This window comes from Stegodyphus dumicola, chromosome 3 (genome assembly GCF_044657685.1).
Source record: "Stegodyphus dumicola isolate Sdum_Otavi_A_Nest chromosome 3, ASM4465768v1".
In the NCBI taxonomy this organism is placed as follows: Eukaryota; Metazoa; Arthropoda; class Arachnida; order Araneae; family Eresidae; genus Stegodyphus; species Stegodyphus dumicola.
Genome location: NC_140770.1, coordinates 265,377,603 through 265,624,510, shown reverse-complemented (window position 1 = coordinate 265,624,510; position 246,908 = coordinate 265,377,603). Strand labels below are relative to the sequence as shown.

The following is a 246,908-nucleotide window of genomic DNA, read 5'->3' as shown; positions in this document are numbered from 1 at the left end:
ACATGTTAGCAATGAATTCATTTAAAAGATTCCTTCTGTCTTCATCTTCCGCAAATATAATTTCCTGAGATACAGAGTGAACCGCAGCTAAATCAAGCGCACCAACATTTACTTTAAATGGATTTGTCATATACCGAGCAGCCAGTTCTTGCACTTCGTTTGTCCAGGTCGCACTTGTCATTATTGTCTGCCGATCTGGACGGACATCAAGGAGCACTTTGCGTATCTGAGGTTCAAAACCCATATCTAACATGCGGTCAGCTTCATCTAATACAAGGTATGTTACACTGGTAACGTCAATTATTTTGTTCATAACCAAATCATTCAGACGACCTGGAGTGGCTATCACAATATCAACACCTTTTGTGACAATTCCAATCTGGTTTCGTCTACTTCCACCACCGTAGACACAAACACTAGTAATATTATGATAAGTATACTTCTTAGCTTCAACTTCAATCTGTTGAGCAAGTTCCCGAGTGGGTGCCAGAATGAGACAGCTTGGCCCCAATCGTTGACTTCTGGGTGTAACTTGACCCACAATATGAATTAATGCAGGGAACAGAAAGGCAATGGTTTTACCAGTTCCAGTTTGAGCAATACCTATCATGTCATAACCTTTCATAATAATAGGCCATGCTTGACACTGAATCGGAGAAGGAGTGGTAAAACCTTGTTTTTTAAGTTCTACCAACAATTCTGGGTAATGTTGAAAAGCATGATCAAACGTAGAAACAGGATTAGGAATCCGTCTCTCATCATCAGGGTTAATTTTAACAACAGATATGGAATTATTTGATGCTCTGAATGCAGAAACTTCTCTGGGGCTCATTGCTGCAACCGCTGGATCTTCGAAATAAAATTCTTTTATAATTGGGGGCAGAGCTGCTAGCTTTCGTTGTCTTGCCTCTTCACAACTCTTATTCAGTGAGTCCCAATCTATAAGTTTGGGACCATCATCTGTGGATGACGCATACGAATTTCCATACCATGAATTATCACCACCTTCGTTTGTAATAGTAGTCCTTCCAAAATTCGAAGTCAATTCTTCGATTAAATTTTTTGCTTTCTCGCGAGATTCAGATGAGCCAGTTAATCGAACAGGAGTCGTTTCATCGCTGCTGTCGTTCTGCAGGACTTTAATTCGAGCCCCACTTTCTCTTTCTAATTCTTGAATTTTGGAACCACCACGACCTATAACTTTACCTACAAAATTCGAGCCGATTTCAATTTCAGTAGCTTCTTCATTCTGCTTCCATGCTGAGTTTGTATTATATCCATCATGGGAATACTGCTTTCTTCCTCTACTAGAAAACTGACGATTATTACCTCTAGGTTTTTCTCTCCACGAATCTGTGTCTTGATTTCTGTAAGGTTCTCTAGTTCGGTTAGAGTTCCATTCAGAGTTTCTTCCACTTTCACTTACTCGCTTTCCGGGAGGCACATAAACAGATTCTTTATATGCATTGGAAGAAGGAGGAGGGGTATACTCTTCATCGTCCCAGCATTCTTCCATAGTACCTAAATAATGTTACAGAACTGTACAGAGAAAAAATAACTGCATTCAAAACTTGACAAGTGCCTTTGCAAACAAAATACACGACAAATGAAAAGTACCGGGCGATTTGTTGCCATTCCCTGAAATAAAAATTGAACTGTTGCCAATTTACGAACAAATATTATTCCAAATGATTAAGAAGTTTAGTAGGAAAAAAAGACATTGACGCAAAATAAAGGATGCAACACTGGATGCAAATCTTTGCAAAGAAGAAAGTCCTCGAATGCAGCACATTTCGATCAAAAGGCAGCTTACTACGAAACAGAGTAGATTAAAAATTACTCCCCGTTTGCTACTAATTATCATTTTAAGCCATCAGTAGCTGAAAGAAGAGAAAGAAAGTTATTTCTCATTCTTTTTATATTCGTCGTCTTACTGTTCTCCGATTAATATCCCTTATAAATTATATAAATGAGAAATAACTTAATCAAAAAAATTAAACTTGATAGTAATAATCCCAGCATGACATTAAGTTACAGTAAAATTTAAGTTATTTATAGTAATTTAATGTGCAGTCTTTCATAGGGAAAGCAGTGGTGTTGCTAGATTGGGGCAAGGAGGGGACATTTGTGCGCAGCATCTATGGGGCGCCAAACTGATTTTAAGAAATTTGAGAATGAAATGCTTTCCACTAACAGAAAGGTGTGTGTTACAACTCGAACACGAAATAAGCGAAAGTTTCGCTTCTGCCAGTGGCAAAGAGGAGTCGAAAAACGAACTTGGAGGGTAGCTGTCGCTCACTCGGTTTCTCATGATAGAATTTGATGAGAAGGGGGATAATCCCCATCTTTTGATTTGAAATAAATCTCGAATTATGTATGTATTGTAATATAAAATATGTGTGTAAATAAAAAGTCTTTAAGACTTAATTGAAGTAATGATTTGAATCGAATATAGAAATCGAAAGCTCTCCCAAAAAGAACTATGGATTAGAAATAACAGTGTGCGAAATCGTCGTTTGTCCCCGGGCGCTGAAAACCATAGCTACGGCTCTGCGAGACAGTGAAGTTAATTTAACAGAGGCTAAAATTAAAATTGAGAAAAAGGTAAAACAGCATGCAATGAGATGCGGATGTGAAATTCACGACGTTTCCGATGTTAGCATGCACCAGTTCCCATCACAGACGTTCCCATTCTAGAAAACTTCATAAGATTAAGTTATTCATAAAACTAAACATTATATTCATTGGCGAAAATAAATATGTAGTATTATGAGTAAACAAAAGTATTTACTAATAAATATTAAAATAATAAACTGTGAGTAATGTTAAATTAAAAAATAAATTCAACAAAATTATTAGCTTAGTACTGGAAAATGATAGCTTTGTAAATGTAAACGTATCATGAGTTGTGAATTTAATAGATCTGAGTTCAACAGAACGTTTATATTGCGAGCATCTTAACAATGCCCTATCACAATATAATTTGCTGAACAATTTTCAGACTCTGATGATAGCTTTGCGACGATCAGATAAAAAAAAAAGGGGGACATAGCAGGATGTAGAAAACTGTAACCAAGATTATGATTGAGAAACAAATGTGAGTTTCTAAAGCAAGAAATTGGTTTTGAGATGAAGTAGACTCTAAAAAGAACATTCGAAATCTTAGGGGTATGGCCAGATTTGGGGAGATAACTATTTGTATTAAAATACAAATTTCAGAGAACGATAATAAAGTTAATTCGAATATGAACGTTAATAAAACTTAATTAGTTTAATTAAGCATCAGTAAAAACGATCAGCGAGTTACAAGGAGCTTTACCCTCTCATCAACTGACACTGGATAGGCAAATATGTGGCGGGCACCAAAAACGTGCTACGCGCCACAGAGCGCTGAATTCTGCAGTCTGGGGTAGCAGAAATTAGTGCAGGTGACAATTTTAGAATTTAGAGGAGTCCGAACAGAAAATTTAGGGATAATAAATTTCTAAGAATTTAAGGGAGGCAATAGGCTGTAGAAATTAACGACGGGAAAAGTCTAAGAATTTAGGGAACTGATGCGCAGCAGAATTTAGGGACGGGAAAAGTCTAAGAATTTAGGAAGCTAATGCACAGCAGAATTTATAAGCCACAGAGATTTCACCGGGCGGCAGAATGCCTAGCGTTGACCATGGGTAAGTGCAGGAACTTTAATGAGGTGCTTTAATTTCAGTATGTCGAGATAGAAAAATATTGGAATCTAACTGTGGCTCTTGCTCGCTTTCTGTTATCATAGATATTGACATAACAATTTAAAATTGGCGTTGAGTAATTATTGAAGTTTTTCATATTTTTAGAAAATTGCTGGAAATTTTAGCAATGAATAATATGATCGTAAGGATTGGATTGGATTGGATTATTCAGTTATGGCAAAGCACACGAGGGCTATCTGCCTAAAGGGAGGGATGCCTTCGTAGAGGACTTTCTAAAGGAAACTGGCTCGTATACCCGTTACACATGGGGAAAACCACGAAAACGCCCATGCAGCCAGCCCGTTCGCGGGATTCGAACCTCGGACCAAACTACCAGTGTTCAACGTCTTTACCGCTCGGCCCCATGATTGTAAGGACGCTATATTCATTATGAATTGCGGCTCTGAGTGCAAGCCAACCGCTGTTAGTAATCTGCCTGAGTGTTGCATTTCAGCCTTTTGAATTTTTGAAAAAGTGGTTTTTAAGAGATATTCCCAAACTGAGCAAGTTTAACTAGTAGGGTACACTATATATTCTTATAAATAAGCTACTTTTCGGCAAATGCTAAAACACTATTTCTACTAATTGAGAGGTAAAATGCAAATTTACTGTCACGAAACTTGGTAATAACATGTTTAATATGGAGGTTCTATATTTAACATCTGAACAAAACCTATATAGTTTATTTGCTAGGCCCAAGCAATAACTTCTTCATATATGACAACACAGAACACAGTCATAGGTATTTTACCAGGTGGATATAATTTATTGTTGTATTATTGGGCTAATATGTGCATTTTTAGCTAGTTTATAACTTGCAACTGATAAGCGAATGAAACACACTGTTTAACCCTCTTGCTCTGCATCAATGTAAAAGTAGCAAAATTTGCGCAACCCACGATTTCCGCGGGGATGAATTTTTGCCATTTATTTAACTGTGCAACCCACTCTTTCCCCGTTCAAATGTTTCCTTTCGGCTTTTCTGTGATGATTAATTGTTTATTTAGGTGTGGGCTAACAGATGGCGTTAGTTGTCCACATTTCTGCCAAATATACAAGAATACGTAATGTAGCATTTTGCGCGCGCTTTTCAGAGCTCAAAGTTGTCTGGCAGAAAGCGTTACGCGAGTGATATAACCTATATTCCTGACGAGATTTCCGACACTAGTAGTAGTTCTGACTCTGATTTCACGGATATTGAAGATAGTTATAGCGAAACTGATGAGAATTTTTCGGATTCCCCTGCAGATAGTAATGAATCTGAAAATTCAGTTTCTAATGAAAACGTTCGACAGTGGTGCAAAATTGATATGCAAAATTTTACATTATGCAAATATTTTCATTAGTATATATATATTTTTTACCTTTGTATTTTATAAAATAAATCATAAATTAACCACTATTAATTTTCAAAATTATTCCTTTTATATCATTATTCTTGAATTCCAGTATTCTGACAACCTTTTTCTATGATCTAATTCTACACTGAAAAAAACCTCTTTTACAAAACATTTTTATATATATTAACTGTAAAATATACAAAATTCGTATTTCAACTCTAAAATATATGTAGATTTGAAATATGTAACAAAAAATACGCAATTTTTGAACCTATTTTAATAAAAAAACGTACGCAGGGAGAGGGTTAAGCAATAATGTACAAAATTTATCATTATATCATCTTTTACTAAGTTGCGGACATTTATATACGTACTTTGAACCGTTTTTTTTTTATTATATAGCAGGATTATGTTTGAAACTCTGGTAAAATTAGATATTAAAATTTTTTTAAATTTTTATTTGTTACATAGGAGTGTTTACGGTTAAATTTTCTTCCTGGCAGTTACTTAAAATTTTCAGTGACTTAAATTGGACATTTTATTTAAAACGATTTATTAATCGCATTATTTATTTACTTTTTTACGCGTTTCGAGAACCTTCCATATCCCCAATTAAACGTAATTGTCATCAACTCACTCTCACAGTTTTGAAGATCTGCGCCAGAAATCTTTTCTAACCTCTTGAACGATTTACCATTTGAGGTTCAATCAGCCAGTCAGAATTCTTTGTATATGCCCAGGCAATAACTTCTCCAAGCTGAAGAGAGTAATCCTGATGATTCGATGGCTTACAGTTATTGAGACTATGTTCAACACTAATTTTAATTATCAGACGAAACGAAAAGAAGCTATGGTGTCTGATTTCTATCTGCACTCATTTCGAATTAAGATGGACCGAAACAGTGCATTCAACGTTTTCTCTCTTCTTTCTTAAAATCTTTGGATTTTTATAGGATGCAGTGTATAGTATATTATATAACCTTTAAAGTTTTTGTTTTTAATAATTGAAGAATTATTAAAAACAAAATTATTAATGCTATTATTAATGCTAGAAAAAACTGAAAGAGAACTTTGCAGGATCCTAACTTGTGTAACACTAACTAAAATGTTAGATATCCAAGGGAGTTTTCGCACCGTCTGTGTAAATACAACGAAATCCTATGAAGATTTAAGATAAATACTATTGTTAAAACTTTCAATTTAACAAAAGGCACAACTTCTGCGTACAATCAAAACGCTGCCACTTGCGGACATTAAAATAATAGGAACAAGTAAAAGCCAGGCTAGCTTCTCTGTAGGGCCATGAGTGATTGACTTACTACTGTAGTTTAACTGTTAAGCTTCCGCCTCAGTTTGGAATTTCGAGAAAGAACATCCTGGGGGCCTCCGAGAGCTCTCTCTCACTCCTCTTCCTAACACCAATCTCTCCAGAGGCTTTTGATTCGTCATGTATTTTGAGTGCCCTGTGTCGGCACAGACACAATACGCTTACAAAGAGGGATATGGAAAGTGGACGGAGCACCAGAACTTTGCATGCTCACACATGTATTGCTCCGTCGCACTACTCTACAACACTGACAAATATCCATGTCTTCTCCGGGATACGATGACTTAAAAATTAAAATGCATTAGTAGCTGAGACTACACAATATGACTAAAACTTTCATGGCGCGATTTAACTTCGGTTAGCAAATGGCTAATACCGTAATACTAACTAGTGGAGACGAGCGATAGGAAACAAAGCTGCGAGCGTCACTGCCAAAAAGTCCACATCTAAAATATTCAAAGTCTTCGTTTTAAATAGATGGAAATCATCTGCATCTTGGTGAGGGCTAAGGAAGGAAGAAATTATAATATGTAGATTCAAATCACAAAAGTGGGTTAAATTACTGTATCTGTATACTCCGGCGTATAACGCATTCCTACAATTTTAAACTTTTTTTTTTTTTTTTTTTTTAATTTTTAGGTGTATTTGCCTTTTAACGCGCGCCCTTTTCTTTAAGAAGAAACCGAAAAGGCACACGTGTGATGCTCGTATCTTTTGAAGTGATTCACTCGAAGATATTCCCAAGACTTTGGAACAATTCTTTACTGAATTGACAAGCGATAAGGAGAGCAATATTTGTGGGGAAAGTGCTTAAGACAGTAAATAATTCTGCAAAAAGAGCGGGCTGTATTCAATGCAATATGTACAAGAATGCTATTCTGAGGTTTCGAGAAAAGAGAAACATAGTTTGGGGTAAGAATACACTTCCAGCCCGAATGAAAACGCGGAATAAGGAGTCAGATGTTTTCTCTAAATGAAGGAAAGCACAATAATTAATACGCTTAATGTAAAGGAAATTATCTGATAATGAAGAATTATCCAATGAAAATGAAAAGTTTTAAGACCATAAGGTGTATAATTTCTCTTCAATAAACATCATTTTCATCATGTAGAAATCTAATTTCTATATGCTGTTCCTTTCTTTATTTTTAACTGTGTCATTTTTATATCCGGCGTATAATGCTCACCCGTAAATTATAATCTTGTTTTTTGTATTAAAAGTGCCCCTTATACGCACAAATATACGGTAATTTTTTTCAGACTGTCTTTTGACGATGTTATAGCCATACGCAAATTTTTTACCGGGATATATATTGAAAAGAAGTTCTGTTTTAGAACACGTTGACGATATTTAATTTCAAATTGCAGGGGAAAAGTACATAAAAAATACTATGGTTTACATCTTATTAACTTAATTTTAGTCCAGACGGTATAACGGTTAGGAAAGCCGACTGCGATACCAAAGGGCCCGGGTTTTAATCCCGGAGAAGGCAGGGTTGTAATTGTTCGTCCCTTCATAGGAGGCAAAGGTGACCTATCTACTGGGTGCCTCCATAATAAAGTGACTGCTATACCAAAAAGTCGAGATTCGAGTCCCGGACACGGCGTGGATATTTGTAAATGTATACCGTCTGTGTGGCATAGGGGCACTCTAAATATGAAGCGATCCGAAATTCCTCTCGAGAGGTTGGTGGTTGGGGAAGAGGAGTGGGAAAACCTCGGACGGGGTGCTCTCTCTTTCAAAATCGGTGTTGGAACTGAGCTGAAGTCGAGGTGTTATCTACATTGGTGCTCAAGGCTGTTGCCAACAACTGGCGCATATGACTTCTTGCCACAAAGAATGTCGTGGTCCTGTGTTGACTTTTGTTAGAGAAGTGAGATTGGTAACAGCAACAACTGAAGCCAGCGAAGTTTTTACAAAAAATATCATTGACTAATCAAAATTACCAACATAAGTGACAGCTAAACCCAACAATAATATTTCGTACCAATTTATGTAAGGAGAAAGTGCTACATCTGGGGGGAGGGTTGAAGTAGTATATTTAAAATAGCTTTTTTCTCTTCACTGTCCTTAGAGATCTTTGCGGTGCTACTTTCTTATCAGTAAACTTAATGTAAAACTTCTAAATTAACACACATTCTTTCAGTATGAAAAGCAAAATGCTAAGATTAATCGCACTAAGTTATTAAATGTTTCCTTTTACATATAGACATTATAGTTGTCATTTATTTTATATGTTATTTAGATGTGTGCTAATATTGAAGAAAAACACTAGAAGTATTTATCGTTATTTCTATCAGATTTTGTTAGAATAATTAACTTGTAAGTTATAGTAAATTGTGTTCCTTATGAATTTTGTAAATTGTGTCCCTTTAGTTTTTCCTTTATTAAAATGCATTTTTCTTTAAGAGAGTCTGTAGCTGGTTTCGTAGTTTATTCCTGTTGGAAATAGTCTTTTAGGTGAGGGTGACGAATGAGGAAGGCTTAATGTAGCTTTAATTAATGTTAGAAAATATTTGTGCAAAACTTTTAGTTTTCAATGCTTCTACTGTCCTTAATAGATTCCTATTTCTATTAAGATCTTCATAATTATTTTTAATTAAATTTTGAAAACATAAAGCCAGCGGCATAGTAATATAACAGGAATTCGATTTTTCTCATTTCAGATTTGGTATCTATAGGCGTTTTAATATAGGATCTTTATAACTTATTCGTTTGAAAACTTGATGAATAATTTATTATACGGAAACTAGTACTTTAAACTAAAAGGTCGTAATGTCTCTTTCTGGAAACTTCACCCTTACTAAACTCATTTCAGAAGTGTGTGTGTGTGTGTGTGTGTGTGATTATGGCAAAGCCTCGAGGGCTATCTGCCTAAAGGGAGGGATGCCTTTCGTGGAGGACTTTCTAAGGGAAACTGGCTCGTATACACGTTACACATGGGGAAGACCACGAAAACGCCCATGCAGCCAGCCCGTTCGCGGGATTCGAACCTCGGACCGAACTACCAGTGTTCAGCGACTTTACCGCTCGGCCGCTGGTGGGCCTCATTTCAGGAGAGCGTTGATCCTTAAGACTAGATATTTGTTTCCTGTGTCTAAAGACTGAACATTGTCGGACGAATTTATTTTTTCGTTTGGCGTTATTTGAAGCTATGATTTTATAAAATACTTCGTGAAAATTTTCATTTCGCATCCTACTAAATGTTAAATTAGAAGACGAAGGTGATATTCATATAAAAAAGAAGAAAAAATTTTTCATTTACTACTTTTGATGTATTGAATAAGAGACAACGTATCCTAATAATGGGATTTCATACTATAGCTAAAATTGGTTTAATATGCTAAGTCCTTGTAGTTATATTTTATCGTTATTACTTGAAAGAAAGAAAGTACTAGATTTGATAGCAAATTTTTAGAACACTAAACATTTACAAAAACTACTAGATGTACTACGAAAATATTTAAAAGTGGTCATCTATGGACAGGCCACGCACTTTGAAATAATTTCATGCATTCTTGCTATGAGTAAAGCACGAAATTCTGTGAAAAAAATCAATCATGCGCAACTATTAAAGGACTTAAAAAAGGTTAATTGTTAGCATGGAAATACGCACTGACTAGTTTACAAGTCATAAATTTTGTTATGAGACTATTAAGGGTGTCTTTTCAGATTTATTCATTAACTTTGGTAACAAAGATTTACAAGTGCATTGGTTTTATTCGATATTAAAATTTGATGTCATACTAAAACCTGTCCGTAGAAAATATACGTGTATTTATTAAGATGATAAAATAGTCACTAGCAAGACAATCGATTAACCTATTTGGGATTTATACGAAGCGTTTTCGCTTCTAAAAGTAGCAGGTTTAAAGCTTATTGAGGCCAGATATAAATTCATGGCAAATGAGCGTCGTTATCTCGGCTATAAAATATCTGAAAGAAGAACTGAAACAGAAGCTTTTAAAATCGTAGCGATAAAAAATATATAAATAATGCGGCAAAGAAGTTAGCCTCAATGTTGGGATTGCTCTTCTATTATAGGACTTTCATCAAAGATTTTGCTCATGTAGCAGAGCTATAATCAACTTTTTTTTTTTTTTTTTATAAAAATGCCGAGTTCACTTGATTGGCAAAAGCAAACACAGCGTCTGAAAGACTTAAAGCGGCATTAAACCAAGTAATGGGTCTTGCAGTTTCCTGAACCAGCCAGCTAATTAGAAATCTCTGCAAATGCATCAGATTTTGTGGTAGAAGCCATGTTTATGCAAGACGGGCAGCCGATTGTATATTTAAGCAAAACACTTAACCCAGTTCAAAGCAGTTATATGGCTACGGAGAGAGAAATGCTAGAATCAGTCCTTTTTGCGGTACAGAAATATCGAGTGTATTTTGGGAAGGCCTGGATTACAGCGTATACAGACTATGCGACCGTTGTTTGTTTGTATTTCGGAAACAATTGATCACCCAGACTCATGCTGGGGGCTCTTAAATTACAAGAATATAGTTTGATATTTAAATATACTCCCGAGACAGGAAATATAGTAACCATTTTCTCTATCAAGAATTAATCTAGATAGCGACGGAAAAGAAGTAAAATGTGCAATATTATATAAAAAAAAATGTAGATTCTTGACAAACAGTTCCGGAATTTAAGAATATTTACACGAATTTGAAACATCCTGATCGCTTTGAAAGCCATGATATGTCTGGCATTAGAAACAGACTGGCAAATTACAATATAATTAACATGGACAATAATCATCGACAAGCTCTTGTTCTTCTCCAAAATTGCAAATAATAATAACGATTGAGACCGGTTTACAAGCGACTTTAAGTATTTTGCTGGAATTGCATGAGCGAACAATTTCAGATTATCCCGGAATAAGAAAAACATTCCAGAGAGTAATGGAAGCTGCTTATTTTACAGAACTGCGAAATTTCGGAACTGAATATGTGAATCCTTTAACATTTGTCAGTTAGTTAATGACATTAATTATAGCCCGAAAGGGTATTTAAATAGAATAAAAGCTACTTTTCCTAAAGAAATAATAGGAATTGGCCTATAAAAACTAAAAATAGATGTATGAAAAAATAAAAGTAGGTATTTGCTCAGAATCGCTGATAATTTTTCAAAATGGGTAGAAATTATTCCCTTCAAAACTTTTGCTAAAATTGTTGAATATTCATTTTTAAAGAAATTTATATTAAAGTATGAAGCTCCACTTAAAATAATATCAGGAAACAGAAAGCAATTCGTTAGCCAGATATTTGAGTATATATGTGCATATACATTGGTATGACAGCAACAAGGTAAGTTGCAGAAAGTTTCACATTCCCGCATTCTGTAGCATACGTATTCATATCTTTTGGGTTGTAATTATTTTGAATTTTAATATTATATTTGCAATATAATTTGTTTAGAAGTGTACAGTTTAAACATGTACAGTAACCGGCTTTGCATAATCGGACAAACGAATCACTAACATAAAGTAACAATGACTTAAGTGATGTTCTGTATAAAATTGTATATTCTGCACTGGACTATTATATTGTATTTTCTGCACTGGACTATTATATTGTATTTTCTGCACTGGACTATTATATTATATTTTCTGCACTATTATATGTGTGCAACATAGAGTGTTCACAGGTTATATATCGTTCTAGATGCGTTTTTAATAATCACCTGTGTGGTGACTCGATTTTTTAATTCTTCGGTGCTGCGAATCTCTGCAGTTTCTGCAAGTCGGTTTTTCAGGTACCCCAGGAAAAGAAGTCAAGTGGTGTGACATTCAGGGAGTAGTTATGAAACTGGTCCACCGTTACCAACCCAACGATATGGGGATGTTTCATCAAGGAAATAAGGCACATGTATTGACCAATAACAGGGGTGCCATCCTATTGAAAAAAAAGGTTTTGCTGCCTTTCTTTTAATTGCGATATGGCAAACAATCTCAGCATATCAAAGTAAATGTCCGATTGATGATTCGTAGAAAAAGAAGAGATCAATCACTTTGTTATGAGCTCGTGTACACTAAGCGTTAATTTTAGGGCTAACTCGCTCAGCTTTCCTTGTATGATGCAGATTTTCTGATCCCGAAATCCTGCAATCAATTAACTGCTTCTGATCGATTAACTCTGGGAATTTGATGCTGTCGATTAACATCTTCTGAAACATGAAATGTTGCTTCGTCACTGAATACGATCTTTTGAAGAAACTGATCACCATTACTGAGAACTCCTTACGAATGACTTTATCATTAGATTTGATTTGCTGATTAAATCTGCAATTTATACGTAGTGAGTTTCAACCATGCCAGAGAAATTTTACTGAACAGTCGACCTGGAAGTTCTTGTTTACAGGCTGGCATGGCGAATGCATTTACTGGGACTGCGCGCAAACACATCTCGAATGGCGGAAACATTTTCATCACTTACTCTTGGTTTGATTGCACCTCCTTTACACATCCGGTCTCTCGAAACTGTTTTCGACAATCTTTTAACTCATTGTTCCTTTGGTAAGTTTATTAAATTCCTGTCGGAATCGTTTCTGAGCTCTTTTCGGAGATTTCATTTTCCATAACCAGAAAACGCCCATTGCTTTTTCAATGCATGATGCTATTCTGTTCTGTTAAACTCCCGAAGCCATGCTTCTGGGCCGTCTTGCATTGTACAGTTGTGGATTTCGGACGATATCCGAACAGTCCTTGTAAGCCGCCAGATGTCTGGACTCGCTCTCACCTGTCACCTGCTGTTTATTTACATCATTACGAGTTGTTATTTTATCACAAGAGCAATCTTCTCAAGACTTTGGCGTTGTTCTCATACATAGCAATAACTCGCTTTACGTGTGTTAGGGTTTACAGGACTAAAATAGCCTTACCAGATTTAGTGTAACCCTATAACATAAATAAATAATAAACAAAAACAATGTGTCAAATTATTTTATTTTGATGGTAGCAAAATATTCACTCAAAAGTACATTTAAATGCATGAAGTTTTTAAATGGCATATTTCAAATATCTTTGCTACAGTAATAGGCATTCTCCATCCCAGTCATTTGGGATCATATTGCTCATCAAGTTAATTACGTAACTCAGTGGGCAGAATTCGACGCATCCCGGGACATACAACAGATTTATGTACTGTGGCTCTCTCTCTGGCATAGTAGAGTTCAGATACAGGTATCGGACGAAGTAGTTATTTTCATGGTCGTACAATTCAATCAAAATTGTTGCGCTTGGTTCAGGTCTCAAGTAATTCCACATGCCCATAGTTGACAGGAAGGCGGCAATGTTAAAATCATGCTTCCGAAAGAAAAGAAAAAAAAGACATATGTTAATTAAATTAATAATTTTTGCACATTAATTGCACAACAAGCTACTGCTATTTAAATTGCAACAATCAAAGCAAAATTTTGCTTGAAATTACCTTATGAAAATATCAAATGACATAATTTTAAATGATTACAGTAAGTTTTAAAATTTATAAGTAAAATAACATTTACCGAATGTTTTGCCTTGAAGATTTATAGAGAAAATATTAATTGCTGTTTAAAATGTTTAAAATCAGATTTTGGAAAGTAATGGAAACACAACGCATTGAAAGCAGCATGCAAAACATGAAACAAATACCTCTCTTACATTTTGACTGATTCTTTAAATAAGATAACTGTAGCAATCATTACAAAATTCTAATAGAAGCCAGTTTATATTTTAAAATTAGGGAAAAGAATTAAATTTCTGATTTGCGTTCATCATCAGCTTTGGGACGACAGCCCTTTGTAGCCCCTGTCCTTCTTCAGAAGTATTTCCCACTTCGCCTTTCTTAAAGCAACTGATTTGCAGCTCTTAATTTTTAGAATGGCAAAATCCTCATCCTGGCAATCCCTCCATCTTTTTTTTAGGTCTTCGTTATGATCTTCCATAAAAAAGACTTGCATCAAAGACATTAAGGACTGTTATGAATTTATTCTCAGGATGTGACCTGCCCATCTCATTCTACTTAATTTTATGCTTTTAATAATATCCTCAAGTTTTGATTTTTGTTTATCTACAGAAAAGTTGTATGCATTTCGAAACAACCTGCTAAAAGGCTCCTCTTCGAGAAATAAACTGGAAAGCTTGACAGAATTGCTTCCCAGAATGCCTTTAGTCGGTGCCTATTATAGGAAACAGCCTCAGTCACCTCTAGCATCTATAAATCTCAGGAAATCACTCAGCCTGTTATTCAAGGACCTACCTGTACACGCTCTGGTCACTTTAAGATGGTACTAATTACGGTTGAGGGCGCCCTCTTTTTATAAACTTTATGAGTGGAAAAGTGCTCTGATTCATTAGTATGGCCATTTAGATTTGTCTTTTTGAAAAGAATTTTAAACTCAAAACTCTGCAACCTATTTCATATATATCTTTGTAAGCTCAGTCTATTATCCAACAACAGCAACCAAAAAGAAAAAATAGAGAGAGAAAGGTTGGGTGGGGGAAGAAAAACTGGTATACTGGCAGAGCGCTGTGAGCAGAACGACTTAATAGTGTCATTTCACAAGCAAACATATGAATGGTTCGCTCTTCTTCAGAACAGTTTTATCCTAGTTGTACTTCTTTAACTGTAGGTTTACCGTCAGTTAGGAGATGGTTTTCAAATGTGATTCTCCGGTTGGATGAAATGTGGCTAGCTCAGATTTTGTCGTGTGAGAATTTTAAAAAAATTTTTATTTAATAAATTTTATTTAATTTTTATGAAATATTAAAAAAGTTATGGACAAGGTAAAGTGAAGACTCGAAGAGACTGAGGTATCAGTCACAGTGGTTATGATTCGCAGTGCGTGATGTGAACTCATCAGTGGACTTGGAAATGTAGATGATATTTAGTGTGATCATATAGTTGTTTATTGATAAGAAAATTAACGTGCTCTGGAAACTATTTTATTAAATAATGTAGTGACATGCCTTTTCCTTTCTCTGGAATTTTTTTTAAATTTAAGTATTTTGATGCATTTAAGTATACTCTATATTTAAATCTTCGGTGCATTTGGAACGAATTTATAAATTTATCTCTCAATATTTTCTTGAAGTCTTTTATTTTGGTGTTAAAATTTCTGCATTTTTTAAGATTTCTCTCTCTGCAGATCTGATAAATACTCACAAGACCTCAATCTAAAGTCCAGATTTTAGACAGCAGGAATATCATGTTTAATGTTTCAATTTTTAGTAATTGTTTTACTCATAAAAAGAAGAAATTTGGATCTGGGAGGGGAAACCTTCTACCTAAAACTTTGGACTGTCATAATCGGATTCTTATTTGCAGAGTGTGCAAAGCGACTCAAATGTACAACTGGCATGCATAGAGTATATATCATGCAGTAGTATATATATGCATAGAGTATATATCATGCATAGAGTATATATATCATGAGTACATGGCAGGAGGAATCCAGCCAACAAAGCTATTTACTATGGCCCATGTACCGAATTTCCCCGAAAGTTATATCTAATCGAAAAATAAGATCTGATAGAGTTTCCCAGAGTAATCTTAATATAAGCATTACTCCTAAAATAAGCCCTAGTTAAGATTGTCAGAGAACTGAGGAAACCTCCAAGGATAAAATTCAAATAGCTTTCTGCAAAGAGACGAAGTTGGATGCACAAATGTTTCAAAAATGGCGATCAGAGTACAATAACATCAGTCAACATATAGACGACGAAATGCCAGGGGCTGTAAGTGTGGATCAGGTCGGCAACCATTATTTCCTGAGATGGAATACATCATCTGTGATGGATTGCTGATAATACAGTAGTGTTTGGTTGTTCGCAGGGATGGATTCAAGTATTTGTCCTTGCAATGGCATCAGAGACAGACATATCGCCAGACGAATTCAAAGCGTCACAACACTGTGTGGATGGCTTTCTTCAGCAATATGAACAGTCTCTAAGAAGATCAATAACACTGTTCAAATTGGAAGATACTGAAGTGATTAAACTTGCAATTGCATTCAAGTGTTTCGTTGATGGTAGTGCCAACTCTTAAGCATCTATATTGTGGATATTACCATTGATAAGCTGTATGCCGCTGCGAAATTCTTTCTCTCCACTGGTTATGAAAGTGCTCGAAGAAAACGTATTTTGTCCTCACCGTTACCCATTTAGATCAAAAGAACTTTCATCTAATCTCTGAAAGCAGTAATGAAATAGGTATGCTAATGTGGGATTCTGCCAGCACTCATCGTGCTAAAACCATGAAGAACTTCCTTGCAGAAAGAAGAATTAATCAAATAATAATTCCTGAAGGAAGGACTGCATGCCTAAAAACTCTTTATATTGCAATACACAAGCTATTTAAAAGTATGTGTACATGGAAATCAATGACTACATTGAAAACAGAATGGACATAAATCAACGAGGAAACTTTCTGCAGCCTAAGCTACAAGAAGTCATTACTTAGGTGAAGAATGCTCCCCCTTGGGAGAAAATAACGGACAGCTGTGTTGTCAGTGTTCTAGGAGCAGGCTACATAGTATATGTACAAAAATAGCTCATTTCAAAGGAGCCTCTATTGCTTAACATGAAAAGCTGGGCTCAATGGTCTTGAAGAAAAAGTCGCAATACATTCAGGTCGGAATTTTTGATTTGGAGCTTTGACGATGTTTCAGAAGAAGGCGACATAGAATAAACAAATGATTTTAGTCATTTGTGAATGTTACTTGAACTTGAATAAATGTATTTCTTTAACTTGGATAAATGTATCTCTTGAACCTGAAGAAATATATTTCTTGAACAGAAAATGTTAATTATTGTGCATGAAAAATAAGCCATTCCTTGAAAATAAGCTCTATAGTGTCTTTTGCAGAAAAAATTAACATACGACTGAGTCTTATTTTCGGGGTAACACAGTATTATTTTTATCTAATTCAATTGATTTTATTTTCCATACTGCTTGAATAGTACATTTTGTTCGCTTACTTGAAAATGTCTTCAGAATGGTCTCATGTATTTAAATTTACGAAATTATTACGTTTGATTACACTTCGCTCACATACAAATTTCCAGCACAGCTTCTAACTTCAAGAAGAAACTGAAACTATTTCAATTGAGTTTGCAAGCGGCTACTTTATTTAGCCGCAAGAAAACGTAAACGGCATAAAACACGTAGAAATCTCGCCCCCTCTTATTTTGCTTAACTCTAATTACATCTCCTCGTGTCACAGAAATATATATATATATATATATATATATATATATATATATATATATATATAAAAACTGATGGTCAAGGTACAAGTAGTAAGTGGTAGTTAGGTGCTTTAAAGTGCCTTGATTTATCTTCCTTTGTTGGATATGATGAATACACTCAAGAAGGATATGAATAGCATCTTCTCACAGTTACCGCAGATGGACAAAGATCTAGAAGCAAGTCTACATCTCTTTAAATAGCTCTTAAAATTGCCATGCTTTGACAAAATTTGCGTTAATTTAAAATCTGTTAAAAACTGATCAGCTTTTATTCTGTGAAAAACTGTTAGGAAAAAACTTTTTTGTCCATTGCGCTTTTGGTGACGCAAGATATTCCCTGATCAAAATATAGATAGCATCATGTTTATAAAGGCAATTCCAGTGAGAAATTGGAATACGAAGATTTGAATCAATATGAAGTTCAACCCTTTCCGGCACGCTACCTTTTAAAGTCGGAGTTTTGATAAAAAAAAAAGGTAGGCAGTCTAATTAGCCTAGAGGCCTAGTGTCTAATTAGTCTTAGTTAGGCCTAGAGGAGTACACAAGTAAAATTTTGTGAAGATAGCACTTATCGTTTTAATTCTGTGGAATAGTCCAAAGTGGCACACTGATTGAATGGAGCTTCGAAAAGAGTGCTGAAACGAGCATTGTTGTCAATGAACTGACCGATGAGATGCGGAGAAACAAAGAATACAGACTCTCAGTTGTCGTAGATTATCGGTGAGCCCGGTCTGGGCACATCTAGGGTTCGCCGTTTGATTTTAGACAAGATTTCGAGGTAAAAATTTAAAACTAATATAGAATAAGAAGATTAGCATACAGCCAGAGAATAACACAGAAATTTCTTTTCAAACAATTCCTTTTATAATCTAAAAAAACTCTGGAAGATATCTTTGAAAAATGAGGGTCTTAAAAAACTAAACATGGCTAAAATATATGGACTGGTTTGTTTTGAGCTGACATCTACTATAAATAAAGAAGGTTTAGAGTAACCCATAGTAACCTATAAATCCTTTTTCATTCAATTTTTCTGTGCGTACAGAAGGAAATTTTTAGGTGCCGCAAAGGCTTAATGATTAGATTTGCTAGAGCATCAGCCTGTCGTTTCCGAAATTTCCACATTGCTCAAGCACATAAGCAAAATGCATGTCTATATCAAGATCTTGCAAGGTTTTAATAATAACCTTTTTAGTACTTTAATTTCCTCGTTGCGTTTCAACAGCAAGTTTCTCTGGAACATCGATTTTCTGTTGTAAATGTAGCGAAGAAAGACATATCTACATATTAAACGCAGCTATCTACATATTAAAGCGCACATTGTTCTCAAACCCGTACAAGAATTTTGAATCCATTTCACAGCAAGGGTTAAGTGCAGCAACTCAACCTGAAAAACAAAGCACTCATCACTAATACTGTATAGTTGTTTATTTAAATAAACAATAAAAGCAAGGCCTGACTTATCATTCATTTTGCTTACGTCAGTAAAACAAATTAATTAATATTCTTCAAGAATAGCATCGGAATAGAAAGCAACTGGTATAATGTTCCTTTTAAAAAAATACTGTAAAAAAGAAACTGGAAAATTGCCGTCAAGAAAAGTTGACAAGACTGCTTGCAAATTCTCTCCTGTATGGCAATGCTACTCAAAATTTCAATATCAATTGGTAGAATACCAGAGATAATAAAAAAAGCCTCGTAACCTAACCTCGTAATTCTGAAACCACAAAAACTCTTGAAAGAAATCATCTTTGAACTTTCCTTATAAGCTTCCAGTTCACTTTCTTCAGTAAAACACCATTCCAAAAGAAATCTCATTGAAGATCTAACTTTAGAGTTTAATTGCTGATTCAAGATTTCTTTCAGAAGTTTCGTACGTATATATTCTCATCTTTTAAGGTCTCTCGCAACTTCTTTTTTCAGCTAAGAATTAAGTCAACGAGATGACCTTAAAAAAACTCATTGTAAAATTAACGCTGCTGAAATATTTTGTGCGCACAAAAAGGACCATTTTCGGTAATCCGTTCAAACGCAATGTGCAGCTTCCAAAAGCAGATTTTGCTGTTCAGGCTGCATTTTAATTTTCATGTGATCCAACAGCGCTGGAAGTTTGAATCTCATTTTAAAAAAAAATTATCCCGTAAGAATACACATTTCTTAGAAAATGGACTTTTATAATATACATTTGAAGATACTTGTTTTATCAAATCGAGTAAATGAAGGGACACTTTCAAATATTCTCAGAATTGTAACTTCAAAAACAGCAGTAGACATGAAATCGCTGTTAAAATGTTTAAGTGCTATTAATTTAAATGACGTCAAAACATTAAAAATAAATTCGATTTTCACAAATTACAAAAATATCGTTTTATAACTTATTTTATAATAGAAATAAATTTATTATTTATTTTTATAACAGAAATAAATAAAAGAAAAAGCATATAGAATAAAAATAAATAAAGAAAAAAACAATGCAATAAAAATTAATAATAGAAGTAAATAAAAAGTAGACTTATGAATCAATCAATAAATAATGTTGATTGATAATATTCACAGTTTTACCATTGATTTTTAAACAAATAATTAATTAAAATAAGTGAAAAATGTTTATAAATTTGACTCTTTGGTAATAACATTTATAATTCAGCAACCCTCCATTCAGTTCTAAATGATCATCATTCGTAGAGGGATTGTTCTTAACTTAAACAGGAATTTCCTAGTTTTATTACTTACCGTAGAATAGATATAGACTTTCTTATTTTCCAACTCTCCCGCAGCTTTTTTCTTCATTGTTTTAAGAGTTAAATCAACGAGTGGACCTAAAGGAAAACTAACTGTAAAATTAATGCTGCTGAAAGAAGAAAGAAAGTTAAACATAAGTGAAATTGTTGTTTTAAGTTCTGTGAATAACTGTAAAGAAATGGTCAAGAACATTGAGCAGGACCGAACACTTAGGACTGAACAAAACCACTGAATAATAATTTAATAATTCTAATATCAACGTTTTATAAGGAGCGTAGTTTAGGTTTGAAAAGCGCAGCGCAACTAACATGAGCTCACAGCATAATAAGTAAAAAAAAATTTTTTTTAATTCCGCTATTATTTATCTAGTCTCAAATACAATTTCAGCATAAGTGTCTTTCAAAACATTCAGGATATAATAGGAAGATAAATTGGTATTGGATAAATTCAATAGAGATAAACTGATTGTGTCCTTCAGCAGTTCCTTCTGAACTCAATAACTGAAGAGATTATTTCTTCTGCTGAACTTGGCTAACTATGTATTGTTTTCGTGGTTTACTTTTGAGCAACGGGAATACCAACCCAGTTTCGTCGGTACCGCAGGTAGCCCTTCAGCACTCCCCCACAAGCGGTAAAGACGCTGAACACTAGTAGTTCGACATGGTTTGATCTTGGTGAGTGAGCTGGTTTTATGAGCGTTTTCGTGGTTTTTCTCTATATGTAACGTGGATACGAGCCAGTTTCACTTAGAAAGTCCTCCCTGAAGGCATATCTTCCCTTAGACAAGGCAGATAGTTTACGTGTGCTTACCCATAATCAAATAAACACAACCAAATCTTCAAGCTTAGTGCGGTTATCTCATCTAGCATCGCCCAAAGCTAGACGAAACTTTCCGAGAAACGAGTTTTACCAGCTGGTTTAAAAGTGAGGATTCTGTAACATTCTCGTTGGACGCTGTGTTATAACACTGGCGAAAATGCCCATACTGTGTTGAGAGTAGGCGGAAGAACACAATGCATTTAATTCTGAAAAGTTTTGGGGTAAGTCAACCAATCAGATTTGCTGAAAGCGAAGTTTCCCGGAAATGTTTCTTTCAACGTAGTTCACAAACCACAAATATTCATCCAAGTCTACTCTTGGGGTCCTCCTCGATTTACAAATAAATAAATAAATAAATATAAATAAAAAAAAAAAGACAAAAAAGGAAACTGAAATTAGTGAGTATACCACTCTATAGCTTAAAAATCTCAGAGTTTGGAAATAACACATAGCAACCATCTATTATTTTTTCTCCTAGGACTGAAATTTTATGAAATTTATTGCCGATTACCTTACCTATGAACTTCCCACTCTAATTTTAGCTACAAAAGAGAGATTTAAAATTGTATGACTGCGGTGCATTTAAGCTTTCTTTTGCTGCACATTCTGGTGCCGCACACGTAACCTAGCCGGAGACCATCCCAGTTTTATGATGATATTCATAAAGGTAATGCTACATTCAAAGACTGTCATCTACATACAAATGGAGAACCTACTTATTAAGTTCTATAGGATCACATAAAGCAGCTGGAAACAGTGTGGAGGTTATTCTTTGAATATTTTCAGGGCTTAAATTCTAAAATCAGACGTGTCGGAGCCCATGCTACGCCGTTAGAAAAAAAAGAAAAATATAAATAAATAAAAAAATTAACTAACTAATAATTTAAATAATTAAAAAATCTGAAAGCTTTCAGATTTTACATTACGCCCAAAAGGGCATTTTTTTAATGTTTTATGTAGTACCTTTATTTATTAAATATCCTGTTTTTCACACCTAAACCATAAAATTCAGTTCAACAGCAATATCGCAAAATAGTTTACGACATATCTTTAGAATTTCCGATATACAGTCTCGTGCGCTGGAGATGGAAATGTTTCTTTTCCGTACAGTGTTGCCATTGCTCTCTTTGAAATCGTTGAGTTTGTTGATCAAACGTTTTACAAAATGTTAAATAGATAATGAAACAAAACCCAAATTCCAAATTTGGGCCTCCAGATGCTCATATTCGGGTGGAAGCGTACGTTATTCAAAATTTGATGGCTATGGAAATTGTCGTTTTATCATAAATGCTAGAAATATACATACATTTACGCAGATTCTTCATTACTTAATTTCTTTAAATGTAACTCAGGACTGTAATATTTGGCGGCAACAGTTTGGAGAGTGAACGGAGGTTTAAAGTTTTGAACGCAAAATGCCAAAACGAAATTAATAGTCTTTCTGGTCTAACGCCCTTTGGGCTAATAATTAAATTAAATTAAAATTCTATGAAATATAAAGGTTTAATAAATTATTAAATTCATAATAAATAGTTAAATAAAAGAAATATCAAACCTCGTCTTATTTGGGGCTCCGGCTGCACTCGCAATTTCATTAAAAAGTTAAGGAGTATCTCAGCCTGTCTAAGGCTGAATTCAAGCCCTAATTATAAGATATAACGTACTACTTAAAGGGGTGTGTGAAACAAAAACCATTTTTTTTTCCAGCACACCAGTGGAAAAAAGTAAAATGAATAAATCATCACTAATGAGAACAGAGAGAATTCTAGGAGCAATATGAGAGTAATGAAAGAAATTTTAATGGAGAATTGTAACTCCGAAAACAAAGAGAGAAGTGTCCAACGCTTTCTGAACACAATTACCTGCCAGTATAATTTTAGCAGACGAGTAGAAGGCCGGCAGGGCAAAAAATTCCGAATGAGAACAAAGGAAAGCTCTGCACAAGGGTCAATTTTTGTCCCCGTATTTGGCTACACTCTGCAGTGAAAGTCACTAGTGTTGGATGCGCAAGAGCAAGGCAATCACTTTTAGTACTTTCGGAAACAAAACTGTTACAAATCCATTGCAGTACCTAAAGAATAAGCCTTTGACACGTGTACTGAAGACTTTTCTTAAAAGCCTTAGCCTCGATCACTTCTTTTTCAAACAAAATTTACCCGCTGAAACTGCGTTTAACTCACATAAAAAAAGTGCTCTTTTATTTAGGGCTGCGGTTGTTCCCTGGCTATAATTACGATGCACCTTAGAAACTGAGAAGCAACGGAGCCAGGCACTGACGCAGTTTAAGCTCTGAATATTTCCACTGCAGCTTTCCGACAAAGTAAATTAAGACAGACAAAGATTGTTGTAACTGAAGCTGAGTTGTTGGCATTTGACGTTACCTGGGCCCAACGTTTCGTTCATATGGAAGTCTTGGTCACCAAGTGTTTGTCATCTAAATCCAGAACTGTGTTAGAAGACAACATAAAGATAATCAACTTGATTAAGAAAAAGCCTTTGGACAGCCTTAGTATATGATTCTTCATTCTAAAGTTCGCTGGTTGTCAAATATTTTAATTATTAATCTCGTTATTTATAAGCGAATTAATGAAGAATTTCTTACCAATAATATGCGTCTAACTGCATTGATATATCTTTTAGATGTATTCTCGAAAGCAAATGAACTAAATTTCCTTCTATCTACAGGATGATAAAAATTAAAAAGGCCAGATAGTTGTTAAATATACAGGGTGATTCAGAATTCATCTTCAATATTTGGTGGGGAGATAGGGAATAGGAAAAGAAGGAGATTTCACATAGGAAAGTATGGGCGCAGACGAACGCATGGTGTTGTAGAGGGCGCTATGTGTATACAACTTCCATACATAAGCGGAACTGTTTGATGTGTGCAGCCAGTCGTCATTCGACTAGGTGAATTTGCAGAAATAACATGAACCGGTATACGTGGAATGAACTTGCAGATATGCATGTAAATGCCAGGCATATTCCAGAAGGTCCGGTTGTCCATGCAACGCCATTGTGAGTCATGCATTCTAGTACATGGTCAGCAGTTCGAGCACCTCTTGTAGGTCTGTAAAACCGATGCAAAGAAATGTTGCATGTAAGATAATAAATGTTTTTTTCCCTTACTACTTCCTTTTTATGTGTTCTTTCCATTATTGAACTGGGTCATTTTGCCCTACTACATGGAATATGCGCCCATGCATTTCCTATGTGAAATCTCCTTCTTTTCCTATTCCCTATCTCCCCACCAAATATTTATGATGAATTCTGAATAATCCTGTATAAGCGGCTTTTTCTCTCCCTTTGCATGTGGATGCATGGACCGAATTAAAAATTATGTTATCAATCTCAGCATTTAAATGTAACTATTAGTGCAAGTCTACACAACTTAATTTTACCTAGCAGGCTGACCCAGAAACCTACACCGGCGAGAAAATAATATAATTTCGGTGGCAATAACGCGAAGTCGAGATTCAAAAGTCAAACAGCTGGAAACAATAGCAACTCGCGCACTCAATAGCGAAAATATGTTCTGATTAACCTTTTCGCTACTTCAGTTTGTGGGAATTATTTTAATTTTCTAATAATTATTTTTAATTTTGAAAACCTTTCTTTTAAATTCTTGTTTTCCATCTACAGCTCGCTTCCAGAATGAGATTTCCATATCGCATTTTATGTAAATGAAGTAGAGCCAGTATTTAATGGGAAGTTCGGTCACTTCCGTAGGAGAGCTAGGAAGTTCTCAGTACAGCGTGTTCTGCGTTCGGGCCAGTCCGTTGCTTTAAGCCTATCTTGCTACATTCGGCCGTAAATGTTGGTATTCACCGGTGAGGTTTAATTACGGGCCAACTTGGTTAGTTATTTTTGTACAGCTTCGGCTAAAGTTTAGCTACTAATTAGAATTGAGTCAGTTTTTTTATTTTCTATCTTGAGCTAAAGCCCAATTGGAGACTTTCCTGTGAATTCGTCTGTAATATTTCTTTGAAGGAATAAAAGGGTATTTTGACTTGTATTTCTTCTGACCCTTCTTTGGATTTGTATTTCTTCTGACCCTTCTTTGGATTTGTATTTCTTCTGACCCTTCTTTGGAATTGTATTTCTTCTGACCCTTCTTTGGATTTGTATTTCACAGTTGTAAGAAGACCAGCGAATAGTCGCTAGACACTTCACTAAAGTTCTAGTAGCTAAGGATACATAAATTAACTAGAACTTTCAAGTTTAATTACACACCCTAACTTATTCACACGCTCGCCAGGGAAAGCAGACAGGAAGGAAAAGATGACAAATTAAAATACTTAAGTAAAGATAATAGAATCCTACAAGTATCATTCACAGGAAACTATACTCTCACAAAAGAATAGCAAAAAGGAATTAAAATCTTTAACATGTTTAAGGATAAAAATATATTCTACCTATCTATAAGTAAATCATTAGTATCCATTTTAAATTAAAAGTATGATCAGAGCTACAATCGTTTACCTCCTCGCAGTCGTTGCAAATGCCTTGTCTTGAATTTCCAAGCGTAAGAGAAATCGTGAAGGTAACGCATATCAGTCCAGGAATTTTTGGCCCACTCTGGAACTGTCAAATTATAGGTAGCCTAGAAAGAAATTAGAGATGAAAAAAATCTTCTAAATAGACCGTTGTTTTAAAGACGAGATGCTTATAACATGTTGCTGACCAATGGCGTAAGGTAACTAAAGTTATCTATCATTGTCAAGCATGCATTTCAACGTTATCAACCATACATTTTTTTTTATGATGAGACATATACTTAAGTAGCCAAAATATTGTGTTCACCTTCTCAATAACGACTTGCGCGACCTTTGGCCTGGAAAAAAGCTGCAACTCACTCTAGCATGTATGCCACAAGTTCTTGGTGGATGACTGGAGACACGTTGTACCAAATGTCTAAGCAGCGTCACACAAAGACGAGGTATTTCGACATGGTGGTATTTGAGCTGTGAGCTGCCGCTCACTGACATCCCAAATGTGCTGTATAGTTTTAAGATCGGGCTAGTTAGGTGGTCAGAACATTAATTGGAATTCATCTCTATGCTTTTCGAAACACTCAACACAATTTGAGCCCTGTGACATGGGGTGTTGTCCTGCTGGAAGGTTCCCCATTTCTAGATGGAAAAACAGTCGCCATGTAAAAGCGCAACTGATTTGCAATTATGTTTAGATAGACCACAGCTTTCATGGCCTGTTCTACCATTTCTAAGGGTCCCAGAGCCGCCTATAAGAACTTTCCCAAAGCATGATACCACCACCAGCAACATGTGTGTAGCCTGTTGTACAAGGAAGAGCAACAGTTTGCCTGGAAGACGGCGTACCCTGACACGATCATCGATGTGGTGAATGAGAAATCGTGATTCATCCGACCAGACTTATCAATGGTCCAGTCTCGATGTTCCCGAGCGCATATTTCACAAGTGCACATCAGCGTAGCCACTGAGGGAGGGGTTTCGAAAATGGACCAATGAGCTGCTATTGCTCTTGTGACACTAAATCTTCGTGCTTGTGAGCGTATATTGTTTGCGTTTTAATTTGCATTTGTTTCGCAATTATAAATATATGGCGCAACAGTAGAAAATCTCGTAGTGCTTTCATTTTCTGAGTTTGATTAATCGCTGACATTTCACTTTCGCGAATTTTTTCACGCATAATATTAGGATTGATGTTCACGGCATATTATGTGGATTAAGAGAATTCAAGTGTATATTTTTTTTTAATTGTGATGAGAATGACTGAAAGTGTTACAATGAATCTAGTGTTTTCTTATTTCAGTGCTTGCATTCTTTTGATTTTTAAAGTGTAAGATTCAGAATACATATGATCTGATTATATCCATTGTTAACATTAAAAATTATATGTGAATAAATTGAATATACTCGTTGTGAATACGATAAATTCACTCTGTTTGATGAGCATTTCTTGTGTAGACAGTACATTTAAGAGTGAACATTTATTAAATATGAAATTTAACGCGCTAAATGTATACGAATGCAAATGAGTAAAGTTCACTTTGAATAAAAATTCTGCATTGGTTATTATTATAAAACATCTTTTTCATATAGACTGCAATAAAAAATTGCTGACTTCCATTTACATTTATAATTGTTGTAAATATTTTTCCGATACGCTTAGGTCTTATGTAAAGATTGCATTTGGGTTCAGATATTTATCACATGGAAAATTGCGTAGCAGAATATTTTCGACCATCTTTCTTAAATATTAAAGCACCCGAAAGGTCATGTGACATGACAGAAATATTACTGGATTCTTATTGGTCCATCCTAGAAGCCACTCCCTCGGTGGCTACACAGATGTGCACTTGTGAAATATGCTTCCCGAGCCCACTGTAGGCGTAGTTGACAATCACGTTTGTAGTTAGGCGTAGTTGTCCCGCCTTCTTAGCATGCCTTCGTGGTATAGTGGTCAGCACACTTAAAAGGTCCTTCGTTCGAGACCTAGCGAGGGCGTTGCTCATTTTTCCTGTCTCCTGTTTAAAAAAATACCTAATGTATCTAGACTGGCGCGCGAACTAAAAACGGTAGTGGATGATGATTCTCCACCACCAGGATTTGGCGATTGCGTCCCCTAATCCCAAGTCGCCTTTAAAAGGGGGAGTCTATAAGGTTATAATATATAAGGTATTTCTCCTGCCTTCTTAGCAAGCTTTCTTGGTGTAGTGGTCAGCACGATCGGCGGGTATCGAGAGGTCCGTGGTTTGAGTCCCGGCGAGGGCATTGCTGATTTTTCATCTCTCTTGCTTCGAAATAATCTAATCTCTCCACACAGTATCCGCACTGTGTGGAGAGATGTGTGTTCCAAAACACTTGCACTTGGACCTGTAATGTATTGGGCTGTCATCTGAGCCACTGTCTGGCGCTGATTTTGCTGTCGGGCAAGCGGGACAGTCTCCGACGTCACTTTTTTTTAATTATGCACTGAAGTTCTTCACCTTGACGTCTACTGCTGGTTTCACTGTCATTTATCCACTTTGCATAAATACTAACAACGGTAGATCGTGAGCACCCTATTCATTGCGCAGTTTCCGAGACACTCGTTCCGAGTCTTCGGGTCATTACAATCTGCCCTCTATCAAATTTGCTTAGATCAGCAACATTTCCTGTCACTCACAAAAGTAAGTGCAAGAATGATTCCTAACATGTCTTATGTCTTAACTTCGGGTAAGAGGTAATCGGCCTATTGCGGCCTTTACCAATATATTATTCTTGACTTTTCTAAATCTTGAGGATTAAGGGAGTCGAATCTACTAGAATAGGAACGTACTTGTACCCATACTGTGCTAGAATTCAGAGATTTTTAATGAAGGCTCCAGTGCCGCCATCTGTTGAGAGATAAGTAAACTTAGAAGATAAGAATGTGCTCATGTGGCTCCATCTATTTTTGAAAATGAAAAGCTTCTTAGTATGATTCCTAACATTTTCCAGCAGCAGTTAAATATCTCTCCCACTTTCTCACGTGCCTTTTACGTTATCCAGACGAGTTAATTGGAAAATGTGGGGATGGACATAATTTGAATGCCTTAATCTGTATATTAGCTCCAGGCTCACCATGCTATTTTCATCACTCTTTCTAAATGTCAGATTTTTATTTGAATGCCAAATTTTTATTCAGAAACAAGCTACTTCAAAGAAATGAAACTTACTTTTCTAAAAAAACATACGTATTCAATAAATGAACAAAATTTTGTAAATAACTTAAAAAACATATATATACTCAGTTACAAACATGTCAAAAGAAAAGCTGTTTACACGAACCCTTAATAAATTAAGTTTTTTATGCTTTTATTTACGCTGCTCTGAACTCACTGAATTCAACTTAAGATTCATGTAATTATATAATACATTTTAAGCATGTAATTACATGTAAATAACTACATATAACTATATAATACATATTAAAGAGATAAAAGATTTTAAAGATAAAGGTGATAAACAATAATTAGTCACCACCAGGATTTAACGTTGGGTACCCTACCCTAATTCCTAGTCGCCCTTTAAAATGCGGAGTACATAAGGTATGAATGAGAGGAATACGATCCAATTCCAGCTGGTCTAAAAATAAACCGTATGATCTTGTTTTAGTCGCCTCTAAGTTCACCACAAAACAAACTCACACACAATCACAACATTAAAACACAAACTATATCCACACAATTAACAGATATCAAGGAAAAAGAACATGTAACATATAGAATAAGCATCATAAGGCATAAAATCATTAGTATCTCAATAAGTGAATAAAATTACAAATAAAAACTCCAAATCAATTCTAAAAAATTCTAAGATCACTAAAATACAAATAAAAATACAATAAAAGACAATTTTTAGTTAATATAGTTGTAATTTTGCTTATATAAAAACACCACAAGCACTCCGTTTACCCTTAATAACTCCTACAATGTTTTTGACAAACTTACATAATTTATTATAACTTATATTTGCAAAATTTGCAATTTTCATTTGTAGTCGTACATTTTCTGTTAATTTATATTCAAATGCTCAAGTGCTCAAGTAATTCAAGTGCTCTCCGGAGTCAGGTGAATTGCAAGCTAAGCATAATGAATTTTTCTGTATACCAAATCTCTAAGATACTCCGGAAATCTACCATGATTTGTTACAAACTGATTTACATCTATATCATTATATATTGACATTTTTGAGTTATTTTTATATTTTCCAATAAGCCCTTATTTCTTATTGAACTGTTCCATTGTTGAGACCATTTACCAAGATAATGTTTTTGCATTACTTTAATTGCATATTTCTTTGAAACGGATATTTCTATCAAATTTTCATTGTCCACCATGGCCGCCTCCTTAGCCAGCACGTCTGCCCTCTCGTTGCTGGCAAAACCCACATGAGCTTTGACCTAATGTAACAAAATACACTGTTTCTTCTTTATATTTCTTAAATTTTCTTTCATTTCATTAATTAATAGATTTTTAGAAATCGAACTAGACAATGACCGTAAGAAGAAAAGATAACCTGTTTAATACTAAATGAGTAGGAACACTTAAATTTCTTTAATCCACATCAAGGCTTTATTGAATGCACAGCATTCGGATTGAAAAACTGAGTTATCACAATTCAGTCTATACTTTCCATAGTCAATTCAATTCCACAGTAAAGTACTGCGAATGCTGAACCATAATTGTTATCCTGTCCGGAGCCATCAGTATAAATGTCTATTACTCCAGTCTTTGGCTCGTATCCAGCCAAGACACAGAGCACCTCGTTAGAAACTGTTCTAAAGCAGGCACCAGCCCACCTGGATAGAATCTAATTTTAACGAAATTTTTTCAGTTTCCCTGCTCTGGAATTCCTCGCTCCAATGCCGTACATGACTATTGGAGTGATGACATTTTTGAATATTTCTCTAATCAATCCTGACCTTTCACTCAAAGTACAGGAGGAAAATGCCCGTTTATAATTCATCAATATATTGTCCGTCCTACGCTGCACATTTTTCAAGTGTTTCTCTCGCCTTCCAGCATGTCTGCGTGATGTTACGGTAGCACACTTTATGCGTATTCGAGAGGTTCAGGTTTGAGTTCCAGCGAGAACATTGCTCATTTTTCACGTTTCCAGCATCAAAACCTAATGACTCTACACAGTATAAAATAACATTAAGTGTACAGGAAATTGGACAGAACCGAAAGGCAGTATCCAGAATCATATCTGTGCACATAAAATTTTTAAATAGCCTGTATCTGATCAGAGTTTAGCACGAAGATGAATTAGAAATGGTTTGAGGTCACACTGCTGTGGAAGTCTCAGAGATCGATCACTTCTCTTGATGGTCAAATCTCTTTCAAGGGCTATCAATATATTTTAAAGCAGCAAGATCACCCATTTGTTCAAATATAATATTTCGAAGTATCACCTCGTATTAGGTACACCAGTATGAAAATACACCAGTTCATACTGCAAAACTTCTCACAAAGTGATTTAAATAACATAAAAGAGAATTTGGAAACCTACACATCCTAGGCAGTATTCTGCTCTCAACTCCTTTAATTTGTTTTGAGTTGCAGGATTGGAAAAAATTTCCCTCTTCTACTAACATAAAAGGGAAAAGAAATGGCTAAAAAAACCTTAAAACTTGGACCAATCATTTCCAGTAAAAATAAAATTGGAGTATCAAAAAATTCGCCTACGCTACATAGGTTGATTAACCCTTTCCGGCACGCTACTTTTTAAAGTCGGAGTTTTGATTAAAAAAAAAATAAATAAATAAATAAATAAAGGTAGGCAGTCTAATTAAGCCTAGAGGAGCACACAAGTAAAATTTTGTGAAGATAGCACTTATCGTTTTAATTCTGTAGGTGTGCCCAAAGTCGCCCACTGATTGAATAGAGCTTCGAAAAGAGTGCTGAAACAGCATCGTTGTCAATGAACTGACCAATGAGATGCGGAGAAACAGACTGTCAGTTGATTATCGGTGAGCTCGGTTCCACCTAGGGTTCGCCGTTTGATTTTAGGCAAGATTTCAAGGTAAAAGTTTAAAACTAATATAAAATAAGGAGATTAGAATACAGCCAAAAAAATAACATTGAAATTTCGTTTCAAACAACTCCTTTTATACCCTAAAAAAATCTGGAAGATTTCTTTGAAAAATGAGGGTCTTAAAAAACTAAACATGGTTAAAATATATGGACGGGTTTGTCTTGATCTGCCATCTACTATAAATAAAGAAGGTTCAGAGTAACCTATAGTAACCTATAAATCCTTTTTCATTGATTTTTTCAGTGCGTACAGTAGGAAATTTTTAGGTGTGTCCAGACCGGACACACTGTGCCGCAAAGGGTTAAAAAATAACCGGAAAGAATGTAGATGAGATCGAAATATGAAGATTTGATAACAGAATGTGTATGCGAAGGTGGAACCTTGAGGTAGTACAGGGGTTGTTGAGTGGGCATAAGTTGTCATTCTCTACATAAGTTTAGAGCGGTATGCATTCTTACCCGAACGCCGAGCTTGCCGATATCCAGCTCATTTACGCGGCTGCGGCTAAAATACAGCATCTACTCAAAGGAAGTACCAAGAATGAATCCTGTGCCTCTTTTAAGTAACTGTTCCGTTTCCTTTCGAAGGCCCACCAGCGGCCGAGCGGTAAAGTCGCTGAACATTGGTAGTTCGGTCCGAAGCTCGAATCCCGCGAACGGGCTGTCTGCATAGATGTTTTCGTGGTTTTCCCATGAGTAACGTGCATACGAGCCAGTTTCCCTTAGAAAGACCTCCACGAAAGCACCCTTCACGTTTGTGTAGTGATGGTCGAAATTCGCGCTGGGAATGGCTATTTACGACATTAAAATGCTTTTATCTACCACTCAACAGCTTTTTCGCCACATCAACGTGCCATTTCCGCAAATGCATTTTGTTACAAAATCTGCTATTTGGGTCTGCTCAATCTGTTTTTTTATATTTTTACTGGATTATTTTTGAATCATCCTGTACTTAAGCGCCCACCAGCGACCGAGCGGTGAAGTCGTTTAACACTGGTAGTTCGGTCCGAGGTTCGAATCCCGCGAACGGGCTGGCTGCATGGGCATTTTCGTGGTTTTCCCCATGTGTAACGTGTATACACCTCCACGAAGACATCCCTTCCCTCAGCGAAACACCTCCGCGAAGGCATCCCTCCCCTCAGGCAGATAGCCCTAGTTTGCTTTGCCGTAATCTCAATAAACCAAACTAAACCACCCTGTACTTAAAACCTTATCCTCTACAAGTAAGTACTTCATTTTTGTTGTCCAGCCTTTGTATTACTGGCTCACTCTATGAATATTATGTGCTATGTATGTGCTCTGTATTATGTGCTATGAGCTTCAGTATTGTCTTCTGAAAGTGAGATAAAGCATTACCTGTTAATAAAGCATTACCGTCTACAGGAAAACATTTCGAATTTGTTATCTAGCCTCTGTTTTATTCACTCACCTTCAAATAATGTTCTGTATTCTGCTCAGAGCTTCAATGTTGTCTTCCAGAAAAAGGCTTACTCTATTTAAATAAAGCAATGTACCCCAGATGCAACTATTTGGATTTTGTTGTCCAGCCACTGCGTTATTGGCTCTGAGAATAATTTCATTGTAAGTATACTTTAAATTTCTCAAAATGCAAGAATAGACCGCAGTTTTCTTTAATTAAAATAAGATAAAAGAAGACCAAGTAAATTTATTAAGACCAAGTTATTTTAAAATAGTTATGGAATTGGATTTTATTACAGATAAACATCTTAAACATGAAAGCCAAACAAGACTTGTTGCTATATATTGTATGTTGTATAGTTGCATTATTCTGTTCTATACTACCTCAGATTTTTCTATCAAATCATATAAACTTTCAGTATTTGAATTAGCAAGTACATTATTTATGGATTAACATAAACTTCAAAAATGTGTTGTTTTTGTGACTTACTTCAGTTTTCAGGATATCAAAAAGGTTTTCTACATCTTCTAAATTTTTCAACTCTAATCCACTATTCGTCTGCCAAAACTGAATTAATGTCTATAAAAGAAGAATATATGTTTAGAATGTTTTTATAATAAAACGATTCATAAATATTTTATTATAAAATCTCATATTAAACTAATATTATTATAAAATCTCATATTAAACTAATATTATTATAAAATCTCATATTAAACTAATATTATTATAAAGTCGGTACTACTTGATTTTCGCGGTTTCCCTTATCAAAACGGTGGCAAGAATATCGCCATGTTTAAACTACTCGCATTGCGGCTGCCATATCTTCTCGATTAGCACATCAGAAGGCTTACCTTTCTCAGAGGATTCCGCCATATGAATTTCGAAAGATACTATTCTAGATGATGTGGAGCGATTCCCCTTTGCCTTTTGTTTCGCTATTTAAAAGAGCCCCACAATCTTTCCATATTTGGGGTTTGAGCACCCGTTGTTGGATCAACCAAAGTAAATTTGTGATTCATAATTAAAATGCTGTAACGAGCCTTTTTAAGCTCGTCTGTTTTATAGGTTCGCCAACAATCTGAATATATAGTCGATCCTTACACTACGTGGTCTACAATCGTTGATATCAGTTCCCACCTGCAATCTGAATATATTGTCGATCCTTCCACTAAGTGGTCTCCAATTGTTGATATCAGTCTTCCATCTGCCCCCTCTGCAATCTGAATATATTGTGGATCCTTCCACCAAGTGGTCTCCAATCGTTAATATCAGTCTGAAGACTGAATATATTGTCGATCCTTCCATCAAGTGACCTACAATCGTCAGTATCAGTCTGCAATCTGAATATATTACCGATCTTTCCACTACGTGGTCTGGAATCATTGATACGTCTGCAATCTGAATATACTGTCGATGCTTCTACCAACTGGTCTACTATTGTTAATATCAGTCTGCAATCTGAATATACTGCCGATCCTTCCACTACGTGGTCTGTGTGATCCTTCCACTACGTGGTTGATATCAGTCCGCTTCTTTCCGGATTTGGAACCTTAACAAGAAAGCATTCGCCACTTTCACAACAGAATAACCACCGACGTGGATCTATCCTGCCAGCGTTGTTTTTTCGCCACAAGAAAAAAAAATCTTGTCAAATTCTACTATTTTTCTAGCACGCTTATCCGCCCTTTAGGTTGTCGAAGTAACTCTAGCGAAAACAACTTCTGTCATAAAATATCTCCAGTCAATCGTGGTATTTTGACATAGTTATACTGAACTATTTATCGCACCAATTAAGCAGTGTTAGTTTCTCTGCTCAGCAGAAATGCAGCGCTGTTGTTAGGAATGGTATTCTGGAACCACTAAAACAGTTGCCGGATTGAATGCTCTTTTTTTTTTTTTTTTTTTTTTACAACTTTACATTTTGTTCCTCGACATGCTTTCATCTATCTACATATAATTTCACTGCGTGGCCATTTTTACGCACATTCGATTGCGATGTAAGATATCTTTTTCATGAAGACGACATGGCATCTTCCACGGTAAATTAAAAATTATCAACATTTTTTTCACAATTTCTAATTGAGAAAAGACTGCTACAATATCACGCGGTTTCTCATATTTGGCAAATACAGGTCGAATGTCAAAGTAGTGTTTTTTACATAAATATTTAAACTGAAAAAAGACTATTATGATTTCATGCGGTTTATATAACTTTGCGGTTTCGCGGAAGGGGACATGAAGATCAAGTAGTTTAGAATGTTTTTAATAATAAAATATTTCATAAATATTCTATAATAAAAAACTCATAGTAAACTCAAAAGACTCATATTATTATAAAAAAAGATATATTCTCGTAACTGTAATTCTGCGTATTATATAGTAAATGCCATTAACTATAACAATTTTAAAGAGAGTTCTATGAAAGTTAATTATATGTTTAAATTGCTCTTTATACTGACACTTAATAACAGTTTTTCATATTTTGAACTCATATTTATGCTCTTCTAAGTCTATTGAGAAAATTAGATTTCACGATCAATGTTAATATCATCATTTCTGATGTGCCCTTGAGCTTCAAAATAGTTAACATTCTTAGTCAGTATTACCGAAAGGGTAGAGGGGAAAGTGAAGATACGAAGTGAAAAATCTAATAAAATTAAGGTATTTCTCAGAAATATGTTTTCTAGAATCTGAGGAAATATTTGCTCAACTCTGCCAGACGAAAACTTCTTACAACTGATCTTCATGGCTGCTTAAAAAATAAAACTGAGTAGCATAAAATTTCATAGCAAAAGTTCTTCACTTAAAATCAAAATACATAGTAAAAGGCAGTGTAATTTTATGGTTGCAAGAAAATTATTCTTTTTAAAATGGCTGAATTAAAAAGAAAACACATGTAAAGAATTTAGTTACATTAAGAGTTGTAAGAATATATTATAATCATATATAATTATAATGATAAGAATTAAATTGAAATGAACACAATAAATGTAACACCGTAATTATAAACAGAAGAGGGAAAGAAAAAGGACAAATAAAATCCAAATTTCAGTATTGTTCTTGGAAATACTACTTGAAAATAATGCTGCATTATTAAAAATAAACTGAGAAACCAAAAAAGTAATTTCAAGGATTATTATCAAGACATTTTTAAGTATCTCTAAACTACAAAACTGAAGGACCTTTTACATTGGTCATAAGAATGAAATGGCAATAAACGAAGCAAAGTGAAGAAAAACATTCTCATTTAAAACTTTTTAAATGACACTTTATAAATAAAGTAAAACGAAGGACCTTTTAAAACTATGGTTATGTAAAATTTACTTTAAAATTTAATTAAATGTAGGAAATTTTTAACGTTATTTAAATCCATAAAAGATTACCCTACCTGATATGTCTGCAAGATTACATCCGAATCTCTAGCCAGAAGTTGTTCATATTCCGTATCTGCAGCGAGGCAAAATGGTTTGGAAAAGTACTGCATAGAACAAAAGAAGTCAATTTAATTTTATCAGAAGGCATAGTAGACAAAAACATCAATTTAGTTTTATATTTCTGATTAATAACTTTATGTAGAATTCATTAGTTAGACCGGAAGTGATTTTACTCATCTTCTTTCATAGTTCTGTACTTTTATGTGGTCTTTTGTAATTCACTCTTTGCAGTTTATAATCTTTTGTAATTCAGAGAAGTAGCGTAGAGTCCCCATAAAAATCAGAGATGAATTTCGAGAACGAACAAAGAAGATGATCTTACAACAGGAAAATTTAGAAAATAGAGTCGATTACTGTTATACAGGATGTTAAATCCTTTATTTTCTAAAGTATTTTTATAAAATACGGGGGTTATTTTAAGTACGTTATTCCTCTTTCCAGTATGCGTGGTATTATTCCGTGGTGTAACGGTTAGCACACTCGGCGCGTATTCGAGAGGTCCAAGTTCGAGTCACGACGAGGGCACTGCTCATTTTTCATATATTCCTGCTTCAGAAAAACCTAATGACTCTACAGCTAACTTTTTAGTGCCAACTGAAGGATGCATACTAGTCTTGACTAATCAGCTATTGGAATTTCAACAATAATTTCAGTTTTCGCAATATCCACCAGGAAAATCGAATTCTTGAATTAAATTTTGATAGTCTTTTTAAAAGTTTAGACGTATTTTACTCCAATGAAACGGAGTTACTGTTAAATTAACGATCATCAGCTATTCTCTGTCTACGAGAACATGTCCCGCCACAGTGTCTGGAGGGTGGCGGTCGCTCTAGTAACAGGGGCAGTATATTTCAAACAGGGGCAAACCAAGGTTGCCAATTCATCTTTAAATACGCCAAGATGGCAAACTGAAAAGTAAATCTTCAAGACATCCTTACGGAAAATGGATCGAGGCTCGTTTCTATGGCAACAGACAGCTTCAGACTAATTGGCGAGAGCTTTTCTTATGATAGACAGGCTGTATCAATACTTGACACATTTTGTTTTCCAAACAAAAGTGAAACTCGAATCTGAAATGCAATAAGTGATCTCTCTTAATGCGTGAATGAATGACAAAACTGCTGTAAAATGTAATAACATTTAGCATTACGTAGTCATTATTCAGTATTTTGTAAAGGGTAATTTTAAGAACAATATTTAGAAATTAAATATAATGATAGAGACCACTTGTGGTATGGTGTAACTTACTGTGAACAGAAATAACACTCCATGTTAGGCTGTAGACTATAAGTTGTAGACTACTATGATCTGTTCTGGACTGTTATAACTTTAAGAATTAGATTTGTTTAAGAATATATGGATAATTCTTGTTATGCTTTTCAAATAAGATAGGAGGAGATCATTGATAATTAATAAATTAATATCCTCTCTTGGGTGTTTCCCTCTGAAAAATATGTTCCCGAGCAGACGATAAGAAAGACATTTTCTTCATAATGATTTCAAAATGGCTGTTGCTCATGGAAATGGACAACATTTTTCTTTAATTATTACCTGCTCCGCCCTTAGACACTACACGGAAAGAGAGAGATGCCCCTCCGTGGAAGTCTTTTTAAGGGAAACTGGCTCGGATCCACGTTACACATGGAGAAAACCACGAAAAACGCCCATATAGCCAACCCGTTTGCCGGGACTCGAACCGCGTACCGAACTACCAGTGTCCAGCAGCTGTTACTGCTCGGCTGCTTATGGGCCCTAAAATGGATGGAAACTGGTATTGTCATTGTATATTTTGATGGAAACTGGTATTGTCATTGTATTTTGATGGAAACTGGTATTGTCATTGTATATTTTGATGGAACCTGGTCATTGTATATTTTGATGGAAACTGGTCATTGTATATTTTGATGGAAACTGGTATTGTCATGGAAATTGAGAATCTCTGGGCATAATTCAAGAAGCGAAGCACAGTACACATAAATTTGGCGCATCCGGAAGTTTCATATGAAGATTTCTCTTACTATTAAAAATCCCCTCGGATTATCTCTTCCCCTCTTCACTATCTTCAAAATCTTATTTCGAAATATGCCATCTTATCTAATAATTATGTAAGCACTTACCTTGCCTTCGTCTTCATTTTCGTATTTAATGTAGATGGGCTGCCAAGAAAAATTTTTGACCACTTCCCAGTATGGATTGGGCGCGTATAGAGCTGTAACTAATGACTGCGCACTTTTCACAGTAGCTCTTTTTGCAGAACTGAATACTTCAACCTGAAAAGAATTCATTATTTGCTTCTGAGCATCAACATGATAATGTAATCGAAATAAAAGACCTTGATCTCAAGTATAGAAATGTAGAAATATATTTAAATGACACGTTCTATTAAATAGAAGCATTCTATTTCTTCTATAAATTAAGCGATATATCTATAAATTAAGTGATTGGATAAAAAGTGATATTTATTGTTAGGATGCGAGGGTGGAAGATTACGGAAAAAATACATCACATATTTGAACAAAGCGAAATTAGTCTGATGCTGTTTTGACCTATAAATTTAGGTAAAAGTAATTCACAGCGGTCTTAATTTTACGAAACTGTTTCATGAATTTTAAGGATAATTATCGGAATGTTCATCGGACTCGAAAATCTTACCTCTATAGGATCAGAAGTGATGAAGTTTTCGTATCTCGCTCGCAAAAAGCTTCCTAAAGCATATGGTTGAAATTTTCCTAGCTGCAATAATTAAAAAGGAATGCGTTAGAAACAGTATATGACAATAAGAGCACAAAATAGATATAATACTTTGTAAGGTTGCTATTGTAACTGGAGCTTGCCAACCCTACTAGACAACGAGTTATCGCTACGCCTGAAACAACGTGCAAGGTACCAGAGAAGGTTTAAACAAGCTTTCTAGTTTAATCACAAGTTAAACATAAAGGCACAACATGTGCTGCAGACGAAACCACCAATTGGGTCTATTTAAATTAAACAATAATAGACACTAAATTCAAACTTTGACAACTCTCTACGCATTCAATAGAATACGTTAGGTCAAAATATTTTACTGGAACGTAAACAATCGGCTTGTGAGACTGCTAAAGCCGCAATAGTACGCCTAAGCAAAGCTTCTAAACAAAGTGTACTTCTAAGCAAAGTAATTTTTTATGAATTAATAAATTAGTTTCATGCCTTTACACTTAAAGAGATGTTCTACAAAAAATTTGCTGACTTCGAGAACTTATTAATGCTTGACAGGTATGAAAATTCTGTTTTTTTTTTCCGTCAATACATGAGAAATTACACAGCAAACGTCGACGAACTACCCTTTTGCGGTTGATAATGCAAACAGTAATACTTTTTGATTGATGTCGCAAACAGACGCAATTTGCAATTGGCATTAATAATTTTACGTAGGGTAAAATGTCAGTCATACTTAAATTACTGCCTCATGAAAGCAATACCTTCATGAACATAATGATAGCACATATCGCTGTGAATAGTTATTTAGAATACTTATTTACTTTTATCACACTTTACTAAATCTTTACTAAAATAATTTAATATTTTAAATTCTTTATCTTTCATTTACTCTTTTGTTTTATTATATTATCTTTTATTCTTTGTCCATTCTTTATCTTTATCTATTCTTATTATTTATATTTCAGCAACACAGTGATTTAAGGAAATAAAGCCTATAGGTACCTTCCACGAATACACTTTATACTTGGAATACACTTGGAAATTTTATTAGCCTAATTTTGCTGTGCAATAAAAGCTATAATCATTTACTTATCCGTTGCACACCATTAAACGTAATACAAAATATTTTACTGTTACTTGTATTTTACATATGGATTCAGATTGTCTTTGTTTAACCTTAAGAATAAAAGTCATATATACATAACATTTCATTAGTTTCTCTTGTTAGTTTCTTCAGAAGCGGTTAGCATCTTTTCCTTGTGGTACGCTGTCTATGTTTATAATTTTAGCATTCGGAAAGATCTTGTGATTACTTACTTATAATTTAACGTCATAAATTATACAAATGTATATTGTTTTAAAAGAGTTTAAAAACTGTAATATGAATTAGTTTCAGATTTTGTTTAATGTGTTTACAAAATGAAATCCAAAGTTTATTTACTAAGTATAATTTACGTATTACAGACGGTATGCGATAAAAAAGTTATCGGTAGTATTGGAGACAGGCCAATAATAATTGCAGGTGGCTGCAGAGCTCAATAAAACGTCCAGTATCATCTGCAATTTGTGGAACAGTTTCAGGACATTGGATCATATCGAGAAGATCTGGACAACGTCGACCAAGATCCATAACGAGAAATGAGAACTTTTATTTGTCTCAATTATCGTTATCAACGATCTAACACAGTACAGCTAGAGATTCACAACTTTCACGTGAGCTGAATGCTGTCTCTGGAACCCAAGTTTCACGGTAAACATTTTCCCGCAAGACTGAGATTGAGATGAGTCCGGATTCAATATGGATGTTGATTCCCAAGGTTTCTAGAGAACGCCTGGAACACGATACCATTCCTCCCTCATCAGGAGAACTTACCATTATGGAGGTGCAATATTTTGGTCAAGCATTATGTTGGACTACCGCATATCCCTGCATGTGTTTGACAAAGGCTTTCTGCTGCTATGAGGTATAGAGAGGAGATCTTACAACCTATGTTCGACTTCTCAGGGACGCAGCTGTTAATGGTTTCCTATTAATGGATGACAACGCTCGTCCACATAAGACTGGTCGACAATTACATGGAAAGTGAGGATATTCGCCGTATGGATTGGCCAGTCAGATCTCCAGAATTAACCCTTAACTTCCTGACACTCCTGGGTGTATCAGGTAAAATGAGTAATGGTATGGGGGACGGAATAAGATACAGAATCGTCTGCAGATTCGAGGCAGGCCAATCACAAGAGCAGGTGGCTAAAGAGCTTAATGTAGTGTCCAGTGTCATCTGCTATTTGCGGAAGCAGTGTCATGATGCTCAATACATATCGAGAACACCTGGACAAGGTCGACTAAGCTACAAAAAGATGAAAAAAGATCGTTATTTGGCATTTTCAGCGCTGCGACGCAGGGCAGCTACAACTTCACAGCTCTCACGTGAGCTGTTTGCTGCCCCCGGAACCAGAGTTTCACTGTCTACAGTTGCCCAAAGACTTTATGAGATAAGGCTGCAAGCCAGAAAGTCCACTCTTTACGTCCCGCTCACTGGAGAACACAAGAGAATGTGTTTAATATAGTCTATAGTGTAAACAACACGCGCCATGAACCAGAATTCAGTGGAGCACCCTGGTATTATAGATGAGTCAAGATTCAGTCTGGACACTGATTCTCGGCACATCTGTATTTGGAGAGACCCCGGTGTATGATACCATCCCTCCCTCGACAGGGAAAATGATCATTATATTATTGTAGTGTAATGGTTTAGGCAAGTGTTAAGGTGGGCGGCATCATACACCTGCATGTGTTTGGCAAAGGCTCTCTGAATGCTATCCAATATATGCAGGAGATCATAGAACCCAACGTTCGGCGTTTCAGGAATGCAGTTGGTTCTGGATTCCTGCTATTAGACGAAAACGGTCGTCCACATAGAGATCAGCTGGTCCACGATCAGCTGAAAGTGAGGATATTCGCCGCATGAACTCGCCACCCAGATCTTCTAACAACTCTACAGAGCATGTCTGGGTCGCTGTTGAGAAGGTAATTTTACCTCGCTACCCTCCTTTGAGAATCATTCCGAAGATGAAAGCTGCGTTGCTTCAGTTGTAGGTTCGACTGTCAAAAAGACTCCTGGACTACCTGCTGTCCAGATGACCGTCACGGTGCGCGACTTAACTTGCTGCGAGAGGGACCATAACCTATATTGCATTCACGTTCAATTCGATATCACAACGTGGATTTTGGACATCTCTGCACTATTAGCGTTACTGATAATGATGCGTACATAAAATGATTTTTGAATGGTATACCTCTTTCTCTCTTATAAATGCATGTTTATACAAAATTTAATTAAAATCGCTCCATTAGGTTTTTCAGAAATTCAACATAATATGAGAATTCGCTTAATTTTGCACACGAGTGTACATAAAAGGGAAATACAAGCCAACTTAGACAGATAGCAGATAGCTCTGCCTTAAACTATATAGATGTACTCAATCATTTATCTAAAAAAATGTTACATTATGTCTGAAAAGATTAAGTGAAATAAGAATTTTTTTCATATTCTAAAACTCGTTTTTCCTTCTCTTATCCATGTAAAGAATGGTTATTACAACTATAAATAACTGATAAGATCTTGAGATTATTACAAATAAATGCATTCAGGGTTTTAAAGAAAAAAACGAATAGCATGCAAAATGTTTTTTATACCATCGTCAAGTCGTCAAGTCCTTCTTTCCATAATTCTTTGGGATTAGGATCCGTAGGGTAAAGGAACTTAGGCGATGTGCTTCCATGTCGAGATACCTGAATGTAAAAAAAAAAGATCATTCTAACAAGATATTTGAACATATATTGTTTAAATTGAAATTATAATTAAAATACCAAGCTATGAGGACTTATGCATTCACTCGTACATGCTCTAGCTGTAGTTTGTTATTTTCGGCTTCGTTCAAACAAGGGCTTTTCATTCAAAAGGCGTACTAGATATTAAATTCGTTCACACCTATGTAACAGAACTTATTAACAGGAAAGTTAACATAAAATTGAGCGTGCCTAAATGTGCAGCTGACTGACATACATTGTGTCATTTAAGTTTGCTTAGGCTTATCTCGGCAACTTGTGTGTGTGTCGCGAATCCGGCACTCCAGCCCATTACATAACAGCATGCCCACTCACTAAGGTAGGGAACATGAGGTTGTTGGTTAGTGATGCGCCATTCATGCGCTTCTTCATTGAGCCTCCAGCTTTACTCAGAGAACTTAAATTCTTGACGGAAAAATTGCAGGCTTTGGGATAGGACCTTCGTCATGCCCCCAGGGCACTACCGAATCCTGCCCCATCTTCAGCATTAACTGTCTTGCTCCTGGGTGTCTCGTTGTATCTTACTAGTGCTTCTGTGCGTCATGTTAATGTGCTATTTAGTGTGTGAATGTTGGAATGCTGTACACGAACACTCTGAAGTAACTAATGTATCCACAGCAACTATATATGTAAAATTCACCAGGGGAATTTATATGCAGGGTGTATCAGTACAGCGGTGACATACTTTCAGGAGAAAGAGATAGAGTACACCTAGACGATAGGAAATCACGTACGGTCGGAAATGCTTCCGTGGAGCGGTAGTGACGACACAAATCACAAGATAAAGGACACAAACAGGATGAGAAAACATGTTTATTATGCTTAAAAGAATTAAAGACAGCAGAAATTGAGAAATAAGAACAAAAACAGACAACAATTGTCATCAAAGAAGGTATTCAAAACTACAACTCCGGACCATGATGCAGGAACCGTGTGTCACGCACGCATCTTCCATGCACTGGAGATGTGACGCGTGCATGACAGTCCGGGGTCACAATTTCGAACACCCTCTTTAATGACGATTGTTATCTATTTTTGTTCTTATTTCTTGATTTCTGCTGTACATGTTTCCTTACCTTGTTCATGTCCTGTAATAAACATGTTTCCTCACCTTGTTCGTGTCCTTTCTATCTTGTGATTTATGTCATTACTACCATGACAGCATACCGTTACCGGCCATGAATTACTATGTGATTTCCCATCTTCAAATTGTACTCTGTCTCTCCTGAAAGTTTGTCACCGTTGTACTGATACACCCTGTGTATATATATATATATGATGGCGTGTGTGTGTATGTATGTATCATTGTAGATCTAGCCTGTAATGAAGGGTAACGACAATGACAGGCGTAATCTTGCGCTTCTTGCCACGAAAAATTTTGTGGACTTGGGATGACTATACGTCAGACAAGTGAGCATTAGTCAACAAAAACAACAAGAGTTATTTTCTCGCGCCAAGCTTGTCTCGTAACACTAACAAGATCTGCGGCAAATGATCAGCTGTCTTGTAGAGACATTAGGTTAATTAGAAAATCCGGAGAGAAGAAAAATTAGCAACTGCCTTCGCCGGAAATCGAACCACGGACTTCTAGAATACCGGCCCAGCCTGCAGAACCATTACACCACGAAGGCACGCTAGAGAGCCGGGGGAAATACCTTATAGTCTTTATTGTTTTTTTTTTCTCTTCGTTTAAGTTTAACGTGTGTGCTTCGTAAAAGACGCATGAATTAAGACTGACTTAAAATATATTCTCAAATGGCTAGAGAAAATAAATGTTGTGCGGTCATGACGACAAGCGAAACGAAGGACTGTGAGAAAAGGCATTAAAAAGCCTAGTTCAGAACAACAGACTGAAGCAAATGAAAGTGCTGTGTTCCGAATCCACTCGAAGCAGCAGTTTATGTTCAATTTTTTTTTTATTTTTCTGTTTCGAACAGCCTTAGTAGTCACTAATTACGCCCGAACTAAACGTGTGGTGAACGATAATTCGTTGATATGTTTTGGTCGACTACGTCGCCTTTTAAGTGGAGAAGAATTTAAAAAATAATTGCATTCTCCTATCATTCACATTTTTCAAATCACTCTTCCTAGGGTTAAATGCTTTGAAGAATAAGTGTTAATAATAGTAATAATAGTAATCAATTCAGTAGAATACCGTAAACTAAAACTCTGGGCTAAAAAGACAGAGATCAAAGAAAGAAAAATGAACAACTAACAAGAAAAATCTTAGTATTTCACTGAAATGTGAACTTTTAAGTAAAAGGCAGACAAATTTTTGATAAATGACGAAAGTTTCTTGAAAATAATTACAGAAGATTCTTAAAGACTTAACGGAAGAATTTAAATTATTTACATCCAAAGACAAGACATTTAATAATTTTCTTTTCGTAATTGGCTTCATGTGCTTTAAATTTGCACATCAGTTTCGTTACTTTTACCTTTTTAAGTTTATTGCGGTATGAATTTTCGCGAAATTTGGAAGACTTTTTTCAACTTTCGTGAATATCAATTTTTTCAGTAAACGTCAAATAAATTCGCGAATTTCAGATATTTTTCCTATTATTTTCTAATTTTTTATCCTGATTCTTAGACTACTTTTCACGTTTAAATAATTTCAATTCTGAGTAGCTTGAGAATTAATCCAAGTGATACGATACTTTGTAGAGATATTAGGTTATCCTGAAAGCAGGAGAGATGAAAAATGACCAATGCTCTCATCGGGGCTCGAACCACGGTCTTCTCGAATACGCGTCGAGCGTGCTGACCACTACACCCTAAAAGACTTTAATAATTTTAAATTGTGTAGACTCTTAATTCTCTGCAACTGTGTAGACCCTTAATTATCTGTAACTGTGTAGACTGTTAATTCTCTGAAACTCTGTAGACTCTTAATTCTCTGTAACTGTGTAGACTCTTATTTCTAAGTATTACCATAGAAAATGGTTATTGTAAGACCATAATATCAAATCTCGATTAGAAGTACTTTTTTCTTTGCGGTATTATTTTATACGAATAGTATATGGGATAGATAAGTGCCGATATAAAATATAAAGAAAAGAAAGAACATTTCTGATTGTCATAGACTTTTTAATGTAAAACTGTAATCATTTCGAAGGAGCTATATTGAAGGAGCTACTTTATATAATATGATAATTATATTTGCAGCATTATTCTAAATGATGTAAGATATAATTTAATATATAGTTCGTTTTTCCTTGTAAAAGTAAAAAAGTTAATTTATAAAGACTTATTTGAATATTCAAAAATATAGAATAAAAGAAAAATTATTTATGATGAATTTAAAAAGAAGTAAAATTAAATATCTCTTACAATAAATTAATTCTCTAAGATTCTTCAACCCAGTTCGTTTAAAATTGAAATTATCACATATACAGATCTCATAGGTAGATAAACCATTATTACTTATGTTTAATAATACTTGAGTATTTAAAATATCTCTTGCAATAAGGGAATTAACTGCTTTCCAATTCTTCAATTCAGTTAATTTAAAGATTAAAATTATCACATATATAGATCTAATTAGGCATATTATTATTATTTATGTTAAATAATATTTAATTGATATTAATATTAAAATTTATCTTACAATAAGGAAATTAACTGCTCTCAAATTCTTCAACTCAGTTTATTAAAAAATTAAAATTAACACATGCACATATCTAATTAGGCAGCTTATTATTGTTTGAAAATTATTAAATATCTCTTGAAATATGTGAATTAACTGCTCTAAAATTCTATAATCCAGTTCATTTAAAAATTGAAATTATCACACATACAAATCTTATAGGTATATTATGATTACTATTTCTGTTTAATAATAGATTATATTAGACAGATTATTATTATTCATATTCAATAATAGAAAATTATTAAATATCTCTTGCAATAAGTGAATTAACTGCTCTTAAATTCTGTAATCCAGTTCATTTAAAAATTAAAATTACCATATTTACAGCCCTACTAGAGAGAATATTTTAATTTCTTGTAACACATTGATTTGAATAGTTTTACGTCTATTTTCATATGTAAAATCATAAAATCTATTTTTATGGAAAAGCTTTTAAATGCAGTTTTCTGCAGTGGACTATAAACTTTTCATATCGATTATTCGAAAATCATTTTAGAATGCTCTTGAGCATATAAAATTACTTATTTTTAACATGATCTTCCATTAAGAGTATTTTTTAAAACATCATACCACTTGGAGGAACACTAGTTCATCTTCTGTACAGGCATTGGATAAATGCCCATGAAGTAACAGGAACAATACGAACGCAATTCTAGACATCACAACTGCGCTCATTGTATTCCAAACAGAACTTGCCTCCACTCTTCAAGTTATCAAATACTTGTCTACGGACGACAGGTTGGCCCTATATAAATTTGCTGTTATCAGCAGACTGTAACATGTTACCGAATAATTAATTCACTCAGTTTTTCTTCTGACAGACATAATTCTTGTGAAGCGAAGTGTATTTTATCGCTTCGAAAAAGCCATCGTGGGACAACATACAGGATAAACGGCCTTCGGAGAGAATTGATGTCCCAAAAGCACAATGGGATACCACGAATATGAATAGTTAGGGTTTCCCAGCAGTATTTTATTTTAAGATCTTCGTAGTTTCAACGCAAGACAGGGACTGTCAGTTTCGGTAAAGACTCTTTATGTTTTAGATAAAATCCTCCTACCATTTTCGTTCAGTCTACTTCTGGACTAAAGGCTGATAATACGATTTTGAAGGTTAGAGTGCTAGGATTTATGTTTTTTTGTAAAGCCTGAGAAATTAATGAAAAAGAAATACCAAAACAGTTAGATTTATCAAGTCAGGGTTAAAAAATGTTCATAAGGTATCGAGATTATAAATACAACGGTGAAATCATTCAGCTCATATTTCTGTATGTCCGGTCAGTGAACTTTTGAATACAAGAGCTGATTAGACTGTTGATACTTTCTGTTTAAAATGATTACGTAACCCCTTGATAATATTAATATTTTAAAAAAATTTTAAACTCAGTACTTATTGAATAATTTAATTGCCGGATTAGCTAATTACAGCTAGTTATAGAGCCAATCACTTCTTCTGTAGTGGAAATACAATATATTTAGTTTTAAGGGGAAAAGTATTTATTCCCCAGAATATCCAAAACTCCAAAAAAAATTTTTCTCCAATGGCGGACACTTGCCATTACAGGCGTTGGTCACTACTACCCATGTCTTCTACAAGATTCGAATCCGAGAACTTCGGTTCGGCAGTTAAAGTCACAGAACGCTTTCCCATCTCAGGACAAATTCCAAAATGTTCAGAAACGAATTTAAGCAATACGTTTGATTAAAAATGTTCATTTCTGTATCGAAGTGGTGAACGGGCTAGTAGAAGAATCATTACATTAAAAAGCTGGAAGGCCCCCACCAGCGTCCGAGCGGTAAAAAGCCGCTGAACACTCTTAGTTCGGTCCCGGGTTCGAGTCTCGGCGAACGGGCTGTCTGCATGGACGTTTTCGTGGTTCTCCCCAAGTGTAACATAGATACGAACGACTTTGAGCTTAAAAATACCTCCAAGGGGCATCCGTCCCTTTCTGTGCAGCGCCTAAGTTGCGGAGCGCGTAATAAGTAAAAAATTAGCTGGGATCAAAGATTCATTTACAAGGAATTGAAACTTCATTTAGAAAACTTTAGTCAACTGAAGTTTCTGAATGCAAAATTTTAATCGAAACAAATATTCACGAATCTATTCACTGACAGTTTTTAGAGAATATTTTCATTCTGGCATTGAGGTTTGGATAACCTTTAAATCACTTTCATTTTACTCTATTTTTGTAAGTAAAAAAATTATGACAGAAGCATGTAAATTTCTAAGCTTGTGAACGGGTTAGGGTTAGTTGATTTGAATATGGCAACATACATAAGGGTTATCTGTCTAAAAGACTCTAAATAATAAAGGTGTTAAACATTTTTCATAATTCTATCATTCACTGATAAAGGACAAAATTACCGACAAAGCGCATCATTCTTTGGCAACACTCGTTGCTTTTGCATTGTAATTAAGTTAAAAAATATTCTTAATGCAGTCATTATTTTTTTTTACAGTTTCATACATACAAAAACGTTGTAGAGGGGCACTTCCGTATAAGTCATTAACCTGTACCAAATCCTTGGACTTAGGTCGTACGAAAGTTTCCATTAAGAAATAGAGGGGAAATAATGCATAAATAAATCCTTATAAAATAATCCTTTTGTTATTGCTACCTAAATCAACAGCCATTTTTCAACATGGTGTAACATCTGTGATCTTTGTTTGGTAATGGATTTGCCCTTTCTTTACGCAAGCCGATTCAACATCGTCTTTGGTTTTTTACAATCTTAGACACCATCGTACTTGTCATATGTTACGCAAGAGCCAATCCCGGATACGCACGTCATCTTCATACTTTTCAACAATTCCCTTTTTTCACCTCCATGATTGGTCTTAAAAAATTTCTTCATCACTCGTTTCTTCTCATTAACATTCCTAAAACTGGTTACAGGTGAAAATGTCGCAAAGAAAACAACGCAAGGAGAAACGTCATAAGAGAAAACAAAGCAAGGAGAAAACATCGCAGTTCTACAACATCGTGGTACAAAACAACATGGTCGAAAATAAAATGATTCAAAGACTTCGCAGTTTAAAAACATCGTTGTTTAAAATATCGCGGTAAAAAATAAAGCGCCTACAAATCATCGCATGACGATAACATTGCAGACATGCGTTTTTCGGGCTTTGAAAATCGTAAATGCATATTCGCCTAAAGATCTTTGAGAGCAAAACGGAATGGGGAATGTTTTTACTTTTATATTTTTTTAACTAATCAATAAATTGTTGCTGAAAAATACAGAAGTAAACGTAAGCATTCAAAAACTGAAAATGAGTTGACAGTTAATGCTGCTTATGAAAGATAATATGATTTGATAATTAATTCAACAACTTTAATAGAAGTAACAACCAGATGCAGCTCCTGTTCATCTTCCTATTTCTAATCTTTTTTAGACTATGCTTTCATGAAAAATTACCAGTAAGACTTTATAAATATAATAATTAATTAATTAACTTTATTAGTTAATTATAAAAGTTAAAATTTCTATTAACTGATATATCTAGAATTGTTTTCTAATCATTTTCAGTTTTTGAATGCTTAAGTTGCTTTCTTATCTTTTTAACAAAAATTTATGCATTAATTCAAAAATATGAAATATAAAAGTAAACGCTTTCCTCATTCCTTCTTGCACTGACAAATCATTATAAGAATATGCGAATTTTCAAAGCCTGAAAAAGCATATCTTTCGTCATGCGATGATTTGTAGGTACTTTACTTTTTTACCATGATAATTTTGACGACAATGTTTTTAAACTGTGACGTTTTTGCACAGATTTGTTTTAAATGACGATGATTTGTACCATGATGTTTTAGAACTGTGTTTTCTTCTTGCTTTGTTCTCTCCCACGATGTTTTGCACGACGACGTTTTCGCTCTGCGTTGTTTTTACCGCGACGTTTCCGTCCGCGATGTATTTGCCTCGATGTTTTTGGCGGACACGCATAAAACTCATTGTTAAGGAAATGTAAAGCAAAAAATGCAAAATCACCTTGAAAATTCCGAATTGTAGCGCCGGTTATTTACTAAATAATAGCAACAGGTCTACTTGGTGCCCATGGGCAATCGTACCATTGTTTCGAAAGTGGTAAACAAAAGCAGTGTTACGCAATCGTGACTCATCCGAATCGTTCTGCAAACAACTGTCGTATATCAAAGAAATATTTTCGCGCCCAACAGTGTGTATACCAATTCAACTTATTTCAAGGCGGACCTATACCGAGGTACTATTTTACTTCAGTTTACTATTTTAAAATACATTTTCCTATAGTTATACTTCACTCACTAGTTATTAATAAGTCCGTTTATAGAACTAATCGCTTTCCTACCTCCCACACAAAAAAATATTTTGGAAAATTCCTCATGCAGACATGTAATTGCAATGGTAAATTTAAAATCTGACAGAAATTTGAAAGTTTCGTTGCAGAAATTATAGGGGTTTATTTTATACTCATTACTGAATGACGTGAAATGCTGGTTTCGCTCCGTATTAAAGGTTTCAGTACCAAAGAAATAAAACAGTGTTTAGTCATGTGCTTACTGATTCTTGTCTTCTTATTCTACAATGAATGGGCCCACCAACGGCTGAGAGGTAAAGTCGCTTAACACTGGTAGTTCTGTACGAGGTTCGAATCCCGGCGAATGGGCTGGCTACATGGGAAGGTTGCATGGGCAGGCTACATGGGCATTTTCGTGGTTTTCCCATATGTAACGTGCATACAAGCCCTTAGAATGTCCTCCACGAAGCTATCCCTTCCATCAGGCAGATAGAGTGTTTTGCCATACTCAAATAAACCAAACCAAACTATCTACTATAAATGATTGGGGAAAATTATTTCGTATGAGCCAAGAATCTATCGACGCTGATACTCGCGAAAGTCAAAATTTAGAAGTATCGAGACATTAGAAATTACTGCTCGTTTTTAGGAGAACATATAGAGTAGGAGATTAAAAGCAGCAAAATAGATCTATCTAAAATGAACATGAACATTTTCACATTAACATCAAGTGTGTGGAAGATGGGTATCCTGACCAATTTAGCAATTCACAAATGGCAATAAGTCAATTCAATTCCAAATTGACAACGTGGCTTTAAAGAGCTTGACACGCACTTATAGCCCAGGTTTAGCTTCAAGTGATTATTATAACTATCTATTTTAATATTTTTCACAAAAGAAGCAAAGAAAAATTATTTTACGTTAAAAAAAATGGAACCTACCATTTTTGTCGAGAAAAAGGCTTAGAAACGCTTTCACAGGCGGAAAACAGAAGAATATAAAAGGCTTAGGCTTTATTTTAAGATGAAGTGAAAATGAAAAATCTGAAAAACCAAACTTCAACGCAAGTTCGAATACGTATTTAAAGAGGAGTTAAGATAGTGGGTAATGAGAATCATGAACCTGAGTTCCACAAGTTTCCCCTTCATTTGTAATAGGTCCCAAATCTTCCGATTTCTAGCCGGACGTGCGTCATGTTACACTACAAAAGCACATGATAAAAAGGGAGAAATTACTTTACGTTAAAGCCTCACATTATCTTAGATTTCCTTATAAGGTATTTTCTCGTATTCGTGGTTTTCCCCATGAGTAAAATGCGAACCAGTTTCCCTTAGAAAGCTCTCGATTGCGTTGCCGTAATCAAACAAACCAGACCAAACCTTAAGAAATACAGCTGTCGCAGGATAGACGGCTATTGTGTGTTTAACCAATTCAGAGTAATTAAAAATTCATATAAGGTCCTCCTGACTGACTGACTATCAAATTCGGAAATACTTCATGCAATCTTTCCTGGAAATGAGCTCTTGTTGTTGTTGTCTTGTCCATGTATATTTTATGGAAGAACGTTTGCCAGAACCTCAAAGAACTAAACTGCCTTGGGGGTTGAACTTCTACTTCCACTCCAGGTTTTAGGATGAGCACCCAGCGGGTAGGTCCGAAGGTCTCCTACCCCTCACCCTTACCACCAAATCACACGAGAGGACTTCCGCCGTCTCGCCATTTTTTAGCGTACTCCACAAACACACTATATATTTACAAACATTCATGCCTCCTCCGGGATTCGATCCTGGACCTTTCGGTACCGCAAAAGTAGGCTTCCCTAACCATTTGTTGTACTCTTCTTCAAGTACCTTGTATGCATATGTATATCTCTTTTTTGCATTTTATAAATGTCGTCTGCTCAGCCGGGCTGCGCAGGGCTGCGGCCTGGTAGCTAGTGGTTGACTCCCGCCGAGTTGGTAACCAATTCTGCATGGATATATCTATACCTGGGTCGAAAGCCAACTCAGCGGTTTACCTCCTTTAACCATTATACTGTCTAGGCGGCGTAACTTTTTATTATTTAACAAATAGTTATATTTATTATCCTTTGATATTGGTGGAGCAAGGCCATATTTGTATCATGTAACCAATGCTCAGCAACGTAAAAAATTGTTTAAAATTATTATTCTGAAAGTTTTACCAGCTAGCAAATGTATGAAAATTTTGTAACTGAAAGATTGTATTCAAATTATCTATCTCCGTAAACTAAAAACAAAATTTGTGTTTTACTTACTTTGTTAAATACTGCAAAATACGTTACAATGGCACTGAACCAATTCGTGAAGTTTAATTCATTCTAGTTGCATTAAGATCTTTCAAATGAGAATATTTCAATGGAAATTTTATGCGCATTTTAAAGTGTTACGGACGAGAAATTACTGTTTGCAGTCTTCAAATTAAAAAAATCTGATGTGTACACCACATGACTTCCTTGTACGGAATATTAAATTATACGCATTTTTTCTTGCATTTCATTTAAATTTATTGGATTGAATTAAATCTACTTCGCCGATAGCGCATAAACCACAATAAAATAAATGCATTCTTTAAAATTCACTCTAGTATTTGTTTACCATAGCAACACTCTGGCGCTAGATTCACTTAACAGTATTAGATTTCGTTCATATTATAACTCATAATGCACAAAATTTATATCATTTAAAGAATAGAATTATCTAATCGTTGCCACATGTTCTATTCAAATACTATAATAAAGCTAGAATGATGTATAAAAGAAATTAAGCAAATAAAACAGAAAAGGAAACAGTTTTTCACAGACGATTGAGTATTTCTCGATCAATTAATTCAGTTCTCACTTCGCGAGAAGGCAAAAATACATAAAAACTCAAAATATCTATATTAAAAATTACGAAGTAAATCTTAAACACTTATTTCCTCGAAAACATTCCAGAAAGAATTAAGCATGATTAAATTGGCAATAATAAATGAAGGCGTTATCCTTGTTGTTGCGAAGCTAAGTTTCTATAGATTGGCAACAAATCCACTAGTCTGCTGTTTCAAATGTAAACAATCAATGGTCGCCATAAAAAAAAAGCTTAGCAGCACTTAAACAACTTTAAAATTGTTGATAATTCTAAAAATATTGCACACAGATTTACTAAAGGCATAAAAACTTTAACCGGAAGATAAAAACACCATAATTCAATCATTTTTAAAGCAAAAAATGTACAATTTACAAACATATAAGAGTAAAGAAACTGAGATCACTGAGCCGGGTAACAGAGTGGATATATAGATAAATATATTTATATACGTTCGGTGCGACCGATTGCAACCAAAATACCAGGTGCACATCTACATGTTATAGCAGTCCTGTATACAAAATTTCAACGTTCTGAGGCTACTCGTTTTTGAGTTATGCGAGATGCGTACGTACGTACATACGTTCGTACAGAGGCCACGAAAAATTCTCTTCAGAATTAATTTTAAAGCGGTTTTATAATTTTTTTGGAGGAAACGAGTCTTTTATTCTGTTCTTTCGTACAGATATCACGCAAAAACATCGTTAAATTTCATTCGATAGTGGTCAAAATGGATATTTTCGTTGAAATATGCTGCCTGAAACTTTTCGCGTTTACAATACTTCCTTTTTACTTCGTACAAGGAAGTAAAACGAATTGCCTGTCAGAAGTCTGTGGATAACAAATCCTGAACAAATTCTCAGGAGTAAGTGCTGAATCTTTCAAGGCTGATACAGAATAGACATAATTTGAAGAGCAATAAATTATTCCATCTGGTAAATCATTCTATTATTTCATTCCGATTTTTCTTGTGAGATAGCACCTTCAAAGAAAATGCAAATTAAAAATTTGGTTCTAGATCTTCGGTAAAGCGAAAAAGATATTCGGTAATGTAAAGCAAAGCCTTTTCTCTCTCATCCATTTATAAAATCATATTCACAAAATCATTTTTAACAAAAAAAAAAAAAAAAAAAGGGGGGGAGAGAAATTTCCAATATAAATTTGAGAGAAAAAAATAAATCTATTTTTATTCTTCAGTGAGCGCAACGATTTTAACTTTAAATTATTGCTTGGAAAAGATGAATCTTTCAAAATTGCTGTCATGGAATTCTTTGTGACGATTCATAGGAAAGGTTTATCTTCAGGAAGGTTTATTATTAGGATAAACACAGAATGTAAAATATTTGGAAGTTTAGAAAAGAAAGACTTCTTAATAATACCTCGTGTCTTCTCACTGATTACCTAGACTGAGTTAGTTAAAACTGCAAAACATATCTTTTATACTGGTTTAATGATTTGTAAGGTTGTAAAATTTAAAACTGGATATTGTGCATACTATGCCGTATATTCTCAATTTGAAATCTTTATCCTAATTCTGTAGATTCAGAACTGAGTAGTCCTAACATTTGTAACTTTATCAGTTTCACTACGTTATGTCTTGAATTGTAGTTTGTCATCTTATCTTTGAAACTAGTATCAAAATTAAAATCAACTCCTACTGAGGTCAACAAAGAAAAATTTTATTTTAGTTACTTTTTATTAACATTTTTTCGCTTCTAATTTATGAAGCTGATGATGGTCTGTAATTTCTCATTCTATCCATCTCTTCTAATGCTTCATTATTGCAAGGAACCTTTCCAGTGAGTTTCGAGCAGTCCAGTTCTTCAATTAATATTCCATCTAATGATTTTACATGACTCAAGGCGACATATGTTTGACCTACTGCGAAGAGATTTCGTAGGAAGCTTTTCTTGGCGCTTATGTTTTTTCTTCTCTAAATTGTCGCTTGCATTGCATTGTAGTTTCTTTTCACATTGTCCGTTTGTGAGGCAAGGGACATTTTTAAAGGGTTATATTTTAAACATATATTATTATCACGTTAACATAGAAATATGGGATGAATTTTCGCTACATAATGGAACATGACATCCACGTCATCCAACTTCATAAAACTACAATTCTTTAATTCCATACTCTTAAAAATCTTTAGAGCTCTGTCTTACTGTTGCCACTTATTTTTGTTAAATATTACAATCCCATTTATTACAGCCATGTACTATTATTTATAAGTTGTTATAAAATTACTTTTTACAGCACGTGAGAATTCCTAATAAACAGCTATTATTTGTATGTCTTATAATATATTTAATAAAAACAGCATATCTTTAGTTTCGATAAACAGGAATCAATAAGTAGGAATTGACTTGAATATGTGAAAAAACTGTATTAACATCAAGTGTCATCCACTGCAAGTTTTAAAAAATGTATTTGAAATTGAGTGGATAAATAAAAAGTGTTAACGAGTGAAAATTTAAACAAGATATAGAGAGAGTGTGAGCTAATAGCAGGAATTAGAAAAAAATATCAGACCTAGTCTGTCCTCGCAATCAAACGTAGTCGAATTTGGTTTGGCCCATGCTGTGTATGAATCGTGCTGATTATGCACAAGGCTATTACCATCACCATCGAATGGTAACAACGCTAAACACTAGTAATTCGACCTAGTTTCAAATCCTAGGTAACAGGTCGGTTTCATGGAAGTTTTTATGGTTTTGTCCGTGAGTAAGTAACTTGAATACGAGCTAGTTGTTCCTCTTGGAATGTACTCCCTGACAGTATCTCTTCCTTCAGGTAGATAGTCCTAATATGCTGTGCCACAACGCAAATAACCAATCCAAATTAAGTAAACTTGCAAGGCGATGAAATTTTTCTTCTTTGAAACCACTTAAAAACGCTTAAAAGCTAAAAAACGGGTGAAAACTCATTTTAACGCTATAAAAAATGTGAAATTTAACCCACTTCTTGAAAAGTTGTTATATTTCAGCAAGTATATGAAAATTCATCTATAGTAGAACCTCTTTTAACCGGCAGCAATAGGACCTACCTGATTCCGGATAACAGAATTTTTCGGATAATTGAAAGCATATTCGTATAACTTTCTTTTTCATGCTTTATGATGCAATTTGTATAAATTTCAACATGAATCGTCCGTCGGTTTGTTTCTCGCTCTATCTGCCACACTGAAATAAGTAATATCGAAAACCATGTGCGGAATATTTAAAATTAAAAGTTACGAATTTCTTAGTATGATGGGATATAACTTTAAATATCTGATTGCTTACAAGATTGTCTCCCTAATTTTAAACATTCGCTGAATATACAATATGAGGAATACCTCGTGCAGAGTGCGATATGTCCTACTCAATTACTATTACATATTGCAGTATTAATACCAGTACGTATTCCTATTGAAATTAAAAAAAAATAATAGTATGTTTTTTTTTTTTTTAATAATAGTGTGATAGTTATCAGCTGTTATCCATGATTACTTTTTATTTGTTACGTTCCTAGTGTAATCGCGTTCCTCGGAAATTGAAGTACTCCCATAATTTTCCCCTCTCAGTCTTCGGATCATAAAATCAGTCAACAAAAGAAGGAAAATAAGTGAGGAAATCAAACTTCATCGTATGTGGGTTTCACATTCGGAATTATTTAAGAAATCATATTTTAATATGAAGCTTTATATATTCAAATTTATTAAGAAATCGTAGGATTAAATTTCGTGTTTGAATTTAGATCTTCGAAGATGATATTATTTTGATATTGCCGGTTATAAGACATTTCCGATAATTGCTTCCGACAATTGTTTACAATTACGTTTTACTCCATTAAAATAAACAGATTAAAATTCTATTGTGAAATTTCGTTTAGTAATAATTCGCCTTCGATTCCTCAGCAGGGATGGATTAAACATCTTTACATACAATAAAAGGAAGAGCCTTTGAGCGTAAGCTAATAAACCCACGGCTACGAAATTTGGTACATAAGTGTATCTAGACAATAGCCAGTCACTTCGGAGCGATTTTTTCAAAATTCGAATTAGTTGTTTTTATTTTATGTTTTTTGATGAATTTGCATCAAATCAATGGCACGCAGCCATTGTTGCTGATATCAGCACTGTTGTCACTCGGAAAAATGAGGGTGATGGTTTGTGTTTAAATTTAATGTTTCTCTTGGATACTGGACGTTTGTCGAGAGAACGTTTGTTTTTCGATACATTTTAAAGCCAGACGAGGGCTGGCGCATAGCGGCTAGTTAAGCAATAAAAGCACATGACACATTAAATAATTAAAGCACATGCTTGGGGCATTATGAAAGGTAGTAAACGTATTCAGGAAACGGAGAACCAAAGAATTTCCCATTACCGGTTTGATCATGGAATGCATGGTGCAGCTAAGCCAAATTCGAAAGAGAAGGAATGAAGAAAAACTGGCTTAAACGTATAGTAACGTATTCAGGAAACGGAGAACCAAAGAATTTCCCATTACCGGTTTGATCATGGAATTCATGGTGCAGCTAAGCAAAATTCTAGAGAGAAGGAATGAAGAAAAACTGGCTTAAACGCATATGAAGGCACCAAAATCTTAAGTGCTTACGGCCTTTAAAGATTTTAATTCGGCTCTGTTACTCACTTACCAAATCTCCTTTTTAATGAACATCTGTACTAACATTGGAAACAAATGTTTAATTTCGAAACTCCATAAAGAGGTCTTGCTTAACAATAATGTGCAATTTCAAAAGACTCGCCTGTATTCCTGAGTTCCTCTCAAATAATAACATAACAATAGAAAAAACTTGGAGACGAAAGGATTTATTGTTGTCATTATTCTTCATCCTAAAATACTTGAAAACAAACGATACATACAGAAAAAAAAAAAAGATCACTTTTATTATGATATACATTTAACAAGCACTTTTTTTTTAAATTTCGTGTCAAGAAAGGAAAATACTTAAACAAAATACATATTCGTGAAAATTTTATTACCAAAAAAAGAAATGGCGATTTAATGTCATATAAATCAGTTAACAGCTTTGTGAACTACGATGATACTCGAACGTATAACATTTTATGACGGTACTTGAAAAGCGAATGAATGCATCTAGACAAATGATCGAAGTTATCTAGAAAACAGAAAAATATATATGTACATTAATCATACTACGAGGCGACTCAAAATATTTCAACAGTTGAAAGTGAGGAAAATATGAATGGTTGATTATTTGCCAAGAGAGCATTTTTTAACAGTTTCAGCCATGCAGCCTTTCGAAATTTTAGGTTCGGCAGCAAAACTTTTCCAAATTTTACAATGCGATTACCAATATAAGAGAGGAGATATAAACGTTATATTCTCCTCCACCTACCCACCAGGTTCGTAAATACTAGCATGGTCTGACAGTCACCATTCTGGAGATACTGGACCAGGTTCCTGATATCCAAATGGGCAGTCTCTGCTATCCTAGACTGTAGGTGGTTTATGACATATGAAGACACATTTACAGCAATTTTTTTCAATGAAATCTGGCTACTGAGAGCTGACAGTTCGTTTCAGATTCAGATAGCCGTTGAACATGGTAGCAATATAGGCTTTTCATTGTTTTTTTCTATGAATATCAAGAAAGGGAGCCGATTCACCTCGGAAAATCTTTCACGAGAGCAGTGTTACAGTGCTTTGTCGTAATAACTTAATCGCAAGCAGTTTCAATAATTTTTTAATCCAGTGGTCCAGCCATGAGTGAACAAGATTTTTCTCATATATAATGCAAATGCTAGACATTTAGAAAGACCGTGTAAGGCATAGTCCTCAAGCGCTTTATCATAATAAATAATTTAATATATTGATATCGTGAGAATAATTTAACCATTTCAAATCTTTTTTTTAAAACTTTGGTTTGTGTTTTCTGCTGACTGTTCAACAGCAGCAACTGAATAGTACCTTCAATGCAGTAGCATCTGTACGAGTTTCAATTAAAGTACAGCCTAAATAACGCAATGATATGGGAACTGTTCAGTAAATTTGGAACTGCAGTTTATGCCGGCATTTTGACAACCGGTTTTGACAACTGCAGTGTTTAACACAAACGCTGTTTTTCATCGAGAAATAGCATCAACGACATTTGGAGTAGCTGAATTTGATAAATATCACAAAGCTCAAAATTCCATAAAAGATGAAGATGGTCATTTACCAAGAAAAAGAAATGGAAAATGAAAAGTGAAATGGGAAAATGGAAATGAATAGGAAATAATAATTAAACTGATACATTAATTAATCCTCTGGACTTTAAACTTATCAAATAATGACACCACCAAACTTTTTCTCTTGAGGGGGGGGGAAGAGAAACTTGTGTTTGATCACCCTTAAAATCAACAGTTTTATTCAAAGTCATGTGTTAGCCAATTAAGACTGCTTTTTTTGGGGGGGGGGTAACCTAATTTTTTAGTTTTTCATTGGCGTGTTTCTCTTCCATTAGATATCACAACTGCTAATAGTAGCTGTAATTTAAACTGATATAAATTTATTTGTTATGTGAACCCAATGTGTTTGAACAAGGAATTAGTCATATGATCTTCTGCAGACTTATAGTTATTCATATGCATTTGCTCACTGCCGTTCGTCATAGATGTTTTTGATGGACCTTGGACCATGTTTTGCTTCATTCAAAATTTTTCATTGGCGTGTTTCTCCTAATTGATATCACAGCTGTTAACATTACCTGTACTTTTCATATTACTGCTTCTATTACCGTCACAGATGTTTTTGATCGACCCTGGACATTGTTTCTGCTTAATTTATTCATTATTTTCATTGGCATATTTCTCTAACATTTGATATTAAACTAAACTCAGTGGCGTAACAGCTCTAGTGGGCCCCGGCCTGCAGTGCCTTTTTTCTGCTTTCTCGAGTCCATAGTGCATCAGCATATGCCCTGGAGAAAGTTGTCAGCCAGTCGTAGGACCCCGGGTGTTTAGTCTCCAAGCGAACTTGGTACTCATCTTATAAGCCCACTTAAGGGATGAAAGGCTGAGTGGACCTTGCCCAGCCCGGTTGATCGAACTCCGGACCTGTGGTGCAAGCGCTAGCCACTTCGCCCCCGGTCGGTCAACATTTGATATTACGGCTGCTAATATTCCCTGCAATTCTAATCGCGGTGAAGCTACCTGTAATGTGAGCCCAAATGTGTTTGACTAAGCAGTAAATCATACTGTCTTGAATAGAAGTCTCTGCAACCCTAAACTTATTCATATCCTCCTAGCCGTTCGTCATAGATGTTTTGACGGACTCTGAACCAGAAGAAGAAAACAGATGAAACCCGTTTTTTTGTTATACTAAATGAAAGAGGATTCCTTGATATGAATTAGATAAGCGTATAGACGCTAAAGTACCCTTAATATCAGTTTTTTTTTTAAAAAATTTATTACATATACTTTACAATACCTTATTGCTCGACTTGTGTTTCAGGTTTCTGCGTCGAAAATGCATAGAGACAGAACTTCAGAAGGCCAGTGATTGTTCAAGTAATATTAAACAACAAAATTTAGCTAAGAAGAAACTATTTCTGTTTTGATTTCTTCATATATTTATTTCGGATGACCTCGTACATTTATTACAGACTATTATATGATTTCCAAGTTGCCAGAACTTCATTTCAAACAATTCAACCTTCTTTCGTTTTTTCAAGCAAAACTTCTGCTTGAAAGTTGAGCTGATACTCCAGATCGAAGAAGCCGAATCCACTTTGAGGGGGAAGGGAATATAGATATGGTGCTAATACTTAAAAATATTCAATAATTGATCGAATTCAATTCCTTATATCAAATATCATCTAAACAAATATCCAGAGGCATTAAAAATAAAAGCAGGACAATGTAGCAAAAGAATAAACACCAGAAAATAAACATAGATTGTAATATTTATTCTCTTTTTATATAACAACACACACTTTAATAAACATATATAATTGCAAATGTTTACATCACATTTAGTTTTAAGCTTCATATTCATAGCTGTATTGTTTCGACGCCAGGAATGTCTCCAAATCGGGAGGTTCGGGTTTATAAGTAGCAAGGCCTTCTTGGAACAGGAAGCGGGCTACTTTGGCCGCAATGGTCAGGGACACTTTGCGAATTGTATCTAAAGGAGGATAGACGCGACCTTCCGCCATATTTTCTTTGGTCACTTGATCCGCCAGAGCCTATAATACATATAATTATAAGATTAGAAAAATTGCCGTGTTCAATTCTACCTACTGTTTACTGTAGTGTCCAGTTCTTCAAAATATTAAATATAATTAAATATAATTTTAATTTAGAATTTTAAATATAATTTAATTAATAATAATGTTCATAATTTGATTAAAAAGTATAAAGCATTATTACTGAAACAAAAGCTTTCCAGTTTCGAAACAATTTTTAAATCTTTTAAAAAATTTTAATTTTTTACAGACTATTTTGATAAATTTTAATATTTTGAAATCATCACTTAAAGAAATGAAATTAAATAAAATAAATTTGATTTAAATTTCATTCTAAAATTAAGTTTTAAAATATAGACTAAACACAGCAGTATTCGGGTTCTGCCTTTCTCAAAATAAAATGAGTTGATTTCAAGATAAATCTATACCAGATTTTTTTTAAAAAGGTTAAAATAGATTTAATAATTCTGCAGGAGTTGACAATTTGGTTCAGCCACGATTACAATAAATGCATTAAGTGGGTAAATAGCAAATCTGCAATAGGAGTTTCTACTGCAAATTTACTATTTACCCATTTAATAATTTGGGTTTAATATAAGACAAATTACGTTTAATATTTCGTACATAATTTATGTTTTCTTGAATGACAAATTATGTAGGAGATATCTTATGAAGCTTTCTGTACATAACTGCTGAGAAATACTGCAGTGGTTTTTATGCTTGTGTATTTCACTCTTACTCTGCTTCTGAAAACCAATTACAAAGTAACAAAACACAATCCATTAATAATATGCCTTACAAAAACAGGAATCAATACAACAGAAAATTTTTAATATAATAGAAAATTTTCAACTTCAAAATTTTTCACATACTCCACTTGAACACAAACATTTCTCCACTTGAAATTTTTAAAACAAATTTTAGGCCAAATTATTTTTTTTCCAATATTTGCTCTTGTCCCGAAATGAACAAAATTATCAGTGAATCTTAGGAAATAAACTCACTGTTGTCAAAACTAACGTATGGAGAGACAAAGGTTGATAATTTTGGATTCACTTAAAAAGTTAATGTGTAGTCTTCAATATTATAAGATCAGTGATCTCACTGGCAAATTCAATTTAGTGGTTTATGATGATCAATATAAGAATGTCTCATTTAGAGACCAACTTAAAAAGTAAAGCATATAAAAACCCAAAAGTACTATAATACAATTTCGAACTAAAAATTAAATGCAGAACAAATTTTTTAACGATAACATTAATATCACTAATTAGATACGAATAAATATACCGTTAAGCTTGTATGTATCTGGAAATCTTTGTAACGATTTAAGTTTCTGGAAAAGGTAGTCGTTAATGGGAATCAATTCCTTACCTTGGCTGCTACTAGGAAGACGCGGTCACCCACAGACCGAGCACCACAAGCAATTAAGGCGAGGGAGACACCTGGAAAAATGTAAGCATTGTTGCCTTGGCCCGGATGGAACGTCTGACCATTTACAGTGACAGCAGGGAATGGGCTACCACTGGCAAAAATGCACTTACCCTGTTTAAAAAAGAAAGCAACTTATAAACATACGCTATTTTACTATTATACCACTACAGAATGTTTAAAATATTTTTAAATCCCATTCAAGGACCATTTAAGACGGTTGGAACATTAGACACAAAGGTGTAAGGGGTCATAAAGTTCCCTTTCCTTGCCTTCATGAGAAAAAATAAAAAGAAGTTATGATTTTGTGGTCCCCTCAAACATACGTCTCTAGCATTAGCTGGTAATCAGGCTCCGATCCCATTTCATTTCAAGGTATATTCCTTTTCAGACGATAATGGTACATGCTGTGGCTAGTTAACCATTCGCCTGTCTTATACTTAAAATCTCTTCCAAATCTACAATTCAGATGAAAGGACCTCACTATTTTCGCCAAGAAGTTAATTTTAGGGCTGACTGTAGTTCCGAAATAAACTTTAGAATTCTGTTACTCAAATGTAATGTGTACAACAATAATTAGCAAAACTCATGCTTCTTGCTGATCAATTTCAAATAAATAAAAAATGAAGTCTGAGACATACGAGATGACAGTATAGTAGTTTCAAGTAAGAAAATTGTATATTTTGTGCTAGTAGTACAAAAATTGGTAAAAGTTTACAATTGCGTGCCCCTTGTTTTTTGGTGATTCTTTTTTTGACCCCAAGATCGGCGCCAGAGGGGCAAAATTTCAAGATGGCCTCTACATAAAACCAAAATAAGAAGTCAAAGAATTGTACAAAATCTGTGTTCATGTACACATCGATCTGTTTTCACTTAAAAAAAAATTCTAGAATTGCACAAACTAGGCATTGTGCATTGCCTTAAATTTTTCCATGTACACATCAATCTATTTTCATTTAAATAAAATCAGGAAGCTAAAACAAAGTTAAAACTATCATGGTAACCAGAAGTGAGGTTTCATCGCCAAAATTAAAAAAAAATTATCACTAATCGAAGGGGCACCCTATTCTACACTAGAGCACAAAAATTTTAATATCCCAGACTTGGGTAGCTAAGAGCAGTTTTTTGAAGAGTTATCTACCTAAAGAAAGAACATTTTCATGGAGGACTGTCTTACAAAATTACCTTGCATTTGTGCTATCCATGGAAACAATCAAAAACATCGTATAAAATCAGCTTGGTTAGATACCGAGAATAGAAACCATCATGAACTACCAAAGCTCTGTAACCACTATAGTCTATTACTTTTAAACAGACACTTCTAGCTCGGCTTGATCTCCTCGTTTATTACTATAAGATGGGCCATCATCGCAGACAGAATTTAACAAAACAGAGGATTTGACCTTATTCCGCAGCAATCGTTGCTATGGTTATGTTACTCGTTTTCGAGGAAGGGAGGACCTTGAAGTGCCTATTCTAAACCAAGAAACAGCTCTTGAATGTCTCTCCGTGAACATGAGAGAGCTTGTAATATCGCATACATTAAGGTCAGGATTACCATTAAAAGAATTAAAATCATTAATACAAAATGGGAGATTTTTCACACATGTAGAGGGCTTCAAGTAAAGCTGATTCTTCAATATGATACATAATTCTGATGATACATTTTCAAGATGTAAAAATTCCTCTTTCACACATTACAGCAATCTTGTCACTCTGCTTTATAAAATGTTCCTTCTTTGTCCTCTTGTTTTCTATATATTCAGTATTCTTCCACAGCATTCTTATTTAGAAGCTCATTAGTTTGAAATTCATCATTGTTGATTGAGATTCGTTTTGTTAGTCACGTGCTTAGCAGGCTTTCCTCCCTCGTGTTGTATAATAAACTAGCAGCTTTCTAGCTTTTAAATGTACTGGAAAAATGGCTGAAGGAAACACCAAACGTTAAATTTAAAAACTGCGTAGAATTTTACTCTGCAGAACAACTTCATAAAATAGTTATGTATAACAAAATTACAATTAAATAAGCAATATCCCTTAATGCAAACATTAATTATCCTAATAAAAAAATTACCAACTTTCCGTTGAAGAAAAAAAATCATGCAAAACTTTTTAATATCTTACAAACAGTGAAATAAGCAAAAAATAACATGAAAGCAACTCAAAAAACATTAAATTCCACGCAGAATTTTACTCTACAGAATTACTTTATCAAAAAAAAAATCAATAAAAATGTATTATATGTATATCAAAATGACAATGAAAGATGCCAATCTCTTAAAAACAGTGACATAAGAAATACGATGAAAAATTGTTGCCAAACCCATATTTCTAAAAGAATGAAACTATTCAAAATGATGCGATTTCATCAAAATCTATTTCATCTATCAACAACAATAGACAGGAAAATTGTTGCTAAAATCACATTTTTAAAGATGTGAGCAGTGTACTCGGAAGCTTCCTTTAAAAAATTTTTTAAAAATACACAATATTATCATTTTTCCAAAATTCTTTTTGTAAAAGCAGTCGCAAGGATGAAAGTTTAACGAGTCCAAAAATCAAAGAAAATAAACTGTATATTTTAAAAGAAAAATCTTTTTAGAAAAAATCCCGTTGTTAATTAAATTCGTATTTAATCGATTTATTAAAACACGAAATTTATTTTAAGTTCGTAAAATAGCTAAGTGCCTACGTTTCATGACGATGTGAAAATAGAGTGTTAAGAGTAAAATCTCGCTTTCCTATAGCCCATGTCTCAAAATGACGCGATTTCGTTACAAAACATAAAATAAAAAAAATTCTAATTCGAAAAACTCGCTTCGAGGTGCACTGGCTCTTGTCTAGATGCACCTATGTACCAAATTTCGTAGCCGTGGGTCTATTAGCTTACGCGCAACGAAAACGAAAGACACACACAGACAGACTCTTTCTTTTATTATATGTAGAGATTATACTTTTTTAGGTGTAATTATAATTACCAGCCTTTTTCAATAGTTATAAAACGGCACAAATTAATTACAATGATTCAGTTCCCAAATTACTCTCTCTTCTATTTAAATCTATGTTCCCGTCATTTTCAGAAAGATTTTACTAGATTTTAATTTCGGCAGAAGACACTAGCATTTGCCAGTGTGAATTGATTAATATATATCAGCCAATCTTGTAGTGAGGGAATAATTTCTAATCACTAATAACTTTTAATATTATAAAAATATTATACCTTTTCAAACTCTCTTTGTTCACTCGAAAAAAATTATCCGAAATCTGTGAGCTAAATTTTATTTGATATCATTCGTCAAATATTGCATTCATTAAAATGTTTTAGTCTGAGTTAACGATTCTGTAGCTGTATCTTACTGCTAATACTTTTGTATTTTTAAAGCTTCTGTATTTTCATATGTTAATGCTTCTGTACATTTGAAGTTTGTATTCGCTGTATATGTTCATTAATCTTGTCATGTTCGTTGGCTAATGTTGGTTTGGCTAATGATGTTAGAATGTGTACAGTTGCATACTATAATTATGGAATGCGAATAGTGTGAATTGATAAAATTAGTTCATGACATTCAAAGCAAAGCTTGAATTAATAAAAAATAGTTATATAAAATCCTAAATTTTTCAGTTTTTACCGAAAGTAAAATGAAATGAACGTTGAATTTTGACATTAATCAAAGCAAACATCTGAACAGTTACATATTACTTTCATCGGCAAACCATGTCTCCTTGCTCGTGTAAATTATTTTACACATTATTTTACTAAACAACCAAACTTTCTTATTTTTACATTCAAATTTGTAATTTCAGTATCAGGTAAAATAGTCCAAAATATTTTTAAAAACCTCACTCGTTTCATTATTTCGGAAGAAAAGAATATGAGCTAAAAGTAAAAAAAATATTTTTCTTTTCAATTTGCACAGCTACAAAAGCTATCTGCCTAAGGAAAGGGAGGCCTTTGTAGAAGACTTTACAGAGACAGGTGGCTCTTATTTACTTTATACCACGAAAGGGGGAAACCATAAAAACATCCATGCAGCGGACCCACTGCTAGAATTCGAAATTGTGTCGAACTACCAGTGTTCAGCGAACTCTAGCGGCCCTAAAATTATCACTTTTTTCCAAATTACGGAGCTATTCTGTCCAAATAGAAATCCTTTTTGCAGTAATATAAAGACCACTACATCATTTTTTGAAATATACTTTTATTAAAATAAACAATTATAAACAGGGGAGCGGCAGAAGAAATTAGAGAAAACTGATTTTCTATTTGGTGAAGATATTCTGTATATCATAAAAGGTTAAAATTTGCATATCATTGCAATGCAATTTTTTAATTCGGAGCTAAGAGTAACAAGAATTATTTAAATAGCCATGCAAATTAAAAATGCTATATTTCTTATTCACTTCAAACCTTCTTTTTACTCAACTATTTTACCTAAATTAAAATGACGTAAATATCTAGTTGCAGCTCCAAGAAATACATAGCAGTGACTCTTGAATTCACCAGAATTCTAACATGCGACTTCTGTTGACATGAAGCCTGGCCGTAGTCTAAGCTGCATTCATAAATACCATACTTTTGATTGTAATTTTATAAATAAACAAATAGTAACAATCAGTATTGACATTCATTCCTAGTGCTTATCAAAATTAATGCGTAGAACAAAACAACTAAACAGTAGTCTAGTGGACTGACTGAAAGCGGTAACAATATTTCTCTGCTGAATCATGTTTTAAGGATGAATTTACTAAGCAGATTGGCTGGCAGTTGCACTAAACTCTGGGCCACAAACGCGTCTATGAATTTGGCCCATTTCACTGCTAGGTATTGGAGCCGGGAAAGAAGTATTCACATTTTACGGCTCCAGCACACGGCTGATGAAAAGCATAGCATTTCAAAGAAAAGGCTTAAGAATTATTTCTCTAATTCGAACTTCCTTCTGGTACAAAAAAGTGAAATTAAGAAATGTATTTTAAATTGTATCGTTTGATATGCTTCGGAACCTTGTTTGAATGCATAACTTTGACATGTGGTACAATGTTCGAGAGCCTCTCGTAATAACTTTGACAGTGAGAGATTCTGAAAGTGAGACAGACAATGAGAAATACAGAGAAAAACTTTCAGACATTTTGTGAGCATGAACTCTAAATAAGAACAGACAGGAAAATGGCATAGAAAAAGGATATGATATCCAAGCACGAATGTAAGCACTGGGAAACGGCTAGCTGGCTGTGAGCATATCTGGTAAATTAATAATAAATACGTTAATTACTGTATTAATTAGATAGTTAACTTCGCAGTAAATAGACTCCCTGCATGCCTGGTTTCAAAGAAAATTATGAACTTTGGAGAAATATATTAGATGTAAAGAATACATAAACCTTACAGTGACAAATCAATAAATATTAAGAAAGTTTATCTCCGATACAATGACCCTGCTAAGGTAACCTGGCACCTTTTAATGCATCAGACACAAACAGGGCATAAAACTAAATACTAATTATGATTAATTAGCCAATACAGCACACTGAGTGGTCAACAGCTGCATGTATAGTAATATTCATAACTAACTTACAGCAAAACTACTTCCAAAGTGGGTATAAAGGTGATGTTTTATACCATTAATTGATAACTAAATAAATCGATATTATAACACTAAGTCAAATTACTTTGATGGTTGTGCCCTTGTTTGATTTTATATGAACTTATTAAAATTATTACATTCTTTCCATCCTCAATCTCTGTGTACTCACATTAGTGTAAGTGTAAGCTTCTTCTGCAGTACATTCGGCCTTGTCTGTTGGATTGCTCAGCGCAAAAACTATAGGACGGTCACATGTACTTAACATCGATCGAAGCACCTTTTCTGTGAATACTGAAGGTTGTGCAGAAGCACCTGAAATAGAAACAGGATTTCAGAAAAACATACACATTAATGAACGAAATTATCAGAACACGAACAGAAACATTGATAGTCATATCCATTAATATAGGTAATTTTTGATGCATGTATTTCGAGACGCAGTTACAGACGTCAGCAAAAGAAATAAGACGACACATCAACTATGCCGTTAATAGCAGGCGAGTATCAAATAACGCATTTAAATATTTTCGGATCAGTGATTGAATTTCAATGTTTCAAGACGCATTAGTTTTACCTTCTTCGAAAGTGTATTGAATGCTCATTCAGTAAAACGTACACACTGGAAAAAAAAATGGGACTGTTCTACTGGACCGATTGTCGAAATTTAATTTGAGTTTTCCATGTCTCGAAAGCGCGACTTAGGATATATATTCGATTTATATATAGCATTGTTCTAACATATGTATTCTGACACAAAATCGGACTTTTTATGAAATAACATGCCATTTCTTGTCCGTATTTCCATTCTACGACTTAAATGGATTTCTGCAGTCAGTCCGTTCACCGAGATTTCCTTACAGCGTGGCAGAACATTCTTCAGATAACGATTAATGACCTCATTAACAGCATGCCAAACACAGTGGATTATATCCAGAGTAGCGATCTCGTTTGCCCATGCGTGAAGTGCCAAACATGTAGCAAGTTCTGTGCATATTCAGAAAAGCGAATTTGAAATGCTGCCAAGTGACCAATGCCCGATCAATTAATTCAACACAAATATTATATAAAACTCAGAGAGGAAAAAATCTACTGTAGCGCAGCAACACATTTTTATTCGAAATTTGGAACAAATATTGGCAATCTGCAGTAGAATAGTTAAATACATAACGCTTCTCATTTTTACCAAGTATAGATTTTAACATACAGTTGTCAGAGATTCTTCAAAGAATCTCTTAGCGTCAGTACTAAAAGAAGTAAAAATATCGCAAACTTTTTTTGATAATGTCAGAATACTTGTATCATATCCAGAAATTTAAAAATAATTCAAGTAAAAAGTTACTCTTTATTTAGAAGACAGGACTTGAAATGAAAGTATTATTTCTGAAGGCCTAAAACAAAAAATATTAGAAATGGTTAAAGAATCAAAGTAAGCTATTAATTTAAAAAGTAAAAATATTTTAATTCTTGATATTCCCGAACTTGAACCATACGGTATGGCGAAATAACTGTTGCATTATTAAGATATTTGTTTATTATAATGAAGAGAGTACCTTAGAAATATTTTAATGTTGTTTTAAATTTATATTTGCCCATGTTTGCTTTGGTTAATTCGATTTGGGCAAATCACAAAACGGCTATCTGCCTTAAAGAAGGGAGGATTTCGTGGAGGACATTCTAAGAGAAACTCTCGTATACACACAATTACATATGGAAAATCCACATGAGGCCAGTCCGTTCGCCACCGAACTATCATTGTTCAGCGAATTTGCCGTTCGGCCACTAGTGGGCTTATTTGGACAGAAATATTCGAATTTTTAAGTGCAAATGCGCAATTAAAGGGTACATTTTATCAGTTGCTGTGTAATGGCTTAAACTAGTTATTTACCTATAAGTACGGAAGGTTTAATATGGTCCATCATTGCTTCTAAATCCTTGGTGGCAGCATGGTCTTTTGCATACAGCACTTTATGTCCGTTTAGAGAGGACGGGTCTCGATCCTAAAAGATAATAATGACATCATTCATTAGAAATTAGTTTGCATTTTCGTAATGAATTATATAATATTTTGTGGCTTTCTTCAATTAAAAATTTTATGAATTATTTTATTTTGCCATGATTATTTACTCTTTATAAATTTATAAAGCATTTTCGTTTTAACTCGCTGCATATATCAACTTATTTGAAATGATGGCAAAAAAAAATTACTTTCAGTTTGGTTTTCTTAAATTTGGCAAAGCACTCCAGGGCTATCTGCAGAAGGGAAGGGATGCCTTCGTGGAGGACTTTCTAAGTGAAACTGGCTCGTACACACGCTACGCATGGGCAAAACCACGAAAACGCCAATACAGCCGGGGCCTTTTGCCGAGATTCGAAACCCGGACCGAACTTGTTTTCGACTTCATTAAATTTTGTCTCGACATATTATAAAAAGAAATGTCAGCAGGTTACCTACGTGACATTAAAAATCATCAAAGCACCCCAAAAATTATTTTGATGAAACACATGAATGGAACCTCCAACTGAATTTCTTTTCAGTTTAAAAATCAGCACTATAATATAACATCTGGCACTTAAACTCAGCCTGTTTAAAAAAAAAAAAAAATAGAAGCATTCTCTGCTTATACTAAAATAATAATTGATTTTAACTTTTAGTTTGAAAGCTTCATAATCTGGATTACTGCAGATGCACTTGATCAGCACATCTTACCATCGTGTTTTCATGGATTGTGCTGTGTGCATCCTGCTAACACGTTCTAAAATTACCATGCCTATATAAATATCTTTATGCTTATATTACGTATAACTACTGATACTTATTTTTGAAACAAAAGATTGATAATTTAAATAATGCTCCAGGCTCATAGCTACCATCTTTTTGAGAAGGCACAGCGACTTGTTCACAGTAACCAAACCAAAATACACAAACCTACGTGATTGTGTGGCTCGTGAAATCATTTTATAAAATGCTGTGCTTATCATCATATAAATTTCCTTATCTATTAAAAACAAAAAGCTATGTACTAGCATTTTCACCTTAAATAATCAGTCTCCGTGTTATAAACACAATATGAATAGCCTATCACAACCGAATAGATAATAATATTAGAAAAAATAGTTGCAGCATACAAGAGAAACACCAGAAAATGGAGTAAAATAAACCATATAAAAAAGTAGTGCACCATTTAAAGCTGAAAACTTGACTTAATTTTGACTCCTTTGAATATAATTCAAAAACTTTTTTTCCAAAACAGTCGGACTCTTGCTTTGACAGAGAAAAGTATTTTTTAATATCTATTTTTCTGCTTAAAAAATGTCCCATTTTATTTGCATATACCTGGAAATACATAAAACCTTCATCCATGTACATATTTCATTTGGTTTGGTTGATATGATTATGGCAAAGCATGCCAGATTTATCTACCTAAGGGGAATGATGCCTTCAAGCAGTACTTTCTAAGCGAAGCAGGCTCATATCCACATTACACATTGTACATTTGATTTAAAATATTAAAGGAACGTATCTTCCAAAAAATGTTGTATGTTGATATAAGTAACCGTCTCTTAGTTGTTCAAAGAGCACATTTAAATTTCTTGTAGTATTTATGTCGTACAGAAATGAATGAAAAAAAATGTTGCTACAGAGCGGAATACAATTTATTAAAAAAAAAAAACTGATAGTACGTCAGTTAGAAGTAATCCCCGCCCATGTCAATACACTTCTGCCATCTAGCTGGGAGGTCCCGAAGGGCTTTGGTAAACAGTCTGTGGGAGAGTTGGTGCGCCATCTATGAACAATTGCATGCAATTCGGCAGAAGATTCGACATGTTGTCCCTTGACTGCATCCTTCATGTAGTCAAGCAAGGTGCAGTTCGAGATTAGAGGTCCACCCACTTTGCACACACATTTGTCATTTCAAAATCACCATGCACAATCGCCTTGCAATGTTTCTAGCGCAAGCCCTGTCTCTTCCATCTTATTGAAAGTTATGCGCCTTTTCGCGATGATCAAATCAGACACGACTGGTGCATTTGTTACTGTATGCGATGTTGCTGGTCATCCCGCGCTGGCACCTTTGCCTGTGGTCTCCACCCTACTGCTGAACTTGGCCAACCAACTGGATACAGTACACACCTTGAGGGTGGTTTGTTCCCACACACCGACACCATGCGACGATGTATCTTACTACATCGTCGCATCGTGTAATCCCATCGATCTACGACCTGTATCCTTCCACAAGAACCATGCTGTCTACCGCTGACCATGATAATCACCTTCCATCATTGCTGTCCATGCTCTCAATGACAACGGTGAAAGGGACGGGCGCCGACTTATACCGTTTGCTTGCGGCCAGCTCCATCTATACATTGAGTAGCTCAAGGCTCCTTTGTGTTTATTTCATTTGTTTTCTCTTCTCATAATGTAATAGTTTCGTTGTGAGAGCCATTGTGTTAATCATTTCTGTACGATTCAAATACATCACATGAGGATTATACACTAGTGGTGGAATGCCTTTGAGGAGAATTTTCTTTAGAGAAGGCAGTAAGCGTTGACGTAATATATGGAAAACACTACCAAACGCTAATGCATGCCAGCCGTTCAACCACTGGGCACTGAAACCGGGAAGAACTATAATCTGTAATTTCAGAATAGGTACCTCAAGTCCATTTCCTACACCCAAACCATGACTCATAACCATGCTAACGACTGCCGCGGAATCTACTCCTCTAATTTTCTAAAATCCCCTAATTTCCTCTACGTGGTAATGACAACAGACATTACGATCGCAAAATGGGAGAGGGTGGTGTCTGTCTATTTTAAAGAAACAGATTAAAGTATTCTGGGGCTTCAGTCGCTCGCCATAGGTTAATTGTTACATATCGAACAAATCTTTTAAAAAACTATTTATAGGGAAATCTTACTTTCACTACGAGTCCTCTCGAATCGAACATCCATATTCTTGCTGCTGCATCTTCCTTAGTTAGACCTTCTTCCTCCATTTCCATAACCAGCAAGTCGGCTATACCCAGAGCTGCCTTAAATAAAAAAAGATAATGCTTGTCATTAACTACAAGTTTTGAAGCGAAGAGGTTCACGCAAATGAATTACAAAACTAAATATATAAAAATTCCACACCATCTAATAGTCCAGATTTTAGTTTAAATTCTGCAGGTACTTCAAATAAAAATTTTAATTCAATATGATCCGATTAATTCTATTATAATCATGTCTCTCACGTCATATGCAATACCCAAACACAGCTACAGAACAAGAAGTATTACAAAGCCATTATGCTATAAAATTTTACCAACCATTTGTATTGCCTTTTTTATGTAGATATTTAAATATTTAAGATATTACAAATACTTAACTGAATTTTTTTCTCATGTTCCCAATTAACATCTTCCTAATTAATCCTATCTTCAAAAGAAAAGATGTGCTACGTAACTTCCCAAGGTAACTTCAAAAATTCATTTGATTTAAGAAATGCCACTAGGTAATTTGCAATTGTGGTAAAAAACGAAACGAATCAGGCTGAGTTAAATTAAAACACTGATTTTAACATTTTTATGATATTTTCACTCCTTTATTAGCCCAAAGGAGCATTAGCTCAGCTTGCCTATTAGTCTCGAAACGGAATTTTGCGTCGAATTACTAAAGGCATTGAATCACTTTTGAAACCGTTGCCATTAAATATTATCGTCCTGTATTACATTTAAGCAAATTAAATAATAAAGAATCTGCATGAATGAATTTTCTTGCACTGTGAAAAACCAATGGTACCAGGAGTCATCAAATTTTGAATAACGTAATTCTCAACCGGAATATGGGCACATAAAAGCCCGAATTTCGAATTTGTTTTATTATTCATTTCATATTTTGCAAATCTTTAACGAATTTTTTTATTGAAAAAAACTGAACGATTTGAAAGCAAGCAGTAGCAACACTGCATGGAATAAAACATTTTTATCTCCAGCGCGCGAAAATGTCTATCGCAAAATCTAAAGATATGCTGTTTTAAAATACTTTTAACCCAAAGGGGCATTAGCCCAAATGCTCTCGAAACGTGTATATGTGTGCAAATGAAAAAAACGCACCTTTGGGCTAATATAAAATCTGGAAATTCAGATTTTTTTTAATTTTATTTATTTTTAATATAAGAAAAATAAGCTTGTCTAACTGAATTTAGATATCAGCAGTATGAGGTAATGTTCATTGAAACGTTCATTGATACATGCAACAAATGAATGCTAATTTTGAATGTAGGCAAGATTCAACCTCAGCCTGCTTCCATGTTTCTGAAGGTTAGCAGATTACTGCTCCTCAGAGGAGATATAGTCGTGTTAATTTGTCGCCGAAAATTCCCAGTTTCAGTAAAAATCTACGTTTGAACTGAATTAAACTTCAAACTTCAGTGTTTAGGTAATCAATGGCTAGCTGATCTGATTTATTTAGATGAAGCCACTTTTAGCTTATTTACATGAAAAGTTCTCTTAAATTACCTTTTCACAGAAAGGTTTTTTTCGAGAGGAAATGGCTCATATATCTCACATGAGAGAAAGTATGAAAATATTCATGAGGGTGATATGTTCAGCCACCGGGAATGGAAATTTGGATGAAATTATACTTTCTTAGTTTTTAGTGGTTATTCAATTATGTAATAGGTCTGTTTGTGTAATGGGACAGATGTCTTGATTTCTCTTAGAGTATTTTCTAAGTCACAAGCATTTACATTATTCATGGAAAATACCATAACATTGGTATGCACAGGAATCCACTGAAATGTCAGGAACTAATTAATCACTTTTCATGTCTCTCTTGTATTCCGGACACACTCAGAAATAAAAATTTCAGATTCTATTGGAAATACTTATTGAAAAATATCCAAGTTGAGTGATTTCTTTCAACAGTTACTTTCCTGTTTTGATGAATATAAATGTCTGTATACTTGCATCTACGTCTACAAAAGAAATTCAGTTTTCTTCCGTCGAAGTGCGGAACAATCCGGCCAATTTACTGATATAAAATATAACTGTTATAAAAGTCATGTTATGGTCATGCGTTGAAATATTTCAGCCACAAGCGCTCTGCTGTTTTGCATAAAATGGAGCTTTCGTTTCATCTTGTCATACTGTACACCCATGTCTACAGGTTGTTTCAAAAGGTAGTTGCCAAAATTAACATGCTGGTCCGTTATATTATGACAAACAAACATAGGTATTTGTGACCCGAACGGCGAACGCTAGGGGCCAATGTTCTCAGGCTTTTTATGGGAGAGCGGGAAGTCTGATCATTTCAGGCGAGGTCGTTGCAGGAGAAGATGAATCGATTTACTAACTTAGTTCTTCATCGACAATTTGAGTGTTGACGGATCTGATGGTTGACGTTCCAGCACCTACACGCTGAAACAGCAGGTTTCAGCATGATTTAGAGCCTGCACATTTTAGCAACACTATACGGGAATACCTCGATAGGACATATCTTGATCGCTGGATTGGCAAAAGCAGACAAGTTGCATGGGCACTGTGATCCCCCTACCTGACTCCCATGGATTTATGCCTGTGAGGATACATGAAATCCATGGTGTATGAGATGACCGTAACATCGGTCATATAGAGCTCGTCGGCAGGATTGCGGCACACCTGTCCATTTTAAACGGGTTCGTGAATCCATGCGTCGACGTTTTGAAACATGTAGTTTGGCGAATGGAATGAATTTTGAGCATCTTCTATGATTTAACCATGTTCTTTAATAAATGTCGTACAAACACCTCTTTCGATATCCTTTCTTTCTTCCCCTCTACGCTTGCGAACATTGTCTTCTAATGGTCGCCGAGACATTAGTCGTGCAGTGCTCAAATTTTTTAATCTCCTTAAAAATATAATAAGCTACTGTTTTCAATTTTATATGCACATTTTTCTATCTTCCTATTGCTCTATCCAGCTTTTGTTGTTGTCGTTATTGCTACTAATGCCCATTTGGCTGACCAATAGTCAGCCTAAGCTTACAAAATTCCTCGTGGGAAGGAGCGTAAGATATGCCTGTCATTGGCAACAGTCTTTAGCATTTTGACAGTGTGACAGTGTGATTTAGCTCAGTTCTGCCCCCCAATTTTGATGGAGAGTATACCGGGAGGACGCGTCCGAGGATCTGCCCCTCTTTTCCTAGGACTTTCGGCTCGCCGCATATTTAAAGTACCAACATGCCGCACGGGCACTATAAACTTACAAACATGAGAGTCTGTATTCTTTGTTTCTCCGCATCTCATCGGTCAGTTCATTGACAACAATGCTCGTTTCAGCACTCTTTTCGAAGCACCACAGAAATAAACGATAAATAGTTGTACAAACTTCATAAAATTTTACTTGTGTACTCCTCTAGGCGTAATTATACTGCCTACCTTTTTTTTTTTTTTTTTTTTTAAATCAAAACTCCGCCTTTAAAAGGTAGCGTGCCGGAAAGGGTTAACAAATGGCATTAAATGTCAAACAGTAATCCAAAGCTTCCATGCCCCCTCGGAAGCAGAAAATGTAAACGACTATTATCATCATTTACGTATTCTACCCTAAGGCACTACACGGAAAGAAGGATGCCTTCGCGGAGGTCTTTCCAAGGGAAACTGACTCGTTGGTCAGCCTATTAGACTTACAATTTTCTACTTTACTGGCGAACCCTGTATAAAATTCTGCGAAAAAAAAACTATTCAGATAAAACAATGGAATGAATGAAATATTTAAAAAGACAATGAAGGTTGGTTAAAGAGCATAAGTTTCACGATAAGTTCAAATTTACCTCTCCAGCTCCATAGAATAGAAAGGTGTGCTCGGATACTTTCGTGCCTGTTATTTTCACACTGGCCAAGATACCAGCCACAGCCACGGACGCTGTACCTGCAATAAGAAATATAAACAAATATTTATGACATGCAAGAGTTAAGTAACAAAGTATCATTAGTTATTATTTTTACCTAAACTGCATTTGTTTTAATGGGGTTTTTTCACGGGGCTTTTTCACACATTGAACAGTTCAGGTATTTTCAACTTTTGTATTCATATTTCTGAATGAAATGGATAAAAGAAAACTAACACTATTTGGGTGCGTAAAGACTCAATTTTTATGCGTAGTTGCATAAAACGGAACATTATCAAAAGAAAAATAGTTAATTCATTGTTAATGGGAGACCCAAGTTGGCGTTTTCCGATCTATTACGATAAGACTAATTAGAGTCTTGACAATTCATGCAAGAATTTGCAAAACAAAAGTTAAATATATGCTTTGGATTTTCTAATAAGGGATAACAAAGTTTATATTTATTACATATGCTTTCTCTTCCTCAATGAGCTCCTCATGGCGATCTACTTCGACGGTTATCTAACAATACGAGATAAAATACTTTGCGGAAAATTCCGGGAAGCGGAAAACAAACAAATGCTAAAAGGAAATACTGCATATGCATTGGAACAAAAGAAAAGGAGACACATATGGTATATCTGCAAATTTCATATGGTAAGTCTTCACCAAGGATATTGTTTTCAGGCATATCATACTAAAAAAATTAAATGTTTTTATAAAATATTTTATTATCATTGTATAACAAATAACATGTGGGAATGAAGACCATAAGTTTTCTGAAACGGCTTAGTGAGTAGGCATTCGTTAAGAATAGCCCCAAAACCACACCATAATTTAATGAAAGGCCAAATGAAATAGGTACGATTGTGAAAATTTACACATAGCTATTTGAAAGTATTTAAAGTACCTTTCAGAAACTCATCGGAAAGCATTTTATTAACAAGGAATTATGAGGAATTCACATCAAAAGTTTCTTTTCAGCATATATTCTTGGATTTAATGTTTGCAACATGACAACAGAACATGAAATAAAAAAACTATTGTTCATTTTTCAAAGACGTATACCATTATAAATCCAAACCATCACCACCTACTCAATACATAACACGTTGCGCTACCTTCGGCCTGCAAAATATCTGCAACTCACCTTGGCATGGATGCCACAAGTTCCTGATAGATGACTGGAGACAGGTTGTACCAAATGTACAAGCAGCAGTTACGCGAAGTCGAGAAATTTCGACATAGCGATGTTTGAGTTCTGAGCTGCCGCTCCATGATATCCCAAATGTGCTCTATCCGGTTAAGGTCCTGCGAGTTAGGCGGTCAAGACAGTAATTGGAATTCATCCTTATGCTCCTCAAATCACTCTAACACAATTCCAGCCTTGTGAAATGGGGCGCTGTCCTGCTAAAGATTCCACTTTCAGTTGTGAAGACAGACACCATGTAAGGATGCAAATGGTCCACAATCATGTCTAGATTGGTCATAGCTTTTAGAGTCTGTTCTACAATACCTAAGAGTCCCAGAGCCGTCCAGTGAGAACGCTCCCTTCCCGAACGACAATGACGCTTGGACAACAGACGCACACGAGTGGGCATTCCGTATCCAGTGTCTGCTGAATTGTCCGCTCCGAAACACTTGCAGTTGAACCTGTACTCTATAGGCTGAGCCACTGTTTGGTGCTGAGTTTTCTGTACAAAGCGGAACAATCTCCGATATGCCTTTTCTTTGATGACGCATGGACGTCCAACACCTAGTTGTCTATTGCTGATTTCACAGTCATTTATCCGCTCTGTAAAAATACCAACAACGACAGATCGGGAACAACCTATCAGTCTTACAGTTTCGGAGATACTCGCTTTAAGTCTTAGGGCCGTTACAATCTGCCCTCTATCAAATTCGCTTAGATCAGCAGCCTTTCCTATCACTCGCAAAAGTAAGTTTAAGAATGACTCATTACCTTCTCTAGCAGCAGTTAAATACCGTTTTCACTTAATAACGTGCCTGCCACGTCATCCAGATGATTTGATTGAAAAATCTGGAGATGGTCATAATGTTTTCCCTGGTAAGTGTATATAAAACTTCACCATCATACTGAACGAAGACATTTATAAACGAGATGTGTTCAGAGTAATACCCATTAATTCAGTATTAGAGAATAAGAATTCGAAGTTTGGAAAGTTGAATTCTATAATGCATTAAAAAGGTTTATTTTTTATAAGAGACAACACAGACTTACCTTGTATATCATCATTGAACGTGCAGTAATCATCATTGTATTTTTCCAATAAACGAAAAGCATTTTGATTGCCAAAATCTTCGAATTGGATTAAACAAGATCTTCCGTACCTAATGAAGTAAAATAATATATACACAGTTTACCACTTTTAAATAAATGCTACTGAATTCTGTTCTGCATTTAAACAGAACTGCTTTTGAGAGAATTTTAAGACTTCAAGGTTTTCAACTCAAGGATAGCATATAATTAAGGCACTAACGTCCCAAATACAGAAACGTAGCCAAGATTAATATCATCCAATTTAAAAATGGAAACATGAATTCTTAAAGGTTTGGTTTGGTTTATTTAATTATGGCAAAGCACACTAGAGCTATCTGCCTAAGGGGAGGGATGCCTTCGTGGAGGACTTTCTAAGGGAAACTGGCTCGTATACTAGTTACACATGGGGAAAACCACGAAAACGCCCATGCAGCCAGACCGTTCGCGGGATTCGAACCTCGGACCGAAGTACCAGTGTTCAGCGACTTTACCGCTCGGCCGCTGGTGGGCCTGAATTCTTAAAGAAAGGTAATAAGGAGTCATGTAATAATATGTAATGGGTATTTATATATTAGCGCAACCATAATAACAATTCTTTAGGCAAACAGGCGCAAAACATTTCATCAGATTTAACATAGTCACCATTTTCTAGTTTTATTTTTTTGTTCGTATTTATCTAAAAGAGTTTTTATAAATAAATTCTCCATCAGTTCGATTTAGTACATGCGCTTGAGGGATTTGCTTTCAATGAAAAAAATATATTAAAATTTGCGGAGGAGTGCAATATTTTCCTGCGAGGTCAACAAAGATCAACAGTAGCTTTAAATTTGTTTCTTAAAGTGATCATGAATGTTTCACCAGAATAGGGGGAAAAGATTTTTGGGATAAATTTCCGAGTAAAGCGTAAAATATGTATGTGGTAATTATGTAACAAGTGAGGTTTTGCAATTATAAGTCACCGCATTTTTTTCTTCCGTGAAATTTCGTCAAACTGAGCCAAGATGGTTAGGCTAGTACGTACTTTTCTCAGACAGTCTTAAAAATGATTATATTGAAATGTTTCATTTATAGTGCTAAGTTAAACATTTCGAAGTTTCACAAGCAAAATCTTAAATAAATTAATTAGCACTAACAAAATATGAAACTGTTTAAATTAAAATTATTAAATTATAATGAAATTGTAGCAGAAACTGTAAAGACTTGTTAAAAGCCCGTAGAAACTAATGAAATTTTTTTCTCGTAACTAAAGCTTGCACGACTAACCTTCGTTTTATACCTTTATAACTCGTCTTAATGATTAATATGAAAACCTCAGTAAGATTAAAAACTTATGATATTATTATAAATATAAAACTTCATTGAAAACATTATCATTTGGCTGCTGATGGGTCTATTACTAAAGTAAAGACGTGAAATTTACATACAGTTGCGACTGTAAATACGTTTACAGTCGTCGAAAAATTACGACAAGCACGCTAAAACAATCAGCAGCACAGCCTTCAGTCTATCAGGGTGAAGACAGCTTCACGACAAAGCACTAGAGCAGGGGTTCTCACATGTGGTACACAAAGAAGCAAAGTATTTTGAACTATTAAATTCAAAAATTAAAACCCCCAACATCTTGATTGTTTCTCTAACACTCGTAAATTTATGCGATCTAAGATTATGTTCAAGAGCGGTTGTGGTGGTGGTAGTAGTACTTTGCAGTAGTGGAACTAAAGGTTTTCAATTTTTGTTTAGATGGTACGCGTCAAAAGGTTGAGAACCGCTTGCACTAGAATACAGCTCCCGACTCGGTTCGGTCGTTCTCGGAACTCAACGTACTCTCGACTCTCCACGCTACAATTCGTGATGCACTCGACGATACACTCGATAGCTTCAACGATGCACCAACTTGCGATACACTCGACGACCAGTTCGACAGTAGACTGCTACTCCGCGTACAAGAAGGGTTTATGTAGCTTTTTAGGCTTCGTTCCAGAATGTTCTCCAACCATCTATGGCATATCACCAATTTCGTCGTAAATTGGGCAAATTTCGCGCCAAGTCTGGCAACCCTGCCTTCCTTTGTGATTTTCTGGTAACCCTAAACTCGCCTTGCCTGGAAGCTATCTTAACGCAACTGGATATTTCGTAAGAATACATATTATATAACTTAATATTGAAAACACTGAATGAGTCAACAGATAATTTTATCTTCTCCAATCCATCCGAAATACTCTTCCGATTCAGGTACACTGAGCCTACAAATCTGCAGGATGTCTCACAAGACAAATATAACACAGATTAATCGGCAGTTTTGAAGATACTGAAGAAGTCACCAAAGGGACCGTAGAAAAACACCGTACCAAAGGAGAAACGATTTAGGTAGTTACTTCCTGCTAAATGAGAGGAAGTGAAAAATTAACATTTACGTGTAATTGTGAAAGTGATAACTGTTCTGAGGGTCAAACTGTTTTTGCCTCAGGCATTAAAATAAGTTTGCAGTATTAAGTCACAGTCGTGAAACTCGAACCTGGCAAGGATGAAGAGTTTGGTACCTCTTTTAGAAAAAAGGTGAAAAATTTATACTTTGCACTAAAGTTGTTATATAGTAAAATACAGTAGTTTTCGTCGATTTCCAGAATTATAATGAAATGGAATTTAATTGTGAATCTTCACGCCTGAAAAAAAGATTTGGGAGAAAGATAAACCCATGATTGTCTACAACATGAATAGTGGTTCATTGATGCATATAAATAGTACAGTAGGTTCAGATGGCACGAAATCGATCAAAAAAGTGCGATGATTACCTTCTACCTGAAAGCGATATATTAAAAAATAAGTCCATTTATAAATGAAAAATGAATTTTTCCTAAACCTCCTGAAAATCAGATCTTCCATGCAGAGAGCTATTTTCAATTAGTTCTTTTGTTATTCGCTTTTAAATGAATCTGAAAATACGTCAAAACTTTCCTGCATTTTAGTTTTATTGTTACAGCTGAATGATTTAAAATGAAGTTATAAGAATTTTGCAATGGATCGTATGTAATCATTGTGGTGATATTTCATTTTATTTTGTAATTTTTGTAGACTTAAAGCTACATAAACGTAGTCACTTACCAATTGAAATACTTCGATGAAACAGATAGTTATTTTATTATTACTAGTGGAAAATGAATGTACTCTAATAAAATAAACAAAACTAATTTAATAAAAATGTGAAAAGTTTCAGATTTTAATTATGCCTAGAGGGGCGTTTTCTTAACGTTTTATATGTTAACTTTGTTTATTAAATATCATATTCTTCGCACTTGAGCCATAAAATTCAGTTTAACAGCAATATCGAAAAATAATTTTAAAACAACCGCATCTTTAGAATTTCCGATATACAGTCTCGCGCGCTGGAGATAATTTTTTTTATCGTACAGTGTTGCCATTGCTCTCTTTCAAATCGTCGAGTTTGCTAATAAAAAATTCGTTAAAGTTTTACAAAATATAAAACAGATAACGAAACAAATTCCAAATTTGGACTTTCATATGCCCATATTCGAGTGGAGGAGTAAGTTATTCAAAATTTAATGTCTCTAGATACCGTTGTTTTTTCACATAGCGAGAAACATACATACATTCATGCAGATTTTTCATTCTTTCATTTCTTTAAATTTAATGCAGGGTTCTAATATTTGGTGGCAACAATTTGAAAAGTGAAACGCAGTTTATAGTGAAGCAACGTAAAATGCCAAAACGAAATTAGTAACCTTTCTGAAAAAATTGGCCCTGTTGGCTAATAATTTCAAAAACTTGCCTGGTGCGCAAGTTTGCGATGTTGTTACGTATCTTTTATAGCTAAAAATTTGTTAAAATTATTCTTACAATTTTCAGGTCTCACAAATCACTGATTATTGCTGAATATTATTAGCTCGACCTGGGTTCGAACCCAGGCGAACGGGTCGGCTGTATGCTTTATTTTTCTGAATTTATGATGTATACATGAGCCTATACTTTAGAAAGCCCGTTATAAAAGCATTCCTCTTCTTAACTAGATAGCCTTCGTATACTTTGCCATACCTCAGTTTACCTAACCTTACAATTCTAAAAAATAATTAATATTCTCTTGTTGCCACGAAATTTTCCAAAATTTTTAGTAGTGTTTCTATACTTGAAAAAGTATTCATTTTTTTAAAAAAATTGTTCATCAGTGGAAATAGCTTTTTGTTTGATTTCATGGCATACTGACGGAATTATAAAAAGCTGCCCCAATGATCTAACGTAATCTAGGAATTATACTGCATACATTAGAAGTTTTCCATATATAAAATTTTGTTATGGGAATAGTTAATATGTTCTAGCGAGTCAGAAATAGTGTATTGTCTTACCTTTTAACTACAGCTTTCATGAACTCATCTATCAGTTCATCATATTTCTCTCCATTCACTCTTTTCTGCTTTAATCCAATGTAAAGTGGGTCCGCAAGCAAAGCCTATAATTAATTAAAAACATTCTTAATCCCGTCATGAATTCATTTGCAATAATAAGAGTGTCTGGTCTACAGATAAATTAACATTCTTAATCATGAATTTAAATTTTCCTGAACCTGTGCCTAAACTGTAGCCGAAAGTATTCAACAAGCCCAAATTAGGAACAAACAAACAAACAAAAAAAAAAAAAAAAAAAAAAAAAAAAAATGTGCAAATAAAATTTTATTTCATACGCTGGTCAAGTAGTAGGAGGATAATTAAAAACGTATTTGTGCATTTTAGGCATATACAGTAAAATTTCAAATATAAAACCTAATTAGAACTTTATAATCGGGGCGGATTGAAAAATTCCAATTATTCAGGCACTTATACCAATACACAAGTACGTATAAGCATATAATTTTACTATTATTTTAGTTAATCATATTTTACTTAAAGCTACACGCTTATGAAATATTGTAGCAAAACAAAAAATACTCTTTAACAAGCTTAATTAATGAAATTATTTTCTATTTGCACAAACATATAATCCTTTTGTACACCGCTGGCCACCCAAATTGCAACGAAAGACAAGAGATATCACAACAAAATTTATTTAGTAGATAACATGTTGACCAAGTATCAAATGATTAAATTTATAGACTTCTGTGAAGTGTGGTTCTTTCCAGAATCAGTAGCCAGAGTAGCCATTATTGTTGGAGATCACAGCTGCCACACGCCTCGGCATTGATTCAAAGAGACTTTGGATGTGTTCTTGGGGTACAGCAGACCCAAACAGCTTCCACACGTTGCCAAAATTGATCTGGTGTGGCAGCTTGGGGTGTATTCTGGGTCAGTCGTTCAACAATCATGGACCACGTGTTTTCTATTGGATCCGGAGATCAAGCCGGCCAGGGAAGCAATTCAATCTGGCGATTGACGAATAACCATTGGACAATGCGTGCCACGTATGGTCGCGCATTATCCTGTTGAAATATGGCTGTGGGCAAGCCCTGAAGGTAAGGAAGGACAACTGGCTCCCACACCACGGAGATGTAGCGCTGGCTGTTTAAAGTACCGGCAATGTGTATTAGAGGAGTGCGAAAGTGATATCCAATACCGCCCCATACCATAATACCCAGTGCAGGACCAGTGTGCCGGTGCATAACGCAGCTGTTCAGCATCCTCTCTCCACGGTGTCTCAGACTGGATTCCGACCATCGTGGTGTTGCAGGCAGAAGCGTGACTCGTCAGTAAAGACAATTTCATTCCATTCTACCGTCTACATCCTTCTTTCCTCGCATCATTCGCGGCGGAGACGTCTGCGGTTCTGCGTCAAGGGTTGATGAAGCAATGGACGTCTTACGGACAGACTACTCGGTTGTAAAGCGCGTCGAATGGTACGCGCAGACACTGGATGATGCGTTACAGACTGAATGTGCTGTGCTATGGTTCGTGATGTGACTGAGCGATCCGTCACTGCCATGCGTACAATTTTCCTGTTATCACGTGAAGTGGTGCACTGAGGTAGATGCGATCGAACACGTAGGTCCGTCGTACCCTCCTGCATCCAACGGTCACATATTATTCGCATTACAGTTGTTTGGTTTCGTCCAACACGACTACCGATTTCCTTGCAAGATAATCCACACTCTCGGTAGGCCACTAACCTTCCTCTGTCGACATACTTGATCATACGATGATCGCTGTTTACTAAGAGGCATAATTTATCTTTTTTTAAAAAAAGAACACAATTGCCGAACTTGAAATGGTCGAAAACTCCAAGCCTTAAATAGCGCTTTGAAGTGGCACCACAGGCGCGCGTGATGTGCGTCTGCGCTGAAATTCTACTCATTTGCATAGCTCACCTCCGCTAATGCATGTTGTAAATTTCATGTTATTTGCATGCTTCCTTCAGAGTGTTGCATTTACAGTGGCCAGCAGTGTATTTCAACAAAAATAAAGAGTACTTACATTTTATCTCGTCGACTCACCAAATAGCGTAATTTAGTGCCAATTATGGATGAATTCCAATTTCTTTAGAATTCCGCAGTAAAGACTGACGATTGGCGACTGTTGTCAAAATTTCCGCAAACGGTCGAAGGAATAGCAAAGATCAAATAAAGGCATGAAATAAACCTTTATATAAGCATATCCTAAAAACTCATTATATCATCGTTGTTCCAATACATTAAAACTACGCAAAGAAAGGTACTTACGAATTATCCCATCGACCGTTAGCGGAAATTTCGCAAAGGTCGCCAATCTTTACTGCGAAATTCCAAAGGAAGAGATCACCCATAATTGGCCGGTCAACGGGATAATAGTTAAGTACACAAAAAATTATTTTTTACTTGCGTAAAACAAAACGCATATTTTTTCCGTATTCAAATGGAATTAAATTTAGATTGAACTTGCATGATAAAGACTCTCTATGGTCCGTTAAAATAAGATGCTATATCAAATTGTCATTTTATTGAAAGGAGCATAGTATACAGAAGACCAGTTGAGGCTTATTTTTATATGTGGTCGTATCGGGGATCCTATAAACGTACTAAATTATATCAAATGTTTGCATACGCTATGTTACAAATTTATGACTTCAATAAGGAACGCCAAAAGTCATTACTTGACGTATTTAAATCAAAAACATTTAAAACAAGTTAATGAATTAATATGCTTAATTTTTCTTGGCTTAGAAAGATACCAGGAGAATTAAAAGTTGTTACATTTATCCAATTCTCCTCCCCAAATCAACTTCTTAATTACTTTTCATTAAGATTCTTTAGTGTAGAAATTTAGCACTGCCAAAATTTACATATTAAAACACTTCGGAAGGTGCATATTAACACTTCCGAATTTCACTTTAGCTGCTGTTATTCACTATAAACATAGAAGAGAAGCTATAATCTGTATGGATTAAAACTACGCAAGTATATGTGCAATGCTATAGCAATATATGGATATCAGTTTTCTAAGTGCGTAAGTGTATAATTTTATTAAACGGCAATAGGCGTTTTAATTTCCTGTCTGCACCATTTTGCATTCAAATGAAAAATGCAAAAACACGCGGCTCTTCCATAATTGATTTTTTGAGAGCTGGAACTTCAGTTATAAATTTTATTTAACTACAGAGATGACGTTTTTATCAGTTGGGAATAAACTTTTTATTTAATTGTAAAATCTCGTCTGAGATTTTGGACTCTGATCTCAAAATTTTCAGAAGGCGACATTTTCCGACGCTAAAAATCTGGTGAAGGCAAAGTTCAAGACCCCATCATGTGAAAAAACTACTATGAATCCCCAACACACGTGAAAGAATTCTGAAACGTTGTTATCGGCATCATGTATTTATCATGGATTAGGATACTTTGCAGTATAAATATTTAAGATACGGTTAATGGGAAGAATATTTTTACGCGTAGACAGACTCTTCGTTTGAAAAAAAAAATTATCTTTATTTGAAAAAATTTTTTCCTCTGGAAAATCAATTAGGGCACGCGTGTTTGAAAAGAGTCCATGTTACGAGAATCCAAGAGTTCAGAAACCCTCCGTCGTACCCATACTATCAGACGCGTGCTCATGAGGCTGATATCCGAGTGATTGAAAATTCTGTGTTATCTGTCAAGTTGAAATCAGGGTTTCCTGTCTGCTGCGTAGCACACGAAAACATACGTCAAAATATTGAGTTCTAAAAATACATATGACCCTGAAGATATCAGCAGGAAAAACTATATTTAGGAATATAGTAAACAGTCAACGGACGTATTTTAAAAAAGGAAAATTGAAACAAATCACTGTTTTTTGAAAACGTACGCTAAATGCATCAAAATTTCCCAACGTCGTCTTTAAAAGCATTCATAACGCAATTAGATTTAACGCAAAGCGAAATTATCCTTTGAAACACATAAAAAATATCCCGATTTTCTTATGAATCACTTTCTATTTGTGGTAAATAATGATTCATTTTTATCTTCTTCATTTACCTAGCACTCTATAAGAGCAAAAAATTAAAATCACAATTATATAGCTTACATATGATTGCAGTTTCATTCCAAATATTCGAATTAAAAATATATTGTATATCCAAATCCATAAGATTCATTTTTGTGAAAAAATACAATGAAAGCATTAACGAATTGGCAATAGCCTAGTAAAATGCCACAAATCTTGATGTAGTTTCTATAAAACTAAAAGCTAAAGTCGCTGAAATAATAATGGGAACATCAACATAAATTTATAATTTTCGAGTTGAAAAGATTTGAATCAAGATAATAAAATATCGATATTTGAGAAGGATTGAAATACGTCACTCTTTTGCTGTTCACCAAAAAACAGCTATTAGGTACCTGCAATCCAGAAAATTTAAATATAATTCCAACAGCTGGTCTATTTAGTCGATATGCAAACTGCCTCGGTAGACCGGCTGCCTAGGTGTGAAGAGTTAAATAAAGCCTCTAATTACACTATTCCTAAAAAATTACTCCTTCAGCCAGGAGTATTTTAATGCTTAACAGTTTCATCCTCTCGGCCATTGGATGAAGTAGGAAAACAAACCCCCCTTTTGTCATAAGCAAATTAAACAGAAACTTATATTTTCCTAAAATCTTCGATACGTGCATATTAATGAGTATTGGAAACTTTGGTTGGCCGATACGACAATTTCAAAGAAATAACTATTTTCTGGTTCTAATCATGCCTTAAATATGTATAGTCTTCTTTCAAAACATGTGTTTAGCTTTGTCTTAGTAGCTTGTAGAGACAGGTTTTTTTGGGGGGGGAAGCAGGAGATGATGAAAAAATAAGCAATGTCCTCGTCAGGGCTAGAACACTGGACCTCTCAAATACGCGCCGAGTACACTAACCGTTACACCACGAAGGCACGCAGAAAGGAAGAAGAAAATACCTTATATACACCCGCCACTGTAGCGTCATTAGGTTGTTTTTTGGACAGGAGACATGAAAAATAAGCAAAGCCCTCGCCGGAACTCGAACCTGGACCTCTCGAATACGCGTCGAGTGTGCTAACCGTTACACCACGAAGGTATGCAGAAAGAAGGAAGAAAATACCTTAAGCTTTAACATATTTCATCCTTCGACGTATTATATGTCTGATGATTCTTTATGAATCTAAGATTTGCCAAACGGTAAAGCACTATCCTTCTGAAAATCCAGTAAATTTAGTGAAAAGTCGAGAATTTTCTAATTCCCATGTAATTATATTATGCCCGTTTAATGGCATTATCACTAAGAAAACACAATATGGAATTGCAACACTGAAACGTCAGAATGAGAACAGAAAATTAATTTGAAGAAAAACCACACAACTGCGGCAAAAATTATTTATTGCTAATAGAAACATTTGGTTCAAATTTTGACCAGAACTTGATATGGTGGGTAAAACTGCTGCTACCTGCAGCAATTATCTTTGAGAAATTTGCATTACCGAAACACATGGAGAATATCGATTTCTTCAAACATTACCTAGGCTTCATCTGAAGTTACCAGTATGAATTAAATACTATGTGTAAGAACTGATGTTTCGAAAAATTCATGAAAAAGTTTGACCTAATACGAAGAGCAAGTTATGTTTAACTGCGTTTACTTGCTAATTTAGCTAAGATACTATTATTACTTTTCAAAGAATAATAAAAAAAAATCATATATTCCGCACTTCATTACTTTGAGGATTCTAAGAAATCCGCTGCAAGACGTATGGTAAAAATTCAAAGGACATTTCTGAAAAAGCATATTAACTTTTCCCTATGACAGTTTATATTATTAATGCCAACATCATCAGCTCTACCACAAAATCATTAATTTTTTTTTTTTTTTTTTTTTTTTTTGCAATCATCGTTTACGCATTTATAACCATTTCTATGCTATTTTCGAGAGTGTTACACTACGTTAAAAAAGAAAAAGGCGTATCCCATAAGACAAGTCGGTGAGAATTATTCTGAAGTCGTAACTAGACCTTCCCCAAAACTATGCACACGGCAAACGTTTTCAAACGCAGATTCGTGGCTTTGGCGGGAGGATATCAATTTCCTTGCAGTCAAAAAGAACCATTCACAACAGCAGACGTCTCTTAAACTGCAAAAAATTAATGTATCAACACAAAATTATAATGAATAAAATTTCCTTTACTGAAAATAGCGCTTAGTTATTTTTAAATTAGTGACCGTCACACTTAAATACTAGAGCTGCCAAAAATAACTTCCAAGTGTGCATCTCTTACAGTTGATAATTATTTTAAAGATTCTCTCACACCACAAGGTAGACAAAAACCAATTTAGCTTGGCAGAAAAACCATTTCCGGTGACAGTTTCAACATTCCTTACCGTCACGAAAAGCGACTGACGAAAATTTCAACACTTTAATGATAAGGTAGTATTTCCCTCCTATAATTATCCACATCCGCGAAAGGAATAAAAGCGTAGGGAAGTTCGAAAGAACAATTCGAAGTTTTCTCCGCGATCGTCAGAGACGAAACGCAGAGCAGAAGATCAAATGCATTGAAAAAGGAGATATTAGAATGGAGCATTCCTTACCTCGTTATTAGTTCCGACGTCCAGCGTGACAGGAAGCAGGGCCGATGGCGGAATTCCAGCCAAAGCAGTGTACAAAGCCATTTTCCCAACTGGAATTCCCATTCCGTTGGCTCCCAAGTCACCCAGGCCCAAAATTCGCTCACCGTCCGTCACGACGATAGCCTGAAAAAAAGAGAAAAATAAAGCTACTTATTTACTTTCTGAAATAAAGTCTGGATTTATAGAAAGCCTTCGTGGACTTTAAGGGAAACTGACTCGTATACATGTTACGGTGAAACATCGAAATCTGGAGAATGTCAAAATTCACATAGTCGCTCGGTGTATGTCCGAAATATTTTCCAAATACACTTATTTCTGACTTACACCGGTAAATGTCGACATTCAGCATGTACTAATGGGGAATGTTGAACATATAATAATATTATATTTTCTTCTCTGTAATTCAGTCACGAAAAAACGCACTTGAGACTTAAAATAAGAATATTAAGAACTTAAAACACACAGAACATTCAAAATGAGAAAGGAAAATAATAAGATGTTAAAATTTAATTATACAGTACGTTCTAAATGAGAAAATAAAATAATAGTAATAAAAAACTTATAAATTAAATTACGTGATTCAAATCTTATTTATTGCAACAACTTAAACTATCTTCACACTTTATGACCTCTCTTTTAGACCTGCACCAAAGCATATCTGTGATTGTCGACATACACCGGTGAGGGTCCGAATGTACAAGAATGTAATGCAATATTAGATCTTTCACCGACGTATTTCGTGAACGTTGACATTCTCCGGTGAAAGTCGACATTCTCCAATTTCGGTCTTTCACAGTAACATACACGTTACACAAGGGGGAAACCACGAGAACGCCCATGAAGTTAACCATTCGCGAGATTCGAAATTCGGATCAAACTACCAGTGTTCGGCGACTTTACCGCTAGGTCGCCTACTGGGCCACACCCGCCTAAAGGGAGTGATGCCTTCGTGGAGGACTTTCAAGGGAATCGACTTACATGGCTCGTTATACATGGAGAAAAACACGAAAACTCCCATGCCGCCAGCCCGTTCTCCTGGATCGAACTACCAGTGTTAAGCAATTTTACCGCTCGGCAACTGGACCCATTCGCAGTTAGATCGGCTACTGTCTCAGAAGCGTGCAGCAAATTGACAAAGTAAATCCATAATGCCACCTTCCTGAACAAATACATTACGAAGAAATTATTATTACAAACAAATACATTACAAAGAAATTACAAAATTATTTCCTTTATTAGCTGCGTTTATTTTTTACTAACAAAAGCATATTCGTTATGAAAATTTCAAAAACGTACCATTTCTTGAGATTGTTTTTGACTCGGGCAAAAATAGAATCATACTGTTTATTATACTTTTTTTTTTTAATTGAGAACTATTTTAAGCGTATGATGACGGATAGATCTTCTTAATCTCATAATTTAGAAGACAGACGATTGCTTTAAAACAATTTCCGAACGGTTTTTACTTAGCGCCCACCTCGAATTATTTCAGTTTCCTCTCTATTCCCTCGAATGACGATACTTTAAGAATCCTTTGAATGTAACTTAAAAAGCACTGATTGAATATGTACGGGTACGGAAATTTTTTTTGTTATCTAGTACAAATAAACTCTTCTGACTTACATTTAAAAGTCTTCAGGCAATTTAGAAACAAGGAATAACTAAATATTTTTTTAAAGTATTCATTATAATGAACCTCAGAAAATATGCCCAGATTCCTGCCACGGCCCACGCACTAGCTCAGATGGAAAGAAAACACTACTTGCGAGGACTGACTTTCACTAGAGTTAGAGACTCGAGATCATGCGAGACGAACAATCTATAACTTGAATTTTGTATGTTCTCTTAGAACGAAAAATGAAATTCATATGCACGCAACTCGGATCAAAATATGCGAAGAATCGACTGGTATAATTGATACGATTCTTGCAAAGCTGCGTGAGTGTAATATTTCTGTAATCAAATTAATTTTTCAAACGTGTTCAAAGAACCCATATTTTTTAGCGTTGTTTCATTGCTCACTTGCTCCTTAATTTCATACTGCTCCTTGTACCTGTAAAGCCCCTATATCTTTTCAGCGTCCACTTTCATATGCTGTGCTTAAGGTGAAAAAAGAAAGCTTCACGGCAATACACGCAGCTCCCGATTAGGTCAATCGCTCTCGGAACTCAGCACACTCAAGATACTCTTCATAATAAAACTCGCGATACACTGCTACTCAGTGTACAGGCAGAGTTTATATAGCTTTTGGTCTGCCTTCGAGAACATTCTGGGCAAACCGGTAAGAATTCGCTCCAGAATATTCTATCTTCGTCTATAGCATATCACCTATTTTGTCGCCAAATGGGCGATTTTGCGTCAACTCTGGCAAACCTGCCTTCCCTTGCCATTTTCTGGCAACCCTAAACCGCGGAGAAGCTATCCTACCGCAGCTGAGTATTTTGTAACAATGCACAGCTGAAACTGAATGCATTCTCACTGGGCATTGGGTGGAGCAGATTAGAGATGAGGCTTCACTTATGTTTTAAATATTTATTTTCACTCTGCATTGGGGAAACGTTTGGTGTCAATGTTTCATCTGTATGCCAAGTGTAAAATATGAGTAGTGTCGAAAAATAGAGACAAAATATAGCCTAATCGATATCTCCCGATAATACAGTTTTATCCAAATCTGCAGTTGATACCATTCGAAAAAAATCAAGATCTAATAATTTCTAATCGGGGAAAGATTTAGGTAACAAGTTTAAAAAAAGCCAAGCATAAGGATGTTTCTGAAGCACTGCTGAAATCATTTAGCATTCAAAAAAGCTGCAATCTGCCATTTTCTGAACAAGTGCTAGTTATAATAAGTACTTTAGATAAAGTTAGAACTGTAGGAATGGAACTATGGCATGACATTTACATTGAGTAATTTATCGAGTAAAATAATTAACGCACGGTGAAATTGAAAAACAACGAAAACTAAATTTAGTAATCTCAAGCAATAACCGCAGTTAACCCTTAGTGTGATTTAAAAAAAAAAAAAAAATAGAGTAATTATTTACTTTTTCAGGAGACGTGGCAATGCAAATATTTGGGGGGGGGGGATTCATCAATTTTTAGGGACGTGATCAATTTTCTTCTAAACAGATCGGATATAGCGAATCAAACTTCCGGTCTTTTCGAGTTCGTTATGGAGGTGCTCGACTCTATCAAAAAGAAAACTTTCACCTCTTCTCCCAGGACGTAAATCATGCAAGTATCGACATAACATTCCATTTCAATAAATACCCAAAACACTACTGGTTCAAAAACCTATGTCAGAAGTGCCGAATTTTAAATTTTGAGAATCAATTCGAATGTTAACTCAACCATTCAACCTAATGATGAATCGTGCACAAATTCCAATGGAAATTCACACGCTGTAATGAGATACGCTCAAGAAGGATCACTTACAGAGTGCAATGAATGCATTCATTAAAGGAATGTAGGAAAGTGGCTTTAACGACAGCTTATTTTCAGTTCATTGGTTGCTTACAAGTTCTTAAAATTTTCAAACGGGTTCCTCTTAGCTCGAAATTTGATTCAAAACAAATGCTTAAGATTTTTGGAGGTGTTAAGGAAACAAAAATCAGCGTAATATCCATAAATTTGTAGCATCAGTTGCGAAAGTTTAAACATTTTACATTTTGTCATTTGCACTTTTGCAGCTGAAGAGGCAGGTTGAAACTTTCGAAACTAGTCCGGCAAATTTACGGACATTAGGCTGATTCTTGTTGCCTTAACTTCTCCAATAATCGTCACTCGGCAACTCATAAATGCTAAAGTGTAACAAAAATTCATATAAATTTTGAAATTTAATTAATTATTTCATTCTATGGACCGTAGCTTTAATTCTGATATGTATACATAGCGTTTAGAAAAGGAGTATACCGATTTTATTTCCTTAACTAGTCCGGAAAATTTATTGATTTCAAATGTCTGTTCAATTTCAACGAGTTTTAAAGCAAGGGGTAAATTTTACGGAAATAATCTTATACTATGAGCAGAATAATGGAAGATTCTGAGAGAAAATAATTAGATCGCAACATGAACACCCCCCCAAATCCAGCACCGTAATTACCCCCCCGGGGCAGTGCCCTGGGGTTCCGAGCTTATAGGCCCCCAAATGAGCCAAAAAAAAATGTGGATTTTTATATTGGAAAATTTATTATAAAAAATTGAAAAATTTTCTAATAATGTTTATATTATCATTTTTCAAGTCGAGAAATTATTCCACGATTTATCTTTCTTTTTTTAGCCCAAAGGCGCAATTCGCCCAGAAGGACTATTCATTTCGTTTTGGCATTTTGGGCCGGTTCACTTTTCAAATTGTTGCCACCAAATATTAAAGACATGCATTATATTTAAAGAAATTGAATAATGAAGAATCTGCTAGCATGTATGTATGTGTTTCGCACTGTGAAAAAACAACGGTACCTAGAGACATCCAATTTTGAATAACGTACTCCTCCACTAGAATATGGGCATCTGGAAGCCCCAATTTGGAATTTGTTTTAATATATTATCTATATCATATTTTTTCAAACATTAAAATATTTTTGATAAACAAACTCAACGATTTCAAAGCAATGAATGGCTACACAGTCCGGGGAATAAAAGTTTTTATCTCCAGTACACGAGACTGTATCAGAAATTCTAAAGATATGCTCTTTTAAATATTTCTGTGATATTGATACTGAATTTAAATTTATGGTTTAAGTGCGAAGAACATGATATTTAATAAGTAAAGGTAAAACACAAAACGTTAAAAAACGTCCCTTTGGGCGTAATATAAAATCTGAAAGTTTTCAGATTTTTTTTTAACCCTAAGGGCTATGAGTGTCGAAACAGCATTTTGCATCGGTTCACTATAAATGTCCGTTTCACTTTTTAAATTGTTGCCACTAAATATTATCGCTCTGTATTACATTTAAAGAAATTAAATAACGAATGATCTGCATGAATGTATGTATGTTTGTGGCAGTGTGAAAAAAGAACGGTACCTAGAGCCATCCAGTTTTGAATAACGTAATCCTCCAGCCTAAAAGCACACGTGGAAGCCCGAATTTGGAATTTCAAATTTGTTTCATTGTCTCTTTCATAGTCTATAAAACTAACGAATTTTTGATTAACTCAATGATTTCAAAGCGGAAAGTTTTTTTCCGTACAGTTTAAAAAAAAAAACACTGTACGAAAAAAAAACATTGTCTCCAGTGCGCAACACTCTTTATCGGAAATTCTAAAGATATGTAGTTTTAAATCCTCTTAGCGCAAAAGGACATTAGCCAAAATGCCCTCGAAACGTGATGTAAATGAAAAAAACTCCCCTTTGAGCGTAATATCAAATCTGAAAGCTTTCAGTGTTTTTTCTTAAATCTAATTGAGAACGTTTGCCTGTTCAGCATTGACTCCTCCTAAGGCCAGAAGTGGTGGCTATTTTATTGTAGAGGCACCTAATAAGCGGCCACCATTGCCTCGTATGAAGGAGCGGAAAGTTAAAACGATGCCTTCTCCGGGATTCGAACCCGGGACTTTTGATACCGCAGTTAACTCCCCTAATCAATATACCGTCAGGGCGGTTTCCTGACGTGTAGAACGAGTCATGTACTTAACAGTTCTTGTGACTATAACTAAGATTTAACAATATTTCTCAAAACAGAAATTAATAAAAAATGATTTGCGAAGCAGTATAAAAATATACATATACACTGTAGATATAGCATACAGAAAAATAGGAAGCAGTATAGGTATATATAGTGTAGGTATATACTAGAAAGCCTTCGGTCATACGAAATGACCGCTGTTCTAGATATTATAAATTTTAATTAAAATAATTTGTGCAAAGGTGTCTGCTAATTAAAACTAAATTACCCAGGGCAGGCGGCGAGGACGCCCCTTTGCTTACTGCTCTACGGGGTTTTTCCCTTCTACTTCCTTAATTGCTTAAAGTAGAGTGCAATGAAGGAAAGCACTGGCGGTACATTTCTTAAGCTCAATAAATAAAGGTGATTTAAATAATGAAATGTTAATTCACATGTCAAAGATCTCTTTGTACTCAACATTTCTTGCGTAGATCTTTCCATCACTTTTAAGCTCGCCCTTGCAGAGGACCATCCATTATTTTTAACTTTACGTCCGTTCTTTCACGAACTCTTCAACAGGCAACATACAGTTGACCGTGTCCAAATGCAGGCTCAGGTAAAAAAATTCCAACACGCTTAAGCGTTTGGCCCTGAGACATATGGATGGCCCTGAGACATATAGCAAAGGCAAGTTTTACAGGAAATTGTCTACGTCTCAATTGAAACGGCAAACCTGTGCAGTGGCAACTTCACCCCATTGGCTAGTACAGTTACGCAAGCAACCAACAAACTATCGGCGACAAACGGACACTTAAGCTGCATATATATATGGAGTGAAGTAACATTATCTCATCCGAAACGGCTTGCTCCCGGGCTTAGCGAAGCACACCGTTGGATTCTGCAGGTCCGTGGCACGCCAATTTGATCATTTGCGTCTTCGTGGGACTTTAATTAGCCGAGATATTAATTAAAAACTAATTTTCCCCTACGTTTTCCCTACATTTTTTCACTTTCTTTCTTTCTTGGGTTTTCCCTATTAGAAGGATTTGGCTACGTGCCAAATTATTTTTTCTCGAATATCTGCGGAATGGCGCCGAGTTGAAATTCGAGACGTGTATCCTCGCATTCCAAAAAATTCTCCGAATCCATCGATACCGTTCTCATCTTCGTACGATTTTAATCGGTTGAGATATTAATTAAAAACTGCGGAAACGTTAATTTCCGCGCTCATTTTTCCGAGTGGCAACAATAAACTATCGGCGACACACACTTTAGCCGCTTATATATATAAAGATATGTAGGGTAGGTATAGTAGGTACAGTATAGGTATGGTATAGCACAAGGAAGGTCGGCAGTTTAGCTTTGCACTCAGTTAAAAATAATTAAGCCCTCCAAAACAACCTTCATAAAATAATGAATTCGCTTCCTTAAGAATTAAAAACAGATTTAAATATATAATTTGCTAGTAAACATTTCATCTCAATTTTAAATATATAATTTGCTAGTAAACATTTCATCTCAATTTAAAAAAAAAAAAAAAAAAAAAAAAAAAAAAACGACGGCAAAGTTTTGACCATAGCGACAAACACCCCTGATTGAGCTAAATAAAAGCTTCCTCAAACATTAAATTATTTATAATTAATGCACAATAGTAACTTGTCTACTATGCTAAAACGCGCTTGTCCCAAGGCAAAGCAAACATGAATTATTCGACAAGCAAAGGACTGCTCCTGGAGGATTTTCCAGGAGAAATTGGTTAGTATTCAGGTTTATAAATGGGCAGGCCACTAAAACTTCATGCAAGCAGCCCGTCCAGTTGCCAAATATCAAACACTAAACTATTATTTAACTATTTTATCCATTCAGCCACTGGTAAGCACAGAAAAAAGATAAACATTTATTTACTATAGAAAATACAAGAAAATTTAATCAGTTTTTCTTCTATTTTTTCCCGTAATCAAAGAAGAGTGTTCAGAATTCGCATGCTAAATCTAACGTAGTACGAGTTTTACAACCAGAAAGTCATTTAAAAAAAAAACAAAAAAAGTACTTGCCTTCACATTTTCTTCTGGCCAGTTGCCAAGGATTTCAGAAATATGACCCAAGTCATTAATAGTAATAAAAAGGCCTCTGAAAAAACAAAAATAAAATATAGACAACGCGGAAAATAAACCTTTTAATACCGAAGAATATAGCAATAACAAAATAAATACCCATAACAGTAGGTATTTAATATGCATGACTCCTAATTATTCAAGGCAATATTTTTTTTTTAACAAGAATAATTCCTAAACTTACGATGACAGAAACAGAATAGGATTATTCGCAGAAAACTCAGATTTTAACAAAACTAAACTAATAAAATCTCTATATAACATACAAATCCTATTTTAATTTAATGTTTTGTAAATTCAAATTTGAGAAACACAGCAGTTTTCTGCATTCTAGCAGTTAAGACATTTTACCTCAGTTTTGTTAAAGAAAACGAATGATGACAAAGGCAAAAATGTAATGACATTTAAACAATTCTGCAAGTGCGTTCTAATCACGTGATATATTATGCATATAAGGCGAGTACATTATGCCATGTATAAACTAGTCAAGAAATAAAGGCAATTTCGTGTATGTATACCAAAGACAGCGGATAAAGAGACACACCCAAGGACAGCTATTCCTTCCAGTAAGTGGAATAATTCAGTGTTCTAAAAGTATTGCATTGCACGAATTCTTTAATTAAGCCTTTTTTTTTTTGTCTTTGCTCGTATGCTAGAAGCCCGAGAAATATAAGGAAAGAGAAAATGTTTGCATTTTTACAGGTGGTCAAATAGCCTAGTGTTATATTACTATGAACTCTGCCCAGTCTAACATCATTTGCGTTTAATCAAGACAATTCAAGCCAGAAGTTTTAAATTTTTGATTCTGCGACCTCTTTTAAGTCTGAGAAAAAAAACTTCAAGACTCTTTAAGGAGCTTTGCCATTATGGAAAAAGAATCAGGTCCTTGACATTTACTCAGGGCTGTTAAGGATCTCATACCTGACTGGATTAAACAATATAACTTAATGCTAAAAAAATATTTTAAATCCACGAAAATTCCAAAATACGCTACCATACTTTCAAATCCGAATGTTTTGCAAAATACATATGTATTCTATATGCAAAATATGTATGTATTCTCTGGCAGCCTCCTCGTGGTGCACCCTGGATAACGATAAATCTGCTACAGATTTACCTCTCTCCTTTGTCTTCTTTTTGATGATGACATTCAAAAAATAATAACTCCAATCAGCCTATGATTTTTGAACATTTAAATAATTATACTACAGTTTCTAGGTATGAGGACGTTGTTGAAAGTACTGCAATGGCCGTGAACGCTAATGTTTCGTATTTGTAAAATAAATATATATGTATTCTTACACTAACTGTAAATAACTTCATCACTAACATAAATATATGACATAAAATTCAACAGCTTAAAGTTGTGTTCTGTCATTTGAATATGGCCAAGCACAAGAGAAATATCTGCCTAAGAAGAGGGATGCCTTCGTGAAGAACTTTCTAACGGAAACTGGCTCGTATTCATGTTAAACATGGGGGAACAAGGAAAGTACAAGTAGTAAACAAGGAAAATACCAAGTAGGCAGCCTGTTCATCAGGGAAATTGAATCCGGGGCGAACTCCCAGTATTCAGCGATCTTGCTACACGGGCACTGAAGCCCTCAACTGCTACAGATAAATTTACACCGATGATCATTTAGTTCATGACTTGCCTAATGAACTCGCTCGAAGATAATCTGTGTTGGGATTACAAAAGAATTTATTTTTTTAACCAATAAATCGCAGAGATGCCTTAAATATTCGTCGGTATATTCTGGGTTTGCTTTATTCCACATACTTAACTGAAATGTTCATTCATGTCACTCGTTCTTCTTGCCGTCTAACATTTTCCTCTCCATTGGAACTTGTCGCTGCTGTCACTATCTACGAATTCCAATATTTGTAAAATTTGATAGCCCAGATAATCTTCATTCTTTTTAAACCTCAATTCCATATTCCTCTAAACCCATTTTTTTACACCCCCTTGATACAATGTTTCGCACGCCCAACATTATCCGTATCTACATCTTCATTTATGAAGAAATTTTCTAGAAATTAGCCATAATTGGGACATAAATATCATTTCCAGTAGCAATAAACCGAGAACCTCAATATTACGTTGCAGGTTTTTAAATTCTCATGTTTCTTGACTTCTTGCTTTTTTACTGTTTCAAATGTAAACAATCAACGGCCGCCATAAAAAAAAGGCTTAACGGCACTTAAACAACTTTAAAATTGTTGATAATTCTAAAAATATTGCATACAGATTTACTAAAGGCATAAAAACCTTAACCGGAAGATAAAAACAACATAATTCAATCATTTTTAAAGCAAAAAATGTACAATTTAAAAACATACTATAAGAGTAAAGAAACTGAGATCACTGAGCCGGATAACAGAGTGGATATATATATAAATATATTTATATAAGTTTGGTGCGGCCGATAGCAACCAAAATACGAGGTGCACATCTACATGTTATAGCAGTTCTATATACAAAATTTCAACGTTCTGAGGCTACTCGTTTTTGAGCTATGCGAGATACGTACGTACATACGTTCGTACAGACGCCACGAAAAATTCTCTTCAAAATTCATTTTAAAGCAGTTTTATAATTTTTTTTGGAAGAAAAGAGTCTGTTATCTGTCTTTACGTACAGATATCACGCAAAAACATCGTTAAATTGCATTCCATAGCGGTCAAAATGAATATTTTCGTTGAAATATGCTGCCTGAAACTTTTCCTCAAATTCAAATTTTGTTCAAAAATAGCCAGTTCAAATTTTGTTCAAAAATAGCCAGTTCCTCAAATTCAAATTTCAATTCTAAAATCATTTTGTTGGCATGGATTCGTTGGTTAATTAACTGATATGGCAAAGGACGCGAAGGTTATCTGGCTTGGAAGGAATTCCTTCTTGGGGAACATACTAAGGAACTTATATTCACATTACAAGCGAAGAAAATCGTGAAATCGCGGTGTAGCGAGTCTGTTCCTCAGGAAGCAAACCAAGGATGAAATTCCAGTGTTAGACAGTTTCATCCACTAGGCCACTGTCTTAACATCATACCCAACCAGAATGCTGTCTTCTTTTGTCCCTGTCAATCAGTAAGCGGGATCCATTCATATTTCCTACTGAAACAAAATTCCAATATATTTCTTTGATATATATTTCCAATATATATCTTAAACTTACTTGCGAAAACTAAGAAACTATTTCTCACAATATGATAATATGTTTCCAGCAAACTCTCCGAGAAATTCTCAAAAAAAAAAATATTAGCATCTCGTACAAAATTCCTTAATCAAAATTCGTCATAATTCCCTGCAGAGTAAGAATTTCAAACATTAGTCTAAATCTCCGGTATTTCTTAATGTACTCATAGAGAAGTAATGTAATCATACAGAAGTATATTAATTACGATGAAGCGTTTGACAGTGTGATAAATATATCTCTTACCTGGGTCTGCGAAAAATCTTGCTGTATTCTTGACAAGCCTGACCTACTACTGGAGTGTAAACAAAAGGCATCAATTCTTCAGTGTGCTCGCAGAGCACCCGGTAAAATAAACGTTCATTGGTATCCTGAAAACATTAGAAAAAGAATTCTTAATAACTGAGCATTCAATTTCCAGATTTTTGCCGGTATATTTCACTTGATTGTGCAATCGCAAACTGCTTGTGAACGCATTACAAGCCATCTATAAAGACAGATTTGATTTTAAATCGCTACAGTTAATTTTTTGAATCACTTAGCGCTGTACCATAATTAATCACCTTTTATTTGTCTGCTATGTTTACGTAAAATGCATACAGGCCAAAAACTTTAACATCTACATGATTAGGTAAAAATAAAATAAATATTGCAGTATAAACATAAATACAACAGAAACTACATAGAATAAATACATAAAAGGAATATTATACACAATATATATTTAAAAGACTTTGGTTTAATTATCGCAAAGCACGCAAGGATTATTTGCCTAAGGGGAGGGTTGCTTTTGTGGAGGACTCAAGGAAACTGTCTCATATACACGTTGCACATGGGGAAAACCATGAAAACGCTTATGCAGCCAGCCTTTTCGCGTAGAGGCGAACCAAGGTAGGAATTATCAGTGTTCAAGACTTTACCGATCAAGCGTTGATGGGCCTTAATAAAAAAAAAGTAATATATAAAAGACAATATAGAAAAAGGAAAATAAAATGCAAAAAGGCAATGCAATAGACAAACATCGAATGACAATGATATGGCAGTGCAATAGACATGACGAAAATGAGAATTTTTTTACACAGGTATTAAGATTTATCATTTAACAATCATTAGTACATAAGGCTATTAGTTTCGAAAGAGATTTTACGTTGATTCACCGTAAAAACATTGTTTCACTTTTCATTCGAGTCTATTGCCATTCGGTAAAATGCCAGATATTTATCTTTTACATTTAATCTGCCAATTATTATTGATGAACAAATAAAGCTACTTAAAAGCAACAGATGTAGCTGTTAGGAATACATTTTTTTACTCTTTTAATAATGCCTAATTAAGGATTTAAATAAAAATGCCTTTAATTCATAACATGTCTAATTAAAAACATTAAAAATTTTTATAGCATTACATTGCACTTTTTTTTTTTTTTTTTTTCAGGTTTGGAAATTTACAGATGATATACTATAATGTTCGCATGCTAGTCTAAGTGTATATATTCATCCCTAGCGTCCTATAAAATATTTCACTACTTTACCTCCATAGATAATCTCTACTGATAGCGACCATTAAAATCTGTAGTTCAGATATTTTTCTTTATTGTTCATTTTCAGTCAAGCATTTTAATCCTTTTAACAAAATTTTGTAAAAATTTGAATTTATGTGCATGCATACATTTGTTTCAATCTCTAATATTTCTAGTTTATTTATCCCTAATTTATTACGTTTTAATGACTTTTTGATATTCTAACATAGTCTTATGTCCTAAATATACTTACTTACCCAGGATTAAGTAAAAGAATCCACTGTCATTTTGCATGTCTGTAGTGACAATGAGAAACTGAAACTAAGCGCGATGGAAAAAAAAAAAAAAAGACCATCATTTTATACCCGATAATTTATAGCAAAACTTAAGAATTTTTACATCCCATGTATTCATGAATTTCATTTCATTAGATTTATATGAAATATTACTTACATTTCCTTCCACAACCCTTTGACAAATGGAACTGTAAGGTGAATAAAGATATTGATAGCTCAGACAATCTGCTTCCTTAAAGCAATATGCAAGTATGTACACACACTGGTTTATTTGATTATGGCAAAGCACTCGAAGGTTAGCTCTCTAAATAATGCCTTCGCGCAGGATTTTCTAAAGGAAATTCGCTCGTATACACATTACACATGGGGAAACCATGAAAAAGCCCATGCAGGTAGCCCATTCGCCGGGGTTCGAACCCCGAACCGAACTATCAGTATTCAGCAACTTTACTACTCCTGTCACACTGCATGTCAAATGCATGGAAAGAAATCTATAATGACACTGAACTATTTAGCTCATTTAAACAGCGGAAACATACAAGGTCAAGCAAACAAGCTTAGAAATACTTCCTATCAGTAAAGACATCAGAATTCATGATATCATAAATCTGCCACTTGCTGATAATTAAGAAATTATGTCTGTTAGCTACTTGATTGCCTTCGACTGGTAGAAGACATATGAGAAGGCAGATCAAGAGATTATTTCCAGCAGAATCCTTCAAGACGGAGCAATCACCTGTCCAGGGCTGCAAGATGCTCACCTTGGTGAAAATGTTTCGAAGGCTGTAATCTCGGTCAAGAAGCTGTCAATGTGAAAAGCTTTATAAAAATAAATCCATTTCAGTTGGAAATGATTAAAAGAAATTTTATTTCGATGGCAAATCAAATGGAAATAATAAAAAATGAATATCAGAACTAAGATATCGTACCTGGGTAATAGTAAAATGCTGTTAATACTCAAACATTTAGGCAAGATACCTACCTCGGCCAAGTATTGCATAACATAAACAAAGACTAATAAAGCTACAGTCAAAAGGTAAACAGAACTAGCAAAATATACTCACTAATAAATTAAGAAAAAATGCATACCATGTAACGATAAAACTCTTAATGCTCGGATGGTGGTACTTTGTCCTCGTTAATCAGTTAATGATATAATTACTATTCTGATCATTGGCAAAGCACACTTAGCCGCTGGTGAGACTCAAAATGAAATTCCTCCCTTTTCAAAGAATAATACAGTTAAATGCTTTAAAATTAATAAATTCCTAAAATTAAACTACTTTTCAAGTTAACAGCACGGATGTGCAGAGAAAATGTCTCAAAAAGCAGCTATGTGCTATTGTGGTATTTTCAGACACTATATTTTACAATACGTTATCTTTGTTGTTGCGAAGCTAAGTTTCTCTAGATTCGCAACAAATCCACTAGTCTGCTGTTTCAAATGTAAACAATCAACGGCCGCCATAAAAAAAAGGCTTAACGGCACTTAAACAACTTTAAAATTGTTGATAATTCTAAAAATATTGCATACAGATTTACTAAAGGCATAAAAACCTTAACCGGAAGATAAAAACAACATAATTCAATCATTTTTAAAGCAAAAAATGTACAATTTAAAAACATACTATAAGAGTAAAGAAACTGAGATCACTGAGCCGGATAACAGAGTGGATATATATATAAATATATTTATATAAGTTTGGTGCGGCCGATTGCAACCAAAATACGAGGTGCACATCTACATGTTATAGCAGTTCTATATACAAAATTTCAACGTTCTAAGGCTACTCGTTTTTGAGCTATGCGAGATACGTACGTACATACGTTCGTACAGACGCCACGAAAAATTCTCTTCAAAATTCATTTTAAAGCAGTTTTATAATTTTTTTTGGAAGAAAAGAGTCTGTTATCTGTCTTTACGTACAGATATCACGCAAAAACATCGTTAAATTGCATTCCATAGCGGTCAAAATGGATATTTTCGTTGAAATATGCTGCCTGAAACTTTTCGCGATTACAATACTTCCTTTTTACTTCGTACAAGAAAGTGAAAAAGGGTGACATTTTTGACACAACCTGTATATGATAAGAAATTTCTAAAGAAACTTTTAAAGATTTTAATTTTTAAAAGAACGTGTCATATCTGAAGGAAAGGGTATCTGACATAGGTTTCAAAACTGAACCATAAACTTTGTTTGGTTTATTTAATAATGGCAAAGCACGCAAAGGCCATTTGCCCAAGGAGAAGGATGCCTTCGTAGAGTACTTTCTAAGGAACTCGCTCGTATATATGTTACACATGGCGAAAACCACTAAGGCGCTTATGCAGTCAGCCCGTTTGCCTGGAATCGAATCCAAGTCGTAATTATCAGTGTTCAGCAACTTTATCGCTTGGTCGCTGGTGGGCCTCAATCATAAATTTGATTACCAGAGAATAAAATAGAACTTAGAAGCTGAATTTACATCCACTGATGCAGCCTTCGGAAAATTTCGGAGGGGATTGCAGGATTATTGCGATTGATTATTATGTGATGACAAGAATCCAATAGAATATATTTTTAAAACTCAGCCTCAGCTTTTATCTTTCATGACGAACTACTGAATGATAATAACCTCGCTTGCGGGAAAAAAAAAAAAAAAAAAAAAAAAAAAAATCCCGCAATAAGCGCCTACAAAAACCTAACTGAAAAATTAGTAGCATATATATCATTTACAGAAAACTAGTTATCCAAAAGAATCATTATGCATAATTTTAATTAGGACAGGAAGGAAGCGAGTTAGACAAAGTAGACAGATGTCTTGTTTTGCACCCGCTAAGTCTTTCTGCACCGATGGGAGAAAAATCAAGCTTAGGTGCGAAGGAAAGTTAAAAGTAAGGATTTACACGCATATTTCCACGGTGACAGTACTTTCAAAGCGTAACTCACTTGCAATTCCCTGAGAAAAAGATAACGGCTGAGATCGTCTCCATAGCGGCTCAGATTGTCTAAGACGGCTTCCACTTGTAGACTTACAGGCCGAACAGCAGCAGGCAAAAGACCCCGAAGACCGAGGCTAAGACGTTCACTTTCCGCATGAGCTAGGCCCTGAAAATGAGAAAATTATTTATGATGTAGACAGAAAAACCTAAAATTCTCTTTAAATGCATTTTCCATTTTTTAAATTTAAAAATACATTAGAATTGAAATCAAATAAAATAGGAAAAATACTAAACAATCTAAACTAAGTTTCTAATTCCAATTTTTGAAAAAATATTATTAACTTTTACAAAAAATATTAGACAAATATGTAATAATATATACCTTATAAACTTGTTTAAACAATTTTAAAACTTTGAATACATCAAAATAACAACAAATACAAAATCACAAATGATGTCCACACTCTACACATCAACTCACAATAATGACCTTTACACCGTTAGTGGTGTCACCACACTGAAACTTTCAAAACTCTACATGTAAACAGTATGTATCCAATTGGTTACACTATGCAATAAGCTAAAATTTGTGTTTTGGTTTGATTTACATGACCAATTGATTTACATGAGAATGTTGCCAAATGGCAAGTACAGGCATTTAAGGGTTATTGTCTTGCCCATATTCATGGAACAATGGTTGCCAGAGACTACTCAGAAGAGAGGTTGGACTTCTATTATTTTGAGGGAGAGAACTCCGGGAGGGGGGGGAACCCGGGGGTCTCCCACCCCTCTCCCCTTCCACCAATCCACGAGAGGACTTTCGGCTCGCCGCATATTTAGAATGCCGCCTTGCAACACAGACACTATATATTTACAAACATTCATTTACAAACATCCTCCGGGATCCGAACCAGGGCCCTTCGATACCATAGTAGGCTTCCCTAACCACTATACCGTTTGGACAACGCATTTAAGGGTTAACACATATGAAACGATGCACACACGATACAAACAAATATAAACTTTCATATATATCTACGATTTCCTAAATCTATTCCCAAATTTGAAATTGCTAGTTACTCTAAGGTGTTTCTCCCTTCTTATCGCGAGCCTTCCTGATGTAATAGGAAGTACATCGTCTCGCAGTTATGAGGTCTAGAGTTCAAATCCTGGCAAAGGCATCGCTAATTTCTTACATCTCTTGGCTCTCATCAGTTTCTACAAGTAGAACGAGAAGTAAAACATGGTGGACGAGAATTCGTGACCATCAGGTTTGGCGATTGGGTCCCCGCCTGCCCAGTTCGCACTGCCGAATGGTTAAGTAAGGAAAGAATGCAAGGTATTTTATATCTGCTTACCGCGTGCTCCTGTGTTGTAAACTGGAATCATGTCCTGCTAACGACTGGGATGTCCGGAGTCGCGATCCGGCTAGCAGTTTGGAGGTCCGAATCTCAGTCAAAAGCATTACATATTCTTCTTGTTTCCTGCTTCGACAAACTTTGCCCTTACAGCTGAAGTGTTATATGATTGTCATTGCAAGGATCGTATGACATGGATTAATTTGGGAGTGACGCAGTTTAGAGCTATTTATTACAAGCAGTTAGTACTTTTAGGATGGAAAGCTGAAATACCCCAATTAAAATGAAGATTAATTATTTTATGTACAAAAGGTTATTTTATGTACGAACATCTGCAATGACTGGAATAAGCTTCACTGATAACTATCTTGGACAAAATAGATGCACGTGAAATCTGAAAAGAAAATCCACGTTCGTAGAACTATTAATTTGTAAGATAATTAGCTGTCTAGAACAGTTCTCTAAATACAGTGCATAGACCTTTTCTAAACCTTAGGTTTGTTTTCTTACATACTATACTGCATATTCTTTAAGTATTAAATATTTCCATTTTTACTCGATACGTCTTAGAATATTTCTCTATAGCCGACATTTTGCTCATAGAAAAGGGCTGGTCATAATTATAATCAATAAAAAAAATCTGAAAGGTTTTAGATTTTAAATTACGTCCAAATGGGCATTTTTTTAACATTTTCTGTGTTAACTTTATTTTATTAAATATCATGTTCTTTGCACTTAAACCATAAAGTTCAGTTCAACAGCAATATCGCAAAATAATTTTAAAATGAGCATATCTTTAGAATTTCCGATACACAGTCTCGCGAGCTGGAGATAAAAATGTCCCCTCCGTACAGTGTTGCCATTGCTCGCTTTGAAATTATTTAGTTTGTTAATCAAAAATTCGTTGAAGTGTTACAAAATATGAAATCGATAATAAAAAACAAATTTCAAATTCAAATTAGAGCTTCCAGATGCCCATATTCTATGGAAGATTACGCTATTCAAATTTTAATGGCTCTACGTACCGTTGTTTTATCCCAGTGCGAGAAACATACATTCATTGAGATTCTTTATTATTTAATTTCTTTAAATATAATACTAGGCGAGAATATTTGGCGGCAACAATTTGAAAAGTGAAACAACGCTTATGGCGAATCGAAGCAAAATGCCAAAACGAAATTAACAGTCCTTCTGGAAAAATTGCCCCTTTGAATTAATTATGAATATAATTGACTACTTTACACAAAAATCTCATTTCCTTTGTATTTTATTATAAATACTGCATGCATATGTTTATCAGGTTATCGTTATAATGCTATAATTCTTTGTTACTGTTGTCGAGATTATTTTTATTACTGTTTCACAGTATGTTTTGCTTAGATGACTTTAGTTGCTCAAAGTATACATAAATACACATATGTACAAAGCTAACCAAATTCATAAGTGAGAAAAGGTGCACAAATATTTTTTTTAAAAAAGGGTAAATTTCTTTCCAGCTCTCTAATCATACCCTTCCAAAAATAATTAATTTTGCGTTAGCACGTAACAATTTACATGTTAACGAGTTTTAAACAAGCCTTGATTTCCGGTTTTTAAAAAACCAAAGGCTACATATTTCACCTTGGTAGAAGATAAGCGGATGATAAAATCATTTCCAGTAGGAAATCAAAATACGGGACTTACCCTCAGCAAATTAGCTTTCGCAAAGATTCTGAATATTCTGGGATAGCCAAATGAAAAATGATACAATTTATTCTTCATTTGTCTATCCCAGAAATAATGATATATGTCAATGAAACATTTATCGTATATCGCATTAATATAATGATATATGTTAATGAAGAAAGAAAACACGTGGAATGTTTGACTAATGCAAGCACAAATTTAATTCATTGAAACTAACCTTATTGCGCTCAATTTCGAAATAGCTTCCTGGAAATCATCCAAGTCATTAAAATCTTTTCTTGAATACACTGCTTGCCATGTCACACACGTACAAATGATCCTGCCATTTTCTGAATGGGTTTGTCATTCATATAAATTACAAACATTTTGTTGAAAGATAATGGACATTCACATGTAACGCCACTACCAAATCCTACGCAGTTTTCCTCCCAGGCCCTACCGGAATTTAAGCATAAAATATTCTACAGTTTTGCTTAGCCAGGACAGTTTCCAGATCTCCATTTCAAAATATAAAAACAATGAAGTAAAAATTAGGTGCGAAATTTTGCATTGAATATGTCGGCTGAAGTGCTGCTACGGTCAGACCTTTCAAGTGTGTAAATCCGGTACACTATGAAATCCTGTGCAACGGCCTTTTCATCTCTTAAGTTATTTTCTGAGGACTTTTTCTCATATGAACGTTAGAAACGTTAGAAAGCGTTAGAACGTTAGAAAACGTTAGAAAAATGACCAGAAAATTTAAGAAATGATTTTGTTTTGTTGTTAATCTGCCTCATAGGGCAGTCATCAGAAATGATAGAGCAACAAACAGACTAAGAATAGTTTATGATGCTTCAGCCTATAAGCCAAAAACACTTTCTCTAAACGACTGTTTATATACTGATCCGAACTTGTATCTGATATTTTTGATTTATTAATAAAATTTAGACAAAATTCGATAGACTTTACGGCTGACATTACACATTCATTTTTACAGATAGAGTTAAATGAAGAAGACAGGGACATTACACGATTCTTTTGGAAAGATGATCGTGATGATAGCAATGAAAATTTGAAAACCTTTATATTTATAAGAGTTTTGTTTGGAGAAAAATCTAGTCCCTTTCTCCTAGCCGCTACTATTTGAAACAGTAGAACTCAAATAACTGCCTGTATGTTGACGACATAATTAGTGGTCAAGAAAATTTAGAACAAACCCTGAAAACAAGTTTAGAAATTATGGACATTTTTAATGAAGCTAGCATGTCACTACATAAGTGGCATACTAATTCAAAAGAACTCAAAGACATTTGGCATCACAAAGAATTTTCGATACAAGAATCTCCCGAAGTTGTTCCGATCAAAGTGTTAGAAATTAACTGGGATACGGATACTAATTTTTATTTTGACACTCAGCACTTGACAAATTTCATTTCCACGTCAATTAACTCAAAACGTTTTCTATTACAAACCACGCAGGTCGTATTTTTGATCCTGCCAGATTTTATGACCCTTTATAATATAAGAATAAAGTGTCTGATTCAGGAAATCTGGTCTGCCAAAATTGATTGGGACGATGAACTGACACGAGATATTAGTTATAAATGGAAAGCCTGGTACGAAGAAATTGAAGAACTGAACCACCTCATGATTCCCCGCTATTATTTAGAGAGAATAGTAGATGTCGATGTGAAACAAATAGAACTCCATAGCTTTTCTGATGTTAGTTTGAAAGCTTATGGATGCGTGGTATATCTAAGAATAGGTTTGAAGAATGGAACTTTTCAAACAGTTTTTGTTGCTTCCAAGAGTAGAGATGCATCTATGAAATCACACTTCCTAGCTCTTGGGCGCGGGATGAGAAAAAGTTAAATGATTTCAGCCAGATCGAGTGATAAAATCGCAAAATGTTTAAAATACGAAGTAATCCCCCTTCCGTTGCACTGATTCTCAAATAACGTATTTTTGGATACATGGATCTCCCGAAAGATTTAAACCTTTCGTCAAAAACAGAATTTATGAAATTCAGAAACGAATTGAAAGCAATATTTGGTATTATTGATGTGGGAAAGATACCCCTCCTACCTCGTATCACGAGGAACTACTGTTGCTAATTTAAGAAACTGCCAACTTTGGTGGCATGGATCACCCTGGCTTTTAGTCTTCAGAATTTTGGCCCTCTGGTAATGTAGACGTTGTTGAAGAAAATTTAGAATATAGAAAGAAGTTTGCTTGTGCCCAACAGTATAAATGTATCGTACAAGAGAAGGCTGAATTATTTGATATTTCCAAGTATAGCAATCTTATGAAAATATTAAGAATAACAGCTTGGATTAAACGCTTCACTTTGAAATCTAGGAAACTTGCAAATTTGACAGACGCTCCTACAGCTGAAGAGCTTAAAGACGCAGAAGAATTCTGGATCAGTAGAATTCAAAGAGTAGCATATAATTCGGAAATTTCGGCATTAGAAATCGATAAAAGCATATCTAAGAAGTCATCCATATATTTCTTTTCCCCGTTTTTAGACGATAAAAGAATCTTACGGCTTGGAGGAAGATTACAATTCTCCGATTTCAGCACCGAAGAAAAACATCCTATCCTCTTGCCTCGAAATTCAAAATTTACGGAACTGATTAACATAACAGGTTAATGCATAGTGGAATTACAGCCACTTTGACCAGCCTTCGAAAAGAATACAGGATACCGAAATGCCGGAAGCTTGTGAAGAAGATACATAATAAACTGTCTTATTTGTGGAAAGTATGTAGCAAAACTTGCTCAGCAGATGACTGCGCAGCTGCCAAAAGACAGATGCCTCCTGCTATGTTCAGTATGCTGAGTAGGCTATATGAAGCTGTGTATTTTATGTTGTAAATCTGTGACGTCAATATGTTACGTCGCAATACTATGTACGAATGCTATGTCTCGTTATGTACGAATGTTATGTCAATGAGATGCTATGGTATGTAGCTACACTATGTCCACCTTTCATGTAGTTAAGTTACGTTGTGTATTTAATGCTGTGAATATGTAATCCTTATGCTATGCTACGTCATATCATGTTGCAATGCTGTGTCATGTTATGTCTACGCTACGCTATGATATGTCACCATGCAATGTCTACCTGTCGCATAGGTCATGGCCACACTGCGAATTGTATGTTGTAAATATGTAACCTCAATATGTTATGTCGCTATGTCTTCTCTTTGCTTAACTATGTTTTGTCGCTATACTATATCCACCTGTCGTGTAAGTCACATTACGTTGTGTATTTAATGTTGTAAATGTTATATCGCTATACAATGACTATATTCTATACTATGTCACGTCGAAATGCTATGCCATGTCATGTCTATGCTGAGCTATGTTAGTCACCATGCAATGTCTAGCTATTATGTAGGTAATGCAACGCAAGGTATTTTATGTTGTAAACATGTTATGCTTTAGATGAAGCGGGTCCCGGACCCGATTAGTTTTTGAAAGCCGTCAGGGTGTCCGGCCCTGCTGTCACCTGCCAAAAGACAGAATAGTTCAGACTCCACCATTTCTTGTTTCAGGAATGGACTTCGCGGGTCCAATATGAGTTAGATCAGCAACCAGAACTGAGAAATCATACATCGTTCTCTTCACCTGTGCCGTTACCAGAGCTCTTCATTTAGAGCTAGTCTCCAGTATGTTAACAGAAAAATTTTTGATGGCTTTTTGACGATTCGTACCAAGACGAAGACATTGCGACCGAATTTACTCGGATAATACCAAAACCTTTGAAAAGGTAAACCGACCATTCGAGCATTTTACAAAAATACTGAAGAATTCCAAATTTCAAGATTTAATTGCCTGTAAGAAGATAAACTGGAAATTTATTGCAGAACGTGCTGCATGGTGGGGAGGTTTCTACGAACGTTTAGAAATCTTTGAAGGACTGTTTAAGAAAAATACTTGGAAAAGCAATATTAAATTTTGAAGAGTTGGCTACTCGAGTTGACAGAAGTTGAATATGTCATAAATCAAAGACCTTTAACTTACAATGACTTGGAAGAACCAGAGCCTCTCACATCAGCACACTTTCCCAACTTTGGTCGAAAAAAAAATCATAATTATCCACTTCATTTTATCGAGACGATTGAAAAGAATTCGAATAGAAATTATCTGATGAAAAGACAAGTGTACCAAACTACACTTTTAGAACATCTCTGGAGAAAACGGAAGGAACAATATATACTTGCGAACGGTTCACCATTCGGATACTTCTAACCCAAGTAAAGAATTAAAAGTTGGAAATATCGTTCTTTTGTGGAAGGGTCTACAAACTCTTATGAGAACTAGGTGTGGTAGTGGAGTTATACACAAGACAAAATCAATATGTTCGTTATTATTTAATTAAGACGTCCAAAGGACAAATTAAGAGAACCGTACAACTCCTATATCCTTTAGAAGTTGTGAACCAACCTGAGAACTATTGACTTCTCTCAACATTTGATGAGAACTTACTCATTATTCAGCAATTTCTTATGTTTAATTGATTAATTTGTTTTATTTTATATTTTAGTAGATGTTCAAGAAGATTTTTTTCTTTTTAATTTGTTAAATTGTAAGTATTTTCATTTTATTTGGATTTAATTGTTATTCTGCTTAATTGTGTGAACTCTATGTGTTCAGGTGAGGAATGTAGAGAAATATGTCATACAGCGATAGCAGCGCCCTCACTTGAAGTAAAAGTTAGATGCTAAACGGGAACGGCGCATTAAGCCATATCCTTTGATTTGTAGAATTTTCCGTATATTAATTAATTAACTGTACATATTGTAAATAAACATTTAACCTTTTCGAATATAGATCAATCATAGACATGATGTTCTTCATATAGAAACATGGATTTTAGATACGGTAGAAATTTTGACTTAGAACAAAAACTCCTTACGCGACAGTAAGCAAATTACTATTAAGTCCTGCGTTTGCGGATACTCAAGGGATCACGGCTTTGACCAACACCAGTCAATGTCGGCTAAATAAGAGGTAACTGAACTATTATTTTGAGAATCGGTTTTGTTTTTCGTTTATTTTAATTATGGCAAAGCAAAGGCTATCTGCCTAAAGAGATAGATGCCATTGTGGAGGAGTACCTTTTTAGGGAAAACTAACTTGTACACACATTACACATGGTAAAACTCGGTCGCGGACACTTAGCCGACAGGACACTTAACCGACACCAGTTAGCCAACAAGACATTTAGCCGACAGGGACACTTAGCCGACATGGACATTTAGCCGACAGGACATTTAGCTGACAGGGACACTTAGCCGACAGGACATTTAGCCGACAAGGACACTTAGCCGACAGGACATTTAGCCAACAGGACATTTAACCGACACGGACACTTAGCCGACAGGACATTTAGCCGACAGGACATTTAGCCGACAGGTCATTTAGCCGACAGGTCATTTAGCCGACACGGACATTTAGCCGACACGGACATTTAGCCGAAAAGGACACTTAGCCGACAGGACATTTAGCCGACACGGACAGTTAGCTGACAGGACATTTTGCCGACACAGAGAGTTAGCCGTCAAGACATTTAACTACGGGACACTTAACTATCAACACATTTATTCGACAGGACACAAAGCTGACAGTAACGTTTAGCTGGCACGTACCCAATAATTGTTCAAACTTACTATCAATTACAAATTTCTCGACTTCTCCGTAAGTTCAATATTTAAGTTATTTTTTCACTATCAGTAAAATTCATTTTTCGATCCTTAAAGATCTCATATATACTTTTAATTATTGTGTTAATTTAGCATTGTTTGATATATATCTATGGACCTTATAAGAAATAGACCAATCCAAATGGGTTTTCTCCCTTGCCTGGGCGTATTGCCGGCTATCACCTTGACCACATACGGAGGAGTAGGGACGACTTGCAGAAACTTAACAATAGTTGGCTATTGCAGCGCGTATAATTTTCAAGATAAAGCTGGTGATAGCACCTCATTAGATATTTTTATTTTTGAAACTGAGATTGATTTTAAAAAATGTAGCATGTTTATCAAGCGTAATTAATGTTCTAAATAATTATACTGTTACATGCTTTCAGGTCTGGATATATTTTAGCTTTTCCTATGCTGTAAGGAAATTTGTATCTCCTTCTTTTAAAAAATTATATTTTAAATCTGAACTAATAGAAAAATTCAAACAAACAATTTTCTCTTACAATTTTTATACTTTTTACTGGCGTAAATAAGTAAAAAATACTAAAATCGAAAAAAATGGATTTTTGAATGTTTTTGCTTAAAATTCTTATTTTGTACCGCTTTTTTTAAAAGTATATCTGAATATTATAGCATAATATTCTACAAAGAAGTTTTATTTCAATAATATTTCATAATACATCATAGTGATTAACACTTTAATAATTTTTATGCATTTATTCTAATGTTAAAAATTGTATTTAACTGTAATAATTAATTGTGCTAGTATTTTATAGTGATTATTTTTTAAAATTTTTGTCTAGTTCTGCATAAGTTTTCTTATTTATTGCTAATTTATTTTATTAACCCAAAGGGGCGGCAGCTCAGAAAAGCTATTAGTTTCGAAACGGCATTTTGCTTTGTTTCACTATAAATGTCCGTTTCACTTTGCAAACTGTTGCCACCAAATATTGTCGCCCTGTATTAAATTTAAAGAAATTAAATAATGAAGAATCTGCATGAATGCATGTATGTTTTTCTCGCACTGTGAAAAAAACAATAGAATTTAGAATCATAAAATTTTGAATAACGTAATTCTCCACACGAACATGGGCACCTGGACGGCCTAATTTCGAATTTGTTTTAATCCATTTGATATTTTGTAACTTTAACGAAGTTTTGATTAAGAAACTCAACGAGTTCAAAGCATGCAATGGCAACCCTGTACAGAAAATAATCTCTATTGCGAGAATTCTAAAGATATGTCATTTTCAAATATTTTGTGATATTGTTCTTGAATTAAATTTTATGTGGTTTACTTGCGAAGAACATGATGTTTAATAAATAAGGGTAACACGCAAAACTTTACAAAAACGCTCTTTTGGGCGTAATATAAAATTATATTGCTGAGTGCTTCCAGAGTTTATCCTTCCCCCCCCCATTACGCTCAAAAAAGTTTATGCTCCGAATTTTATGAATTACTAAAATAAATAATCATCTTGCAATGTTAATAATTAATGATCATATAATCAGATAAATGATAGTCTTGTTATGTTATAATAATTTTAAAAACTACTGCCTGAAAATGCTCATAAAATCAAAGAAAATTATCAGATCTTGTTTAATTTTTTACCTTATTTGTTTCAAAGCATCATATGCTATCAGTATTATTTAATTTTACTTTATTTATACACAAAAGTAAGTTCATAAGTTTTGGGTTTCGAATTTTTACCGTTTTACTAAAGTAAAGAAATTTATGCAAGAATTACGCTTGAAACAAATGCGCAAAATGCAGTAAAAAGTGCTTTTATGAGATATGTTAAATCTTGTTTTCAAAAACTGGGACTTTCATAATCTCATCACTTATACAATGTATCACATTTAATAATTAAAAACAGTTATGTGATGCAAACGCCAGCGGTTTCCGTGTGAAAGTAAGCCAGATCATCCCTACTCTTTCTTACGGGCACACCAGCGGCCGAGCGGTAACGTCGCTGAACAGTGGTAGTTCGGTCCGAGGTTCGAATCCCGCGAACGGGCTGGCTGAATGGATATTCTCGTGGTTTTCCCCATGTGTAACGTGTATACGAGCCAGTTTTCCTTAAAAAGTCCTCCACGAAGGGATCCCTTTATAAAGCGCTGAAATTTTTCGTCAGGGAATATGAATGAAATTTCGAAAGGAAAAAAGAATTCTTTTAGGTAAGTACGACGGTCACTTAATTACATTTTAACGTGAGATCTTCAAAAAATATCTATAAAGCTTCTTCATTTAATCAACTGGGTTCTTTTGAAAACTTTCACTTCATTAATAATTTTTCTTGTTTACTTAATGATATTAATTTTATAATCTCGCTCTTCCAAATGCTTTCAAATTTTTAATACCTTTACGTTTCATTACTATTTTACACATCACATCATGTTACATTCTTTCCCTTACAAAATCGGTTGGCTCTTCCCACTAAGGAAATTTCCTTTCCCTGTCATGAGAAATCTGAATAATGCAATAAAAATTATTGTTATTCTTGAATTATACTTTTTATGGAAACATGGTAATGAGGGTTAGTTTAGCAAATATATTTTATTTTGTTATTAAGAACAATTAAACAAAGTGCATTTTTAAGACAAGCAAAGGTATAAATTATTTGTGACCTCTATAATTTGCAGTTCATGCCACCATTCTTGAGATAAAAACTCTAACATTTTATTGACCAAGTCTCTCGCTTAAAATACTTACTTAAATTAATGTTTATAGCCCTAAACTAGTGCATAATGTTTAATTTAGAAGTAAAATATTCTTTAAGGTTTTGTTTTATTCATTTTCGAGAAATTTCAGCGCTTTTTTGATTTGGCCAATGTACACCAAACAGCACGATACATATCAAACAGTGCTAAATTAACACAATAATTAATAGCACATATGAATCTTTAAGAATCGAAAAATGAATTTTACTGATAGGTGAAAAAAATTACTTAAATATTGAACTTATGGAGTAGTCGAGAAATTTTGTAATTGATAGTTTAAATAATTTTTTGGTACGTGTCTGTTAAACGTCACTCTCGGCTTAGTAACCTGTTGATTAAATGTCTTGACAGGTAAGTGTCCCGTAGCTAAATGTCTTGACGGCTAACTTTCTGTGTCGGCCAAATGTCTTGTCTGCTAACTGTCCGTGTGGGCTAAATTTCCTGTCGGCTAACTGTTCGTGTCGGCTAAATGTTCTGTCGGCTAACTGTCCGTGTCGGCTAAATGTTCTGTCGGCTAACTGTCCGAGTCGGCTAAATGTCCTGTCGGCTAACTGTCCTTGTCGGCTAAATGACCTGTCGGCTAAGTGTCCGTGTCAGCTAAGTATCCGTGTCGGCTAAGTGTCCGTGTCGGCTAAGTGTCCTGTCGGCTAACTGGTGTCGGTTAAGTGTCCCGTTTGATAAGTGGTTGTCGGCTAAGTGTCCTGTCGGCTAACTGGTGTCGGTTAAGTGTCCCGTTTGATAAGTGGTTGTCGGCTAAGTGTCACGGACCCGGTAAAACTACGAAAACGCCCATGTAGCCAGCCCGTTCGATGGAATTCGACCCTCGAACCGAACTATCAGTGTTCAGCGTCTTTAGAGCTCCGCCGCTTGTAGGTGCCCCGTAAAATCAGAAACTGACTATTAATGAGAGCCACTTCTGAAGCGAAGAACACATTTTAAAACTGATACTTGAATTTATTAACCAGGCAATTTTTACTAGTACCATGCAAGCTGTTATGTAAAATCACGTTTTCTATGCAAGTCGGTGATATATCATTCTGTACGCATGTAATTTTTTTAATCCAAAGGGGCTTTATCCCTAAAGGACTATTGTTTTCGATTTGCGATTTGGTGTTCGTTCACTATAAATGTCCGTTTAACTTTTCAAACTATTGCCACCAAATGTTATAGTCCTGTATTATATTTGAAGAAATTAAATAATGAAAAATCTGCATAAATGCATGTATATTTCTCGCATTGTGATAAAACAAGGGTATATAGAGCCATCGAATTTTGAATGACATAATCCTACTGCGAATATGCGGGCATGTGGTAGCCCAAATCTGAAATTTGGAATTTGTTTAATTATCGATTTCATAGTTTATAAAAACTAAGTTTCTTTGGACGTAATTTAAAATCTGAAACCTTTCGGAATTTCTTTTTGTTTGTCTTTTTTTTTCCTTTGAACTAATTCCATCAATCTACAACACCATTTTTGAAAAATAATCATGGCGACAGTATTATTCAAAAAAAAAAGGTTCAAAGCTTTCATTTGAATTTTGCAATGCAATGCAAAATAATCTTATTTTCTTGCATAAAGTCTAGTGAAAGTATTCTAAAAGTATTTGTATACAGAAAAAAGAAATGTCAACAGAAATTTTGAAAAACAATACTTGAAATTTGCGAACTTTTAAAATCTCGCCTAAAATTCGCAGAAATAAAGAGCGTGTATGATTTTCAAAATTACTATTTAAAAAATTTCCAAAAAAGTGGCGCAGAATACTTTTGCTTCTTAAAGAAAAGTAGCTAACGTAACACACTTCGAAATGGAAAGTTTCATCCTTTGTAAAACTCAAATTTATTGAAATCAATGTATAATTTTTGAGGACGAATGATCGGAAGTTAATTCTTGAATATTTTAACACTTACTTTTATAGCTGATCATGGAAAATTTAAGCAGAGGAAATGAAATTCGCATCATATGCAGCAGACCATTCGTTCTACTTAGCTTCGAAATATTTGTGCATTTTGTAGAAACCAGTTGTGCAAATTGTACAGTAGGGTCAAAAATTCAGAACTAAATGTCCACAATAATACCCAATTTATAACAACAATGGCATCTGTCCTCCCAAGGAAATTTTGTTTACCAAATATAAACTGAAACCTTTAATAATCTAAAGGAAAAAAGACTACATCATTTGAACATCTATAAGCATGAATCAGTCAAAATACAACCATTTCCTAAATACGTCATGAAATACTTATCGTGATAGCATCATTAAGTTATTTTAGAGAACAGCATGACTAATGTTCTTTCAAAATAAAGGCGCATTACGCAGTGTCATTTCTAAAACAAAAAATTTATCATTCGACTAAATTGGAATGTTTATTGTTCTCAACGTATTCAGGAGGAAAACAGAAATTTCCTGATTTTTGTTTATGTTGCTCAAAAATATCTCTATGCATTTTTCATTGCTTTGTCGTTGCGGAAGCGGCAATTTTTTATTTTCATAACGTTAGGAACATATTTGAGATGATAAATACATAGTACAGACTCTCGTAAGTATTTACGGTAAAATGCTGAGCGCAGAATGTAGGACGATTTATTAGTGTTCTACTATCTTATCCATTCAGCCGTTGGTAAGCCAGTAATAGTAATGTGAAGTAGGTTTGGTTTATTTGCTTATAGCAAAACACTCTAGGGCTATCTGCCTAAGGAAAGGGATGCCTGCATGGAGAACTTTCTAAGGGGAACTGGCTCGTATACCTCGTTACCCATGGCGAAAACCACGAAAACGCCCATGCAGCCAGCCCGTTCACGGGATTCTAATCTCGGGCCGAACTAACAGTGTTCAGCGATTTTACCGCTCGGCCGCCGGTGGTCCTAGTAATGTGAAGTAATAATACACGCTGAATATGGCAGTTCATTTTTTAAATATAATTAAAAAACGTTTATTAGCAAACGTTTTAGCTAGCAAGTTTTCAAATATTATGGTTGTCAAAGATAATATGAATAGCATTTTTCATGCAACATCTGTTAATATGCGACCTGAACTTTAGCGTTCCCGTAGTGAAAACAATAAAACATGATTTCATGAAACCAGAAAGCATGCTTCAGAAACCAATACGTATATTTTTGGGTACATAAATGTAATAATATACGATTTTTCTGAATAATATACGTATATTTCCGAAGCCATGTTGTCTGGGCAGGTATTAACAAAACAGCAGATTAAACAACAGTTCGTTCTGAATATCTTGAGCAAATGAACTGAAATGTAGTAAAAAAAAAAGGCTATGCCATAATACTGAAATTTAAACTAACGATACCATTCAAAAAAGGCTCACAAGCGGTAAAGTTGCTGAACAGTGGTAGTTCGGTCCCAGGCTCGAATCACGCGAATGGGCTGGCTGCATTGGCGTTTTCATTGTTTTTACCATGTGTAACGTGTATACGACCCAGTTTCTTTAGAAAGTCCTCCACGAAGGCATCCGTACTCTTACGCAGATAGCCCTCGCGTGCTTTGCCGTAATCAAACAAACAAACCGGGATAAAATTTCACGGATTTATAGCCATTCAAGCTAGGCCGCATATACGTTATAAAAAATGCAATAATTCACAACCCACTTGACATAAATAAGCATATTTTTTCAACCATTTGCCAAAAATCAATTGGCAATAAATTAAACTTAAATCAAGAAGTTAACGATGCTCTAACTTCGTGTACACAAATAAATGGGAAAAAAAGTAAATTATCTAATTTTAAACATGACCCTCACACTCTAATTATGTCGTCGATAATATCAGTAGAGGTAGACAAGGAAAATGCTCATAGATAACTTTTTTTTTTTTTTTTTTTCAAGTAAACATAACAAAATAATGTCGCGCACCCGCATAATGATGGGGGAAAAAGGGTGGCCCAAATAATTTTCCTCACTTCAGCCTTGCTTGGGTTTGTTTCGCTTTACAAACATCTTCTCCCGAAATCTGCTACGCACGTCTGACGTAAGTATATCAGCTACTTTTCCTTCATTTTATTTAGAAAATCAGCCGACCGTTCAATCGAAGTTCCTTACTCCAGCAAACATTCTCTTACGGTGTACCGCACTTTTTTATCAGTTTGAATGAATGAAAAGCCCTGTTTAATTTATTATACAGATACGACACGAATTACATTTTAATTTTTGTCCCTATTATTTTCTGTACGATGTAAAAAATATTATTTGCAATATGAATAAACTTAAATTTATTTTGGTAGGAAAACAATATTGGACAGCTCGAAAGTATCATTTAATATGTGTGTTTATGTTATCAAAGACAGAAAATAACATGAGAAGCTGGCATAATCATATTTTTATTGCCTACATGATTTAAAATTTCGTACGAAAACATTAAATTGGCTTAAATTTTGAATAAAACTATCTATTTTGAGAGCCATCTGACGCACTCCCTCTACTTCAGAAGCAAAGGAAAAAAATTCTGAAAGATTTCAGATTTTAAAGGTCGCCCAAGGGTTTGCTAAGGTTTCTTACGCTCTCGCTAAGCTCTCAGTTTACCAGTCTGCTGTTATATTCACTTCTACTAACCAATTTTTATTGTCTTTTTAGTTTTATTATTCAGCATCATTTGCTTCGCACTTACACCACTAACAATTCTACAGTAAAATTACACAACTTTTAAAAGCATCATAGCAGTATACGTTTAGAATTTTCGATGAAGCGTTAAGTATTGGCACACAATTTTCTGCTTTTTTTTTTTTTTTTTCCCAGTTCATCGTATAAGTGAAAGTTTCATGAATTAATTACATAGAATCATGTCAGTGTTTCTTACTAAGATGGCTTTACAAACTGGTTTTTGTCTTTTTATTATTCACGTTTTGTATGTATGTTCATTCATTAAATTTCACGTCCTCGATGCTTACGCCACATAAAATTCGATTCAACAGCAAACTCAGAAAATATTTAAAAATAGCATACCTTTAGAATTTTCGGTAGACAGTCTCGCGAGCTGCAGATAAAAATGTTTTATTCCGCACAGTGTTGTCTCTGCTCGCTCTGAAATAGTCGAGTTTGTTAATCAAAATTCCGTTAAAGTTTTACAAAATATGAAATAGATATTAAAAGAAATTCAAAATTGAAATTTTGTGCTTCCAGGTGTAAAATGTCGGGTGGAGGACTACGTTAGTCAAAATTTGATGGCACGGTTGTTGGTAACTTTCTTTTTCACAATGCGAGAAACATACATACATTCATGTACATTTAATTTCTTTAAATATAATACAGGGCAATAATATTTGGTGGCAACAATTTTAAAAGGTAAGTCGCCGTTTATAGTGAAACGCCAGAAAATACAGTTTTGAAACTAATAACCCATCTGGGTTTTTGCCCTGCCTTTTGCGCACAGTCACTCAGTCGTGGGTTGCATCTGTACACAGTGGTAAACTGATGAAATTCCGATTTCTTTTGGATCAAAAGATCAAATAAGAGCGGCATGTTAACTTAAACATTAACATTTATTGACTATTAATTTCAAATGAAATCGACACTCAAACGTTTATTTTACCAGTTAATAAGCCTCGAAAGGTCTTCAAGCACATCGGTTACTTTCCAATCATTTTATTTGAATTTTTAAATAAAACTTGTCCAAAGGTTATCCCAAGACTGTTAATGCTTATCAAACTTAATCGAAAGTAATCCTTTTAGCCAAATACAGGATCTATAACTGAGGAAAACGCAATTTTTTTATACAGTTTTATAAAACATTTTGAATTAATATATAGTATTTCCATTCATTCCTTCAAATATTTTCAGCGTAAATTTCTCACTCTTAACAATACTATTTGCAGGTAAAATTGCTTGTTGTGATATGGCATGAAAATATGTCCTATCTCTCAATACACATTCAACAAATGGCAGTATGATTAAAGCTGCGAAATAATTTCCAGTTTCTTCCGATAACTAAACGAACTGGAGTATTCCAGACTTTTTCAATGTTATGTTACAAAAATAAATACCAACCGTTCGCTCACCAAAAAGGTACAAGGTACAAAATACAAATTCCAAAAGAAAAAAGCAAAACTAGTCTTCGATAGGTATAACGATATGTATACTAGGAAAACTAAATCTGAAAGACAGCATTAAAAATTATCTTAGTATTAAAAATCACAGTTTTAAATTTACATGAAAAAAAAAGCATGGAACACATTGCATTTGATTTAATTGATATCTATTAAGATGTATGACGTAAATATTAATGAATAAATTTGAAACTGAAAACTTTCAGCAGTTCATTCAAGCAGAAGTTCCTTTCATCTGTCAGTCAAGCCCCATCTGTGGTCCAGCGGTTAAGGTCGCATCTGTTCGACCCGGATTCGAATCCAAGGAAATATAACCATGCATGGTGGCAAAATTCTACGATTTTTACCGATACGTAAACCTAAAAGCGAGCCAGTTTCTTTTAGAAAGTCCTCTAAGAAGGCATGCCTCGGCTAAAGGAGATAGCGCTAGTGTGCTTTGCCATAGTCAAATAACCTAACCATCATGTATCTGTCGATTTATTTTGCCAGTTTTAATGCTAAGAAAGAAAGTTTGGTTTATTTAATTATAGCAAAGCATTCACGGGCTATCTGCCTAAGGAGAGTGATGCCTTCGTGGATGACTTTCTGGACATTGGCTCGTATACACGTTACACATGGGGAAAACCTTGAAAACACCCATGCAGCCAGGCCTTTCGCCTGGATTCGAACCAAGGTTGGAACTACCAGTGTTTAGTGGCTTTTACCGCTAAGCCAGTGATGGGGTTTAAGTAAAAAGGTTTCGCTAAAGAGAAAAGTATGTCCACATTTTCAAAGCTCAGAAAGGGGGGATTTGTCAAGCTATGATTACGTTGATAAAACTCTGCGTGTCACTCCTGGTTTAGTTGATTATGGCAAAGCACACTAGGGCTATAATGCTTAAGGAAAGGGATGCCTTCGTGGGGAACTTTCTAAGGGAAATTGGCTCGTATACATGTTACAGACAGGGAAAACCACGAAAACGTCCATGAAGCCACTCCGTCCAATGGATTCGAACCCAGGACGGAACTACCAGTGTTCACCGATTTTACCGCTCGGCCACCTTGACGTATTAGCGTATTACAAATATACTTTATAAGTCCGTTTAATTTATTTAGACTTGTTGAGAGCTTAACACCGAACGTAATTTTAAAATTTGAAGAAAAGCTCTTCCTGTAAAAAATTTAAAACTTTTTGTAAATGAATGCTTTGTATTAAAAAAAAAAAAAAAAAAAACTATTTCAACATGAATCGCCATTTAATCTATCACTCAGGTAGTTTTTCCTTAAAGAATTCTTTAATCTTTCACTTATAAAATTCTAAGAAGGATTTTCACAAACGCATTCCGAACAGTGTGGAAATTCCCACCGTTCCAAGAAACTCAGGTTTGCGGAAATGACGTCATATATCCTCATTTCACCTGCAGAATTAATAGCGGATGCATAAAACACAAAATTCACAACTCAAATGTGCTTTAACTTCCTTTACCAATATTAAAATGTATCTAACATGATAATCGACTCCCACAATGAATTCAAAAATGGATTTTATAACCGCTTCAGTTATTTTGCTGGCATTATATCCTAAACAGAACAAGTCATAATTCAATTACAATTTAATTAATTATTTAATCACAATGAAATTGCTATAAGTAATTATATTACAATGCAATGCAATTAATTACACTGTAATTGCAATTACTTGTAATTATAACCCAATTACAATGTTACCGGAATTACAGTTTAAGCAATTACATTGTAATTGTAATTTGAAATCCTTCAATCACAATGTCATTTTAATTACAAATCGGCTAAAAGCAGACAGTTCCAATGTAATTGCAGTTACAGTTTATTCAATTACTACTTAATTGTATTACAAAGTAATTGTATATTATAAAGTAATTGTTACAGAAAAATAATTGTATATTATAAAGTAATTGTAGAAAGTTAAAAAGAAAGAAAACTCTGAAAGAGTTCAGATTTTAGCAGTCTCCCAAATAGATTTGTTAAGTTTTTTTACGGTCTCGCTGAGTTCACAGTCTGCTGTTAAACTGACTTCTGCTAACTCATTTCTATTCGTCTTTTTAGCTATTTTTAGCATTTTTTTGCACTTACCAGTACTTAATTCAACAGAAAAATTAGAAAAATTTTCAAATCAGCATAGCAGTATACGTTTAGAATAGAATTCTCGATACAGCGTTTAGTGTTGGCATATATTTTCCCGTTTGTTCCCCCAGTCTTTTCTCAGCTCATCATATCAACTGTTCATTTTTCTTAGTAGAATGGCTTGGAAAAATTGTTTTTTGTCTTTTATTATTAAAGTTTTTGTTATTAAAGTTTAAATTTATTCATGAAACATCATTTCTTCGTACTTCAGCCGCATAAAAATTGAATTCAACAGCATAATCATAAAATATTTAAAAACAGCATACCTTTAGAATTTCCGATATATAGTCTCACGCGCTGAAGATAAAAAATATTTCATTCCCTGCAGTGTTCCACAGCTCGCATTCAAATAGTTTAGTTTGTTAATAAAAAATTCCTTAAAGTTTTACAAAATATGAAATTCGAAATTAAAAATTCGGGTTTTCAGGTGTACAAGTTCAGTAAAGGAGTACATTATTTAAAATTCGATGGTCCAAGGTTCCGTCGGTTTGCAACTACTTTGCAACATGATTCATGTCAACGTTACAAAGTAATTATTAATTTGTATTACAATTAAAAGTAATTATTAATTTGTATTACAATTAAAAATTAATTATTAGTTTGTAACTGCATATATCTAATTACAGTGTATTTACAATTACATGCTTCAACTACAATGTAATTGTAACTGCAATTACATTTTGTCCAACTCTGATCTTAGACGGGTTTTTAATTTCTAAAAAGAACTGATCTTTATAACTATCAGAAATCTCGCAAATTTATTTCAAAATAATAACAATTTCTCTAGTTTTCTAAAAAGAAAATATTTTACGAAATGGTGGTGTTTGGTGTATTTAATTATGACAAAGCACACTAGGGCTATCTGCCTATTTTACGAAATGAATTTAAAATTTAGTTTTACCACCTTCCATGAAGAAGATAAAATTTCCTAGAAATTTTCGATTGCTTGTTGTTTTATCGATTAGAACATGGTTTGCACCCTAAAAAAAGCTATGCCTTCGTGGAGCACGTTCAACGGGAACCATGCTCATATTTAAATAACAGAAGGTAATACCATGAGCAGCGAACTGTCAACTGATCCCAAGGAACTCGTATTAATCTGAGGTTTTATTCGCTCTCCTAACTTACGGAGCTTTTCTGAAAGTGTGTGTGTGTGTGTGTATTTAATTATGGCAAAGCACACGAGGGCTATCTGCCTAAGGGGAGGGATGCCTTTCGTGGAGGACTTTCTAAGGGAAACTGGCTCGTATACACGTTACACATGGGGAAAACCACGAAAACGCCCATGCAGCCAGCCCGTTCGCGGGATTCGAACCTCGGACCGAACTACCAGTGTTCAGCGACTTTACCGCTCGGCCGCTGGTGGGCTGCTTTTCTGAAAGGAATTAGCTTGATGTTTCTAATTCCCCTGGTGTAAACCTACAGTCAGATTAGGTCCATGAATTTTATTATGGCCAAAAGTCTAAAATTTTGCCTGTTGTAGGCTTAAGCCTTGGGCATCTTATAGGAAAAAATACAAATCTGCCTCTGTTCCAGATTTGAATGGAATCTCCCGAGGAACTGATTAAAGGGTCTCACGCCTCTACCCCTACCATCAACCTCTCGGAAGACTTTCAGCTCGACAGTATTTTAAGTACCCTCGTGCCGCAAAGGTAATGTACACTTAAAAAACATCTATTCCACTTCCAAGATAAATTTAGGTCTCAGATATGGCAGCTTGCTCTCTTACCACCATGCCAACAGGGCGGCAGCTCCTATATCAACTCCTATATATATTACATATTGAGAAAATTAGAAAGCAAAATAGTATTTGAGAATTAAACTCATGAAAAATAACAATCAGATTTTATTTACTTTGGAAATTGCTGAGTTAATTCTCTTCAGCATTTTTTTACTTAATATCAAGAAAACCTCAAAATTTCGCAGTCTCTTTATATCTAGCAAAATTTGAATCTTGCTTTCCCTCTAACATTTAGGAGAGAATAAATTGCTCCATCATTTGAAGACATTTTCCCAGTACTTGAGAAAAATCATTAAAATTGGCATTCAGCAAAATCTACAGAAAACGGAAGGTAATACATTGCAAGAATATAACTGAAACACGTGTACGTGCTATGCAAAACACACATTCATCCAAGTTAATTAAAAAAAAAAAATGCAGTTCAAAACTTGACACGAATACAGGAATAAATCTAACAATATTCTGCATTAGTCAGGAACCCTTCATTGGGCAACTGGATTCACTGTCATACAGGCTAAAGTAGCTTCTTTTCCTCCTTTCTTTACTCTAGAACGTTAATAACAACCAATTGGTATAAATAATTTTATTCTAAAAATCAGAATCAATAATTTGACAAGAAAGATCAGCATTAAGATGGACATAATATTCAATAATGTATATATAAAAGAAATATAAATAATAATCTCTTAGGGACATAAATTCTAGGAATGCTGAACGACACTACCAACCTTCAACTGCTTTTATCTGATCGAACACTAACAGACCTCTTCAGTAAACAAACAACCTCTAAATGGGCGAATAAATAAGACAGCTGAAAGCTGGTAGTTCGACCAAGATTCAAATTTATCCTGGCTTTTAAAATTTCGTTTATAAATACACATAGTAGCTTTCTACGGACAATTAATTTAATTATGTTTGATTGAACTTTATGGACTCCATGAACTGCGGAGTTCATTAACTTTATTTTTAATGCTAATGTATTTTATTTTTAATATCTATACTATTAAAATCTGTGTGTTTGTTCATAACGCCATCTCCTCCGGGAAGTTCAGTTTCCAGAGAGGATTCCAAAAATTCGTGAGAAGACATTTCAACCATTTTCATCTTCGTACGACTTCAGCTGAGATATTATTAGATCAGCTGAGATATTAATTAAAAACTCAGAAAAGGCTAGTTTTCGTACTCATTTCTCCGAGTGGCAGCAGTCTCGCACGCTGGAGATAAAAATCTGCTTTAGTACGAAAAGTGTTGCCACTGCTCGCTTTCAAATCGTTAAGTTTGTTAATAAAGAATTTGCAAATTTTCAAGTTTTATAAAATGTAAAATAAAATTAGCATTGACAAATATTAAACATATCATTATATAAAGTCATAGTCTGACGTTGAAAAATGCACGCAACACCATGTAACGTCATTGTCGAAAAGGTTTTTCAATCGATTTTCAAATCTGATCTATCCTCTGGCGCTAAGATTATGTTCAATTCATTTAAATTGTGATTTAGGAATTTGATCGCATTAACAGTCAAATTCATGCGCAGGTAACAATGAATGATTGAATTCTTTTGATTTCAAATTCTACCATAATTAGTAATTTCACGGGAATTTAAAAACTGAACAATATTTGACAAACTGAAAAAAATTAGTATATTAATTTTTAAGGTTCATTTAGTTGTTTTATCTACTTAACGTTGCAAGAAATCAAAATTGTATGATAATAAGTTTGATCGAAAAACAAGGACATGTTAGAAACATTCAATGCTAAATCATACAATTCTTATTCTAATATTTAATTTCTGTATCGAATTTTGGAAATAATGTTCTATTGATAAAACGTACTGTCATCGCAAATGCAGCATTTGAAAAAATATACAATTCGTACAATCTCAAAAAAAAAAAAAAAAAAAAAAAAAAAATTACTTTCAAAATTTGATCGACAGCATACAAAAAAATTTATAGAGTCAAAGCCAAATAAAAAAGTGCCAAAAAAATTCTGCAGCAATTAAATTCAATATCTTGGATTAATGTATGAATTTAAATGTTTATTCTCTTTTTCGAGTCTTGGATCGGCTCAATGTCAAATAAAAACAGGTTTTATAAACGAGTGCAAGAAACTAGGTTAGCTGAAATTTTATTCTTGAATTTCTAATGGAATTTTAAAAATAAAATATTTATGCAACTTTTATTTTACCTTTCACTCTACAACATAAAAAATGTAAAACTAGTCTTACAACCATGAACGACTCTGCAAAAATTAACATACCTTTAATGCAGATCGAGTTGGTTAACTAAGGCAAAACGCTGAAAGGCTGGCACTCCTATCTTTTTTTTAGCTGTAGGTAATTAATAATGGCAAAGTACGACGAAAGTATCATCTGTCTCGTAGACGCTGCTTTAAGAAAAATTGGGTAACATTTATTTGGCAGAAGAAAAATACCCAGAATTCTCGAATTCAATAAGCCCGTTCCCGTTTCCTTAAATTTACACTTATGTCTCTATGCTTGATTGCACACTGCGCTTCTTTTAATGGACAGTCGCTTTGACAGAGTCCATTAAAAGATAACTCTTAATACCGTTTAAATAACAGAGGCCGTACTAAGGAAGTACACAGTAATTTAACAGTTGCAACAAGCGATGAAATGAAAATCCGGCACAAGAACATAAAATGAAAAGGACATGTAAACCAAGAAGGTGAAATTTCATATCTTGAAAAGGACTGCCTTTCATTCTAACGGTGTTGCTGTCTGATCGGTAGAATTATAGTTGAATCATTTTGTTAGAGCTATCTTGTTCTAGCAACAACTACAGCGAACAAAGCAAATCAGCGCGTATTTAAAAAAAAATATTCGAACTGGCCTTTAGAACGGGTGCTATCATGTATCACGACAGCGCCAGATAGTATGCTGTTGAAGTGATGTTGTAAAATTAAAGTTAATATGGAAAGCCATTCAGCAACAATCGTTTTCTAGAAAACTTCTTTCTTTCGATTTTCATTGTTCCCGTCTATATAAAACACTCTGAATGACAAGTTTGATTCCGTGAAAGATGTCAAAATTTGACTGCAAATTTCACAACAGAATAGAACAGTTGTGAAATACATTGCTATGCATTTCACGTCTGTCTTTGAAAATAAACATCATATTTTCTACCAAAAAAAAAAAAAATCTTCAAACTGGAAGACAGTCGTAAGAATCGTTAGTTATATCATATAATGGAGCGCTCTTTTTCTTAAGAATGCTTGCATTTTATTTTAAAATCAGATATGAAATTTTTCTGTCATCCAGTGGCCTTTCCGTTTTGTAGCCTAAATGGCGCCAAGCGAAGAAACAGTTACCATAAATTTACACCAGAAAACTTTTAAATATTTCCGATACACCTGGAAGATAAATCTCTCAAATCATAAAACTTAATAACACTAAAATCCAGTGTGAGAAATGCATAGACCATATAAATAGAATCCACATGTAAAAAGTATTTTTCCCTTATACAGGGTGATTCTAAATTGTTTTTACAAACTAAGTTGTGATAGTACTCATCCAGATGAGCAATAATTACCATAGAACATAGGGTCGCATTCCACTCAGACAGGCAGAAAAGAGGAATATTAGAATTTCGACCTGAACTTACAGTGTTAGGAGAGCGAAGGAACGAGACCAAAAACTGCACAATCAGTTCAGTGAAAAACTTACAAAGAGTGCACAAAACGGATAAAACTGAAAACTTGGCGTTCGACTGTTAATTCAAGCTCAGACTTTGATGGCAAACACTCAGATGCACATCTTTGGTTGACAAGGTCTCAACCTCGCAAACGATTGCAACAAGTTAATTATCTAAATTATTTGCGGGGAATTATCTATTAAGGGGAAAATTATCAGGCGAAATCTATTAGGGAAAAGTTTTTTGCCCCTTTGCCATCTTCTATCCTGTCCTCCTGGACTTAACTATGCTGCGCTCATCCTACTAGAAGCGCCCTTCTATGGGACACGAAGTTCTGACAGCCAGAACCCAGCATGAAATTTTCATGCTAATCTCGGCATACAGCGGAAGCTGGAGTTAGTTGATAATAGTATGCACTTTATTAGATAATTAACTTGTTGCAATCCTTTGCGAGGTTGAGACCTTGCGAACTAAAGATGTACATCTGAGTGTTTACCATCAACGTCTGAGCTCGAATTAACAGTCGAACGCCAAGTTTTCGGTTTTATCCGTTTTGAGCAATCTCTGTCAGATTTTCACTAAACTGATTGCGCAAATTTTGGTGTCTTTCATTCGCTCTCCCAACACTGATGCAAGTTCAGGTTGGAATTCTATTATTTCTCTTTTCTGCCTCTCAGAGTGGAGTGCGACCCTACGTTCTACGGTGTTCATCTGGATGAGTACTATCACACGTCTTAATATGTAAAAACAATTTAAAATCACCCTGTATACTGGAAAAGATAGCAAACTGGAAGGCTTAGAAGTGAAGGCAGTGAGGATGATGTATGCCGATTTCTCGGAGATTACGTAACAGAAATTGCGAGAGACGACGGAGTAAGAGGAAGGGGATTGTCCGTTAGGGAAATGATGCAGGAAAGAGAGAGTTTTAATTCGTTAGCTCACTGGAACTATGATTTTCTTTCTCTATTTGGCCCTGTGGAGAAATACGAGGTTTAGCGTTTGCTTTGGTTGATGTGAAAGACTTCAAGTGCCTAGACTGATATCTTCTCCTGACAGGCAATTAAAATATCTTACAAAGCTGCCATAAGTTTAGAGTTCTTTCATGATATATACTTTTCTTCAGTCATTGTATAGAGTCAGGTATTTTGGCAGCAGGAGACGTGAAAAATGTGCAATGCTCTCGAACCTGGACCTCTCGAATACGTGTCAAGTATGCTTCCAATTACACCACGAAGTCATAGGAAAGGAGAGAGAAAATACCTTATATACTTCCCGCCTTTCAAAAGCGACTGGTAATTAGAAGACCCAATCACCAAATCCTTCTGGTGACGAATTGTTGTCTACCACCTTTTAGTTCGGGCGCCCTTGTAGAGTCATTAGGTTATATCGATGCTAGAGACGTGAAATGCCCTAGCCAGGACTTGAACCTGGACCTCTCGAAGAGTCGCCGAGTGTTCCACCGTTACAGCACGAAGGCATGCTAAAGCGAGGGAGAAAATACCTAATAATTAATTAAAATAAACAGTGGATATTTTTCCTTTCAACCTTTTTTTGTAAAGCTAAGTTTGCGGATGTCTGTCGTAAATGAAAAAAGTACTATAAAAGTATGTAGTAGACACCTAACAAAACCTAAGAGCGTAGAACAAGCTTTCATTAAACAAAAGCTCGGATTAGACAAAAAAAAATTAGCATAAATAAAAATAAAACTCTAAAAATTTTTATAATTAATTGTTACAGTTTAACCACTCCCCCTTTTTTTCAGGAGCACCAAAAAGGTCCCAAAATGGTTTTGGAAATATTTCAAAATTTTTTTTATCTGCAGAAAGAATACTTGCATTCATGTTATCGAAAGAAATGGAAATATATTGCGAGAAAATATTTATAATGCTTTTGGTAAATTATAAAATTCTAATTATAATTCTTAAATACCTGTTTAAGCCTGTCTTTGATACTGAAAGTATATATGCATCCCTCTAGCATACATAATACAAAAGTAAAAGCAATATTTCTGACATAATTGTCAGATTTCAGGACCGGAAGTTTGAAAGCTAATTGAATCCTTTAAAATTTAACGATCCGAGTTTTGCTTTATTGAATTTTCAGGATCGATATCGATCTCTTGGAAACACCTGCGGGAAAGCTATCAGATAAAAAGACGCGGATAATATTTGAGTTTAAATTGATTAGTTTGACGTAGCTTTAGCAAGGCTTTGGTTGAAAGTCAACAGCTAGAGGGAGGGAGCGATTAGATTCACAAAGTGGCAGGATTCTGAAGTTAATCAAAAAACTTCAGCTACAGTTCTGAACTGATATTTTAAAACAAATAACAGTTTGATGAAAATCATTATAACATTTCCTGATTTGTAATTTTATATTTTTTAAGTTTATTTCATATTCTGTAGGTTATTTGTTATTCTGTACTTCATGTACAGGAAAATTACAGCGACCTTCCACAGCAGCTATAATGAAGAGCTATAGAAGCTAAAATTCATAAAGAACTTCCAGCCTAAGACACCACTCTCCATAATACTAATGCTCTGTAAAGATATTCAAATACTATATGATTAATCGAAATGACTGATATAGTTTAAAATGGATATAATAGACAACCGCTTAATTTGATATACTTCAAACGAAAAAGAAAGTATGTGATTCTTAGGAATGCCACCAAAAGATTCATGTATGAATTAATTTCAGTGGAGATTCTTTGGATTAGTTGTAATACACTGGATACGAAAGGCGTTTCATCGCTTTGCCTCCTACATCTTCGAAATTTAAACTAGAACACCCCCACCTCGCGATGAATTGAAGATCCTGAAACATTTTAACCTTTTCCATATGCGTAGATCATCGTAAAAGCTGACTATATTGAGAAGCCAATAACAGCAGATATGCTGAAATAAGAATTTGATTGTCATTCTGGGGCAGTTTTCGTAATTAAACGAAATCCGAGAATTATTGTAAAACTCTCACTTGCCTATTCAGCATTGGCCACTCCTAAGGCCAGATCTGGTGGCCATTTCGTTGTGGAGGCAACTAATAGGCGTCCACCGTTGCTTCCTGTGAAGGGACAGACAGTTACAACCATGAACTGCACATGTTTTCAGTGAACACATAAATTTTCAACTCTATACACTGATTTATATTTCTCAGGGTCAACTTCAGTTTTCATACACACGATACCTAACTGAACTGCAAGCGAACGGCAAATATGTGAATAACCCAAGTGACTACTACGAATGTGACAAGCAAATATTACACAGGAATTTTGCAAATATGTGAACAGCACATATGATGTACTACATTAATATGCGTCGTCGATATTGTTCAGTATAATGCATCTGAATAACTTCTTACATCCAAGTTACCACCGACTTCTATAGAATAAACATTCTTTGTAAACTCAGAATCACAAAGCAAAAGCATTGCCAAGATCCTCATTTAGCAAAGTCTTCACAGAGGCTCTTTAATAACTACAGGTCGCAAATACCCATCTTCCGAAGTAACTTTATAAATTCCGCTATAAATTTTAATATTCTACAGATATTTTTGGCTAGGACTAGCAACAATAGAATGCTCCACCAATTGAGTACAAATGCTGACAGTCATAACAGGCGATACAACAACTCTGCTAAGTACGTACGTTACAAACATGCCTTCTCCGAGATTCGAACCCAGGGCCCTTCGATACCGCAGCAGCCTTAACCACTACACCGTCTGGGAGACTTAATTGTAAAACTTGGACAGCTTTACTTCCCTTCTTATGTATTGTTTCTCACTCAGTATTTGTAAATTTCAAGAATAAAGTCATTTGAAATCGGAGAAATGATTTAGAATTACCTTGTACATTTTTCTTTAACTGGTCAGTTACAATCTACTATGGCTCAAAGGTCTTCCGTAATCACAAAGTATTATTGCACTTTGCTATAATCAGTTCAACAAAATTAAATTTACTACAAAATTATTTTCACATATCTCTAAATTAGGATACCATTTTGAACCAATTCCAGTTTTGACATCCACGTTTTGCGATACATTGTAAAAAAGAAAGAGACCTACAAAAACTACTATTCTTTAACTATTTTCAACTCCAGCACGAAGTTTTCAGATAATTTAGCTTAATAAGCATCATTTCGTCACACACAAGTTGCAACTAACAATGAACAATGTCACGAAAATTTAATACACAATATTAAAAGATTAGGTAACTTCTAGTAGTAGGTAACCTTGTGATACACCGCATATCCTTTCAAATCAAATGTTCTGCGCCCGCCGGCAAGAGAATGACATCATCCCTCCAATCAGTTTTCCAGGTCACTAGGTTGGGAAAGCTACCCAAAGGCTTGTGGGTGTGACGAGAAGTGCAAATACACAGCGAATATTGCCACCGTAGGACACTGAATTCAAGCCGTAATTTAAACAAAGGAAAGAACGTGTTCTATCAATCATTACTTTCAAAACAGGAAGGAAAATTTAAAGTTTCTATCTGATCCAGCAGCTTCAAACGTATAAACTGGTAGCACGGTTTCTTTCTCGGGATCCTATTTTAAACTCTCAGCATGGTTATGTTGAAAAAACGAATGAGGTACTTGCCTGATTTTTAAAAATGGGAGAAGGCAATGTTAAAATTTTAAAAAAAAGACAAAAAAACAATATCTGAAAGCTCTCACATTTTGCATTACGCCCAAAGGGGCGCTTTTTTTTTTTTTTTTTTTTCATTTACAAACACATACACGATTCGAGAGCATTTGGGCTAACACCAGATTGTGCTAAAAATATTCAAAAACATATCTTTAGAATTTCCAATAGACAGTGTCCTGTGCTGGAGATAAAAATGTTTTATTCCCTACAGTGTTGCCACTGCTCGCTTTGAAATTATTAAGTTTGTTTAATCAGAAACTCGTTCAAGTTTTGCGAAATATGAAATAGACAATAAAACAAATACGAAATTCGGGCTTCCAGGTGCCAGTTTTCGGATGGAGGACTACATTATTCAAAATTTGATGACTTTAGGTATTTTTTTTTTTTTTTTCACAGTGCGCGAAGCATACATGCATTCATGTAGATTCTTCATTATGTAGTTTCTTTAAATATAATACAGGGCGACAACGTTTGGTATGAACTATCTGAAAAGTGATTCGACGCAAAATGCCGTTTTGAGACTAATAGGCCATTTAGGCTAGTAAAACACAAATATGTACAAATGATATTCAGAACTGGCGATTCCAAGAATGTTTTCACGAAATTTAATAATAATTGTAAATAACGAATGAAATGTATAAAACTGAATTTAACAGCCGATCAGCGATCACTGGTTAAAACCACTGAATACATAACATCCTCCACGAAAGCACTCCTCCTCACCTTAGGCAGATAGTCATCTAGCTCAGCGTTTCTCAATCTGAGATTCCCCCTTTTAAAGAGCGGACCGTAAGTGATTCTCGAAGCCTGAATTTGTGGTAATCCTATATTTCTAAAAAAAAAATAAAATAAATAAATAAAAAATAAAAAATAAAATAAAATTTAAATTAACTGCTTAAAAATACCAAAACCGATGTGTCGTATGAACCGTTAAGGTTACCAGCATACATACGAACATACGACATTTGTGCAAGAATTCGCAAGCTCATACATCTCGTTAATTCCGAGTACCAATATTAATTTAATTTTAGTTGCTGTTGTGACCTAATCCCACTTGTCTGAGAACAACATCAGAACAAGCCCACTAGGGATTCTCGCCAATTCATCGTGGCAAGAAGTGCAATACTGCGCCTGTCGTTAGCAAGAGCCTTGAGCACCTTACAGGCCACCATACAGGAGACAACTCACTTCCGCCGCCAGTTTTGATGGACAGCACCTCAAGGTGACGGGTCCGAGGGTCTCCCACCTCTCTTCCTCTACCGCACACCTCTCCAGAGAACTCGCCGCATATTTAGAGTGCCCCCATGCCGCACAGATCCTATACATTAACAAACATCCATGCCTTCTCAGGAATTAGAACTCAGGAGTTTTGGTATGGCAATCAGCGTCACTAACCGGTATCCTGGCTGGACGGCTAATTTTTAAGTTAAGAAGGTTATAAGGTATTTCTCCCGCCTTCCTAACGTGCCTTCGTGGTGTAGTGGTTAGCACACTGAGCCGGTATTTCAGAGGTCCGTGTGTCGATTCCCGGAGAAGGCGGTTATTAATTTTACATCTGTCCTGCCTCCAAAAAAATCCTAATGTCTCTACAGTGGCGTCCGAACTAAAAGGGTCGTGCATGATGAATCTCCAGGATTTGGCGATTGGGTCCCCTAAAAACACCACTCGCCCTTTAAAAGAGGGAGTATATAAGATATTTCTCCCGCCTTTCTAGCGTGCCTTCGTGGTGTAGTGGTCAACACACTGAGCCGGTATTTCAGAGATCCGTGGCTCAATTCCCGGCGAAGGCGGTTTGCTAATTTTTCATCTCTTCGGCTTCCAAAAAGTACCTAATGGCTCTACAAGGTAAACCTAATTCAAACTGAAATCCTTGAATTATCAAAAACAAATATAAATTGTTCTGTTAACTTAATTACTTAATACCAGCATAAAGTTAAATGAATTTAAGTTAAATTCTAAAAAAAAATTGCTGCCGAAGTGAACAAGAGTAAGGTGGTCTGCAAAATATTTTAATTTATAAAAGTAGTCCCCGTCTGAAAAACGTTAGTCCAGTTTTTCGCCGTAGCTCATTTAACAAAATAAATTTAGATAAAATGTAAATAAGCAATATCCCTTAATGCAAATATTAATTATTCTAATAAAAAAATTAACCGACTTCTCGTTGCAAAATCTTAAGAATTCAAATGGTATAAAGGAAGTTAAGAACTTTGTTTTCTAAAAAAAATCATGCAAAACTTTTTATGCAATAAAAATTATACATAATTAAAGCATAATACAAAAAGATAGATTACAATGAAATAAGCAATAAATCTCATATTATCAAGAGAAAACAGTCAGCAATTCAATATCCAAGCGATAAATGAAAAACTGTTGCCAAAACCACATTTCTAAAAGAACGAAACTATCGTCAGAAAGCAATAATCAATCAAAATTGTACTTTGTGGATGACATAATTCAAAATATACAAATTTATTTGCCATTAGCTAATAAAGAGAGAGAAAAAAAGGAAATTCTTTTTGTTGTGCCTCGTGTGCTTCAGAATAAGAAGATTGCGATGTGCATGTTGCGTGTCCAAAAATCACAAGAAAATAAGCAGCATTTTATCTCATATTTTCAACAGTCAGCAATCCAGTATACAGAGCACTGAATGGAAAACTGCTGCCAAAACCACATTTCTAAAAGAATGAAACTATTCAAAATGATGAGATTTCATCAAAAAAGATAAAATTTAAAAAAATCTGATTCGAATTTTGAAAAAAATCGCTTCGAGGTGCACTGGCTCTTGTCTAGATGCACCTATGTACCAAATTTCGTAGCCCTGGGTCTATTAGCTTACGCGCAACACAAACGAAAGACACACAGACTCTCTCTTTATTATATGGAGAGATAATGATGAAACACTGCACACCTACTGCAATCATCTGGTTTTTTACTCCTTAGTTCCCCCATTTACATTTCTTGCTTAACCCCGTGTTTTCGGCTTCTCGCAAGCAATTATGGCATTTCAGCAGTCGTGTATTTTTAGACGCTCTCTTTTCCTTTCAGAACTCTCGCTCTTCCTTTTACAAAATGAGTATTTTATGTACATTTTCACTGGTAGGTTTTTATTTTCTTTTGCGATAGACTTCCTCGTAGTGCTTTGTAGTCTTGGGCGGCAGCTTTAACCAAGTATATTTGTTTTGCTTCCAATTCCACAAAAGCTTTTGTTCCTCCCCGTTTTTCCTCTTTTTTGCTAGAGCGGAAAGACTCTCTCACTCTGCGAACCGTCTAGACGAGGAAGCGGGAACGATAGACCGATCGATTAAGCGCATCTCCGTCGACGTTGCCATTCGGCAGATGTCTTTTTTTTTTTTTTTTTTTTTTTTTTTGATAAATCATCAAAGCGAAAACGTGTCGGCGATTCCGTGACGATCTCATCATCCTCGACATCGCTTTATCCGGGAAACGTCAAAAAACTGGGTTATTCTTATTCCTCGCGTGAAAGGGGACTAACTCTCATTGACCGACATTCGAAGAAAATTTACTTTTTTTAAAATAATCTTTTTCAGATTATTTTAAGGAATTGTTTCTCGCTTCGTGTCAAAAACTGGTAGATTATTTATTAACCTTTCCACTACGGCCCAGTTTAACATACAGTGTGCGTGACGAAGGACAGATGCATCAAAACAGTTGTTCCCAGTCACATTTCCATATAAAATTAATAATATAACGTAACTAAGAAACCGAATCTCCCCCCCCCACCTCAATCTACTCTGGACTATGATACAGTCGCCTTAGACTGCATATGACTCAACATCCAAAGTGCGATTTCATTTTTTCCATTATAGTATGGAAAGAAATTTAAAATACATAACTACAGCTCAAAATACTGACTTAACTAGTAATTCTCAATCTGTGGTCTTCGAAGACCCTTGTGGTCCTCACAGACTTCCAAAAAAGAATTATTTTTTTAATAAAAATTAACTCCATATATTACAATATAGTTGAAAATCTCCGAGTATGGAAATTATACATGAGGAATCGTCTATCACGTTTACGCCCAAGACTGGTATTTTATGACATTTCTTGCCAGTTATCCTACTTAAGATCTTTCCAATCCAGTTTTAGTAACAGAAGTGTGATTTAAAGCACTATGACTGATGTTTTTTCTAGCATACATCCGAACAGCTGTGCAAGAATTAGCAGGCTCATCTGTCATTAATTGTCAGTACCAACATTTAATTAAATTCCTACTATTAGCTCACACACTCCCTATATCTTGTTCAAATTTTCAATCGTTAATAAAATACTTTTATTCATCCACCGAAGTTTAAATACATTTTTTAAACTTGTAGTTGATGACACTTGATGTTAATACAGTTTTTTCACATATTAAAAATAAAAAATTCTTTTTGTATTTTTAAAATTTTTCTTTGTTGACCTAAGTAGGAATTGACTTAGATCAACAAATACGATCTAAGTCAAGACGTCAATAGTCGAAGTCAAGACGACCTAAGTCAAGACGTCAAATAGTCTAAGTCAAGACGACCTAAGTTTTTTTTTTTTTTTTTTTTTTTTTCTTCTTCTTAAAAAAAAAAATTTATTTAATTAATTTTCAATCGTTAATAAAATACTTTTTATTCATCCACTTAAGTTCAAATACATTTTTTAAACTTGTAATGGATGACACTTGATGTCAACACAGTGTTTTCACATATTAATTTTTTTAAATATTTAATTTAAGTGCTTTTTGTATTTTAAAAACTTTTCTTTGTTGACCTAAGTAGGAATTGACTTTCAAATTTTTTTACATTACATTTTTTTAGTTAAAAAGGTAAAAACTGTCCAATCTCTAACAATCTAGAATACTACATAAATTTTGTTCTATTAGTTTAATTTCTTAATACCAATATAAAATTATATATTTTAAAATGCACTGAATTAAAATTTATTTATGTACTGGTAGTATCATATGCTCAAAAAATATTTTCGAAGAGAAAAAAAATAAGGTCATACCCCAAATCTTAATTTATAAAAGTGTTCCCCTCTTGAAAATTAGCTGAGAAACGTTGACATTAACCACATAACAGAAATTATAGTCCATTCTTCACTCAAATTTAAAAATTTCTATTATTTGGAAGAATTTAAATAATAATTTGAATGATTGAATTGCCGAAGGAAGGAACAGATTCAGAGATCGCTGAATTCCTCCCTTTCATATTAGAAATGTCAAGCCGTCCCACATTTTACGTCCACTCCCTCCCCCTACCTTATATATCGAACGTTACCTTATAGCTCCAAATCACTATTCATTTATATAATTAATCGCAGTGGACCTCTTACCAATTCTGATTTTTCAAATTAAAACAACTAGTTGGCTTATTGTGAAAAAATACACGAGAGTTATCTGCTTTAGGAGGGATACCTTCGTGGAGAGCTTACGGAAAATGGCTCGTACCCCCCACGGTACAGAGAAAAACAAAGAAAATCCCATACAGCTAGTCCGTTCACCAAGAATTAAACTCATCATAAACTAAAAATTTTCAGTAGTCTTATTTATTAGGCCATACGTGGACTCTAATTAAAACGCCACATTGCTATAGCATACCGAATAGTAACAAAATATATTAATGATGAATTTAAGCTAAATATTTTATAAAGATAGAACATATAAATGCTTTAATTTATTGGCTATGTGAGTTATACTATAGTATTTTACACTAAAATAGGAAATTCAAGGTCATTTTTCGCGGCCCTCGTAACCTCTTTTACCTCGTAACCATGTTTCGCGGCCCTCGTTTACCTCGTAACCATGAAAACGACAGTTGCAGCAGACAATTCAATGTCGCCTAATTTTTTCTCCCATTCCACCTCCGTTTAGCGTATTTCGCTTCATGAAAAGCACACGAATGAAGGCAGACTTGAAGTACAGCCTCCGCTGACTGTTGACCACGGAGGCTGCTTAACTTTGAGCACCATATAAGTATGATTTTACCCAATTCCGCCCCAATTTTGAGGAAGAGCACCTTGGGAACCTAAACACTATAGATGCCAGCAAAAATGAAAGGGTTATCTGTTCAGCGATACTGTCATAATGGACTTTCTAAAAGCAGTGATTTGTACTCAATTTTTATTGTTTACTTACACACATTCCTAATGATGACAATTTATAAAAAAAATTTCTCTTAATACTTTATATACCAACTCATTAATTATGGCTTGAATATACTTAGTTTTTGTTTAAATAATTTCTTTCAGCGAAATCATCACTGTACAAATTATTATTTGTTTCAGACCGACGTCCTGGACACTTCCAATTTCTTTGGAATGTCTTAATACAAATATCGAAAAAGTTAAAAAATTGCATTAAATATTCAAAACAAATAGTTTATAATTACTGGGTTTATAAAATCCTAAAGGTAACTGAATGACATTCTGGAAAGTTTTGTATAAATAAAAAGGAATTAAAGGATTGAAACCAAAATGGAAAAGTATGCCCTCTCCTGCTCCCATGGCAAAATAAAAATTCGTAGAACTTTCACTTTTATTAACGAAATGGTAATGGAATGCAGAACAAAAAGTAAAATTCTAACTGTAGCTGAACTCAGTTGATAATGTGAACAGAATCAAAGTTAAAGCATTAATTACTTTAGCATTCAACCGCTATCATGTTAAGAGTTACTTTAGGTTAGAGCAAAGCTTGACATAACTATCTACCTGAGCAGAAGGGATAACTTCTGGAGGATTTCCTAAAGGAAACTGACCCACATCCACGTTATACACGAAAAAAAAAAAAAAAAAAAGAAAAGAAAACAGTCATGCAACGGAGGAAATTGAACATACTGCGAACTATTATTGTTCAATAGTTTTATCCACTCAGATTTTAATCGGCCTTTAGCAACTAATGAAATTTTAATTAACGATCAATGTGCTAATATAATCCTTTTATCGATGTCATTCCTGTATCCTCTTGTTACTTATCCTCTTGATCTAATGGGGTCTTTAATCAGATTGCCGAATTTATTTTGGCCGAAAGAAAGATGGCGCCTGCCTTTGGCTAAGGCCTTGGGTAATTTATTGGTGACAGGCCTATGCCAGTTCGGTCCTAATTATGATATGAAATAACCCGGAAGACAAAATCGAAAAGTCTCCTATCTCCTTCTTAACATTCTACCAACTTGTGGGGAGTTTTCAGCTCGACTGTATTTTAACCACTTTGCGGTCGCATTAACCCTTTCCGGCATGCTACCTTTTAAAGTCGGAGTTTTGATAAAAAAAAAAGGGGGTAGGCAGTCTAATTAGGCCTAGAGGAGTACACAAGTAAAATTTTGTGAAGATAGCACTTATCGTTTTAATTCTGTGGGTTAGCCCAAAGTGGCACACTGATTGAATGGAGCTTCGAAAAGAGTGATGAAATGAGCATTGTTGTCAATGAACTGACCGATGAGATGCGGAGAAACAAAGAATACAGAATCCCAGTTGTCCTAGATTATCGGTTAGCCAGGTCTGGGTACACCTAAGGTTCGCCGTTTGATTTTAAGCAAGATTTCCAGGTAAAAATTTAAAACTAATATAGAATAGGAATATTAGCATACAGCCAAAAAAATAGCAAAAATTTCTTTTCAAACAATTCCTTTCATATCCTAAAAACAATCTGGAAAATTTCTTTGAAAAATGAGGTTCTTAAAAAATTAAACATGGCTAAAATATATGGACTGGTTTGTATTGAGCTTCCATCTACTATAAATAAAGAAGGTTCAGAGTAACCTATAAATCCTTTTTCATTCAATTTTTCTGTGCGTACAGCAGGAAATTTTTAGGTGTGTCCAAACCGGACACACTGTGCCGCAAAGAGTTGAGTTTAAGCATCATGTTTGTCGGAATTAACTTTCGTTGAAAGAAAATGGTAATACATAATATGCAAGTTTGTGAAGCTTGTAGACTTAATGTAATACTGTAAGATCAGTATGTTTCTTTGCTGTGGTGTCTGAAAGCTGAAATATGACAGGAACGGCGGCTGGGAGTAGATATACGACCTCAAAGGGTTAAAAACCTCATTTCGCATAGACAAACAATTATACTTTCTCCAGAATTAAAAACGAAACTCAACAATGAGAGGCGGCACCGCTAATTCACATACGATCATCACGACCAAACCGGCTCCATATCCCAAATTCTAGTACCAAAACGCTATATTTGTGCATTAAATCCGCTATATTTGTTCGCATATTTATCCATTAGACAATCAAAATAATCTAATAATATTTGGCACGATCATAGAAAACGCGATTTTACGATTAAAAATAACATTTGTTGGTAGAAAATTACAACCAGGATAGACAGAAAAATTAAAAATCTTGCAGCTATTCCAGTGGTTCGGTTTTTCGTGTTAAGAAAAACAAGCTTTCTTATTTTGAAAACTATTCTGCTGATGAAACTTTACGTTTTCATCGGTGCTATATTAGCATTTCTAGTTATTGTCACCATAACGACAGCTGCTCACATATACATTGGTATTTCATTTTCTGTTGCAATTTCATCCAAAAGTTTCCACTGCAGTACAAGGACGAACTATTTAATATTAATGCAACTGTCAGTCTTCTAGAATTTAGACACACATCACGACCTATGAATATTCGCTTGGTGAACAAAATCACAAAATATATAGATTATTATCGCACAGTTCAGAAACTATTGCACAGGACATATGCGGAAGAACTCCAAAGGATTTAGAAAACATGTTACCAAATTCACAAACTTAAACTGCAAATTCAGTCACTCCAGAAGTTCACCAGAGACGAGTCATTATTACCCAGCTTACGGAGGACATTAGGTCATATTTTCTAAAATTCAGAAAGATGTCCTTGGTTATTTAATTGCTCAAAACTAAAATTTTCTGAGAACAAACAGGAATACGACCCATGGATCCGCAACATCTGAAAGCTTTCAGATTTTATATTAAGCCCAAAAGAAGGTATTTTTTAATTTACAGTTTCGAGATACATAATACACGAATACGAAATACACGTTTCGAGAGCATTTGGGCTAACCCCACTTTGGGTTAAAAATAATTAAAAACAGCACATCTTTAGAATTTCCGATGGACAGTCTTGCGCACTTGGAGATAAAAATGTTTCATTCCTTGTAGTGTTGCCACTATTCGCTTTGAAATTGTTGAGTTTGTTGAACCAAAATTCGTTAAAAGTTTTATAAAATATGAAATAGACAATAAAAAATTCGTAATTCAAAATTCGGACTTCTAGGTTCCCAGATATGGGTGGAGGATTACGTTATTCAAAATTTGATGGTTCTAGGTACTATTGTTTTTTCACAATGCGAGAAACATCCATCCATCCATTCATGCAGATTCTTCATTATTTAATTCCTTTAAATATAATACATAGGGATATTATTTGGTGGCAACAATTTGAAAAGTTATTCAACGCTTTTAGTAATTCGACGCAAAACGCCGTTTCGAGACTAATAGCTTTTCTAGGCTAATGCTCCTTTAGACTAATAAAATTTTAAACTAGAGCAGTCTTCATTTTTTTCAAGAATGCAATAAATGTATACACAAACACTGACTCAAATATTGAAGTTACTCCTGACAAACTATGTGTTTAATTAATTTACTAAACGGCATTTAACCTACCTCTGGGAACCTACCAGAGGCGAAGTGGTAAAATAAGTGAATCACTTAGTTTGACCCAGGTTCAAACTCAGGCGAACGGGCTTTCTTGCGTGGTCGTTTTTAGTGAGCCTCTATGTGTAACTTGAATGTAAGCCAGTTTCGCTTTAAAATCCTCCATGAAGGCATCTCTCCTCTTAGGCAGACAGCTCTTACGTGCTTTGCCACATTTAAATACCTTAACCTAACAACAACCTTTGCTCAATGAGACTTCATTTTCTGAAGTCGAATGTTTCATACGAGATGAGAATTAGTTTTATAGAAATATATATTTAATGAGCTATGTGCTTGAAAATCTATTACAACTTGTAAGTAAAATGCCTTTTTGATTATACATATGAATATTTACAAAATGACTTTTTTTTATCTTTTAAGAGTTAGTTCTTTTGCTTTGATTTTCTTCACAAGATAACTTACATTATTAGATGCAAATAAAACATTCGAAGTTCTTGGTTTGGTGTTAAAACAGTTAATATTTTAACAGCAAAAACATACTTTGTTTCATTATCATATGCACCCATTCCCATGGCCACAAGAACCGGTAAAAGTTCCTATAAATAAAATATACTATATTTAATTTATACATAATACACACGGTGTTCTAAGTTTCGATCCAATATATACGGAAAGTCTAAAATATGCCGTGATTTTACTACGCTTTTCTGACTATTTAACTCATACTTTAGGTTTCAATTATACCCTAAGTGAACATTAACATCAGACGCATAGTTATTTACAATACCAAAAATTAGAAAGCTATTTACCAGGAGGGAACATCTTGGTGAAGTTTCTACAGATTGAATGGTTTTATTATGGCAAAGCATATTAGAGTTATCTGCCTAAAGGAAGGGAAAGCTTTGGGAAGAACATTTTGCGGGATGATTGGTTGGTATTTGGGTACGCTTCTGTTAACGGGGCGCCACTTTGCAAATGGCGCCAAACATAAATTCTAGCTGGAAATCTAACTAGATGGGGGTAATGCTAACGATACATGAAGGAAGAAATAGCTATTTCATTGAAGAAATCAATGGAGAATTCCAGGATTTCTTCATTGAAGATTCCATGATTTCTTCATTGAAATTCCATGATGAAGAAATCATGGAAGGATCATGGAAGAAACAGCTATTTCATTGAAGAAATCATGGAAGAAATGGCGATTTTACATACAATGAATATAATATGTATATTTCTTAATACGCGCAATGCCGAATTTCTGCAATTCTCTCATGATTTTTTACGCGAAAACATCACAGAATTGGACAGCATCTGCATTGTGCATATCAAGCATGTTTTATCATTGTACAGCTGTTCATAACGCGATATAAATAGGCTGCCAAATTGAGCGCTTTGGGGCCTCGCTAACAGAAAAGTACCGTTATTTGAATCGGTCAGAGCACACTAGGGCTCTCTGCATATAAATGGATGCTTCTGTGGAAGCCTTTCTAAGGTGAAGCTAGTTCGCATTCACGTTACACATAGGGAAAACTACAAAAACCGAACATGCAGCCAGTCTGTTCGTCTAACCTGAGTCAAACTACCAGTATACAGTGGTCATAACCACTCAGCTATTAATGATGCCAAACATTGGATATGAAATTGGCTCGTATTCAAATGACCAAAAAGCTATAACAAACGCACGTGCAGCCAGTATGTTCGCCAGGATTGGAACTCAAGTCTTGAATCTATTCTATTACTGAAAGCCAACTTCGAATCGTAACTTTTGAAAGGAAATCTGGCTTGTCATCAATGTCAAATATAGAAAATTAATGTAAACATCTACAGCTAGCTCATTTAATGAGCAAATTCGAACCTAACCCCGAATATCACTGTTAAAATTGTTCCAGCCAGATTTTAGATATTATATTGCTTAAATACCTGCCTATTAACTGTTAGTGGAAGCTTCAGCTTAAACCGAATCATGCCGAAAAATTACGAAATGTCTGCCTCAGTGTTGAATTTCAAATTCGTCTGTTAACCTAAGCCAACTCCTTTTAATTACATGCTCAGTTTATTCTATTAAGTTCAGAAGCGTTTTGCATTTATTGTTTTCGTAACGAATCTCCCAAACTTTTCGAATAAACTATCAACTTCCTACGAAATCGCTAAATATTTCCGAATGTTTGAAAATCTGGATTTCCATGGAATGAAATTATTCATCATTTAACCCACTAACTGCCAATTTTTTTTTCTCTCAATTTACATTTATTTCTGGCTGTCTAGATTGATACAGAAACTGGAAATTGTAGATATAAATGTAATCTGCCATGAGCCCCAGATTGGGATCGACATTCAAGTAGCCCTCACCAGAAAATAAAATTCACACTGACAATAAATAGCTAGAAAATGTATTCTAAAACCATTAGAGAAACACGGCAATACGCAGGATTTGGTAGTGATGTACATACTTATGTGACATACCGGCGTTTTGAAAATGTTGAAATCTTGGAAACGCACCAATATTTTACTTCTTACAAATAATACTCTCCCAACTTACTCATTTAACAACTACTACTGAAAAACTCATGCAAAAGCTTGAGAAAGATTTCAACAGCAATATAAAAAAGTAGCCATTGCTGCCAACCATTAAAGTTACGAAATTTCCGCTACTAAGACAAATCCCCAAATGGAGATCATGGCAGTTAAAAGGTTAAGGAACATGTCATGAGAACATGATACTGAAACATAGAGGATATAAAAACCAGAGTAAAAAATTGATTACAAGATTTAGTGTGGTTTGTTGATTATGGAAAAGCACTCGAGGGTTATCTGTCTAAGGGGATGAATTCTAAGCGAAACTGTCTCTTACACTTTAGATATGAGGGAAAATTCACGAAAACTCTCATGTGTTTCGTTCGCCGGGATTCGAACGCCGGACCGAACTGCAAGTATTTAGTGACTTTACAGCTCTGTCGCTGTTGGTTATTGAAGGGATTTTCGATACCTTAAGAATATCATCGAGACCATACGGAGCATCACCAACAAAATCCAAACCATATACATTGATAAGAGTCATCGCATTATAATCCAAGACATGTGATCATTTTAATGTATGGGAAACTATAGTAAGCGAGCGGCAGTGAGAATCCAACTTTAAAGTTCCCTTATTTCAGTTATTACCGAATAGATCTAAATGTCGGGCGATTCATTATGCTTCGAAATTAATAAGTGTAATATATAATTATGTTGACTTGCCATGTATTAAATCAAAGAATGTTAAGATTTTGTGGAAATGTATGTCAGTGTTAATCTTTAATTATTTTGCTACTGGTTTTACGTACATGCGCTATATATATATTGAAAAAGCTGGACCAAATTAAATATAAAAGTATTTTTTAAATATCATTTCATGTATTATTGGTCATACATTAGTGCGATTAACACATTTAGTATTAGATATATTACATAAGGGTTCTAAATTATATAAGCAACATAAAAAGAAAAAATTTTTTTTAATCTGAAAGCTTTCAGATTTTATATTACGCCCAAAGGGGCGTTTTCTTCATGTTTTGTATGTTACCTTTATTTATTAAATATCATGTTCTTTGTATCTAAACCATAAAATTCAATTCAACCGCAATATCACAAAATACTTAAAAGAGCATCTCTTTAGAATTTCCGATACACAGTCTCGAGCGATGGAGATAAAAATGTGTTTTTTTTTTTTTTTTTTTTTACTTTCGTGCAGTGTTGCCATTGCTTGCTTTGAAATCCTTGAGTTTCTTAATAAAAAAACTCGTAAATTCTTTACACAATATGAAATAGATAATTAAGCAAATTCGGGGTTCCAGATGGCCATATTCGGGTGGGGAGTAACGTTATTCAAAATTTAATGGCTCTAAGTACCTTTAGTGTTATTACAATGCAAGAAAGACATGCATTTATGCAGATTCTTCATTATTTAATTTCTTTAAATATAATACAAAGCTCTATTATTTGGTGGCCTCCCAACAATTTAAAAAGTGATTCGCCGTTTATAGTGAATCAATGCAAAATGCCAAAACGAAATTTATAGTCCAACTACCAGTGAACAGCGGTCTTTACCACTCGGCCATTGCTAAGCTTCATGAGGAACAGAAATTCATCGCAATACTGTCTGAGCTTTGTTTGTAAGATTAATTGACCGTTTCTTTTGTTTGTAAGATGAATTCTCAGCAACACATATCATTATAGATGGTGCAAAACAGGATAGATGTTTTATGTATTCCTAGATAACAGATATAAAATGTCTTGAGATAAATGAGATGTATATATTTCATTGTATTATAAAGACGAAATACACTAATAGTTGCATATATTGAAGTAATGAATGATATTCAGTTTTTTAATGCAAATATTTTTGTATTACGAGGTTCTTCTGTATGTTTTCCAAGCTATCGTAAGTTTCCCAAAACATCTAGATGTAATACTGGAAAAAGTCTGAGCCTTAAATGAAACCAATCTACGCAGCTCAAATCCACGCCTTACAAGCGTCTGCTGCATTTTAACACTAAAATATGAATTATTTTCTACTGAAACTCCCCCCCCCTCTGCATGCCTTTTCAGAATCTATTAAGACACATCACTATCCAAAAAATAGACAAAATCGTCTACAAATCGAAAACCTAAAATGTGAATCACAATTTTACCCCATAAGTCATTTCTGAGTCATCGTTAACGTTTCGTTATGTTGTATAAAAATATAAATCACTCTTTACCAGCCAAAATGAAGCGAATTTTCATTCCGATTTAGACCGACTGATGTTTAGAACACTTGGCACTGGTTCAACTTACGCGCAGACAAAAACATGGAATACCTGACGTAACTTCCCGTCGAGTTGAATCAACCGCTCGGCACTGTCAAAACAAAGCTGTTCCAGCGCAGACTTTACAATCAGAAGCACGTGCTTTTGAAATGTATACAATGAAACCTATCAGTAACATACAAGCTTATAAAAAATAATCCAACATTTTTCAGTTCAGTTTCATTCCTAATATAGTAACTAAATTATTTTTTCTGTAATCACTTTGCTCGCCTAATAATGTTGTATTGGTTTACGGTGCAAGGTTTTTCCATGCGTAATATGAACACAAACATCCCTTATGACACTGATAACCTGGAATGCGTTGCAATAACATAACTTTGCTAATGATTTATCGATGAATCTTTTTTTTTTTTTTTTTTTTTTTTTTTCATGAACACAGTGAAAATATGATGTCTTAGTATTTTTCAATCCGTACGGTAGACGCCTCGAATAATAATTAACGGCATTGACTACTAACAGTTTTTGTTTTCTCATGGATTAAGTTGATCGCTTAAAGTACAGAAAAGTCTGCTTACGGAAAGAGATGCCTTCGTGGAGAACTTTCTAATTCGAACTGGCTCGTATTCATGTTACCAAACCATTAAAACAATTAATCCATTTGTAGGAATTTGAACTCTGGTCGAATTACCAGTATTCAGTATTATCCAATTAGCTGCTGGTAACCGTCTGCTTATGACAAGGAGTTCAAATGGATTTCTTTGGGGGGGGGTTGGATTTATGAAGCCAGTATCAGTTGTTTCAGATTCAAAGGCTAAAAACGAAAAAAATAAGAATTTCATTTATCTGAATTATGCAAAGGCATTCGATGGCTATCTACCTTTGGAAAGGTATATCTTCGTGGAGGATTCTAAGGGAAACTGCCTCATACTCAAATTTATGCAAGAAGAAAACCACAAAAATCCTGCTAGCAGCCCATTCACCGTGATTCGGACCTGGTTCAAACTACCAGTGTTCAGCGATTCAACCATTCGGCCGTTGGTGGCCCTTATAGCAATAAGGATTTTAATGAAATGGCAGATAATAATGCACAGTATATTTTTTTAAATCGCTACTGGTAACGAATATTCATGTTTTATACATAACCCCAAAACCAAATGGACGACTATGAACCAAATGGACAGGAAAAAATTCGCCGTCACAGCTTCAAATAAAAACCATATTGGCGACTTTTTCCTTGGAGGAGGAATTCATAAGAATTACTTTATATATATGGTAAAGTACGACCCCGCTTTTCATGAAGGACTTTATAAAGGAAGTGGGTTCATTTACAGGGAATAACTCATTTACAGAGAATTTTTAATTTTTAATTTTTAAACCTTTTCTTCATCCTATTAAAAAGACGGTTATCCAAAAAGTAATAAAATCTATGTTCTGTAGAAGCAACAGAAATGATCTTTGAAAAGTTATTTTCGCGCTTTCAGCCAGAGTTAAGTTATTAAATAATGTTTTTTTTTTTTTTTTTTTTTTTTACTAATAATCCATTTACTCGTTAGATTAGCATCTTATGGCTACTTTCTACTCCCTAAAATAAAATCTTACCCTAAAGGACAATTTGGACAGCTTCAAGAAAAATATAACAATGAAACAGCAATTCATGAGGTAACTTCTGCGAAGGCATCTGGAAGTTCCAAGAACCAAAGGGATATATAGTAAACGAAATTATGGTAAAAAGTTAAATGATGATAGATGTGTTTTCTTCTAGCATAGATTCTTTACGAATGAAGTTCTAAAAGCTTTCCAGATAGTAAATTCACGAATAGTTCCTGTTCCTATATCGATTTGATTCATGGAATACAAGTATTACATATACTTTCAAGGACAAAGGTATTTTGCCCTTTTCTGCAACAGCAAGCTCTTTAAATGCTTAAGCATCGAAAAAATGATTATTTACCACAGGATGATAAGTGGTGTTTTCCGAAGATAAAATTTATAATTTCAGTAAAGACGTTGTTCGATAATCACTTGTATTCAAATGCTAATTTTATACTATTTTTTTCGATATTTTAAATAATTTGTGCAATTCAAGAAATTAAAAGTTTAAATTCAATAAATTCACAGACAATCGGTAATAGAAAAATCTTAATATTTCGAACTTACGTCATATACAAGTAAACGGCGTGGGAACCGGTTGCCATAGTAACAATAAGATATCCACTCAATTTTTTAGCTTAAAGAAAGTTAATTATGACTACGAAATTTATCTAAAATTTTTACTTGAGTATTGTGTAGTTTTTTTTGTGTAGAAAGATTTCTTCATGTAGAGCCTTTTAAGGCATACTATCTCGCATTTAATGTTAACGCAAAAAACAAACGGCACTCAAACTCTCTCTACAGCTATTCGGAATCGAATCCATGTCGAAGTAAAAGTACTTCCCAATTTAAACCATGGAGGTAAGAAGTATATCTCTACCCTTCATGGTTTTAAACCTATGGCCACTCGCAGGAATCTGAGTAAATGGAAATTTTCATCTTTAAATAAAGAAAAGCAAAGTCTGAATGGGAAAAACGCATTTTAATAGCATTCCATTAAAACTTCGCCAAATAGCAGTTTGTCTGAAGTTGCACCAGCCATTTAAGATAACTACAAATAAAATAAATATATTAAATAAATACATTAAAAATACGGTACTATGTACTTTATTATTATAATGTTAGACTTTTCGCAATAGGTGACTTAATTTTTGTTAAGATGTCAGTAATCAAAAGTCATCGTAATGTTCGTTAAAACCTTTGTAATTAAAAGAAGAAACTTTACTATTCCTAACTGCATAAACATTATTTCAATAGGATGTATACATAACCATTAAGATAGAACAATTGGTCATGTAAAAAAAAAAAAAAATACCGAATAAATTAAAAAAAAGAAAACTAATTTAGTCAACAAAACAAACGATAAAAAATTTTATATAATATTTAAGTCTGTAACTAAATTTTGTAAATATTTTATCTGATTTAGTTAATTTTTAAAACGCTACATCTGAAAATATGAAAATAATACCAATATAGAACTTTACTAAATTTACATACATTAAACTTCAGAAATGATATCATTTTTAAAGAAAATTTGTTCAGAAAACTAAAATATCATTCATTCGGTTTAAAAAAAACTTACCTTAAATTGCTTAGGATTGTTAATGAGGTACATTCCAGTCATCGTGGATTTATTCCGTTTAGTTGAATCTCTACGGTCGCAATACATCTTCTGGTTACTTAAACCCATCCTGGAACTAAAACTGCCTCCGCTCACCGCAGCGCTTTCTTTCCAAATCACGGAGTTTCCTTGTATCAGCCATTTGCTCACTAGACGGCCTTGAGCGCAAAGGATTTTGGGAAGATGACGTGCTATGAGAGGAAGCGTGTTCACCTGCGATCCTCGGAGTCGCTGGAATATGGGCATTGTCTAGCTTTAATTTCCAAATAAATAATTAGGAAGTGAAAAAAATTATGCTTGCTATTAACGAATTAATTAAGAGATTCTAATAAACATGAAATGGAGTTCTTATAAAGATTTCGATCAAAAGCTTCTCCGTTTCGGGTTCCATACTATGAGTACTGCTTGCTGTACTCATCCATAGCAGCCATTCTATCTAGTATCGGAAGAATATTCTAAGCAAAGGACGTTTCAGACAAATCAATAAAGCCAGCTAGCACGGACAACCACCCTCTCTTCGTAAACTAGCGCCGCCATGTGGTGTAAAAATAGTCCGGGAGAAGATTTTTGGACAGACTCCAGTCCTGGCTGGAAGATCTGAAAAAGAGATCTACTGGCTTCAAAACCAATCGCTTTCCAAACTGAAAGAAAAAAAATATATAATTTCACTTACACACAAAGAAAAAAAAAAAAAAAACGTATACAATTGGCAGATTTACAATTTCTCTCCAAAGAGAAAAACTTTTGTTAATTATTTTGTTACTATCCATCGTTTATTGTGAATACATTTAGTTCTATGTAGATATGCTTTAGCCATTTAAAATTTTGCTATAGTTTTCTTCTTAACGTCCTCACAGCAGTGATGTATTAGATGTGTTTTTGATAGAATATGTAGAACATCCATCACTGAAACACATAAATTAACTGAAAAACTAAGCATATGCTAACTGAAAAAGAATAACAATTGTTAAGATGCGTTGCTCTTGCTGTATCAAATTATAAGATGAAATTTTCAAAAACAGCAAAATAAAATAATTGGTAAGATAAATTTTCAAAAGAAAGTTTTAAGATAAATTTGCAAAGCAAAATAACAGTCTTCTATAGTTATAAATATAGGTCATAGCCTATAGTTATAAATATAGGTTATGGCCTATAGTTATAAATACAGGTTATAATGAAATATTTTAAGTCGGCTGTCACAAATCAAAAATTGTCAAGAAAGCTTAACGTAAATGTTATGATAACTATCAATTATTAGATATTTTATGACTTAGAAAACACAAATCTGAGAAGTTACAATTTTCTCCTTTATTCAAAAATATAAATAAATAAATAATAATCTTAAAACACATAGCAGTCATGCATAAATGAGAGCAGCTTATTAAGCATACCCTTAGGAAATAATACTAGTAGAAAGGAAATACCATTAAATAGTAGTACTAAATTTATTGCAAATGACACGCAGTCAAATCGACTACAAAAGAAAGAAAACTGAAAAATATTAATAATTTTTCAGATTTAAATTTAAAATTAAGAATTCAGTTATCTTTATTTTATTTTTATTTTTATTTTTTAAATTAGTACTATTAGCTCATACGTTCCCTATATCTTATTCAAATTTTCAATCGTTAAATACTTTTTATTCATCCACTCAAGTTCAAATACAGTTTTTAAACTGGTAGATGACACTTGATATTAATACAGTTTTTTCACATATTAAATTTTTTTTAACTTTTAATTAAATTTTTTTTGCGTTAAAAAAATTCTTTTTTTTTTTTTTTTGACCTAAGTAGGAATTTACTTTAATTTTTTTATATTACTTGTTATTATACATTTTCCCCTACCCCATCAAAATAGGTAACATTTAAATGAAATTACGCTCATTGTCTTTTAGAACTTATAACAGCATGAACAAATTAATACTTACTTATCGTTACATTAATAATGGGTTTTAACATTCACAATTTGAGCAGAAATTTTTTAACACAAAATTCAAGGATCTGAGATTTTTCTGTTTCTAATGCAAAGAGCAATATAATTTTTGAAAATTTACTATGGTAAAGTACTCAAAAGCATTCGCGTTGGTATAGAATTACTTAAACAGAATCTATTTCTGTACATTTGTGATAATTATTCTACATACTAGGGAAAAAAGTGTACAAATTTTTATGTATTAAACATGTGCCTTGAAATACAGAATGCTATTCAGACTAATTGAATATTTCGAAATATATATATATATAAGGCACATAAGATTTAAGACAGTTTGGCAGCTGGTTGTTTCAGAAGCAGATTTTTCATGCGTTGTAAAAAATTACTGTAGAACTATAAAAATCAAACAATTCCAGATAAAGGATTCCTTGAATTTGCATAAAAAATTGATGGTTCGCAGGCGAAAAATTATCATGTTAAGTCATTTAAAAATAACTCTTGCAACCACATTAAAAACTTGATAATGCAACAATAAAAAAATTCAGCTATAAAATTATGTTCGAAATTATACTTTTTAGCTAATTTATTGAAAGAAATTAATTAATTATATATTTTTATAACAATTGCCCAATTACTTAAATCTATTGCTGTAAATTTATTAAGTTCAAATTCTTATTGTTGAAGTTGCTTCTTGCTTCTTATACAAAAGAATTTACAAAATATTCTCTAAACAAAGACTCTGGTTTACGCGGTTTCACAAATGTATGATAATGGGGCACTTCAGATGGAAAGTATGCGTTTTTTCAAAACATACAGGTGTTCTGTTCCAAAATTAAATGCTAAAGCATAAATTTTATGCCTCATATTCATTTTTTTATAGTTTTCTTCATCAACGTCCTCACAACAATGATATATTCGAATTTTTTTGATGGGATCTACAACTGAATCGCATAAACTAATCATACACTAACGAAAAGAAATAAAAATGTTTAATATTCGTTGCACTTGCACTGCATCCAATTACTAAATAAAATCTTTCGTACAATACAGAAACAGATAGATAATGATTAAAGATTTCTCAAAGCAAGTACACTAATGAGCTTGATAAAGCACGTAACAGATTCCTGCCATGATACGCGTAGTGTGTTGAAAGAATATGCTAATTTCCAGTATTGGATATCACTGCAAGTACGGTCATGTTTTTATAATATTGGATTGATAATATGTAACGTCCAGTCTCGCTCGAGAAAAAAAAATCAATACACAAAGCATATAAAACTTTGATCAACGTATGGTTCTTGTAAAGATTGTAACATTTGTATAATGAAGCGAATGACTTAATGTCCCATTTAAAATAAGAAAATTTTCCAAGTATTGTCGATTCTTTTGATTGTATTGTCCATTCCAAGTTTTTATTGTCGATTTGCTTTTGATGGCCTAATTACTGCAATAATACACAACTTTGATCAACATGGTATGTCTCAGCAAAATTCAGTCTCAGATTCCCATAAACGTAAATTGTATATTTCTATAACAACTATCTGCATGTGAGGTCAGCTACATAAAATAGCTATTATAAAAAAGGAAAATTGCATAAATATTTTATTGAATCTACCTTTTAAGACAGTATGGCAGAGAACTGCGTTTACTGCACTTAAATCGCTTAATTAGTTAAAAAATAACATATTTGAAAAAAAAATATTAAATATTTTACGCTTTGCCGAATGGCAACACACTCACGCATGGAAGATGAAAATATTTTATTTCGGGTAGTGGCAACATATCTCTTTGTCCTTTAAATTTGAAGCATAAATATCTTAAACTTTGTCTAATGGCAACACATTGTTTTTAAACAGCTAATTTTTGTTAATCAAAATTGCAATAAGTTCTCTCAAGACATAAAATAATTTTAAAAAATTGAAAACCAGATTTACGCTTCAAAGTGCACATATCCAAGTGGAGGAATACGTTTATTCAAAATTTCATGGCTCTAGGTACCACCGTTTTTCCTTAGTTCGAGCAAAACACATACATATACACATACAAATTTTTCATTCTTTAATAAAAAAGATAAATGAAAAATTTTGAAAGATGTCGGACGCCTTTTCTTTAGAAGCAGAATTTTGCGCACGTTTTTATAATTAAATCATCTTAAAAGCAGACGAAAACGTAGAGCCCCTGTACAGTGAAATCAAATGGGAAAGAACAGAAAAAAATTATGATGTAAGAGCCCTTTGGAATTCTTGAAAAAAGCTCGAATTAAAAGCCAGCTATAACTGATAGATTTTGATGGACGTGAGAAATTTAAACGAAATCCAGTTCAGCAGGTGCAGAAGACTTTTGCATTATCTTAGCTGAAAGTAATCAATAGAATAGCTGCCTAAGACCTAAGCTTAGGAATTAAATATCACATCGTGTTGTTTGAAAAATTAATGAATATTTTTAAATACATTATAGCTTCTTGTGTGTTGTTATGATTAAACTAGAAAGCCCGGCGGTTATACGAAATGACCGCTGTTTTAGATATTATAAATTGTAACTAAAATGATTTGTGTAAAGGTGTCTGCTAATTTAAACTGAATTACCCAGGGCAGTCGGCGAAGACGCCCCTTTGCTTACTGCCCCACGGGGTTTCCCCCTTCTACTTACGTAATTGCTTAAAGTAGAGTGCAGTGAAGGAAACCACTAGGGATACATTTCTTAAGAGCCACCGCTATAGCTCAATCAATAAAGGTATTTTACATAATGAAATGTTAGTTCACCTGTCAAAGATCTCTTTGTACACAACATTTCTTGTATAGATCTTTCCATCACTTTTAAGCTCGCCTTGCAGAGGACCATCCATTATTTTTAATTTTACATCCGTTTTTTCCACGAACTCTTGACTCAACATAAAGTTGGCCGAGTCCAAATACAGGCTCAGGTAAAAAATATGCCAACACGCTTAAGCGTTTGGACCTGAGACTTATTGATGGTCATTGCAAAGGCAAGTTTTACAGGAAATTTTCTATGTCTTAATTGAAATAGGAAACCTGTGCCGTGGCAACTTCACCCCCATTGGCTAGTACAGTTACGAAAGCAACCAATAAACTATCGGCGACAAACAGACACTTAAGCCACATATATATAATGGAGTGAAGTAACATCATCTCCTCCGAAACGGCTGGCTCCCGGGCTTAGCGAAGCACACTGTTGGATTCCGAAGGTCCGTGACATGCCATTTTGACCATTCGCGTCTTCTTGGGACTTTAATTAGCTGAGATATTAATTAAAAACTAATTTTCCCCTACGTTTTCCCTACATTTTCCACTTTCTTTCTTGGGTTTTCCCTATTAGAGGGATTTGACTACGGGCCAAATTTTTTTTTCTTTCATTTTTCTTTCGCCGTTTCGAATATCTACGAAACGGCGCCGAATTGAAACTCCAGACGCGTATCCTCGGTTTCCCAAAAATTCTCCGAATCCATCGATATCGTTCTTATCTTCGTACAACTTTAACCGGCCGAAATATTAATTAAAAACTGCGGAAACGTTAATTTCCGCGCTCATTTTTTCAAGTGGCAACAACAAACTATCGGCGACACACATTTTAGCCGCTTATATATACATAAAGAAATATTACTTTTAAAAAAATTCGAAAATCTGAAAACTTTTAGGTTTTATATTACGCCCAAAGGAGCGATTTTTTTCAATTTATGCACACAAACACCTTTCGAAAGCATTTGGGCTAACGTCACCCTTCGGATAAAAATTTTTAAAATCAGTATACCTTTAGAATTTTCCGATAGACAATCTCTATCGTTGGAGATAAAAATGTTTTTATCCATACAGCGTTGCCACTGCTCGCTTTGAAATTGTTGATTTTGTTAATCAAAAATTCGTTAAAGTTTTACAATATATGAAATATACAATAAAACAAATTCGAAGTTCGGGCCTCCAGGTGCTCATATTCGAGTGGGGGACTACATTATTCAAAATTGGATGTCTCTAGATACCGTTATGTTTTCACAATGAGAGAAACACACATGCATTCATGCAAATTCTTCATTATTTATTTTCTTTAAATGTATATTTAAATGTAAAAGCGATAATATTTGGTGGCAATTATTTGAAAAGTGATTCAACGCTTTTAGTGATTGGACATAAAATGTCACTTCGAGACTAATAGCCTTTCTAGGCTAATGCCCCTTTGGGCTAAAAATGTATTAAGTATTTATACCTTTAAAGTTAACATCGCCATAAAATGAACTAAAAATATTTTATGCTATCTAAAACCTAATCACTGCTTCTCTATTTATATATTTTCAATACATTTTACTGTTACAAAATAACATTCCTGATTTCTGTAAAATGTTACTCAAATTTCTGAATACATATCTCCGTATTCATTTTTCAAATTCCATTTTTATCACTTTTTTCTCTAACGAAGAAACTAACGATTTCTTTCTTCTTTCCTCATAAATTCGTGACTTTATATGTAAAATGTGCATAAATGTTTTTGAGACCGAAGTAACAGTAACATTCAGAAAAATATATTTATTTCATACTAAAGTAGTTCAGATATTCACACTCAATATTATTAATATTATTTATTGCAAACGGTTATTTCAGAACTTTTGACACTAAAATGAAAAAAAATTAAGTCTAAATTCAAAATAATTTGTTGTAATTCCTTAACTAATAAATTAACTAATTCAAAAATTGCACTTATGAAAGGGCAATGCCAAAAAACTCATTAATTAAAGAAAGTATGTGTGAATTAAGTTTTGGCTTCCCGTCTGGAAACAAGAACTTATCTTTTTCTAAAAATTCTCCGTAATTAAGTTTTCCTCATAAATTTTTCTTCTAACTATATAGCAGTGAAATTTGAGGGGATAGAATTGTAGAGTCATTAGGACTTTTTTGGAGCAGGAGTCATGAAAAATGAGCAATGCCTTCGCCGGGACTCGGACCCTGGACCTCTCTAAAACACATCAAGCATCACTACACTACGAAGGCATGCTAAGAAGGTGAGAGAAGCGCTGAGCGTGCTGTCCACTACATTACGAAGGCATGCTAAGAAGGTGGTCGAAATACCTTATGTACTCCCCCTTTTAAAGGGAGGATTAATCCACCACCAAGATTTGGCGATTGGGTTCCCTAATGTCCAGTCTCCCTTTAAAAGGGGGAGTACATAAGGTATTTCGACCACCTTCTTAGCATGCCTTCGTAATGTAGTGGACAGCACGCTCAGCGCGTTTTCGACAGGTCTGTGGTTCAATTTTTTTTTTTTTTTTTTTTTAAAGCAGGAGTTATGAAAAATGAGCAATTCCCTCGCCGGGACTCGAATCACAGACCTCTCGAAAACGCGCCGAGGGTGCTGATCACTACACCACGAAGGCATGCTAAGAAGGTGGGAGAAATACCTTATAGAATAACAAGAAGAAGAAAAAGACAAAATCATACTTGTGAAGGGATTTGACAGGAAAACTCTTAATAACAGAACGATCTTTATTAATAAAAATTAATAACTCATAAACTAAAGTCTAGAGAATTTATAATTCTTATTATTACTAATTTAAAGAGAGAGTTTGCTTTAAAGAAGAGTATTTAGTTATTACAAAGCTCACGAGAACTCTTATTATGTCTAAAGAGAAGAATGGCCTTTTATAAACTTGTTCGATCTACATATAAACATGGAAAAAAAACCACGAAGCGTCCATGATTTTACCCCCATTCATCTTCTCGGAATAGGCCCCAGGAGGAATAGGCCCCAGGAAAAGTATTTCCAGACTTTAGCAATGCCACAGTAATGGGTCAAATCATCTTTGAAAATTTATAAAAGCGTTTAATTAGATAAATTATTATTCAAACTGAAGTCCAATTTCGCCTAACTTTAAGGTACTAAATTTATGCACACGCATTTGTGTGATTATTCAATGATGCTATTTAAATATACGTATAAAAAATCAATAATCGTCACCGTCTTTTTAAAGTTGCAGAAATTTAATTGCAACTCTGGAAAACACAAAGAATTTCTTCCTTGTCATAAGGGTATATGAACTAATATTTAAGAATGTATAAACATTAGGCTATTTTAAAGCAGGAGTAAATAGATGAAAAGTGTGCAATGCCCTCGCCGGGACTCGAACCTGGACCTCTCGAATATTCGCCGAGTATGCTACCGTTACACCCGGAAGACATGCAGAAAGGAGGGAGAAAATACCTTATTTACTCCCCCCTTTTAAAGGGTGACTGTGAATTAGGTGACCCGTTTGCCAAATTCTGGTATTGAAGAATCATTATCCAACCCATTTTTTTAGTTCGAGTGCCATTGTTCGGCAGTCATTAGGATTTTTTGAAGCTGGAGGTATGAAAAATATACAATGCCCTCACAGAGATCTCACGAATACGCCCGAGTGAGCTACCGTTACACCACGAAGACATGCAGAAAGGAGGGAGAAAATACCTTATAAGATAGTCGTTAAAAATTGAATAAATTCAGCAAAATAATTTGAAACCAACAACTATGTAATTTATCGCTGACTGCAATTCCTTCGGAACTTATTCCAGCCTTTATGAAAGCTTTATGCTACTGCCACCATTTGAGGTGAATCTTGCAAACCTACTCGAGGACATCTGATGCGTAATCGGAAGCAGAATTTCAGGGCTTGGAATGAACCGTGACAGGAATAGAGTAGAAGCTGTGTCATTCATAGGAAAGAGAAAAGTTTCGGAAGTTTCGAGGGAATTCAAATCGAGGAGCAAATTAACATGAGCAATAAATTTGACTTCCGAAAAATGTGAGAGGTGATTTTCCCAGTGGGAAGTTACGGTGGACGATTTCACTTCCTCCTGTTTGTGCAGTTAAACTCGAATGACAATAAACTCGAATGACAATTTTTACTTTCTTGTACGAAGTCTTACTTCCTTGTAATCACGAAAAAGTCCAGGTACCATATTTCAATGAAAAAAGGCAATTTAACGATGTTTTTGCGTGACATCTGTACGTAAGGACAGAATAAAAGACTCTATTTTCCCCTAAAAAATTATCAAACTGATTTAAAATGGATTCTGAAGAAGAGATTTTTTCGTGGCGTCTGTACGTACGTATGTGCGTATGTATTGTAATGTATTTTGCAATAATTGACAAAATAACAGATAATCTTCTTAGTAAAACATAAATTTTATTTTTAGTTTACGGAGATAGATAATTTTGAATACAATCTTTTAGTTACAAATTTTTTATTCATCTCCTAGCTGGTAAAACTTCAGAATCCTCATTTTAAGCAATTTCTTACGTTACTAAGCAAAGGTTACATCATACAAATATGGCGTTGCCACTTGAATAATAAATATAATTATTTGTTAAATAACAAAATATTACAGTATGTATGTATGTATCTCGCATAAGTCAAAAACGAGTAGCCTCAGAACGTTGAAATTTTGTATACATGTCTGCTATAACATGTAGATGTGCACCTCCCTTTGCAGTAACAATCGGCCTCACCAAAAAAAAACCACGAAGCGTCCATGATTTTACCCCCATTCATCTTCTGGGAATAGGCCCCAGGACGAACTAAAAGTATTTCCAGACTTTAGCAATGCCACAGTAATGGGTCAAATCATCTTTGAAAATTTATAAAAGCGTTTAATTAGATAAATTATTATTCAAACTGAAGTCCAATTTCGCCTAACTTTAAGGTACTAAATTTATGCACACGCATTTGTGTGATTATTCAATGATGCTATTTAAATATACGTATAAAAAATCAATAATCGTCACCGTCTTTTTAAAGTTGCAGAAATTTAATTGCAACTCTGCAAAGTAAATAAATATATGTATACATATACCCACTCCGTTACTCGGCTCCGTGAACTCAATTTTTTTTTCTTATACCATGTTGGTAAATTGCGCATTTGTTGCTTTAAAAATGATTGAATTATGTTGTTCTTATCATCCAGTTAATTTTTTATGGCTTTAGTTAACCTGCATGCAATATTTTTAGAATTATCAACGATTTAAAAGTTGTTTAAGTGTGGCTAAGCCTAATTTATTTTACCATAGTAGCCCTATTTGTTTACATTTTAAGCTTCGCAGAATAGTGGATTTGTTGCCAATCTAAAGAAACTAACCTTCGCCACAACTGTTTCTTTTTTATTTGTATAATTTCTTCTATACATCGTTATAAATATATCATAGTATTTGAATAGAACATGTGGCAACAGATAATTTTATTAATTTAAAAATGAGATATTAATAAATATATATCAAATTCAGGAGATTAATAAAAATTGAGGAGCTAAACTTTTGAAAGCTAATTTTTACAAAAGTACTCGTGCGATTATTACAAAACTTGGCAGTTTGGTAGAATTTGAGTCGTAGAATAGAAGTATGGAATAAAATTGGTATGTTATTTCAGAAAAAGTCCTATTTTGTGTCAAAATACCTATATTAGAATAATCCTATATATAAATCGAATACATATCCTAAGTCGCACTTTCGAGACATGAAAAATGCAAGTTGAATTTCGTCAATCGGCCCAGTAGAACGGGAGATATAGGAAATGCCCCCCCCCTCTTTATTTTAAAGTAAAAAAACCATCAATAACTTTTTAATTTTAAAAAAAAAATCTTTTAAACTTTTAAATATTTATTTATCCTAATTCATGGCACTTAAATTCTTCAGTTCTTTACCGCTTCATTCTTAAACTTAGTTCTCTCCGTTTTTTCAATTCTTCAAGCAATAAGATTTCTTTATATCCATTAAGCATGTTATTAATGTGAAATCCTCATTTGCCAAACATGAAATATCCGACTTTCCTTCATGAAAATTTATAAAACTTCTTGAATCCATTTTGCAGGATATACCTACAAATCTTTAAAATTCAGCATAAATGAATGTATCCGATATGTTATGCAGGTGCAAGTATAAGTGGGCGGATCACCAGAACTTAAGTGGGCAGAACACCATAAGTTGTATATGTATTTGAAGGAGAACACCCCGGGAAGGGCGCAATTTGAGTCCTCTGCCCCTCTTCACCCACCACCAATCACTCAAGAAGGCTTTCGGCTGGCTTGTATTTGACAGCCCCTTAGCAGCATAGACACTATACTCTTATAAACATTAATGCCTTCTCCGGAAGTCGAACCGAGGCCCGTATGGCAGTCAGCGTCATTAAACACTATACCGCTTGGGGTGGGGAAGGCTGATATGTTGTCATACATAAAGAAGTAAAAAGAAAACAGCATTGCTTTGACAAAAATCGAAACTTCCATTATTCGAAAGCAAAACTATTGGTTACATTAAGTCGCGACTAAATTTGAAAATCTTAGCAGCTGCTAAAATTTTCCTCCATAGTAAACCTCGTAAATGATGTAGCTTCTCGTTTGGTTTTGTCTGAAGTGTAGAAAGGCAGGCTACGAGATCGAGAACTATTCTTTAAATTAAACAATCCAACTTCCAAGCGTAGCACTGCAATTTGCACCGGATATGTTAGCAGAAGTAACAGTCTTTTAATTAAATAGGATTGAGCTTCAAGGAAACACAGTAAGCAATAAATCTCACATTTATTCGTGCACATTTTTATGTTAAATTTCTTCATTTGCTTAAAATCACAAAAAATTATTTTCCTCATTATTAACTTAGTTAATGTTTTCAATTTGAAAATGTACGCTACGGTGAAAAAAAGGGGGGACAATTCAATGTCTCTCGTTCTACTAGGCTAATTAACGAAATTCAAATTGCGTTTTTCATGTCTCGAAAACGCGACTTGGGATATATATTAGATTTTGTATATAATTTTGTTCTAACAAGATCGAACTTTTTCGGAAATAACATTGCATTTTTTTCCATATTTCGATTCTACGTCACAACTTATGCCTAGATATTAAATTTTGCCATTTTTGGTGAGAAATTTATGGAGAAATTTAAAAATATATCTTGGCGAATTTTTTCAGTTTGCACCAAGAATAATTCACTTGGCGGACTTCTTAATTTATAGCAATCTATTTTCCTTTCCTTTTTCTTCACTGTCCACGAACGGGAAAAAAATCATTGTTCATACTTTCAAATAAATTATAACAAAGTGCGTAAACCACATTTTCGTTATTATCGCTTATAGTAAATACGCCAAATTTCAAAACGCGCCGAAATGTAAATTTACGTATATCTTAGAAAATACTGAATAAAAAACTGTAATCTTTTGCAGGTATAGTTAGAAATACATTTACTTTAAGATGATGGCAAAACTTTTATAAATTATAATTTAAATTGTTTTCCGAAAAATTTATAAAAATTATTTAAAAGTACAAATTTTAAAATAAATCATGAAAAATAGGCGAATTTTATTCGGAATAAACCTAAATTTCGAAATATGAAAGCAAAAATCAAATAAGTTTAATAAAAATGAGATATCAATAAATATATATCAAATTCAGGAGCTTAATAAAAATTGAGGAGCTAAACTTTTGAAAGCTAATTTTTACAAAAGTACTCGTGCGATTTTTACAAAACTTGGCAGTTTGGTAGAATTTGAGTCGTAGAATAGAAGTATGGAATAAAATTGGTATGTTATTTCAGAAAAAGTCCTATTTTGTGTCAAAATACCTATATTAGAATAATCCTATATATAAATCGAATACATATCCTAAGTCGCGCTTTCGAGAAATGAAAAATGCAAGTTGAATTTCGTCAATCGGCCCAGTAGAACGGGAGATATAGGAAATGCCCCCCCTCTTTTTTCCCCCACAGTGTACCTTACTTTTAACGCAATAGAAAAACACCTAAAACGTATTTAATTTATATGTAATTTCTATCACTTATCAAAAGAAGATAGCATTCAAGATTGGCACAGTTATGTCAGTCTCAATTCAAAAGGATCATCTTCCTAGAATCCTAGTAATATGTTCCAAAAGCCAATAGTAAAACTGAAGAAGTGTATTCTCAAAATGAGCCTCAAATGCCCTATATATTTCAAATCATGTTACATTCATATAGTTCTAAGCATTTTTAAGGCTGTATTGAAACTTTAATACTGTTAGGAAAGAATTCTACATCTTTTCTAAAAAGTAAATTGGGAGAGATACTTTTGATATCCTTTTTTCTTACTTCACGTGAAACAAGTAATATTCATTAGTGTAAAAAAAATGATCTCACCGTGATATCTTGAAAACATTCGCTGATCCATCTGATGCACTGCTCGAGATTACCTTTTCTTGCTACTCAATGGTATCACATGTCCATAATAAATGAATAGCTTATCATTTTGCTAACAATGGATCGAATGATTATTTTTATGCTTAACATATCTAAATATTGAAATGTCTTTAGATACGTAGTTAAATATAACTATATAATTGTAAAGCTTTATTCTATAAGATGTGAACTTTCCTTTTACTATCAACTATAATTTAGATAACTCGATTTTGTGGAATTTTAAGAAAAAGTGTGAACGAGATTCTAAGTGTCTTAAGAGAAAAGAATGAAAACATTTTCTTAATTAGATAACACTTATGTCTCTTTTAATGTTGTTAACATTTAGATTTAATAAATTTTTCTCTTGCAATTTACAGGTTTAATAAACGATTTAATATTTAGAGTTTATTTTAGCTGCTGGAAATACGGCTGAACAATTAAAGTATTTTAAGCTGTGTTGAATGTCTATGAGAATATTCTGGACAATAGCGTACTATTCAAGCCAATTTCGAAGTAGCATATTCAGTAATTAGATCGCTGACTCTTTTCGTAATATATCCTACACTTGTTATGGTGTTTAGTTAAAGCAATTAGTAAATATCGAATGTGTAAGATCCAATTTCGTGTTCGGTTTGGATGTTTTTGAGCATCCTGTTGTAAGATATTTTCTATCTCCTTTCTGCATGCCTTCTTGGTATTCGAGAAGTCGAGGTTCGAGTCCCGGTGAGGGCATTGCTCATTTTTCATGTCTCATGCTTCAAAATAATCTAATGATTATTTTGAACTAAAAAGGTGGTGAATGATGATTCTTCGCAGCCCGGATTTGGCGATTGGGTTCCCTAATCCCCAGTCACCCTTTATAAAGGGGGAGTATATAAAGTATTTTCTCTCTTCCTTCTGCATGCCTTCTTGGGGTAAAAGTAGCACACTCGGCTCGTATTCGAGAGACCCAGGTTGGAGTCTTGGTAAGGGCATTGCATATTTTTCACATCATCATTTTTTCACGCATCAAAAATCCGAAGTACTTTATAGTTTCATCCGAACAAAAAGGTCGTGGATGGTGATTCTTCACCGCCAGGATTTGGCGCTTAAGTCCCCTAATCCACAGTTGCCCTTTATAAAGGGGGAGTATATAAAATATTATCTCCCTCCATTCTAACCTTCGTGGTTGTAGCGTTAGCACACTCGGAGCGTATTTCAGAAGTCCAGGTTAGAGTTACCCTAAGTTAGTTAATACCCTAATTACTCTACAATGTTTATGCAAAGCAGCAGTATATAAAATCTATCGTTTGAAAGTCCTTCCATGTGACTGGAGCAAGGGAAAAGAGGTACATATAAACATTTCGAATTAATATTCCTTCCATGCGAATGATAAAAGTCTCGAGTTTCATCTCAGAAATACTAGAAGTCAAATCTCAGATGGTGGTTATTAGCTGCAGACCTTAGGCTTAACCTGTGTTGGGTTAAGACTTTTAAAGGCTCTATTCATTTAAAGATTTTGGTGCTCCCATCTGCATTTATGTCAGTCCCTCCTTTTTCTCTCTCACTCGATTTAGGTCTAACTTCTGCATACATTCCATGGCAAAACCGGAAGTAAAAATTCTTGTGATGCCCATTTTGCTTGAGCCCTAAGGATCATTTGTGGTACCTGCTCCTTTTGGTGCCCTAAGCACGTGCTTACTTTGCTCAGTGTTTAATTTAACTCTGATGATAATATATATAAATGAGAGGAGCTTTAAATAAGCGCTAGAGAAAGGCGGTCCACCATGAGAAGCACATTTTCTCGGGGGGGGGGCGATATTGTTATAGTAAAACTTATTATTGTTGTTCATTGTTATAAGGATAATTAAAGCAGAAAGAAGGATTTTTTCCCTACTATGGCAATGTTTAGTATGTTATCTTCTTAACGTGAAAGATGCCTTCGAGAAGGATTAAATTCTCCACGAAGGGGTTAGAAACCGGAAACTGGCTCATATTAACGTTATGAATGGAACACAGTTTTGCAATCTTTCCACGTGAAGCAAACAAAGGAAATGAATATGTAGTCAACCTGTTTTTTGCCTAGGTTAATTCAACTCATTCTGCACACACATACACACACAGATATATATATAATGAACTATATTTATTCCTAGGTTATAAAATTATATTTGTTTCCACTATGTATGTATGTTTTTACTACTTTACTTTAAATTATATATATATATATGCACAGAAGAGGAAAGTTCAACCAGCTAATGTTATGAAGCACATTCGATACTGCAGTTCCAGAGTAAAAAAATTATACCAAGTATAAACAATAAAATAATACTAAAGGAGTAAAAGTTATCGCGAAGGAAATGTGCAACAAGTATAAGTTATCACTTTTCACGAATCCAGAATGTCTGCACAGTCTATCATTTGCCCTATATTAATATCCAATGAAAGAAAACAGCACCGACCGGGACAGCTGACTGGTTCAACAAGGTTCATTAGAAACCCAGCCAAAACAAAAGTTGTTCTTTAAAAGCGTACCTTATCCTCAATACTTTGAGTAGCTTTGAGCCATTTTAAGCATCCACTTTGAGTCGTTCTCTGATATGAATAGGATTCTGCCATTTATGATTATTTTTTTCGCTGATGAAAGTTCAACCTTATGCTTTACTAACACTTTGTGGGTGGCTCCTTTGCGAATATCACTCGTTTTGATCACTTGCCTTGTTTTGCTAAAGCAGTTTACTAGCACATTATGTACGTATACATTAAAACTTCAATTATTCTAGGGACCTCCAGTGGCCGAGTGGATAGGATCGCTGAACACTAGAGGTTCGACCTTGGTTCCTGTCAAGGAGAACGGACCGACTGCTTGGATGCTTTCACGATTTCGATTTTCTCCATATGGAACGGGATTCTCTTAGGTTATTGCAGCTTTGATATAATTGCTTAAGCAAGCTTCCTGTCAACAGGTTATTTAAATGTATATACATATATATATAACAATTAAAAGCAGATTCCTGCTAACCGCAACTACGAGTGAAGAGAATGTGAAGCTATTCCCAGATTAAGCTTCTCAAAAAACCATAACTTCTATATAAATTTGGGGGAAAAGGCAAAACCTAATTTTGCAAGCATGCTTTATTGAACTTTATTGTGAAGGTCTTAAAAAAACTAAACATTTTTGCTACATGGAATTCGTCTGGAAATGATCGTGAACTACGGGTTCGCCTCGTTACCCTTAATAACTGCGTCAGATGAAAAGGAAAAAACTGGTATTTATAGAAGAAATCATTCATCATACAACAAGGTTGACAGCTATAATTATCTGAAGGAGAACAACAATTTTTACCTGCAAAAATATCTCATATCACCAAAATAACTCACATTGCAAACCTCAATACAAGTCTAAAACCTGAATCTGAGCTGAAACTCTGAATTAACTAATTTATTGTTCCATAGCTATGTTTATATGTCTTCCCATCACTTTTGGAAGCTTCTAGAAAAAATCACTCCTGGGGCTCAAAAATGCGTTAATCGGAAACTTTCAGAATGCCGTCAAGTTATAAGGATTTTAAGTTTTACTAACGTTTATTTTATTTTAAAACTTTGCTATCGTCTCTTATTTTCCACTTCCGGCCAGAATAAGCGCGAGTAGGAATTGTTTATGCTAATGGGGTTGTAAACTGTTTAGGAATTTAAGAAATGGCTTCTAGCCGAGAGAGGAGAATAGCCTTCAAGCTGCCCTGCCTCGCGCGTGCTTTTCAGTCAGTTCATGTCTGCCTTTAAGGCCAGAACGTAGTTCCTGCTGAAGTAGTAGTGTCAAAAGGCCAATCTTCGCGTTAATATTCTCTGTAAAGCATTTAAGTTTAGTTCTTACTTAGTAAAGATACTGTATTTCTTATTTTCTACGTTTTAGACCTGTTGGTCTCTTTATCCCTAAGTGCGGGAGCGCCTGTACGTTGTGAGAAAAAAGGGTAAAGTTAACCCATCTCATTTGTGTTGTCTCTTCCACGCACACACGAACATAGCTTGAGTAAGCTCCCTGTTCCCATTCAGGATTACTAGATGTTTCTCAAGACAATTAGAAGGAATAGCAGTCCTGGCAAAGTTAGCAACAAACCAATTGTTGCTAAGTTCCTTCTTCTTCCCATAATTTGTGGCATTAAGTTATAAGTTGGCTTCCACCTTAAGAGAATTCTACTCACAGATCTCAGCTGCAGTCGAAGCCACCCTCACTCAGTTACACTTTACTCAGTTAGAGGTTTTCTAAGTAGAGTGAGCTCTTCATCATGGCTCATAACAGGAATATATCTCTCTACAAAGTGAAAAGGCTAGTGTTCATTTATACAGTCAGATCACAGCCATATTCGAACGAAAGTTCTATCTGTAGAAATTGTTAGACGCTTCGCATTTGGAAACTTGAAAACTCAAGTCTGCCTTCTCTAGGATTTAACACGTTGAGCGCGGCGCCGGCCCCTGGGAACCAGCAGTGAACTTTCCATGTGGCCAGCGTCGGTCCCTGGGGACCGGCACTGGAATTTTCGTTCGGCTGGCGTCGGTCCGCAGGACCGACAGTATTAAAGTTAAAAAATAAATATAGTATCAATGAAATGTGATCAAATTTAGTTTTAATGAAATGTATTGAAACATTCTAAACAAAAATACGGCTTAGCTCGCTGCCAGCTGAACGGAAAGGACAGCAAATTCGGGGCCTCGCTCAGCGTGTTAAGCTAGCGATCTTCGACTTACAAACTACATGTGACTTCTAACTTCGATTGACTTTACTAACTTCGATTTACTAACTACATGTGTGTATCCTTACACCACAAGAGCACAGACGAGGGATCGTGATAACTCCTTAGAAGTCTAATCTCATCTTAAAGTAGAAATTAGCCGAAGTTTGCTATTAGCTTCACCAGCTCAAACACGTATTTAAAAAAAGTGAAATTAAATTTTTTTGCTATATTATTGTAACGGAAATGTAATTAATTAAAATAAAATTAAGGATTTTAAAATAAAAAAAGGATTTTTTTGTTTCTAACTAAAAAAAGAAATTGGAAGCTTTCGTTTTACATTTGACATTTAAGGTGCTGTAAAAAATAAATGAAATTATGATGCAGATTTATTTCTTTTTGCGATCGCGAGCCTTTCTAATTTTTTTTACCCTTTCTAGAGAAGCCCCTAAAAGATAATCTAATAAGGAACTAACTCTGAGCTTCATCAACGGCGTAGTATTTCAGTCTCTCTTTGCTTTCGGGAAAAACTAACTGTTCCTAATCCGAATGGAAGACAGTCAATGGGTATGTATTAGTTTTATTCACGTAAATTTTTAATAATAAACTAAAACGTTGAATACCTTGAATAGCGTATAAAAAATAATGAATGCAAAAAAAAACTTTGAATGAAACTCTTTAAAAAAAAATGTCTTAGAAATTTTCTTTTCATCAACGTCTCTAACTTCTACGTGATTTCATCACTGTGTTAATTCTACTAAATCTATAAAATGTTGCTGTTTATGAAGTTAGTTTTGAAAGCAAATATAAGAATTTTCAATAATTCAATACTTTACACTTTTTACAAGGCCTGTTTTGTAATAAGAAACGTCGCCATGAGCCTAATTTTCACTTCAATGGTGTGACTAGGAAAAATTTAGTAGTAGGTAGATATGATGAACATTAAAGGAAATAATTAAAGATAAATTGTGTAGTCTTTGTAATCTTCAGCTTTATCTTGAAAATTTTTGCAAATTACACATCGGAGGCAAGGTATGCCATCTGTAAGTAACCTATCGTCTCAATGTCGTGCTCTCTAAAGTAGTGTAATAGTGATTCATAAATGCATATATATTTAATTAATAGTGTGTAACCCTTGTATTGTTTAACTGTTTTATTGCATTTCCATAATAAAATAATTATTGGGGTAGCACTTATGAAAATATTAAACGTCTCTGTTTTCCATTTAAAGCAAATCAAAGCTTTTAAATTTTGCAGGAAATCTAATTGTAAAATAAGTGTTGCGATTTGCAACTAAGAAGAAGGGTTATAAGGTATTTCTCCCGCCTTCTTGGCATGCCTTAGTGGTGCGGTGGTCTGCACGCTGTTCGCGTATTCCAGAGATCCGCGATTCGATTCCCGACGAAGGCGTTGCTCATTTTTCATCTTTCCTGCTTCCAAAAAAAACCTAATGACTCTACAGCAGCGCCCGAAATGAAAGGTGATAAATGATGATTCTTCACCACCAGGATTTGGCGAATGGATCCGCTAAAACCCCAGTCGCCCTTCAAAATGTAGAGTATATATTTATTTCTCCTGCTTTATTAGCGTGCCTTCGTGGTGTAGTGGTCTGCATGCTGGGCACGTATTCCAGAGGTCCGTGGTTCGATTTCCGCGGAAGGCGTTGCTCATTTTCCACATCTCCTGCTTCCAAAAAAAATACCTAATGTCTGTACAGGGTTACCTACAGAAATTAGAAGAATTATAAAATAACCTACACAATTTAGATGAAATGGAGAAGAAGAATATCCGTTTCTTACAAATTGATGTATCCGTAAATAAAAATAATTTGCAATCGCAATTTGTTTTTGTAACTAACTTCAGGATAATTAAAAGCAAAGCCATATTCTTTTGCTTTATAATTATATCTATTTATTAGTACGATCCTGTCATTAAAATACTCTGATATTTTTTTACGAGAGATGGAAGATACTCAACGTCCGTTTCATTTATCTGTAATGCACATGCCACATTTTTTACTTCTTAACAATTACGATTATACTTGTACAGCCCCATGGGTATAAGCCAGAAATACCAATAGGGAATAACCTCTTGATAAAGAGAATTTTATAATCTCAGAGGAAATTCTTCCAACCTTATACTGGATGGCTAAAATTGTAATAAAAGGGCTCACAGCAAAGGCGTAGTTGAAAATTACGAGACAAAAAGATATTTAACAAAGTAAGCGTTTATTTCGTAGTTTTCTTGCAATGAGTTTAACTTGGTTAGTCATTGTTTAACAAATAGACGCGGAGATCTGCTGTATAATTTTATTGTCATTTTTATCTAATATAAGATATAGAAGGTAAGATAAAATAATACCTTGATTGAAGGTAGAATTTCAGAACAGATTTACAAACTTAATTTAAACTATACTTCATAAGTTACTGTATTTTCTTCCCCTTTTCATAAATTTCTGTGTTATATTTTATCTAAGATTTCAGTTTTAGGTGCAACAAATTTACTTTTCTGTTGTGGGAATGATTTTATACTGACATTCATAGAAACTGGTTGGGGAAGGAAGATTTTATTGAACTTTTATTGAACTTTATTTTATTGCACTGTTCCCAATAAAAAATATTTATTGAAGCTTTAGAAAATTTATTGAAGCTTTAGATTGCACTGTTCCCAATCAAGTTACAAAAATAGGCTGTTTCCGTTATATATACCTTTTCTGCTAGAATGAACGTATAAGGTATTATGAAGCTGATATTTAACAAATAATCTGGTTTTTATATAAGATATCTTATAAAGCATTTCTCCCGCATTCTTGACATGCCTTCATGGTGTTGTGGTCTGCACACTGGTCGCGTATTCCAGAGGTCCGCGGTTCGATTCCCGGCGTTCGATCCCCATTTTTTCATCTCTCCTGCTTCCAAATTACCTAATGTCTCTACAACTTCAAACATACCCAGTTCAAGTTTCAGTTCAATGTTCTTATTATTAGGTATATGCTTTTATTAGGTATATAATAGGTATATGCTTTATGTTAATTAACCCATTATCTTTTTAATCCTATAGCTCATAAATATTTCTTTTTCCCTAGAGGGATCGACTTGGAGATTGTGAATCTCCTCCAGCTGCTCAAATTTTCTCGTCTAGAAATAATAGTTTAATCTACTATCATTTCTACTTTTGCTTGCCGTTGCCATGATGCAAAAGAGTTTCGTGTATTTAAGAACAGAGTTCTTGAATGTTAGAGAGTTTTGGTAGCGACGCTAACCGCTGTACCTTCAAAATTTACACATCGATGCAATAAAAAGAGAACGGTAGTTAATCTTTCTCTATTCATTGGCTGGTAAATTCTCCGAGCTTACACTATTGGCTGGATAAGTAGTCTTATGTTGGGTGGTAGGAGCATAATAAAATGTTTTCGTAATTTAAGTCTTGAGATTATTAGCTCGTTATATTTTATAAGTCTAAACTTCGGATTTAAATTTAAATTTTCAAAACTGACATTAGTGTCATATAACCAGTTAACTGCATGCAAATTACGAGAGATTTTTCTATACTTAATAACGGCGCATAAGGAGGATAACATTTTGATTAACTGAAATATTTTTTTTTATATATTTAGGATTCGTACATAAATAGGATATAGATCGGATGAGCATCAGCATAGAACATACGAATATTCTTAAGAACGAAAACTGTTCTCGTTCAGAGACTCGGTTTTCTCTAACTCCAGAAATAGTAGCAACAGTGAATTAGGCAAAAAATGACGAAATAAAAATTGTTTTAGAAACAGCATGGTCTAAAATTAAACATTAATTTGCAGGGATTTATATTTGTTTTAAATAACTAATTTTATTTAAATTTAAGCTTTCCTATAAGCCTTCATTCGCCTAATTGTCAATGCCAGAATATTTAAATTTGGTAGCACGAGTGAAAGAATGCAAACTCTATCTTGTGGAAGAAAGAGTTTAAATACCGGGTTTTAGAAGGAAAGTTAGAGAGAGTTAGGCTATTGCCGTCACCTCTGTTGCGTGAGCTTCTACTCCCGAAGTTATTGCTGATTTAAGTGGCATAACAGCATTTTACTTTGCTGCTACTATTTTGTCGCGGGTTTAAGAAACAGGAATATCTGAGCCCTGCAGCTTAATTTCTACTACTTGTGAACATCTTGGAATTTTTAGTTTAGTTCTGTGATTTCAGTTACCGCCCAAGGGAGGCGTAGTATATTAGCTTCGAGTTGACGCATTGTAAATTTTTAAAGAGTTTAACAAAGGATACCTTTAACCCTTCTCTTGTGTAGTACGGTTGTCACTTAGAAGGTAAGCAAGAAGACTCTACAAATTAAAAAAACAAGGGATCGTATAGCATGAACCACAGTTTCTTAAACTGTGGGTCGACAAAAATTTTAGCAGTTTTGATATTTCTTTAACTTTTTATAATAATTTTATAATTACCAAATATTTTTACATAATGTATCTGAAAATAGATAAAGATAAGACAATACAGATAAAAAAAAAAAAAAAAAAAAAAAAAAAAAACACGCTTCTTTTTATAATATAAACGTTCATTTTACTTGCTTTGCACGTAACGCTGTCATTCCGCCTGTTACTTATTTAAAATTTTCGCATTGTTCTATGTCTTCAAACTAGAAATTAAAGTTAATGACCTAAAACTGCACAAGTATATTACAGTACAAGTGAAAACATTGACGGTCTCACTTAATGCGTGTGTCGGATTTGCGCACTGCTTATGGAATCCCACAAAATTTTCGTAAATTATGGGGTCCAGGGGTCGCGATTGAGAAAGATTTAAGAAGGCCTGAACGATTCCGTATATAGTATTTTAAACATTTTTCCTTATCGCATAGGTTTGGAAGAAACATCTTGTCTTAGCTTGAAATTATAATTTTTTATATGCAATTAAAACATGCTTCTCCTTATTATTAATCAACATGCTATCTCCTTATTAAAATATGCTTCTCCTTATTTTGTAAGCAATTCTCATAAAATGAAATACAGTCAAACTCTATTATAACCAAGTTATATATATATATATTATAACCAGGGTATAACCGCGATATTTGCTCGTTATTAACCGAGTGTCGTAGAAATCGGGTTTGTGAAAAAAAATCACACATGCTTACTATATTATATATTCATTATTTATTTTTTATATCTGTGCAGTACAAAAGAAGGTGACTAATTTGCTTTGACCTGTCTTATTGTCTCCTTCTTGTGTTACTATTTGTTCTTCGCAGAAAATTCATGACTCGAAAAACATCGTTCATTTACACCCCTGGCTTCGAAAATGTTTGAAGTTTTTCTGCGCACTGAGAAGCCATTGAGAATGTTGGAGGGTGGCGGTTCAGTTTAAAATTCTTCACATTCTTCGTCCCTCTAAAGATACGAGTATGTCCAATCCACCCTGACGGAAGCAATTGGTAATGCATGTTGATGAAACGTTTTTCCACGCTTCGTTCATTAAACATATCCATTCGAGTACGTTTTCACTAGCATTTGAGGTTGTTGCTATTTTTTCTCTTCTATAGAGAAACATCGAAATCAAGTGCTTACGAAAGTTTGATTTAAATCTTTTGAAGATTCCTTGGTCCATAGGATGGATAACACTTGTAGAATTCGGTGGAAAAAATTCTATCCTGATCACTCCCCAAGATAAAAATGGCCACCGTCACGTGCTCGCAGGACTTATGACTCATCACTAACTTTCGGTTGACTTTGAAATGTTAAAGAATTTTTTCCAGGAAAGCATAAAATGAACCGGAGAGGTGGAAGTCATTCATAAAACACAAAAATATTGACCGCTATAACTGCATTTTGCTCGTTGAACGCGAGTTATGCTCCCACAGACGTAACATTGTACCAACCAAGTATTTTCAATTTCCTCATTAAATCCGGGTTCTGGTCAAATCAAGGCTCATATTCAATAAATGAGTAGTACGGTATCTGCATGACTTTACGTATTGCCTTATTTCAGCATTCTTGTTATAATACTGTAGAGACACGATGACTGGAGACATGAAAAATGAGCAATGCCCTCGCCGGGACTCGAACCACGGACATCTCAAATACACGCCGAGTGTGCTGACCACTACACCACGAAGGCATGCTAAAAAGACGGGAGAAATACCTTATATGCTCCCCATTTTAAAGGACGACTGGGGATTAGGGGATCCAATCGCCTAATCCTAATGGTAGAGCACAATCCTCCACCACTTTTTTTTTTTTTTTTTTTTTTTTTTAGTTCGGGCGCCACTGTAGAGACATTATGATTTCTTTATGTTGCAGACATGAAATATGAGCAATGCCCTCGACGGGACTCGAACCATGGACCTCTCGAAAACGCCTCGAGTGTGCTGCCCACTACACCACTAAAGCATGCTAAGAAGGCGGGAGAAATACCTTATAACACTTATTAGACAAATCACGTAAACAAAGATGGAAAGTAAATATAATCAAAACTAGCTTTGAGCCGAAGCATATTTTATTAAAACTTTTCAGATATACAAATATTAAAGAATTAAATTAAAAAGGAATATCTTAAATAATTAAAATCGATTATCATAAATGATGTATTATTATTTTACGACTACGTAATTAAAAGTCACCATTTGCTTCGATTCTTTTTAGATGATCCCCAAATCGAACATTCACTGGCTGTTATCGTGAAATTTTGTTTTTAAAGCAATGAAATGTATTTTGAAAGTATAATATTTCTTAATTTGCAAGCGTAATAATACGCATAATGTTTTAACAGAATATATATGTGTTGTAAGGATCTTAAGTTTTACTAACGTTTATTTTATTTTAAATCTTTACTATCACTTCTTATTTTCTACTTCCGGCCAGAATTATAAGCGTGAAGGTTTTTATGCAAAGTTTGTCTGGCGAACGCCAAGTATTTAAGTTGTGGCCTTTCGCCAAGCGAGAGAGAGGAAGCAGTGAGTCAACGCAGGCCGCTTACCTTAGAAGTTACGCAGTTGCTGTTTGCCTTCCAGGCCAGAGGTTTTAATCCTCTTGATAAATTAAACGTATTGTAGTGTTCACAGTCTCTGTGCTACATACGCTTCCTGTTATTATAAGGCCAATCTTCCACGTGTATTATTCTAAAGTTAAATTAGAGTTTAGTTTTATTTTTATACTTTTACGTTAGACCCCAAGTGGCGGGTCAGTGTATTCCGAAGTACGGAAGTTATTGTATATAGAGAAAAATAAAGGGTTTTGTATACCCTTCGTCTGTATCCTGTCTACTTACCACAATTAGTGAACATAGCTTTAGTAAGCTCTCTGTTCCGAGTCAGGTCCTTGTATGTTCCCGAAGAAGGTTAGAAGGAACATTGACCCTGATAGTGTAATAAAACAATTCTCCCGAAACAAATGCTGAGATGTAAATTAAGGGATAAACTAATAACGGCAGAACTGACTCCACACTTTTGTTTAAAAACTAAACAATGGTGCTGAAATATTTCAGAACTTACTCTTTTCCTATGTGATTGTCCCAGAACATTTTTTTTATAATCTGCCAAACTTTTTAAAATTTATTTACTCCAATAAATACGACTAAGTTTTCATGTTAGTCATATTTATGAGGAATATTAAATTTTTTTAACATAGTGTTCTAAGTTTTAAATGAATTCGTGACGCATAACAATCAATAAACATTTTACGCTAACGAAGAAAAAAGAACAAACGACTGCCATTCAAAGTTAAATAACACTGTTAAACTAGTGCTTTCCCTTATTGCAACACACTGTGATGAAATATTAAGAAAGATTTTCCTCCACTAATATGAATAACTGCCATGCTTTGCTTTCGACATTGTTACAAATGGATACAGACAGCCTTTCAAATCATAGACAGAGTTCATAGATAAAAAAAAAAAAAAAAAAAAAAAAAAAAAAAAAAAACCAGATGGGGTTTAAACAATTGGCCTCGATGAAATCAAAATGTTCTTCCGAAAATCCTTTCTACTTAAATTAAATCAATGGAAATGGAAATGCAGTTAAAGTGTTTTACATTTGTTCTGCCCTATATTGTGAAATGATTCTAACTTAAACAGAAATCGTAACTTTACATTGTAGAGTCATTAGATTAATTGGAAGCAGAAAAGATGAAAAATATGCAACCGCCTTCGCCGGGAATCGAACCACGGACCTCTGGAATACCGGCCCAGCGTGCTACCGTTACACCACAAAGGCACGCTAGGGAAGTGGGAGAAATACCTTATAACATGATTAAAATTCGAATCAGAAATAACCGAATACTTAACGATTCCCGTTAAATAAGCCATTTTTTAAAAGGAAAAACGTAACTGTAAGTCTGCTAGTTTAGTCTACGCTATTTATATGTGTTAAATCACTCCAGTAAAAGTTCTGAATTCTACTTAGAACAATGCTTTATGCTTATACTTTCAATACCTAATTCTGGTGGAATTTATTTGAAGAGTTCTTCAAAACTTATTCTTTATACTTCACAATCATAGTTATTTATATAATTCCTAGTACAAACAAGTAAATTATAACATATTTGACCCTAATAGGATATATTTATCCTGAACACGTGTCGTAGTTAAGTTTTAGTACAGAATAGTTCGTACAAAATCAAAGAAATCCTATTAGAGGCAAGTTTTCTTCATTTGTTCTGAAGAATACTTGCCTTTAATAGCATAAGTAGGACTCTTAGATGTTTTCAAGTCATCAAGTATGTATATAATTTAAATATTTCATGAAGTCTGTTAGTAAGAGAAATAAGTATGTACAGTGGATGTACAAAAATATGGAAACACCTTGTGAAATGCATGTTTGAAAAGAAAGATTGATTTTAATGAAATATGTAGGTGTCGCTGGCGTTTTTGACCACTGACACCACCTATACAACTTCGTAAATGTGCTAAACAGTTCAGTTGTTGTCGGAGTACTGTTATGTGAGGTTGTCATTGCATTATGTCAGAGTTAACAGACTTCGAACGTGGGCAAATTGTTGGAGCACGAATGGCAGGTGCTTCCGTAAGGTGTTTAGTGTTTCAAGAGGTACTGTATCGAAGATTTATTCCGCATATTTGAAAAGCGGAAAAACATCATCTGCTAAATCACAGCGCGGACGAAAGTGTGTCCTGAGTGATCGTGACAGACGATCATTAAGGGCAATTGTGACGAAAAATAAGAAGACCACAGCTGCAAAAGTTACTGCTGAAATGAATGTTGTGTTACCGAACCCTGTGAGTACCAAAACAATTAGAAGGGAGCTTCATAAACAGGGAATTGCTGGCCGTGCTGCAATTGAGAAGCCGCTCATCAGTGATGCTAATGCCCGTAACAGGAAAAGGTGGTGTTTAAGTCATAAAGCCTGGACTATAGAGCAGTGGAAGCGAGTAATATGGTCTGACGAGTCTTCTTTCACATTGTTTCCCACTTCTGGCCGAGTTTACGTCTGGAGAACGCTATCTCAAGCCTATAATACAGACTGCTTGTTGCCAAGAGTGAAACATGGCGGGGGTTCTGTTATGGTCTAGGCAGCCATATCGTGGTTCTCTGCTAGCCCCATGATAACTGTGTCAGGGCACATGACTGCCAAGACTTATGTGAACATTTTGGCCGATCAAGTTCATCCCATGGTACAAACTTTGTTCCCCGATGGTGATGGTGTCTTCCAAGACGACAAAGCCCCTGTTCACACAGCTCACATTGTCCAGGACTGGTTTTCTGAGCACGAGGATGAGTTGTCCCATCTCTCCTGGCCACCACAGTCACCAGACCTGAATATTATCAAACTTTTGTGGTCTACATTGGAACGGAAAGTGCGTTCTCGTTATCCACCGCCAACATCGTTATCTGAACTTGCCACCGTTTTGCAGGAAGAATGGTATAATATTCCCTTGGCAAACATACAGGAACTGTATTTATCCATTCCGAGAAGACTGCAAGCTTTTTTGGATGCCAACGGGTTTCCTACACCATATTAAGCAAAGAAACATGTTTTTTTAAAGGTGTTTCCATATTTTTGTCCAGCATTGTTCATTTTTTACGTCTCCTGCTTAAAAAAATCTGATGTGTACACCACATGACTTCCTTGTACGGAAGATTAAATTATACGCACTTTTTCTTGCATTTCATTTAAAAATTATTGAATTTAATTAAATCTACTTCGCCGACAACGCATAAACCACAATAGAATAAATGCATTCTTTAAAATTCACTCTATTTGTTTACCATAGCGACACTCTGGCGCTAGATTCACTTAACAGTATTACGTATATTTCGTTCATATTATAACACAGAATGCACAAAATTTACATCATTTAAAGAATTATCTAATCGTTGCCACATGTTCTATTGAAATACTATAATAAAGCTAGGACGATGTATAAAAGGAATTAAGCAAACAAAACAAAAAAAACAGTTTTTCACAGACGATTGAGTATTTTTCATTCAATTAATTCAGTTCTCAATTCGCGACAAGGCAAAAATACATAAAAACTCAAAATATCTGTATTAAAAATTACGAAGTAAATCTTAAAAACTTATTTCCTCGAAAAAATTCCAGAAAGAATTAAGCATGATTTAATTCGCAATAATAAATGAAGGCGTTATCTTTGTTGTTGTGAAGGTAAGTTTCTCTAGATTGGCAACAAATCCACTAGTCTGCTGTTTCAAATGTAAACAAGCAATGGCCGCCATGAAAAAAAAATATTAGGCTTAGCGGCACTTAAACAACTTTAAAATTGTTGATAATTCTAAATATATTGCATATAGATTTACAAAAGGCATAGAAACCTTAACCGGAAGATAAAAACAACATAATTCAATCATTTTTAAAGCAAAAAAATGTACAATTTACAAACATATAAGAGTAAAGAAACTGAGATCACTGAGCCGGGTAACAGAGTGGATATATATATAAATATATTTATATACGTTTGGTGCGGCCGATTGCAACCAAAATACGAGGTGCACATCTACATGTTATAGCAGTCCTATATACAAAATTTCAACTTTCGGAGGCTACTCGTTTTTGAGTTATGCAAGATATGTACGTACGTGTACGTACAGACGCCACGAAAAATTCTCTTCAGAATTCATTTTAAAGCAGTTTTATAATTTTTTTGGAGGGAAAAAGTCTTTTATTCTGTCCTTACGTACAGATATCATGCAAAAACATCGTTAAATTGCATTCGATAGCGGTCAAAAGGTATATTTTCTTTGAAATATGCTGCCTGAAACTTTTCGCGATTAGAATACTTCCTTTTTACTTCGTACAAGAAAGTAAAAAAGATTTATCACTCTACAATGTGCAGTAGAACTTCGAATCTATCCCTCCCAAAACTATACATCCCAAAACTCCCAAAACTATATATATATATATATATATATATATAATTAAAAACAAGTAAGAAATTTAGAACTAATATTTCACAAATACCAAAAGTTGAAATTTATAATTAATAAATTTAAAAAAAATTCAAATAAATGCAACAAAGAATTTTAAAATGTTAAAACCAGAACACTTTAAACAAGCAAAACGCAAAAATTAAGAAAATTTAAAGAAAAATGAATATAAACAGAAGAATTCAATCAACTTCAATGCTACTTCATCAGGGAGGAGGAACACTGAAGTCAATTGAATTCTCTTTTCCTTCTACAAAAATCCCTGCTTTTCTGTATCCAGAATTAGCCGATAAATCATTTTAATGTATTTTAATTATAATAGTTCATCTGAAAATTCTGTCCCTTCCCTAAAGCAAGGAAAAAACAAAATAATTTCTAATTAGAATAATTAGAAAAATCTTTAAAAAAAAAAAAAAGAGAATTCTGGTTTATAAAAAGAGAATTATATATATATATCTATACTATTTAATTTCATATCTATCGCTGCCCAAATCATAGTTTTTCCGCATAGATCGTTTGAATAGAATTCAATTATTTTGAAGAGAAATTCGCATTAACAGCAGCACAATAACAAAGCAACTCTTGCCATACCTCCCTTAGTTTGATGATCAAGTTATTAACATCATTTTCGAATAATATTGCTCAACAATATTGCGATACATTTATTTTTGGCCATTTTCATTTATGTATTCCTGTTAATTTTTAGATGTTTCAGAATTAATTTTCAGTTTGAATCTTCAAGAAATAATGAGGAAGAAAATTCCATTCCGGTTCGTGAAAATTTTGTTTCGAAAATTCATATTTTCAACAGAGACAAAATTCGGCCAACAAGCAAAGGAACAATATAGAACATTTTTGTTAAAAAATAGTTTCTTTTTTAATGTAGTGTACTTCTCTTGAAAGTAATACTTGTTATTTATTTCAGCTTCTATTTAGTAAGTGTAAAAGAATTGAAAATAAAAATGTAGCCAGGTCATTAAAATTGGCGAAAGAATTAAATTTAGAAGTGTAAAGTTTCTTCGTTTCAATTTTTGTTCGCGTATACATACTTTTTTTTTTTTTTTTTTAAGAATTTCCGTTCGCTTTTAAACAATAGATCAAAGTTCACTGTACTTCAGTTTGCATTCCGTTCATATCTTTAACGCCCACCAGCGGCCGAGCGGTGGTAGTTCGGTACGAGGTTCGAATCCCGCGAACAGGCTGGCTGCATGGGTGTTTTCGTGGTTTTCCCCATGTGTAACGTGTGTACGAGCCAGTTTCCCTTAGAAAGTCCTCCACGAAGGCATCCCTCCCCTTAGGCAGATAGCCCTCGAGGCTTTGCGGTAATTAAATAACTAACATCATATCTTTAACACATGAGAACTTCAATTACTCGAGTCTTATTTATCCAGACTCCAAAATATCTGAAATTCCAACCATACCGTCTGCTTGTTCTTCGCTCTTTGAAAAAATAGATAATTGAGAGTTGAATGAAACTTTCTCCATATATCTAATTTTTCCATTGATTAAAATAATATAAAATCTAGTACTTCGCAAAGCAGATCTTAAAATATTGTTAAATTATTGAGGGTAGAAATTCAATAATATGTAATAACAGCTTAAAGAGAGATGTTATTGTTTTTACTGCGATAATTTCGTGGCTTTTCAAAATTGAAATTTTTGCCACTTTGTTTTGCAGAAAATATTATTGAAAGCCTCGTTCGCAAACAATTCAGTGAAAAATTCTTTTAAAAAATTTAAATCTTAAATTTATGACGGAATAACATTACATCAAAAGTTCTTATCATTTCTGTTTACATTGAAATTATTTCAGATATTAAATCGGCATTTGAATACCAATACAAATCTTTTTTAATTTTATGCTTGGGGAAAAGCGGTATAATAAAATGGTTCGTAAAGGTCCATAAGAAGAAACTCCAAACCCCGAAGAAAAGTCATTTAATGTCTACTTTGCAAAAACAACCTTACTAAATCGGCCAGACGTCCATACGGTATAGTGGTTAGAGTAGCCTATTACGGTACTGAAGGGCCCGGGTAAGAATCCCGAAGTTGACATGAATATTTATAAATGTATAATGTCGATGCGCTAAATATGCGGCGAGCCGAAGGTCCTCTCGTGTGGATTGGGGAAGTGGAGAAGGGTGGGAGACCTCCAGACCTCCCCGGGATGCTCTCCCTCAAACTTGGGGGTGGAAAATAGAAGTCCATCCTCTCTTCGGAGTAGGCTCTGTAAACCATTGTTCCATGTAATATGGACGCGACAACAACAACAACCTTAGTAAATTGTTAACATTCTTTAGGTTAAAATTGCAATCATCTTTTTTTCGTTCATCCCTTTTTCCTACCTTTCGGAATTTATTCTACATGTGGTTTTCTTTCCTGCTTTCTTGATTTCCCTAGTGTGTGACGTAATTAAAACTCTTCCATTTTATAAATTTTCTATGCTAAAATGTCCCATTATCATTCTCTTTACCCGGGTAATTTACCCTTCCGTCACTCAGAGCAGCTATGTAGGTAAGTCCCTTGAACTCTAGCAATTCGACCTGTGTTCAGATCCTGGAGGAGAGGCTGGTTGCATGGGTGTTTTCGTGGTTTATCTCTGTATTAAAAGTGAATATCAACCAATATCTCTTAGGAAATTCTTTACGAAACTTCCCTCCTCTCAGGCAAATAGCTGTAAATCAGGTTTGCCATAATCCATTAGATTTAAATCCCTTTCACCATTCTTTTTTATTCCTGATAAAAGATGTACTGAAGTCTTTCATGCTCCGATCAGCAGCATATGTATTTTGTTCCTTTCTTAAATCCGTGGATTAATGTCAATGTCAATTGGGCTTCAAATTGAAGTTAATGCCAATTGGACTTGAAGTTAATGTCAGTTGGACTTGAAATAGAAAGTTATGATATATTACGATTTTGAAATGATTTCCTAGCTGAAGATGAGATATGAAATTATGTTTAATGAGGATTTTTTTCATTTTTCTTTATATTAAATATCATCTTAGCGTTTAGAAATGTAAAACCGTGGCTAATTTGTTATGCTGTATAATGAAATAACTCTCTAAGAAATACTTCTTCTTGAAATTAGGAAGTAAAAAAAAGGAGAAACACATTTTAATCATTGCAGTCAAACTTCCTTATAACGAAGCTTCAAGAGACTAAGTCTTTGGTTTGTTACATTTGGGAGTGTGCTATGTTTGATCTGACAAGGGAAAAAAATTTGAGTTTTGACTGAAGGACCTTTAAAAAACGATTAACCCTTAGAAAACCGAAGCCTTCGCTAACCTGTATGCTTAATGCACCGAAACGCATATCCCCTTTACCCATCCCGTCCGTTTCCTTCCCTCCTTGTTCATTAACGGACAAAGAGGTGTGAAAATTTCAAATGACATCCTTTCTACTTCCTAACAAAGAAGCTTCCATTAGCCTTCTAGGACAAGCAGTCTGAAACTAATACAATGCATTTGGGGAAACTGCACCTAATACTCCATACCTTAGGGGGAAGGAAGAAAACAACATCGCAGTCTCGGCCTTTTCGGGAGGTTGTGGTAGTTTGAATGAAACGGCATCTCGGACATTTTGGTCTTGAAAGGACCATACCTATCAAGGACTGGGCCATTGCCATACCTATCAAGGACATTGCCTATCAAGGACTGGGACATTGCCATACCTATCAAAGACTGTAAATAAACAATGTAATAATAATTATAATTGAAAAAATTCATATTAGAGCGTTGGTTGAATAATTTTAATAACATGCAGTTGTTAAATTATATATAAGTAAGTAAAAAAGTCCCTTCATTTTCACTAAGTCAAAGTTCTGCAGGTTGTGTGGGGAAAAACTTAATAGTTACAAGCACGATTGTTTTGGCATCTGCAACAGAGGGGAGTTCGTTTTCCTTGTTTCTTAGTTATTTGAAATTTTTATCATTATCAGATAAAGAAATTTCGATGTCATCATGTTTCACTTTAGTGGTTGCTCAATATCTTCGTCATTCTGATCTTCGTATACGGCAACAAGTGACCACAGGTTTGGAAAAGCTCCATGTCATGTTCTGAAAATATTAAGCTACTTTTTAATTTTCTTGCAACTTTGCAAAAGGTAAATCCTCATTCCTATCATCTTCATCTGGATGAGGGTGGCAGAGACAAGTTTCGAATGATGGGTTCAGTAAAGAGTCGTCAAGATTTTTCTACATTGCATTAAGATTTAAAAAGCTACAACTTGTACTCTCCATTAGCTGCTTTCTGTAATGTTGCTTTAAGATTACCCTTTGCTCTATAAGCTTAGTGATGGAAATTGCACTGGAGGTATGGTAGAAAAGTCTAAATCTATTTTAAATTTTCGATACTGATATAGTATAACCCAAGAGAAGAACCCTTCACTTTTTGACGGACGCTTTTCAGCCCACTTTCATCGCTGCAATTCAGACAGTTCTGATGTCATACGAGAAAAACAACGGATTGCATAGAAATCAGGAAGATTCTTCACGATTTTAGGCATGTTCAGTTTGGTAATGCCCCATTTAGTAGAAATCTGAGATTTTCAATATCTTTCTGGTTGGCTCATGCAGAGAGATTGTGATTCGAATTTTCAATAAATTTCAGCCAGAGAATTGGTAAAATAATTCAGTATCACTGAAAAACTTTTTTTTATTAGTGACGACATACATAATTTGAAATATTTTTTCATCATGTCTCAACATTATACAATGAAACACTCCATGACTCTTTGGCAATTTTGTTTGAAAAACTGTTCTGCTGCTTCTCTAACTAGCGAATTGTTCACTAAAAAGAAGTCTTCTTCCCCCCCCCCTTTACAAATTCATTGACTTTTGTCTGAAACATTTGTGCAGATACTGGCAGACTGTGTTTCTGTAAATGGTGAACTATTTCAAAATTGTTTTCTCAGTATCCTCATATTCAATTTTTCTCAACTTATTTTTCGGACCCAAATTTTTTCTTGCATGGAAATTAGAAAGTCTCTATTTTTCATAAGTATATTTCAATAAATTGCATTCTCTGCATATAACGGATTGGCTACGTGCATTCTGTATTCTTCTAGTAATGCTCATTTTAACTTTAATGCAGATTGTCTTATTTTATAGCTTCCCATAAGGATAAATTTTTCATACAATACATTTTTATCAATATAGAATGAAGATAATCTGAGCAAATAAGTTTCAATCATCTGGAAAAATTAGAAAGCAAAATAATTTCATCACTGATATATCCTGCGTAATTGTTCTTCCAAAAACTATGCGTTGTATCTACCTTGGATAAACTTTAAAATATAACGAAAATCGGGGGAAAATAAAAGAACAATTGCATTAAAATAAAGGTTCACTTATATACTACTATCCTTGTAGCCTAAATATTGATGATTTTAAAGTTAGGTTAGTTTCTAGAAAAATTTACATGTTATAACGAGAATACGAAAAAGAATCGGAAGGCAATTTTTAATATGTGGATAATAAATCAAAAAAGCTGTAGAGTCATTAGGTTACTTTGAAGCAGGGGTACATGAAAGATGAACAGGCCCTTCCATCACTCGAACCTGAACCTCTCGAATACGCGCCGAATATGCTACCGTTACACCACGAACGCGTATGGAAAGGAGGGAGAAAATACCTCATATTTTCTCCTTAGCCTATTAAGGACCGTTTAGACTCGGGCTTGTCTGAGCTGACGGAGATATCTGACATAGTCGACCCATCTCGAAAACCAGTTTTTCCCCATGGGGCAGCCAGTTGAAAAATCTGAACTAGCGAAGCTAGTCGATACAGGGAACTGAAGCTAAGTAAAACCCGTTAGCTCAGTAAATCGCCCTTTATGATCATAGGGCCAACTTAATTGGTTAGATAGTCGGGCTACGACCACTTCTGGTACCTTATATACTCCCCCTTTTAAAGGATGACTGGGGATTAGGGTAGCCAATCGCCAAATCCTGGTGGTGAATTATAGTCCACCACCTTTTAGTTCGGGTGCCGCTGTAGAGTCATTAGATTACTTTGAAGCAGAAGTACATAACGGTTAGCCCACTCGGCGCGTATTCCAAAGGTCCAGTTTCGAGTCCCGGCGAGGACATTGCTAATTTTTCATGTACTTGGAAAGGCATGCGGAAAGGAGGGAGAAAGTACCTTATAAATCATAACACAGATTACTGCTACAAATATGCTATCATTTCAGCTAGAGGTACCAATGCTTGTAGTCTAATCGGTCTTACAAAAAATAGTCTAATCGGTCTTACAAAAAATAGTCTAATCGGTCTTACAAAAAATAGTCTAATCGGTCTTACAAAAAATACGACCTTAACAAACAGCAAAGATGGCTGTTCACATGGAAACTTGCACGAAGAGAAAAAGTGAGGACTCGAATGGGACAAAGAACGTTAGGACTATCTGTCTGAGAAGATACAGGCCTCCATGGAAGAGACACTGACTTGTTTTACGATAGATTGGGGAAAACAACGAAAACTTCCACGCAGCCAGACTATTCGCCGAGATTTGAACACAAAATGAACTTCCTGTTTAGTGGTCTTATCCACTCGGTCATTTGTGGGTATAGAAGCAAGGATTTATCCGATTAATATTAAAAATGAAAAATCATCATTTAAATCTTACTTGTACATATTTTCCGCCGTGCCTCAGTGAAACATATTAAAGTTGTGTTTTGATTCTCCACCGTAACTGAGAGTAAAATATTAGCTATTTTCCTATTTCTTTTTCATTAATATCCTTAACCATTTTCAAATAATGAGGAAATTTGTATTCATTTTAATGTATGAACTTCTTTTTTGTATTACAGCTTATCCTGCAAACTGGGTGACAAGAAATAGAAAATGTCGCCAACTAATCAGGATGGCGACAAACACGCAGGGGCGGTAACGGAGATGGGAAGAAAGAACAATTGCTACTCCATGCTACGAAGACTTCTGAAGCGTAGAACTTCCGTCGGCATCTCCCAGAAAGATGAAGGATTGGTCCGCTGGTGTTGTCTACCTTGCAACTGCGACAACGACAAAAGGGATAATTACAGAATGCATTTGTCTGCTAGCGAATTTTTCATTGAATATTAAATTCTAGTCTTCGAAATTTTTTCTTTCTACATTTAAAAATAATCAAGAAAATCAAAGGAATAACGAATAAGGAAGCATGAAGCACGAGAGAACAAGTGCCATACAACGAGAAATTTAATTATTAGATTTCTGAGACTACACAGCCAAGACGTGATTTTTTTTCCTATCAACCAATAAAATGAATAATTAAATCATAAATCAAGTATTCATCATTCTAAGTAGTACAATTCCTTACAGCCATTCATTAGGCCTTGCTTCCATTTTTCCTTCTTACCTTGTTTCGCATACTGCTACAATTATTTATTGTTTTTCGTAATTACTTCTCAATCCTTCAAATCAGTAGCTTCAGAGAACCAAAACATTCTGAATCAAAACTCTAATTAAGCTTTGACTACACCTCACACTCAGACAAATTCAATAAATATATAACCTTCAAGACAAAATGATAGGGCAATTACCTAAACGGCACTTTGAATCTGACAAGAAGCTGGTTGAACTTTCACAATCAAATTAAATATCGTGATTTTAAAACACGTTTACGCCACAAGAATTAAACTCCTCTGAGCAGTTAATAGAGGATACATGTTTTCAGATTAACGGGCTCTTTCACTGTTTAATGGCCATCCGAAAAGGCGAAGTGCACAAGTCTTCGATAGCTAATCCAAAAAGCTTCTTCTGTTAGCGAATTAGATTTTCTTGAAGCTTTTCACATTCATAAAGATTTAACTTGTTGAGTTAACCACTTTAAGTTCAATCTGGTCCTTCCTAACGCTTTTTAAATTCTATTAACTCATTTTTTTTTAAATTTTCATTACTAATTTTGCCGACAGATTGGCTCTACCTTCCTGTTTGCTTTATTGCACTAGGGTAGGACCGTTACGCGAATTGCTTTCCAACCTTTCAAATTTCTTTGCTCCTAATAAAGAGGGACTTGTTTGCCCTCGAAATCGATTGAGTTTTTGTCTAAATCTACGCCAAATACAAGGTTGTTTCTAATTTTAAGTACTGTGTATACGTTCTGAATTACAGAAGATTTACTTTTTCTGTTTCTTTTGGATCACCCAGAGTATCGAAGATGATCCATTATGATCTCTTATAGATACATCGAGTTAAGCTTTACCTAAATTAACTCCCCATACATATAACTTTTGCCATAATAACAATTATTTAGAATTTTGTTTATTTGAATGTTAATAACTTGCTTGTACTTAAAGTCAACTATAGTTTTTGAAAGAGAATTAAATATAAGTGAAATTAATGTTTCATCTGTAATTATTAAAAACAAGTGAAAATATTAGTTACGTGCACTAATATTATTACAGAAAATCTTCTCAAAAAATCGTCTACGTCTTACATTTGAACTAATTAAAACTTATGAATTAAAAGAAATAAAAGTGGTATATCATAGATTGCTTTTCATGAGTTTCTCCTATATACTTTTCATTCTGCAAGGATCTTTAGGTTCTATCAAGAGCAGTTTAAAAATTAGGTAAAGTAAACAGATAATTTTTTTACAGTTTAAACTCAAGTTAAATAAATTAGATAAATTAAATTCGAAAGAAAATTTACAATTCTAAATTTTTTACATATGAACTACTGAAATGGTAAAACTCACCTTTAACGCAGACATCGATGACTAGACAAATTCTAACTTCCTAGCCGCAAAAGCGTAAATGACGTCACTAAATAAAAGAATGACAGGACAATCAGCTCATGAATAACGTAAAAAGAAAAGTACGCCAGTTTGTCTTTTCTCATGCTCATAATTCTACTTCTACCTTAAAATAATTCAAGCACCATGTTTATATTGAAGATGAGTTCATGCAGTTTGAAACTAATTTCAAACACACAGCAAGATACATAAAAACGAAACGGTAAATAATGAGTTATTTTTCACCCAGCTCTTTCCTTTAATATAGATAAAAGAATTATCCAGGGATTTTTTTTTTTTTTCAAATGCGGGCACTAGCTATTATAGGCGTTGGCCACTACTAAGGCCAGAAGCAGTGGTCACCTATCTAATAGGTGGGCCACCATTGCCTCCTATGAAGGGACAGACAATTTATATTCACCTTCTGCAGGATTCGAACCCAGACCCTTCGGTATGGCAATCAGGGTCACAAACCATTTTCTGGGTGGCCTCCGCAGGAAATAATAAATTTTTACAATTATTTATCGTAATTTAATCAATATAATGATCTTTGATCTTTTTTCAATTAAAATATTCATTAAATTCATCAGAATTTTACTTTCAGCTTTGTCATACGTCATCGCTGCAAATAAGATTTTGGAAGCAAAAAATTCTGAATGAGTTATTTATTTCAAAAACTTATGATTATTAATCAGTTCAAATAGAGTAAAAGATAATCAGAAAATTATTTATAGAGAATTATTAAGAAAAGTTTTATAAATAATTGTCAAAAATGGAAAAAGTAATTGATAATATTAGATAAGCAGAGAGAAAAAATTATATTCAAAGTGGAAAAAGTGCAAATCTCAAAATAAATAAATAAAGAAAGAAAGAATATTTAAAAAGAAGCTGAAAATGCAATCTGTTCTTACATTCTTCTTTTTCTTATTACATAAATGAAAAATATGTAATGGCAGTTAATCAAACTATTTTTCTGTACCTAATTTGTGAGCTATTTAGTAAATTTTCGATTTTTAATTTCAATGAAATAGTAAATGTTCAGTTCTTTATAAAAATTATTTTCAAAGAACAAAAGAATTGAGCAAAAGAATTTACAAAGAACTAAAATTTAAAAAACTTTTAGAACTAACTTTTAGAACTAAAAGCTTTCCAAGAAAGAACAAGCAAATAAAACTAAATTAAAATATGCATATACGAGTCGGCAGATGTATAGAACTAAATTACAACCTTAGAAATCCGCTGCAACTTGCAGAGGATAAACACAATTTTTGCAGTGTGAATAAAAGAAATTCCACATATTTTAAACTTCAGCCTCAAGAAATAGGCCTCGAGAATTGCTAAAGACTGCGAACTAAACTAAAACTCGAGTTTTATGACTAATTAAGCTTGAACTTACTTATCGCTTACGGACCTGGTGTCATAAACTGGTCGGCTAACCTACTTAACTTTCTCAAAGTTTTTTTCTCACAGGGACAGAACATGCGGCAGAAAATACAGTCAGGGAAAGGAGTTAACTGTTATCTACCCTTGCTTTTATATCTCGACACCTTAAATGTGCATTTGGTCTTTATAATTTGGAAAAGTATCGAAAGAATACAAATAGCAAGAGTTATCATTAGTCATGATGTTTTTCCAACTTCACAAAATAATGTCACTAGGACACGATGACTTTGATGACTGGCAAATGAATCTCCCAGAACAGGAAAGAATAGGAAGTGTGAAAAGAGACATGAAAAAGAGCAGTAAACAATAGCAAAATTTAAAACAAGAAATCTTTAGTTAAACGAAAGCTATACAATATTAATTCAAAACATAACTAATTGATAAGAACAAGCTACCTGTAATGACACCGGTCAGAGCGCAAGAGATACCAAACGCCCATTTCTCAATATTTAACTGAAATATTTTCTTCCTTAAGGCAGATATTTAGATTTCTTACGTGCTCTGTAATAATAAACTAAATTAAAACCTCTTCCTCAATTTTTGCTGTGTATATGTGATATTTTCCAATAGTCGTGATGAAGCTTGACATTGCTTTTGCAGAGTGGTAAGGCGACATCACATAATGACACAATAGGATTTAAGTTTATAGCTCCATGCTTTATTTCAATTCAAGAAACAGATCAATATTCATCACTAAATCAGATTACTTTTAATTTAATGCGTCATACTTTCAACACAGAAAGGCAGAAAAGCAGCAGCGAGGTTTGGCAGCGCAGGAGGAGAGGAGCTTCTGTTATTGTGTTGCTAAATGGCGCGAATTCGTTAGTTATAGTAGCGGTTACGTAATAGACTAGAATGTTCTCGAAGGTATTTGTCTAACAGGAGATCCTAAATTGCGATAAGTTAATTAAACGTTGCTAGTTCGCATAGAGCAAAGCCGTCCTATTTTTTATATTTTACATATATCAAACTCATCTAACTTATAAGATATTTTCTCCCTTCTTTCCGCATGCCTTCCTGGTGTAATTGGAAGTATACTCGACGCGTATTTTACAACAGCGGTCGCCAACCGGTGGTCCGTGATAAATTTTTGCTGGTTCGCAGAAAAATTGGGGCAAGTTTTATGTTTTTATGAAGATTCAGTTTAAAAAATTACGATCAACAAAACCTATTATAGAATATGGATTATACTTTTTTTAAAATTTTAGCTACTACTTTTAGCAAAAGTCCTTCTGAATTTAGCGACTTTTCAGCTACTTTTGCAGATGTATCTAGCGACATTTGAGAGTGAGAGTTGGCATCCATGGAAATGCTGATGTTATCAATATTAGCACAAACTGGAATTCTCTTTCCTTTTGAATTACAAATATATGCTATTGTAGTCGTTAATAACGCAGTTTTTTTCCGTGTCAATAAGCAACTTGATGGATTTTTATGAGAACCATCTGCATTCCTGTTTATAACTCCATCACTGGAAGTTTCCGTTTTTGTTTTGTCTAACTTTTGATCGACGGCGCCATTGCTGATTTAGCGATGATTATTATGTTTACGATAATTAAAAATTAGCGGCATAACACTATCAGTTTATTGATATTGCTTTGCGTTTGCCGATTTGTTCTTGCTTTTTGTGAAGTTCCTTTTCAGTGATACGGAAATGTGAAGCTTTCTGTACAAGAAGGTTAAGATTTTTGTACTTTTCAATGTGAACGAAATATGCGTGTTTTGCTGATTATTATTGTATAAATGTATTTACCATTTTTTAATTCATATTAGTAGTCCGCCAAATATAAAATTACGTATGTAGTGGTCCGTGAAGTTCTAAGGGTTGACGACTGCTGTTCTGGAGCTCCAGGATTCGAGTTCCGATGAGTAACTTACCTATATAATTTAAGTTTTAAAAACGTGGCTCTCAGCAGATATTTCAATTGTTGAACTGTTGATAATTGGCTCTGTTGACTAATGAGTTTGCCGACCCCTGGTTAGAAGAACCAGAATATTAATAACATATAGAAGTTTCATTTTTCGCTACATAAACCAAACACCAAAGGAAATATTTATATTCTTGGTATATACAGGGTCAATCAGGAAAATGTGTATGCATTTTAACAAATGGTATCTGCATGCCGGTCTTGAGGCTGAATTGAATTATCATTACAATATAAATTGTGGTATTTTCTCAACGGATATCGGTACTCTATTGACTGTAGCATACAACATATCACTTATGATAGGGTTTCACAAATGCTGAGGCATGCCTGACATTTGAGAAGCCATTTCAGCCTACTGGAACACTGGAAAGGATAAAGAGATGCATTTGAGTTCCTAACCCATTCCCCAGATTTAACATCTCTGGTTTTATTATCATTGGGGGACTTTGAAAAAACATCATATATCAAAGGAAATCTGCTACACTACAATTCGTTTGTCAAGAAATTAGAGAAGCACACTGATCAATGTCTTTCAAGCAGCATTTTGCTGTTATGCTATATGTTTGGCTACCCCGCCCCTTTGATTACTTGAAGTAACTATACAGATACAGGAAGATTGTATTAAACATCACCAATACAGATACAGGAAGATTGTATTAAACATCACCAATACAGATACAGGAAGATTGTATTAAACATGCTCCAATATGTATGATTATATTAACCTATAATTAAGTTTGGCGCTAAAACAGAATAAAGAATTTTATCTCGTTTAAGTGTGTATAGACGGAATCTATATTTGCAAAGTGTAAATGCTGTTAAAATAATACGTCTACAGTTGTATCAAAATTCAAAACAAAACAAATTTAAGACCAAACACATACATTTATACAAAATACACAATAAACATTTCATGCCAAGAATAAAGACTAGACATTTTTGTCTGTTTTGCTAAAAATCCTTAACTTAATTCTTCCATTCCAGAACATAAAGAGATTAACAAAAATGCAGCGATAAAGCAAGTAATGCTTTCCATGACAAGTAATGCTTTCCATAATTAGCACTTACTTAAGACTTCATAAATTACAGATTGAAGGCATCTGATTTTAATTAAAGAAATCTATGGAACTTAGCTACCTGAAACGAATTAAAAAACTGATAGTAAAAACCATGGAACATAGTCATTGTATGCACAACTTTATTTTGAAATGCGAGTAGTTTCTTTAAACAACGGCGCACGTTTTAATGGGGGCAAGGGGGAGTAGGACTTTATTATCAAGAATGAGGAGTTGAAGTTAAGTGAACTCATCACCTAATAACACTTCCAAATATTTCAAATTATTTGCGAGGTACAACAGTAAACGTTAAAGCTCATTTTTACTCCTGCTCGATAGAATAACTTCATTTCACTTACTGACATACGGTAGTATCAAAGTTAACACTCTATTCAGCACTAATGAAAAAGCGCAACAGTATTATGTCTAAAAACGGGATGCTTCAGGGAGAATGTTATAAGAAAAACTCACACTTTGCATAAATAAATTCAGTCACCATAAATTCATGAAACCTAATCTATTCAGCATTTAGGAGTGATGAGTCCAGAAACCTGAGTGAAATCATATCTGGGTGAAATCAGAGCTAAAGAAAGGAAAGGTCGAATATCCTAGATAATCCCAAATCAAACCTGCGTAACAATCTGCCTATTTTCCGATAGAAAATCATCCGAAATCTAATCTACCGGAAATAACAATCTGCCTAATATATCAGAAAAAGAAACCTGCCTAACAACGGAGATTCTTGAGAACGAGATTGGACTCAATTGAAACGGATTGGCCGGTTTAGTCCAAACTCGTCCAACTGGTTCAAACTGGTTTAATCCGATTTGAACCATTTCGAACCGGTCTGTACCAGTCAGACCGTTTCGCTCCGCCCATTCCATTCCATTTACCGCTGTTATACTGGGCCTAGGCTGTGTGAATTTCCAGGCTTTTTGCCAGTTGTCTTCTAATATGGCGTCCTGGAAGTGAGAATATCAGTAAAGGTGTCGCAGAAACAAGATGTGAAAAATAAAGGGAAAGGTGGCACTTTGCCACTGCAGAATTTTACATCGTGGGGTGGTGTAATAAATAATTCAAATACTAGATGAGTTCAGAAACATTAATAAGATACAAAGATAATTTTAAGTAGCAAAAAAACATAGTTCCAGATGTTCCGTCCACTGGGTTGGTTTTCCAGATGTTCCGTCCACTGGGTTGGTCCACTGGGTTGGTTGTTACCTTATCCTTATAAGGTCCATGTTGTCACCGGGGTGACGTCCATACCGCGTATTTCCAAACCCTACCCCACTTTTCGAATTTTTGACGTCATGGACAAATCGACTAGTTTCGCCTGGATGGTAATTCTTGAGCATGCGCTGAAGGACGAGAAGTAATATAAACAGAACTTTGGCTTGCGCTTGTAAACAGTATTAAGTATATTGTCTGAAAGTGTATTCGTTTATGTAATTGCATAATTTTACTGTTTCTGTAATAAGAAAACTTCATTCAGATAAAATTTATGGTACTTTTCCGTTTGACCGGCGCAAATCTCGCCAAGCAGACTTTATTGGCGACAACATACAGTATACATATAAAAAATATTAAAAAAAATGTTAGTTCTAAGAATTCTTTTTTTTTTTTGAAGGCATAAACATTTTAATATCGCTTAAAATTTTATAAAAATCCAATAAATAAAAACAATAAATTTGTAAAAAGACATTAATTTAAGAATTTACTATGCTTTCATGGTTCAACATCCTGATTCGCCGGTTCATATCACGTGACCCCAAGCGATCTCATCTCACGTAAACTACTCTACAAAAATTTAATGCTCTCAGTAATTATCTACATTAATTTCAAGTTAAATCTTAATTTTGGAATAGAAGTTTAAATGCAAGCAATATTTCAATGCGTACGAATAGCTTTCTCAGAAATTATGTAAAACTGCAGTGCTTTACTTCGCTAATGCATTCTCATTAGAATTGATGAATTTAACCCTTGACTTTACCTTTTCTATATTTTCGGCTTCGGGTAAGCGCTGTGATTGCATCCTAATTGACCTAATTACCGAAAATGGCCTTAGACATAAAACTGAACTATCTGATAAAAATTCTATGTAATTCTATGCCAGTATTGAAAGAAACAATCAATCTAATAAGAAAAAGCTGCGTCTTGTTTTGAAAATGAGGCGTAAAAGGTTACCAGCGAGAATATTCCGTTTGGCATCGATTGTACTATTATTGGCGACTTTATCGCTTGCGCCGGCAAAACGGAAAAGTACCAAATTTATTTTAATATTATTATTATCTGGTTATAGGATTATACGAAATGCTGAATACTCTAGGTACATCGTAATCTTCGCATAACCTTTCACATTGGATTTTGCCTTATCATTTTAAAATAAATTGTATTATAAAGATTAAATCAAAGCAAATTACTTTGTTAGAGATGTAAATGTTCTAACTGAATTTTCTTTTTATCACTTATTATTTATTTCCTCTTTGAAAACACATTCGTATTTGACAAATAATTACCTCCGCTGAAAATTTTTTTTGATTGTTTAAAAACTGTATTTGTCAATAATGTAATAAAAACTCACTAATCTAATGCTTCATAGATCAATATGACAACGAATTCAAAATGTTTTAAAAACAGTTCTGTAATCTTTATTTTGTAGTAGATGCAACTAATGTCACAGAAAAAATATTTCAATAAAAAAGTTCTCCATGTTAATTCAATAGCAAAATTATTTATATTTCAGTGAGAAATCCACTTTCAATGCTTATATAACAGAAAAATATAACATAAGCATTTTAGAATTTTTAAATATAAGCTAAAGGTTTACTGTACAATTTTATGTAAGAAACGTAATAATTTACTTTCATTCCTTTTAAATCGGCATATTAGTTTCCAATCAACTATAATTTTTGGCAAGTTAGAGACTTAACTTAACACACAGTATTCCGTCACTTAAAATATCAATTAATTGTTCTTTTTCATTTAGAGATACATTGGAATTGAAAATACCAAAGGCAAAATGGGTCACAGATCCAACCTAATTCCTTATTTGGAAATTTTTCAAAAACACTTCTGTCGATTTTATCATATGTTGTTTTAAACAAGAAATCTGTATTATTTTCTTTAGTAAATTGTCGAAAGCATGTTTCTGTTTTTTTTTTTTTTTTTTTCTTTTATTTAATTCTCCTTGCCAAAGTATTAGCTTAGTTTTAAAAGCTTACATTAGTACAAACTGCGACACAGTGTGTCTAGGTAAGATTATTTGTTTCAAAATGTATGTTAATAATTTCAAATATTTTCTCTCCAGTTGCTTTTCCTCTCCAAATATTACAACATAAAAAATATTCTACTGCATCGTTTTCAAAAACATATCTCACATAAATGATGAATTGAAACATTTAAGTAATGTCGGTAGTTTCATCAAGTTTTATAGTAAAGACTGGATTTTGTATTCTATAGTGTCTGAGATGACAAAAATTTGGTGAGAAACGGTATTTTTAATGCTATTGTTTTTAAATCATTACTATATTTTTCTGCATGCATAAATGATGTCATTTTAATTGCTGAAGGAAGAATGAGCGATTCTCCAATTGTATTAGGTTTTTAATTTTTTGCAATTAAATATGAAACTTTTAAGGATGCCTGTAAAGCCTTCTCAGGAACTGTTGTATATTTTCTCAAAAATACATTTTAATTTTTCATGCTCTCAGCTCATTCCTTACAAAAATTTCTTCAGATTTATTTACTAAATCTTATGTTTAGTTTCTGAGTTTGTTTCGCCGGTGCAAATCTCATTAAGCAGACTTTGTTGGCGACAACGTACAGTATACGTATAAAAAATGTTAACAAATGTTAGTTCTAAGAATTTTTTATTTTGAAGGCATAAACATTTTAATATCTTTTAAAATTTTGTAAAAAGACAATAAAGAAAGATAATAAATTTGTAAAAAGAAATTAAGAATTTACTATGTTTTTATGGTTCAACATCCTGATTCGCCGGTTCGTATCACATAACACCACGTGATCTCATCTCACGTAAACTACGCCACAAAAATCTAATTCTCTCAGTAATTATCTACATTAATTTCAAGTTAAATCTTAATTTAGAATACAAGTTTAAATGCAAGAATTATTTCAATTCGTACAAATAGCTTACTCAGAAATTATGTAAAACCGCAGTGCTTTACTTCGCTACTGCATTCTCATTAGAATTGATGAATTTAACCCTTGATTTTGCCTTTTTTATATTTTTGCCTTCGGGTGAGTGGTGTGATTGCATCCTAATTGACTTAATTACCGCGAATGGTCTTAGGCCATAAAATTCAACTACCTGGTAAAAATTCTATGTAATTGTACGCCAGTATTGAAAGAAACAATCTGATAAGAAATGGCTGCGACTTGTTTCGAATATGAGGCGTAAAATGTTGGCAGCGAAGATATTCCGTTTGGCATCAGTAGTACCGTTGTTGGCGACTTTATTGTTTGCGACGGCAAAACGGGAAAAGTACCGTTTCTAAATATATTTTTAATTTCACAGGTTTCATGCTTTCCATATGCCAAGTTTTCACTGCATTTAACACACAATGGATATTCTTTTCCCATTGATAATGCAACATGTAAAACAGTATAAAATAAACTCTTCTTGATATTTACTCAATTTTTTTTTTTTTTTTTTTTAGAAGTAGAAAGAAAGCCAATGGTTACATTTTAGTTTGCATTTACATTAATAGTTTTTCTCTAAGTTTATTTGATGTTGGTGCATCCATCACATTTCTCTTACAAGAGATTTTGGGCCATTTAACCATCATGAACAAAATTGCAACGAAAACAAAATTGTTTTTATTATCCTTTGAGACACTACTGAATTTTCCAATGCTTAGGAAATGTTATGTGCTTACTTGACAACAAATTTGATTAGAAATAAGAAACATAGCTTATAAATAATGCGTCTTACAATTACAAATTGCCCGCAAGACACTACTAAGATAGCCGAAAAAACTAAATCTTAGCTGCGCGTATGCAGTTGCTTTGAAATTTGATTCGAGCTGTTTGGAAATCATCAAACATAACACATAAATCAAGTGGAAAGCAATAAAATCAGAGTTAAAATATGGAAATGTTTAATTTAAAATTCCTGGCAAGTGTTAAAAAACATCCAAAATTCTCTTCAAATTCCGTATATCTTTTATTGTCAAATAAATTTCTTTGAATTTGGTGACCCCCCCGCAAATTTGCTCATGACTCCCAGGTTAAAATTTTGTAAAAAAACAAGTTATCAATTGCATTTTGCAAAAAAAAAAAAAAAAAAAAAAAAAAAAAATGATTTCAGGCTTGTCTTCAACAGAACAGAATACAATATTTTCAAATTTACGAGAAAGTACAACTTATGTGAAAATTGATAAACATTAGCTGTCCAATGTGAAAAGTGAATTACGGTTTAATATGTTATGTTCATAGCTTGTGTATTTTGATTATCTAACTAAATACAGAATGATCCGTTCTTGTAAACTTCTGCTGGAGTAACTGCTAGAATATCTATCCCATTTCAGATGAACAGAAAGCAAGTGTTGTATTCTTATTCAACAATTACAATACTCTTGCATAATACTTACAAGGAATGAGTTAGGTTATTTAACTAAAGTGCAGTCAATTTTATTTCTTATTTACCTGAATGATGTATCACACAATGCTGTGTAGGCTGGTGACCTAGCGATGATGACTCAAAATTCATCTTTGCATTCAGGCATACACTCTTTATAAGAATATAACCATGCACTGGAGTCCTAGCTTCAGCAGGTACATTTTGTTGTGCTATGCAATCTCTGTGGGTCCTAAATTCTAAAAACTTTTCCACTCCTAAATTCAAAAAATTTTGCTACTTATATTTCTGTAAATTCCAAAATTTGCATACCTGCCATAACTGCACTGGCTGTGGCCTCAGTTATCCAATGTTCCAACAAAATCAAATATTGTAACGTTATTTTAGACCAGACTTTCTTAAACTGTAGATCGCAACCCCCATCTACAGCAGGGGGTCGCAAAAAATTTTAGTAGTTTTGGTATTTCTTAAACTTAATAATTTTACAATTACCCAATATTTTTACACAATGTATCTGAAAATAGATAAAGATAAGATAATACAGACAAAGAGAAAAACAAAAATGTTTCAACGCATTCTGTTTATAATATAAATGTTCATTTTACTTGCTTTGCACGTGATGCTGTCATTTCATCTGTTAATTAATTAAAATTTTCACATTGTTCTATGTCTTAAAATGAGAAATTAAAAATAATGACCTAAAACTGCAATACTATCTTACAATACAAGTGAAAAAATTGACAGTTTCACTAGTGTGTGTGTCAGATTTTTGCAATGCTTATGGGGTCCCACAAAATTTTCATAAATATTTTGGGGTCGTGAAAAAATCTATGATAAAAAAGGGTCACGACTGAAAAAAAGTTTTAAGACGCCCTGTTTTAGACTAATCAGTTTCCTGACACCAACCCAATTTTTTGCCTGTTTTGTTTCTCAGCTGAATTATGTTTCTGGGGGAAATTTTCTATATTTTTACTGTTTCAGCTGAATGGAAAAACATGCTAAAATGTTTCAAATGACTATTAGGGGGAGAGAATCAAATATCCCACATTATTATTATCTCTATTTATCTCCTGTTTTGATTCTGAGTTACGTTTTTTGATGGAATTTTTCCATATTACATATTTCAGTTTAACAAAAAATCAACTTTTAAAATATTGAGGAAAAGCATGTATTAAAATGTTTCAAAATGAAAATTTGGGATAAATAAATAAGTTTTTTCTAGGAGTTCTTATATATAGTATATAAAGAAATTTAGAAACAACTTTTCACAAAGACTAAAAAATTGAAGTTCAAATGATCTTCATAAAATCCTATAAATGTGGAACAAGAAATTTTAAATGTAAAAATTAACACGCTGACTACCGCGTGCATTTTACATGATTTGCGCATGACGCCAACTTGAAATTTTTGTTATGCGATATATATTATGTCGAAATATCATCTACAGAACATAATGTTATATAATTGTGCTTCATGCTGGGGGTCACCAGCGACCTCCAAACATCTATAGACCATTTTTGTGATTTATAATTTAAATTTTTACTATTTATTATTCTTCAAACCATTATTGTAACAATGGTACTATTTAAAAATTTATCAGTATCAATATTTATTCTAATTATGTATTTTACTATTGGTCACGTTGCCAGTGGCACCCATGGCGCTGTAGCCAAGTCGAGTGCAGGTCACCAGTGACCCCCACGGCAGTCAACATGTTAAAATAACCATCATAAGAAAAACCAAAAAAGTAGTATAAAAGAACAAGAAAGGTGAGGAATCCAACCAACTTTAACATAATATCGTCAAGAGGAGGTATGTCGAATTTAATTACATTTCCCCTTCTAAAACAAAATCCTTGCTTTTCTGTATCCAGAATCAGCTGATGAATCATTTCAATATATTTTTTATCTCAATAGTTCACCAAAAAATTCTAGTCCTCCTCAAAGCAAAGGAAAATCATTGACAATATCTTCTGATTTAAAAATATTTTTCTAATCTAAAAAAAAATCTAATTAAAAAAAAAAAAAAAAAAAAAAAAAGAAAGAAAGAAAGAAAACATGCCCGAAAAAATTAAAATCCTGCAGTGGAAAATCTTTGAAAGTTCAAAATTTAAACACAAAAGTTTACTATAACCTCTTATCAAACAGCAGTAGCAAAGGAAAATGGGAGGGGGAAAGTAAAATCATTAAAAATATCTTCCAATTTAAAAAGATTTTACTAGTCTAAACAGGACTTTTTCAAGTTAATTTGAATTTCAATTTTTATTCTTCCTGAAAAATTGGTTCTAAATTTCTTTCTTTATATATTTACTAATCAATTTTTAGCAGCATAATGCACAAAAATTTTTGGAAGGATTATAAATTTTCCTTTTAAAAAATTATTTGTATACACATAGTCCAAACACATCTGTATACAGTGGAATACGTTTAACGCGAAATATCTGTTAACACAAAATAATGCAACGGTCCCGACAAACTATTATGTATTTTCATGCATTTTGTTTCTCTTAACACGAAAAGGTATGCTTTCTGGAAATGAACAAAATACAGAAAACACTGGCATCGCTGGCGAGATTTAAGCGGGGTGTGAAATGAAAGAGAGGTGGTTTCACATGTTTCGTAGAAAAGAGGCTAATTTGTCTTTGAATTACCCTCGGAATAGTCTGTGACACGAGCCAAATTTGTTTATCTACAGTACTTTCGCCTTCCACGTCTAGAAGCGCCAAACATCTCATCTCTCATCAGTTAGCTTTGGAATTCAGTGATGAGTACATATCAGTGTGAGTAAAAATTAGTGAGTTTGGCTCATATGTTGCACTGCATAGAATTCAGTGACTCCAAGGATGAATGAAAATTATTTTCATTACACACAATTCTCAAAAGTATCAGATTCTTCGGCGCCGAAAGAAATGGAGAAGTAGGATATTGAAACTGAGCTGACATTTAATGAAATGCTTGAGAAAGTTTCTGTATTAATGAACTGTCTTACTGTACTATCGGAAGAATTTCTTGCAGTAGTTTATGATAATGTGTGTACAGCCCCAATTATGGCAGATAAAGTTATTTTGGAATTTGTTCAAAGCTAAAAAGATATCACTGATGCAGATTCTGATGACGAAAATAAAATGAATGCAGTTCCTGTTCCCACGTCATCCGAAATGAGGAATATCATAAAAAGTATGGACAGTTATTTAGACACACATTCCAATGGTGAAATGAATAACAAAATGTTTGACGTTAAACAATTTGATGCTAAAAAAGACAATGCAAAGAAAAATATCAGATTATTTTTCCAAAACTCAATAAATGTTTTGTTTTTCAAAAACTTGAAAATTTTGTATTAAATTCCATTAAGTTCTTGTGGATGTTTTTGTTTCATTGGTTTTTATTAAATACATGCATATATACATATCTATGTAAATAAAATATACTTTAATAAGCTTAATTTTGTTGAATATATGCTTTTTTTTTTCCCCTTTCAATATTCTTTAACACGAAAAAATATTTCAGTCGCCTCAGTTTTGAGTTAAATGATTTTCTCTGTATATCTGTTGCACATAAATCCCTTTCTTACATAAAATATAAATGTACGTATAGAATAACTAAATAAATTGTAAAGGAAGTTTAATTAGCAACTATGAAATCTTAAAAAAGTACATAGTATGAAATTTATAATGGCAAACATTAAAAATAGATGAAAGTAAATAAAATTTAAATTATAGAATGTACTTTATAAAATTAATAATAAGTGGTTAAAAATATATTTTTTAATTACTTAAAACATAGAAGTTATTTGGCAGAGATTGTTGGATACGAAATTACTACTTCAAATTTTCAGATTACTATTGTTCGTATTTAAAGTCTCAACTTGCAGTCTTAATCCACATAACAACCATTGTAAAACTCGTTATCATGTTCCAAAGATCAGCAGCATACATTTTTTTCAAAATCGTGCATAATATTAAATATTGGCTTTTGATAGTCAAGTTGATACAAATAAGATGAACTGTTTTTATGATTTTAGACTAGTAGTTTATTCTTCCATTCACTTATTACAATATTTCATTTTTTATATGCTCGGCTATCCAAAATTTCAAGAGCTTTCTGGATATTTTTTTTGTTGAGTTTTTACTATACATACATTTCAGCATTTACATCGTCAAAATTGCATAGACACATACTTGAAGTGAATTTACTTTTACAGCTAAACACAGGAACAGGAAAACAAAAAAGTACTTATTCAGAGATTGTATTTCTTTTTCGTTCATGAAAATCAAAGTTCATTACACAAACATGCATTCACACTGCACAAGCATGTATGGAAATTCTTAATACATTTAGTAATCCTGATAATTGATTACGCATTTAATAAATAAATCAGAAAATATTTTAATGTATAACAAATGAATAGTAAGTTGCTAAGCTTTTAGTTAGTAGTTAGCTTTTAGAAGTAGTTAAGCTTTTATACAACAGAGCATAATAACACAGCTACGAAGATATTTAATGTTATAAAGTTAGGTAATTTAGTAAATTTCAGTTGTTCACCAGAGAATTATGAAGTTCCTTGTATATCTTTATAAATGAAGTTTATTGCTGTTTTAAGCAATTAAACAACTGTTCAAGTTATTTTAATAATTTTGAAATATATACACTAAAAGAAACAATAAAATGCATTAATCTATTTGTCAACCTTGATTTTGGCACGAAAGTCTGCAGAATGCTTCGTAGTTTTTAAGCACATAGAGGCACTGCAATTTTTTCTTATTCCTTGATCTAAAGTTTTCTGCGTTTTTTTTTTTTTTAAATTTAAATTGCTGTATTGGCACACATACAATTTTTGTATAGTAGCTTCAGATGTGGATAAGTTTTTCGAACACTTTCGTTTGTTTTACTGGCGTCGCTGAATTTTGCGATGAAATGCAGCACATTTATTGCCGAGTATCACCTTCCAGATTTTTCGAATTATTCTCCTCCTTCCTCAAATACACTACGGCGATAAACAATAACCATTCACTAAAGATTTTGCGTAAATTTCCACTCATAATAATATAAATTGCGAAAATCTCACAATTAGCACCTAAACACAATATTCAGCAGCACAATTCTTTCGAAAGCGCGCCGTAATAGTCAAAAGTGGGGTAGGCGCAAGGAGGTTAGAATTCTAACCTCCTTGGGTAGGCGTCTTGCCAGGTGAAACTAGTCGATATTTCCGTGACGTCAAAAATTCGAAAAGTGGGGTAGGGTTTGGAAATACGCGTCCCTACCAGCAACCAATGGCACTCTTTTTCCCTTCCTCGCCTAACCTTTAATATTAAAAAAACCTTGGTCTTCTTAATCTGTGGTTCTTGATTAATTTGTGGTTTATAGTCTCTATATTGGTCAGCATGTTTATCATAACTACTTAAAGCCTTTCTTAAATACGGTTGATTGTAGAGCTTTAGTTTTTTTGTAAATATAATTTCTCAAAAACCATGATATCTGGTGGTATATATATTTTTAAAGTACATTAATAGAGACAGTAATATTAATCTATTACTTAATATTATTATCTTTATGTATACACCAGCACAAATTCCTGATATGTTGAATTTAATATTTATTTTTTAATAGTTGGCATCACCTTATTGTTTAGAATTGTTTGTACGCTGACCTGGAGCATTGTTATAATAACAATGCTTTTATAGACATTTAATTAATGAATATTAAACAAAGTTATTTCGTTTCCTAAATAATCAGTTTCGCAGATGGTTAGGTCTGAGGTTCGTGACATTTGCTGCAGTCTTTTGAATCCAAAGTTTATAAACGAGTAATAAATTGACATTGTGGTATGTATGTTTTATTCCCCATGTGTATTATGTGTAGATGCGTTATAGAACTAATTATTGGAAAATATTAGTGATAGTAATGGAGTTTTATTTGCATAATATGACATTTATTAGTTTGTTTTGTCGTGAGGATTTAGAATCTTTAACGAAATCATAAGTTACTTGTTTATCATGATGTAATACAACCGCATAGATATTCATTTACTTAAAGTTTATGTATGTCATAAAAGTCGATCTTGTGACCCATTGCGTTAACTTTTAATACAGTTGTGCGTTATTAATCATTATTTATTCATATTTATCAATTTGTTCGTGAACGGATAAAATAAGTCTCTGAACGTTACACTAGCCCATAAGTGCAGCAATGCAACAAAATTCATCACTGTTGTTTTATAGGATATAAATATTAAGATCTATTAACTGAAGATCAAATTTAACATTATGACTTTTTATGCTAAATGTTTGATCGCTACATGCTCGAATCAGGCTTTTATTTAATTGATTGCAACAAGTATGATATCAATATATCTATATATATAATTAGCAAAGCAAAATTCTTGTGTTTGACGTAGATTTTAGTGACTGTCAGTTTCGAGGGCTATTAGGTACAGGTTCCTATTCTCCGGTCAAAAGAAATCTGGGACGAAGGGAAAGCCATGGTTGTAGCAGAACATACTCATTGTGGATGTCTTTGCTCCTGATGAGGAATGTGCCTATTTGCCTTTAAGATAATAGAGTCTTCACTAAAATCTGTGCAAAATACAAGATTGTTCCAAATAGTTTTCTGGTTGCAATTTTCTAATTTTGACTATGCATAATGTATGCTTTACGCATGCGCGCGTTGAAAGAAATTGGAACTACTCTGATATGCGCCCTCAAGTCGCCAAATTTCTCGCCAAAAATATTTGGCGAGAAACTTCATGCTACCATATTGCTATCTAAATTTTTTTTCTACATTTTGAACTTTTAGCCTAAAATGTCTCCAAAAACGCGGTTTTCGCACATGCAAAAACTACATTTTGAACACACATAGTTTAGCTAAAAATCCGAAACAAAAACAAAAAATTTAGATAGCAAAAACCTAAAGTTTCTAACCAAAAATATTTGACAAGAATCCATGTACACAGCGACATGTTTTAACTTAAAAAAACATCTACGAATTGCACAATGTAGGCAATGAACGAATCTACAAACTATGGACACCTCGCTTTAATAAATTAACATAACAACGATAAATTTCAAAGAATACCATGTACACAGCATCCTGTTTAAACTTTAAAAAAATTCTACGAATTGCACAATTTAGGCAAGGAAGGAATCTACGATCTACGCACTCCTCACTTTAATAAAATAACATAACAACAATAAATTTCAAATAATACCATGTATACAGCGTTCTGTTTCAACTTTAAAAAACATCTATGAATTGTACAGTCTAGACACTAAACAACAAAATAAACTAAAATAAATTTCAAACAATTTAAAAAAGCAACAATAACGACAAAAATTCAGGTACTTACGTATTAACGCAACCAGGCCAAAATTGCATAAATTGCGAAATTTGGCAACCCTATGTGTTATACGTAGTTTTGTAAAAAGAGCATGTGGAGATTCACAAAATTTTCGTGCAAATTTCTGTAATTTATGAGAAAATAGCAGTGTACATGGATAAAGTCAAGAGTGTGCACAATGCCATTTTTGTGCAATTCTGGGATTTTTTTTAAGTAAAAATAAGTCGACGTGTACATGGGTATGGCGAATACGGTTTTCAATCAGTGCTAAAAGCAATAGCCAAAAGATTTCCGCCGAAAAAATAATTCTGCAACTTATTGAAATTCGAAACCGGAAGGGTTTAATTGTTATTTTATATTTTAAAACAAAATAATATAAAAAACTGTATTAAAATTATCTGTAATTAATAAATGTACATTTTCTTTCTATTCATACTTTTTTACTCAAACTTACAAATAGCGCCAACCTGGTTGCAATAATACGTAGGTACCAATTCATACTAAAGAACCAATGAACATAACATTCTACAAAATAAGAACAAAAATAAAATAAAATGCACTTACCATGAATTAATGCGTTTTCGAATAGCAGAAATATAAATTTCATACCGCCTTTAACATGCCGCCACGTAATCACTATCGTATTTACATGACAGCCAGACACGCTATCCAGAAAATTTATACTATGATCCAGAAAATTTATACTATGGTTCACAAATAAATAAAATCACAAATCCCTACTTCTATCATGCACTGCCATTAAAAATAATCTCCCAGACCCTCTTTCCACACTTCCAAATACCCACTACCCCTCAACAGGATAGCCACAATCATATTTCCTTTTGCCGAACTTCAATTCAACAACTACCATTTTATCTTTCCCTCCCATCTTCTCAGACACAGAGGCGAACCAACGAGCTCCAGCAAAAGATTTTTCAACATCCAACAGGGTTGCCATAGAACACGCAATCGCACCAAAAACCAGCCCAGAACACATATCGCCACATTTGGTGAAATTAGGGCGTATATTAGAGTTGTACCAAGAAATGTTTAATAAAGTAAGCAAATAAATATTAAGCTTTATTTTTGTTAAATTTTGATACCCTTTAGATCATAATTGGGTTGATCTTTACATTATGGTAACTTGGCGATTTTTTGGCGAAAATTTGGCGACCAACTCTCCTACAGCAACCCTCTATTTTTTTCCCCCACCGCCATTTTGTCTTCACGAAGTAAAGACATGTTTCTTTTCTTTTTATCTCCTGAACACTTCTTCCAACAATCTACTAGCCGAATTACACTTATGCTAGAAATTTTATCAAACAAAACTGCTTAATCATGACAAATATTCACTGCAAAATTAGGAAAAACTGCACAATACCATTCTCCTTACGCATTTTTCAAAATAACACATACACATAAACCATGTACACGCCGACTTATTTTTACTTAAAAAAACATCCCAGAATTGCACAAAAATGGCATTGCGCACACTCTTCACTATATCCATGTACACTGCTTTTTTCTCATAAATTAGAAAAATTTCACGAAAATACATGACAATTTTCTCAATCTTTAAACCCGGTAAAAAGAACATACATGAATTACCTGATCGCAAAAAAGTATTTACCCTTTGCAAATATGAACATTTCCACATATAAAATAAATAAAATATCCAAAAACTTTTACCTCTAAATCATCTATTACATTATACACGTCACCAACGAATTCATACCGAAAGCATTACAAATACTTAGTATCAAATATTTAAATTATTTCCATGCACGTTTATTTTAACTTAAACGTATACCAAATTCCTACAAGCATAAAATTCACAAAATAACTATCATTTCATTAAAATATCCCTAAACCACGTACACATCGACTTATTTTTACTTAAAAAAACATCCCAGAATTGCACAAAAATGGCATTGCGCACACTCTTCACTATATCCATGTACACTGCTTTTTTCTCATAAATTAAAAAAATTTCACGAAAATACATGACAATTTTCTGAATCTTTAAACCTGGTAAAAAGAACATATATGAAATTACATGATTGCGAAAAAGTATTTTCCCTTTACAAATATCAACATTTCCACATATAAAATAAATAGAATATCCAAAAACTTTTACCTCTAAATCATCTATTACATTATACACGTCATCAACGAATTCATACCTCAAGCATTACAAATACTTAATATCAAATATTTAAATTATTTCCATGCACGTTTATTTCAACTTAAACGTATACCAAATTCCTACAAACATAAAATTCACAAAATAACTATCATTTCATTAAAATATAATTAAATTCAAAAACACTACTTAAAATATAAATGAGCACATACATTAAATTAATAAAAATTACCTTACAATCCTAATTACTTTAAACTAAATCATTGCTAATAACAATTTTCCCAATAATACCAAATTCCTTTCCACCTTACATTTACAACAATGCATAAAAATAATATCCTCAAATAATTAAAAATACTAACTTACCTAATCATCTTCAGAATCTTGATTACGTGGCGGATACACTTTTCTTACTTCTGTTTCAGAATCTTTAAAATCATACTTATCTTTCAAAGCAAGATACCAGATAAAATAAATAACATAATAAAACATCTTTATTTCTCTCTCACACAACCTTAAAAAACATTTATTACTATCCTTTTCAATACCACTAAATACCCATTTCGAATTCACTTTAGTTACGGCCACGGGATCCAAAAATTCACAAACACTATTTCACACAACACAGAATAAAGCCAAATACAAAATTGCCAGATTTTTTTCCGATTAAAGAACAGTAATTCGTCCATTAATATCACATAACATATCCCATGATCTCTCATTTCCCTCACACAAAATAATGCGTAATCAGAACTGAATACTACTCACATTCTTAACAAAGTCTAACTAACCTAATCTTCTTCCGAATCTTCCTTACATGGTGGATACACTTTTATTATGGATTCAATAAAACTACTGAACAATTTTTTTTCCGAATTTGATAGAATTTGATAAAAAAAAAAAATTTCTTTATCACATCTACAATTCACTTTAGACAGCACCATACAATCCCAAAATTATTCAACCTTACTTCACACAACACACAATGAAGCTTAATACAAAATAATATACATCCACAGATACTTGTCCAAATTCCCCCCTTTTCCGATTAAAGAACCGTAATTCGTCCATTAATATCACATGACACATCCCATGATCTCTCATTTCCCCCACACAAAATAATGCGTAATCGGAACTGAGTACTGCTCACATTATTACCAAAGTCCCAGGTAGTAACCTTTATTGCCTCCAAAATGTCGCCAAACTACCAGTTACCATATTGTAAAGATCAACCCATAATTGCTCTTTATTTCATAAATTATGGTTTCATATTTATAATTGTATAATTTCTGCACGCCATCTTACCAGATTTAAATTGATGATCTATAATCCAGAAAAACCCCTAATCCGAAATTGCCGAAGTCCCAGCAAGTCCACATGATGGACTTTGTACTGTACCATATTTAATGTATGGAAAATTACTTTATAATTCCTTACTTCAGAATCAAGAATTATATCCACCAATTGAAGAAGCTAGAAAAATTGCTCAAAAAAGGTCTGATGATTGTCATAATGTAAATAAAGAGAAATATGATACTCAGTATAAACCTAGTAATTTTAAATTAGGTGATTTAGCAGTGTATGAAGAATTTCAATATCCTAATACACATAAACTGTCTCCTCCTTTTTCAGCTCCTTACAAAAATTTAACACAATCTTCTGAAGTTACTTTTGAAATTGATAAGCCTAATCCTCTAACTAAAAAGAAATCAGAAATTGTTCATCCTACTACCAGACTCAAGCCTTTTAATTCAGCTAGTGGATTTAAATTAGAAATAGTAGAATTCCTGTCTCTGTCCAAAAGTAATTTATTTTTAATTTTCTAAAATTCTGCATTAAAAGTTTTTCCCTGTTATGACACTTAATATCTGATTTAGGCTTTAAACCCTGACTGTGGCAAATTATTTTTCTCGATCTTAAACTTTCTGTCTCCTTTCCTTCTTCCCTGAATTTTTCCGTTCAAAATTTGTTGTGTATGTCCCCCATAGCCCAGAAGATGAGGAGAGGAAAAACTGCACCACCACATTTTTGAAAAATCTGGATTCAGTTCCAGATTTTTCATTCAAAGATGAATGTTTTTATTATTTTTTTTCGACCACTAGGTTTCACGCTATGTGTATTACTTCTTGCATCCTTTCTTTAGGGAGGATACAAAAAGTGATAGCATGTACCCGCTGTCTGCCTAGGAACACTCCTAACAACCCCCTTAAAATGTTTTCTTATTTTTATTTGTTTGGAGATTCATCTATGGCAATGAGACTGACTTGGGTCATTTCTATTTTCTTTATCAGCCACAATGCTCTGACCATAGTGTAGACAGAAGTGCTATCACACACACGCATTAATTTTAAAACATTTTTTTTTCTTTCTTATTGTAGAGTATTATTTAATTACCCTATTTGCAGGCGTATAAAATGCATCTCCCTTTTTTATACATATTTTTGAAAGATAAAACTTTATTACTGATCATTATAATTCCGCCAAGTTCTAATCATTATCTCAATTGGGGGTGGCCCGAAATGCTTCTCTGCAGCCCTGTTTACATGTTCTTTAGCATATGCAATCACACGTAGCTTGTATGCTATGTTATAGCAAGGCCAACATTGTTTTTGAGCCATAACTTCCTAACAAATTTAAGGAAATTGAACAGTAGAAATTTCACAAACTTAGAAGCCGTTCAAAAAAATTTTTAAGTTTAAACGAACCCAGCTGTAATTGTTGATGACAGCGCATTCGCTGAGCTATACGTAATTGTAATATTCCCACACTCTGCAACGGAACAAGAAAAAAATCTCATAACTCCGAATACAAGAAAGTTCCAGAAATGAATGTAATAAAAAACTGAGTATCGATGTATAAGACACACCCCGGTTTTCAGACCTGTTTTCAAAGGAAAAAAGTGCATCTTATACGCCAGCAAATACAGTATATTTTTGAAAAATGTAAATTATACAAGTTATTTGTCTTGAATTTCAGTCTTAATTTTATATATTATTAAGTAATATGCAAGATTTTAGAAACAAAAGACTTGTATAATGAAAATTGTACAATGCCAAAAACCAGTTACCTTTTTTTTAAGGAACGGAGGGTTTTTGATATATTGTACTTAAGCACCCTTGACCATCAGCAAGATGGAATGCTGATTTTGGTGGAGAGGACATGCCAAATTAATCATCAAAGTATTAGTGTGTATTCCATTATATTATTACGTTTTTATATTTAATTTTCTGTTGTATTAAGTATGTGTATCCACAATAAGAACTTATGCAATTAATTGTAAAATTGAGTATTATATTTTCCTGCATATAAAAGTTCATTTCACTGAATATTCGTTTCACTAAATGTGAAAGTTATATTTTTTTTTAATATGAAACTCTATGAAAGCTCACAACTCAATCTGTATTATAATGGAAATATTTTCATCAACAAAAATTTCAAAGACTTTTTAGTGAACATTTACTTTATGAAAAACATGTGAACATTTACTTTGAAAGACTTTTAGTGAACTTTGAACATTTACCTGGTGGAACTATTTTCATCAAGAGACTTCTCAAACAATTTTCAATGGACATTCAAAAAGACATTGGACATTTTTTCAATGGACTTCTATATTTGTCTTAATTTATTGGTTAGTTTATTTAGAAATTATATCATTGCAATAGTTGTAAATTAGTTGTTTAAGTATTACATAATCTATGTATGCTAATGGTCATGAATCATGATGGCGACATCCTTGATGCTTTCCTCATATGCTAAACTTTCTCTTACTTTGCTCATCCTTTTCTGCTACCTTACTCTCTTCTACCTTTCTTATGAAGGGGTAGCTGCTTTAAAGAATAATTGACGACCTCAAAATTAGCATTTCTAGATTTAGTGCTGTCTCCCTAAATTCATATCTTCTCCCAAATTCGAGATTTTTTTATGTTCTGTAATGCTGCTTGAAAAGGGAAACTAAAACTAAGCAATCATAGGTTAGCTGTACTTGTACGCCAAACTTGGTATAAATACCGCTGACTGTATAAAACTTGTTACGTTTATGATCATGAATTCACGATTCTATTTTTCGTAATGCATATATTTTTATTTCCAATGGTAGACAAAAGTACGTACAGTCAAAAGTCGCTAATTCGGACACCCATAATTCGGAATGATCTATAATCCGGACATCAAACCTAAAATCTTTCTGCGCATGCGCCGCGTTGACGCATGTGTTGACAGTGGTGATAAAGGCAAAGCATGTTTTGCTTCCCTTAAATAAAGCTAAGACTAAACTATATAAAATTCTTGCTTTATTCCGTAAATAAAATAGAAGAGCTAACACTGTAGCCTTTACATTTAAAATCATTTAGTGAAATCAAACTAGCATAAAGCTAACTGATATTCACACAAGAGAACAAGAAACAAGAAGCTTCGCTGATACCGGCGTACATATATATTATACTCGGCCAACCCGCCGATCTTGACGTCATCGGCCAATCAGCGGCAACCACGTTAGCTTACCACCGATCGACCTCCGATCAAAATTTGCATGTGGAAAACTAAAGCCAACAAACGGCCCTCTTTTGCCCATGCAAAGACAAAAACAAAACTTTCACAGAAGTTCATAGTTCAATTCTATTATACGAAAACACTTATTGTCTTTAAACACTGAAAACATCTAAACAAAACTTTCTTAAATTAACAGCAGTCGCTGCTTTTGTAAATAAGTCGGCAGTATTTAATTTACTGGTGATAAATTCAAGATCAAACACTCCACCATTTACTAGTCTTCTAACAAAGTGATATTTTACGTCTATGTGCTTAGTTCGGCGATTTTCTATTGGCGATCTAGAAAAATCAATGGCAGACTTGTTATCACAAAATAGTTTACACTCTCTTAAATTAAACTTTAAAATTTCATCTTGTAAGACATTTTTCGTCCACATTAATTCCTTCGCTGCTTCAGATAGAGCGATATACTCCGCTTCCATGGTTGATAAACTTACACATTTTTGTTTAACAGTTTTCCAGATTACCGGTACTTCATCTAAATATAATATAAATCCTCCCATGGACACGTGGTCATCTCTATTACTTGCATAATCAGCATCTGAATAACAATATAAATTTAGATGTTTAATCTTCGATAAGTTTAACTTATATAATTTAGTACTATTGAGATAACCAAGCAATTTCAACAATGCTTCCCAATGCCTAATTCCAGGATTCTCCTGAAATTGTGATAAGATATTCACTGCATATGTAATATCAGGCCTTGTCCTGTTAGCTACAAAAACTAAACATCCTAACAGATTTCTAAAGGGTAATGTATGCATTTCCGCAACTTCTGCACTTGTAGATGGACAATCTAATTTTGTAAGAATAGTGCCCTTAGCTATGGGAAGTAAAGTTATTGGTATCTGGAAATAATTAAATTTTTCAAAAATTTCTTCGATATATTTCTCCTGATGTATAAAAACCCCATTCTCATTCTCTAAGAATTCAATTCCAAGTAACGTTTTAGTTTTGCCTAATACTTTAAGATCAAAAAACTTACTCAGCTGTGAAATTACTTTATCTATACTATATTGATCTTTACTAAAAATCACAATATCATCTACATATAACAAGAGAATTACATTTGAACCCTTATAAACACAATTACACCATTGTATTTTCTTAAAATGTAGATTTTCTAAAGTACTTTCAAATTCATAAAACCATTCACGGCCGCTTTGATGTAGACCGTAAATGGCCTTGTGTAATAAACACACTTTATTTTCCTCTTCGATAAATCCCTCTGGTTGGGTCACATATATTTTCTCATTTAGGTTTGCATATAAATATGTGTTCTTTACATCTAACTGACAATTAGTCCATCAATATAAACATACCAGGATAGTGAAAAATATTCTTATGATTAAAAAATATACTACAGGACTGTAAACGTCATCAAAATCTTCACCTCTTTTCTGCCTGAATCCCTGTGCTACTAAGCGTGCTTTGTATCTAACCACTTGATTCTTTTCATTTCTTTTTAGCGTATAGACCCATTTGTTTCCTATTATAGTTTTATTTTCTGGCTTTGCGACTAATTCAAAAACCTTTCTTTTCTTTATTGTGTCGATTTCTTCTTTCATTGCCTTATCCCATTTTTCGGCATTTACTGATTTTCGTGCTTCTTTAAAATTTTGTGGGATAACTATTTCTACGGAATTTGCCTCTTCAGACACAGAGCTAGTCTCCTGTTCTACGAAATTAACTTTCCCCGAGTATTCGTTTTTTCCACTAAAATCGAACTTATCTTTTTCATATTTAATATTTCTTGCCTCACAATACTTTTCAATATCATTATAGGATCTAAACGGGTGTCTGTTCCCTCTACATAATAATATATGTCTGTACGTGTTCCATCTGGCCTTTTAACTGCTTTTCTTTGCCAGTTTAAGTCTGATACTTCTTTCGGAGTAGATTTGTCATCTGACAACTTTATTTCTTCTCTAGAAATTTCCTGTTCTTCATCTGATTCTGCTAATTGCTCAGATTCCTCTAGTCTTTTAAATTTAGGTTTTGATTTCTGTTCCAGGATGCCATTTGCTGCATACGGTTTTTCATCGAACTTCACATTACAGGTTTCTATTAATTTGCGTTCTTCTGGCAGCCATATCCTATAAACCGTAGTTTCCTTCGCATAACCTACCATGATTCCTTTGCACCTCATTTCTAATTTATTCTTAATCTGTTTTGGCACACCAACATAGGCTTTACAACCAAATACTTTAAAATAAACAACACTGGGTTTTCTATTTAGAACATTTCATAAGGGTATCGGGTTCAGTGTTCCGCCTTACTTGCTTTGGGAACATGCAAAGACCTGACTCGGAACAGGGAGCTTACTAAAGCTATGTTCAATAAATGTGGGAAGTAGACAAGATACACAGGAAGGGTATACGAAACCCTTTATTTTTCACTCTTTACAATAATTTCCGAACTTCGGAATACAGAGACCAACCACTTGTGGTCTGAACGTAAGAATATAAAAATATTAACTAAACTCTAACTTAACTTTGGAATAATAAACAAGGGCCTACGTGGAAGATTGGCCGTATATTAACAGGAAGCCGTATGTAGTACAGAGAACTGTTAACACTACAATACGTTTAAAATTATCAAGAGGATTAAACCTCTGACCTGGAAGGCAACCAGCAACCGAGTAAAACTGCTAAGGCAAGCAGCCTGCTTCGACTAACTCCTTCCTCTCTCTTGCTTGGCAAAAAGCCACAACTTAAGTACTTGGCGTTCGCCAGACAAATTTGCATAAATAAGTTAAAGCTTTTAATTCTGGCTGGAAGTAGAAAATAAGAAGTGATAGTAAAGATTTAAAATAAAATAAACGTTAGTAAAAATTAAGATCCTTACATACTTCCCGTCAGAGTTAATTAGTTTGAAACTGAGGTCTAAACCGACCTTGTTGAAAACTTTTAGCTCTAGAATCTAACGCGAGGCCAATCTTTTACAAACATTTCTCACTAGAAACTAGAAATTTAAAAAGTTAAACTAGTTTAATGAAATGGCAAGTAACATGAATATTTATATTTCTCTTAACATTCTTATTTCATTCATGACTTTATTTTAATTATCTCTCCCCGTGCTCTCTGACATGTGTTGTAAAAGAAAACACCAAACACGAATGTTTTTATGTACAAGTGTTCAACACTGCCTCCTACAATCAAAACACTAACATGTTAAAATTCAACATAACAAGACCTCGTAACACACCCTATCTTCATCTGTAAACCCTGAGGTACTATTCTGAAAGTGGCTAACTCTGAAGTGTAGCGTCAGAGAGCCTAACTACATTCATTCAACCTTTAACACATATTCACAATACTTTTCTCTCTCTTTTTTTTTTTTTAAAGTCACACGAATAAGTTTAAAATTTTTGGCATTACTTTCACTTTTACCATATCACAGTATTTCTTAACATTTAAAATAACAGCTCACATTGTATATAAGAACATATTGACATGCCGTTAATTTTATGCAATTTAAAACATACATTAGTAGTACATTGTTAACTTCTATTCTTTTCCAAGGAAGTGGCAATTCTTCTACATTGAAACACTACATTTCAAAAGTCTTTCAGACCAAAACTTCTTTCTTGCCAGAATCTTTTAAATAAAATTTTCTACAATAACTTTTACAATATTCAAGTATTTACACATTCCTATTATACATGAACTTTAGTTTTACGCGTGAGTAATTGAAAAACATAATACCAAAATAGGTAACAACTCATTTCTCGCCTTTTTGGCGATAAGGGTAGACCTCACATGAGGTAAAACGTCTTGAATTCTGCCACTTGCAGTAAGAATGAAAGATTAACTTAAGTTTGCAAAGTAACATAAAATTTTACTTATCTTTGTGATATTCGGACATTCTTTTCTCTGCCCAGTCCTGGAAGGTAGCAACGATTCGTGTTTAATTTATCCTCCTTCTTGTGCGGGCTCGCCCTTCAGTTCCTTCCTGTAGGAGCTTTCTTTTTCCTCCAGTTCGGTCACCCTTGAATACCTTCTTTTTTGCCTCTGCCTGTGGTCTTGGCTGTTTGATGGCAGCTGGTCTTGGTGGAACCGGGACACTTCTCTCTCGTTTCTGCTTGGATCTCGTTGCTGGCCGTTCAAATTTTCCTTGTATCTTTTCCTCCGCCGGTGGTGGTCCTTCCGCAATTCGGCGACATTTGCTGCGTAGAGTCCTGTCCGATGAGTAGATCTTCCGTTTGGGAGCCGGGTTATAGTTGCCGTTATTTCTCCTGGCTCTCTTTGCATTCGTCGTACTTCTCCCTTCTTCATTCTGGGGGTGGTCGTGAGCTCTCTTTTCTGGTCGGTGGAATGGCTTCTTTTCTTGTTACCTTCAATTTTCCAACGGGGAAACTTTCTTTTCAATTGCTCCTGCCTCCTAATAGCTTGTCCTTGTGCTTGACGTTGTTCCACCTCTGGAGCTTGTGCCTGCCGTGCCGGATCCTGCAAAAGATCTTTGAATATTTGCATTTTATTACGGTCATAGTATGGTTTTATTTGGTCAGTGTTTGCGGAGCATGTTTCACCATTCCTGGCTTTTAACACCACTCCTGCAGGATATTTAATCTAAGACTAGCTGGGATAACTGGTCGAAATTCGTTGTTGGAATTTGTAGTTTTTGTATAAAATAATAGACCATCTATTAGTTCGCAATGGGCCACCCTATTTCTTATTGCCACAATATCTTGGTGGCTAAAATTTCAGGATCCTTTAAATACTCATAAATGTTTCCAAACACAGGATCCTTACCCAGTTCGGTTATTACAGTTTCTCGGGAATTTATTGTACATGCTGTGAGCATTGCCACCTTTACAGTATTACCTTCTTCATCTATTTTTATTCTGGATAGGGCATCTGCTACGATATTTTCCTTTCCGGGGGTATGCTTGATTACCAGATTATATTCTTGTAGCTTGAGTGCCCATCTTATTAACCTTGGGGATAAGTTTTTCCCTGAGGACAATCTAGTTACCGCCGCATGATCAGAATACACTGTTATTGGCGCTCTTCCAAATTAGACTCGGAACTTTTGCACTGCTAACAGAACTGCAAGTGCCTCTCTCTCGGTCGCGGAATAATTTCTTTGTGTTTGATTTAAAGTTCGACTAAAAAATGCCACGGGCTGCTGATTTTGCGAAAGTACCGCTCGTACCACATAATCCGAAGCATCCGCTGAAATTTCTAAATTCTCATCCTTTTCAGGAAATTTCAACACAGGGGCTTGCGTTAATGCTTGCTTTAATTTTTCGAAAGCACTATTGGCTTCGGCCGTCCACGAGAATCTTGCCTTTTTCCTTTTTAATTTTAACAATGGTTCAGCAATAGCTGCAAAATCTTTTATAAAAGACCTATAATATGAACAAAGTCCTAGAAAAGAAGAGAGCTTCTTAGCCGTATTTGGTGGCGGATACTTTTGCACAGCGATTATTTTTGATTCATCTGTCTCGATTCCTTTCTGAGATATTTTGTAACCTAAATATTTTAATTCAGGGGCTGCAAATTTGCACTTTTCGACATTAACTTTTAGACCGGCCTCATTTAATAATGAAAACACTTGTCTTAAATCCTGTACATGTTGGTCCAGATTATCACTTGTAATAATGATATTGTCTAAATAGATAAATGTGGACTTTCCAAGAACAGGCCTTAGCAGCATGTCCATACATCGCTGAAATGTTGCCAGTGCCCTTGAAAGGCCAAACGGCATACGCAGGAATGCATAAGTGCCAGACTTGGTTATAAAAGTAGTCTTAGGCACGTCCTCCGGTCTAACCCCTATTTGAAAATAACCAGTCGTTAAGTCTAAAGTCGTCATGTATTTGGTCGACGTTATGTTAGAATTTCTTCAATAATAGGTAACGGATATACCGGATATTTAGTTATGGAGTTTAATTTACGATAGTCAATCCCGAAACGCCACCTTTTTGGATGTGTCAATGGATAGTCATTGTTTTTCTTACATAAAACCACCGGGCTAGCATAACTACTTGAGATGGGCGTTATGATCTTTTTACGTAGCATATCGCCAATGTGCCATTCTATAATTTTTTTCTTTATTCTTATCATACCGATATGCTTTGTGGCGAACTGGCATTGAATCTCCGGTGTCAATACTATGGTTAGTAACTTGAGTAAATCCTGGAATATCACTAAATAACGAAGCAAATTCACTTACCACTTGTCGGATTCTTTGTTGCTCTTCCTTAGGCAGGTGATCAAGGTTTAACATTGGCGGTTCCGATTTTTCTTCTCGAACTGGTTTCATCGTCAGCTTAAGGGACACTTCATTAAAATCCAGCGTTGCTTCTGCTTCTGAAAGAAAATCTATTCCTAAGATGATATGTGCTTGCAGATTCTTTACTATAAAAAACATAATTTTTACTTGTTCGTCCTTGATACGAATGTATAGCGGTAATTTACCTATGCACTTACATCTTTCTCCCTGTGCAGCTAACACTGTCGTATTATCCGAATTATATATGCGGTATTTCCGAAAATACTTCCTAAAAATTCTTCTGCCACACCAGAACACTGCGCTCCTGTATCCAGGAGTGCGGTGGCTGGGATGTTATTCACCAACACCTCAATCTTCGGAAGAGTCAAATTTTTCACCATTACTGTATTTAACTTGAAGGAAGAGAGGTTTTCTTGGCCTTCGGATTTCCGCACTCTCCGTCAGCAGAAATCCGTTTTAGTTTAAATCCTTTTTTCTTTCCATGCTTTCCTTCTTTTTCCACTGGCCTTGAGACTTTTTTCCTGGATTGCTATTGAACTGTCGACGTTCGCCGGCTGTTTTTGGATACTTGGGTTTCCTTGCCCACTGATTCGCTTTGCTTCCGTAGCCGTGTGCTTGACTTTGCTGTGGTCTTGGCTAACCAAATTGGTTTCGTTGTTGATATTGGCGTCTTCTTTCAATGTCCGCCGTTCTTCTACTTTCAAACTGGATTGCTAGCTCAAATAACTTTTCCAGTGTAGTCGGATTCCTTAATTCAATAAAGTCTTGTACTTGGTGAAGTAACCTCGGCAAAATCACTTGAATTATCTCAGGATCCGGACGGTTTCCATACAAGAGTTTGAAGACATGAATTGTTCTTAAAATAAAGTTTGAGAGATTTTCAATTGGTTTCTGGTATATGCTGAAAAGTTCCGCTTCTAATTTCGCACGATCCCTTACGACAGGGAAGGCTTTTACTAAGGCAGTCTTGAAATTTTCGTAAGTATAGGTGGGACTTCCTGCTTGACCCAAGAGACTTCTGCCTATACATTTGAACCAATTAAGCGCTTGGCCCCTCAAAGCGCTGGTAGCTAATGTGACTTTCTGGAACTCGTGCACGGGATACATCGTGAAGTGGTCATCTAGTTTTTCCAAAAAACTGGTAACCGGTGAGTTTCCATTAAATGTTGCTTCTGGTTTCATCGCTGCGCGCATGGTCTGGACGATGTAACCAAATCCTTCCAGGCCGGCAGCTGGCATTTCTGGATTCTGAGCCGCTTCTGCAGGCAGCACAGGTTCTTCTTGAAACTCGGCCATGGTAATTCTTCTTCGTCGGGCGCCACTATCAGGTTCAGTGTTCCACCTTACTTGCTTTGGGAACATGCAAAGACCTGACTCGGAACAGGGAGCTTACTAAAGCTATGTTCAATAAATGTGGGAAGTAGACAAGATACACAGGAAGGGTATACGAAACCCTTTATTTTTCACTCTTTACAATAATTTCCGAACGTCGGAATACAGAGACCAACCACTTGTGGTCTGAACGTAAGAATATAAAAATATTAACTAAACTCTAACTTAACTTTGGAATAATAAACAAGGGCCTACGTGGAAGATTGGCCGTATATTAACAGGAAGCCGTATGTAGTACAGAGAACTGTTAACACTACAATACGTTTAAAATTATCAAGAGGATTAAACCTCTGACCTGGAAGGCAACCAGCCACCGAGTAAAACTGCTAAGGCAAGCAGCCTGCTTTGACTAACTCCTTCCTCTCTCTTGCTTGGCAAAAAGCCACAACTTAAGTACTTGGCGTTCGCCAGACAAATTTGCATAAATAAGTTAAAGCTTTTAATTCTGGCTGGAAGTAGAAAATAAGAAGTGATAGTAAAGATTTAAAATAAAATAAACGTTAGTAAAACTTAAGATCCTTACAAGGGGTTCGGTTGCTTTTATGACATACTCTGTTCCACGTATGTACGAAACAGCCAAGAGCTTCTGCCCACCATTCTTTTCCCATTTTACCGTCATTAAGCATAGCTTTAACTGCGTCTAATGCCGTTCGGTTAAAACGTTCACACACACCATTCTCTTCTGGGGTGTACGCGTTCGTGCGTTCAACACTAATTCCATTTTTGGCTAAGTACCCTTCGAATTGCCTATTACAGAATTCCCTACCATTATCGGTGCGTATACTTATTAATTTTCTATTCGTCAGTCTTTCCATTTGCCTATGATAATTCTTAAAATTGTAGAACGATTCATTTTTATTTTTCATACAATACACTGTTACTAATCTACTATAATCATCTACAATAGCAAGAAAATATTTACTCCCACCCTTAGATGGAACTGGTAGTGGGCCACAAACGTCTAAATAAACCAACTGCAATGGTTTATCCGATCTCTTCGGAACAGATTTAAAAGTTATTCTACTAGATTTAGCAATAATACACGATTTACACCTCTCTATTTGTTTTTAAATTTCTGGTAACCCTTTCACGCTTTGATTCTTACTAGTTATCTTAATATAATCAAAATTTATGTGGCTAAATCTCCGATGCCATAGCATTGCATCGTCTACTTTATTTAACTTTCCAATTTCTGTACCGTAACCAGCTTCCCTTTTACCTGTTGCATATCTAAATGGTTTTACGTGATAAAGTCCGTCATATCGTTTAGCGTAGCATAATCTATCCCAATTATTAAAGTATATCCACATCTTCCCTTTCGAAATCACAAAATGAGCACCAACCTTTTCTAACCTTGCTCCCGATAATAAATTTCTTCTTAGATTTGGATTATATAACACATTATCTAACTCAATCCAATTTATTCGATTGCCTACTTTTACTGCAAATTTGACAGTACCCTTTCCTAGTACTTTACTTTCACAATTTCCTACAGCTAAAGACATACGTATATCGTTTATTTCTTCGAAATTTGTCATTAAATTTCTATTATTACTGAAATGAGTTGTAGCTGCAGTATCTACGACCCAATTAAATTTATCTGCGTTACCTCCTTTATCTGTAGTTGTTACATAATTTTCTACTAACATTAATTCTTTATCTTTAAACTGTCCATTTTTATCGTCTATTTTAAACTTCTGATTTTTACTTACATTTTCTTTACATTGAGCAATTAAGTGCCCATATTTATGACATCTGAAACAAGGTCCTATTCTCATATTCCCCATTTTTTTCTTAGATTTAGTTTTACACGCTAGGATAGCTTCCGATTTTCGAGATTCTTCTGATACATCATGTAATTTTGACGTTGATAGTTTGGGTTTTGGCCATTGACTTTCAGGTAACGAAAGAAATGCAGGGCCATGCCACCATTTCGAAGAATTTATCAGTTCTTTTGCAGAACAACCTTTTGTTATTAGATCTGCAGGGTTGAGTTTTCCTTCGCAATGTCTCCATGAACAAGGATCTGAAATTTCATGTATTTCTGAAATTCTATTAGCAATGAAAGGTTTCCATCTTTTAGCTGTACTTTTAATCCAATGTAGAACTATTTCCGAATCTGACCATAAAATGACATTTGAAATATGTAAAATATTTTTCAGGTAGTTGGCAACCCTAGCACCCACCAGTGCTCCCATCAATTCAAGGCGGGGAAGCATTAATTTCTTTAATGGTGCAACACGTGATTTTGCCAAAACAAATGTAGTTTCAAATTTATCTTCATCAGTTCTGTATCTCAAGTATGCAATTGAGCCATACGCATTCGGATTAGCGTCACTAAAAATGTGTAACTGAACAGTGTCCCTGCCTAAATTTGGTACATGAAAATAATATCTGGGAATTTTCAACATTTTAAGTTCTTTTATTTCAGAGAGCCATATTTTCCAGTCATTTTCAAGTTCTCCAGAAAAGACCTCATCCCAAGGTACCCCTTGAAGCCATAGCTGTTGCAATAAACATTTAATTTGAATTACAAAGGGTGCGATAAATCCAGATGGGTCAAAAATTACATTACGTTTGGTACAGTCAGTGTTTATAGAGGACAGTAAGGGTGTTAATTCTAGTCCTAAGACATCTTCATCATTATTCCATATTAAACCTAGTACCTTTAAGGATGTACATGGAGTGTCACTATTGAGAGAGATTAACTTTTCCTCAAGCCATTTCTGCTTAAGCTCTAGGGAATTGGTTTCAAATTTTCTTAGATTTAGACCTCCTTCAGCAAGAATTTTAACAGATTCATTTAATAGATTAAGCGCTTCTTCAACAGTTGTCACTCCAGAAAATAGGTCATCCATGTAAAGATTTGAGTTAAGCATTTCAAAAGTCTTAAAGTTAGAATTCTTGTACTTATCAATGTGATGTTTTATTGTGCAGGCAAGGATGAAAGGACTACAAGTTACACCAAAGGTTGCTCTTGTCATTTTGTAAGAAATTGCACTCTCTTTTCTATCAAGGTTTTTAAAATAAAGAAATCTCAGATAATCTCTGTCTTCTTCTGCGATTGATATTTGAAGGAATGCCTTTTCGATATCTGCTGAAAAGGCAATCCTATTTTCGTGGAATTTCAAAATAACGTCCAAAACATTTGGATTTAGATTTGGCCCTGGGTGAAGACAGTCATTGAGAGAAAGAGCATTATTTGCTTTTGAAGAAGCATCGTAAACGATGCGTACTTTTGTTGTTGTTTTGTCGTCTCTAATTACAGGATGGTGAGGCATATAATAAGAATTAAGTATTGAGCTGTTTTCAAAGCATACTTCTACAATTCCTAAATGTTCTTGTTCCCTGAGAATATTGTTGTATTCTTCAAATAACATTTCATTACACTTAAATTTATTTTCTAGACTAGCAAATCCTCTTTTAGCCACTTCAAGATTGTTTCTGAATAAATCGCGAGATTTGCTCCATAGTAACTTTGCCTCATAACGACCATTTTTAAATTTCAAATAATTTTGAAAGTCATTTATGATTTCTAAATCACTAGAATTCTTTTCGTTATTCTCAACAATACCCATGACTTCTAAATCCCAAAATTTCTTCAGTTCATCATTTTCACTCTCAACTGATACACTACAACAATTTATTTTTCTATTTTTTGATTCTATCTGCCCCTGAATAGTATGTCCGAAAATAGTTTCTGCAATGTATAAATATTTTCCAATTTTTCCTACAATACCTAATTGAATTTGCCATAAAAAGTCTGACCCTAGTAAAATAGTTATTTCCCGTTCATGCCCTGTATCAGCAGGATTAAATCCTCTCATTTTCAAGCGTTGAATCAAACCTTTGTCTGGAATTTTGACTGTAGCGCCAGTTATTTTTTCAACTACCAAGGCTTCAATATTTATGGTATTGCTTGGTTGCGAAACATTTTGTAATTCAAGAGAAACTACGTCAAATGATGATTCTTGTGGTTTTCGTCTGCCAAATGAATATAGTAATAAATTTTCTTTTCTAATAGGCTTTAAATTCAGTTTTCTTACTAAATTTTCTTTTATAAAGCATTTTTCTGAACCACTATCACACAAAACCCTTGCATGGATTCTGTTTTCACCACCAGAGACACATACAATACAAGTTTGGAGTAATGTAGAAATAGTTTTATTTTTCTGTTCAGAAAAGATGTTTGCAAAGTTTTTTTCTGTGTTTTTAGATGAAATCATCTCTACCCACTCATCAAGAAAATGATCTCGAATTTCAGGAGGAACTCGATGCTTAAGTTGGTCAATCACCATCAAATCTAGCAACTGATCAAAAGTCTTAACTCCTAGACCAGTCACCCATTCTTCGCAACAATTTTCTATTTCATAATTGAAATCCACCCATGTGGATTCGGTACTTTTTTTGATGTTTCATAAAATTTCTGCCTAAACTTTTCCGGGCTTAGTTTAAACCGTCTTAACAATAAATTCTTCACGTGTTCATAGTCTTTAGCTTTATCGGAGGGTTCTCTAGCTATTAACTGGGTTACTTTGTAAGGAAGTAGTCCTAGTAAATAAGATACAAATTCTTCTTTATCAATTTTAGCCCATTCTGCTTGCCTTTCAAACAATAGCAAATATAGACTGATATCTCCTTTCTTGTCATCAAGTTTCTGCATAAGGTGACGCAGCTCCGTTTTCGGCCGGATCTGTCCGGTATTTTGAGACTTTGTCTCTGCTTCAAGTCTTAATCTCTCTAATTCATACTGTTCTTTCCTTCTCCGCTTCTTCCTGTCTTCTACGTTCCTCCCTCTCTTTCCGTTCTTCTCTTTCCTCCCTCACTTTGCGTTCTTCTATTATTGTGTCTAAGACTCCTTTGATGAATACTTCATCATAATCTCTACTTTCAACAATTTTCTGTTTTAAATCGACTATTTTTAAATCTGCAGTCGCATGAACTCCGAGTTCAGCCGCGAGATTTTGCAAATCTTCCTTACGAGCTCTTCCTAAGTAAGACATTGTTTCTATGTTTAAAATTAACGAACACTGTGTTCTTTATATTTCCTCAAAATAGCTCAAATCAATTACTTTAATTAATTAATGCAGTCAGGAATCACGAAATTAAATGCACTTTGTTAAGTAAGTATACCTCAAAAATGAAATATTTAAATTATATGAAGTTCATTCTCTCTACCACATTACTTGTGATTAAAATAAGAATAATAACATAGACCAATATATATATCTACCGTCTGGACAACTAAAATGAATATTAATTATAATATCAAATACGGTGATAAAATAAGACAATTCAATATTAACAGGAAATAATAATCTGGTATCGCTAATATTGCATTCAGTGATGAATTAATAAAATAAAGCAATTCTATATGAACAGGAAGTAATAATCTGGTATCACTAATATTATGTTCAGTGATGAACTAATAAAATAAAAATACGCACGATTATTTGATCTCGGTCGGTGCCTCCAAAATAATTAAGACTGTGATACTTCTTTGGCGATATGAAGCAACTCCAATGATGGAACACAGAAAAAAAAAAACGTTATTTAACACTCAAATGGCGACATACAAAACAAGAAGAAAAAAAGAATTCTAACATTTAAAAATAAATTACATTCTTCGTGCGAGAGTCGCACGTGGCACTCGAGTCTGTTTTTAAATATTGCCATTTACAAATACCTTAATGTTCATCTAATTAAATTATTTACTTGAAACTACAAGATTTTAATCAAAAGTCTCTAACTATTTAAAGCTGTCACAGTACTAACTTAAAGTAATTATCAACTATCAGGTAAATACTGTAATTATAAAGATGTCATTAAGACTTATTATTAAGATCTCATTAAGACTTAATTAAAATAGTGATTTGAATTAAATATAGAAATCGAAAGCACTCCCTAATATAACTATTATAGATTAGAAATAGCAACTGGAGTGCCAACTGTGGGTCAGGCCGAGAACTTTTCACCTTCCCCTCATATATATATATATAAGAAGAACATGACTTCTTTCATCTGTACTAAATTTACTTCCATCAGTAAACAGAACATTGCTTATTTTGGTGCTATCCAGTTTTAGTATATTAGTCCTTTGTAAAGATAGGTATCTATCCATTCTTCAGCTTACTGAAGGAGTTTCTTTTGGTTAATGCTATGATCCTTTTTATTGTACCATCACTGTCTAATATCTACTTCTCATCTTAGTAATAAAAATAAACTAATGAATAGTCATTTGAAAAAAAAGAACTTCATTTCTCTTCAGTAAAAAAATCACATGCTGAAATTCAAGCAGGCATACTACTTTGCTCTGTTAACCCTTTCTGGCACGCTACCTTTTAATGTTGGAATTTTGATTAAAAAAAAGGGTAGGCAGTCTAATTAAGCCTAGAGGAGTACACAAGTAAAATTTTGTGAAGATAGCACTTATCATTTTAATTCTGTGGGTGTGCCCGAAGCAGGCACACTGATTGAATAGAGCTTCGAAAAGAGTGCTGAAACGAGCATTGCTGCGGAGCACGTAAAAGAGTAAGAGATTTTCTCTACAATTAAGAAACACTAGAGTCTGAATATCATAGCAAATTTAGCATTACCTAGGGTGTGCCACAGAGAGACCTGCTTCTCTACACTTCCCTAAAAAGCTTTTTTTTGGTTATATGATGATTGCATGAGTATGAATGGAAAAAAACGTAACTTGGGTATATGATATCTACATTATTTACATGTCGTATTTACACTTTAGTCTATTTTTTTCATGGTAGTACTTTTCGAAGAAAGTGACACCACCTTTGAAAAATCACAACCCAATATTGTATATTTTGCACATGTACCGGGTCCTTATCAGATTCACTAACTGAAGCAATTCATGTAGCACTTTCAGTGCTTCAGAAATGGTCAGCCCTCTCCGATCTGTTTGGAAAATAATTAAAAATCTGAAAAAATGAACTAATATTATATCTACAATTAAAAACTATAAACTATAAAATAAAATTAAATAAACATCTACAACTCAAAACTACTAAACAACCAAAGCGAAAGAGAAAAAGAGAACTGCTCTAATGAAAAACCAAACAGCTAACTGATAAAATTACTCTTGACCTTCAGAAAATCACCCCAACAATTTGTTAATTAATAACCAAATCTCCCCCCCCCAAAAAAAAAAAGAGGGAGAAAAGAAGAAAGAGAAAAACAGGAGATGAAACACAGATGTAGACCCACCTTTCTGTTGTCAATGAACTGACCGATCACATGCGGAGAAACAAAGAATACAGTCTCTCTGATGTCCTAGAGTGGGTACACCTCGGGTTCGGCGTTCGATTTTAGGCAAGATTTCAAGATAAAAATTTAAAACTTATATAGAATAAGGAGATTAGCATACAGCCAAATCTCCTTATTCCAGAAGTGAAAAAAATAACAGAGAAATTTCTTTTCAAACAATTCCTTTTATACCCTTAAAAAAAAACTGAAAGATTTCTTTGAAAAATGAGAGTCTTAAAAAACTAAACATGGCTAAAATATAAGGACTGGTTTGTGTTGAGCTACCATTTATAAATAAAGAAGGTTCAGAGTAACATATATTAACATTTAAATCCTTTTTCATTAAATTTTTCTGTGCATACAGAAGGAAATTTTTAGATGTGCCCAGACCGGGCACACCGTGCCGCAAAGGATTAAAGTTTAGGGTACCCATATTTCATAGCAGCTTACATACCAGATCTCTTCAAATAATCATGTACTGTACTTTTTGTAATATTTAGACTGTCTGTTAGTTTCTGAACTGTATAATGTAGATTTTCACCGATAGCTCCTTTTAATAGGTGATTTTTTGCATTGGATGGGTATCCAGAATGAGCATCATCTTTGAAGCTTAAATTTCTATTCTTAAACTCCTCAAACCGCCTTCAAACCGTGTCATCAGAAACAGCATTTTGTCTGTATGTAGCACAAAATTTATAAGCAGTCTAACTAGCATTTTTTCCTTTTTTAAAATAAAAGAGCATAATGCAATGAAAATGAACTTTGGGGTTCTTCATTATTAGCATTCATTGGGGAAAAGATTACGGAACAGTACATGTCAGAATTATGCAATGTGAGTCTATTTCAATCAAGATCACTCCTTATCAGCAATAATAAAATAATTAGACGAAAAAACGAAAAATAATGATCTCAAAAGCATAGAACATTCCAGGTGACTTGGTATTTTAGAATTGACATTATGTTTTTAGTACTAAGTAGATCAAAATAGAAGCGTTATTCTAATATGGTAATTTGTAAGAATAGTTGTATTGTTCCTGGTCCTTCTTTATTTATTTTTCTTTGCCCTCTATGACTGGACCAATAGTATGGTGAGATGTCTCTAAAAATAAGTTATTACATATATTTTTTAAGTAAAAATAAATTTTTCTGTTTATGCTTACTATTTACTCTCATTAGTAGCTGATCGACAAAAGTCCCATAATGATGGCATTTCATTCTTGTTAGCTGAACATGCTGAATACGTGAAGCTTGGTTTTTCAGTATGTGTAACATAAGTCAGTTTTCTTAAAAAGCCCTCCATGTACACCATTCTTGAAGTAAATAATCTGTAAATGCTTTGTTAATCTTGTGAAATAGTTTTATTGGAAAATAATTCCTCTTCGGCTTGCTATATGCTTTATTAAGAAATTACTATTTTTTTTTTAAATCTGATTTTGAGGTATTTAGCAGAGAAAAGTAAAATATACGCTGTGAGAGTAAAGGAGATGGAGACGAGAGAATAATAAGATGTCTCTGGATGTTCTAATGTAAATTTTAAACATGTATGTTTGGGGAATGTTACCAACATTGTTTTTTAAATACTGTTTTTAATATTTTAATTCTTTGTGCAATCTGACAAATCATTTTCCAGATTTTAAATTAAATTTTTCCTTGTGCCAGTGTTAGTTGCGTGTGTGGAAAAAGTTATAAATAAATAGTTTCATGTGTCTTCACTGAATAATAAATAAATAATGAAACTAATAATTTTTTTAACTGTTATGTATGTATTTTATTTTGCTCTGGTAAGAAGTTGTCACTAAACTAATTGTAAAATAAAGTTTGTCAATTTTTAATTTTCTAGGGTTAGTACCATGAAGGAAAGTAGTAACCATTATAAATCAAGAAAATATGACAAAGAAATTCACAGAAAGAGGGATGATTATGAAGCATCTGATCAAACAGGGTCATATCAAGACAAACATATATTAAAAGAAGATTATTCTAAAGGTACCCGAGAGCACCAGAAAAGCACTGACAGGCTGAAAGAAAGCCATTCTAAACATTCATCTCGTTCCAAAAAAAGTAAATCAGATCGTAAATCAGCATCACCCCATCTTGCTCGGAAAAGTCATCATAGAAAGTCGCCTGTTAAATCCATTTCAGGTTCAGATGGTGAACAGCACAGGAATCGGTTACATCAAGCACATATCAATGAATCCTATGAAGAGTTATCTAGGCGAAAACGTCGAATAGAGTCAGAATTACATGCTTTAGATTTGGAAGAAGCCGCTGCACGACAGGCTGAAAATAAAAAATCTCGCAGGTGACTTTCCTTCATGTGTTGCTTTTGATTTTTGCATTGTAGCTTTCATTTTTTTAATTATCTACGGACAGCGTTTACAAATTTTTAGAATGATTTCAAGGCCATTTATTAATGTAAAAAGTTTTTTTTTTTTTTTTTTTTTTTTTTTTTTTTAAGTAGTAATTTTTATGACAGATGGGCTTTTCATAAAATTTCCAAGAATATTCATTTCCATTACTTTTCCACTACTTTCCAGAGTCCATCAATCATGGTAGGTTTGTGCTTAGAAAAGTCTTTTTAAGAGACCAAAGGCACTATAGACCATAGGTCAGGGGACTTGGTAAGAATATTTTTATAAAAATTTATAAGCACAAATTTATAAGAAAATAAAATTTATAAATTTTAAATATTGTGCTACATTTTTTTAAGGTATATGTGCAATACCTTTATCAGTCTTAATTTTTTCAAGCAATGCTGTGGTACTTTTTATTGAAGCTTGAGTAGTTTCTTTGTCATGATCAAGTTTCACTCTTTGAAAGTCATTGGGATAAGGAAATGGAGTACTTGTGAATATTGGATGTAAAACTTTCTTTTGCTAGTACATTGAGTTGATTTAAATATTTTTTCCAGTTTTCTTACTTTTAATTTCCCACTGCAAAAGAATCTTGCTACAATCATAAACCTTCTACTGAAACTATTTTTGCTTTAATGGAGCCAAGTTTATAGATTTTGTTCTCTGTATTTTCAAAAATTGAATGAACCTTTTTTTGTTGCACTCATTTCAATATATCTTTGCTTCATCAAGGGTCATAATATATTTCCATTTAGTTCTCCTAAAATGTTTTGATACAGGGTTCTACAAATTGTTCTGCATTGAGCCGTATGCTTCGTGTTCAAGAAATGACTGGTGGTTTTCCGTTCTCCAATTAATGTAGTTATTTTGCATTTAGAAATTTTAATATCGTGGATTTTGTAATGTTTTTGAATTACGGAATAAGAATATTTCTCTTTGGAAAGTGCAGAAACATATCTTTTATTCCACAGCTTGTTTACTTGCAACATTTTGAAAGAAGAATAAATTTAAAAATAGAGGATGTTCCTTGTTTCAGGTAATATGCTGTTACCAAAAATTTTTATCCAAAACTTTTTGCTCTTTTTTAAAATTTTTTTATCAAAATCATTTTAAAAATATGTAAATACCCTCTGTAATTATCTGATTTTAATTCCTGGAATAATATTCAAACAATTATCAGGATTCAGTTAGAATTGTGTTTTTAACATATCACTGTATAGCATGCCAAATTATTAAAATGAAATTAACAAGAATATGTATAAATATATAAAAAATCTATGTATATATTGGAAATATGTAGATTGAGCAATGTATTTCTTTATTGTTGCGATTGCTTGTAGGGTGAAGTGAAAAAGGCACCTAAGAGTACTTTTATCTTAATTTATTGCCTGTGTTTGGGAAAGTTGCTTTTGGTTATTGCTAATAATTTACAAAGGTCTGTATGATGCTGTATTGACCTTGAAAAATTCATGAAATGAATAATCGATGAATCCAAAAATGAATAAAAAAACCCTTCTTTTGTTTTTTCATCCTTAAGTGATTTGCAAAAATAGATTTGTGTGCTAATTTTAAAATTTGCTCTCTTCTAACACCTTTGGCACTATTAGTTGATTAATCTGTTCTCCAAAAATCTTTTCGGTGTAATAAATCAAATCATCGATTAAAAAATATCTATTCTTCTTTCTTTTCACATATACAGTCAAAAGTCGTTAATTCGGACACCCATAATCTGGAACTCAAAGCTACAAACTTTCTGCGCATGCATCGTGTTGACGCCTTTACGGCTGCGAATATATGTGTGCGCGTGCGCAAAATTCGTTTACGAATGTGCGTTTAATGTATAACGGACGGTATAAGCTAAGCTAAAATTATCTAATTCAGTTAATGTTGCAGATTGCGTTGTTCCTTAATCTCCGAATTGGATTCGGTTTATTATTTTTTGCCGACTGTTAGAGCAGTTTTATAAAAGTAAGCTTGAACTTTCGATTATGTCAAATAGAATTTCTGATATATATTTACTAATATGTAAAGGATCTACAAAGCGAAAGTATGTTTCGAAGTCCATTAAACAAAAAGTGGAATTGCTGCAAAAAATGGATAAAGGCATATCCTTTGTTTATCTAAACTTTGTTTATCTTTAACGGCATGGCGCGCAATGAATTGGAAGTTGATCTGTCAGCACTATCCTTATCTTCAGGGCAGATGTTTTTATTGTATTTGGCTTATAATTCCTTACTAAATGTAGTATTTCATCTCGATGTACTCCGTCTTTGATATGATTTAAATCAAATTCCTCGTCATTATAATTCGCTTCCAATAGCGAAGAAAGTAACAGAGGTTATTGAAAACGAAAAAATTTCGATTGACAAATTAATCGGTATTCTCAACACAACAATTATAGGACTTGAACAGCAGAACTTTGTAACTGAACAAGAAATTATGTCTGTTTATAGAATTAAAGAGAATGTATTATCATATAAAAAACGAAGCAACTTAAACAACTTACATTGAAAGAAATGTTTAATAAAGTAAACAAATAAATATTAAGCTTTTTTTTTTTTTTTTTTTTTTTTCTTTGGGTAAATTTTGATACCCTTTAGATCATAATTGTTCTTTATTTCATAAATTATGGTTTCATATTTTTAATTTTATAATTTCTGCATGCCATCTTACCAGATTTAAACTGATGATCTGTAATCCGGAATGGCTGAAGTCCCGACGAGTCCGGATTAACGACTTTTGACTGTATAAAAATATTGTGTAAAATGTGACAATTTTCTGCTGCTGTTTAAAAATACTGCCTTCTGAGTATTTACCTATTAATTCATCCTCATTTCTGCTTTGATCCTGAACACATTTTTTGATTAAAGGTTTCTCTTCTGGTGATGTAATAAATCAGTACTGCTTTTACCTTTGACTTGTTTTGACTGTTGACTCCTCCTTTCCTTTATGTATGGAGATGCTAGGTCACAATCATGATATGTATGAAATAGATGTGACCCATCCCAAATCATAAACATTTGACATAATTACACCAGGAACGTGGAGTTTTTCTATTAATGTATTATGACAGGTTTTTTAAAAATTAAGGATATCAGCATTTCTGAAAGAAACAGAAATTCTTGTCACTTTGGCTGAGATATCCCCAAGGGTTGCAATTAGATCAATAATACAATTATTCTCAGTAGAGAAATTTGGTATATGTTTCGGATTCAAAACGGAATTTTCAGCACTGGAATCAGTTATAGCTTGAATCTCTTTACATTGCTCGAAGCAAACAGGAGATATTATGATTTTGGATATAAACTGCAAATGAGGAAATATTTTGGTGATTTATATATAATGTATAGGTACTATAAGATATGAGAAAAGAAAATTAAATTTTATAATTATTTAAAAATAATTAAATTTTATTCACGATATTTGTCAGTAAACAAAAATGCTTAATTTATGCATATTATACAAACAAACTAAAAATGTGGTTATATGACATAAGTGAGGTTCAATAAGGAGCATAGTTCTCAAACCACAAGCAATGCCGCAAACCTACAAAGCATGGAATCATTGAGGTATTCTCCCCCACTCCTGTGGAAGAGAGTAGACAACTAAATTGTTTCAGAGGCGATAAGCGACTAGCAACCCTTCTCCCTAGAATGTCCCAAACATGTTCTATTGGGTTCCTATCTAGGGAACATGCAGGCCAGTCCATTCGAAGGATTCCTTTGTCAAAAAGGAAATTGTTTATAGTGAGAATCTGTCTATTGTCAAGTTGTATACTAATACAGGACTTGTCCGCGAAAAGCTTGTTGCTCCACTCTTCTCGTCCCTATCTGAAATCCTCCTGTGCCCACATTCTGAGGGTAGCACAGTTATCCCTTGTCAACGAAACACAAACATAGGTCTATGAACATACAAATCCACTTGGTTGAGTCGGGTTTGAATAGTCTGAATCAAAACTCTGATACCTGTAAGCCTCTGAAGGTGCTGCTGCAAGAAAATGGCATTCATAGTGTGATTTCTTCTGGTCGTTCATGTTAAATATGGATTCTTATTTTGTGTTATTTGATAACCAATCTCAGACCAAATAAATGCAGTTACACTTCTCAGAAGGTTAAATATGTAATAGTAAAGATTTTGTTTTTTTAAGTATGTAAAAATTTTGTTTTACTTGAAGAGTTAAAAGGGTAAAACACTGTGTGCTTACTAATATAATTTTCTGTTTCAGAGAAATTGCAGATAATAAACGAAATGATACTGAAACTATTCATATCAAAGAAGAGCCTCTAAGTGATGAAGATGTAAACCCTGTTAGAAGTAACAGCAGACAAGACCGATCAGTCAACGAACGAAAAGACAAACGCAAACGTCACTCTTCCAGATCTTCCGCAGATGAAAAGCCTTGGGGTAAACCTCAGACAGAATCAAACAAAGATAGTAAAGAAAAAGAAAAACCTAATTTTTCTGTATCTGGTAAATTGGCAGAAGATACTAACACTTTTAATGGTGTTGTTATTAAGTATAATGAGCCAGCTGAGGCTCGTAAACCTCGTAGAAGGTGGCGACTATATCCTTTTAAGGGAGATTCTGATCTGCCATTCATACCTATACACAGGCAAAGTGCGTATCTGTTTGGAAGAACTCGATCAATAGCAGATATTCCTATCGATCATCCATCGTGTTCCAAACAACATGCTGTTCTTCAGTTTAGGTTAGTTTCATATAAAAGAGAAGATGGGACCACAGGCAAACGTGTCAGGCCGTATATTATAGATTTAGAGTCATCCAATGGTACATTTGTGAACAGTAAAAAAGTCACCCCACGTTGTTATGTAGAGTTACTGGAAAAAGACGTTATAAAATTTGGCTACAGTTCTCGAGAATATGTCATACTTCATGAAGAATCTAAAGAAGATAAAGAAGATGATGATGTATTAGAATTAAATGATTGACTGTTTAACTGCTGTGTTTTGTACTTTATTGGTGATTACTTAGAGTTCTGTTTGAATGCAATTTTTTTATGTGTAATGCAAGTTAAACATTTTCATCAACTATTAAATTTGTACGAATTGAATTGATTATTATTGAAGTACACAAACATGTGGCCAGTTTTTTAATGTATTTTATTAGTCCATATTTACTTGATTTATCATGTATTTAAAATTTGGGATAAACTATTAAAATATAAATTAAAACTATTTATATAATAGAAATTTTAAGTATCAACTGTAATTGTTGTGTTTCTCATGTTTCATATTCTGAGTCATGGAAATGGAACTAAATAGTTATTTTCACTTGCACATCATATATTTTCAATTAATATATAAGGCATTCCCTTCACGTAATTCTGCCGTTCTTTTATCCAAAGTATGGAACAGGAAGGGCAGTTACAGTAAGGGAACAGTGCAGTGAGTATATGTGACCATTTGCTGTAAAGCAGGGATAATCAGTATGGTCCCTACCAACCACTAGTTGGCGATTTAAGCTTTAATGGTGGGTAGAGGCTTTTGTTCATCTGATGATAAAAGTCTGTTCTGTGCACAGCTCTCTCCTGCTTCCATACATTTATCAGGCTTTGCCACTTCTCTTACAGCACACATAATGAAATTATCACATCTTAACAAAGCATAAGGCTGGGAGAATTATTTCTGAGAAATGAACTTCCCCTTTTCCTACCACTGAAGTTTTCCTAGCCGAAACAGTTTCACTTGGAGCGATGTCCTGGCTAAGCGGGACATAAATTTTCTGTCTCTTATAAATATAAGCAAAGTATAAATAAATGAGTAAATTTAGCTATATGTATTTTTATTAAGCTTCCACTCGAAAAATTTGCATTTGTGCTAAACTAAATTACTGCAAAATCAGGGAGCAGTAAAGGAAATTTTACTAGATACAAAGTGGGTGGTAGGTATAAAAAGGTTTTCTACCCCTTCTTTAGAGGTTCTGTCATGCAGCTGATGTGTTTGTTGAGGAAATCCAACAAATGTTCAATGGTATTTTTTAAAAAATCTGATGTAATTCTGAATTATAGAAGCCTTGTCCTACTTCTTGTGTCACTTAGGACAGTTCTGGCACTATGACATGGAAGTTGATTATGCAATTTCTCTCCAGCAACATAAACATCGTAGATAGGCTTGCTCTGCAATGATTGAAAAGTAACCTTTAGAAGTATAAGCAGATCACAGGTATGCCATGAAAACATGCCTATTATGCCACTATCTTGCCCACAACATGTATAAGTGCTCTTAGAGGTTTAATACCAAAACATTAGTCATCTATACATTCTGTGAAGTAAAAATGGTGGCTTATCAACGAAAATTATGATCTGATTTTGTATTGGTGTGCAAATTTATGCTTGTTAGCAGTGTGCATCCACAAGCTTGAGTATTGTCAAAAATTTTCTGCGTCAGAGCCCAGTGTGCTGCAAGTTTCACTGTCTGTTTGTGTTTGAGATGATTCTTAGAACTTTTTGGCTCACCTGAAAGTCTAGTTGATCGACTCACTGTAATGGCTCATCGATGAGTCTGACAAATCATGTAATAGACAAATGTTGTGTTCTTCCAGACTTGATGCATTGGATTTTGTGAGTGATCACGAGAAAAATTTGATAGCCATTATCAGTTAAAGGATTTACTGAAAACATTATTGAATGCAGAAATGTAATTGTTAATTAAATTAATTTTGTAAATTTTGAAATTTTAATAAAGTCAGAAAAAAACATGAAAGCAGTACCTTCTGTGCGAGAAGTAATCACCACCTAAATCTATGATTTTCTGCCAACTTTTTGGTAGTTTTTCAAAGCCTTCAGCCCAGAAAATTGATGGCTGTAATTCCCAAAACAGATCAACCTGATTTCGGACGTCCTGTGCTGAATGGAAGGTAGCACGAGTAAGATGTGGCTGTGGGTGTGAAAAAATGTAGAGGTCCAAAGGAGCGATGTAGGGGCTATATGGTGGATGTAGCAAAAGATCCCATTGAAGTCCCTGCACAATCCAGCTGAAGATTGCAGATACATGCCATCTTGTATTATCTTGATAGAACATTACCTTTTTGCGCCGAAATTCAGTTCGATGTTTTTCCTTGATAGCAGAGTCAACAGGGATTAGCATCTCACTGTACACCTTACTCTCCAAGTTTTACCTTTTTCCAGATACTCTTTGTCGGTAACACCATGTCAGTCCGACCATATACAAAGCATAATCTTTTTGATGGTCAAATTGTGCTTTGTGACACTGCCGACAAGCTTACCGACTGCAGACCAGCCCCCCTTTTTGGCCTGTGTTGTAGAAGTAATTCCACTTTTCAGCACAAGTGATGATCTATTCAAGAATTTTGTCTTTGCATTGATATTCTAGCAGATTAGTGCAGGCCCAAACACATCTGTCCTTATCTGTTTAAGTCAGCTCATACAGCACCCAATGACTGAACCTGTATGTCAAATTTATGTGATGCATAGCACAATTAATAGACATGGCACAAACGTCTAACTCCTTAGCAAGCCTTTGAGTGGTTGCATGCTGATCTTGTACAGGCTTTTGCCGGCAGGCCTCATCAACATCAGTAGGCCGGCAGAGCAACTTTGCTTATTCAATGTTGTAGTCCTTGATTTTGAGCTTTCAGTACCAAACCCTCACAGTGTCATATGATTTAATATTAGTACCTAAAGCTGTATGCATGATTTGGTGACATTCTGTAGCTGACTTTTTACAAAAAACTGGAAGTAAATGATGCCTCTAATTTGGTAGCATGATAGTTCCATTTCAGACACCTAGTACTTAATGATAAAGATACTTTTTTACAAATTTCACGACAGTGTTCTAAAGCAAGTCTCTTTCTTTCAAATGCCAAAAATCCTTTGAAAAAATATGATTAAACATGCCAACATGAACTGTTTGCGCAGACAATATTTGTGGTGGCAGGAAACTTTTGTTAAAACCTGATAATATTTCTGGCAGTCACCAAATTTGTATCTTAGGATCTGTAGTTTAACTCTCTGAACGGCATGGGTTTTTGGATTTGTCATAAAAACCTGTATTTATGCAGCATTTATTAGCTAAATTGATGTAATTTCTTATTTTAGCCTCTATTTTCATAAACTTACATTCATTAAGATTACATTTACATTATTAAAGAAAGCAAAATATCTTAAGTTATAAGCTAATATGTATCAAGTGACAAAAAATCTCATTACTGGATAAGGCCAGTCATGCTGCTCAGAAGGTTAAACATTGCATCTTATCAAATAATTGTTTTTTATTTCTTTTGATCATTAATATATTTTTGTTATATATTTCAACTAAAAAAGTCAGTATGTGATCTGCTTTTAATTAGTAATTTATTTCTTAGTTCTTGCCACTAAAATGCCATTTTTAAATTTGAAAACAAATGCAGCCAGTTAAAAATGCACTACAAAAGTAGGAATGTTCTTTAAAAGGGCCATTTTTATGACTCTTTCAGTTGTTTACATCATGAATATCGGGGAATATATCGCTTCTATTTAACAGATCTCCACAATGCTTCTGCATGATGACATAAAAGAATTTGCAGTGTGGTATTCTGCATGTGGTCTACAGCCTTTAGCTTCTGAATTCCCCATCATGATTCAGTTGTTTGAATATTAAAACTGTCTGCACGATTGTGAAAGTTCTTTTGGTGATTTACAGTTTGATGAGCATATTCTGACTGGCCCAGCCCCTTGTAAAAAGACCATTTAGCACTCATAGTATCGTGATGCCATTTAAGATATATCTGACTAAAAGTAGTAGATCACATGCTACATCATTACTTGTTGAGAATATTGGAAGAAAAATTAAACAAAAAAGTGGCTCTCTCTCTCTTTTTTTTTTTTTTTTTAATCTATATACCAGCAAGTGTATCTCTTTGAGTATAAATAAATTTTTTTTCCATAATTGAGGGGGGGGGGAATTTATATTTGTTCAAGAAAGGAAGATGTGTGTTGAGAAGGACTTACGTTTGACCCATCATTGGAATGTACATTTTCTTTGTACTTTTAGCTAAGCATGTTTCTTGCTTAATAGTTTTACATTCACATTGGAGAAGTCCATAAACTTTTCCCTTTCATATGTGAAGATGAAATATTTTATGGTCTTTTTTTGTGTGTGTGCACGTGCACATGTAGTTCTTTATATTAAGCATAGTTCTTTATTATTTGTTTTTAGCTGCATTTAAACCATGACCCATCAGTTAAAGTAAATGCTTTCCAAACACTGTTATCTTAGAGTACCTTCATTTGTAATTCATGTGTATTCATAATAAGACTTCTTTAGAGCCTTGTATAAAATTAATTCAGATATCTAACTTATTTTAATGGTCTCATTTTGACTAATTTCACTTAATACTTATTTGTTGACGAAATGTATGAAGGTGTATCATTAGTGCAAACTGTAAAAAGTTAACTAGAACAGCATTTTACAAAATATTGTTGTAGTTTTAAGTGTATGTACTTTTTAAAATTTTTATAAATTATTTTAAAATTATGCATAATTTAATAGTTTATTTCTGCCAGTCTGTTGCTTCATTTTTTCTAATTTAAATGCAAACTGTGCATAATTCTTACATTTTGCTAACATTTAAGTCAATGTCTCTTACATGTTGCACATATACATCAACAACAATTCTTCCATTTTCAAAATTTTATAGTTCACTTGAAGAATATTCTTTAAATTTTATTGGAGTTTTCAATGAAAAACTAAAAGTAAACTCAATAATTTTAATGAATAAAAAATGAAACTGCCGTATTATTTTAGATTAAATGTTAATTCTGTTAGATGCAGTATGTAAGGTTATATTTTAAGTCAACAGGAAACTAGATAACGTAATAAATATATTCCTTTACAAAAGCATTCACATTTAGGAATTTTCAAAGCTATTATCATTATTATAGTAATTGTTATTCATTATATGTAAGTTATTAAAACTACAATTTTTTAATATGTAATGTTTTTTTACTTCTTTTTTTGCTTTTATGGCATACCATTATTTCAGTGTAAATATTTCAAAATAAAATCATTAACATTTTAAATGGATATACTATAAACATAGACCATGAATATCCTGCTAAAAATCATCAGATTTATTATTAACCATCTGATAATTAAAAAAAAGCTCTATGAAATTTTGGAGATCTAATGCAGTTATTCTGAAATTTAAAAAAAACGTTGAAACATTTTCCCAAATAAATGTGAGTGATAGGAAAGACTAACTAAATTATGTACTATATACTATAAGAAATGGAATATTAAATGAATAAAAAGAATTTGAAATGTATGTGGGAGGTGTTTTCGAAACAAACAGCTGATTTCTATTTCAGATGAAACTTTAATATTAAGGTGCATTTATTTTTATGGTATTAAACAATGAATTATTACTGTTTGCCAACATAAATACATAGATAAGGAAGCAATGTTTTCAGACCAAAAATTTGATAGTGAATTTTCAGTGAATAAGCACAAATTAGGGTCCTTATAATATGCTTTTACTGTTGTTAGAATGATCTCTGTCTATGTGTGATTTTTTTTTTGGGGGGGGGGCGGTCCATAATGACTCATGCGAAATTCCAAAATCTTCTGTTTCCTGTATTTAAGCTTTCTACATTCATATAAAGAGTTGTTTAGGCTTTAGGTAAATATGGACAACCAGAAGTAGTACTTTAACTGAAGTCTGTAACAGTTTTCATTGAAAAATTACATTAAAATATAATCCAGAACTTTTCCTCTTAGTACTGAAATTTATATCAGAGAGAACAACATAACAGATTTGGACTAAGATTGATAAACCAGAAATGATACTATACTTGAAGCTCTGAACATATTTTTATAATACAGTTAGCCACAAAAGTCTGCATACAGACTAAATTTTAAATTAAAAAAAACACTTAAAGCATAGAAAAATGTATTTTAATCATTGCATTTTTTTTCTCTATTAGCTAAAATTGTAAGCTTTAATATCTGTAAATCTTAATTAAGTAAATTAATTATCTTTAATTAAGTAAATAATATCTGTGTAATACCTTTTACATTTTTTCAAAAATATATTTTGTCAAAAAAAACTCAGAAATTCCCTCCAATAAGTCTGTGTACACTTTCAAAAAAAGCAAAATATAAGTTTTTTACATTACTTTAATACTTTGTAGGATATCCTTTATTCTTCAAAACAGCTTGCAGACGTCTGGGCATTGACTGAACTAGCTTTTCAGTGTCATCCGATGTAAATTTCGCCCATTCTTCCTGCAATTTACTAATTAGCTCATTTCGCAAGGCGATATTGTGTTTTCGAATTCATTTCTCCAATTTTGCCCACAAATGTTCGATTGGATTGGAGGAGTACTGAACTGTCTTGTAGTGTGATAGAGGAGATATTCCTTGACAATTTTAGCTGTATGTTTCGGGTCGTTGTCTTGTTGGAAAATAAAGGTATTAGAAAGGTTTAAATTTCGGGCACTGTCTCGTAGATTTTTCTTCAGAATATCCAGATAAACATAAGTATCCATGACTTTATTAATAATGTGAAAATTTCCAACTCCTTTCAACGACATACACCCCCATACCATCACACCGCCAGCTCCATGTTTGACAATTGGATTTAAATTTCTCAGATTCAGTTCTGTTCCTGGTTTTCTCCATACAATAGGGTGGCCATTAACTTTAAATATTGTAAATTTACTTTCATCTGACCAAATTACATTGTTCCAGAAGTCCTGCGAAGAGTTTAAATGTGTTTTGGCAAAAGCAATTCTTTTCTTTCTATTTGTCTCGGAAATGTATTGCTTAGACCTAGGTTTGCGTCCATGATAATCGGCCTTTCGCAGCACTTTTCGTACAGTTTCAGGAGAAATTTCCTTGTTGCTAGTTAAAAAAATGTCTTTTGCAATGCTTGCAGCAGAAAGTTTAGGATTTTGTTTAATTCGTGAAAGAATTTTTCTTTCTTCGGTCTCCCACATCTTGGTTTTAGAGCAAGATTACCAGTGTCAAGATAGTTATCAATAACCCTTTCCACACTAGAAAATGGTTTTACCAATATAACGAAGACTTTTACCTTCATCTCTCAATTTGATAATTAGTTGTCTCATAACTAAAGGAATTTCTTTATTGGTTGTCATTTTCGTCAAAGAAAATAGAAATAGCAACTTCCAATCAACGTGAAATTTGCTTTGGAAGACAATGACTTTGAAAGTGTAACCTTCTTTGCATTCTCAAGCTTGAAGTTTAAAAGTTAGATAAGAAATCCCCCGCCTCCTTCGCGTTGTACGCAAACTTTATTGGCTTTGATTTCTGGCCACTTATCTTTTAAAAGTGGGCATAAATTATTAGATATGAAAATATTACAGTTAAATAATTTTAAAGTCCCTTATTGAAACTAAATATTTAAAAAATAAAACTTTAAGAAACTACCCTTTTCGCACCTTAAAATTTGGATTTGATATTACTTTTCTTGATGTATGCAGACTTTATTGCACTGTATATATTAAAAGATAATCCTAAACTTCTCAAATTTGGTATTTAAAATAAGAACGTGATTGAGAACAACATATTACATTTATAAGTATTTAACATATTCTTGGAATTATTAAATGCAAGGAGAATAAAGTCGTTATGAAGCAATTAAATGCATTAGCCTCAATCTTTAATTACTTGCAAACAAAAGGATGATGTCGCCGCACGTTATTGCTGTAAAACCTAATATAAAAAAATATGCCAACAAAATGAGATTGAGAATTCTAAAGATATCCTAACTTTAAAGATTTGTGAGTTTGTTATTGAATATTTATTGTCGTACGTGCGAAGAAAGTGATTTTCAATAATTAAAGCTAAAATAAAAATGTTAGTCATTTTATTAATAAAAACTAAACACTGATATCATAAATTGAGAAAAGACTGAAAAAAGAAATGTATTACTAAACACTCTTTTGGGAATTCTAAAGATGTATTGCTTTTAAAAGTTTTGTGATTGTTAAGTCATTGATCTGTGAATCTAAAACAGTATATGACCAGAGGATATACTACTATGATCGATATTTTCGTATCAGAGCATGAGAACGGATATGCACATAAGCACATGGAGTTATTGTCAGTTGTATGGGAGAACAGAATTAAAAAAAAATAGTGTTTAGAATTGACATTGGGCTATAAAGTTATAAACAATTAGGATCTTATTTATAAACGATCACTGGAAGTGATAGTTTAATTAAAGCTCTTTGCTACGGGAAGTCATGCTGATTATATCAGACTGTTTTAATTGATGCATGGGAGATTTCCTGCTTTGGGAGAGAACTTATGTGTCTCTAGTAAGTTCACAGCTTTTAGTTTAGAGCTGACTTCGGAGTATTGAGAGGTCTCCTTGAGAACATCCCCTTTTAGATGCCTTTTGCATTCCTTTGTGTTTGTTCTTGTTTGAAGTGTAACC

At 34.0% G+C, this 246,908-nt stretch overlaps 4 protein-coding genes and 1 long non-coding RNA gene across 6 annotated transcripts in view; 2 read left to right on the top strand and 3 right to left on the bottom strand.

Moving 5' to 3' along the window:
• Positions 1-1,640, bottom strand: part of LOC118204790 (putative ATP-dependent RNA helicase DDX43) — a 7,509-nt gene extending 5,869 nt beyond the window's left edge. The window contains exon 1 of the mRNA XM_035377084.2: positions 1-1,640. This exon is cut by the window's left edge and continues 5,869 nt beyond it. Coding sequence (XP_035232975.1) covers positions 1-1,516 — 1,516 coding nt within the window. The 5' untranslated portion in view covers positions 1,517-1,640.
• An 11,687-nt stretch (positions 1,641-13,327) lies between these two features.
• On the bottom strand, positions 13,328-47,516 carry LOC118204791 (prostatic acid phosphatase-like). Its single transcript, XM_035377085.2, has 9 exons — positions 47,358-47,516; positions 42,986-43,081; positions 39,241-39,321; positions 38,706-38,858; positions 36,543-36,632; positions 33,641-33,730; positions 25,671-25,791; positions 20,361-20,446; positions 13,328-13,706 (listed from the first exon to the last, which is right to left on the bottom strand). The coding sequence occupies exons 1-9, from the start codon at positions 47,460-47,462 to the stop codon at positions 13,428-13,430; spliced, it is 1,101 nt and encodes a 366-aa protein (XP_035232976.1). The 5' UTR covers positions 47,463-47,516; the 3' UTR covers positions 13,328-13,427.
• Positions 47,517-61,820: 14,304 nt separating this feature from the next.
• LOC118204792 (NADP-dependent malic enzyme-like) lies at positions 61,821-154,832 on the bottom strand. The gene is made up of 13 exons (XM_085814090.1): positions 154,211-154,832; positions 106,947-107,105; positions 102,448-102,572; positions 98,949-99,024; positions 91,253-91,414; positions 84,621-84,724; positions 80,224-80,333; positions 77,925-78,022; positions 74,054-74,167; positions 71,019-71,130; positions 69,303-69,445; positions 63,495-63,665; positions 61,821-62,120 (listed from the first exon to the last, which is right to left on the bottom strand). The coding sequence occupies exons 1-13, from the start codon at positions 154,493-154,495 to the stop codon at positions 61,914-61,916; spliced, it is 1,866 nt and encodes a 621-aa protein (XP_085670216.1). The 5' UTR covers positions 154,496-154,832; the 3' UTR covers positions 61,821-61,913.
• Positions 122,364-190,736, top strand: LOC118197381 (uncharacterized). 2 transcript variants are annotated; one of them, XR_015040450.1, is made up of 3 exons: positions 122,364-122,382; positions 172,506-172,632; positions 190,268-190,736. It is a non-coding gene; the product is annotated as an uncharacterized LOC118197381 (long non-coding RNA). The 2 variants fall into 2 exon arrangements; XR_004759581.1 differs by lacking the exon at positions 122,364-122,382 and adding an exon at positions 170,235-170,253.
• A 17,098-nt stretch (positions 190,737-207,834) lies between these two features.
• Positions 207,835-241,570, top strand: LOC146998332 (uncharacterized). Its single transcript, XM_085814088.1, has 3 exons — positions 207,835-208,038; positions 232,976-233,437; positions 237,715-241,570. Exons 2-3 carry the CDS (start codon positions 232,986-232,988, stop codon positions 238,436-238,438), a joined length of 1,176 nt encoding a protein of 391 aa, XP_085670214.1. The 5' UTR covers positions 207,835-208,038; positions 232,976-232,985; the 3' UTR covers positions 238,439-241,570.
• Positions 241,571-246,908: the final 5,338 nt, after the last annotated feature.

Coding starts and splice junctions, on each gene's coding strand:
- LOC118204791 (XM_035377085.2), bottom strand. CDS start 47,462: ATGAGCGCAGTTGTGATGTCTAGAATTGCGTTCGTATTGTTCCTGTTA. Junction 38,859..39,240: donor TCACTTCTGATCCTATAGAG/GTAAGATTTTCG, acceptor AATTCTTTTCAG/GTTGAAGTATTCAGTTCTGC. Junction 20,447..25,670: donor TTTGCAACGACTGCGAGGAG/GTAAACGATTGT, acceptor GTTTTCCTTTAG/GTCCACTCGTTGATTTAACT.
- LOC118204792 (XM_085814090.1), bottom strand. CDS start 154,495: ATGCCCATATTCCAGCGACTCCGAGGATCGCAGGTGAACACGCTTCCT. Junction 107,106..154,210: donor ACAATCCTAAGCAATTTAAG/GTAAGTTTTTTT, acceptor TCTCATTTTCAG/GGCCTAGCTCATGCGGAAAG. Junction 62,121..63,494: donor TCTTCCTAGTAGCAGCCAAG/GTAAGGAATTGA, acceptor TATGTATTATAG/GCTCTGGCGGATCAAGTGAC.
- LOC146998332 (XM_085814088.1), top strand. CDS start 232,986: ATGAAGGAAAGTAGTAACCATTATAAATCAAGAAAATATGACAAAGAA. Junction 233,438..237,714: donor GAAAATAAAAAATCTCGCAG/GTGACTTTCCTT, acceptor TTTCTGTTTCAG/AGAAATTGCAGATAATAAAC.